At 43.3% G+C, this 288,358-nt stretch overlaps 2 protein-coding genes across 2 annotated transcripts; one reads left to right on the top strand and one right to left on the bottom strand.

Moving 5' to 3' along the window:
• Positions 1 to 76,605: 76,605 nt before the first annotated feature.
• On the bottom strand, positions 76,606 to 233,723 carry LOC121279130 (methyl-CpG-binding domain protein 2-like). The gene is made up of 7 exons (XM_041190125.1): positions 233,505 to 233,723; positions 198,537 to 198,696; positions 177,260 to 177,397; positions 117,060 to 117,150; positions 113,676 to 113,853; positions 105,627 to 105,755; positions 76,606 to 77,268 (listed from the first exon to the last, which is right to left on the bottom strand). Exons 1-7 carry the CDS (start codon positions 233,612 to 233,614, stop codon positions 77,265 to 77,267), a joined length of 810 nt encoding a protein of 269 aa, XP_041046059.1. The 5' UTR covers positions 233,615 to 233,723; the 3' UTR covers positions 76,606 to 77,264.
• A 7,739-nt stretch (positions 233,724 to 241,462) lies between these two features.
• Positions 241,463 to 288,013, top strand: poli (polymerase (DNA directed) iota). The gene is made up of 9 exons (XM_041198626.1): positions 241,463 to 241,689; positions 252,515 to 252,646; positions 258,823 to 258,987; positions 265,193 to 265,348; positions 268,242 to 268,478; positions 269,936 to 270,114; positions 272,193 to 272,284; positions 273,406 to 273,539; positions 286,078 to 288,013. Exons 1-9 carry the CDS (start codon positions 241,524 to 241,526, stop codon positions 287,052 to 287,054), a joined length of 2,238 nt encoding a protein of 745 aa, XP_041054560.1. The 5' UTR covers positions 241,463 to 241,523; the 3' UTR covers positions 287,055 to 288,013.
• The last annotated feature ends 345 nt before the right edge of the window (positions 288,014 to 288,358 follow it).

The following is a 288,358-nucleotide window of genomic DNA, read 5'->3' as shown; positions in this document are numbered from 1 at the left end:
CACCCCTCGGGCATAGACTGTAAACTAATGGGCATTTTAGTGGACTGCAGAACAGTTGGACGACTGGGCACATTGTACAATCTCCTTACTAAAGTTGGCCATGGAGCCAACTGGTGGAGGTGCTCACAGCCCTTTGTAATGTCACCATCCCAATTTGGACTAGTCTCCCCCATAGTTCAAGCTAACAGTACAGCCATGCAGTTAGGGTTTGGACAATGCCTGCGCATGAGCTGAGAGTACAGCATGCAGTCCAGTAGGCAAAGCTGCTGCCAATCGGTCAGGCAGAGTGGGGCGGAGGAGCACAGGGTTTCGGGCAGCCATGCAGCGCATTAAACTCTGGCCACCAATTGGTGTCCAGCACTTTCTGGGATGTGTTAAGGGCCCTTCTGACTTAACCAAAAGAAGTTCTTAATACACCCAAGCTAACCCACGCATCTCTCTGTTTTATCCTTCAGGAGGAGTACATCAGGAGCATGGAGCCTGGTGAACTAGCTGTGTGCCCCATAGTTTACAGACAGCGGAGATGAAGGAGAAGAGAGTGATGGAGATGCCTAGCTGGGCAGAGGGAGGAGCAGCAACCTCAGGAAGAAGGGGCGGCTGGGGATCCCATGCTAGACACAGGGTCTATAGTCAGCGCTTGTCATTCCTGCAGATGACCAAGAACCAGTGTCGCCGAAGACAGTAAATGTCAGGGAACTGGTTGGTCACATATGCTACCTGCTGCAGGACTTAGCACCATGGGGACATGGATGGCATCCACTGCCATTGGCTGTGAAAGTGACCACCATGCTCGATATTTATGCCAGTGGCTCCTTTCAGGGCTCCACAGGTGACCCCTGTGGGATATTGCAAGCCTCCATCCACAAATGCATCCATGAGGTCACGGACACCATCTTCGTGAAGGCACACAACTTTGTGCATCTTCAGGAAATCAGGAAAGCCAGGAAGCAAGAGTACTGGGATTTTCCCAGATCTTGGGTTTCCCGCAGGTGCAGGGTGCCATCAACTGCATTCACCTGGCGCTCAGATCTCCATGACAACCAGCAATCAACTACATCAATCACAAGGGCTTCCGTGCGCTGAATGCGCAGCTGGCCCCCACAAACGCATCCTGCAGATCTGTGTGCGGTTCCCAGCGAGTGTGCATGACTCCCACATTCTCAATCGGTCTCAGACCCCTGACATCTTCCATTGTCCACAGAGGCTGCAGGGATGGCTCCTCAGGGACAAGAGCTACCCGCAGAGTCTGTGGCTGATGATACCCGTGCGGTGGCCTCAGACTGCAGCAAAGCAAAGGTATAATGAGGCTCATGCAGCAACTCACACTTTGGTGGAGCAGACCATCGGGATGTTGCAAATGAGGTTCCGGTGCCTAGACCAGTCTAGAGGAGCCCTGCAATGTAGTCCATAGAGGATGCCATGCATTGGCATCACCTGCTGTGCCCTTCACAACCTGGCGCTGCAATAGGGAGAGGAGCTGGCTGAGGAGGAGATGGAGGAGCTAGAGCTCTCCTCCAATGAGGAGGATGTCGATAGGGATGTGAGTAAGGAGGTCCTCGAAGGTGATGGTTGTGGCAATGAGGCCATCGCACTGGCCAAATGAGGCAGGCGCTTGGGAGGCCTTCATTGCTGCTAGGTTCATGGAGGATGATGACGTCATACAGTGAGGGGACACCATAAATCCTTACATTGCATCTATGAATGTTTGACTCCTGTCTTGCTGATTGCAATACACACACCCTCTATGATAAGGCTCCTGTCATGGAGACATAGCGGATGCCCATAGTGCCTACATTCCTTGAGGATGATGATGACATTCAGTGGGGACACTCCATAGACCCTCATATAACTTATGTCAATGTCTAACTCCTGTCTGGCTAATGGCACCTTGCTTGCGCTCTGTGAACAGGGTCATATCATGGAGATGTAGTGAAGAAACTTTAACTTCTCCTGATCCTATGGCATCCTTCACGAGCTGAACTCTTCAGGACCTCACTGTCACTGGACACAAATGCTGATGAGATGGGGGACAGCCACATCTCAAAGGTGCTGGGAGAACACAAAGAGAATGACAGAACCCTGAGCCACCGGCCCAGGAAGTTCTAGCAATGATAAGCCCCATCGAGTTGCAGAAATGACTGATGTGTCCAGTGACAGTGAAGGTGCGCCATCAGTGTGCTGGTAAGATTGTACAAATCACAAGGAAGAGGCCCTGGACTGAGACAGCTGCCTTTAACTTTTGCAGGGACTCATGTTTCACATCTAAGTGACATGAACAAGGAGCCATAAGCAAGGAGACATTCTTGGGAGTTTAGTAACAAATGAACATTAAGTATAAATGATTAACACCCATGCCCAGCCTGTGCAACTACATCTTTGTAATCTTCCTGACCCTGCCGCTATGTCTTGGTGCTCCCCTGACATCGACAGTGGAATTGTAGGCAGCCTGCTGATTGCTATGCCCTGTCTGTGATGACCTTGACAGACGTCCTCTGGAGGGCCAAGACCTGGAAGGTCCCAGGCTGCTTTTGGGTTCCTGCTGTGGGGCAGTGGCACCCTCCTCAGCCTGTGGAGCTGGATTTGTTGGTGTCACAGGAAGAGGGGATTCGGATGGGCTGGACACGCCCAGATTCACCTGGGTGGATGGCCCCGAGAGATGCACTTGCTAATCCTCGTCCCTATGGGTGTCTGAGGGCCCCTGCCTGACTCCTTGAGGAGAAGGGGAAGCTGGAGTGAAATTGAGCTGCCCCCCACTCCTCTTGCATTGACATTGTTGAGGGCCAACTATAGCATCAGCGATGGATTCAGCCTGCACAGCAGTGCACGACCAATGTCCTGGACCAAGGTCTCCCTGGAGGCTGCCATCCTACCCATGTTGATTCAGTACATTGGCATGCCAGCACTATCACCTCAGACTGAAGACAATGGACTCCTCCATTGTGCCTTGCAATCTGAGGAGTGCAGTGGACATCCCTTCCTGATGTTCCCGAACTTGCCTTTGCAGCTCCAGCAACTGAGAAAAGACTATGTCCAGAGGCTTGTCACCTGACTCAGACTCAGAGATTTCTGGCCTCCAGCAGTCCTCCAAGTGCTGGAAATCTGGGAAGTCCCTGCCTCCGCCTGCTGTGGATCAGACAGTGCGACGTGCTCACCAAATTGTGATCCCAAGGCTACCCATCACAGCACTCAATGACATCCTCCACCAACGCAGAGATATATCTCGGTGGGACCACTCTTACACTCTCTCCAACTCTATTATTGCAGGACAAGCTGGCACGCAACAACAGGGAGAGGTCACAGTCTGGTGGCGGAATGCCTGAAATCAAGGTCCACATCGACTTTGAATATAGAGTCATTTAGCTGGCGAGGATCTGGACCAGTCCTGTGCTGACGGTGAAGTTGTCGCTGCTCTACCAAGTGAGGATCTAGCAATGCAACATCCATCAGACAACCATGCCATGAGTGATGTGTCCTGTTTCACAAGCCACTGCCATGCACTAATTATCTCTCCTTTCCTTCGCGGGCATTTCTAGGAAACAGCTGAGAGAGTCCACAACCCAGGTCCTCGACTCAAGCCCCGAAGTCAGCTCAGAAGAGGAATCTGCTGAAACCCCCATTGAAGATCCATCACAGCACTCACCCACACCCTCCACCAACGCAGCGAGACATCCCGGTGGGACCTAGCTTTAGAGTAGCCTTGATGATAAGTATGCCTGGCATGTGTGGGTGGTGAGTGCTCCCATGTACATGATGAGGACAATGAAGGTGTGTGTGATAGAGTGAATGGTGATGTCCCTTGAACTGGCAGTGAGTGAGATCCCTGTGGATGTGTGATGGGATTGTGAGTGTGTGGGTTGAGAGTGATGAGAAGAGTGACTTACCCTGGTGAAATGGAGGAGATTATTGGGTAGCTGTCCTCTTCTGCAGGGCATTGGCACTGACCACCACTGCCACTGCCTCCCAAGCCGGATTGGTGATGTTGATGCCTCTCCTGCGGCCAGAGCGGGAGTAAAGGACATAATGGCAGGCGACCATGGCGTCTAAAAGGCGTTCCAGGAAAGTGCCACTGAATCGGGGAGCTGCGGTCTTCTTGCCTTTTGGGGCCATGTCTTTTGTTCAACAGTCATGGGCTGGAAGCACTGAGAGGTGTGCACATGACTTCACTTTAAATATGGAGCTTGGCATGAGGAAGCAACAAGGTGATGGCGTGGCGGGTGAATCAGAGCACGCCCACCTTCAAAACGGCATGTTTCCTGGAAATGCGTGACTAATGAGGTGGTAGTGAGACAATACGATGTGAAAAGCCGCCATTGCGGCCAGCAGATAAAATGTTCTTTCTCCCACCCTCTACCGCACTTAGTGCAAATCTGGGCCGTTTGTGCCCTGTCTCACCAACAGATCAATCTGCACTGTATTAGATATTATTCTATCCTGTTGCACTGTTCAAGCTTCATTAATGCAGTTAACGCTCTTAAAATTACAAATCACCAAGTCAAGAACCAGACCAAGCAAGACGGATATGGGGCGAGGGCTGAGGTCATTAGTTGAATTCTGAAGCTTCCTTTACTGATGAAAAGAATCCTTTTGCAATATTAACAGCATTAATCAATTAGGTGTCGGTAAGATTTTTAAAAAGACTTGAAAAGGATATTTAACTTTGGATCAGTTGGCCTAAACTGCCTGGGCTTCCCCTACCCAATTGCATTCTCTTTCCAACCCATTCCATTCCTTACTGCTGGGGGGTCGTTTTCATGGGTACAGTGTGGCAGCCTGATACTCCACATGTGTTAACTACTGCACCATATTGACATTGGGCAGAATTTTCAGGTCGGCAAACACAGTTGGCGGGTCCGGGAGTGGCTGGGAAATGGACCACAAACTGCGATCAGCCCCCAATCAGGGTTTCACGTTGGCTGGCCTATTAACGGCCAGCCAGTGTGAAGTGCGTGCTGAAACGCTCAATGCTTCCAAGCATCTGGGATGGAGGCAGGAAGAAGGCGGGCACTGACGTAAGCATGGATGCCAGTGAGCGCTGAATAAAAACTCCCTGAAGGCAAAGAACTGCCTCAGAGAGCTGAAGACTTGAAAACCAATGAATAAAGCTTCTAAGATCCAGAAACAAAATGTCCACGCACCACAATCAGTCACCTCAACATGATGAAAATTCTGTCCATACACTTTTACTTATTTTTAATTTAATTATGGAAACCTCATCCCGCCCTTGGCAAAAATGCAAAGTCGGCCTGGGAGATTCGCCCGTGCACCAACCGTAAGGTTGCAGAGACCACAAAAAATCTGGGACAGTTGGAACTTTAACAACTTTAATGTCTTCTTAATTGTCGGCAGGCGCACTTCCATCACTCGTGCACGTCCACCCACCGAAATATCATGCGGGCACAGGATGATGTCACAGGCGCGGGATTTTACACTCAAGCGGGTCGTGCGCACACCTGCACGCTGACCTGAAAATTCTGCCCATCATTTCTGCCAGTTTTGAGTTGGAGGCAGTGCTGGGAAATGTGCCTGGGAGTTAAAATCACCCGATCCTCACACGCCTGGTGTACAGGAAATTCACCATCCACTTTGGCCCCCGGGGAGACTTCCATTCCTACCAAGAGCTAAAATCAGGGTTTTTGGATATTCGATATTATAGAAATTTCCTCATTTGAAAACTGGGCTGTCTGTCTGAAAAATGAATGTTCATCATGTCATTCTTTGTCCTAAATTCCTAGGTTTTGTAATTCCATGTTTCAAATTCTTTTTTTTTCTTATTTTTATGCTTGACAATTTTTCTGATTGATAATTCTAAATCTTAAATAAAATTCAGAACTGGTACTATGGATTAAGTTCACTTCAAAATAATTGCTGCAATTTTTCTTTTCAGCCTGGTGCAGTTTTTAGTTTAAACTAGGAAAATAATCAGTAAATCCATAGAGTATTGAACTGCAAAAAGAAACTCCACATTGTTCCTTGATTCTTCTGATTTCTCCAACACTTAAGTGGATGAGAGCCTTAATTGGCACACTGAACATCTAGAAAATGTAAATTGAGGAATCTCCGGAAAGCCAAAGACACCAGGAGTTTTCAGCTTGTAATAAAAATATCATTAGTAGTTATTTCAGGGAATCTATACAGAGTAGGATATGTAATTGCCTTTTTCTTATGTTTATTTAGAAGACTCATAAGAAAAAATAGATTTGTGATAATTCTGTTAAGCAGTTCTCTTTTACGTGACAGTCAACTGAGCGATTCAATGGACTAGATTTTTAGGAAGGATTAAATTATTGCTAACCTGTCCAAGCAACATTTCAGTTTTCTAATTTATTGCTCTTCTGAGGGTTTTATTTTCTGCTTATAACAATTACTCTCGGAGCAGGAGTATGTGAGAGGCATTAAACTCAAATTACTTGCAAAAATGCAAATATTCTAAGGAAACTGGAGCATGTGTATACAAAAGGCTGTTGTTAGTGTCAAGACTTTTGTTTTCTCTGGGTCCAGGGTAGTCCTATCTCCCTTTTGTTTTTCTATGCTTTCTGTACGGAAATGATAATTAGCTCTAAAGAGAATAACAAAGTTTAAAATATGCATGGCAGATGTTCATTTCATGATACTTCCTCAAAAAAATGCTTGTGCTTATGTGTGTGTATGTGCAACTGTGCTTCAAAATATATTTCTGATTTTTCTCATTAAGATCACAATATTGTGATATGATTTATATGTCATCCCTTCATGTATTTAAATTGATAACTGGCAGGATCATCAAAGAGGAGGAAAAATGTAGTTGCATGTCTCCTAACATACTGGGACAGGTTACACTGCAAACGGTGTCCATCTTCCCTTGGACTTGTCCTTCCCCATTTCATTTTGAGAAGATTTTATACTGCAAGTTGCTGTAAGTGCAAGGTGGCAATGGTGTTCCACCCTCCTCAGGGCATCTGGGCCTGCGCAGACAGGGCAAGCAACCGTGTATATAATTAAACATTCAGATTAAAAGATTGTGATGAAACCTGCCAATTCTGAAATAGGAAAATTAAGTTAGAATAGCGAATTCTATGTCAACTCACGTACAGAGGGTGAAGTAAAAGAAAGAAAAATTGGGTTAAGAAAAAAAGAAAAAAAAAGTGAGAGTAAAAATTGCTTAGCCTTTTTTAATTTCCAACAATTATAAACTGAAGGATTGAAATTCCATAAAAACAAAATACTGCGGATGCTGGAAATCTGAAAGAAAAACAGAAAATGCTAGAAAAACTCAGCAGGTCTAACAGCATCTGTGGAGAGAAAAACAGAGCTGACGTTTCGAGTCCACATAACCTTTCTTCAGAGCCTTCTTAATTTCTTTGAAATTCCACACCTGTAATAATTTTTAGTGACACAGAGGTCGTTTGGCAGAAATTAAGACTTAGCACAGCAATTAAAAGGGTGTTTAGACTGAAATGGACAATCCCTAACATTCTGTGCAGAGTTTAGCTTGTATCCGCTACATGTGTACAGGAATTTCACACCAATCAATATGTTGCCGCATTTGGGAAGCTAACAGTCAAGCAGCACATCTCGGATAGTAACTTCCGAATGTTCACGTTGAATCACGCATCTTTCTTTGCATGAAGCTGTGTGTGTAAATACATCATTTACATCACTGTTATTTTGGCGGACAATCTGAACCAATTATATTTAGTCATCAATTATATTTTTTTTATTTTAAAGGATGAACCAATTTTTTTGTACATTTTATTCCAGACACATCAGTGCTGGAACAGGAGACATGGAAGAGACAAATACTCCTAATTCATATATACGTATGTTCGTAACAGAAGAGACATAAAAAGGAGAAAGAGTCTAGGACAAAAAATTTTATTGATGCAGAGCAAGGTAAGAAAAAACAGCTCTGAAGAAGGGTCACATGGACTCGAAACATTAACTCTGTTTCTCTTTCCACAGATGCTGCTAGACCTGCCTAGTTTTTCCAGCATTTTCTGTTTTTGTTTCAGATTTCCAGCATCCGCAGTATTTTGCTATTATAAAAAAACTTTGATGCGTTGCAAAAAAAAAATGCAGGGAAAATATTCTTTAATAGTACATTGACAGCAGTGAGATGAGGTAAAGAGAGAGAGGCAAGGGAGAAAAGCTGGGATGAAGATAAATGCTGTAGCCAGATTATTATTTAGAGTCAAATAAGGATTTAAGCAAAATTAAGCTTTGGCTCTCAGAGCTGACTTTCTGCCAGGGGTTGGGAAAGACTGCCAATGCAAACAAGAAATACTGCAACTAAAAAGTAAGCAAACATACAGAAATCAATTCCTTTCATTTTTTCTGTGGAGGAGCTCTTAATATAGGCATTTTATAAATGGTAATTCCAGCTACCTAAAGAATTTTGTGCTATGTAGGAGGAAAGGTCTTCAAGATTGCCTTAAATATATCTTCAAAAAGCTAGCCAGTAGTCAGACTGAATGCTAATCTTGCCACAAAAGTTTCACACAGTTTCAGAGCTGGAACAGCGGCTGGGGACACTGTGGAGCATCCGAGAGTCTGAGAGCATCGTGGATAGCACGTTTAGAGAGGTGGTCACACCGCAGCTGAAGGAAGAAAGGGAATGGGAGATCACCAGGCAGTCCAAGAGAACAGACAGGCAGTTCAGGAATCTCCTGGGGTCCCGCTCGCAAATCGGTATTCTGTTTTGGAGGCTGATGAGGGCGCTGGTTCCTCCAGGGAGTGCAGACAGAGCCAAGTTTCTGGCACCATAAGCAGCCTGTCTGTACAGGAGGGGAGGAAGGGAGGAAGAGCAATAGTAATAGGGGATTCAATAGTCAAAGGGAACAGACAGGCGCTACTGTGGCCATCAACGTGACTCCAGGATGGTATGTTGCCTCCCTGGTGCCAGGGTCCAGGATATCACTGACCGGCTGCAGGGCATCCTAAAGTAGGGGAGGGTGGTAAGGCAGGGGTCATGGTGCACGTTGGTACCAATGACATAGGTAGAAAGAAGGATGAGGTCTTGCATCAAGAATTCAGGGAGCTAGGCAGTAGACCAAAAAGCAAGACCTCTCGGGTTGTAATCTCTGGATTACTCCCAGTGCCACGTGCTAGCGAACTCAGAAATAGGAGAATAGCGCAGATGAATAAGTGGCTTAAGAGTTGGTGCAGGAGGGAGGGTTTTAGATTCCTGGATCACTGGGACCGTTTCTAGGGAAGGTGGAACCTATACAAGCGGGACGGTCTATATCTGAATCAGAGAGGAACTACTATACTTGCGGTCAGGCTTGCTAGTGCTGTTGGGATGAGTTTAAACTAATTTGGCAGGGGGAGGGGAAACAGAATGCCAGGAGTATTACAGGTAAAACAGATGAGTTAAGGGTGAGGATTGACACGTGAAATTGTGATATAGTAGCCATCACTGAGACGTGTTGAGGGAGGGGCAGGATTGGCAGCTCAACATTCCAGGATATGGAATCTTCAGGCAAGACAGGGGAGAGGGTAAAAGACGAGGAGGCATTGCACTGTTAGTTAAGGAGTCAGTTACTGCAGTAAGGAGAGATAATATCTTGGCGGGGTCATCGAATGAAGCTTTGTAGGTAGAGCTTAGGAATAAAAAAGGGGCACCACATTGTTAGGTATTTATTATAGACCCCCAGATAGTCAGCGGGAAATTGAGGAACAAATATGTGCACAATTTGTGGAGGTGTGTAAAAACAATAACAATAAGGTAATTATATTAGGTGATTTCAACTTCCCCAACATTAATTGAAAGTAATGTTGATAAAGCTTGGATGGAGTGGATTTCTTGAAATGTGTACAGGAGAACTTTTTAGGTCAAGATGTAGAGGGTCCAACAAGGGATAGCGCAGTGCTGGAACTAATTCTAGAGAATAAAGCAGGAGAGGTAGCTGAGGTGGTGGAGGGGGAGCATTTTAGTGATAGCGACCACAACATGGTACAATTTATCTGTCACTTGCTTGTCCTGCTTTCTACCCTTAAGGTCATCATTTGCACATTTCCCAGCTAATATCACCATCATCAACACCCCTTTGTCCTTTTGTCTATGACATCTTTGGCAATCTTTTCTTTGCCCCCACCTATCACTGGCCCACTATCCAGCTCCACCTGTCCAAACCCCCGACAACCAGCTTATGTTCACCTCATATCTTTATTTCTTAGTTCTGATGCAGAGTCATATAGACTCAAATCATTAACTGTATTCCTCTCCGCAGATGCTGTCAGACCTGCTGGGTTTTTCCAGGTATTTTTGTTTTTGTTATGGTACAATTTAAGTTCATTATGGACAAAGAAATAGACAAGTTGCAAAAAGATGTTTTGGATTGGGGGAGAGTGGATTTTAGTAAAATAAAGCAGGATCTGGCCAAGGTAGACTGGGAACAGCTACTTGTGGGGAAATCTACAGAGGAACAGTGGCAGGTGTTCAAAAAGGAAATGGGGAGGGTACAGGCTCAACATGTTCCCTCTAGGGCGATAGGAAGGAGTAACAATCCCAGAGAACCATGGATGACCAAAGATATTCAGGATACGATGAGAAGGAAAAAAGAGGCTTTTATCAGGTACAAGGAGAGCAAATCAGTGGAGACATTAGTGGAGTACAGAAAGTGCATGGTGGAGCTTAGGAAAGCAATTAGGAGAGCAAAGAGGGGATATGAGAAAGCTCTGGCTGGTAAAAGTAGGGAAAATCCCAAGATATTCTATAAGTATATCAATGGGAAGAGGATAACCAGGGAAAGAGTAGGGCCCATTAGGGACCAAGGGGGCAATCACATGGGTGGAGCCAGAGGACATCGGTAGACTGTTGAACGAATACATCACATCCGTCTTCACCCAAGAGAATGAGGATGAAGGTATCGAACTCGAGGAGAGAGACTGCGAGGTTCTGCAGCAAAGTGATATCGGGAGTGACAAGGTAATGGAGGTGTTGGCAGGCTTAAAAGTGGACAAATCTCCAGGTCCAGATAATTTTCTTCCCAAAATGCCGAGGGAGGCAAGGGAGGAGATCACAGGGGTTCTGAACCAAATTTTTAACTCCTCTCTGGCCATGGGGGAGGTGCCAGAGGACTGGACAACAGCTAATGTGGTTCCGCTATTTAAGAAGGGTTGTAGAGATAAGCCAGAGAACTTCAGGCCAGTGAGTCTCACGTCAGTAGTAGGGAAACTATTGGAGAAAATTCTGAAGGAGAGAATCTATCTCCACTTGGAGAGGCGTGGTTTGATCAGGGATAGTCATCATGGCTTTGTCAGAGGGAGGTCATGCCAAACAAATGTGATTGAATTTTTTGAGGAGGTGACCAGGTGTGTAGATGAGGGTAGTGTAGTTGATATAGTTTATGTGGATATCAGCAAAGTCTTTGACAAGGTCCCATATGAGAGACTTATAAAGAAGGCAAATGAACATGGGATACAGAGTAATTTGATAAGGTGGATTCAAAACTGGCTTAGTTGTAGGAGACAGAGGGTGATAACAGAAGGATGCTTTAGTGACTGGAAGCCAGTGTCCAGTGGCGTACCACAGGGATCTGTGCTGAATCCCATATTATTCATCATTTATATAAACGACATAGATGACTACGTGGGGGGTAAGATTGGTAAGTTTACGGATGACATGAAGATTGGCCGGGTGGTTAACAATGAAGTTGAGTGTCTTGGGCTACAGGCAGATATAGACAGGATGGTCAAATAGGCAGATAAGTGGCAGATGGAATTTAACCCTGAAAAGTGTGAGTGATACACGTTGGAAGGAATAATTTGACAAGGAAGTATTCAATGAACGGCATGACACTAGGAAGTTCTGAGGAACAAAGGGACACTGGCATGTGTGTCCATAGATCTCTGAAGGCAGAGGGGCATGTTAGTCGGGTGGTGAAGAAGGTATATGGGACATTTGCCTTTATCAATCGAGGCATATATCATAAAAGTTGAGAGGTCATGTTGCAGTTGTATGGAACTTTGGTGAGGTCACAGCTGGAGTACTGTGTGCAGTTCTGGTCGCCACATTATAGGAAGGATATGATTGCACTGGAGGGGGTGCAGAGGAGATTCACCAGAATGTTGCCTGGGATAAACCATTTAAGTTATGAAGAGAGGTTGGATAGACTTAGGTTGTTTTCGTTGGAGCAGAGAAGACTGAGGGGTGAGCTGATCGAGGAGTACAAGATTATGAGGGGCATGGACAGGGTGGATAGGGAGCAGCAGTTCCCCTTAGTTGAAGGGACAGTCATATGGGGGCATAAGTTCAAGGTGAGGGGCAGGAGGTTTCAGGGGGATGTGAGGAAAACCTTTTTACCCAGAGGGTGGTGATGGTCTGGAACGCGCTGCTTGGGAGGGTGGTGGAAGCGGGTTGCCTCAAGTCCTTTAAAAAGCACCTGGATGAGCGCTTGGCAACTCAAAACATTCAAGGCTATGGGCCAAGTGCTGGTAAATGAGATTAGGTAGGTCAGGTGTTTCTCACGTGTCGGTGCAGTCTCGATGGGCCAAAGGGCCTCTTCTGGACTGTGTGATTCTGTGGTTCTGTGACTAGGCCTGTATTCACTGGAGTTTAGAGGAATGAAAGGGGATCTCATTGAAAGGTATAGAATTTTGACAGGGCTGGACAGACTGGATGCAGGGATGATGTTTCCTTTGGCTGGGGGGTGTAGAACAAGGGGTCATAGTCTCAAGACACAGGGTAGGCCATTTAGGACTGAGATGAGGAGAAACTATGCCAAGTCACTGAATATATTTAAGAAGGAAATAGATAGATTTCTGGACTCTAAAGGCGTCAAGGTGTATGGGAACAGAACAGGAGTATGGCCTTGAGATAGAGGATCAGCCATGATCCTCTATCATTTTCAATGGCAGACCAGACTCAAAGGGTCAAATGACCTATTCCTGCTCCAATTATCTTTGTTTCTATGTTTAAGAAACAAAATATTTCTTCCCATGAGCAGAAGACAAGCCTTCGAGACTACAAGAGGTAAGCAGTCATAAATACGTGCTGCCATGACTGAACCTCTCCTGATTCTTAGCAAAGACATGCAACTATAGCGTAAACGAGCGATGTGGCTCAGTGCTTAAGAGCAAAAGTTTACCGATCACAGACAATGGAATGAAATGTATGTCGCTGGCACTCATGGGCAAGTAGTGGGGCTTCCCCTGAATTTTAGGGATGGCAGCCAATTACATGGCTGCCGCCAGGGCTTCAGATCATCTGCAGGGGCTGCCGGCCCGATCAGAGAGCCTCTGCAACGGGAGAGTTTCTGCTGAGGCAGACAGGGGCCCTGCAGCCTTCTGTAGGTATGGGATTCAGTGACCGTAATGCCATTGAAAGTCAAAGGGCGATTGTTAGAGTCTCTCTTGTTGGAGATAGTCATTGCGTGGCACTTGTGTGGCGCAAATGTTACCTGCCACTTGTCAGCCCAAGCCTGGATATTGTCCAGGTCTTGCAGCAATTGGACATGGACCGCTTAAGTATCTGAGGAGTCGTGAATGGTGCTGAACATTGTGCAATCATCAGCAAACATCCCCACCTCTGACCTTATGATGGAGGGAAGGTCATTGATGAAGCAGATGAAGATGGTTGGGTCTGGGACACTATCCTGAGGAACTCCTGTCATGATGTCCTAGAACTGAGATGATTGACCTCCCACAGCAACAAACATCTTCCTTTATGCTAAGTGTGACTCCAACCAGCGGAGAATTATCCTCCTGATTCCCATTGACCCCAATGTTGCTTAAGCTCCTTGATGCCACATTCAGTAAAATGTTGCCTTGATGTTATTTGCTATTAGGGATGCTCCTAATGCACCGACTAGAATTAGTTCTTTTGAATTAGTCGATGTTCATGAGGTAAGGGGACTACTGAAATTGATTCACAAAAAATTGGTGGGTCAAAATTTGGAAATGTGCTAATTAAGAATGGATGGTAGGGCACTCAAGGTATAGCTCCAGTGGGGGTGGGGGGAGCATAAAAGATTTAAAAAGATTTAAAAATAATGGAAATAGGTAGGAAAAGAAAAATCTATATAATTTATTGGAAAAAACAAAAGGAAGGGGGAAGAAACAGAAAGGGGGTGGGGATGGAGGAGGGAGGTCAAGACCTAAAGTTGTTGAATTCAATATTCAGTCCGGAAGGCTGTAAAGTGCCTAGTCAGAAGATGAGGTGTTGTTCCTCCAGTTTGCGTTGGGCTTCACTGGAATAATGCAGCAAGCCAAGGATAGACATGTGGGCAAGAGAGCAGGGTGGAGTGTTAAAATGGCAAGCGACAGGGAGGTTTGGGTCATTCTTGCGGACGGACCGCAGGTGTTCTGCAAAGCAGTCGCTCAGTTTATGTTTGGTCTTTCCAATGTAGAGGAGACCACTCTAGGTTCAAATCCTACCACAGTAGCTACTGGAATTTAAGTTTGGTTAGTAATTCTGGAATTATAAAGGTAGCTTCAGAAATGGTGACCATGACAACTATTATTGTTAAATACCCACCCTGGTTCACTAATGTCCTCTAGAGAAGAAAATCTACCATGCTTACCCAGTCTGGCCTACATGTGACTCCAGATCCACAACAATGTAGTTAACTCTTAACTGCTTTCTGATATGATGTGGCAAGCCGCTTAGCTCAAGGGCGGTTAGGGATGGGCAACAAATGCTGGCTCTATCAACGATGTCCATGTCCCATGAAAGAATAAAGAAAAAAACCTGGTCTTGCGCAAGCTCTAGAATGCTTTCCCCCTGACTGGAAGCCAAGCCTGTCAATCCGACATGGATCCTGGCAAAAGAAAAATATGCATATTGTAGAGTCAAGGCAGGCTTTCTGTCTGAAACTGCATCCCCTCTTTGTCACCCCCGCCCCCGACCCTACCAATGCAATCCACCCCTCTCAAGAGCGGAGCCATTGAAAACAATGCTGCCAAAATTTATTTCTGATGAAGACTGGAAGGATCAGAACTACTATCTTTAGCCCCTGCCAAAACTTTGCACCCTCACTACTTACTATTCCTTCACCAACCGTTGTCTCAAGCTAAAGCAGAATATTCACAACCTGAGTAGCATATCCAACCTAAAGCTGAATTTCTGAATGCAATCATCTCCATCAGAAAATAAGACCTACTTCCACCTCTATTGCATCCATCCATATCTCATTCAACTGTCGTTGAATTCCTAACCTATGGTGTTATTAATTCCAATCTTGATCACACTAAAATTGTCTCCAGGCCAATAATGCTCTATAAATTTCAGGCCATCTATAATTCTTCTTCTCACACTCTATGCCAGTTCTATTCACCCATCACCCCTATCCTTGTTAACCTATAATGGCTAAACTGTAATATAAATATGACATTACTTATCCTCAGCACAACTGTTAATGGTACATATGTCAGCTTGTACTTGTGACCTATTTTTGAATCCCTACCCCAGGTACTAAATAGCCCAGAGAACAGTATGCAAGGAAAGTTAAAGAGAGTTGTTGGAAATCTTAAGGACTAAATCATTGTGTGATCTGAACTAGCTGCCATGTATCCTACATTACAGCGGTGATTACAATTCCAAAAGCAAAGTGATTCATTTATTATAAATTTGCTTTGGACTGTCCTCAGATCAGGGAAAGCATTACATAAATGCAACTCTGTCTTTCTTTCTTTGAAGCCTGCAATGTTAAAATAGGCTTAGATCAAAACACTGAAAACCATAAAAGGTGGTGATCCAATGGTGGAAATATTTTATTTCTTTGTCCACAAAAATAACTTAGGCTGGGATTTTCCGGCCCCATTGTGGGTGGGACCCTCCACGGGCGAGGCGGCACCTCAGCCAGAAGTCCATTGACTTGCGGCGGGACCAGAAGATCGTGGCAGCAGGCGGGTGTGGAAATATTTCATAATATTAATATTTCTTTTTTGGTCCCCTCTCTGGCTGTGCACCAGTCAATCTGATTGAAGCTACATCCAGTTCCATCACTAAATGGCAACAAAGATTCTACATGATAAGCAAAGGATTAGCATATTAAAAGGGCTTATCTTCTGAAACAAGAAGTGTTTTGGCCTTCCAGTGTAAGGCCCATCTCATAATGCTGGCAGCCAGAAGGTTGATAATGGAGAACTGCATCTACCATCCCAATGGCCAAGTTAAAATGGTCCCCAAAGACTGAAATGTCCATTCACTATCACTATACAAATCATTTTTTTTCCCCAATTACTCCACTCCATTCCTAAAAATCTTGACTTGCAGACCACTGAAGTACTTAGGGAAGGATTTGTGGCTAACCCAACAAAGTATCTAGTAAAAGCCTTGAAAGTGAAGATTTTCTTTCTCAGGTACGCCAGTTTCAGACTGACTGTCCAGTGAGTGGACGAGGGCAGAATATTGGGTGAGGTACTTTCTTATCAGCTCCCTATCAAGGACTGCCTGTTCTAGATTCCAGCAGTGAGTGGTAATGATGGACTGACATTATACGCCAAATTTCCCAATGTCACAGCCATAGCAACACTGGATGAAAGTGGGTCTGGCATTTTTTTTAATTCATTCATTAGATGTGGGCTTCACTGGCTGGGCCAGCATTTATTGCCTATCCCTAGTTGCCCTTGAGAAGCTGGTGGTGGGCTGCCTTCTTGAACCGCTGCAGTCCATGTGGTATTACTGCTGTAGTTAAGGGGAAATTAAAAAGGCTAAAAGAGAATACAGTAAGAATTTACTGAAAGACCCTTAAAATCTCCAGGCAGACATGGCTGCTAAATATATTAAGAGTTGATTATCAGATGAACATTGCACAGTTTTGAGAGTCAGACTGGAGACAAAAGTATTACATAAGTTAGATTTAGTGTACTCCTCTCTCAGATAGGGAAGGGGCAGATGGTTTTAGCTTAGAAACATAGAAACTAGGAGCAGGAGTAGGCCATTCAGCCCTTCGAGCCTGCTCTGCCATTCATTATGATCATGGCTGATTATCCAATTCAATAGCTTGCTCCTGCTTTCTCCCATACCCTTTGATCCCTTTCACCCCAAGAGCTATATCTAACTCCTTCTTGAAAGCATACAATGTTTTGGTCTCAACAACTTGCTGTGGTAACAAATTCTACAGGCTCACCACTCTCTGGGTGAAGAAATTTCTCCTCATCTTAGTCCTAAATGGTCTACCCATTATCCTCAGATTGTGGCCCCTGGTTCTGGAATCCCCCACCATCGGGAACATCCTTCCTGCCTCCTCAGATAAGGAGACCAAAACTGCACACAATATTCCAGGTGTGGTCTTACCAAGGCCCTGTACAATTGCAGCAAGACATCCCTGTTCCTGTACTCGAATCCTCTGGCTATGAAGGCCAACATACCATTTGCCTTATTTACCGCCTGCTGCACCTGCATGCTTACCTTCAGCGACTGGTGTATGAGGACACCCAGGTCTTGTTGCACATTCCCCTCTCTCAGTTTATAGCCATTCAGATAATAATCTGCCTTTCTGTTTTTGCTACCAAAATGGGTAACCTCACATTTATCCACATTATACTACATCTGCCATGCATTTGCCCACTCACTCAGCGTGTCCAAATCACACTGAAGCATCTCTGCATCCTCCTCACAGCTCATATGAGAAGACGAACAATGGACAAAGAGGGGGCTTTGATGAAACAAAAACAGTCTTGAGTTGTAAGAACCAAGGTCTTTGAGAACTTTTTTTAATTTTGATTGGATAATATAATTATGTATACAGCCCTTAGAATAATTGGTTAGCAAAATCACACGTTTGTGTACTCAATAGGATAGGTTACCGATTGGATGTATTCAAATGTACTCAAATGTATTATGGTAAGAAAAAGTAGAAAAGTAACGAAATGTAATCAGTCTGGGAGCTGGGTCTTCATTCTTAGAAATGATTGCGGCTCCCTTGCATATGCTTGGTTGAAACTGGTTGAAGGAAGCCTGAGTCTCTGTGGTTGCTGTGGGGTCTTTTGTTGTTATGAGCTTCCAAAAGGCCTTTAAAGGTTAAATCTTCCTTCCTGAAGGAGGCAAGTGCATGCTGGTCAATTTGCATTATTCCCATGAGAGTATTCAAATCTTGGACAACAGATATCTCAAATGCTTTTTCCTATCACGTGCTACTGTTGCTGCTGATGCAGATGTCCCTGAAGTAAGAGCCAGCTACAGAATAAGAGTTGGCAGCTTATTAGATTCAAAGAGCTATCATGAGTGTCCCTGGTCCGATCCTGAAGTGATGACCACAAACACAAACTGGGTAGCAACCAGTTATAACACCTTTGGTCAATGGTGCCCTGAGGCCTTTTTGGAAAATACTGCTGTCATCTTGGGATGAATCAATTAATTCAGAACAGAATGTGGATTAAATCTGTGAGGCCCCCAGTCTCTGTATTGCTCAGGTCCCCAAAATGGACAGTTGCATTATCCAACTAAACCATCAGGGAGCCTGCAGCAAAAATGTTCATCTCAGAAACAGGTTGTTAAACGGGTTTCCAATCATCAAAATGTAGTTGTTTGAATAATAATTTCATATAACCTCAGACTATCAGCATCTTGAATTTCAATCTCTGATGGTCATGATTTTCAACTGTAATTGATAAATGTTTACGAACAGATATTGGGCAGGAAACACTGCAACAGGGGAGTGTAGAGATGCATATTTTCAAAATGATAGTTGAGTTGTCACGTCGGCTGTCAACTTGCTGCGAAATAGATTACTGAAATTTGTTTCCTGGGGTGAAAATTCCCATAACTCATGAGCAGCAGAGTCACATTGTGCATATTGGAGCCCTGAGGGTATGCCCTGGCTGAATCTCATCTCCAGTTTGTTTCTAAACTGCAATTTTCTTGATAACGTTCAAATTAAACAAAAGTAGGTCACCGGGTAATTCTAAAAGAATAAGGTTGCAGGCTTGAAATTATTGTTTTTTATCGTGAGTGAGTTGTAGGTGCTCTTTTATCTGCTAAAAGCCTTTCTGCTTTCCAATTTCTCTTGCCAAGTGTGAGCAGAATGAGCTATCCCAGGTGATTAATCTGCATTTAGTAAAAATGTGTTAGGTTGGTCTGAAATTAAGGGACATCTCAAAAATACTTGCTGTTAGCCCAGGAGCAACAGCACTTAGCATCTCTATTATCCTGCTTGCAAGCATAATAAAAATTAAATTCTCACCCCCATTCGCTTACATAGCCAAGAGGTAAGTGACCAGTTCCCATTTATCTATCTTGTTGCAATTTAAGTCGCTGCTGAAGGGATCCAACATAGCAGAGCACAGACTTAACTTTAAATAAAAATTATACTGTACCAGACAGAGGGTGGAATCATTCCAGATTTGCACTAAGTGCGGTAGTGGGCAGGAAAAAGAATGTTTTACCCGCCGGCCGCAATGGCGGCTTTTCACGCCATATCATCCCAATACCATTAATCATGCATTCCCAGAAAACACATTGTTTCGCTGGCGGGCTGCCTCTGATTCGCCCACCACGCCATCGCTGCTTCCTCACGCTGGACGCCATATTTAAAGTGCAGCTGTGCGCACACCTCTCAGTGCTTCCAGCCCAGGACTGCTGCACAGAAGACATGGTGCCAAAAGGCAAAAAGACTGCAGCCCCTAATTCAGTGACTCATCCCTGGAATGCCTTTTGGGCAACTTGGAGGCCGCCGTGATGTCCTCTACACACGCTCTGGGCGAAGGAGAGCAAGCAAGGTGACAAATTCAGTATGGGAGGCGGTGGCACTGGTGGTCAGTGTTAACACCCTGCAAAAGAGGACAGCCACCAACAGATGGTAGATAACAGACAGCAGGTGATGGATGAAAGATCTCCTCTCTTCCAACAGGGTAATTTGCTCTCCTCATCACTCTCAACTCATAACTCACAAACCCATCACACATCCATAGGAATCTCACACCTCAAGGGACAACACCGCTAACTCTCACACACACTCTCACATCTCCATCAGGCTCATATCCTCTGGGGCTCATGTCCTCATCCTGTCCATGGTGCCGCTCACCACCCAAAAATTGCATGCAGTTCCATGTGCCCTGCTCACACTCTCCCCATCTGTTTTCATGCAGGAGAAGCCTGCACACAACAGCAGGGAGAGGTCCCAGATCGGGGTGGAGTGGCCCACATTAGACCCCTCACTCACATTGAGGAGTGTGCCATTGCGCTGCCTGGTGAGGGTGTGGACCATGCCTGTGGTGAAGGTGAGGTCAACAGCAAACACCCACGTGAGGATCCGGCAGCACATCATCTCTCTCTCAACACAACTGTGAGTGCTCTCTCTCCTGCTTTTGACTCTGCTGCCATGTACTAATTATCTCTACTTCGGTTCACAGGGAGCTCTGCTAAGCGACCGACACCCTCAGCCAGCCAGTCCTTCAGCTGCATCCAAATCCTCACCTCCAGCCAAGAGGAATCCTCCTCCAAGGAAGAGCTGGGAATAAGCAGCTGGAAGACTCATCACAGCTCTTACCCACACCCTGCACCACTCAGCAACGTATACCTCGGTGCGACCTACATCTAGAGCAGGCTCGGGTTCACAATCTGGTGGTCACTCACGGACATGTGTCTACAGCAATAGGAGCAGGTTCAGCTGAGCTCCCCAGAACTCAGAGGAATGTTGGGGAAAGAGGCATCTGTCAGGTCCGAGTCAGATGACGAGCCTCTGGATTTGGCCTTCCAACTCATCATGGAGAGTCAGCAGAAGGTGGGGGAACATCACGCAGAGCTGCTGGAATCCCTCAACAGAGTGGCACACGAATCGGAGGTGTACGTCCGCCTGTTCGCTGATGAAGTGGTGCCCATATGTATGTGCATGGAAGTCTCCAAGGGGATGATGGCAGACCCCACAGCAGAACACAGAGTGCGTGGACCTGCGCTCCATCACGGTAGCCATGGGTGAGTTCCTGCAGTGGCAACGCGAGAGGGAAATGAAGCACCTCGACCTCCCTCCAGGTGCTCTTTCGCCTCAAGGAGTCAAGCCGAAGCCCTCGGGCATTCAAAGGGAGGAACAGCGGCAGCTGGACACCCCTGGGTCATCCACTAAGGAATCTCAGAGACTGTCCTCCCTCTCTGAGTCCCCTTTGCCTGTGACACCCTCAACCTCGTCCTCTATCACCGTAGAGGGAGCAGCTGGCCCAAAGGAGGACAGTCAAAGGAGGAAAGCCCCCAAGGCCTCAGCTCTCCAGGGGACCCTTCATCAGAGGCAACAGGGCCAACCATTGCACAGGCTGTCTCCACCCCTGCTGCAGATGCCAGGGCAGCACCTAGAAATGTTAGGCCTAGAAAAATTAAGAAATTCTGATCACAATTGGTTGCACAACTGAACACATTTTGTCACTTTATAATCTGAAAATATATTCTCTTTCACTGAGTAATATGTAATGGTGTCTTTCAGCTTCATTTACAGTCTTCACTAGTCCTCCCCCACTAGCAGTTCAGCTGCACGCAGTTGGCCCACGAGTGATTCTGGAGGGAGAAGTGTGTGTGTGGCAGGGTCTTTTGGAGCCTTAGGCCAGCACTCTCCCACTCATGCGGATCCTTCTCCGTCACACTAATCTCACTGTCATGAGCATTTTGAATGCTGCTTGCTGGGGTTCTCTTCCAGTTGTCCATCTGAGGCTGACCTGCATCTCTGCCCACCCACTGATCACACTCCCAGGCATCACCTGTTCCTGCCCAACATGAGTCTCCTTTCACTTTCCGATTTAGAAGCATGGTACTGGTAACATTTGTCTTTAGATCCCCCATCCTTTCCCCTTCCCCAGTCAACCATGCCCTTGGCCAAGGCATTGATGTTCCGAAGCAGATTCTCAATGGTGACTTTCCACCTTCCATGAGCTGCTTCGTGGTAGAGCCATGTCCATGAGAACCCACCCAGCGTGCGATGGAGGCTCCTCCAAGGTCCCATTGCTGTTGGGCTCCAGCATCTTCTGCTCCTTGGGTGTCTATGATGTGAGCAAGGACCTGGCGTAATTCTCAACTTCTGCACACCAGAATTGTCCAAGACGTGCACTGGCGTGTTTTCCTGCCAACGTGGGTGGTATATTTGACATGGGTGGGGTGGGGGGGGGGGGTTGATTCCAGTGAGCTGGGCTTATGCAGATGTATTACAATGAATTTCCTGACATGCAGCGGTGGGACACGTGGCCTGCCATTGACGGACGGAGCAGCCAATTGCAAACTGATTTCACAACATCATGAAACCGATTTTTGGCCTTCCCACCATATTGCCCGCTCATGCCCGGAAACGGAAAATTCTGCCCAGAGGGTAGATGTAGAGTCTGTGGAAAGAGTGTACTTAATTGGAACAAATTGCCTTTCCTTAGTCCACAATTTTCTTATGCTTCCTGAATCTAAATTCCATGGTTTGCATGAGAAATAGAAGTTTAATCTGGAAGCCCAGCAGAGTGAGATTTTAACAGAGTCAGCACTTGTGAAGCAGGTATTTGGTCAGAGTGGGAATTAGTTGAAAAAGTGACAGGGAAACGCTAAGTAAATTAACTGAGGGACTATATCAAAAACAAAATGAGGGAAAAGTGGAATTCAAGAAATTAAATGGAAGGGAATTGGTCTTTGTCTTCTCTTGGCTTAAATTATTTTATGTCCAAAAAAACTTAAAACTTTAAAGTTGCACGAGGATGGAATTCATTGTACATTGTCGATACCTTTGCTTTCCAGGTGAAGAATTGGGATGGTTTAATCTGTGGCAACTTGAATTTGGTCAATTCACACAAGGGTGAAGTGGCCAGCCTTAGTGAGGAAATGGCTATGCATCAAATTTTAGGGACAGGCGAGGATGTGGCAAGCACTAGGGCAGTCCAGAAGGGAAGCAGGGAGACAGTAACAGATAGGTTGTGGTATTAGAGGTTCCTATGACTCAGCATAATAGAATTCTGTGGAAACTGGACTCAGAAAACAAATGGCAAATTGCCCCCCGCCAGCCCCCCCACACCCCCACGACCCTGCCCACTACAACTCCACCACCCCCCCCACCACCCCCCTAGATGGAGTAAGTGAGTAACCAATTATTGTCATCCATGTGGGAATTAAGAAGACATAGAAGTAGGCTAGGGTTGTCCCAAGTTCAATTTAGTGCATTAAGAATGAAAGCTTATGGGAAGGGCCTCAAGTGTATCATTTCTGAAACATTTTATACATCTTCTGCATGGAAAAGGAGACAGAGGGTAATTAAACAGATCAATGTGTGGTTAACACACAAATGCAGGGAACATTGGTTTCAATTCCTCAAACAGTGCAACATCATTTGGAATGGAGCAACCTTTACAGACTGGATGGGCTCCACCTTAAAAAATGAAGATAGAGGTTGACAGGCAGGAAAAATAGAATGGTAGGGGAGTGTTTAATCTAGATGCGGGGATGGGGTGGGTAGTGGGAGGTATTACAGTAGGCGTAAGGGAACACCATACTGATCGGAACAAATATTAAGATGTACAAGTGAAAGTAAAAATGAAAGATAAATTATCCTGGTGTGCAGGGGACAATTTCAAAGTTTGTGGATGATACTAAGCTTGGGAGTGTTGTAAACTGTGAGGAGGACAGTGTAGAACTTCAGAAGAACATAGACAATTTGGGGGAGTGGGCAGATAGGTGGCAGATGAAGCTCAATGCAGAGAAGTGTGAGGTGATGCATTTTGGTAGGAAGAACATGGACATGAATATGAATATAAAATAATCACATAAACATGAACATAAAATAAGGGGTGACATTTTCAAGGGGGTGCAGGAGCAGAAAGACCTGGGTGTATATGTGTATAGGTCATTGAATGTGGCAGGACAAGCTATCTGTTTTGCAAGTTTCTTTTCATATTCTCTCATTTTAACTCTTTTTTTGTGGCCTTTTGTTATTCTTTATACCTCTCCCATTCTCCAGGATCTGTCCTTATTTTGCATTCTCATATGGTTTTTCCTTTTTTTTTGTTGCCCCTTATCTCTTTATCCTTATCTTGTCCATGGCTGTTTTTTTCTCAGAATTAAAGGTCCTGCCCGTTAGGGATATAAACTGATACTGTATCACACCAAATTCTTCTATCAACAGGACTAATACCAATGGAGGAGGCCCCAGAACCCAGGTAACTGAGGTCAGGTTTAATGGGGCCAGTAAGGTAGGCCCTAAAGAGGGAGGAGGAGTCATTGTGGAGGGTGAGGGGGAGGGATCTTTAAGCGGAAGCACCCTGGCTACCGGAGGACCCTTAGGGTGTCGGATCAGGATCACCCCTGCTCACAAGCCTGCAAGGCGACTGCCAGCTTTTATTTTCTACTTAAGGGCCTCATTGGGTAGGAAGCCTAATTTTGGTAGGAAGAACATGGACATGAATATGAATATAACCATTTTGGTAAGAAAAACATGGACATGAATATGAATATTCCCACTGGGCGGGAAGCCAATCCTCAACCTTCTGCCGATGACTGAATTACAAGGAATCAGAAAGGTGACAGGCACTCCACCCCCCTGCCTCCTCTCCTGATTTGATGGACCTCCCAGCATGCTCTTGTGGTCGGACTAAATTCTGCCCATTATCTTCACTCCCTACCACAAACTCCATTCTATAACTATCAATTCCACTCCTCTCCCTGGCAACTGTCAATGGCTGGACCAAATTTTTTTTGCAGCTTTGCTGTAATATTTGACCCTGAGACAAGATTCCAGGCTTCTAATCGTGTATTTGCGCTGTCAATAAGACTGCCGATTTCCATCTCTGTAACATCGCCCTACTCTGACCCTGCATGGGATCATCCACTACTGAATGTCTTATCCATGTCTTTATTAACTCTAGACTTGACTATCGCAATGCATCCTTGGGCAGCCTCCCACATTCTACATTCAGCGTGAAATCATCCAACACTCTGTAATCCACATCCTAACTTGTACCCAAGTCCCAGTCAGCCATCACCCCTGTGCTCACTGACCTTAATTGGCTCCCGGTTAAGCAACACCTTGATTTTAAAATACTTATCCTTGTTTTCTAATCTCTCCAGGGCCTCACCCTCTCTATCTCTGTAATATCCTCCTGCCCCACAACCCTCTGAGATATCTGTGCTTCTCGTCAATTCTCCTGATTCTAATTGTTCCATTCGTAGCCGTGCCTTCAGCTGCCAAGGCTGCAAGCTCTGGAATTCCCTCCTTAAACCTCTCTACCTCTTTACCTGTCTTTCCTCCTGTAAGATGCTCCTAATACTCCTCTTTGGCCAAGGCTTTAGTCATCTGCCCTATATTCTCTTTATGTGGCTCAGTATCAATTTTTGTTGATCACACTCCTGTGAAGTGCCTTTGGATGTTTTACTATGTTAAAGGCTCCATATAAATATAAATTGTTGTTGTTATTGACATCTTGAAAAACATCAGTATAATCGCCCAGTGAAATCACTCTGCCATAGCATTAATTGCCATGATTAGCCAACAATGAAGCCTGAATAAACATTTACATTCGCTTGGCAATAATTAGCAGCTTCTTCTCCCTGACAGCCTGGAAAAATTTGTCAAACAACAATAAAAACAAAATAAGTGATACATTGGAGTGTAATTGCTAATATGCGCTTATTACCATCAGGGGGCGGGCCATCTAGCATTCAATTAACAATATAAAAGTATCATTCATAATAAACTCCATTATTGTATTGTGCAACTTCCAAAATGTAAGAAAGAAAACAAGATGGACCATGATCGTTTTTTGTCTAGAAGTTTTTATATTCCTATGAGCACAATGCATTTTCCATTTTATAGATGTTTCCTTTCTAGCTTAAATGAGCAAACACAGTCAAATATAATCCTTGGTTGGTTTTTCTGGTGATTTTACACTAATGTACCACAAGATACAAGTGTGTTTTTTTTTTATAAAAGCAAAATATTGTAGATGCTGGAAATCTGAAATAAAAGCAGCAAATGCTTGAAATATTCAGCAAGTCAGGCAACATCTGAGCAAGTACGCCTCCGGAACAGGCTGTGTGGCTATGATTTCCCAAGTTGCACACCATAATGGGGTGCATCACTCCTTGTGACCCTTCCCACAATGATCTACTCTAACTCATTTTTCTCTCAGGTCTCACAACCATTGTAATGGCTTACCTGCCTCAACCTTCTGTTTAAAAAGGGCACAGAGTGGCAGGTACCTTGGGTACCTTGCTGGGTGTCAGAGCAGAGTGGACCTGTGGTCGGAAGCTGAGCTGTTTCACTGTTTCAGCTGCTGTGAAGCTATGGACCGGGAAAAAGAAGAAAAAAGCAACTGTGGCATCACAGGAAGCTAGTAAGTTGATTGCTGGTAAGTGGTCAGTCTAAGGGACAGTGTGTGAGACAGGTATTTCTCCCTCTCCCTTATGTTGTGCAGTGTCTGCATTTTGGCTTCCAGATCAATAATCCTGATCCAGAATTCCTCAAGCTGCTTAAGCTTCCTGCAGAGCCTTCGCATCCAAAATCACCCACATCTCACAGCTGCAACATAACACCAGTCCCACCATTCTAACTTATGTTATTTAGTTAATTCACTTTAATTACTTTCTTCCTATGTATGCTACAATTTACTATAGGACAGGTGAGTTTAGCTTAGGATAGGCAAGTTAAGGTAGATCTATAAATAAAAAGAATAAAATTTTAAAATACTAAACCAAAATTTGAAAACTTTAAACTTAAAATCAAACAATAAAGATGAAAAAAAACAAAAAAAATAAAGTTATTTAAACAAACATCTAAAACACATACCTTGTAGTTAAGAAGCATATAACCTTTAATTGTCAGTGGTACTAGCATTCAATAAACACAGTAAATTGTCGAATACATAGGAAGAAAGTAGTTAAAGTAAATTAGCTAAATAACAAATTAGAATGGCGGGATAGGTGTTATGTTGCAGCTGTGAGATATGGGAGCTGTTGGATGCCAAGACGATCCATGACAAACACGTCTGCAGGAATTCTGGATCAGGATTATTGACCTAGAAGCAAAAATGCAGACCCTGCACAATATAAGAGTAGGGGAGAAATATCTGGATACTTTGCTTCAGAAGACAGTCACACCTCTTAGAAGAAGATCATTTGTTTTGGTCAGCAGTGAGGGACAGGAGGATGTGACTGTCAGTGAGGCAGGTAATGGGACTGAGCAGACAGTAGGGGAGGAGCCTCAGGCTTTACAATTGTCAAACCGGTTTGAGGTGCTCACAACCTTTGTGGATGAAAGCGAAGTCTGCAAGGTGGATGAGCTGGCTGGCCATGGCACTGTGGTACAGGGAGCCATTCAAGCTGGGGGAGCAAAAAGGAATGTAGTGGTAATAGGGGATAGTGTAGTGAGGTGGATTGACACTGTTCTCTGCAACAAAGAGCGAGAATCTGAATGGTTATGTTGCCTGCCCAGTGCCAGGGTTCAGGAGATCTGCTCAGGGCTGGAGAGGAACTTGCAGTGGGAAGGGGCGGATCCAGTTGTTGTGGTCCATGTAGGTACCAATGACATAGGTAGAACTAGAAAAGAGGTTCTGCAATGTCAGAATGAGGAGCTAGGTATCAAATTAAGAAGCAGAATCTCTGCTTCAGAATAATCTCTGGATTATTACCTGAGCCACGAGCAATTTGGCAAAGGACAGATAAAATTAGAGATGAATGCGTGGATCAAAAACTGGTGTGGGAGAAGTGGGTTCCAGTTTGTGGGGCACTGGCATCAGTACTGGGGAAAGTGGGAGCTGTATCATTGGGGCAGTTTACACCTAAACCGTGCTGGGAGTAGAGAGGGCTTTAAAGTAAACAAGACGGGTGAGGGTTCAAGCTTGGGTAGTGGTAGCAATTCAAGGTGTAGAGTCAAGACAGGAGAGCAAAATAGTAATATGAGAAATGAGGGTCAGAGAATGGCAGGGAGGGACAGAGAGAAAAAAACGAAAGAGTACATCAACAGTCAAGACTAAATGTTACAAAGGTAACAAAATACAAAACTGAAGGCTCTCTATCTGAATGCACATAGCATTCATAACAAAGTAAATGAATTGATGGCCCACATTGAAGTAAATATATATGATCTGATAGCAATTAGAGAGGCGTGGCTGCAGGACAACAAAGATTGGGTCCTTAACATTGAAGGGTACATTACGTTTAAGAAGAATAGGAAGCTAGGTAAAGGTGAAGGGGTAGCACTGTTTGTCAAAGTGGACATTGGTGCAATAGTTAGAGATGACTTTGTTTCAAGAGGTCAGAGTGTAGAATCGGTTTGGGTGGAGATGAGGAATAGTAGGGGAAAAAAGTCATTAGTGGGAGTGGTCTACATGCCCCCTAACAGTAGCCAGAGTGTAGGACAAAGTATTCAAGAGAAAATATTGTGTGCTTGTGATAAAGGGACGGCAATAATCATGGGTGATTTTAATCTACATATAACCTGGAAAAATCAGATTGGCTGTAGTAGCCTGAATGAGGAGTTCATAGAGTGTTTTCGAGATAGCTTCATAGAGCAGCATGTTCTGGAACCAACCAGTGAGCAGGCTATATTTGATTTGGTGTTGTGCAATGTGACAGGATTAATTAATGACCTCAGAGTAAAGGAACACCTAGGTAGCAGCGACCACAATATGATTGAATTTTACATCCAGTTTGAAAGGGAGAAGAGCGGGTCTAATACTAGTATCTTAAACTTAAATAAGGACAGCTATGTGGGGATGAAAGCCAAGCTAGCTGAAGTGAACTGGGAAACTAGACTAGAGGATAGATCAATAGAGAAGCAGTGGTAGATGTTTAAGGGGACATTTCAGAGTATTCAGAATATATACATTCCTATTATAAAGAAAAATTCTAAGGGGAGGACCCATGATCCATGGTTAACCAAAGAAGTTAAGGAAAGCATCAAACTTAAGGAAAAAGCATACAACTTCGCAAAGATGAGTGGCAGGACAGATGATTGGACAGAATATAAAGAATAGCAGAGAAAGACTGAAAGGCTAATCAGGAGAAAGAAATTGAAGAATATGAGAGGAAGCTAGCTAGAAATGTAAAAACAGATAGCAAGAGTTTCTACAAGTACTTAAAAAATAAAAGAGTAAGTAAAGTGAGTGTTGGTACTCTAGAGAGTAACAGTGGGGAGTTAATAATAGATAATAAGGAAATGGCGGAAGAAATGAACAAATATTTTGCTTCTGTGTTCACCATAAAAAACATTCCAGTAATAGCTGCAAATCAGGAGGTGAATGGGAGAAAGGAAATTGGTGAAAATGAAATCTCTAGGGAAATGGTACTGAGCAAATTGATGGAGCTGCCATCAGATTACAATGGACTACATCCTAGGGACTTAAAAGAGTTGGCTAATGAGGTAGTTGATGCACTGGTGTTAATTTTCCAAAATGCGCTAGATTCTGAAAAGGTTCCATCGGATTGAAAAGTAACAAATATAACCTCTCTGTTCAAGAAGGAAGGGAAGCAGAAAACAGGAAACTATAGGCCAGTTAGCTTGATGTCAGTCGTTGGGAAGTTATTAGAATCGATCATTAAGGAGGCTATAGCTGGGCACTTAGAAGAGCTCAAGGCAATAGGGAAGAATCAACATGGTTTTGTGAAAGGAAAATCATGTTTAACCAATTTATTGGAGTTTTTTGAAGTAGTGACTTGCGCATTGGATTAAGGGGAGGCTGTAGGCATACTATACTTGGATTTCCAGAAGGCATTTGATAAGGTGCTACATCAAAGATTATTATGGGAAATAAAAGCGCATGGAGTAGTGGGTAAAATATTAGCATGCATAGAAGATTGGCTGGCTGGCTGGCAAAAAATAGAGTATATATAAATGGGTATTTTTCAGACTGCCAAGTTGTGACGAGTAAAGTCCATAGGGGTCTATACAGGGGCCTCAACATTTTATAATTTACATCAATGACTTAGATAAGGGGAGTGAAGACATAGTAGCTAAATTTGCAGATGACACAAAGATAGATAGGAAAGTATGTTGTGAAGAGGACGTGAGGGGGTTGCAGATAGATATAGATAGGTTGAGTGAGTAGATAAAGATCTGGCAAATGGAGCTTAATGTGGGAAAATGTGAAGTTGTTCACTTTGGCAGGAAGAACAAAAAAGCAGAGTATTCCTTAAATGGAAAACAGCTGCATAATTCTGGGGCGCAAAGCGATCTAGGGGTTCTAGTGCATGAGTCACAAAAAGTTAAAATGCAGCTACAGCAAGTAATTAAGAAGGCTAATGGAAAGCTATCTTTTATTGCAAGAGGGAGTGAACATTAAAGTAAGGATGTTATGCTTTAGTTATACAGGGAATTGGTGAGACCACACCTCGGATATTGTGTACAGTTTTAGTCTTCTTATTTAAGGAAGGATGTAAATGCATTGGAGGCGGTTCAAAGGAGATTGATATCTGGAATGAGTGTGTTGTCTTATGAGGAAAGCTTGGACCGAGTGGGCTTGTTTCCACTGGAGTTTAGAAGAGTGAGGGGTGATTTGATTGAAACATACATGATCCTGAACAGCCTTGACAGAATGGATGTCAAAAGGATGTTTCCTTTTGTGGGTGAGTCCAGAACTAGAGGGCACTGTGTTAAAAGTAGGGGTCATGCTTTTGGGACAGAGATGAAGAGAAATGTTTTCTCTCAGAGGGTTGTACGACTTTGGAACTCTCTGCCTCAGAAGGTGGTGGAGGCGAGTCAAGGTGGGGTCATTGAATATTTTTAAGGCAGAAGTAGATAGATTCTTGTTAGGTGAGGGAATCAAAGGTTATCGGGGTAGCAGGGAATGGGGAAGTCGAAACACAAGAAGATCAGTCATGATCTTATTGAATGGCGGAGCAGGCTCGAGGGGCCGAATGGTCTACTCCTGTTCCTATTTCTCACATTCTTCTGTTCTTATGTAAATAAGTGACTGCTATTTGCTGACTCATCCCTCAGGATAATGCCTTGACCAATCAGGGTCAAGCTGCTTGGATTAAATTTCAGACAACACTTGTCAGTTAAATGTTAGTCACCATCAATTGCCGCATTCTCCATGGCAACACCTCTACCAATCAGAATCCACTTGCCAACCAATCAACACTCTCTTTTCATATAGTATAAATTGTTGTTTTTCCCTTGTATTAATATTCTTGCAAAATGCACTGATGATTGCAAGATGAAAAGATTTGACATGTCTCTTTTTTCAGTAATACCCAAGTTCTGTATTAATAAACAAGCATCTTCTCTTCTTATCACTTCAACTTTGGTGACACCCTGTACTATGGCTTTGCACCTTGGGAGAAATATTTCACCTGTTTTAGGGTGCAAAATGGGCACAAAAGGTCAATTTTGTGTGTCAATGTCCCATGCAACAAAGGCACCTGAAAAATATTTGACGTAATGTGGTCCAGTTGCTATTCAAGCATCCTTGATAACTGCCTGAAACAATTAGGCCCCTATAATATGCTAATGAGGGGATTAACACCTGTTTACACACCATTCTCAGAAATTAGGCAGCACTGTTGTAAGAGTTCATTCACTAGGTCTGACAGAGAGGTTCAGAGGCTTGTAACGTTGAACAGTAGTATTTATTGGTAACACATTACTATTCATATATGTACAAATTATAGCCCAGATTATTAGCTCACTCCATGCTGATTTCTTCCTAGGTCCCTTGTCATATGACCTTTACATCACACTGTGGGAGGTACGGTTCTCCATTCCCACATTAACCCTTGCTATGCCGAACACTCTTATACTACACGCCCACTCCCTGTCTTTACCTAACATATTTACAGTACAACCTTTCTATATGTGATACCCCTTCTCCCCAACTCAAATCTCTGACTTTTTAAATTCAGACAGTCTGGAGGCTTGGCAATTCTTCCAGATCTTGTTCTGGTCACATTTGGAGGAAGGCAAGACTCCGTTGCTTTGGGCAAACTTTGTTGGCTTGGAGTTGGAATCATAGTATTTTGTGTTTCTGGCACTTGGTTTCTCCATCTGATTCGCTTGTCACCAATCCATCTGCTTTGGTCGGACACCATGGGCTTGTCCCGTTCCTTCCAGAGGGAGTGCTCACTCCGTTCCTTCCTAGCATGAATGCGTGGGGTCTGCTATGATCTTTCTGGGAGTTGATGGTGTTTATCCATTGTATATGGATGTTCCTCAGCCAAGCCTGCAGTGTGGCTTTCATCGCCACACTGTGTTCTTTCCTGTGCTGCTGCATTTCACTGAGATGTGCTCTGGTGAGTTGATTGTCGCTACTCTCCTACTCCAGCGTCATCTTGCTTTGCTGAAAATTGCAGTTTTGTTGCCCTGGTGTTCCTTGTGTCAGCAGCCGTTGGAGCCTGAATTTGCGGCTCATGTTCCTGTTGCTGGTCATTCTTATGCGTGTCTTTCACTCGAAGTATGTTGGTACTTATCCGAATATTTGGCTGCTCTGGCCAAAGAGGAGCTTCTGCCACCTGCAAGAGGTTTGGACAAACCAGACTCTGTAAAGAGTGAAGACAATTCAGACTGAAGTCCCAGTCGAAAGCCTCTTCACTGCTGGTCCTCTCGGGAACTTGCATTTCTGCGTTGTTGATGACAGAAGTTGTTTTGACTTCTTCTGCCATTTTGGGGAGGTTAAGGGCAACACAGGCCTCCCTGCATAAGAGAGAAAAGGATTAGTTTCGGATGGAATACAAAATTTCGAATTTTGCTTGTTGCCCTACCAGAGAAGTTCCTGAATCATGCCTATGACCAGAAGTCAGATTCCTCCAGGACCATAGAGTGTTGTATCTGTTGTTTGTAGCCAGAGGTCTTTCAGTCACAGTTCCTTATCCAAGAAAACGGTAACAGTGGCTCCCATGTCTAATTTGAAATTGATGAGGTGACCGTTTACAGAGATGTCAACATTCCAAAAGAGGAACTCAGGATCCTTGGTCTCACCCAAGAAGCACGGTTGAACTTCTTCTTGGAGTGGTAACTCAATCTGGCAGACTGTTTTGGAAGCCTTCGCACATCTCAATTTCTTAGACTTGCACAACTTTCCAAAGCATCCCAACCGGTTTCTGCGTAGAGATTGCTGGACATTGCTCTCACCAATGAGGATTTTTGGCTCCAAAGCACAAACATGGGCTCCCGCCATCTTGTGATCTGTTTGGTTATTGTCTTCCTTGGCCTGAAGTTTCCCTGCCTTTTTGTTGCTTTATGAACCGGATATTTGGGGTTGCTCTATACAATGGCTCAACTTTGCCACGTGAAATGGAAGAGTGTTGTTGGCGAATTTCCAGCTGCCTGAATATTTGGGTGGCCTTTTCTAGAGTGAGATCTTCTTTTGCCTGTAGGATGTCCGAACTCCAACTGCTATTTGGTCTAGTATGAGCTCTGACTTAAGGTTGCCATAGTCACAGCTTTCAGCCAATCTGTAAAATTCATTTATGAAAGAGTCAGTGGGTTCTCCACGCTGTTGGATTTGCTTGTTGAACTTCGTGCACACTAAAATTTTATTACTTCTTAAATTAGAGTAGGTAATGAAGGATTTCAGAACATCTTCAAACTTATCTGAAGATTCATTTATTCCTTGATTTGCACTGATGTCATTGGCTATGGGACATATTAAGTACAGTAGTGTATTCACTTGTTCAACCTCTTTCTTCTTATCTAATTCTGAAGCTATCATACATCCTGAAAATCCTTTTTTGCAAAAGTCCCCAATTTTGCGCCTGGCCCATGTATCAGACCAAATTGATCTGGTAGGGATGATTTATTTTCCATGTTTGTTTCTCGGCTCAGGGAAGTACTGTTTTAAATTCTGTTTTGCGTTTAAAGATGGCACTGCAGTAAACCATTTTTTCAATGCTTCTACCAGCGCTTGTTGGGTTTTGGTGGGTTCCTGTGGCGATCACGGACCCTGATGTCAAAGGGATCAATTTCTTGCAACAAATTTTTCAGTCAAAGGTTTGGGCATTTTTGCCCAAACATTTTTGGAGTATGTTAGAGCGATTAAAAGGTAACTCCCAGCTTTGGCTGAGTTTTTAAAACTTTGTTGTTTTTCACGGAGCTCTGCCACCAGTTGGTATGGTGCCGACTCTGAACCCTAGCTGGCCACAGTGATTAACAAAACAGATTGCTCTTACTGATTAATAGCCTGAAGACGTTTAAAGGCTAGTCAGCCTCAGAACTGAATTTTTTGTTCACCCTTGCTAGGTCCTTTGACTTTGCAATCGATGGGGATTCACAATAGCTCTCCATGTGCTCTGGTGAAGTTCTTTAGCTGCACACTGGATTTTTATTCTGCCCTTCAGCCTCTACTTCTGCAATGGAACTTCTTTTTAGGTGATCAAGTACGTCAGATCAAGATGCTGTTCCTTTAGTTTTTCAGATTTCGGGTTCTTCACCAGCTTCTTCAGTTCTGGGTTAGTGCATTAGTTGCCACTATGTTGTGTGGGTTTGTCCAATATGTCTCACAGGGAGGTTCAGACGCTTGTGAGTTCAGTAGTGTTTATTAGTAACACATCACTATTTACATATGTACAAAGTATAGCCCAGACTATGAGCTAAATCCATACTTATACACTGATCTCTATATGCTCCTAGACTGACCCAGGTCCCTCATCATCTGACCCTGTTCTCCAGTCCCACATTAATCCTTGTTATGTTAAATGTCCTTATACTAAAAGCATCAGATTTTCCAGGTCTTGAAGCTTCTAATCAACAATGTTAAAGCCATCAATAAAAAAGAAAAGTTTTCTTTTAAAACTTATTTTCATACAGAACAAGAAGCAAAAGAAGTACTTCTGGCTGTATAGCACTGCTGAGGGCTGCTCTAGCCTGCACTTTGCCTCTTCCTGCTCATTCTCCTGCAACATGACCTACCTAAAGGCTACTGACAGCTCTGTAGCCAGCCCAAATTGGTGGGGAGCCGACTGACAAGCCACCTCTGGCTGCCCAATTGACTTCTACACCTTGTTGAAAATATACAAGCAGCAGGTGTCTTGCTCCAGGCATGCAATCTGAACACATTAATTATGCTGGACCTGAAAATTCTAACCCTGTGTTTCCAACAAAAAAAATCAGAGAAATTGCACAAAACTGATTATATAAATAAAAAAATCAGCCTTACACTACAGTGACTTTATCATCTGCTAATAAGTTTGAATAACAAGTTGCCTTTTCCAATGTACCTGTTCCATATGTGTATCAGAGAAATCTAAAGGTTGATCCAATTTTTAATCAGATTTGGCTCTGTGAACCTAGTGACTTATAAACAGGATTTTAATCTTTACACTTGTAATGATTTAGATCTCTGGTGTATTAATAATAAATGTGTTTTGCTGTGCCCTGGCACCAGGGAATGTACCTGGAACAGTCTCATCAAACTCACTGGCCAATAACCATGGTGGATTTTTCCCAGTGCTTATTTGGTTGAAACAGATTAATGAAGTAGAAATGCCTAATGCATTTTTAATCAAAGTATGTATGCATTTCTTGGAACCCTAGAGAAGTTTTGTGTTTGAGCAAGAATAATTTCCTTAGGTTTTCAAAGATGCTAAATAAACAATGAAATACAGTGCAGTAATAAGGATAGACACTGAAAATGCCCATGTTTATGGCAGCATTTGGTTAGAGAATTTCCCATACTTTAAAATGCACACCTGATGGCTCAGTTTGCAAATACATGGTTGTTTTGGAACTGAATCATCCAAATAGCATTTGTCTCACAATGAAAACAAACAGTTTACAAATAGTCGCTTTGTAGTACAGAACTAGTGTCTTGCTGAAAAAGAGACATTTTTTGTTGAAGCTTTTTGCCTTGTACTCTTCAGGATACTTCACAAGAAAATACCAATGTCAGGGGAAACAACAATTTTATACTGTATGAGAAGAGACTGCTGATTGGTTAGAAAGTGGAGTCTGATTGGTAGAAATGTTGGTATGGAGAATGCACCAGTTGATGGTGATTGACAGTTAATTGCCAAGCATTGTTTGAAATTTAAAGCAGGCATCTTGACTCTGATTGGTCAGGACATTGCCCTGGGGAGTGAACAAGCAAATGGCTGTCACTTATTTTGTTTAGCTGAAACAGGCACAATGTGTGTACATGTTCTTTCTGTCTGCAAAGAACAAGGCCCTTTGTATTAATATAAGAAGTTTCCAGTACATGCAATTGTGCCATACTGTGAGCCCGACAGACAATCTTAAATTGGTTGTCTGAGTAATTCTTAGCACACTGAGGATTATTTAGCAAATGACATCCTATAGTGGAATCACATCTAATGTTGAACACTGGTGTTTTGGGTTTTGCAAGCACGGACTGGTTGGGTATGGTTTGTACCTTGCCCATTGTGAGCAGCGGCTGGGACATGCTGTTTCTCACGATACACTGGTCTTTGGGACAGTCGGCCTGCATACTTAGCATCACACTCACTCTGAAATTGATATACTACATTGCTCATGTATATCCACATACTGTGAGAGACTTGAGGAAGAAAACAGCAAATATAGACAAAAATACAATATATGAATATACTCTTAATGCTTCATTTCAGAGAACCAATTAAACTTGAGTTTTAAAGAGTATTCTTGTTTGGAATTATTTGTTGCCAGGCAATGACCATCTCTAACAAGAGAGAATCTAACCATATCCTCTTGTCATTCAACAACATTAGCATTGCTGAATCCCCCAACATCATCAGCCTAGGGTTTACAATTGACCAAAACGTTATCTGGACTGGTCAAATAAATACTGTAGCAATAAGAGCAGGACAGAGGTTGGGAATTCTGTGGTGAAGTTGTAACGCACTTCCTGACTCCCCAAAGCCTTTCCACAATCTAGCAGGCACAAGTAAGGACTGTGATGGAATACTCCGTTGTACCAACAACACTCAAGAAGCTCAACACCATCCATGACAAAGCAGCCTGCTTGATTGGCAGTCCATAAACATTCACCCCCTCCACCACCAGCAATGTGTACATCTACAAGATGCACTGCAGCAACTCACCAAGGCTCCTTCGACAGCACTTTCCAAACCCATGACCTCTATCACCTAGAAGGACAAGGGAAGCAGATGCATGGTAACACCTCCACCTGCAACTCTCCTCCAAGCCACACACCATCTAGACTTTAAAAGTATGTTGGCGCTCCTTCATTGTCACTCGTCAAAATCTTGGAACTTGCTTCCAACCAGCAAGGTGGGTGTACCTAAACCATGTGAATTGCAGCAGTTCAAGGTAACTCTCTATCACCTTCTCAAGGGCAATTTTGGATGAGTATTAAGTGGAGGGCTTGCCAGCAATTCTCATTTCCCAATGACGAATATAAAAAAATGTGGAAAATTGTTAACCGTATCGATTTCCCGGTGTATAGTCCTGGTAATTTATAACTATCTAATAAGGAAGGTGTAATGAACTTGATTTACGGGACAGTTTTCTGCTTGAAACAATTAACTTCATTGCAGAGCTCTTTTAGAAGCTTGAACAGGTCCATGATTAGAAAGCTCCACCCCCTCGGATCACCCGCACTTAGGGCTCATTCATCAGAACAATCACATGACCCCTAAAGGCAGTAGGAAAGGTTATACCTACAATCACATTTCCTCTCCCTTTAATTTTTTTACATTTCCTATTTACAAATAATATCTTAATCCACAAAATATACATATGTACACAGATCATGTGATTAAAGATTAAGTCTCTGAGGTGGTTTTCTAATTTGGTTAGAGTGGCATAGCTCTACCACTTGAGATTCTCCCACTGGATTGACATGATCAAGAACTGCAGTAACAGGTACTTCCTTAGAAAGTGGCAGTTCAGGATTAGGCAATTCAATAGAGACATCAGGTATGTTTATTCTAGGTCGATCTGTCACCTCAGGGATTAAAGATTTGACATCAATTACAGGCAGAATCCCTGGTTGTTGGAATGTGTCTCTACTCCTTAGATGATCCACATGCTTTCGACCAATCCAGTCTTCCACTTCCACTTGGAATGACAAGGGTCCAGTTTCAGAGACAACTATACCAGGAACCCAACAAGGACCATTTCCAAAATTCTGCACATAAACTGTATCTCCCACAGTAAATCTTCAAGCTTTGCTATGAATATTGTGATTCAATTTCTGATTACTTTGGTTCTTCGCTATCTTCCCCTAAAAGCTTGGAATCACCAGACTTAACTTTGTACAAAGGTAGCGTATCATCAAGAATTCAGATGGTGTTGAACCCCTAGTTGCATGAGAAGTCATACGATAATTGAAAAGAAAACAGGAAAGTCGGGTTTCTAAAGTGCCTTCCAATGACTTCTTCATTCCTGATTTGAAAGTTTGCTCTGCTCTTTCAGCTAACCCATTTGATGAAGGATGATATGGTGTTGTTTTAATATGTTTAACTCCATTTAAACTCATGAATCTCTGAAATTCTGTACCAGTGAAGACAGTACCATTATCTAAAACAATGATTCCTGGTAGGCCATGCATACTAAAACATTGGTGCAGCTTTTCAATAGTTGCACAAGATGTCAGTGATCTCACTTCATACACGTCCATCCACTTAGAATGTGCACCAATGATCAATAAAAATATGGTACCTAAGAATGGACCTACATAATCAATACATAGTCTAACCCAGTGCCTACCAGGCCACTCCCATGGAGCTGAAACAGGCAACTTCTGTTCTTGCTGACACGGGAGATAGTGCTTGACCATGCTTTCAATGTCACTGTCTATGCCTGGCTACAAGACCTACAAGCAGCATGCAAGCATCTTCATCTTCAATATGCCTGGATGCGCACCGTGAAGCTCTGTCAAGAGTGGTTCTCTTCCTTGTAAAGGGACGATGACTCTTGATTCCCACAACAAGACTCCATCTTGACAACTTAACTCTGTTTTATGGGCATGGTCTTATCTCTTCAGACACTGGTGAATTTGACCACCCTTGCAATACCTGGACTTGGACTTTTGACAAAATTGGATCTCTGTTTGTCCAATCTCTTAGTTGCTTCACACAGACCAGTGAAAAGTCCAAGAAATTCTGCACAAATACAACTTCTTGTGGCACTGGAGCATGTACAATGCTACCTGGTAATGGAAGACGACTGGAGTGCATCCGCATTTGCAATATGCACACCAGGATGGTGCATAAAGGTGTACTCATACACAGATAATATTAAAGCCCAACATTGAATTCTTGCTGAGGTTATTGGCAGAATGGCTTTATCCTCACTAAATAAACCCATTAATGGTTTATGGTCTGACACAACGGTGAAATGTCATCCATACAGATAATGATGGAATTGCTTCACTCCAAATATTACTGATAAACCTTCCTTCTCAAGTGTGAATAAGCCTCTCGGCTGCAGAGAGAGTTCTGGAGACAAGGCCAATTGGTCTTTCTGGTTTGATTTCAGTGTTTCTTGTGTTTGCTGCAGAATTTCATCACATCCTTCATTTTGATTTCACAGTCTGTCCAGTTCCTCTCTGGCGAAACCATAACATGGGTAAAATTCGGTGGTTAAGCTACCCAAGGGTTCATTACCCACTTGCATCTTGGAAAGTTCCACAAGTTTTCCTTCTAGGCAGTAGGAAAGGTTATACCTAAAATCACTCCAGAAGGCTTATATCTATTTTTTTCAATCCACATTTCCAGGTTTTCTCTTTCTCTTGCACTTTTAATTAAAGTTTGAGTTTATTTTCCAAGCTTTAAAACACAATGTGACATTTCCCTTTCCCACAGCAGCTGTGCTTATGGCTTCTCTGATTTAGGCTGGCAATTAACTTGTGTCCCGGCTAAGATATATGCAGCTTTGTGCCACAAACTTGCAACAAGTAGGAACTGGGGTTGAGAGCTAAGTTTTAACTTGTAAGAGGCTATGGGCGTGGGAGGGAATGGGGGAGGTTAAAATCATGGAACCGACCCCAAAACGCCGACTTCCGCAGCATTTGGCTTTGTCCGCGCATCGCCTCAAGGTGAGTTGTCAATTTTAATATTGTTCAATCACAATAATATTAACATCGCTTTTGCTATTTAACTGTGGATGCAGAGGTTTCCCAGGATTCCTGGTACTCAAGATGACAACGGCAATTGGGAGGGATGAAGGCATGACAGGAAAACTTGCCAATAAATACTGAAACCTCACAACTGCTTTATTGTTTGCGTGAAAGCCTTTGATCCTTGTGCTGAGAGGTATTTTCACAGCTTTGGAGGTTACATTGAGAAAAGGTTTTTTGCATTTGATCTCCACTTTGGAACTCTGACGTAGAGGTCAGCATGGGTGCCACTTACGTTGTTTTACTTTCGACCTCTGACGTAAACTAAGATGGCCAGCAGCATCAACAGCACCAGCAGGAAAAGCAGGTGCAGCAACAGCCTTCTCCTCATTTCTATATGAATGTACAAAGATAGAGTCAGCAGCAGGAGTAGGCCACAGGAGAGAAGGGATGAGCAGAGAGGTGCAGCTCAAAGGAAGTCATACCCAGCACACTTGCTGTATGGGCAGATGATAAGCTTCCTCAATATATCGGAACACCAGTGCCTTTGGAGGCTTTGGTCTCATCAGGTGCCGGCAGTCATTTGTAGAAACAAGGCCTCCTTCCATGTTGGATCTCTTTAGAAATTTCTCCTGAACACATGCTAGAAACTCAAGCACCTCTCTGCCCTTCAAACTAATATTATCCTAGTCTATATTTGGATATTTAAAGTTCCCCATTATTACTCTTATATTTCTTATACCTCTCTTTAATTTCTTTGCAAATTTGTTCCTTGTTAGTAGAGATTTCAGTTCACAAGAGTCCAATTCTCAAACTGACTATTATTTGGGAGTATAGATTTCATGTTCAGGTGGTGGGGGCTGTCTCTTTCATGTGTTATAGATGATGGCCCTGTTGGAGTCCACAACCTGCAACTAAAAATATCCCAACTCCAATCTTCTTCTCCTTTCCAAAGTTCTTGAACATATTGTTGCCTTCCTGTCACTGTAATCTATATCTTGCTTCTCTAATTCCCCCCTTGCCAAATTCCCAAACTCTTCCTCCATAAATCCTAAAACATCCAAAACTACACCCCTCTCACCACGTTACAAATGAAGTCCTTTTTGCTCATCACTCCTCTCATCACTGACCTACACTGGAATGAACTTCAAACCTTTGTCCATCTTTGTAAGTCCTTCAGTCTTCATCCCACCTTATCTCTGAAACCGCTCCCAGTCTTATGACCTCTCTCATCAACCTCCAGTCTTCTATGACCTTCTGTGCAGCAACCACTTCCAGCTTCCCACCATCTCTACCTTCACTAGCCACTTCAACTGCTCTTTTGTAATGTTCTCCACCTCTCTACCTCCTCCTACACCAGTAAAAACTTTCAGAAACCATCATCTGTTTGACTAAACGTCAGTCACCTTTCCTAACCCTCCCGTGAAGGCTTGGCACCTCCTCTATGAAGCTTTCCTTTCTTAAAGATATCCTATAAATACAAGTATTTGATAATGTCAAAAATGGAATGATTGTGGAAAAACTCAGCAGGTCTGGCAGCATCGGCGGAGAAGAAAAGAGTTGACGTTTCGAGTCCTCATGACCCTTCGACAGAACTTGAGTTCGAGTCCAGGAAAGAGCTGAAATATTTCAGCTCTTTCCTGGACTCGAACTCAAGTTCTGTCGAAGGGTCATGAGGACTCGAAACGTCAACTCTTTTCTTCTCCGCCGATGCTGCCAGACCTGCTGAGTTTTTCCAGGTAATTCTGTTTTTGTTTTGGATTTCCAGCATCCGCAGTTTTTTTTGTTTTTATATAATGGAATGATTGTATTGATCTCAGGAGAAGGGTTTTTTTTAGCTCAATGGAATTGTCCTGTTCCTAAAAATACTAATGTGTTTATTTCTTTGGGGAAAAGAATCAAATTGCACTGCAGTCTTTAATCACACTTTCTCAACCCAAACAAAACTAAAGAAAACCTCTAGAGAAACTATTCTGTAGCTTCACCAATACCAGAGTCTCATAACCAACAATTGTTCCTTCCATTTTCCTGATGCAGCAACACATCATCACTCAAATAGGATTAAGCTCAGATCTCCTGCCATGTGAAAACTTGTAATATAAAATAACTTTACAAAGTACGTCACAGTGCAATTAAATGAATACACCTATCCTGTGCTCACAGGAGGAAACCTTTTCCAAAGGGAGTGCAGATATGTTATGGGGCTACAGCATGGTAAATACAGAATTTTCTAATTGATCAATGTTTCTTCTCCAATAATCAATATCTGCAGTTAATTCAGTTGGTTTGAGAGACTGAAGTCAAGTGGAACCTAGAGATAGGATCTCTCTAATAATGAAGCAGATGGATGTAGAGATAGGAATATGTAACATATGGAGGATAGGAGGCAGGGGGAAGTCAGGGACAAACTCTGACAGGATTGAGGATCTAGATATTTTGTGGGTGAAAAAGACCCAAGAGAATGGGACATCTTTGGCTTTTTTAAATTATCAAGTATAATTTTCACAAACCTTCTGGCTGTCAGATATTTTGATATAACTTAATGACCTGGGCTTGGGTATGCAGGGCATAATTGCAAATGTTTGCTGATGATATGAAACTTGAAAAATTAGTGAACAGTGAGCAGGTTAGTAACGGACTTCACGAGTCTGGTAAAATGGGCAGATACATGCCAGATGAAATTTAATGCATAGTGATATGGAGTGATACATTTTGATTTGGTATAATAGAATTCTAGAATTGTTATAGCACAGGAGGTTACTTGGCCCATCATATCTGTGCTAGCTCTCTGCAAGGGCTAGTCCCATTCCCCCACCTTTCCTGCAGATTTGCAAACTTTTATGCTTCAGATAATTATCAAATTTCCCTTTGAAAGCCACAATTGAATTTGCCTCCGCCACACTCTCAGCCAGGGCATTCCAGATCCTAAAAACATGCTGCACAAAAAAGCTTTTCCTCATGTCACCTTTGGCTCTTTTGCCATCCACCTTAAATCAGTGCCCTCTGGTTCTCAACCCTTCTGACAATGGGAACAGTTTCTTCTTATCTACTCTGTTCTGATCCTTCATGATTTTGAACGCCTCTATCAAATCCTCTCTGAACCTTCTTCTCTCTAAGCAGGAAAGCCCTGGCTTCTCCAATCGATCCAGATAATTAAAGCCCCTCAACCCTGGGAACATTTTCATAAATCTGTTTGGGACATCCATGCCTTCACATCCTTCCTAATGTGTGGTGCCCAGTATTGGACACAATAATTCTGTTGAAGCTGAACCAGTGTTTCATAAAGGTAGGAAAAAAGATGAAATGAAATGTGTATTAAATTATACAATATTAACAGTGGTGTGGGAACAGAGATCTAAGGGTGCATGGGCACATCAATATTTGAAGGTTACAGGACAAGTTGAGAAGGCTATTGGGATTCTTGCTTTACTAATAGAGGAATAAGGTACAAAAGCAAGAATGTTATGCCAAACCATTAGAAAAGATCAATTAGACCCCAGCTGGAGTATTGTGTACAATTCTGGCACCCCAATTCTGAAGGTTGTCAAGGCCTTAGAGAGGGTGCAGAAGAGATTTATCAGAATGTTATCAGGGATGAGGAACTTTATTAAAGTAGAGAGACTGGAAAATGTGCAGTTGTTCTCCTTAGAGAAGGGAAGGCTAAGAGGAGATTTGATAATGGTGTTCAAAATCGATGGGGAGAACATAAGGAGAAAGGATTCCCAATTACTGAAGTGCCATTAACCGCCAGGCACTGATTTAAGGTGGATGACAAAAGACAAAGAAGCGGCAGGAGGACACATTGGGCACAAGATGGGGTAGCAGGAGGCAAAAAGGATGCTTTACCCGTATGCCACCATATTATCCTATTCCTGGCGCATCCTGCCTTATTAGTAATGCATGCCCAGGAAACACACTGGATCACTGACGGGGTGGCCTCTGATTTGTCCACCCCACTGTCAGCTCAGGCCTTCAGTAGTGCAGGTGCCATATTTAAATGGCTCCCCTGCACAGAGCTAGCACTCTAAGGGATCAGAAGCTGCTACAAAGTAATGGCTGCCAAAGGGAGGAAACATGTTACTCCCAAATTTAGTGATGCCATTCTTGGCCACAATGGAGGCCCACCATGAAGTCCTCTACTCCCACTCTGGGCGAAGGCCAGCAAGCAAAGTCACCAGTCCAGAATCGGAGGTGGTGGCAGGGATGGTCAGCGCCAACACCCTGCAAAAGAGGACAGCCATCCAGTGCTGAAAAAAGATGAATGATCTCCTCCGTTCCACCAGGGTAAGTCACGCTTCTCATCACTCTCAATTCACACATTCACAAACCCATCACACATCCATAGGGCCTTCACTTACTGCCAGTTCAAGGGACATCACCATTCACTCTCTCACTCACACCTTCATCTGGCCTAAAGATCATGTTCACATCCCAGCCATGGCACCACTTGCCACCCACACATGCCATGCATCCTTCTCATCTGGCCTGGCAGGCGTCCTGCTTACACTCTCTCTATCTGTATATATGCAGGACAAGCTGACACACAACAAAAGGGAGAGGTCACAGACTGGTGGAGGAATGCCCGACATCGAGGTCCTCACAAACTTTGAAAATACAGTCGTCCAGCTGGTCGGTGACGATCTGGGCCATTCCTGTGCTGACGGTGAGGTCGGCGGTGCTCAACCAAGTGAGGATCCAACAGTATAACATCAATCAGACAACCATGCTGTGAGCAAGTCCCCCTGTTCCACAGTCCCCTGCCATGCACTAATTATCTCTCTTTGCTTTCACAGGCACATCTGGGAAGCAGATGAGGGAGTTCATGACCCAGGTCCTTGGCTCCAGCCCCAAAGTCACCTCAGAAGAGGCATCTGATGACAACCTAATTGAAGACCCATCACAGCGCTCACCCACACACTCCACCAGTGCAGAGACACACACCTGGGTGAGACCTAGTTCTAGAATAGTCTCGGGGGCACAATCTGGTCAGCACATCGCACTGTCTGATCCACAGCAGGGGGAGACAGGGACTTCCCCGGCAGTCAGAGGACTTCTAGTGGCCAGAAATCTGCTGAGTCTGAGTCAGATGGGAAGGCTCTGAACTCAGCCATACCTCAGTTGCTGGAATTGCAAAGGCAAACTCGGGAACATCAGGAAGGGATGGCTGCTGCACTCTTCAGATTGCAAGGCATGATGGAGGAGTCCATCTGCCTTCAGTCTGAGTGCCAACGCACTGAGTCAACACTGGTAGGATGGCAGCCGCCATGGAGACCTTGGTCCAGGACATCGGTCTTGCACTGCTGCGTGGGCTGAACTCCATCACTGCTGCCATAGTTGGCCTCCAACATTGTCAATGCAAGAGGGGTGCAGGGCAGTTCCATCTCACTCCAGCTTCCCCTTCTCCTCAGAGTCAGTCAGGGCCCCTCGGGCACAGGATCATCAGGTGCACACCCCGGGGCCATCCAGCCAGGTGACTCCAGCCCAACCGAAGCCCCTCTTTCTGTATGCTCACAACTCCAGCTCCACAGGCCAAGGAGGGTGCCACTGTCACACAGCAGAGCCCCGAAAGCAGGCCAGGGCCCTCCAGGTCTCAGCCCTCCAGAGGAGGCCCATCAAAGTCATCACAGACAGGGCATAGCAGTCAACAGACTGACCCCACCTCCGCTCCGGATGTTGGGAGAGCACCAAGTCTAGCAGCAGGGTTAGGAAGCTTAAGAAGATGTAATGCTTTCGAGTACAAACACATTTCCATCTGTTCCTATTCAGATGAAGTTTCATAGTTTGCCATTGTGAGATTTGAACTCTTGATAATCTTTTAAATGAAAACCAAATCAACAAAATTGGGATAAATCAGGCACAGCCCCTAATTCAGGTCAGCTGTAGAACCAAGAACAAAGTTTAAAGGAAACTTACAAACTTTAAATCAAAATGTGATTAAAGGGGTCAACAAAACACCCCAGTCCCCGCGGTGCCCACCGAGCACGGAAGGCCTCGAGAGTGCCAGCAGACACCGCGTGCTCCTTCTCCAGGGACATCTGGCAGCGAACGTAGCCATGGAAGAGGGACAAACAATCGGGCGGGACTCCCCCGTCAATCGCCCGCTGCCTGGACCTGTTAATGGCCAACTTGGCCAGGCCCAGGAGCAGGTTCACGAGGAGGTCCTCCTCCTTCCCGACCCCCTTCCGCACTGGGTGCCCATAGATCAGGAGCGTGGGGCTGAAGTGCAAACAAAACATCAATAAAAGGTTTTTCAAATAACTAAAAAGGGAGTGCAGCCTACAACACCCTATGTATACATGGTCCACGGACTCCACAAGACCGCAAAAAGGGCATGTGTCCTGAGAGTCCGTGAACCTCTGCATCCTCTTATTATAAGGGACTGCTGCATGCAACACCCTCCAACCCAGGTCCCCGATAGAAAGGGGGAGGACACCTCCGTAGAGGGCCTCCCATCAGGGGCCTCCACCACCGGACGGCAACAAGGCACACCAGGGCGTGTCCGGGTGACGGACAAGGGCGAGAAAATGGAAGGTGTGCAGCAGCAGTCCATACAAAAAGCCCCTCTTTGCCGTGCCAAAAGGCACAGAGGGCATGTCCCCAAGGCGGCTCATATTGCGGGGAAAGTAACTGTCTCGAGTACAAACATGTTTCCATCTGTTCCTATTCAGATGAAGTTACATTGTTTCATAGTTTGCCATTGTGAGATTTGAACTCTTGATCTTGGGGTTACAAACCCAGTACCATAACCACTTGGCTATTTAGGCCAAGCTTAAAACATTAGCCTTCAACTGGCGAGTGAGACTGCAGTTTTCAGGAACCTCCACCTGATTTTTGTGTAAAATGACCACGATAGGACTCGAACCTGCAATCGTCTGATAGCATCAGTACAAACATCGAAGTCAGACGCCTTATCCATTAGGCCACGCACCTGTACCTTAAAAAGATGTAACTCTTTCGAGTACAAACCCGTTTCCATCTGTTTCAGATGAAGTTACATTGTTTCATGGTTTGCCATTGTGAGATTTGAATTCTTGATCTTGGGGTTACAAACCCAGTACCATAACCACTTGGCTATTTAGGCCAAGCAAAGTAACTGTTTCGAGTACAAACATGTTTCCATCTGTTCCTATTCAGATGAAGTTACATTGTTTCATAGTTTGCCATTGTGAGATTTGAACTCTTGAGCTTGGGGTTACAAGCCCAGTACCATAACCACTTGGCTATTTAGGCCAAGCCAACATGTTTCCATCTGTTCCTATTCAGATGAAGTTACATTGTTTCATAGTTTGCCATTGTGAGATTTGAACTCTTGATCTTGGGGTTACAAGCCCAGTACCATAACCACTTGGCTATTTAGGCCAAGCCGAAGGCACAGAGGGCATGTCCCCGAGGCGGCTCATATTGCGGGGAAAGTAACTGTTTCGAGTACAAACATGTTTCCATCTGTTCCTATTCAGATGAAGTTACATTGTTTCATAGTTTGCCATTGTGAGATTTGAACTCTTGATACTCTTTTGAGTAAACATGTTTCCATCTGTTTCAGATGAAGTTACATTGTTTCATAGTTTGCCATTGTGAGATTTGAACTCCTGATCTTGGGGTTACAAACCCAGTACCATAACCACTTGGCTATTTAGGCCAAGCCATAAAACACCCCAGAGCGATCAGAACTGTAACTCTTTCGAGTACAAACACGTTTCCATCTGTTCCTATTCAGATGAAGTTACATTGTTTCATAGTTTGCCATTGTGAGATTTGAACTCTTGATTTTGGGGTTATAAGCCCAGTACCATAACCACTTGGCTATTTAGGCCAAGCCAACATGATTCCATCTGTTCCTATTCAGATGAAGTTACATTGTTTCATAGTTTGCCATTGTGAGATTTGAACTCTTGATACTCTTTCGAGTACAAACCTGTTTCCATCTGTTTCAGATGAAGTTACATGTTTCACAGTTTGCCATTGTGAGATTTGAACTCTTGATCTTGGGGTTCCAAACCCAGTACCATGACCACTTGGCTATTTAGGCCAAGCAAGATGTAACTCTTTCGAGTACAAACCCGTTTCCATCTGTTTCAGATGTTGTTTCATAGTTTGCCATTGTGAGATTTGAACTCTTGATCTTGGGGTTACAAACCCAGTACCATAACCACTTGGCTATTTAGGCCAAGCCAACATGATTCCATCTGTTCCTATTCAGATGAAGTTACATTGTTTCATAGTTTGCCATTGTGAGATTTGAACTCCTGATCTTGGGGTTACAAGCCCAGTACTATAACCACTTGGCTATTTGGGCCAAGCCAAAGGCACAGAGGGCATGTCCCCGAGGCGGCTCATATTGCGGGGAAAGTAACTGTTTCGAGTACAAACATGTTTCCATCTGTTCCTATTCAGATGAAGTTACATTGTTTCATAGTTTGCCATTGTGAGATTTGAACTCTTGATCTTGGGGTTACAAACCCAGTACCATAACCACTTGGCTATTTAGGCCAAGCTTAAAACATTAGCCTTCAACTGGCGAGTGAGACTGCAGTTTTCAGGAACCTCCACCTGATTTTTGTGTAAAATGACCACGATAGGACTCGAACCTGCAATCGTCTGATAGCATCAGTACAAACATCGAAGTCAGACGCCTTATCCATTAGGCCACACAGCCTGTACCTTAAAAAGATGTAACTCTTTCGAGTACAAACCCGTTTCCATCTGTTTCAGATGTTGTTTCATAGTTTGCCATTGTGAGATTTGAACTCTTGATCTTGGGGTTACAAACCCAGTACCATAACCACTTGGCTATTTAGGCCAAGCTTAAAACATTAGCCTTCAACTGGCGAGTGAGACTGCAGTTTTCAGGAACCTCCACCTGATTTTTGTGTAAAATGACCACGATAGGACTCGAACCTGCAATCGTCTGATAGCATCAGTACAAACATCGAAGTCAGACGCCTTATCCATTAGGCCACACAGCCTGTACCTTAAAAAGATGTAGTTGCATAGCCTGGGCACAGATGTTAATCACTTGTACTTAATGTTCACTTTGGAATTAAACTCCCAAGAATGTCTCCTTGCTAATGGCTTCTTGTTCTGATAAGCAGTGTTCATGTCACTCAGATGTGAAACCTTGGTTCCTGCAGAAGATAAAGGCAAGTGCTTCAATCCAGTGCCTCTTCCCTGTGCAATGTGTAACTTTCAGACCAAAGTGATGGACTGAGCTCACACTTCCTGGACCCATTACTGATGCCTGCACCTCGGTGGTGCTTGTCATTGCTGCCAGAATGTTGTGGGCAGGTGTTACAGAGTTCTGTCATTCTCTCTGTGTGCCCTCAGCACCTTTGAGATAGGGCTGGCCCCCCCATCACTTCAGCATCAGTGAATAATGGCGCTGTGCTCCTGAAGAGGTCAGGTGCTGAAGACTAACAAAAGTTCAGATGCATTTAAAGTTACACGGCTGCGTCTCCATGATATGACCTTGATCACAGAGCACAAGCGAGCCGCCCTCAGTCAGACAGGAGTCAGATATTCACAGAGTCTACGTGAAGATCTATGGAATGTTCTCACTGCATGTCGTCATCATCCTCCTGGAATCTAGTGACTATTAGGGCCTCTGCTGCATCTCCATGACATGAGACTGAGCACTGAGTGCTACCATCAGGCACACAAGAGTCAAACATTCAGAGATGCAAGGTGAGGATGTCAGGACTGTCTTCGCTGCATCTCATCATCAGTCCATTGCCCACTGGACTGCATGCTGTGCTCTCAGCTCAGGCACAGGCATTCTAACCCACACTGCAAGGCTGCACTGCTAGCTTGAACCATGGGGGAGACTGGGCCAAACCCTAATAAAGACATTGCAAGGGGCTGTGAGTGCCTCCACCAATGACTGTACCATGGCTACTTTTCGCGATGAGATTGTATGACTTGCCCAGTCAGCCAATTGCTCTGCTGTCCCCTAAAACACACGTTAATTTGCAGTCTACGTCCAAGGGGTGAAAGTTCTGGATACTTTGATGGCACTTTCATGCTTTTACATTGCTTCAGTGGGCCAAAAAGCTTCAGAGGCCTGACTCCACGTATGGCAATGGAGCTGTTGCTGAACAATCTCAGCTGCAGAAGAATGCACACTTTTGAAAAGCTTCTCCAAGTGTGTGACTGCTTCCCTCGCACCGCCTCCCCCCACCCACCTTGACATGTGCTGGAGTATTTCCTTCAGTCTGTGTTGCCTTGCCCCCTCACCCCTTGGCCTGACCTGCACTACAGCCCTTGCCCCGGCACCGCACTGAAATCCAGCTTGGAGAAAGTGGATTGCCTGTGCCCCCAACGAATGTGGAGTGCCTTTTACTTGATGTCCTACAGTCGATGCTCGCAAGCGCTGCGCTAGGTTGTGTGCACTCACCTCCAAGCTCCCCTCAAAGTTCAGTCACCAGTTGCACACCTTTAAAAGCAGTCACGAAGCACGCCATTCTGAAATCACACTGACGTGGACGGTAAATTTGATGTGGGGGGGTGGGGTTTGATTCGGCCAGCAGGGTTTTTAATTAGACGCAAATGTATTAAAATGACTTTCCCGACATGCGACGTTGGGGAAAGCGACATGCCACTGAGAGGTAGAGCGGACAATCGCAAACTGGTTTCACAGCGGCATATAACTGATTTTTGGTATTCTCACCATATTGTGCCCCCCCACCCCCCCCCCCCACCCCCCCAACCCCCACCCCCAACCCACCATAATGATCGACGCCAATAGGGCCAGAAAGTTCCAGCCACTGTTTATGCACAGTGAGTTGTTGTGATCTGGAACGCATTGTTTGAAAGGGGAGTGGAAGAAGATTGAATAGTAATGCTTAAAGGAATATTGGATAAATACTTGAAGCAAAGCAAATGGCAGGGTTATGGTGAAAGATTAAGGGGCCGGGACTAATTGGATGGATCCACCAAAGAACTAGCACAAGCATAAAGTACTGGAGGCCATTTAAAAAAATAATATATTCAATTGCATGTAACTGAGATGGTCAACATTTTATTGCCAATTCCTTACTGCCCTTGAGAAATTGGTGAGGTGTCTTCTTGAACTGCTGCAGTTCATGAGGTGAAGGTACTCTTACAGTTCTATTAGTTAGAGAGTTCCAGGATTTTGACCCAGCACTGTTAAAGGAACAGCAATATATTTCCAAGTCAGGGTGATGCAAGACTTGGAAGTGATGATGTTACCAGGTGCCTGCTGCCCTTGTCCTCCTAAGTAGTAGTAAGCACAGATTTGGGAGGAACTTTCAAAGTTGCTGCAGTGAACCTAGGAGGTGCTACACACTGCAGCCACAGTCTGCCTCTGTGAATGGGATACCAGCCAAGCAGGCTGCTTTGTCCTGGATGGTGTTGAGTTTTTTGAGTGCTATTGGAGCTGCATTCATCCAAACTACTGGAGAATAATCAAAATATGGTTTCCAACTGTGGTTAAGTGTAGTCCTTGAGGTTTCACCCAATGACTTGTCCCCATGCTCCAGCCATTAGTTGGCCAACACATCCATCCTTATGACGCACTGCCTACCTACACCAGTTGAGTAACAAAATGGCTCATTACTCCATTGGATGATCCTTGACCATCAGTCAAACAGCCTTTTTTCCCATTTTTAATATTTTTATATCTGGTAAGAAGAAATGTTCAAAGAAAATGTTTTTAAAAACTATCTTTTTTAATGTCCTGATAATTTTTCTCCAGGATTGCACACAGCATTGTCCTGGAGATTGATCTTCAATTCCTGGACACTCCAGGTCAATCCTGGAGGGTTGGCAACTCTAAATCCATCACACTTTTGATTTGTGCCTTGTAGATGCAGGACGGGCTTTGGGGAATCAGAAGCTGAGTTAATCTTGACAGAATACCCAGCCTTTGTTCTCGACAGCATTTATGTGATTGGTCCATATAGGTTTCTGGTGAATGGCGACCTCCAGAATTTTGATGGTGGCATTGAATGCAAAGGATAGTTGGCTAGACTCTCTTGTTGGAAATGTCATTGTGTCGCACTTGTGTGGCATAAATGTCCCTTGCTACTTACTAGCCCAAGCATAAAATTTGTTCAGCTCATGCTGCATGCAGGTATGGAATGCTTCCTTATCTGAGGAACGTATTGAACACCCTGTAATCATCAGTGAATATCCCCACTTCTGATTCTATGATGGAGAAATTATTACTACTGAAGCAGCTTAAGATGTTTGGGCTAGGACACTACCCTGAGGAACTTCTACAGTGAAATCCTGGGGTTGAGGGATTGGCCTCCAACAATAACAGCCATCTTTCTTTGTGCTAGTTTTGACTTCAACAAGTGTAGCATTTCCTGCCTGATCCCTTCTTCAATTTTGCATGGGCTCCTTGATGTCACACTCAGTTAAACACTTCCTTGATGTTAAGGGCAGTCTCTCTCACCTCCGCTCTGGAACTAGTTCCATTGTCTATGTTTGCAACAAGGCTGTAATATGGCCTGAAGCTGTCTGGTCCTGTCAGAACCCAAACTGAGTGGGTTATAGTTGAGTGAAGGTCACTGTCAACGGCATGTTCCATCATTTTGCTGGTAATTGAGAGTACATTGATAGTATGATGATTTATCTTGCTTTCTGTGGACAGGATGTACCCGGGCAATTTTCCACTGTTAGGTAGATGCTAGTGTTGTAGCTGTACTGGAACAGCTCAGCTAGAGATGCAGCTGGCTTTGGAGTACAAGCCTTCAGCATTGCAGCCAGCATGTTGTCAGGGCCCAAAGCCTAGTAAAGTGCACTTGGCTGTTTCTTGATATCGTATGGAATGGATCAAATTGGCTGAAGACTGACATTTGTGATGGTCCAGGCTAGCATTCCTTTTAACAGATTCTTGTATGCAAAACTGCCAAGCAAACAAATTAGGATTAAGTATTGGTGGGCAGTGAGTCAAGGATGGGGCAGAGCGCACACGAATGAATACTACATGCAGCCAGCTTTTTAATATGTGGTCTTTATAAATTTTTGCACTGTCATACCTATGTGGTATTTTCCATGCTGCTGCACAGCTCAGCAGGAACATTGTTGGAGACCTCATGAGGACATACAAACATAGAAGATACGAATTAGGAGCAAAGGAAGGCCATTTGGCCCCTCGAGCCTGCTCCACCATTCAATAAGATCATGGCTGATATGTTTGTGTTTTGAATTTCACATTCCCATCTACTTCCAATAACCCTTGATTCCCTTGTCTAACAAGAATCTATCTAGAACAAAAACAAAAATTCCTGGAAAAACTCAGCAGTCCTGACAGCATCTGCAGAGAGGGATACAGTTGACATTTCAAGTCCATATGACCCTTCATCAGAACTAAGACATATAGAAATGACTTGAAATATAAGCTTGATGGGGGGCCAGTGATAGGAGGAGGCCCAGAATCACCTGCCAAAGATGTCATAGACAAAAGTACAAAGGGGTGTTGACGGTGGTGATATTATCTAAAGGATGTGCTAATGGGGACATTAAGGGAAGCAAGCAGGACAAGCTAGTGGCAGCTGGTCCTAGTGCGGCTGGGGTGGAGGGAAGGGATCAAAATGGGTTAAAAGATGGAGATGAAAAAATAGATCAAAATAATTTTTAAAATAGGTGGGAAAAGAAAAAATATATAGTGTAAAAAGACTGTAGAGTGCCTAGTCGGAAGATGAGGTGCTGTTCCTCCAATTTGCGTTGAGCTTCACTGGAACATTGCAGTAGGCCAAGGACAGACATGTGGGCATGAGAGCAGGGTGGTGTGTTGAAATGGCAAGCGACAGGGAGGTCATGCTTGTGGACAGACCAAAGGTGTTCCGCAAAGCGTTCACCCAGTCTGCGTTTGGTCTCTCCAATGTAGAGAAGACCGTATTGGGAGCAGCGAATGCAGAAGACTAAATTGAGGGAAGTGCAAGTGAAATGCTGTTTCACTTGAAAGGTGTGTTTGGGCCCTTGGACGGTGAGAAGGGGGGAAGTAAAGGGGCAGGTGTTGCACCTTCTCCGGTTGCATAGGAAGGTGCCGTGGGAAGGTGTTGAGGTGTAGGGGGTTCATGGAGGAGTGGACCAGGGTGTCCCAGAGGGAACGATCCCTGCGGAAAGCCGTTGGGGGGGGGGGGGTGGTGGTGAAGGTGGAGGCATCATGCTGGATTTGGCGGAAATGGCGGAGGATGATCCTTTGAACGTGAAGGCTGGTGGGGTGATAAATGACGACAAGAGGGATCTTTCATGGTTCTGGGAGGGAGAAGAAGGTGTGAGGGCAGATGCACAGGAGATGGGCCGGACACGGTTGAGGGCCCTATCAACCACCGTGGGTGGAAAACCTCGGTTAAGGAAGAAGGAAGACATGTCAATGGAACTGTTTTAGAAAGTGGCATCATCAGAACAGATGCAAAGGAGGCGAAGGAACTGAGAGAATGGGATGGACTCCTTATAGGAAGCGGGGAATGAGGAGCTGTAGTCAAGGTAGCTGTGGGAGTCAGTAGGCTTGTAATGGATCTTGGTGAACAGTTTATTACCAGAAATTGAGACAGAGAGGTCAAGGAAGGGAAGGGAAGTGTCTGTGATGGACCACATGAAAATGATAGAGGGGTGGAAATTGGAAGCAAAATTAATAATTTTTTCCAGATCCCGACAAGAGCATGAAGCGGCACCGAAGCAGTCATCAATGTACCGGAGAAAGAGTTGTGGGAGGGGGCCTGAGAAGGACTGGAACAAGGAATGTTCCACATACCCTATAAAGAGACAGGCATAATTGGGGCCCATGCAACCGCAGAAGGTGCAACACCTGCCCCTTTACATCCCCGTCCTCACCATCCAAGGGCCCAAACACTCCTTTCAAGTAAGACAGCGCTTCACTTACACTTCCCTCAATTTAGTCTACTGCATTCGCTGCTCACAATGCGGTCTCCTCTACATTGGAGAGACCAAACGCAGACTGGGTGACCACTTTGTGGAACACCTTCGGTCTGTCCGCAAGCATGACGCAGACCTCCCTGTTGCCTGCCATTTCAACACACCACCCTGCTCTCATGCCCACATGTCCGTCCTTGGCCTACTGCAATGTTCCAGTGAAGCTCAACCCAAACTGGAGGAACAGCACCTCATCTTCCGACTAGGCACTTTACAGCCTTCCGGACTTAACATTGAGTTCAGCAACTTCAGATCATGAACTCTCTCCTCCATCCCCACCCTCTTTCTGATCCCGGATCGCCCCTTTTTACAATAGATTATAATTTTTTTACAACTATATTTTTTTCTTTTCCCACCTATTTCTAAATTTATTTCAATTTGTTGTTTCATCTCCATCTTTTAACCCATTTTGATTCCTTCCCTCCACCCCACCCGCACTAGGGCCATCTGACACTAGCTTGTCCTGCTTGCTTCCCTTAATGTCCCCATTAGCACATCCTTTAGATAATATCACCACCATCAACACCCCTTTGTACTTTTGTCTATGACATCTTTGGCAGTCTATTCTGGGCCTCCTCCTATCACTGGCCCCCTATTGAGTTCTCCTGTCCCACTTCCTTCTACCAGTTTATATTTCACCTCATTTCTATACGTCTTGGTTCTGATGAAGGGTCATATAGACTCAAAACATCAACTCTGTCCCTCTCCGTAGATACTGTCAGGCCTGCTAAGTTTTTCCAGGAATTTTTGTTTTTGTTCTAGATTTCCAGCATCCGCAATATTTTTCTTTTATCCAGGAATCTATCTACCTCTGCCTTAAAAATATTCAGTGACCCTGCTTTCTGAGGCAGAGAGTTCCAAAGTCACACAACACTCTGAGACAGTAACCCCTAATTTTAAAGCAGTGCCCCCTATTTCTGGACTTGCCCATAAGAGGAAACATCATTTTTTTTTATTTGGTCATGGAATGTGGGCATCACTGGCTAGGCCAGCATTTATTGCCCATCCCTAATTGCCCTTGTTCAAAAGGCACTTAAGAGTCAACCACATTGCTGTAGACCTGGAGTCACATAGACAAGGTAAGGAAGGCAGATTTCCTTCCATAAAATACATTAGATGGGTTTTTACAATAATCAGCAATGGTTCCATGGTTGTTATCAGACATTTAATTCCAGATTTTTTTACTGAATTCAAATTTCAACATGTGCCGTGGTGGGATTCAAACCCAAGTCCCCAGTGTATTAACTTGGGTCTCTGGAATACTAGTCAGTGATAATACCACTATGCCACCCCATTACATCCTTTCCATGTCCACCTTGTCAATACTGTTCAGGATCTTTTATACTTCAATCAAGTCACCCCTCACTCTTCTAAACTCCAGTGAAAGCAAGCTGTCTTTTAACCTTTCTTCCTAAGACAAGGTAACATAAGGTAACATGGATAGAAGATTGGCTGGCTGGCAGAAAGCAGAGAGTATGCATAAATGGGTCTCTTTCAGCTTGGCAGGATGTGATAAGTGGAGTCCCACAAGGTTCTGTTCTGGGGCCTCAACTTTTTATGATTTACATCAATGACTTAGATGAGGGGAGTGAAGACATGGTAGCTAAATTTGCAGATGGTACAAAGATAGATGGGGAAGTATATTGTGTGCAGGTATAACGACATTGCAGATGGATATTGATAGGTTGAGTGAGTGGGCAAAGATCTGGCAATGGAGTTTAATGTGGGAAAATGTGAAGTTGTTCACTTTGGCAGGAAGAACAAAAAAGCAGAGTATCACTAAAATGGAGAAAGGCTGCATAATTCTGAGTACAGAGCAATCTAGGCCTTCTAGTACATGAGTCACAAAAAGTTAGTATGCAGGTACAGCAAGTAATTCAGAAGGCTAATGGAATGCTATCCTTTAACACGAGAGGGATTGAACATAAAAATAAGGATGTTATGCTTCAGTTACACAGGGAATTGGTGAGACCACACCACGAATACTGTGTGCAGCTTTGGTCTCCTTATTTAAGGAAGGATGTAAATGCATTAGAGGCAGTTCAAAGGAGGTTTACTAAATGAGATAACTGGAACGAATAGGTTGTCTTATGAGGAAAGGTTGGACTGGCTGGGCTTGTTTCCACTGGAATTTAGAGGAGTGAGGGATGATTTGATTGAAGTATACAAGAACCTGAACAGTATTGACTAGATGGAGGTCGAAAGGATGTTTCCTCTTGTGGGTGAGTCCAGAGCTAGGGGTTACTGTTCTAAAATTAGGGGTCACCCTTTTAGGACAGAGATGAGAAGAAATTTTTTCTCTCAGAAGGTGTTGCGACTTTGGAACTCTCTGCCTCAGAAGGTGGTGGAGGTGGAGTCATAGAATATTTTTAAGAAAGAGATAGATAGATTCTGTTTAGGCAGGGGTTAGATGGGAATGTGCAAATTGAAACACAAGAAGATCAGCCATGATCTTATTGAATGGCGGAGCAGGCTCGAGGGGCCGAATGGTCTTCTCCTGTTCTTGTTCCTTATGTTCTTCTAAACTGCTCACTCCAGGTATCAATCCAGTAAACCTCCTCTGAACTGCCTCCAGCGCATTTACATGCTTCTTTAAATAAGGAGACCAAAAATGCACACAGTATTCGAGGTGCAGTTTCACCAATGCTCTGTGATAGATAAGCATAACATCCTTATTTTTATATTAAAAACAGAAAATGCTGGAAAAACTCAGCAGGTCTGTCAGTATCTGTGGAAAGAGAAACAGAGTTAATGTTTTGAGTTTGTATGACTCTGAAGAAGATGCTGTACCTGCTTACTAACTTTTTGTGACTCATGCGCCAGAACACCTAGATCCCTCTGCACCTCGGAATTCTGCAGTCTTTCTCCATTTAAGTAATACTCTGCTTTTTTATTCTTCCTGCCAAAGTGAACAACTTCACATTTTCCCACATTATACTCCATCTGCCAGATTTTTGCCCACCTATTCAACCTATCTATATTCATTTGCAACCTCCTTACGTCCTCTTCACAACATACTTTCCTACCTAGCTTTATTACATCTGCAAATTTAGCTACTATGCTGTTACTCCCCTCATCTAAGTCATGGATATAAATTGTAAAAAGCTGAGGCCCCAGCACAGACCCCTGTGGGACTCCACTTGTCACATCCTGCCAATCAGAAAAAGACCCATTTTTAGCATAGTCTCTCTTTTCTGCCAGCCAGTCAATCTTCTATCCAGGCTAATATGTTACCCTCAACACCATAAGCTTTCATTTTCCACGATAACCTTTGATGTGGCACCTTATCAAATGCCTTCTGGAAATCCAAGTACAGCATGTCTACAGTTCAAGCTCCCCTTTATCCACGGCACAAGTTACTGCTTCAAAGAATTCCAATAAATTGGTTAAACATGACTTTCCTTTTCACAAATCCATGCTGAATCTTCCCAGTTACCTTGGGTTCTCCTAAGTGCCCAGCTATAACCTCCTTAATGACCAATCCTAACACCTTTCCCATGACAGATATCAACTAACTGGCCTATAGTTTCCTGTTTTCTGCTTTCCTTCCTTCTTGAATAGAGGGGTTATATTTACGACTTTCCAGTCGGATAGAACCTTTCCAGAATCTAGCAAATTTTGGAAAATTAACACCAACTCAGCTACTACTTCATTAGCCATCTCTTTTAAGACTCCAGGATGAAGTCCATCAGGACCCGGAGACTTGTCAGCCCGCAGCTCCATCAGTTTGCTCAGTACCACTTCCCTAGTGATTGTAATTTCACCAAGTTCCCTTCTCCCTTCCACCTCTTGATTTACAGCTATTACTGGGAATGTTTTTGTATCATCTATAATGAAGACAGGAGCAAAATATTTGTTTATTTCATCCGTGATTTCATTATTATCTACAATTAACTCCTCACTGTCACTCTCTAGAGGACCAGCACTCACTTTAATTACTCTTTTCCTTTTTAAATACCTTTAGAAGCTTTTGCTATCCATTTTTACATTTCTAGCTAGCTTCGTCTCAGACCCTAATTTCTTTCTCCTGGTGAACCTTTTAGTCATTCTCTGCCATTCTTCAGGAGGAGGCTAAGATGAATCATTCACTCAGTGAGTGAGTATATCAGGGGTTTTTTACAGTGCTATTTTAGTCATCATAAAACTATTGATCCTACACCAATCTCATTAACTGTTTTAAACATCTGTTGTTCAAAGCTTTGAAACAGTGACAAAATAATAAATTAAGGTCTGTCAGATGTCCAAACTGAAAAGAAAACAGTGAAATATATTGAAAGGTTGCAAATGCTTCAGACTTGTCTTTTTGCACTCGCGCTGGGATCTGCCATCATTGAGGATGGGGTTGTTCATGGGGTCTCCTCTTTTGATTAGTTGTTTAATTGTCAACCACCATTCATCACTGTATTGAGAGGGATGCCAGAGCTTTGATCCGATGGTTTTGGGATTGTCTTAGTTCTGCCTACAGCATGCTGTTTCCATTATTTAGCATGATGTAGCTTTGTCTTTTAGCTTCACCAGATTGGCACCTCATTTACAGGTACACCTGACATTCTCCTACACTCCTCATTAACTAGGCTTAGGAAAAGAAAAGCCTGAACAATTGGTTCTGCTATATCCATTTCTCAGCCTCTTAGCCTTCATTATGGCAGTCAGGAAGGGCATGCACATTTCCAGTCAGAAGTATGCTTCCTGCCATATTGTATAAAATAGCTGAGCTCATGGTAGAAGCTCATGTCAGGAACATTTAACCAAAGAAAGATTTATTTACATTATGGTCTTGTACATCTTGCAAGGCATGTTTCAGATTTCCAAACACCACAGCGCTTCACTTGTCATGTGCTGAACTTGGACAGATCAATGTGACAGTAATGGTTAGCAATGTTTGCTAGCCGCTAGTTGTTTTTTGCAGTATATCGGAGATTTATTTAACTGTGCGTTAATTATGTTTGCACAGTCAAGCTTGCACAATAACTTAAAGGGGGCAACTTGCACACAGCCTGCGTGTAGACTTTCATGTTGCTGTACACTCACGCAGTTTACAGGGAACATTGACTGTTGGAAACACACCCATAGTTAATGAAATGTGGAACTGGAAAGAACAAACCACAGTCAACGCATGTAGATCACAGCTGCCTGCTGCTAAACCTCCATCCCCTACCCATGTGTCCTTCAATCTATCCTTGGAGGCTTGCAGTCTCACCTCTTGTTGAATCCCGGTCACTGGGACTTATGAATCCGGCTTGCATACTTGTTTTGAGTTGGCCGAGTTGGTGCAATAGACAGAGTTGACCATCAGACAATTCTTTGGAACATATTCTATTTATTTACGTTTGTGTGCTTTCAACTCTATTCCTATCTCCATACTTCTCCTTGCTAACTCAGGCTACTGACTACAGGGGTAGCCTGCGCTACTCCTCTATTGGTTAGATAAGATCATGTGACCTTCCTTTATAACATCCTTCTTAAAGATATACTACACATTACATAAAACCATAATTACCATATCCCTCCCCCTTTACTTGGAAACGCATTTTACAGTTACAATTACAATTTTCTCAAAATAGCAAATAATTTACACATAAGTAATTTACAAATTGAGTCTTTCTGGGGGTTTCCTTGTGCGTGTAGAACATCTCAACTCCACAACTTCAGATGCTTTGTCAGGAATCTTTTTTTCTGGAGTTGTCTAGAGGTTCTTCAGTGGGTACCTGCAAAGCTGTTCCCTCAACTCTTGTATTACAGGCGCATCAGACATATCTGTACTAGGTTGAGTTCTCTCAACAAGAAACGTTGATTCGGTCGTTATCACTAGTGGAATCATTTCTTGGTTATTTGTTTCTTTCTTCCTTAGATGGTCCACATGCCTCTGTATCACTCGGCCTTCCACCTCCACGTGGTGCAGTCACTGCACTTATTTCACCCGGTAACCACTTTGGTCCTTCTCCAAGGTTCTTCACATTTACCATCTCTCCTAAGGTAAACTTTCTATCACGACTATGCCAGTTGTGTCTAGTTTTCTGACTTCCCTTTTCTTGACTTTCCTTTCCACCATCCCTGCTAAATTCGGCATTATTAAGCTCAATCTCGTCCTCAGATGGTGTTTCATCAATAACTCCGCAGGTGTGACACCTGTTGTTGTATAAGGGGTGGTCCTATAATGGATAAGAAAGTCTGCTAGCTCAGTTGCTACGGAATCTCCAGTTAATATCTTCATGCCAGCCTTGAAAGTTTGAACCAATCTTTCGGCCAGTTCATTTGAGGAAGGGTGGTATGGTGATGTTTTTACATGAGTGATACCATTGAGGCTGATAAACCACTGAAATTCAGCACTCGTAAATGCCTTGCCATTATCATATATGACCACTTCTTGTAGTGCATGAATGGCAGAACTTTGATGTAGTTTCTCAGTTGTAGCAGAAGACGTTCATGGCTTCACCTCATGTATGTCCATCCATTTTGAGTGGGCATCAACAGTGAGCAGAAATATTGTTCCCATGAAAGATCCCACATATGTAATCATACCCAAAGCCTTCCTGGCCACTACCAAGGGTGTAACAGAGCTGTTGAATGCAACTTTTGCAATTGCTGATGCTGTACCCAATTCTTCACTAACCACCTCTTTTTCCATCCATCCCAGGCCACCATGGATAGTTGCGTGCTATGGTGTTCATTTGGGAAATTCCTGGATTTGCGTTTTGTAGTTCAATTAACAATGGCTTTTTTCCCTTCGTTGGAACTATCAGTCGTGCTCCCCACAATAAGATACCATCCTGGCTGGTTATTTCATGTCTTCTGTTAAAGTACGGTTTCATTTCATCATTTACAGGCTCTTGTGACCAATTATAAAGCACTTGTTCTCGTAGTTTGGATAAGACTGGGTCTCGACTCGTCTAGTCTCTGATCTGTCTAGCACATACTGAAGATGAATCTAAGAAATTCACAACAAAACTAGTTGTTGCAGAACTGGGACACCCTCATCTTATTCTTGTAAGAGCAAATGATTCAGTGCATCAGTGTTTGCAATTTGATTTCCAGGCCTATGAACGAAAGTACACTCGTATACTGCCAGGATCAAGGCCCATCATTGCATTCTTGCTGAGGCGATGGGTGGTATAGCCTTGTCTTCACTGAATAATCCTAGCAATGACTTGTGGCCTGAAACAATAGTAAATTGATGTCTGTGTATGTACTGGTAACAATTCTTGACGCCAAGGATGATTGACAGGCCTTCCTTTTCCATCAGTGAGTAACCCTTTTCCACTGTGGTAAGCGTTCTGGAGACATATCCTATAGGCCATCCCATGCCATCATCCATTCGATGAGAGAGCTCTGCTCCCACTCTGTAGGGAGATGCTTCACATGTCAATACCAATTCTTTCCTCTGGTCACGATGCACTAATGGGTTGGATGAGTGCAACAATTTTTTTTACCTTTATGAAAACTTCTTTCTGTGGTGTCTCCCAAGACCAATGTTGGTTCTTATTGAGTAGAGAATGCAGGGGACCAGTTCCGTAGACAAATTGGGTAAGAAACGCCCATAACAATTGATCATTCCTAAGAATGATTTGAGCTCGGAGGTGGCCCTTAGCACAGATGCCTCTATTATGGCTCTCACCTTTTCCTCAAGCGGGATCCTGTGAATCTACCTGGTGACCCAAATAGATTACCTCCCTCACTTGGAACATGCACTTTTCTTTTTTTAAACGCACTTTAGCCTGCAAGAAACATATTAAGACTTCTTCTAAGTTTGCCAAATGCTACTTTTCAGTGAGTCCTGTCACCAGAGCATCATCTAAATTAAATATAATGGGGGCAGTCTCTGCAGTAAACATTTCATTGTTCTCTGGAAGATGGCACAAGCTGAGGAGATTCTGAAAGGCAAATGGGTGTATTGGTACAACCTGTTGTGTGCATTAATTGTGACAAATTCCTAAGTGGCCTTCTCTAACTCTAATTGTTAATAAGCATGACTCATATCAAGCTTCATATAGGTGGTTTCACCTGCCAGCTTAGCATACAGGTCTTCAATTTTTGGTATGAGGTGTCTGTGCAGCTTAGCCACCTTCTTAACTGTCAATTTGTAGTATCCACAAACTTGAATACTTTGGTCGGGTTTAAGGATGAGGACTATTGGTGTTGTCCGTTCTGTAACATGAATTTCTCTAATCTGTCCAGTTTGGTGTTGACCTGCTCCTGAAGTGCATAAGGAACTGGTTTTGCCTTCATGAATCAGGGGTTGCATCTGGATCCACATGAATTTTTGCTTGCAGCTCCTGGATCTTCCCAAGCTCATCCTTGAAGACTGAGGTGTATTTTTGTAGTAGCTCTGGTAACCCACTTGCTGTCAGCTTGCTCTCAGCCCATTCTAACTAATCTGCTTTAGCCAGTTTCGTCCAAAGAGACCTGGTCCCTCACCTGCTACCACCATCAAGGGTAGCTTTACTGATTCGCTCCTGTAATGAACAGTAACTCTGCTTATGCCTTTGACTTGGATGGCTTCGCCCATGTAAGTTTTTAAGTTGGCATCAATTTCTTCCAAATTCACCATAATTGGTTGGAGTTCTGGTCGCCTAACTACAGGAAGGATATCAGTAAGATTGAAAGAGTGAAGACAAGATTTACTAGCATGTTGCCGGGTCTTAAGGAGTTGAGTTACAGGGAAAGATTAAACAGGTTAGGACTTTATTCCTTGGAGCATAGAAGGATGAGGGGAGATTTGATAGAAGTTTACAAAATTATTATGGGTATAGACAGAGTAAATGCGAGTAGGCTCTTTCCACTTAGATTGGGAGATATAAACACGAGAGGACATGGCTTTAGGGTGAAAGGGGAAAGGTTTAGGGGGAACATTAGGGGGAACTTCTTCACTCAGAGAGTGGTGAGAGTGTGGAACGAGCTGCCATCTGACATGGTAAATGCAGGCTCACTCTTAAGTTTTAAGAATAAATTGGATAGATACATGGATGGGAGAGGTCTGGAGGGTTATGGACTGGGTGCAGGTCAATGGGATTAGCAGAATAATATTTCGGCACAGACTAAAAGGGCTGAATGGCCAGTGCTGTAGTGTTCTATGGTTCTACGGTTCTATAATTTAGATATTTGAAGGTGTGTTCACCAATCACTGTAGCGGAAGCTCATGTGTCCACTTCCATTCTAATAGGTCTGCCATTTACCTTCACTGTTACACATCTTGGCTCTGCCTTTGCAACCTTCAAATTAAATAATGAAAAAAACCTGAATTTGCTACTTCAGGCTCTTCTACATTGTAGATCTCATGGGGCTTTTTCTTTTGTTTGAAAGTCTGCCTGAAACTTCCTTTGCACTGTCTCATTAGGTGTCCATTTCGATGGACATTTGATTTTCTTTAAAATGCCAATCATTATATGGCTGTCTGTTTCCAACTCTGTTGCAATTACTCCTTGTTTTCACTGCTAGGTCATTTCTTTTTATTTGTTAGCTAGCGGTGGCTGTTTCCTGCTTCTCGGCAGATTCTTGCATTTTTGCCTGGGGCTTCCCACCCATTGGGGAGGATGGTGCCTTTTTGCATTCCTTCTATGGCTTTCGAATCCCTTACTCTGCTTTCCATGGCCAGTGCTCTCTCTAGCACCTTCTTAAAATCCAAATTTGTTTCAGACCATAACCTCTTCAGAATTGTGCCCTCATTCACACCGCACATTAAACGATCTCTGAGTATGTCATTTAAAGATGTACCAAACTTGCAATGTTCTGTTAACTGTTCCAAACTTGCCACATAACAAGCATCTTTCTCACCCGGGCTCTATTTTTTGGGTTAAATTTGAACTGTTGCTTTGTTACCAAAGCCTTTGGCTGGTAATGACCCTTTACGAGGTCCACCAAGTCATCAAAACCTTTCGAATCTGGGGCACTGTGTGCTGTCAAACTTTACATCAAGGCATAGGCTCTACTACCACATGTAGAAAAGAGGGTCACTCACCTCTTCTCTTCCCCAGCAATGTCGTTCACTTGGAAAAAGATCGCGAGACGTTCAATATAATGATGCCAATCATCTGTGGCTGGATCTAAAGGATCAATTCTTCCGAATTGTGACATTCTGTGAGGGGATTACTTCAACGATTAGGATGGAAATTCTGCTTACAATTACCATGCGAGGTACAGCCTGATTTCATTTCTCTTGATTTCTTTTCTTAACTTATCTAATTTTTGAAGCCAGATTATTGTACCTTTGCTTTTTCCTCACATTTTTCATGCTTCTTCCTCATCGCCAGTTTGTTGGAACCTGGTCACTGGTACATTGGGATTTATGGATCCAGGTTGCACACTTGTTTTTGGCAAGCATGCGATCTTCCTTTATAACATCCTTCTTAAAGGTATACACACATTACATAAAACCATAATTACCACACCACTGCACTGGAGGCCCACTAACACCCTCCCCTACTTACACCGGCAATCTCATTGCTCCCACATCAACTCTCCCTTCACTAGCCTTTGGCAAAAAAAAATTTCTGCTTCCCAGGATGGTTCCACATTCTTACACTGCTCATCCATTCTCAGGTTTCTCTCCACCATGTGCTCTCCCAAGGCCACAAAATGTTCCAATCTGAAACAACATTTCGGTTTCCTGTGTCTTGATGATTGCACATAATAGGAGGCCTTAGCACCTGCCAACATGTATTCTATTGGTTTCTGGGAAATGGATTTGGTGGTATGTTCAGGACTTATTGCCCATTACAAATTACCCTTGAGAAGGTGATAGTGAGTCCACTTCTGTTCATAACAATGAACCCAAGAGCTAACTGGGGTATATAGGAGTGAAACGAGGCAAAGTGCTATTTCACTGCACTGCCCATCATTTCCTTGAGCCCCAGGATATCTCACCATTAAGGGACTTTGGTTCAATGTGTATACCATTTTAAGGATAGCTTGTACGGTATAGTTGTTCAATATATTTCTACTATTCTCTTTTCAGTTTGGACATTCTGACAGACCTTAATTTACTATTTAGTCACTGTTTCAAAGCTTTGAACAACAGGTGTTTAAAACAGTTAATGAGATTGTGTAGAATCAATAGTTTTATGATGACTAGAGCAGTCCTGTAAAACCGCCTGGTGCACTCACTCACAGTGTTAATGATTAGAATTTTAATGGTATCCTCTCCAAATAAAGGTTCTGCTTGCTGTAGATGTGACAGACTGTCATTCTAATATTTAAGCTCCATTTAAAAACGGTTGAACTCAATGTTAAGGTAGCTTTTAAAATTGAAATGGTAATTCAGGATTAGTAGCAGATAAGTGAAAGAACTACAGAATCTAATAATAATACTGTATGAGAAGACATGCACAGTATTTAATAGAGGTCTCTCCCTCCAACTGGAGAAGCAGCGAGGGCCCATGTCATCTCCTTTTGGGAAACCCGCCATGTTAAGTGCCAATCAGCCAATTGAAGTGGCCAGCAGAGGGCCTTCTCCGCTATCAACAGCCTGGGGTGGGGGCGGGGGTGGGCGGTGGGGCTGGTGTGGTGGTGGTGGTGGTTGGAATTCCTGCCCTCTGAGAGCTGCCGGCTAATCAGACCCTGACAACATGCAGCACAGGCAGCACCAGCGGGAGCAATGGTAATGGCCAGAGGTGCACCCACCAGGGACCCAGGATAAGCGAGGGACCCAAGGCCACACGTGAGTGAGGATGAGATGGGGGCCAGAGGAGATAGGGGCACGGGGATGGGGAAGAGTGATCGACAGCAAGGGCCAGGGGTGGCTATAAGCATGTTCTCCCCCTTCCTGATGCCAGGTCCCTCCGTCAGGCACTGACTGTCCCTGAAGACTCCTCCCTTCCCCCTCCCCTTTCAGGCTCCCCACATGCCAAATGGCTCACCAGGTATTGATTGAATAGCAGCAGTGGCAGGATGAGGCCCTTAAGGGACACGGATTGCCCACTTAAGGGTCTCAGTTGGGAGCAGGGTCCATGAACCATCCCACCCCAGACCTAATCAGGTTGGAGGTGGGCAGGTGGCAGGCTCCCCACCCAGCATTCTCCCAGCTAATTAAATGCACCCCACCTCTAAACTCATCTCAGGGATGGGCATTAAATTCCGTTCCATGTAGGAGTTCATTTTTCTTTTCAAAACCATCTCGACCGACCTATAGCCTGATTTCAACCCACGGTGGAAACTTGGCAGATGGGAGTGGAAATTAGTAACAAACCCCCTTCGATAAGTCTGGATGTTTTTAATTCATTTTGGTGTGGTTTGTGTGACTGCTAACCATTCAAATTAGGAAACCAGCAGTCAACAGAACAGAGCTTGTTCAAAATGGCAGTCAGCATGAATGGAGCAATTTTAATCATGGATTGACTTCAAATCTCACCCTCACCTGCAATGTATTTTTATCTGGCTTACAACCAATGTTCAGTGTAAACTGCACAGATGCACAGTAATCCAGAAGGTAGCACACAAGTCGCTCACAAGTTGTCACCTTTAAGATAATGTGTACCCTTTATTTAAAGTTCTTTCACAGGATGTGGGCAGCCAACAAGTGTCACAGAAACAGGGACAGACAAAGGTCCCTGTTAAGTTGACTTAATAAGTTAGAGAAAGGGCTGCAGGGAGCAGACTTTAAGTGAAGAGGCCCGTCGGGGCAAAGGTATCCTTTTGGAGCAGTGGCGTTCTGCTTGGCACAGCCATAGTTCTGAAAGAGTGCTTGTAAACTGGAGTTGAGGGATCCAGGGAGATGGAATCTCAGAAGTGAGATTAAAACCCTGTGAGGTGGGCCATTGTTAAAGCCGTCTGAGAAGGAGCAGCTTTTGGAAAGAATTCCAAGTCAGGAACTTCAAAGGTGGAGATTGGAAATGCTTGTCAGAAAGATGAAATTTCAGTGAGATTGATTAACCCACAGAGGAACTAATGTCTGGGTGATTGGTTGAGAAATCAATGGAATCTATTTTGGTTGCATCTGTCATTTACTCTGTAGTGTGGTGTGTCTGACCGCAATTCATCTGTTAATTCGCATGCATCTCATACTTATCTTAAATGTTAGAGTATAAGATACATATTGTAAATTGTTTTTTCTTTCTGAATTTGTACAATAAGGTTTGTTCTTATTTGTTCAAAACCCATGGAATCTTGTAGCTTTACTCCAAAAGCAGGTATCTTAAATCTCATCCTTATCAACTTTAAACAGATCTGGTCCCTAACTGGATCTGCCCCCAGGTCCTGGGATCTGGCCAAGGATCATAACAATGTGGTGTAGGAACACCCACTGCTGTTAGGGAGAGTGTTCCAAGATTTTGACTTAGCGACAGTGAAGGAACGGTGATATATTTCTAAGTCATGATGGTGTGTGACTTGGCGTTGTTCCCATACGTTTACTGCCCTTGTACTTCTAGATGGTGGAGGTTGTGGGTTTGGAAGGTGCTGTCAAAGGAGCCTTGGTGAGTTGCTGCAGTGCATCTTGTAGATGGTACAGACTGCTCCCAGTTAAGGGAGGATGATTTGTTGAATTTAAGAGGCAGGATTGGAGTTTGGATGCTCAGTGCTCTGTGAAAAGGTGATCTGGAGTTTCAAAATTCATGTTCCTTTACATTGTGAGGTTGTGAAATCCTATATCTTTGTTTGGGGAACAGAACAACATGAATATTAGAAGTAACCCTGTACCAATCAGGCAATATCTGAAGGAGGTTATAGCTGGGCACTTAAGAAAAACTCAAAGTAATCTGAAAGAGTCAGCATGGTTTTGTGAAAGGGAAATGATGTTTAACCAATTTATTGGACTTCTCTGAAGGAGTAACATGTGCTGTGGATAAAGGGGAGCCTGTATATGTACTGTACCTGAATTTCCAGAAGTCATTTGATAAAGTGCCACATCAAAGGTTATTGTGCAAAATAAAAGCCTAATATTAGCGTGGGTAGAAGGTTGGCTGGCTGGCAGAAAACAGATGGTATGCATAAATGGGTCTTTTACTGATTGTTTTGTGAAGGCACGGTAGCTAAATTTGCAGATGACACAAAGATAGGTAGGTGTGAAGAGGACCTAAGGAGGTTGCAGGCAGATATAGATAGGTTGAGTGAGTGGGCAAAAATCTGGCAGATGGAGTATAATGTAGGAAAATGTGAAATTGTTCATTTTGGCAGGAGGAATAAAAAAGCAGAGATTAGCTGCAGAATTATGAGATGGAGAGGGATCTAAGTATTTTAGTGCATGTGTCACAAAAAAGTTAGTCTGCAGGTACAGCAAGTAATTAAGAAGGCTAATGGAATGCTAAACTTTATTATGTGAGGAATTGAATATAAAAGTAAGGATGTTATGTTTCAGTTATACAGGGCATTGGTGAGAGAGCATCTCGAAAATTATCTGCAGTTTTGGTCTCCTTATTTAAGGAAGGATGTAAATGCATTAGAGGCGGTTCAAAGGAGATTTACTGGATTGATACCTGGAATACCTTCTTATGAGGAAAGGTTAGACAGACTGGCTTGTTTACACTGGAATTAGAAGAGTGAGGGGGTGGCTTGATTGAAGTATATAAGATCCTGAATGGTATTGACAAGGTGGACATGGAAAGGATGTTTCCTATCCTGGGTGAGTCCACAACTGAGGGGCGCTGTTTTAAAATTAGGGATCGCTCTTTTAGGACAGAGATGAGGAGAATTTTTTTTCTCTCAGAGGGTTATGTGACTTTGGAACTCTGCCTCAAAAGGTGGAGGAGATGGGGGTCATACAATATTTTTAAGGTAGGGGTAGATATATGCTTGTTAGGCAAGGGAATCAAAGTTATCAGGGTTAGATGGGAATGTGGAAATCAAAACACAAACAGATCAGCCATGATCTTAATGAACCACGGAGCAAGCTCGAGGGGCCGAATGGCCTACTTCTGCTCCTATTTTGTATGTTCGTATGTTCATATAATGGCTTTGTGGCTGTTAATAAATTCCAGACATCATAAATGCGACAAATGGCCTGCTTAAAGAAAATAAAATATTTATTAGGTAGTACCTTATCACATTTCTGTAAGTTTCATGTACAGTGAATTTCTATGAATTGTGTTGACGGATCTGCAGGCAACTAGGCAGCATTTTGCTCTTAGCAAGCTTCCATAAACAGTAATCAGATAATTGATCTGTTAGCCTACTATTGCTAAAAGGAGAAATATTAACCAAGGGGCTTTTGTGCTCTTGTTGAAATAATTTACTGGGAGCTTTTACACACATAGTGTTGTAATATAGGTTCTTTAGATGTCTAAGTGTTGAGATCTTGAGAATTGTATCTTTAAACACGAGCCACTTATTGTTAACCTTTCATTATTTACAAATCCCAGATCGAATTGTTTGTGTTCTCCTATGGAGGTGTCCACATTCTGAAGGGACAGATTTCTGCCTCAACAGAGACCCTGCAATCTACCTCTGAGGAAAAGAGCGCTGAAGCCTCAGAGGATGCTGCAATACACCTTAATCTACCCTCCAGCAGTACAGATACATTCATCTTAGTGGGCATGTGGTCTGTAGAGAGGTTGTTTTGGTCATGAGTTCTAGGCAGCGGTAGCCAGGTGAAAGGGGGACAAGGCATGTCTAGGCTCCTTCAGGTGCCCTTCAATCGCCAGCAGACAGAGAGGTACCATTGCGTACCAAGGGGGAAAAGGTGTGGCAGCCTGCTACATCTGGGGGCTCCGCTCAAGGTGCTCCTCCACCCCTCTGCCAGTGGCCTATAGCAGAATTGGCCACAAAGGAGGTTTCTGCACTGGTGCAAAAGCCCCTCAGCATGCCGGGGCCCTGCAGGCCATGGACTCCCAGGGGACAGCTGCCAAGGTCATCTCAGGCCACAGGGCATTGCATCCAGCAGGCTGCTATCATCTCAGCTATAGATGTCAGGGCACACCTCGCCAGAGCCTTCAGAAGCGCATCAGGAAGATCATTTGGAAGCACCAGGGTGGCATGTGTGCTTGTACTTTTGGTTTTAATTAGGGTAGAATTTTACGGGCCCACTTGCCGATGCGTAAAATGACGTGCGGTGACATTGGGGGCAATTCCTGATGTCACTGCGCCCAATTTAAATTTTCAAGAAGGCGGGAGCGCAGCAAGATCAGCTGCGGGCCTGCCAACCTGTCAATGGCCAATTGAGGCTATTGACAGAGTCAATTAAGCAATTAAAGGACCTGCCCGTCCAACCTTAAGGCTGGCGAGCAGGCCAGGAGCCCTGGCGGCAAATAGAAAAAACATGAAACCTCATCAATTGTGAGGTTTCATGTAGGCTTTAAAATTTTTTAATACAGATTGTGTAAAAATTATGGGCATGTCCCAACTCATGTGACAATGTCACATGAGGGGACATGTAATGGAACTTCTATTTTTCTATTTTTGTCTTTTTTACATTTACAGATGATTTCCCTGAGGCAGCACTTTGCCTCAGGGAGATAAGTGCGCTCTTTCGTGCCCGTGCACGAAAGAGTGCCCTCTCGATTTTGAGAATGCCCCCCTGCCCACACAGGGAGCGCAAAGCGCTTCTATGCGGACGTCACGCTGGGTGGGCTTTAACTGGCCCGCCCACATAAAATGGCGCTGCACCTCCGATTGGGGGCGCCGATCAGAAGCGTGCCTACACGTATCTGCCCATCAACTTCCTCCCCGACAGGGGGAAAATTCAGCCCTTAATGTTTGCTGTGTTTCATTAAATTGTGTTTCTGCATTTATTCCTGTGTCCATTCTTTGGTGTCTTGTGGCTGTTGAATGACTCTGACAACCCTTTGACCCTTATCTATCTATTTGTAGGGTAGAGGAGTGTGGTTACCTCCATGTAAGGGGCACAGGGTTGGAGAGGCTGGGTAATTAGTATGCCTGATGAAATGTGGGGGAGATGTGGCCTGTTGGTGGTGTGTAGCAGCCAGTTCAGGGACCTGATGACAACCTTATTCACCGCCGATTCACACTGGCATGAGCTTTCCCAGCACATAGCACCAAGGCTCCAGCTTCTGGTGCAGGTGGCTGCTCTTGCTGTCCTGCCTTCTCTTCCTCCTCAACATTCTCCTCATCAGAAGAGGAGTAAGCCTCCTCCATGCCCTCTGGGTACAAAGCCTCCCCCCTTTGCTGAGCAAGGTTGTGAAGAGTGCAACAGACAATAATGATTCTGGAGATCCTCACTGGGTCATATTACAGAGCTCCAGAATGGTCCAGGAAACTGAATCTTTTTTGAGACCTACCGTCTGTTCAGTTGTGGCCCAGGTCAACCTTTGGCAAGCATTGTACCATTCCCCAGCTTCAGTGCAAGGGTTCCTCACCAGCATCAGTAGCCATGTCCTGAGCGGGTAGCCCCTGTCACCAAGGATCCAACCATGGAGGCATGTGAGGGGCTCAGACAACCTTGGCAGCTGGGAATGCTATAGCACATATGTATCATAAGTGTTCCTCAGGAACTGGGCACACAACTGCAGGATGAGCTTTTGGTGATCACACACCAGCTAGACATTTATGGTGTAGAAACCCTTCCTGTTGATGAAGGCTGCAGGCAATTCTGATGGAGCTTTGATGGCCACAAATGAACAATATATTACACCCTGCACACGTGGAAAGCCTGCAATGGCCCCAAAGACAGCAGACCTCTCAGTCAGGCTAGTAGGGTCAGTTTGGAATCACATGAACTTTCCAGTTCTCTTTAACAGGGTGTTGGTCACTTCCCTGATGCATGGAGTGTGCAGCCACCTGGGATATCCTGCACACATCCCGGGCGAGTCCTTGGAAAAAGCCTGAAGCATAAAAATTCAGCATTGCAGAGATTATCAGCACCACTATCACAAGTTGGTGATGGACTCCCTTGAGAAGCACAGCCTTCTTTGGCACTGGAACTGCAACAACTGCAGGTAATTCATGCGATTTTTGACCACTGGTAGACAGCATGAGCCACCTTCAACCTGTCTCGTGCATGGTGTTCTGATGTGGCCTGCCTTGCCACAAACTGCACCTCTTGTTGCTCCTGCTGCCCTGGTGATGGTTGCTCGGTGACTTGGTGCACCCTTCCCTCTCCTCCATCACTTGTGGATCCAGGAAGAAGTGGGTGGATGAGTCCCATCTTTGGATGTTGGCCTCCCCTCTGCTTTCGATAAAAGTTTGCACTCCTATCGAAGGTGGCTGCAGAATGGCTAACCGCCCTCTCAGGATCTGAGACCTCGCTTGGAAACCTTTTAATTGTCGGGGACCCAACGTCCTGTGATCCGTTTGCTGCTCATTAAATTCAGAGAGCAGCACTGAATTACATTCAGAGGTGTGTTAATTTGACTTAATGACCTTTCTAACAATCTCAATTACCTTCCCATCACTTGCACCAGCACCTCCATTTTTCTGCCTCCCAACCACCCACATGGTTCTTCCTAAAGACACACAGCCTCCAATTCAATTCTACAGCTCCCCCGCCATGGTTCCCGCTTCAGGGACTGCATTAAATATCATCCACTAGTGCTGTTTCTCCTCAGATGCTGCCAGGCTTACTGAGTATTTGAGTTATCACTGAATACAGACAGCTTTCTGGTCTCTCAGGGAATCAAAGGATATGGGCAACAGGCGGAAAAGTGGAGTTGAAGCCCAAAATCAGTCATCTTCAAATTGAATGGCGGAGCAGGCTCGACAGGCCATATGGCCTAACCTCTGCTCCTGTTGCTTGTGTTTTTGTGTCATTTTCTGTTTTTATTGCAGATCTCCAGCTTCTGCAGTATTTTGCTTTTGTACTTGACTACAATGCTTTGTAAAATTGCCTTTTAATTTGAGAAAGCTAGATGAATTAAGATGGAGCACACCACAAAGGTTAAATTCAATGGTGTGAAAGAGATAAATCTAGCAATAGTTTGGTGGTGCTAAGCTCGAACTTTAAAAGAGAGAAAGATTTTAAGAAGGAGCAAAGATGAAAGAAATAATTAGTTCCATACTTTCAAGGTCCAAGTAAAGAATGAGATAGGACACAGCACAATGAGCTTTGATTTGAAATGCAGTGAACATGAGGAGAAGAAAAACATGTTTTCAGCTCAGGGCAAGTTCAGAGGTACACTTACCTTAATACAATTTACAAAAGAGAAACACAAGAGACTGTGGTGAAGAAAGGATAGCTGAAGGCTACAGCTGAGCAATACTGCTCTTCAGAGAAACATGTTCCCACACACTGTTCAAAAGAGTTAATGATAAAGAAATACTAGGAGATGACAGATAAATTGAACAGGTATTTTGCATCGGTTTTCACTATAGAGGATACAAGTAACATCCCAGAAATAGCTGTAAATCAGGAAGTGGAAGGGAGGGAGCAGCTCATTAAGCAAATCATTGGAGTTGCGGACTGACAAATCTTGGGTGCTGATAGACTTCGTCTTAGGATTATGAAAGAAGTGGCTAGTGAAATAGTGAAATTGGTTTTAATTTTCCAAAATTCCCTAGATTCAGGAAAGGTTCCACTAGATTGGAAAATAACAAACGTAACTCCTTTATTAAAAGGGAGACAGAAAGCAGGAAATTACAGGCCTGTTAACTTACCATCTGTCATAGGGAAAATGTTGGAAGCTCTTATTGAAGTTGAAACAGCAGGGCACTTAGAAAAATTTGAGGCAATCAGGCAGAGTCAACATGGTTCTGTGAAAGCAAAATCATTTTAAAGCAATTTATTGGCGTTCTTTGAAGGAGTCACATGTGTTGCAAATAGAGGGATGTACTGAGCTTAGATTTCCAGAAGGCATTTAATAAAGTACCACATCAAAGATTATTGCGGAAAAGCTCATGGTGCAGGGAGAAACATATTAGCATGGGTAGAAGATTGGCTAGCTAACAAGGAACAGGATAGTCATAAAAGGGTCTTTTTCTGGCTTTTGGGATGTAACGAAGGATGTGTCACAAGGATCAGTGCTGGGGCATCAACTTTTTTAATTTATATAAATGACTTGAATGAAGGGACAGATAGTATGGTTGCTAAATTTGCTGATGACACCAAGATAGGTAGGAAAGTAAGTTGTGAAAAGGACTTAAGGAGACTACAAAGTGACATAGGTAAGTTAAGTGAGTGGCCAAAGATCAGGCAAATTGAGTAGAATGTGGGTAAGTGTGAAATTGTCCATTTTGACAGGAAGGATAAAAAAAGCATTTTATCTAAATGGTGAGAGATTGCAGAACCCTGAGATTCAGAGGGATCTGGGTATCCGAGTGCATGAATCACAAAAGGCTAGTATGCAGATACAGCAAGTAATTAGGAAAGCTAGAATGTTATTGTTTATTGTGAGGGGAATTGATTACAGAAGTAGGGAAGTTATGCTTCAGTTGTACAGGGCACATTGAGACCACATCTGGAGTACTGTGTACAGTATTGGTCTCCTTATTTAAGGAAAGATGTAAATGTGTCAGTAGCAGTTCAAAGAAGAACTAATACCAAGAATGGGTGGGTTGCTTAATGAGGGAAGGGTTGGACAGGTTAGGCTTGTATCCACTGGAATTTGGAAGAGTAAGAGGTGACTTGTTGAAACCTTTACGATCCTGAGGGTTCTTGACAGATTGGACGTGGAGAGGATGTTTAGGGCAATCTAAAACTGGGGCTCATTGTTTAAAAATAAGGGGTTGCTCATTTAAGACAGAAATTGGGGGACATTTTTTTCTCAGCGCTTCATGAGTCTTCGGAACTCTCTTCTTCAAAAGACATTGGAAGCAGTGTCTTTGAATATTTTTAAGGCAGAACTAGATCAGTTATTGATTAACAAGGGGATGAAAGGTAATCGGGGGTTGGCTACAATCAGATCAGCCATGATGGAGCAGCCTTGAGGGGTCGAGTGGCCTACTCCTGCTCCATGCTCATATGCTTGTATATACACAAGTCCATAATTTTTTTGCCCTTTTCCATCAATAGCAAACTAGGCAAGTAAATTCTCAAGTGTAAACCAAATTTCTTTATTTTGTAGTAATAGATTGTACAGGTGCTTTCAGTAAATAATTATAAAAATCTATTTAAATATATATCCTTTTAGCTTTACTCTCAGTAATAAAGCCATAGATTATTGAATTCTAGGCCACATGATAAACAGGCAAATCATTTATGTACAGCACAAAAATATTTTTTTTTAAATCTAGTAGGGAATATTACATTGCACAGTGTCACAGAATGCGATTAATTTTACAAAGGTATTAATGACTGAAGAAAAACGGCTTCTTAAAAATATATTTAACACATTTTTCAATACTTAAACAAAATCTGGTGCCCTAAAGTGTGGTTGAACTAAATTCAGCCTTATAAAATTGCAACATTTTCATCCTTGAGGATTCTCTTGCCTTCTTTTAAGTGCACAGTATTGTGTGCCTGTCCACACTGTAGTAGGCAGGATTGTTCGTTATGAGTTGCACTCCTCACCAGTACATTTATAACCATTAATTTGCTCTCCTAACACTGACCAACAAATGGCTAAGTTTCTTGGTGGGGGGAGGGACAAGAGGGAGGGGGAATGCAGGAGAAGGGGGAAAGCAGGAGAAAGGGAAGGGGAAGCAGGGAATAGAGGGAGAAGAGAAGTAGGAGAAAGAGGAATGGGAGGGAGGAAGAAAGGAGGAAGAGGGCGAGGGGAAGGAGGAAGAGGGCGAGGGGAAGGAGGAAGAGGGCGAGGGGAAGGAGGAAGAGGGCGAGGGGAAGGAGGAAGAGGGCGAGGGGAAGGAGGAAGAGGGCGAGGGGAAGGAGGAAGAGGGCGAGGGGAAGGAGGAAGAGGGCGAGGGGAAGGAGGAAGAGGGCGAGGGGAAGGAGGAAGAGGGCGAGGGGAAGGAGGAAGAGGGCGAGGGGAAGGAGGAAGAGGGCGAGGGGAAGGAGGAAGAGGGCGAGGGGAAGGAGGAAGAGGGCGAGGGGAAGGAGGAAGAGGGCGAGGGGAAGGAGGAAGAGGGCGAGGGGAAGGAGGAAGAGGGCGAGGGGAAGAAGGAAGAGGGCGAGGGGAAGGAGGAAGAGGGCGAGGGGAAGGAGGAAGAGGGCGAGGGGAAGGAGGAAGAGGGCGAGGGGAAGGAGGAAGAGGGCGAGGGGAAGGAGGAAGAGGGAGGGAGGAAGCAGAAAGAGAATGCAATTCAGAAAGAGGCTGTGATTATGTATTGAAGCAGCATTGTTTTCTCCTTATTAAAAAAATGCTGCAGCTTAAACTGTTCCAGAGTTGAACAATATTTAATAACAAAAATAAGATTTCCTATATATAACATAACAGCTTTGTTTAGACAGCCCCAATATTTTCTGGAAAATTTTACAGCTCTCTAGAAGCACAGACCAATCACAATCTTTTCTAGAATGCATTGCACTTAAGTGAGAACATTCTGTCCTCTCCAACATGATGGTAGAAATGATAAAGATTATGGTACAGGCTGGATTTGTCCACAACACATTTCAGTGAAATCAACAATTAAGTGGTTACATGAGTCTTACTGCCCTTCTGTTCCTTGCCCCCCTCTATTTAAAAATCCGATAAAAGATCGTGTAATGCACTGATCCTTTTTCAGTGAAGTTATCGAAGTCTCTGCCCGAGTTGGACCGATTCTTTTTGATCCCACGTGCTTGGATGTAGTCTTCAATTTTATGGGTTTGGGATTATCAAGTCCAAAACTGAATACAATTACCTGCAAAAGGTAGAAAGAGAAATGAGCTATTCCTTTTTAACAATTAGTTAAAATGCTGTATAAAACGCTGATTAGGCCACAGCTAGAGCATCGTGTGCAGTTCTGGAATCCGCATTATAGTGAGGATGTGATTGCACTAGAGAGAGTGCAGAGGAGATTTGCTAGGATGTTGCCTGGCTGGAGAGTTTTAGTTATGAGTCGATTGGATAAACTGGGGTTATTTTCCCTGGAGCAGAGGAGATTGAGGGGGGGACATGATTGAGTTGTATAAAATTAGGAGGGATTATAGATAGGGTGGACAGGAAGGAACTTTTTCCTTTGTTGGAGGGATCAATAACCAGGGAGCATAGATTTAAGATAAGGGCCAGGAGGTTTAGAGGGGATGTGAGGAAGAATTTTTTCACCCAGAGGGTGGTGGGAATCTGGAACTCACTGCCTGAAAGGGTGGTAGAGTCAGGAACCCTCATAACATTTAGGAGGTATTTGGATGTGCACTTGCGATGCCATGGCATACAAGGCTATGAGCCTAGTGCTGGAAAATGGGATTAGAATAGTTAGGTACTTGTTTGACCAGCGCAGACTCAATGAGCCGAAGGGTCTTTTCCTGTGCTGTAGACCTCTATGACTCTGAGTTATAAAACAAAATACTGACAAAAAAATTTTTTTAACAAAGCCAACATTCTTCTTTCCACTATCCCCAATGAACAAGCATACTTTTTTTCTAAATTTTGTGCCCACTGTAAGTTATTGTTTCTGGGTGGTGTGTCCAATTCTGAGCATCCACACCTTAGGAAAGGTATTAAAGCCTCCGAGAGGGTGAGGATATTGACGAGAATGTTGGTACCAGGGATGAGGAACTTCAGTTCTGTGGAGATACTAGAGGGATTGTTATCCTTGGGGCAGAAAAGGTCAATAGGAGGTTTAACAGAGGCATTCAAAATCAAGAAGCATTCCGACTGAGTAAAAGGAGAAACTGTTTCTGCTAGCAGAAGGGGGCGCATATGTAGAGAATGCAGATTTAAGGTGATTGGCAAAAGAGCCTGAGCTGAGACAAGGATGACTTTTTTTTAATGCAGCGGGTTGTGATCTGGAATGCACTACCCAAAAGCATGATAGAAGCACATTCAATAGCCAAAAGTGAACTGAATAAACAGTTGTGAGGAACGGGTGGAGAAGTAGGAATAATTGGATGGCTCTTTCAAACAGCTGGCATGGGCATCTGTGGTATAGAGGGATCTGGGTGTCCTTGTACATGAGTCACAAAATGTTAGCATGCAGATACAGCAAGTGATTAGGAAGGCAAATAAAATGTTGGCCTTTATTATAAAGGGGAAGGACTATATTGCTACAACTGGACAGTGCATCAGTGAGAACACACCTAGAGTACAGTATACAGTTTCAATCACCTCACTTAAGGGGGGGATATACTTGCATTGGAAGCAGTTCAGAGGAGGATCACTTGGCTGATTCCTGACACAAAGAGTAAAGTAAAAGCAAAATTACTGTGGATGCTGGAAATCTGAAATAAAAACAGAAAATGCTAGGAACACTCAGCAGGTCTGACAGCATCTGTACAGAGAGAAATAGTTAACATTTTGAGTCCATATGACCTTTCTTCAGAGGCTCTGAAGAAGGGTCACACAGGCCCTGTTTCTCTCTCTCCAGATGCTGTCAGATCCGCTGAGTTTTTCCAGCATTTTCTGTTCTGACATGAAGGGGTTGTCTTATGAGGAAAGATTGTGCCGGTTGGCCCTATACTCATTGTAGTTTAGAAAAGTGAGAGGTGATCTTATTGAAATATAAAAGATTTTGATGGGGCTTGACAGGGTAGACACGGAGGATGTTTCCCCTCAAGGAGAAATCAGAACTGGGGGCAAAGTTTCAAAATAAAGGGTCCCCCATTTAAGATGGAGATGAGAAGGGGTTTCTTCTCTCAAAGGGGTGTTAGTTTTTGGAATTCTCTTCCCCAAAGGAGTGGAGGCTGGGTTATTGAATATAATCAAGGCTGAATTCAACAGATTTTTGATCAACAAGGCTGTCGAGGGTTATTGGGAGTGGACAGGAAAGCTAAGTTAAGGCTACAATCAGATCAACCATGAGCATATTGAACGGCAGAGCAAACTCGATGGGCCAAATGGCCTACTGCTGCTTCTATTTCTTATGATTTTAGGCATCTACGAAGCAATGAGAAATCTTTGGACTTTCACTGAGCATCTTAATTCACCCAGTTAACTCAAGGTACACTGAGTGGCTGAACAAATACAACTAAACATAAATAATTCAATATTTGGATGTAACAAATTTGCTCCAGCCATAACTTGTTTTGATGCACCTACCATCTGGTCTAACAGTATCTTAGCAAGGACCTTATTGTAGAATCAGCTGACCTATTTAAAGTTATTCTGTTAAAAAATAGCTTCAACAAATGATACAATTTCTTTCCTATTTCCTGTAGCTAGTGCTCTTGTCAAATGCAAAGCAGTAAGAAAGAAATTCTAAGTAACAGATAACTACTTTTATTGCCAACAATCCCATCCGAAAGATTAGTCTGTTAAGCTCTTCTCCCCCATACTTCACAGGCAAAATCCATTACTAGTATTTAATTGCAGCATCCACTGATAGGTTTAATTTTGGCTCCTTGAGAATTTTGGGGGGAAATTTGCAAGTTGCGACTGACACTCAGATGACAGAAGGGAGGAAAATTATATCTGAAGGTTGCCTTTTCAAACACACAGAATAATTAACCTTTGCTTTCACTAATCTGTAATGCTAAGAACCAATCCACCTTGTCAAGGACAATTAGTGATGGGGAATAAATGTTAATATGCCAGTAATACCCACATCCTAGGAATGAGTAAAACAGAACTGATATTGCATATTTCGCTTTTGTAATGGCCTCCCAAACTAATGTGATTCTGACTGCTGTACATTTCAATGATATTTTTATATTTATTGAGGTTCAGACACTAAACAGACAAGAATGTAACTAAGCACTGCACTCTTAAATCAGACAAGTGTTCAGATAGATAGACAAAATTACATAATTATAGCACTAAAATAGCAGTTGATTTCAAAGAGACTATCCATTGGCTCAGCATACATTTACAAGGAAGCTTGTCATTCAGAGGTAGTTCCCAAATCGAGGGTGAATTTGAACCATTTCTTGGTTCCAATTCTGAACCTGACCAAAACATATTATGAACTTCAGAAGCTGCAATTCTGAGGCTGACTTGTAACCTGACCTAGAGTGATTGCTTTTAAAAAAGGGCATCAAGAAGTTAAGTCAGTACTATCCCACGTTCTTAAAAAGAAATGTGAGCAGATTGCAGATGCATCAGTCATAATATTCTAACATACTCTAGATTCAGGAATTGTGCCTATGGATGGAAAAATTAGAAATGTTTACATTATTTAGAAAGGGAGGGAGGGAGGAAATGTGGAAGTTCCCAGAATCTATCAGAGAAGTGTGACTGAGCACTTAGACAAGTGATCAGATTCAAGAGAGTTGCCATTGATTTGTAGAGGGTAGGTCACGTCTGCCTAAATGTTAAAATCATTCTCACAAAAAGGTTGTGGAGGTGGTGTCAATTGAAAATTTCAAGACTGAAAACAATATACTTTTGTTAGGTAAGAGTATGAAAAGATATAGAACTGATGCAGATAAATGAGGTTGAGGTACAAAAAGGCCATTATCTGTTGAATGATAGAACAAGTTCAATAGGCTCAGTACCCTGCTCTTGTTCCTAAATGTTTCATCATTCTGAAGTTAAGGCATTGGGGCCAGGGAAAAGAAAAAGATGGGAGAATGCACTGGGAAAATGCCATTAGTGACCATACCATTAGTCTGTATACAAGATTAAGAGAAAAGATCAAAAGTGCCATCCAGGGAAGTTAATATACCAATTTAATCAAGTCATCCTCCATCAACTAGTCACAACAACAGAAAAACTTTAACTAAACAAGAAGTGAAACACTTCAGAAAATTGATTTTGTTTTGTTTAATCACGAATATGAGAAGAACATTTTTGAAGATGCGAACGTGGTTTCCCCTTAATGAACAGCAAACCTGCTGACCTATACGTTCCAGTGCATGTTTTGTAATTCTTTTTGTTATTAAAAGAATAATCAGAGGTAAGATTTCTTAGATTGTCCTGTTAACAAAAAAAAACATAGTTTTAAGAAAGACTTCAAGTTGGCTTGGAAATGTCAGGTCCCTGAGGCTCAATCATTAAAGGTTAGCTACAGCAGATTTTCCATTATGTTTTGCAACTGGGTAAATTGCATTCATTCACCACAGTCCTTTAGGTTTATTGTGACACAAGGAGTCTGGATGGGGTAAATAGATAGGAACTGGCCCATTGGCAGAAGAGTCGAGAATTAGAGGGACTAAATGGCAAAAGAGCCAATAGCAACGGGGGAAAATCTTTTTTACTTAGTGAGAGTGTTCAGAATTTGAAATGCACTGCCCTAGAGTGGGATGGAGGTAGATTCAATTGTGGCTTTCAAAAAGAAATTCAATAAGTATCTGAAGAGAAAAAAAATTGCAGGGCTGTGGGGAAAGGGTAAGGAAGTGGGACCAATTGAGTTGCCCTGTAGAGAGCCAGCACAGACATGGCTTCCTTCTGTGCTGAAACATTCTATGATTTATTGTTTATAGTTACAAAGCTAACCAAATAAATGGTTACACCTTATTTAAGCTTCTTTATTCTATAACATATTGAAAGATAAAATTCTCTACCTTATCTAAATTAATTCTCTTCAGCTGCTTTTAATAAGTTACCCTACAAGTAGAACATCAACACTACTCTTAAACAGAAAATTCTTAGTAAATCACAAAATAGTGTCCATAGCGATGATCATTGGTCACAAGTGCTTGAAAAAACAGCTTAGCTATTCTAAGAGTAATTTTGAGAAGATCACAGCACTTACAAACACACCCAGTTAACCAGAAAGTAGTTTCAGCACATTATAAGGAGGAAATAATGAGAAATGGGGAATCAAGACATCCGGACATAGGTTTTTATTTTCAATTCCACCTAAGCTTAATTTTTCCAGATCAGTTTCAGATAGAATAAACCTAATCTTCCCCACTTATAAATGAGCCAATGTTTCGTTAGAGGATTTTTTTTTTTAAAGGATAAAATTACGTTTTTTCACTTTTGTAAATTTTGTGTTCAAGGTGAAATCTACAAGTATTTTTGGATACCTGGTGTCAGCACCAAGTAACTCCCAGCCAAATGTAACACAACTGGATAGTGAGCAAGGCAACCTATATAATGGCCCAACAAGGTGTCTCACTTCTGTTGCGTTAGTGAGATATCTTGATTTTAGATTTTGGGGAGGGTCAGTAAAGGTTAGATGATGAAAATCCAATCAAAGCAACTGTAAAAAGCACAAAATGTATCAGTTATTGAATAAAAGCTTCAAATTCCAACAAAGAATATTTAGTCCCTGATCTCTGGATAACCTACAGAGCATTGCTGATTTACTCTGTGAATAAGCAATAGGAATGAACTTGTTCCTAGTTGACCCATAGCAGGACACTTAAGACTTCCTATAATCATATATCTAAGCAGGTTTCTTAAGAATTTGAAAAACTATTCAAAAAAAGTTAAAAGCCAGATGATAGACGTAAAATATAACATTCCCAGCACATTTCCTCTGCCAGGTCAAATATACAGTTTTTTTGTACTTGCCATGTCCATTTTCATACATAACACACTGGGAGTCGGGATTCTTTGCTTTAATTTAGAGAGATTACTATATTTGCTGTGAATTAAAAACGATTTTTGCATTTCAGAATTTCCATGGTGTCGCTTAGATGGTCTTTAACTCCTGCTGAGCAGGAATTTCCACAGGTCCCCATGATGAATAAATGCACTTTATGCCTTACACTTCCAGCAGCTCTTTAACTGTTACATTGTATATTGGCAGAGAGATTCAGGTTAAATGATGAGGGTTTATTAGAGCCCCAGTGGCAAGACCATTTTTACACTTGGTGCTCAACCATAAAGCAGATGAGAAACGATCTCAGCGATGGAATAGATGAACAATATACACAGTGATTCAGAGTTCAGAGTTACTGGATTCATGGGCACGTGCCTGACACACCCAAGTGTAAGATGACGTCCCGATGGCAACGTGCAGTCTCGTGATATTTCGTTCAGCAGGCGCGCGCCAGATTCGGCTGCGTGCCCACCGATAATTAAAGGCCTATTAAAGCCATTAACAATCTAACTAAATTCAAATTTATGCTGCCCGTTCAACCTAATGGTTGGCAGGCAGGCAAAAAGGCAAATGGCCTTTATATTTTTTTAGGAAACCTCATTTACGAGCAGGATGAGGTTTCCTAAAGCAAATAAACATTAAACAAAAACTTTATTTTTGAATTAAAAACATGTCCCAGCTCATGTGGCAGAGTCACATGAGAGGACGTTTTATTAATTTTTTATTCTCTTCATTATTTTTATTACACAGCGCTTCAATCTCCCTGTGGAAGCTCCGTGCCTCAGGGAGACTGATGCGTTGTTTCTCACACATGCACGAACTGCACGCCAGGCCCACTCTCCCTCCTCCCCCCACCTTGTACACTGCCACTCACAATGCACAGAAGGCGGGCCTTAATTGGCCCACCCACGTGAAATTGCAGTGCAGAGCCAATCGCGGGCGGCAGTCGGCTTCCTGACCGCCCCCGCCGAGCACCCCCGCCAAAGGCAAAATCCTGCCCCATGATTTGCATGCAATAAAGGTATCATAAACACTGACATATACAACAACCACCTCTAACTCTAATTGTAATACTTCAGGTTTAGGTTAATTAAAAAATATATAGTTTTGCTTAGTGCTGTGGCCAAAGTAACCAATTTACCTCTGGCTGTAACAATACAGCAACCAAACATGTCTGGAAAAATAAAGTTGAAATCTCATCATGTGACAATCAGTACTAGACAAGTATTTTTTTTAAATATAAAAATGTATTGTTTCCAAACTTGATATTAATGGTAACTCTAAGCAAATCACTGATATTATAACTGAGCAACATGAATATTATTTTATATAACTTATAAGTTGTACCTTCAAAATTCACTCAGGGAATAAAAGCAAGTCATTTGTTTTATCCTGTCCTACAGTGCATGAAAAGCATGGACTGGGCTAAAAGCTTAAGTGAAGAAAGTCATGAGTATAACTGTAGATTGTGCACTTCATTATCAAGCACTCTGGTACATCTCTATTGCTTGGAGAAATGCCTTAGTGCAATGTGCCACAATGTGATCTCTGATATTATCTTTTGTACATAAAGATTGCAAGGCAGTAGCCATCTTAGCCATTGCAGGGAACATGGTGTAAGGAGTGTGCAACTGAAATTGAGTGGATTTGCATTGGTTGTAAGAGAGCCAGCAGATGAAACGAAAGGGCAGGGAATAATTAAAATTTCAGTCTGCAGCTTTGTACACGGCAATGACTACTGGAGAGTCAGTTTGGCTTTGAATATTCCAGTAGCTACTCCTATAGAGATAAGGGGAGATTTGAGAATGAATTGGAAATTCTTCCAGTTTCAATGGCAGAATTATGACATTGCCACAGAGTTAAACAAGAAACTTGAACAAATAAGAGTAGCCACTCTGTTACTAGCACTGGGAAAGAGTGCTACTAGTTGTATTGCACCCTCAACATTACTAAGGACTAGAAAAGACAGTCTTGTGAAATTTTGGAGGCATTGAAGACTCATTTTGAACCCACTGCTAATGTTATTTATGAACACTGTGTATTCAACACCAGCACTCAGGAAGAAGGGAAGAATATTGATCAGTATGTGACTGCACTGAGTCATCTAGCTGAATCTTGAGAGTATGGGCAACTGGAGGATGACCTGATCAGAGATAAGATTGCTTATGAACAAAAGATCTTACTACCCCATGCCAATCATTTAAGAAATTTTGCCGCAACTTGCCAAGGCAAAGATTTTTACTACACTAGATGTGAGGGATGGATACTGACAAGTGAAGTTGAATAAACACTGCAGTTTTCTAACTACATTCTATATGGCATTTGGGAGTTACAGATGGTTGTGCACACCGTTTGGCTTTTCTATTGCTCTGGAAGAGAATCAACACAGACAGCATGAAATAGTCAATGATATTCCAGGAGTGGAAGCAATCATGGATGACCTGCTAGTTTAAGGATGTGGAGGTATGTTGGGAGAAACCATCACAGACCATTATCAGAATCTAGTGAGACTGCTAGAGAGAGCGCACCAGATGAACCTAAAGCTCAACAAGAAAAAACTGCAAATAAGATGATTGAAGTCAAGTACGTAGGTTATGCTGACCTTGATAAGGTGCAAGCTGTAGCAGAGATGCAGCAACATAAAGTAAGTCCATGTTTAACATTGCCCCATTTAACCTTGTTTCGCTTTAACAACGGTAAGTTAATGGAGCTTGTAATCTCATTGAGCGCCGTGAGATTTGTTTTAATGTCTTTTCCAGCTAGGCCTGATTGGTGCTGTTTTGGGGTGGCCTCTCCCTCATCCCTGACCTTCGAGTTGCAGTCTCTCCCCTCCTCCTCCCCCCAGAGTTGTGGGCTCCCCCAATCTCCCTGACCCACCCTCTGGTCAAAACTCCTGCTCCATGACTCACCCTCTCGTTGCTTCCCTCTTCTGAACCCGTGTCCCGGTTTAAAGATCCAGATCCAATCCAAAGCTGGAGCTCCAAAGTTGTGGAAGTGTGGGTCCCAAAGTTGTGGAAGTGTGGGGCTGCTACAAACAATGGTTATTTTAAACGCTTCTGCTTTGCTGCTCTAGTCAACGAGTGAGTGGTTCAGCCAGAGAATGGGTCAGGGAGCAGGAGTGACCACAACTCGGAAGTCAGGGAGGAGGAGGTGCCACAACTTGGAGGATTGGGGAGGGGGAGAGGCCATAACTCAGGAGGGTTGGGGGGGATCTGTAGCGACCAGGAGGTTTGGGAAGCAGGATCCACGGCGAGGTGGTACTTTAAGTAGAAAGTTACATTTTTCTTTTATATTTAGACTTATTTTCTTTTAAAAGTCGTTTCATTTACCAATGTAGGAATTTAAAATATTTCAAATTGGAGGGAATATTTTAACATTTGTTTTTTTTAATATCAGGATGATCCTATAGAACCTACCTACAGTTTTAACATTGATTCCTATGGGAAGCAATATTTCACTTAAAGTCATTTCACTTAAAGTTGTGATTTCAGGAATGCAACCACAACTTTAAGTGAGGACTTACTGAAAGATGAGAGGCCGGTGCAACAACTTGTTGGATTTGTGAAATACCACAGCAAGTTCTTGCCAAATTTGTCATCACGAGTGTGAACCTATACGCAAGCTCACGACAAAGAACATTCAGTGGTATCGGGGCACAGAACATGTAGCAACTTTCAGTTGCATCAAGCATGCCAGTACTGAGGTACTATGGTGTCAACGACAAAGTCACCCTGCAGTGTGATGCCAGCAAAACAGGACACAGAACAACCCTCTTCTAGCAAGGAGGACCAATTGCATTTCCATCAAGAGCGTTAACGCAAACTGAACTACACCACCCAGATTGAGAACAAGTGCCTGGTTATTGTCTTTGCTTGTGAGCATTTTAATCAGTACCTGTTTAGGAGAGAGAAAGCAATGGTAGAGTCTGACCACAATCCACTTCAAAGCATCTTTCTCAAACCGCTTCAATTTGCTTCAAAAAAATTTCCTTTATTTGCAGAGATATCATTTGGAGGTGAAGTACAAGCAAGGGAAGCAAATGAATATCATCAACATGCTTTTGAGACCTGGCTACACTCCCTTTGAAAGAAGTTGATGTTGCTAGTCTAGAGTGTGAAATGAGAAGCAACAGCACAACATGTTCTGGGAGTCATCAACCCCCAGAAGAGACATTGAATCTGACAGGCAAGCATCTTGCTCAATCAAGCTAACCAATGCAGCCAGATGCAACTCTTCAAGTGTTACAGGAAGTAGTGATGAAAAGATGGCCTGAAGGCATTAAGGGCACACCTATCCCCATAAGAATGTATTGGTCTATCACTTCGTCCCTGAATGCCCAAGATGGCACCTTGTATAAAGGAACTAGAGTCATTATCCCTAAAGAGATGAGAAAAGAGAAGCACATTCATGCAAGCCATCAGGGAATTGAGTCTAGTCTTTGGAAGGCAAGGGAAATGCTTTAGTGGCCAAACATGAGCAATGTGATTAAGGACCACATCAGCCAGTGCAGTGCTTGTAATGAACATCAAACTAAGCAAGCTAAACAGCTGCTCATGACATCCCAGACAGACCACGGATGAAGCTTGGAATAGATCTCTTCATTCTCATAAATGCCTTCCAGGGACAGAGTATCTCGTCACAGTCGACTACTATTCAGACCATGGAAATTAGACCAGCTGACATCAACAACTACCAATGTGATCATAGAATGCCTGAAAGGACACTTCAGTTGTCATTGCATTCCTGACATTGTAAGGAGCAACAATGGCCCTCAGTTCACAAGTGAAGAATTCAGACATTTCATGAATGATTGGGAAATTCAACATTGCACACATCTCTACACTATTCCCAGACAAATGGAAAGGCTGAGGCAGCAGTGAAAATTGCCAATGGGATTATTAAAAACATTGAGTAGATCCAGCACAGATGTGTACAAGGCAATCTTGGAGTGGAAAAGCACATCTACTGAAGGCATACAAAGTAGCCCAGTCCAGTGACTAATGACACTCTGCACCCAAACCACTCTTCTAATAGCAAACTACAGAAGTCAGAAGGACTAACAGGAGTGAGTGCCAAAATCAAAGTAAAACAAAAGAAAGTCAAATTTCACTGATAAAGCTGCCAAATCGTTGCCAGAGCTAAGATTGGGAAGCCAGTTAGAGTGCAAATACTCAGTGCACTCAACAAAAGTCAGCCCACTTTGGAAATTCATACCTGTGTAGAGCAGTTGTCACCTCAATCGTACATAATGAAAGTGAATGACCAGATGTATTGTCGCAACTACAGACATATACGTGCAACCGGAAAAGCTGCTTCTTCACAGCAGACAGCTGCTGAGGAAGAGTTGATTTCACCAATTGAACAAGGAACTGAACGACCTTCAGTCCCAGAGGTAAATCTTTCCCCAAAAAAAGGCAACAGATCAGCAGCAACAATTACCACAGCAGCAACACTCGCCATGGGAACACCATTCCTCGGAGAGTCAACGTCAGCCCAGGAACCAACAGACACCAGATGAACAGCTAACAACTCGCACACATACCATAAGGTGATTAATTGTGCAGCGCATGTCGGGACAGACTAGACTGGACAGTTTTCTGGGAATGCACGATCACTTTCTTTATAGACCATGTATGCAAGTAACTTGCACCTGCAAATGATAGTGCATGTAATGTTTTTTTTAAATGAAAAGAGGCATGTTTGGAGAAATGCTTTTGTGCACTGTGGCTTGCCATAGTCATGTGACCTCTGATGACGTATTTTGTCCATAAATGTTCCAGGACAGTAACCATTTTAGCCACCACATGGAAGATCTATAACATTTTTCTTCATTTCCACTGAACCAAATTACCAATTATTACATTTTATGAAATAATCCATATTTAGACTAAACCTTCTACAGATAGAAGGAAGCATTAAAGAGAAGCATTGTGGAGCTAATAATGATGTGCGGATTTGAAACTATGCTGCCATTCATTGGTGGACAGAGCCAAGAAAAATAAGAGAAGTATGCACAATGTGAAATTTCCTAAAAGAAAAGTGCCAGAGTCAAACACAAGAATGAGACAGATTTTTAGACAGCATGCAATAAGTGTTGGGAAGTACATGACACCCATACATATATAGGGTATCTGGATGTTCCAGAAATTGAAACAGCAAAACAGAATTAAACAATAAACGTAAAAAAAAGACAGAAAACAAAAAAATAACCGAGAATACAAAACAGGAGTACATTGGGTACCAGCAATAAAAGCCATGATAAAAATAAGGTAAACAGTCATAGCAAGTACAATATAAAATGAAGGTTTCACTGGTTTTATATATAAATCAGTATCATCTGAAAGCTATTACGGTGGCATGGCTGCTGGATGACAAAGACTGGGACCTGAACATTCAAGGATACATGACATTTAGGAAGGACAGGAAGCTGAGAAAAGGTGCAGGGGTAGCTCTGTTAATTGGTACGACAGAGAGAATTGACCTCAGTTTGAGAGATCAAGGTGTAGAATCAGTTTGGGTAGAGATGAGAAATAGTAAAGGTTAAGAAGTCATTTTTGGGGATTGTTATAGGAATCCTAACACTAACCATAGGCAGAATATTCTGCCTGTCGGGCGGGTGGACCTGACCCAATCTCCGGCAGGCGGGGAGCCGATCCCCCCGGAGAAGCAGGCCCAACCGCCATTTTATGCGAGCGGGCCAATTAAGGCCCAGCCAGTGTGATGTCCAGTGGAAAGCGCTATGCACTCCCTGTGCAGGCGGGGGGTGGGGGATTCCCCAAAAGCGAGATTGTGCTCTTTCGCACATGTGCACAAAAGAGCGCACATCTCCCTGAAGTTAAGTGCTGCCTCAGGGAGAGCGCTGACACTTTCACAAAGATTAAAAACAGAAAAAAAAAATCCTTAACATGTCCCCCTCATGTGACAATTTCACATGAGATGGGACATGTTCATAAATTATAGTAAAACTTAATTAAACTGTTTAAATCCCTGCGTGAAAACACATCCCGCCGGTGGATGATGTTTCATGTTTTTTCTATTACTCGCCTGGGCTCCTGGCCTGCCCACCAACCTTAAGGTTGGACGGGCAGGTCCTTTAATTGCTTAAATGATCCTGTCAATGGCCTCAATTGGCCATTGACAGGTTGGCGGGCGCACAGCTGATTTTGCCTTCCTGAAAACTTAAATGGGAACCCCTGACATCATCCCATGTCATTTTATGTATCGGCGAGCAGGGCCCGACTCCTGCTCACCGACGGCAAAATTTTGCCCTATAATACTGTAGGAAGGAGTATACATGAAGAAATAATGGGGCTTATGAGAAAGGTACAGTGATAATCATGGATGATCTTAATCTACATATAGGTTATAAAAATCAGATTGGCAAAGGTAGGCTGGATGTTGTGTTCAGGGAGAATTTTCAGGACAGTTTCTTAGAGCAGCACATTTTAGCACCAACCAGGGAGCAGGCTATACTCCATCTGGTAATTTTTTTAAAAATTCACTCAAAGGATGTGGGCTTCACTGGATAGGCCAGCATTTATTGCCCATCCCTAATTGCCCTTGAGAAGGTGATGGTGAGCTGCCTTCTTGAACTGCTGCAGTCCATGTGGTGTAGATACACCCACAGTGCTGTTAAGGGAGGCAGTTTCAGGATTTTAACCCAGCGACAGTGAAGGAATAGCGATATATTTCCAAGTCAGGATGGTGAGTAGCTTGGAGGGGAACTTGCAGGTGGAGGTGTTCTCATGTGTCTGCTGCCCTTGTCCTTCCAGATGGTAGTGGTCGTGGGTTTGGGAGGTACGGGAGTTCCTGCAGTGCATCTTGTAGATGGTATACACAGCTGCTACTGTATGTTGGTGGTAGAGGGAGTGAATATTTGTGGATGGGGTACCAATCAAGCGGGCTGCTTTGTCCTGGATGGTGCCAAGCTTCGAGTGTTGTTGGAGCTGCACTCATCTGGTAATGTATAGCGAGACAGGATTAATTAAGTACCTCATAGTGAAGGCAGCCCTATGTAGCACTAATATGATTATATTGGACATTCAGTTTGAGTAGAGAAGAGTAGATCTAAGATTAGTGTTTTAAACTTCAATAAGGGCAATTATGAGGCCATGAAGGCAGAGCTAGATAAAATGAACTAGGAAATTAGGTTAAGGGATAGGTTTTAAGGAGATATTTCAGAATACTCAGTCTTTCTTTCTCACTGGAATGTATCTTTTCTAATGGAAGAACACACCATCCGTGCCTAACTAAATAAGTTAAAGGTAGTATCAAATTGAAAGAAAAAGCATATAATTCCGCAAAGATAACTGGCAGGTCAGAAAATTGGTCAGTGTAAAGAACAGCAAAGAATGACTAAAAGATTAATAAGAAGGGAGAAATTAGAGTAAGAGAGAAAGCTAGCTAGAAATATAAAAGATTATAGTATGAGTTTCTACAGGAATTTAAGAAGGAAATGAGTAACTAAAGTGAGCTTTGGTCCTCTAGAGCGAGGATGGGGAATTAATAATGGAAAATAAGGAAATGGCGGATGAATTGAACTGATATTTTGTGTCTGTATTCACTGTAGAGGATAAGATTAAATCCCAGAAATAACTATGAATCAGGTGAAAGGGAGGGAAGAACTTAAAACAATGACAATCACCAGGGAAAGGGTATTGAGAAAATTATTAGAACTAAAAGCTGACAAGTGCCCAGATCCTGATGGACTTCAGCCTAGGGTCTTAAAAGATGTGAATGCTGAGATAGTAGATGCATTGGTTTTAATTTTCCAAAATTCCCTAGATTCTGGAAAGGTATCAGATTGGAAAATAGTAAATGTGGCTATTCAAAAAAGGAGGGAGACAGAAAGCAGGAAACTACAGGCCAGTTAGCTTAACATCTGTCGTAGGGAAATTGCTGGAATCTATTATTAAGGAGATTCTAACGGGGCACTTGGAAAATCTCAATGCAATTTAGCAGAGTTAATATGGTTGTGTGAAAGGGAAATCATGATTGGCTACTTTATTGGAATTCTTTGAAGAAGTAACAAGCAATGTAGATAAAGGGGAACCTGTGGATGTGCTGAACATAGATTTACAGAAGGCATTTGACAAGGTACCAAATCAAAGGTTACTACACAAGGAGCTCATGATATAGGGATTAACATATTATCATGGATAGAGGATAGGTTAGCTAACAGGAAACGGAGCATACACATAAGTGGGCCATTTTCAGGTTGGCAAGATGTGACTAGTAGCTGGGATCAGTGCTGGGGCCTCTACTATTTACAATTTATATCAATGCCTTGGATGAAGCAACAATGTATGGTTGCTAAATTTGCTGATGACACAAATATAGGTATGAAATAAGTTATGAAGAGGACATACTGAGTCTGCAAAGGGACATAGGTTAACTGAGTGGGTAAAAATTTGGCATATGGAGCATAATGTTGGAAAATGTGAACTTGTCCACTTGGAAGAAAGAATAGAAAAGCAGCATATTATTTAAATGGAGAGAGATTGCAGAACTTTGAGGTACAGACGGATCTGGGTGTCATGATACATGAATCAGGAAAAATTTGTATGCAGGAACAGCAAGTCTTTCGGAAGGCAAGTGGAATATTGTTGTTTATTGCAAGGGGAATGAAATATAAAAATAAGAATGTTTTGCTAAAGTTGTGCAGGGAGTTGATGAGATCACATATAGAGTAGTGCAATTTGTTTTGGTCTCCTTATTAAGGAAGGATATAAATGCATTAGAAACAGTTCAGAGAAGGTTCACTTGACTAATGCCTGGGATGGGGCAGGGTGGGGGGGAGGGGGTTATGTTACAAGGAAAGGCTGGCTCTGTTAAGAAGATTGAGAGGTGATCTTATTGAAACATATAAGATCCTGAGGGGACTTGACAAGGTGGATGCTGAAATGATGATTCCCCCTTGTGGGAGAGACTAAAACTAGGAGAGACAGTTTAAAAATAAGGGGTCTCCCATTATAGACAGATGAGAAGAAATTTCTTCTCTCAGAGGGTAATGAATCTTTGGAACTCTCTTCCCCAGAGAGCAGTGAAGGAAGTCAATGAATATTTTTAAGGTAGAGGCAGACAGATTCTTGACTAACAAGGGAGTCAAACGTTATCGGGGTAGGCAGAATGTGAAGTTGAGGTCACAATCAGATCAGCCATGATCTTATTGAATGGCGGAGCAGACTCAAGGGACCAAATGGCCTACTCCTGCTCCTAATTTGTATGTTCATTTTAAGAATTATTAATTGGCTATGACACACTTTGGGGTGCTCTGAGGTGATGAGACACCATTTAAATACTAATTCTCTGTTTACATCTTAGGCAAGTGTTTAGTAGCAGTTCATCAAGTTGAACAAACATGGTGGGCTCAGAGCATCATAAGCATGATTAAGGTAGGCAGAGGGGAAAAGCTAAACGAGAGAAAATGATTAGGAGAAAAAAAGACAAATTACGTACACGGAAGAAATATAAACTAAGAAAAGCAGATCGATGTAGGCGGAGTGTTCATCACCATTCACGACTCCAAAGATATTAATGCAGTCCATTACCAAATGCAGCAAGACCTGGACAATATCCAGGCTTTGGGCTGACAAGTGGCAAGTAACATTCGCACCATACAAGTGCCAAGCAATGACCATCTCCAACAAGAGAGAATCCAGCCATCGCCTCTTGATGTTCAATGGCATTACCATAATTGAATCCCCCACTATCAACATACTGGGGGTTACCAGTGACCAGAAACTTAACTGGACCAGCAATATAAATACTGTGGCTACAAGAGCAGGTCAGAGACTAGGAATCATGCGACGAGTAACCCACCTCCTTACTCCCCAAAGCCTGTCCACCATCTACAAGGCACAAGTCAGGAGCGTGATGGAATACTCCCCACTTGCCTGGATGAATGCAGCTCCCACAACACTGAGGAAGCGAGACACTGTCCAGGACAAAGCAGCCCGCTTGATTGGCACCACATTCACAAATATTCACTCTTTCCACCACCGACACACAATAGCAGCAGTGTATACCATCTACAAGATGCGCTGCAGAATTCATTAAGGCCTGAATTTTTCAGGTGGCGGGCGGGCTCGGCAGGAGCGGTCACAGAACCAATCGCCGCCTGCGATCAGCTCCGAGCCACCATTTTACACAGGTAGGCCAATTAAGGTCCACCCAGCATAACACTCGAGCGGTAGCGCTCAGTGCTACCTGTGTGGGCCGGGGGAGGGGGGTTGGGGAGGAGGGAGAGTCGGGGCCAGCGTGAAAGAGCACTTCAATCTCCCTGAGGCAGAGATTGAATCGATGTTCAAAAAAATTGAATAAAAAGTTTAAAAAATGTATTTAAACATGTCCCATCATGTGACTGTGTCACATGAGATGGGACATATTTCTATATTAATGAAAATGTTTTTATTTATTTAATAACAACTTTAGGAAACCTCATCCCGCTCATGGCTGAGGTTTCTTAAAAAAAGCAAAAGCTGCTTGGGCTTTTCGCCTGCCCGCCAACCTTAAGGCTGGACAGGCAGCTTGAAGAATAACAATAATTACTTTGTTTACATTTCCGCGCACTCCCACCAAACGAAATATCGCGGGAATGCACGATGATATCGGGACGCAGGCCCGACCCGTCATCGTGCGTTATTTTACACGTTGGCATGTTGGGCCCGCCCCCACATGCTGATTGAAAAATCCTGCCTCAAGGCTCCTTAGACAGCACCTTCCAAACACACGACCAATATATCATAATACAGTAAAACAATCAAGTCAGAGGAAGTACAGCTGCATTAAGTTTCAAGGGAGTAAGGTAAGGCTGAATGACCTCTACTTTAATGCCAGGAGTATTACAGGTAAAATGGATGAGTTAAGGGTGAGGATTCACACGTGGAATTGTGAAACAGTAGCCATCACAGAGACGTGGTTGAGGGAGGGGCAGGATTAGCAGCTCAACATTCTTGGATATGGAAACTTCAGGCCAGACGGGGAGGGGATAAAAGAGGAGGAGGCATTGCATTATTAGTTAAGGAGTCAGTTAATGCAGTAAGGAGAGATGATATCTTGGAGGGGGCATCGAATGAAGCTTCGTGGGTATAACTTAGGAATAAAAAAGGGGCAGCCACATTGTTAGGTGTTTATTATAGACCCCCAGATAGTCAGCGGGAAATTGAGGAGCAAATATGTGCACAATTCGCGGAGGAGTGTAAAAACAATAATAGGGTAATTATATTAGGTGATTTGAACTTTCCTAACATTAATTGGGATAGACAGTGTTAAGGGCTTGGATGGAATGGATTTTTGCAATGTGTACAGGAGAACTTTTTAGGTCAATATGTAGAGGATCCAACAAGGGATAGCGCAGTGCTGGACCTAATTCTGGGGAATGAAGCCGGTCAAGTGGCTGAGGTGGTTGGGGGGGTAGCATTTTAGTGATAGCGACCACAACATGGTACAATTTATGCATGTTATGGATATAAAAAGAAATAGACAAGTTGCAAAAAAATGTTTTGGATTGGGGGAGAGCGGATTTTAGTAAAATAAGGCAGGATCTGGCTAAGGTAGACTGGGAACAGCTACTTGTGGGGAAATCTACAGAAGAGCAATGGGGAGCGTTCAAAAAGGAAATGGGGAGGATACAGGCTCAACATGTTCCCTCTAGGGTGATAGGAAGGAGTAACAATACCAGAGAAACATAGATGGCCAGAGATATTCAGGTTACAATGAGAAGGAAAAGAGAGGCTTTTAACAGTACAAGGGGAGCAAATCAGCGAAGGCATTAGTGGAGTACAGAAAGTGCAGGGTGGAGCTTAAGAAAGCAATTAGGAGAGCAAAGAGGGGATATGAGAAAGCTCTGGCTGGTAAAAGGGAAAATCCCAAGATATTCTATAAGTATCAAAGGGAAAAGGATAACCAGGGAAAGAATAGGGCCCATTAGGGACTAGGGGGCAATCTATGGGTGGAGCCAGAGGACATCGGTAGAGTGTTGAATGAGTATTTCACATCAGTCTTCACCCAAGAGAATGAGGGTGAAGGTATGGAACTCAGGGAGAGAGACTGTGAGCTTCTTGAGAAAATTGATATAGGGAGTGACAAGGTATTGGAGGTGTTGGCAGGTTTAAAAGTGGACAAATCTCCAGGTCCAGATGATTTGTGTCCCAGACTGCTAAGGGAGGGGGGTGGGGAGATTGCAGGGGCTGACCCAAATTTTTAATTCCTCTCTGGCCACGGGGGTGGTGCCAGAGGACTGGAGCACAGCTAATGTGGTTCCGATATTTAAGAAGGGTTGTAGAGATAAGCCAGGGAACTATAGGCTCACATCAGTGGTAGGGAATCTATTGGAGAAAATTCTGAAGGAGAGAATCTATCTCCACTTGGAAAGGCAAGGTTTGATCAGGGATGGTCAGCAAGGCTTTGTCAGAGGGAGGTCATGGCTAACAAATTTGATTGAATTTTTTGAGGAGGTGACCAGGTGTGTAGATGAGGGTAGTGCAGTTGATGTAGTTTATATGGATTTCAGCAAAGCCTTCGACAAGGTCCCACATGGGAGACTTATAAAGAAGGTAAATGCACATGGGATGCAGGGTAATTTGAAAAGGTGGATTCAAAATTGGCTTAGTTGTAGGAGGCAGAGGGTGATGACAGAAGGATACTTTAGTGACTGGAAGCCAGTGTCCAGTGGCGTACCACAGGGATCTGTGCTGAGTCCCCTATTATTTGTCAGTTATATAAACAACATAGATGACTATGTGGGGGGTAGGATTAGTAAATTTGCAGATGACACAAAGATTGGCCGGGTGGTTAACAGTAAGGTTGAGTGTCTTGGGCTACAGGAAGATATAGACGGGATGGTCAATTGGGCAGATAAGTGGCAGATGGAATTTAACCCTGAATAGTGTGAGGTGATACACTTTGGAAGGAGTAGTTTGACAAGGAAGTATTCAATGAATGGCATGACACCAGGAAGTTCTGAGGAACAAAGGGACCTTGGCATGTGCCTCCATAGATCTCTGAAGGGCATGTTAGTGGGGTGGTGAAAAAGGCATATGGGACACTTATCATTATCAATCGAGGCACAGACTACAAAAGTAGGGAGGTCTTATTGGAGTTGTATAGAACCTTGGTGAGGCCACAACTGTGTGCAGTTCTGGTCGCCACACTATAGGAAGGATGTGATTGCACTGGAGGGGGTGCAGAGCAGATTCACCAGGATGTTGCCTGGGATGAAACATTTAAGTTATGAAAAGAGGTTGGATAGACTTGGGTTGTTTTCGTTGGACCAGAGGGGCGACCTGATCGAAGTGTACAAGATTATGAGAGGCATGGACTGGGTGGATAGGGAGCAGCTGTTCCTCTTAGTTGGAGGGTCAGTCACAAGGGGACATAAGTTCAAGGTGAGGGGTAGGAGGTTTAGGGGGGATGTGAGGAAAAACCTTTTTACCGAGAGGGTGGTAACGGTCTGGAATGCGCTACCTGGGAGGGTGGTGGAGGCAGGTTGCCTCACATCCTTTAAAAATGAGCACTTGGCACGTCATAACATTCAAGGCTATGGGCCAAGTGCTGCTAAATGGGATTAGGTAGATAGGTCAGGTGTTTCTCACATGTTGGTGCAGACTCAATTGGCCGAAGGGCCTATTCTGCACTGTGTGATTCTGTGAATACCATCTTGAAGGACAAGGGCAGCAGATAGATGGGTACGCCGCCACCTGACTTGGAAATATATCGTCGTTCCTTCACTGTCGCTGGGTCATAATTCTGGAAATCCCTTCCTAACAGCACTGTGGGACTGCAGCAGTTCAAGGCGGCAGCTCACCACCACCTTCTCAAGGGCAATTAGGGGTGGGCAATAAATGTTGACCCAGCCAGCGAAGCCCACAACCCATGAATGAATAAAAAAGTGGGAAAAATAAATTAATGAGCAAATAAGGGAAAAATGTTAAAAGTTTTGAGAAAACTGCTTGAGGTTATCTGTCAGAATAGAGTTCTTTCGGGAACAAAAAAAAGCCAAAGAAAATATAAAACATAGAAAAGATTGAGGAGAAACAAAAGTAAAATACACAATCAAGAAAGTAAATTTATACCAAATGACATAATACTTTTAAAATTAGAAATGCAGTCACGATTGGGATTGGTTATAAAACTACTGCTGGCAAGAGGAAAGTAGAAACTTGCACTTCAATGTTTTTGTCACTATACCAGTGAATTCAAATTATTGTTGCAGCAATTATTCCAGCATATTACAACGTGAGGATCAAAGAGATCTGCTAGTAAACATGTAAATTTATAATTATATGTTTACAAAGGCGCAAAGACCCTTGACCATTTACAATATTTACATATGCAGGGTTTATGAATAGGACCATAAGGATGGCCAACATATTTTTAAAATAAAACACACAACCTAATATAAATTATAATATAAAACAATAGCAGAGTGATGTTTTGCACCAGACAGTGGCAAGGCTTTGCTCCTTGCCTGTGATTTCCCACATAGCATGTTATCGATCTTAGCTGGAGGTAATGTCAACCCTTGCCATGCTCACTTATCCTCTGACAGCTGATTCTGGCAGAGCCAGTCCGATCATCCACTAAGCTCCACAACTCTAACTATGTATTAGCATTCACCCCGGTTGTCATGTGATCGTTTAGGGGGTGGGGGTGAGTGGAGTAGAGAAGAGATTGAGAAGAGAAATGAAAGTAATTAGAACTGGATAAAATTTTCAAAATGAGAGTATATTCATTTCTATTAAAGGAATCCATCTTTCTAATTTACAACATAATAATAGCACCTGGAACGTGAAAGCAAGTATACCAGAAGTAAAAGCTTCAAGGCCACCTACAAGTAATTACAGTAACTTTATGGCATTTGTGAATGTGTGAAAATGAGAAAATGTGAGAAAATCAAGCTGACAGCAGAAGTCTTAAAGCTGTTCATCAGTAATCAGAGAATACATCTCTACGAGGGCTTTTTACATGGCAGGGACTATCCAAAGTCTTCATCTGTCAGTTCTGGCTCAGTGGAGCCTTCCCGCTTTAGCCATAAGGTTGTGGGTTCAAGTCCTGTTCAAGAGACTCGAGTATATAATTTAGGCCAGGGGTTTACAACCTGCAGCTCTGGAGTCACAAGCGACTGTTTAATCTCTCATTTGTGACTCCCAACCGTTTCTAGTTGTATTATATTAACATGAAAAAAGCCTAAAAAATTGAGTCAAGAAAGTTAAGAGCCATGTTTTAATTGTGGGTCCGAAAGGCTAACCATTATGCTGCACTTTACTGTTTCAAATGATTGCTTCAACAAAAATCACTGTATTCCAAATAAACCTGTTCAAGTGTACAGCTACATCATGGTTATAGATAATGCCTGTTTGAGGAACTGATATTATGGTTGCTTCTAATAAACTGAAAAATTATTCTGAATGTGCAATTGGAAGCTTTTTTTAAAAAAATTATGACTTAGAAAATATTTGCAAACTATGCATTCTACCACAGCCACCTAGCAATCCATTTAGAAATATCGAGTTTTGTCTTGCGACTCCCAATAGTTTTTATTTTAGGCAATATTTTAAAGGCTTTTCAGGTTAAAAAAAAGGTGGCCAGCCTCTGGTCTAGATAGACACTTCTGTGTAGCACTGAGAGAATGCCAAGCTGTTGGAGATGCCATTGCTTGGATGGAAAACTGGAACTCTATTTGCCCTCTCATGTGGACACAAAACATCACGGCACCATTTCAAAGAAGAGCAGGGGAGACTCCTGGTTTTCAGGCCAACATTTAGCATTCAACCAACACTGCTCAAGATACAACATTTAGTCATTATCAAATTGATGTTCATGGGACCTTGCTGGGTGCTGATTGGCTGCCACATTTCTTACACTACACTTCAAAAAGCACATCAATTGGCTGTAAAGCCCATTGTTACGTCCTGATGTCATTAAAGGTGCCAAACAAATGCAAGTCCTTTCTTTTCCTTAGGCACATGACTATGCAAATGAATGCAAAAGGAAACTGAACTATAGACAAGAGCCAATTGTACATTGATCTTAAAAAGAGGGACATGACTTTATTACAAAAAAGTAGTTAGAAATCAGAGAACATCCAAGTACTTACTAAATCTGATCTCTGATTTTATGATTACGCTCTACATTTATTCCACAATTGCTAAACCCTAAGTGGTGGTCTCACACCACTTAAGTATGTATATTGTTACACATATAAATGAAGACTGGGCTGTGAATATGGGGGTATACTGTTTCTGTAATTTACCTTTAGAGGGTCAGCTACCAACAAAATAAAACTAGTTTACAGATCTCACAACCCTCAAGTAAATTATAGCTTTCATTATTTTTAATGCACATTGTCCCCACAACAAAATCAGGCATTGGTGTCAGGTACAAACATACCTCAAACTACACTGTGTACAATAATCGTGTCTCTTGATTTACCACTGCATCTAATAAGTTAATATTAAATTTGCCTTGATTTTCAGTCTTATTCATTTTTCTAATGGTTCATTATGTGGTATAGTCATCTCAAAAGTCCCCAGTCATTCTTTCTACTAGGCCCTTGAGTTTCAATATGTTATCCAACTATAGGGGCCATCACATCAATGCCTAGCCCTGTCACCAAGTGCACAATTGGGGGAGGCGGTGGTGTAGTGGTATTGTCACCAGATCAGTAATCCAGGGGCCCGGGATAATACTCTGGGAAGATGAGTTCGAATCCCATCACAGAATTTAAATTCAGTTAATAAATCTGGAATTAAAAAGCTAGTTTCAGTGACCATCAATAGTGACCATGAAACGATTGTCATAAAAACCCATCTGGCTCACTATCTGTCATCCTTTCCTAGTCTGGCCTACATGTGACTCTAGACCCACAGTAATGTGGTTGAGTCTTAAATGCTCTCTGAAATCACCTAGCAAGCCACTCAGTTGTATCAAAACCATTACAAAGCCTTTAAGAAGGAAGGAAACTAGAAGGATCACCTGGCATCGACCTAGGCACTGGAAACAACAACAAACCCAACCCTATCGACGCTGCAGGTTCCTCTTTACCAGCACCTGGGGACTTATTCCCACCAACAGCCTGACATAGTCATACTCTCAGAATCATACCTTACAGACAATCTCCCAGAGACCACTGTCACCGTCCTTGGATATGTCCTGTCCCATCGAGGTAGCGGCATAACAGTATACAGTAGGGAGGGAGTTGACCTGGGAGTTCTCAGCATCGAATCTGGGCCCCATGAAGTCACAGGGCATCAGGTCAAACATGGACAAGGAAACCTCATGCTGATTACCACCTACCAACCCCCTCAGCTGACGAATCAGTGATCTTCCACTTTGTCCACCACTTGGAGGAAGCATTGAGGGTGGCAAGGGTGCAGAATGTACTCTGGGTGGGGGACTTCAATGCCCATCAACAAGAATGGCTCGGTAGCACCACTACTGACCAAGCTGGCAGACCCCTAAAGGACATAGCTGCTAGACTGGGCCTATGGCAGATGGTGAGGGAACCAACAAGAGGGAAAAACCTACTTGACCTGATCCTCACCAATCTACCTGTCACAGATGCTCTGTCCAAGACAGTTACCACCGCACAGTCCTTGTGGAGGCCAAGTCCCATTTTCACATTGAGGATACCCTCCATCGTGTTGTGTGCCTTGGTTCAAAAATAGACAAAAGAGCCAATCTGAGATGAGAGTGACTGCCCTTGAAATCAAGGCAGCATTTCACAAAGTGTGGCATTAAGGAGCCCTAGCAAAACTTAAATCAATGGGAATTGGGGTAAAACTCTCCACTGGGTGGAGTCATATCTAGCATAAAGGAAGATGGTTGGGATTGTGGGAAATCAATCATCTCAGTGTCAGGACATCACTGCAGGAGTTCCACAGGGTAGTGACCTAGGTCCAACCATCTTCAGCTGCTTCATCAGTGACCTTCCTCTATCATAAGGTCAGAAGTAGAGATGTTTGTTGATGATTGCACAATGTTCAGCATGATTCACAACACCTCAGAAACTGAAGCAGTCCATGCTCATATACAGCAAGACCTGGAGAATATTCAGGCTTGGGCTGATAAATGGCAAGTAACAGCTGCACCACAAAAGTGCCAGGTAACGACCATCTCCAATAAAAGAGAATCAACCATGCCCTCTTGACATTAGTTGGCATTACCAATCACTAAATCTCTCACCATCCTGGGGGGTTGTCATTGACTAGAAACTGAACTGGGCTAGCCATATAAATAGTGTGGCTACAAGAGCAGGTAAGAGGCTGGGAATTTTGCAGATACTAACTCACATCCTGACTCCCCAAAGCCTGTGCACCATCTACAAGGCACAAGTCAGGAGTGTGATGGAATACTCTCCACTAGCCTGAATGAGTGCAGCTCCAACAACACTCAAGAAGCTTGACACCATCCAAGACATTTATTGATTTATTAACTGAATTTAAATTCTGTGATGGGATTCGAACTCATCTTCCCAGAGTATTATCCCGGGCCCCTGGATTACTGATCTGGTGACAATACCACTACACCACCGACACACAGTGGCAGCAGCGTGTACAATCTACAAGATGAACTGCAGGAACTCAGGAAGGATCCTTTGACAGCATCTTCCAAACTTGAAACCTCTACTACCTGGAAGGACAAGGGCCACAGGTTCATGAAATACCACCACCTGTAAGTTCACCTCCAAGCCACACACCATCATAACTTGGATGTATATATATATATTTCTTTCATTCATGCGATATGGGTGTTGTTGGCTAGGCCAGAATTATTTGTCCATCCCTAATTGCCCTTCAGAAGGTGGTGGCGAGCTGCCTTCCTGAACCGCTGCAATCCATGTGGTGTAGGTACACCCACAGTGCTGTTAGGGAGGGAGTTCCAGTATTTTGACCCAGCGCTGTTCCTTCACTGTTACTGGGCCAAATTCCTGCAACTCCCTCCCAAAAGGCACCGTGGGTGTACCTACACCACATGGTCTGCAGCAGTTCAAGAAGGTGGCTCATCACCACCTATTCAAGGTCAGTTAGGGATGGGCAATAAATGCTGGGCTGTCAAGCGGTGCCCACACCCCATGTAAGACTTTTAAAGAAGTTAAAGGTGTCACTGAATAGTGATCAAACCAAAACTCCTGATGAATTTTCCTCTCTTTAACCCAAGGTTAGACAACATAATTGCACTGTTACACTTGGAAATTCAGCAAGGCCTGGAAAACATATTTCCTGTTTTTATATTTTAGAGAGAAAAACCAAGGCAAACCCAATGGCAATTTTTAAAAAAACAATCACATAAATAAAATGTTAAAAGGCAAGGGGGCGATCAGAAAAAGAGAAAGGGGGCGAGAGAGAAGGGGGCAGGGGGCGAGAGAGAAGGGGGCAGGGGGCGAGAGAGAAGGGGGCAGGGGGCGAGAGAGAAGGGGGCAGGGGGCGAGAGAGAAGGGGGCAGGGGGCGAGAGAGAAGGGGGCAGGGGGCGAGAGAGAAGGGGGCAGGGGGCGAGAGAGAAGGGGGCAGGGGGCGAGAGAGAAGGGGGCAGGGGGCGAGAGAGAAGGGGGCAGGGGGCGAGAGAGAAGGGGGCAGGGGGCGAGAGAGAAGGGGGCAGGGGGCGAGAGAGAAGGGGGCAGGGGGCGAGAGAGAAGGGGGCAGGGGGCGAGAGAGAAGGGGGCAGGGGGCAAGAGAGAAGGGGGCAGGGGGCAAGAGAGAAGGGGGCAGGGGGCAAGAGAGAAGGGGGCAGGGGGCAAGAGAGATGGGGGAGGGGGCAAGAGAGAAGGGGGAAGGGGCAAGGGAGAAGGGGGAGGGGCAAGAGAATAAGGGGATTGCGAGACAGAAAAAAGGGGGAGTGGAGAGTTACAGGGGAAGGGGGTAGAGAAAATCAGGAGAATGAGAAAGAAAAGAGGAAGGAAGAAAGTTTAACCTCTATCTGTAACAAAATTACTTTACACTTATTTAATTTCCATTTACATTAGACCACCACAGTAATATTTCAACCTAATAGGTTGTTTTCTATATATTTTAAAATTAAATTTGTATGCATTGTTTTGAAATGTTGTAGATCTTCACTTGGTTTTCCTCTGTAGAATGAACATACAAAAATCTTTCATTTTGTGTTAACGTTAGTATTGAATCTAAAAATAGGTCTTAGTGTAAAAGACACAGATCCCACTGATTTAGTAATCCAATGGGGAAGATACTCAAAGCGGCATACATATATTTTTAAGTAAGTGTGAATAACAAAAATTTCAGTGCTTTTTAAAATATAAAGCAAAAAAAGTTTATGACCTTTATAGTTACAAACCAGTTCATTATCATGACAGGCCGATAACTAATCTTGAAGCCAATGTACAAATTTAAACAACTGTACTGCTGCATTTTGAAAAATCTGAGTGTCAAAGAAAAAATTAAATAACAATCTTTATAATTATTTTCTCTCTGCATTATAGGGTTGAATCTTATTTGAATGCTGATAACACCACTGTAGGAAAACGACTTTAAGTGACAGGCCACATTTATTCTCAAGGCTGAAGTTTGAATATGCCTTTGAAGGCACCAACTTTTGAAGGTGAAATAGCTAGGGGAGAAAATCACAGCTGTAAGCTTCTCCTAGCAACCCGGTTTCTCCCCTTCAGTTTTAATCAATCTTACCTTAAGCTATCCTTTCCTACCCGTCATTTTAAAATTTGTGTAAAAAATCCATAGAAAGGACAAAATGCACATGAACTTAGCTCGCAAAGATAGATTAAACACAATATTTCTCAAAAAGATATCCCTTTAAGCTCCCAATCGCATATTTATTTTTTAAAATCAAAGACAACAGGCAAGGTAAACGAAAAATGTTAATGAAAACACTTTAGCCTGAATTTTTCAGGCAATGGGCGGGCTTGGAGGGTGGTCACGGAGCCAATCGCTGCCCGTGATCAGCTCTGCACTGCCACTTTACGTGGGCGGGCCAATTAAGGACCGCCCAGCATAAGTCGCAAGCTGTAGCGCTCAGCACCTGTGCGGGCGGGGGAAGGAGGGAGAGTCCCTCAGGGAGATTGAAGGGCTATTGTAATTATTAAATAAATGAATGTAAAATTCAATCAAATATGACCCCTCATGTGACTGTCACATGAAATGGGACACGTTTTGATTTTGCGGAAATATTATTTACTTAATAAAAGCTTTAGGAAACCTCATCCTACTCGTGGATGAGGTTTCCTAAAAATCGTGAAGGCCTCTTGGCCTTCTCGCCTGTCTGACAACCTTAAGGTTGGACAGGCAACGTTAACAATTACATCAATTACTCCCCTTAATAGGCTGTTTACATATCAGCAGGCACGCAGCTGACTCTGGTGGGGATGCTCGTCCAATGCCATCGTGCATCATTTTACGTGTCGGCGTGTTAGGCCTGCTCGCACGCCGAATGAAAAATCCTGCTGTATATATCTGTTTCTTATTAGTAATAATGAAACTTTCTCTTTAAAAAGGTACTGAACATGCTTGCAGATCAATTCGGACAGATCTGATTCAATGGATCTGGCCAACGTAGCCAAGATGTCCAAATCAACTAACAGGTATTAGTCCTACAATAACTGTCAGATGGTCCATCCCCATGCCACTTAATTGCATGATTCAAGCTGCTAAGGAAGTCTTACCCTTGTGCATCACATTGTTCTTGGTCTACATGTCTTTGTTCTGTGGCTTCTTTCCCTCGTGCCAACTCGTCTGCCATTAGAGCTTCCTCCAGTTTCTTTCGCACTTGCTGTACTCGTTCCTCCTGTTTCCTGCAGATTTGAATACAATTTTCCATTTGTTTTGAAGATAATTTACTATTTTACATTTATTTGTACATTGACTTAACAGTAGAAAAATCAATTTTAGTTAGTGTAATGTGCATTAGAAGTTGCACTTAATTTGAATTAAACCCACCGCCACTGAATTCAGTGCACCGTTTTTGCCAGCAGCAGTTGTACTCCTAAAATTAAGAGGTTATAAAAGATATGTGAGGTTTCAATCAACACACTGAACTTTATGCCAATTCAAGATTGATTCATAATCATAAATACTGTGATTGCAACTACTGACCATATGGTCTGTTTCCATATTAATCAGAAGTGTTAAGTACAAATTAAGAAAAGATTCCTCATTTCCAATGTTCTGAGGAAAATCGCAATGGAACTCTGTGTAGGCATCTATATCTGTGTAAGCTCTGCTGATATTACAACAAACGGAGATTATTTCAACATTGAGTAAATCATCTCAAATATATTAGGAGTCATTGACCTTGTACTTACACCATTACACAGCAGTACTACTGCATCGAGCGCACAGGAGGAAGAAAACCCAGCAATGATCCCTCTGGCACTTCACTAGTTACAGCTAGCCAAGCCAAAAATGACTCATTTATTCCAATTCTCTGCTTCCTGTTAGCTAGCCAATCCTCTGTCCATGCTAATATGATACCCCCTACTCATTTTTCATGCAGCACCTTATCAATGCCTTTTAGAAATCCAAGTACACCACATCTACAGGTGTCTTCAACTGAGTCCTGGTTTGAAGAGGTTATTTTATGAGGAAAAGTTGGGCCTTTGAAATTTAGAAGTATGAGAGGCGATCTCAGTGAAACATACAAGATCCCTGAGTGGACCTGACAGGGTGGAAGCCAAGAGGATGCTTCCCCTTGTGAAAGAAACTAGAACTAGGGGACACAGTTCAAAAATAAGGGGTCACCCATTTAAGACTGAGATGAGGAGAATTGTTCTCTCTCAGAGGAATGGTAGTCTGTGGAATTCTCTTCCCCAAAGAGCAGTTAGATAGATTCTTGATTGACAAGGGAGTCAAAGGACATAGAGGGTAGGCAAGAAAGTAGAGTCCTCAAGCATATCAGCCAAGATCTTATCAAATGGCCGAGCAGACTTGAGGGGCTGAATGGCCAACTCCTGCTCCTAATTCATATGTACAACCCACATCTTGCATTCAGGGCATCAGGAGAGATTGAAGGTATTTTTCTATCCTCTTTACATTAGGCCACAAGTACAAGCAGATGATGTACTTTGTTTTTTCTTGGTCCCCTTCCATAACTACTTTAAACCTAATATGATCATTATTGCTGAGATGTTCTCCACTGAAACACACTCCATTTGCCTAGAACTGTCTCATTCCTTTTTGGATTAGAAAAGCACATATAAAAAGGAAACATAATGATTAAGAATCATATCCAACTAATCTATAGAAACAGGCCATCAATATACTAATCTGTTGTGTCAATTAGTTAATATCTCATGAAGAAAGCAAAACTAAATGGAGATCAATGCAGTAGATGTTGCAAACAGCTTTTACTAAATACTCAGTAGGTCCATAATTTATTCAATATGGAAGTGCATAGCTTCTTACATTATGTCTTTAAATAGGGTTTAAAAGCATAATTAGTCTGAGAAGTTATCACAAAGACAGAAAGAAAATCAGCAGCCTTGCCTGTAACAAAGTTTACAACTTCAAAATCAGAGGTTCCATAACATTACAGCTTTCAACAAATCATGTTTTCTCTGCTCAATGCCCTTTGCTCCTTTCAATTCTAGTATCAGTATCAAGCAACTGAGATGTACAGTATCAAAACATGCAGACTTAAGTTCCATCAACCCTACTTTAACATTATACCTAATTGGGGAAGAATTTGCTTTCTAAATAATGGTGAAGCTAATGGTGCCCTCTGTTATTTATGTGCAAAGGGCATAAAACTTCAGAGAAGAGGCAGATGCATGCTTAAACGTGGTTTTCCAAAAGTTTCTGTCTGAGTTGTGCTATTCCATCATTAGCTCCACAAAAATGGCATTTCACTGCCTCACTATTACAATGCATTGAATAGTGTAGTGTAAAGTTGCTTTTTTTTTGTTTTATAGAAATGAACAAAGCTTGTCACAGAAATTTAGGTCTTGTCATTTCAAAATTAAGTAGCGTTTTAAGGACGTAACTAAAGTCAATTACTGCCAATAAATTTCTCCAGCACTGAAAATTCTCTAACTTTTTAATTCATTCACGGCAAGTAGACATTGCTGGCTAGGCCCATCCCTCGCTGCCCTTGAGAAGATGGTGGTGAACTGCCTTCTTGAACCGCTGCATTCCATGTGGTGTAGGTACACTCACCGTGCTGTTAGGGAGTTCCAGGATCTTGACGAAGTGATAGTGAAGGAAAGGAGATCTAGTTCTAAGTCAGGATGGTGTGTGGCTTGGAGGGGAACTTGCAGGTGGTGGTAGTGTTCCCAAGCATCTGCTGCCCTTGTCCTTCTATGTGGTAGAGGTACTGGTTTCGAAGGAGCCTTGGTGAGTTGCTGCAATGCATCTCGTAGATAGTACACATGGCTGCCACTGTGGGTCGGTGGTGGAGGGAGTTGATGCTGAAGGTGGTGGATGGGGTGCCAATCAAGCATGATTTGGGGAGGATGACAAACATGGGTCAGATTTTCGTGTATGATCAGGAAAATGCGAGTAGGCGGGATAAACTGGTCACAGATATAGCTCAAGTTCAAGTCACCTCCACTTCTGACTGATCCTCATGCCACACTGCAGAAGCTTTTTGGCTGCAGAATCCAGGATTGCTCAGATACTGAGAACTAAGTGGCATTACTGATTTTGAATTCCTTCACTCCCCATTCTTCACTCATTACCTTCTTTGCTTCACATTTTTAAATATATTTTCCAAAGCATCTCTTTAGCTAGTGAGAAAACTGGAGAACTGTGTGCAATCTAAACATAAAGCTCCATTATTGCACTATTTTAATACTGAAACACTATTTTTTGTTTTACAGCATCCATGCATTTCTAAGTAATGTATTCTCAGCAACTGACAGTATTTTAAAAAGTAGTCAGTACTTGTAAATTAATGCTGTTTTTCTACCATAATATTGACAAGATAAGCCAAAAAAAAAACAAGACATTGTACAACTATCTTGTCATAGCCATAATGAAGATTAAATGGGGAAGAGGAGGAAGATAGTATTATGATTTTCATGCATTTAAAAATGTATACATCAATTTATTCAACATCACTGTCCAGATGACTTGGATCATACAAAAACCTTATGTACAAATGTATAAACCTTACAAACTGATAGTGCTGATGTGTGTCATGATAAACAACACGCTCATGTATCAGCTTAGAACATGTGGTCAAAAGTTGAAAGACATAATTCGTTTATAAGCCTCAAGTCCTTTCTTGCAAGTTTTTTTTCCCCCGTTTTCCCAAAAGGCCCTTGTGTGGACAGAGCTGTACTGGATTAAGCTTCAAGAAGAAAAATGAATGCCACAGGCATTTTTCCCATTCCTTATGAAAGAACCATGAACTGGTAACAAAATCAGCTGAATTCTCAACACATATGCACACATCTCTACTTTAAGCAAGGACTATTATAGAAAAGCTTCCACTACATATATGAAAGTGACTTTAATTTGAGATTAAATCAATTACTACCAATGCATTTTGTTTATAGATGACATATAGTGGCTTTATTGCCCTGCAATTTTACAGGAGTTTTCAGATTCATTAGATTAACTTCCTCCCATCATGTATTTGAAAGTTAAAAACTGTCCTGTTTCCTTTCGTTGAAAGGTCCAGAATAAGAGGACATGGACAGGATATCAGATGAGAGAGATTTAGGACAAAGAGCAGTAATAGTCATTAAAGCAGAAGCCATGTCAACATTTAAGAATAGGTTAGATAGTTGTCGATGGGATTAAAAGTGCAGTGACAGCTTGGATATGAAATATGCTAAGATGCAGAAAGCAGAGTGCAAGAGTGAACAGTTGTTTTTTCACACTAGAGAGAAATATATACTGGAATCCTCCAAGAGTCAGCATTGGGACCACTATTCTTTTGATATGTATTAATGGGTTGTGGACTTGAGCAATACTGCGCATTATTTTAAGCTGCAGATAACACAAATTTGGAAATGGAGTGGACAGTGAGGAAGGTAGTAGCAGGCTTCAGGAGGAGAGGCAGACCGGTGGAAATGGGCAGGATGAAATTTAATGCAGTTAAGTCAAGAGATTTATTTTGAAAGAAAATGGAGGAGAGGCAATGTAAACTAAATGGTACAATTTTAAAAGGTGGTGCAGAAACAAAGATCTGGAGGTTCGCACACACACACAATCTTTGAAGGTGATAGGAGAAGCTGATAAAGCTGTTAACAAAGCATATGAGATCTTTGGCTTTACATCTCGAATGCTGTGCACAGTTTTGGCCTCTTCATTTAAGGATGTAAATGCATCGCAGGCAATTCAGAGGAGACTTACTAAAATGATACCTGGAATGAGGGGGTTGGGTTATGTGGAAAGGTTGGACAGTGTGGGCTTGTTTCCACTGGAGTTTAGAAGAGTGAGAGGTGACTTGATTGAAGCATATAAGATTCTGAACAGTCTCAACAAGGTGGATGTGGAAAGCATGTTTCCTCTTGTGCAAAAACAAAAACAGAATTACCTGGAAAACCTCAGCAGGTCTGGCAGCATTGGCGGAGAAGAAGAGTTGATGTTTCGAGTCCTCATGACCCTTCAACAGAACTAGGTGAATCCAAGGAAGGGGTGAAATATAAGCTGGTTTAAGGTCAGTGTGTGTGTGTGTGTGTGTGTGTGTGTGTGTGTGTGTGTGTGTGTGTGTGTGTGTGTGTGTGTGTGTGTGTGTGTGGTGGGGACGGGGGGGGGGGGGATTTGGGGAGAGAAGTGGAGGGGGGTGGTGTGGTTGTAGGGACAAACAAGCTGCTTGTTTGTCCCTACAACCACACCCCACCTCCATTTCTCTCCACAACCCCCCCCCCACAACACACCTTAAACCAGCTTATATTTCACCCCTTCCTTGGATTCATCTAGTTCTGTTGAAGGGTCACGAGGACTCGAAACGTCAACTCTTTTCTTCTCCACCGATGCTGCCAGACCTGCTGAGTTTTTCCAAGTAATTCTGTTTTTGTTTTTGTTTTGGATTTCCAGCATCCGCAGTTTTTTTGTTTTTATCTCTGTGTTTCCTCTTGTGGTTGTGTCCAGAACTAGGAAGCGCTGTTTTAAAATTAGGGGTCGCCCTTTTAGGACAGAAATGAGGCTTGTGCAACTTTGGAACTCATTGCTTCAGAAGGCGGTGGAGATGGGGGTCATTGGATATTTTTAAGGCAGATTTTTAGGCAAGATTCCCTTGCCTAACAAGAATCTAGGGTTATCGGGGGTAAATGGGAACGTGGAATTTGAAATACAACCAGATCAGCTATGATCTTAATGAATGGCGCAGCAGACTTGAGGGGCCGAATTGCCTACTCCTGCTCCTATTTCACATGTTTGTATGAAGGATTTATGGCTGTTAATACATTCCTTTATAAATTACTGATTAAACTTCAGCTAGAGTATTGTGTCCAATTCTGGCTAACCCACTTTTCAAAGGATGTCAAAGCCCTGGCGAGAAAGGTCCAGTACAGGCATGATGAGTCGAACAGCCTTCTTCTGTGCTGTATAATTCTAGGGTAGTTGTTAAAAGTAAAGTGAATAAAGGGTGTGTAGGATCAGGGGCGCCACACAGGATATGTGGAGGAAAAGCATCAACACCAACTGGCTGGCTCGGTCTACTTTTGTGTTGTAATTTCTATGCAACAGTTTGTAGACAAAAGTCACATCATAGTTACATACATAGGTAAGAGCACAATAATCAAGGGATATTAATATGTTTGTGATGCAAAATTTCTGGTCACTTTTCTGTCCTTATATTGATGTGCGGTATATGGCAACAATGATGTCATGTAGCTTACTGACTTCCAGAAACAGTGAACAGAACCACTTTGTGATGTGGTGGTATTCTATGCCCCTGAATGCATTATATGGCCATTGGCAGGACTATGCAAGCAACAGTCTAAACCTGGAGGATCTACTTTCTCCCATGGTGCCGCTTCTGAATGATTAGGTCCCAGGCCCAATATCCAGGAGTTGTCTAACCTCGTCATTAGTGCATGAGAATAACATAATGCCAGTTAAAGGGCAGAACAAAAGTGGGCACTGGCAAATTTAACCTCATGGGTAGAATTTTCAGATCAGCCCCTAACCGCGATTTCACGCTAGCTGCCAATTACTGGCCAGCCAGCATGAAAGGTGCACTGAAAGGCTCAGAGCTGCCGGGGTGGGGGCAGGAAGAGGGCGAGAGCTGGAGTGCGGGCGTGGGGTAGCGGAGAAGGAAAGCTCCTTGACGGCAGAGAGCTGCCTCAAGGAGCTGACGAATTTAAAATCAATAAAGACAGAATTTAAAATTCGGAAAAAATGCCCATGCGTCAGAATGAGTCACCTGTGCTTGGATGTGTCAAAAATTCTGTGCATAGATTTTTAAAAATTTAATTACAGACACCTCATCCCGCCCTTGGATGAGGTTCCCTGAAAAATGCAAAGGCCGCCTGGCTGATTCGCCCACCCGTCAACCGTGAGGTCGGATGGACGGTGAAAAATCCCTGTTAATTGATGCCTTAATAGGCCTCTTAATTGTCAGTGGGCACACTGCCAAATCTTGCATGTGCCCGCCAACCGAAATATCGTGTGACTGTGCAACGACGTTGGGACACTCGTCCGACATAATCATGTGCTATTTCACGCTTGAGCATGCCAGGGGTCCACACACCAAGCAGAAAATTCTGCCCCATGTGTATGAATAAGAGCTTTTATTTTGAAATTTGTTGCTCGATAATGACAATGATGTCGGACTGCACAGAAGTTAAGTCAAATTTCTAATTATTTTCAGACATATTCTGGAAAGCTAATCAGAAAGCAGGATATCTTCCTGAAGTATACAAAATATTACTACAGATCATTACACAATAGCCAAAAAATTTCTATTCAAAGATGGCACAATTAGAAACTGTAGAAAAATAGTGTTCTTGAGGGAAATGTTCTTTGAGTCGCGAGGGAGTTAAGTGCTACGTGAACATTTAATTTATTTTTATTATTGTAGTCTCTATAAGCAAATGTCAATATCAAGGAGGAGTATATACTGTTATAATAATATATGAATTAGGAGTAGCAGTAGGCCATTCAGGCCCCCATGTCTGCTCTGCAAACTTTTGACAGTAGTGCCATGGCCATCAAGTGCTCAAATAAAAGATGACTGGCTGTATGTTGTATCATAGTGCACCAGGAGGCACTCAGTACTCTGGGTGACATCTGTGCTATTAGAACCTTTACGTGTAGTCAGCCTAGGTAATAGTCAATCACATACAAGGTCAAGGAACTAAAGTGCTACTTTATCAGCTGCAATCCAATAACAATTATTCAGGTGAAACAGCAACCATAGCTAAACTTATAATGGCCTGCCTATATAACAACTGAAGTTCTGAAAAGAAAAGATTAGTTGGTCAGGATATCATTGACTATTGAACATCCTAGCAATATGCAAGGAGAAGGATGTGAGAACAGCCAGATATCAGGTATCAGAGGATAGAGGTCCATGTTGAACCATATGGCAAGATAATTCACTGTTTCACAATGTGATGGGGGCGGGGGAGGTGGTGAGGGAGATAACTGGATTGAAGTAATAGTATAGTATTATAGAACATTTGTTCCCCATTACATTTAAACATGGTGTGACTAAATTTTATTTATATTCTTACCTGGTGAAACTGTCAAACTAAAATGGCACATGTTGAAAATGCATCTTTTTTGATGTTTAAAAGAAGTCTTAAAGTTTTGAGCCTTACCTGATATCTTTATCTGTAACGACAAATGCTCTGCAGAGTGGCTGGTAAGTGTTGAGCCAAACTGCTGGGTTCTTCTCTACAGCTGCAGACAATTGCCCTGTAATTGGTCCAGAACTGGTATGCAAAGCACTTGCTATTGTAGACAACAGTGCCTCATTTGTGTTACCAGGGCCAATGCCTTCAAAAAAAAGAGATGGATATTACTGTTTTCATAACTATACAAGTCATTTTATTCGTTTTTTTTATTCGTTCGTGGGATGTGGGCATCGCTGACTAGGCACTTATTGCCCTCATCCCTAATTGCCCTTGTTCAGAGGGCATTTTTTTTAAAGACTCAACCACATTGCTGTGGGTCTGGAGTCACATGTAGGCCAGACTAGGTAAGGACAGCAGATTTCCTTCCCTAAAGAACATTAGTGGGTTTTTACAACAATTGACAATAGTTAATTCCAGATTTTTATTGAATTCAAATTTCACCATTTGCCATGGGATTTGAACCTGGGTCCCCAGAGCATTACCCTGGGTCTCTGGAATATTAGTCCAGTGACAATACCATTATGCCACCGCCTCCAGTAACATAGAGGCTATGACAGCCAAGTTGCTTTCACGTACATATTTGTATCTGACATTAATACAATCGTAATTTTCCTGGAAGATGGTTTTACTAATACGGTAGAAATGGCTGTCGGCAAGTATTTTGGAGAATTACATTCATTCATTCTATTTGCCTTTGTGTTTATTTAGTTTTAGCTTACGTTTTTAAAGTTATTCATCCTACCTAGTACAAAAGAATCTTTCCAATTTTTCCATTAACTAGTTTTGTCATACAATGTTAGTCATGTGGCAAGCTGAAATTTCTTCCAACGGTACAATACTGTTGGAACATGGAGATCACGCGGCACTTACATGTATAAAATAGTTAATGGAGTGTTCACAGGAGTTGTACGTGTTTGTGGGGGGTGGTTGGGGCATGGAGTGGTGAAGAGGGGTGACTGTAAAGCCTCCCAAAATACAATGGCCTGACTAATCTCATTTGACTGATCTTATGAATGGAGATGGTAGCAAGAACACATGAAATAGGCACAAGAGTAGACCACATGGCCTCTCAAGCCTGCTCCATCATTTAATAAGATCATGGCTGATCTTTGGCCTCAACTCTTCTTGCCCACCTGTGCTCCACATCCCTTAATTCCCCAAGACCAAAAATAGATTCACAATGGAACATCCATACCCCTATGGGGTAAAGAATTCCAAAGATTCACAACCCTTTGAGTGAAGACATTTCTCATCTTAGTAATAAATGATCTTGCCCTAATTTTGAGACTATGCCCCCATGTTCTAGATGCCCCAGCCTGCAGAAACAACCTCTCAGTAATTATCCTCTCAAGCACTTTAAAAATCTTGTATATTTCAATGAGATTACATTTCATTCTTCTAAACCATAGAGAATATAGACCCAACTTACTCAGCCTCTCATCATAGGAAAACCTCATGATTCCAGGCATCAATCTGGTGAACCTTCACTGTATCGCCTCCAAGACAACTATATGCATCTTTAAAAAGGACACCAAAACTACACACAGTATCCCAGGTGTGACCTCACAAAAGTCCTGCACAATTGTAGCAAGACTTTCTGTTCTTGCACTCCAATTCCCATGCAATGAAGGCCAAAATGACATTTGCCTTTCTAATTGTTTGCTGTACCTGCACACTAACTTTTGCGTTCCTTAGATAAGTACACAAAGTTCTTCTGAACACCAAGATTTAGAAGTTTTTAAAAATATTCTGCTTTTCTATTCTTACTACCAAATTGGATAACCTCACACTTCCCTACATTATACTCCATCTGCCATTATGTTGTCCACTCACTTAACCTATCTATATCTCTTTGCAGCCTCTTTGTGCTCTCTTCACAGCTTACATTCTCACTTAGCTCTGTAGCATCAGCAAATTTAGATACATTACTCTCTATCTCTTCAGCACATTAACATAGTTTGTAAATAGCCAAGGCCCCAGCACTGATCTATGGCACTCCACTAGTTACAGCCTGCCAACTTGAAAATGCTCCATTTATCCCTACTCTTTGCTTCCTATCAGTAAACCAATCCCCTCTCCATGCTAATATATAACCCCAACTCCATGGTTCCTCGTCTTGTGTACTGACCTTTAAGTACGGCACCTTATTTAATGCCTTTTGGAAATCCAAATATAATACATCTACTCTACCTCAAAAAGACACTAATACATTTGTCAAACATGATTCCAAGTTGACTTTGCCTGATCATACTGTGCTTTTCTAAGTGCACTGTTAAAACTTCCTTAATAATTGATTCCAACATTTTTTCAATGACTGTAACAGGCTAGCTGCACTGTAGGTCCCTGTGTTCTCTTTCCCTCCTTTCTTGAAAGTAGTGCTACATTTGTCAACTTCCATTCCACTGGAACCATTCCAGAATTTAGGGAATTTTGGAAAATCAGAACCAGTGCATCTACTTTCTCTGCAGCAACACTTTTAGAATCCTAGGATGGAGGCCATCAGGTCCTGGGGATTTGACGGATTTAGTCCCTAAAGTTTCACCAATGCTACATCTCTGCTGATATCAATCACCTTAAGATCCTCACTCTCACTAACCCCTTGGTTACCCACTATTCCTGGTATGTAATTTGCATCTACTTTGAAGATAGGTGTTCATTGTCTCTGCCATTTTCTTGTTCCTTTGCCAATTTGATTGGTCCAGACTACATGAAGTACACCACAACTATTACATTGCCTATGGTATAAGTGCCAATGATTTCTTGCTTAATGTTCTGTCCAATGGTATACCACTGTTAGGGGGGCCTATAAATCACTCCCACAAGCAATTTCTGACTCTTGAGCAGGGATTAGGTTTGCCTGCGATGTTTCCAGGTGTTACTGCCTACCAACGCTCACTATCTAAGCTCACCCAGGTTGTCCGCACTTCTAGAAACATATGTTCAGATTAACTACTTTCAAAAGATGCAGGGAAAAAAAGCAATTTACAGGTAACTAAGCAGAAAATTGCTTCCACTTCAGTTCAATTCCACAAATCCAAGGTCCAAGAAGAATTCCCTTAGATATTTGTTTAGAATTTAAGGAGCTCAACTTATTGATGTCGCAAATCAAGATTTATAGGCATTTGCATGTATATTGCCATATTTCAATTTTAAGAGCAAATCTGCATTGAACACCATTAGAAGTGTATAGCAGCCAAGAATTTGTAAAGGTTGGTAAGAATCCATTAAAAACCCGTTAGCTTTGCCAAGACTTGAAACTATGTATGGAAGTAATAAGCAATACTTGGACAAATAGTTTACTTGCATTCCTTTATCCCATTATTTGATTACCACATCAGTGGAACATACCTTGCAATCCTTTGGGAAGTTCCATCGATTTAATGATCTGCTCAGCTATGTCACAGGCACTCAAACCTTGTAGTCGTTTCTCCCAAAACAGCTGTAAAGAAAAGGGCTAAATTAAAATGCTTTAAAATAAACACAGCTTACTCCACCGTCATCAGGGTAACAAAAGGGCAAACGTGAAAGTGTTGAGGGACAATGTCAATCTAGATTTTAATTACTTCATAAGTAAGAAATATTTCAAAAAGTAACAACTTAATTTACCTGACCCTTTTCGATAGGTCTCAAACCTATATTCAGCCTTAACTCATCACTCAATTCCCTTCTAGTCTTTTTAAAAATTTATCCTTTCATGGGAGGTGGATGTCGCTAGTAAGGCCAGCATTTGCTGCCCATCCTTAACTGCCCTTAAACTGTGTGGCTTGCCACATCGTTTCAGAGGGCAGTTAAGAGTCAATCACAGTGCTGAGGGTCCAGAGACACACATGGTCCAGACCAGATAAGGACAGCAGATTTCCTTCCCTAAAGGACGTTAGTGATCAAGGTGTATTTTTACAACAATCGACAATGCTTTCATGGTCAGCATTACTGACACTAGCTTTTCAATTCCACCAGGTGCTGTGGTGGGATTTGAACCCCTGTCCTCAGAACATTAGACCAGGCCTCTGGTTTACTAGTCCAGTGACATTACCACTACGTCACGTCTCCCCACAAAAGTAAATTAGTTCTTCCCTTGAGCCTATTTCTAAGGGTAAATTCTCCTCCCTTTTGCAAACCAGTCTCCATTAGCTTTTTGGGGGTGGGGGGGTGGTGGTTGGTGCACAGGAGGGAGAAATACATGGCTCGTTAGGTGTAGAGGGTGTTACAAATTGTAGACATTGCCACACTAATGTGCTGGTTGCTCTTCAGTATTGCTTAGTGATAATTGCATGCCAGGACATGCAAACTATATCTGTTTCTTCACAAAAAGAGAATTACCTGGAAAAACTCAGCAGGTCTGGCAGCATCGGCGGAGAAGGAAAGAGTTGACGTTTCGAGTCCTCATGAACCTTCAACAGAACTGAGTGAATCTAAAGAGAGGGGTGAAATATAAGCTGGTTTAAGATGGGTTGTGGTGGCGGGGGCGGGGGGGGGGAGTGGAAAGAGAAGTGGGGGCAGTGGTGTGGTTGTAGGGACAAGCAAGCAGTTATCGGAGCAGATAATCAAAAGATGTCACAGACAAAAGAACAAAGAGGTGTTGAAGGTGGTGACATTATCTAAACGAATGTGCTAATTAAGAATGGATGGTAGGGCACTCAAGGTACAACTCTAGTGGGGATGGGGTGGAAAGGCTAGCAGGACATAAAAGATTTTAAAACAATGGAAATAGGTGGGAAAAGAAAAATCTATATAAGTTATTGGAAAAAACAAAAGGGAGGAGAAAGAAACTGAAAGGGGGTGGGGATGGAGTTCATGATCTAAAGTTGTTGATCTCAATATTCAGTCCAGAAGGCTGTAAAGTGCCTAGTCGGAAGATGAGGTGCTGTTCCTGCTGTTTGCATTTGGCTTCACTGGAACAATGCAGCAAGCCAAGGACAGACATGTGGGCAAGAGAGCAGGGTGGAGTGTTAAAATGGCAAGCGACAGGGAGGTTTGGGTCAGTCTTGCGGACAGACCATAAGTGTTCTGCAAAGTGGTCGCCCAGTTTACGTTTGGTCTCTCCAATGTAGAGGAGACCACACTGGGAGCAAGGAATGCAGTAGACTAAGTTGGGGGAAATGCAAGTGAAATGCTGCTTCACTTGAAAGGAGTGTTTGGGCCCTTGGATGGTGAGGAGAGAGGAAGTGAAGGGGCAGGTGTTGCATCTTTTGCGTGGGCATGGGGAGGTGCCATAGGTGGCATTTGAGGAGTAGGGGGTGATGGAGGAGTGGACCAGGGTGTCCCGGAGGGAATGATCCCCACAGAATGCTGCGGTTGGGGGGTGGGGGGGGGGGGGAGGCTGAAGGGAAGATGTGTTTGGTGGTGGCATCATGTTGGAGTCGGAAATGGCGGAGGATGATCCTTTAAATGCGGAGGCTGGTGGGGTGATAAGTGAGGACAAGGGGGACCCAATCATGTTTCTGGGAGGGAGGAGAAGGCGTGAGGGCGGATGCGCGGGAGATGGGCCGGACACGGTTGAGGGCCCTGTCAATGACTGTGGGTGGAAAGCCTCAGTTATGGAAGAAGGAGGACATGTCAGAGGAACTGTTTTTGAAGGTAGCAACATCAGAACAGATGCGATGGAGGTGAAGGAACTGAGAGAATGGGATGGACTCCTTACAGGAAGCGGGGTGTGAGGAGCTGTAGTCAAGGTAGCTGTGGGAGTCGGTAGGCTTGTAATGGATATTGGTGGACATCAGAGATTGAGACAGAGAGGTCAAGGAAAGGAAGGGAAGTGTCAGAGATGGACCATGTGAAAATGATGGAGGGGTGGAGATTGGAAGCAAAATTAATAAATTTTTCCAAGTCCCGACGAGGGCATGAAGCAGCACCGAAGTAATCATCGATGTACCGGAGAAAGAGTTGTGGAAGGGGGCCGGAGTAGGAGTGGAACAAGGAATGTCCCACATACCCCATAAAGAAACAGGCATAGCTGGGGCCCATGCAGGTACCCATAGCTTCCTCCAAATAAAAGGTGTGGCTATGGGTACCCGCATGGGCCCCAGCTATGCCTGTCTCTTTATGGGGTATATGGAACATTCCTTGTTCCAGTCCTACTCCGGCCCCCTACCACAACTCTTTCTCCGGTACATCGATGATTACTTGGGTGCTGCTTCATGCCCTCGTCGGGACTTGGAAAAATTTATTAATTTTGCTTCCAATCTCCACCCCTCCATCACTTTCACATGGTCCATCTCTAACACTTCCCTTCCCTTCCTTGACCTCTCTGTCTCAATCTCTGGTGACAGACTGTCCACCAATATCCATTACAAGCCTACTGACTCTCACAGCTACCTCGACTACAGCTCCTCACACCCCGCTTCCTGTAAGGACTCCATCTCATTCTCTCAATTCCTTCGCCTCCGTCGCATCTGTTCTGATGATGCTACCTTCAAAAACAGTTCCTCTGACATGTCTTCCTCCTTCCTTAACTGAGGTTTTCCACCCACGGTCATTGACAGGGCCCTCACCCGTGTCCGGCCCATCTCCCGCGCATCTGCCCTCATGCCTTCTCCTCCCTCCCAGAAACATAATAGGGTCCCCCTTGTCCTCACTTATCACCCCACCAGCCTTCACATTCAAAGGATCATCCTCCGCCATTTCCGCCAACTCCAGCATGAAGCCACCACCAAACACATCTTCCCTTCACCCTCCAGGACACCCTGGTCCACTCCTCCATCACCCCCTACTCCTCAAACCCCACCTATGGCACCTCCCCATGCCCACGCAAAAGATGCAACACCTGCCCCTTCACTTCCTCTCTCCTCACCATCCAAGGGCCCAAACACTCCTTTCAAGTGAAGCAGCATTTCACTTGCATTTTCCACAACTTAGTCTACTGCATTCGTTGCTCCCAATGCGGTCTCCTCTACATTGGAGAGACCAAACGTAAACTGGGCAACCACTTTGCAGAACACCTGCAGTCTGTCCGCAAGAATGACCCAAATCTCCCTGTCGCTTGCCATTTTAACACTCCACCCTGCTCTCTTGCCCACATGTCTGTCCTTGGTTTGCTGCATTGTTCCAGTGAAGCCCAATGCAAACTGGAGGAACAGCACCTCATCTTCCGACTAGGCACTTTACAGCCTTCTGGACTGAATATTGAGATCAACAACTTTAGATCATGAACTCCCTCCTCCATCCCTACCCCCTTTCTGTTTCTTTCCCCTTCCTTTTGTTTCTTCCAATAATTTATATAGATTTTTCTTTTCCCACCTATTTCCATTATTTTTAAATCTTTTATGTCCTGCTAGCCTTTCCACCCCATCCCCACTAGAGCTGTACCTTGAGTGCCCTACCATCCATTCTTAATTAGCACATTCGTTTAGATAATATCACCACCTTCAATGCCTCTGTGTTCTTTTGTTCTTTTGTCTGTGACATCTTTTGATTATCTGCTCCTATCACTGCTTGCTTGTCCCTACAACCACACCACCTCCAGCCCCCCCACTTCTCTTTCCCACCCACCTTAAACCAGCTTATATTTCACCCCTCTCTTTAGATTCACTCAGTTCTGTTGAAGGTTCATGAGGACTCGAAACGTCAACTCTTTTCTTCTCTGCCAATGCTGCCAGACCTGCTGAGTTTTTCCAGGTAATTCTGTTTTTGTTTTGGATTTCCAGCATCTGCAGTTTTTTTGTTTTTATATCTGTTTCTTTATAAGAACACCCAATAAAAGAAAATGCAACTCTAGCTACTTTACAACATATATGTGACATTTGACATTGAGAAATATACATATCTGTGTAGCAATAAATATCTGCACTCAGTGTTAATCTACCTTGAAAGATTCAGCCTTGATATTGTCTTTACAAATAAGGGTCACTGAAAGGAAAGCTCCCTGAGAAAGGCATGGTTAAATGGGAAATACTCAGGAGGCCTGGCAACATCTGTGGATCTCCCTGCAGACGCTGCTTGACATGCTGAGTATTTCCAGCATTTTATGTTTGGATGCCAAAAATCTGGATTATATATAGTTTTTTTTATGTCCCTATGAAAGCAAAATGAGTACGGATCACGAAGGCCAGAAATCACAGCAGAGTTAAACATCAGGGCCTCACACACAAAAGGAGCCACCATACCAGCCAGAAAAGCTACAAGGGTAACAATATCTCCAGTGAAAACTAGAATTTGACAGGATGTTATTTTTACACACGTATCATATAAGCAAAATGATACCTATGATCTGCATGTACTCATTATGTACTGATCTAGGTTCAAATTTGACTTATTTAACCCTTAATTCAGCATTGATTTGTGCAGGTTAGAGGTTAATTTTTCTTTCCGCAGCAATAACCCAATTACACTTTTTACAATTTTAATTTACCTTAATGATTAACATTAAACAAAGTTAAGCACCATCATTTAATTTGGTGATGCAGTTGAAAGTTTGATATCAATTTGTGAATTGCTTTTTGTATGGTCAATTTATCCTCAATGGGTATTAAATCCTTCTAATTTTCTTTTCTATATAGTGCCACATACAATGAGCTTGGTTATATCTAGGTACCTCATACAAATATTTCACAAAATATTACTCTATTTATATATAGTCAAAGATTTCAACCCAAAGTACAAAATTACATTAGGTAAAAAAAATTGCTTCCCAATGTGTATCCCATTTATCCATCCATGCCACAATATATCATATTTGTTGCAATTAGAAAATTGCAAAAATTTAGTTAATGCACGCAAGGATTGGTCTTTTGCCTTCGAAATCAGAGTTCAAATCTAGCTCAGACTGATGGCCGTATCATGTCAGATTACTGATTCAGGGACAAGGGCCAGAATTTTCCTGTTGACGACTTGGGGGCGTGGCCCGCTCTCCGAAGGGAAAATGACGCGAGATGATGTCGGGAGGAACCCCCAACGTCATCCCGGTCCATTTAAGTTTTTAGGAAGGCGGGCAGACAGCGAAATTAGCTGTTCGCCTGCCAACCCGTCAATGGACTCAACTGGCCATTGACAGGCTAGTTAAGATAATTAAAGACCCTGCCCGTCCAACCTTAAGGCTGGCGGGCAGGCCAGGAGCCCCAGCGGGCTTCTGATAATTCATGAAACCTCATCCACCGGCGGGATGAGGTTTTATGTCTATTTTTAAAAACTTTAATAAATTTTATGTGATATTTATTAACAAGTCCCATATCGTGTGACATTGTCACACGAGGGGGACATGTTAATTTAATTTTTCTATTTTTAAAGTTTTTTTAGACTGTCAATAATCTCCATGAGACAGCACTTAGTCTCAAGGAGCAGTGCGCTCTTTCGCGCGCACGCACGAAAGAGAGCACTTTGACAGATGGGGAATCCCCCCACTCTGCACAGGAAGCGCATAGCGCTTCTCGTCAGGCAGGCCTTAATGGCCTGCCCACTCAAAATGGCGGTGGAACCCATTTTGGCAGCGGAGTTTGGCTGCCTGCCCACCGCCAAGCCGGTGGGGCCCACCCACCAACCAAGGGCAAAATTCTGCCCAAGGTTTTTAACTGCAACTTTACAACCGCATCTGCATTATTAGAAACAAACAGAATTACCTGGAAAAACTCAGCAGGTCTGGCAGCATCGGCGGAGAAGAAAAGAGTTGATGTTTCTAGTTCTGTTGAAGGGTCATGAGGACTTGAAACGTCAACTCTTTTCTTCTCCGCCGATGCTGCCAGACCTGCTGAATTTTTCCAGGTAACTCTGTTTTTGTTTTGGATTTCCAGCAACCGCAGTTTTTTGTTTTTATCTCTATTATTAGAGGTTGTCTAAGTTTACTCCATATTGCCATATGGCCCGCAGTGACATGAGAGGCTCTGGAAAATATCACTGGCTGTCCACTCAATACTGAAATTAGTATGAATATCTAAAATGTGACCAAAATCCTCATGATTTTAAAAGGTGCAGAAAACAATATTTTCTCTAAAAGTTTATATGAGGCCATTTGGAATTTAAGCCATAACTGTGATTAAGAATTAGGAAGAAAAATGTGTTTCTAATTAACATGGGTTTTACACATGACATATGCATCTCTAATGCCATTCTTACTTTATGTAATGTCTCGCCAAGCCTATCAAGGCACCTTCCAAAACTGTGGCCTCTACAACCTAGAAGGACAAGGGCAGCAGACATCAGGGAACATCACCACCTGCAAGTTCCCCACCAAGCCACGCACCTTTCTGGCTTGGACCTATAATCACTATTCCTTTATCAACGCTGGGTCAAAATCCTGGAACTTCCTTCCTAACAGCACTGTGGGTATATCTACACCATATGGGCTGCAGTGGCTCAAAGTAGCAGTTCACCATCACCTTCTCAAGAAGGATTAGTACTGGGCAATAAACGCTGGCCTTGCCAGGGACAGATCCTGTGAGCAAATTAGACAAAGCCTGCTATTTTTTTTATATACAGACGTTAACTTAGACCACAAGACACAGAGCAGCATTAACAGCTGTACCACAACTGACCTTTTGTACATGAACAAAGCCTACAAAACAAGTCAGAACAACAAATTTAAATATTTACTTCTTCAGGAAAGTCTCAAATTCAAAACACTCAGTCCTAATAAAATGGAAATTCCAGCTTCAAAAAAATGTAATTATTAATAATGCTTATTAAGAATCCTTGACAGGTACAGAAAACAAATTGTTTTGAAGTACTTTTAACCAATTCAAATCATTCAACACGATATCAAGAAATGGCTGAAAGCACTGGATACTACAAAGGTTATGGCCCCTGACAATATTCCAGCAATAGTACTTAAGACTTGTGCTCCTGAACTTGCCATGCCCCCAGCCAAGCTGTTTCAGTTTGTTTCAGCTACAAAATTGGCGTCTACCCGGCTATCTAGAAAATTGACCAGGCATGTCCCGTCCACAAAAAGGACAAATCCAACCTAGCCAATTACCTTCCCATCAGTTTACACTTGATCATTAGTAATGTAATGGAAGGGGTCATCAACAGTGCTATCAAGCAGCACTTGCTTAGCAATAACCTTTTCACTTGCGCTCAGTTTGGGTCCCACTCAGCTCCTGACCTCGAGGGCAGTTCTCGGCTCAATCTGTAGTTGCACCTAAAACCTTTCTTCCGCCATAACTTCAGAAATAGGGCCACCACTGATCGTTCCAGTGCTCACATCAATTCACAACTCCCTTGACAATGAAACTATTGGATGTACTTTAGCAACTCTCCAAGTTTACTTTGACAGCACCTCCCATTTTCCTGATCTCTATAACAACTTGTTTTTACATAGCTCTTTAAACATTTTTGTATTAAGGAGATTCACAGAGGTGCAATCAGATTAAAATAAATGCCAAGCTTGATCAAGGAATTTAGGTTTTAGAGAGTCTTAGTGGAAGAGGTGGAGAGGCTTACAGAAATAATTGCAAAGCATGAATTCTAGGTACCCAAGGATACAGCTGCTAATTGTGGGGCAAAAAGGGAACACCCAAGAGGCCAGAATTGGAGAAATAGAGAGTGCTAGTGGTAGCATAATTGGGCTGCAGGAGGTTATAGACAACCAGAAGGGCCAAATATTGAGAGAAGATGAGGACCACAGCCACAATCAGAGATTAGGAGACATCTCAGTTGCAAAGAGACGACAGGGAGGAAACAATATACAAATCAAACATTAAGTCTGTGGTCTAGTGACGATTTGAAGTGGACGTAGATAGGGCAGTGTCAGCTTAGTGCCATCCCTAAAACCAAGGATGAATGTAGCAAGATTGGGGTCATACCATCTTAGTCTTCTCCTCCATGTCATAAACCATTCTGAATTTCCTGCCATCCCTGTACTGTCACTGGGCCAAAATCCTGGACTTCCTCACCATTACTTAGTTTTACCTCAGAGTCTGAAGGTTGTGGGATCAAGTTCCAATCTAGAAAAATCAGCACATAATCTACTTTGTTAATATCGGAGCTACCAGTTTTGAAATGAGATGTAAAAATAAAGCCATGTCTGTTCTCCCAAATGGGCAGTAAGATCCCATGCCAATATACCAAGTGCAGGGGATTCTTCTGGTGTCCTGTCAAACATTTTTAGTTCAATCAACACCACCAAAAGCAGATTATTTGGTCATTCAACAGATTTTCTGCTGCAGGGTTTCTGCTATGTATAAATTGGCTGCCATATTCACCTACAAAACAACAATGACTACTTCGAGAAGATTTCATTAGCCATGGAGCACACTGCAACATCCTGAAGCTATGAAAGGTAGTATAAAAATGCAAATTCTTTCTAATAACTTTGTGGGGAACCATCAGTACAAGTATTGTAGTAGTTCTAGATGACCCACCATTTCCTTATCAGGACCTTGAGGACCAGAGCGTTGCTGGTCCCTCTGAACCCTACCATTGTACAAGTCAAGTCAAGCACCTTCAGAAGAGGGTAGCCAGGGAAAGGGTAGGCCCACTCAGGGACAGAGGTGGGAATCTGTGTGTGGAGCTAGAAGAAATAGGAGAGATACTAAATGAGTACTTCTCATCAGTATTTACCAAAGCGAAGGACTTAGTGGTCGATTTGTCTAGGGAAGAGTGTGTAGATAGCCTGGATCATGTTGAGATCAAAAAGGAGGTGTTAGGCGTCTTGAAGAATATTAAGGTGAATAAGTCCCCAGGGCCAGATGGGATCTACCCCAGAGTACTGAGGTAGGCAAGGGAGGAGATTGCTGGAATCTTGACAGAAATCTTTGTATTCTCACTGACTACGGGTGAGGTCCCAGAGGACTGGAGAATGGCCATTGTTGTTCCATTGTTTAAAAAGGGTAACAGGGATAATCCAGGAAATTACAGGCCGGTGAGCCTTACGTCGGTGGTAGGGAAATTACTGGAGAAGATTCTTCGTGACAGGATTTACTACCATTTGGAAGCAAATGGGCATATTAGTGAGAGGCAGCATGGTTTGTGAAGGGGAGGTCATGTCTCACTAACTTGATCGAGTTTTTCGAGGAAGTGACAAAGATGTTCGACGATGGAAGGGCAGTGGATGTTATCTACATGGATTTCAGTAAGACCTTTGACAAGGTCTCTCATGGCAGCCTGTACAGAACGTAAAGTCGCACGGGATCAGAAATGATCTGGCAAGATGGATACAGAATTGGCTTGGTCATAGAAGACAGAGGGTAGCAGTGGAAAGGTGCTTTTGCTGTTTGTAGTATACGTAAATAATTTGGAGGAAAATGTAACTGGGCTAATTAGTAAGTTTGCAGACGACACTAAGGCTGAAGGAATTGCAGATAGTGAAGAGGATTGTCAAGAGGTACAAAGGAATATAGATCGGTTGGAGAACTGGGAGGAGAAATGGCAGATGGAGTTTAATCCAGACAAATGCGAGGTAATGCATTTTGCAAGGTCTAATACAGGTAAGAATTATACAGTAAATGGCAGAACCCTTAAGTGCATCGACAGGCAGAGGGATCTGGGTGTACAGGTCCACAGGTCACTGAAAGTGACAACGCAGGTGGATAAGGTAGTCAGGAAGGCATTTGGCATGCTTGCCTTCATTGGCAGGGGTATTGAGTATAAAAGCTGGGAAGTCATGCTGCAGCTGCATAGGACCTTGGTTAGGCCACACTTGGAATATTGCGTGCAATTCTGGTTGCCACATTACCAGAAGAATACGGAGGCGTTGGAGAGGGTGCAGAGGAGGTTTACCAGGATGCTGCCTGGTCTGGAGGTTATTAGCTTGAGGAGAGGTTGGAAAACTCGGATTGTTCTCACTAGAGCGACGGAGATTGAGGGGCGACTTGATAGAAGTTTACAAAATTATGAGTGACATGGACAGAGTAGATAATCAGAAGCTTTTTCCCAGGGTGGAAGAGTCAATTACTGGGGAACATAGATTTAAGGTGAGAGGAGAAAACTATAAAGGAGATGTGCAGGGCAAGTTTTTTTTTTACGCAGAGGGTAGTGAGCGTCTGGAATTCACTGCTAGAGGAGATGGTGGAAGCAGGTATGATAGTGGTGTTTAAGAGGCAGCTTGACAAATACATGAATAGGATGGGAATAGAGAGATATACATGAATAGGATGGGAATAGAGGGATAACGACCACGGAAGTGCAAAATGTTTGACAGGCAATATGATTGGTGCAGGCTTGGCAGGCCGAAGGGCCTCTTCCTGTGCTGTACTTTTCTTTGTTCTTTGTTCTAAGACAAGAAAACTAGAGTTGGAAAACAAAACTTAGGATCCATTAATAACAAAATGTTGCTGTACAACAGATCATTAGAGACCCAGAGCACAGCATAATGTGTTACCACAATGTGTTACTTAATTGAATACTCCATGTGTAAGCTAATTCTTATGGGTACTGATAAAAAATTAGAGTTATAAAATGTTTTAAATGAACACTTGGCAAGGCGGCTGGGGACAGTTTAAGCATGGAGATTATTCATCGCAGAGATTTTGTGCAGTTGCTCTATTCACAAGTTGTAATTCTGCAATAGATAGAGAACTGAATAATCCCCTATATATTTTAAATGTAGGCAGTCTAAAATTTCATTCTATTGCATAGCATGGTGCAGTACATGTTGAATTCCAGCCTTGATTTCAACATTTACTGTTGTCAACTACGGAATATTTGAAAGAAAACTAATTGACACAGTCAGGTAGGCATACAAAATTCACAATTTAATCAAACATTCAGCCAATCTTTCTGGCAGCAATGCCAGTATCATGCATATGTCTGTTCTTGCACGAGTCTAAAATTACATCAGCTAGTAGCTGAAAACTCTCAGGAGGTGGTGTTTTAGTGCAGAAAGCAGCCATTCAGCCCATCGAGTCCACCAGAACTATCTACTGCAATTCCAATTCCCTGGCCTTTCCTCATATTCTGTAATATCTTCACATGTTCGTCTAATTCTTAATTGTTCTGATTGACTAGGCTTCAATGATCATTGATTGGGAAGTGTCCCTAATAACATTTTGCAAAAATCCAATCCTAACGTCCCTATTCATGTATCTAGTGATAATCCTACGTTCTACCCCTTTGCTACTGATCACCAAACAGTGTAACCCACTGACTAAAATTTAACAAAAGCTTTTGCTTTATGAATAGCAAAAGATATATTTAAAAACATTCTTCATTTAGTAATGGCTTGCAGTAGACTGTGCCTTTGTTTAACCTCTAATCATAAGAAAGAAAAGTACAAAGAACAAAGAAAAGTACAGCACAGGAACAGGCCCTTCGGCCCTCCAAGCCTGCGTCGATCATATTGCCCATCAACTAAAACATAATTCTCCAAGTGTCAGGGTGATTAGCAAAAAAATGGTGAAATCCCTCTTTCATTAATAGAATGCAAATTTGGGAATGCCTGAATGCCACAAAGATGGTTAAACAATCTTAACTTTTGTTCTATATACAGGAAAGGTGCAATTCTATTCTCCTTCAACTTAATATTTGTGAAAGCTAAGTGGCTATCAGAGCTACTGTAATATGGCAGGGAGTTAGAAGCAAATCCCTCAGGGCTGGATCAAGTTCATCTGTGAGATTTCTGCTTTCATCAACTTGCTGCTCAACTGCAAACCTTTAATACAACGTACTTTACTTTAGTCCCAATTCTGTTCCTCAATTGGCAATTAAACATTCCTTTCTACTTCCCTGTTTGGCTGAGGGGTACCATTTTTGTTTTAAGGCTCAGGTGGTGATGGGCTCAAGTCCCATACTAGAGCTTATATACATATATTAACCTGATCCTTCAATGCTGTACTTAGGCACTGGTGCATCTTTGCAGGCTTTACGCTGAGACCCAATTAGGTGGTTCAGGCGGTCTAGGGGAACAATAAAGATCCTAGAGTCATAACCAAAGAAGAGCAGGGAGCTCTGTGTCACGGTCAGTTTTCCGCCTTTATCCATCCATCAACAAAAAACCAAAAACTTATCGTTTTGTGGCTGCTTGTGGGATCTTACCATATGCAAGATGTTGATAAACACAACAGTCACTGCATTTTAAAACAGTGGCAGGATTTTCTGGTTGCAATGAAGGGAAACTCAGAATTTGTCGTCATGACTGTGAAACTAACATCTTGAGTGTGCACATGCACAGTTCAATAGGAAAGTCCATAAGTTGCTGTCAGTGATTGCCTACTTCTCTACAGGGCGCATTGTTAAAGTCCTCAAATGAAATTATAAATCATTTGACATTAACTTCCACTACTTATGCTGTTTGTCTCGCCATAAAAATCCTCAAAATTATACCTTGTTGAATGAGATGTAATTGAGTTTTTTCAACATTACACTAAGTCGCAAATTACTGCTGAGAGACTTCTCTGGTCCTGAAAAATTAATTTTGTATTTGTAGAATGCCAGATTTCCCCATTGTGATAAAAAAATTTAAATATTAGTATTTTAGATTCTACCTTACTCCCAATGCATATATCCGAATCTTTAATTCACCCTCTATAAAATGATTAAAACGCGAGGAATAATCAGTGCTTTCTATTTGCTATCTGTGAGAATTCTTCATTGGAGTCGGCTGCTTAGTCTGCTCTATGATATCACTGCTGCTGCCACTATATGCAGATGCGGATGACACAAAGATTGGCTGGGAGGTTAACAGTGAGGTTGAGTGTCTTGGGATACAGGAAGATATAGACGGGATGATCAAATGGGCAGATAAGTGGCAGATGGAATTTAACCCTGAAAAGTATGAGGTGATACACTTTGGAAGGAGTTTGACAAGGAAGTATTCAATGAACAGCATGACACTAGGAAGTTCTGAGGAACAAAGGGACCTTGGCGTGTGTGTCCATAGATCTCTGAAGGTGGAGGGGCATGTTAATGGGGGGTTGAAAAAGGCATATGGGACACTTGCCTTTATTAATTGAGACATAGATTACAAAAGTAGGGAGGTCATGTTGGAGTTGTATAGAACCTTGGTGAGGCCACAGCTGGAGTACTGTGTGCCGTTCTAGTCGCCACATTATAGGAAGGATGTGATTGCACTGGAGGGGGTGCAGAGGAGATTCACCAGGATGTTGCCTGGGATGAAACATTTAAGTTATGAAGAGAGTTTGGATGGACTTGGGTTGTTTTTGTTGGAGCAGAGAAGACTGAGGGGTGACCTGATTGAGGCATACAAGATTATGAGGGGCATGGACAGGGTGGGTAGGGAGCAGCTGTTCCCCTTAGTTGAAGGGTCAGTCACAAGGGGACACAAGTTCAAAATGAGGGGCAGGAGGTTTAGGGGGGATGTGAGGGAAAGCTTTTTTACCCAGAGGTTGGTGACGGTCTGGAATGTGCTGCCTGGGGAGGTGGTGGCCATCCCATCTATATCTTCCTGTAGCCCAAGACACTCAACCTCACTGTTAACCTCCCAGCCAATTTTTGTGTCATCCGCATCCGCATGTAGTGGCAGCAGCAGTGATATCATAGAGCAGACTAAGCAGCCGACTCCAATGAAGAATTCTCACAGACAGCAAATAGAAAGCACTGATTATTCTTCGCGTTTTAATCATTTTATAGAGGGTGAATTAAAGATTTGGATATATGCATTGGCAGTAAGGTAGAATCTAAAGTACTAATATTTAATTTTTTTTAATCATAACAGAGAAATCTGGCATTCTACAAATATAAAATTAATTTTTCAGGACCAGAGAAGTCTCTCAGCAGTAATTTGCGCCTTGGTGTAACGTTGCCTCACATCCTTTAAAAAGTACCTGGATGAGCACTTGGCATGTCATAACATTCAAGGCTATGGGCCAAGTGCTGGTAAATGGGATTAGGTAGGTAGGTCAGGCGTTTCTCACGTGTTGGTGCAGACTCGATGGGCCGAAAGGCCTCTTCTGCACTGAGAGATTCTATAGATGATACTGGAATGAAACCAATATCAGGAAGGTAAAATCCACTCCAGGGATCCCTACATCTTTTGAATATCAGTCTTTGAATTTCTTCAGTTAAGTTCACATCAAAGTAGTCTGATCATGCTACTGGGTATATTCTGTAGGCCTCCAAATAGTGAGAGAGAAAGAGAGGAGCAAATCTGCAAGTAAATCACAGATGTGCAAGAAATATACAGTGGTGATGTTGGGGGACATCAAATACCCAAATATTTAGTAGGATCATGTTAGAGTAAAGGATAAGGAAGAACGTCTGAAGTATATTCAGCAGAGCTTCTTTGATCAATGTGGTCTCAGTCCAACTAGAAAGGAGGCATTGCTGGATCAGGTGCTGGGGAATGAGATGACCGAATAGACCAAGTGTCTCTGAGGGAACACTTGTGATCACTGTATCATAAGGTTTCAATTAATGAGGAGAAGAGCATGCAACAATCTAAAGTAGAATTTCAGAATTCGAAGAGGGCTAACTTCAATGGGATGAGAAGAGGTCTAACCAGGGTACAATGGAGCCAAAGAAAGACTGACATGAAAAACTGTAACAGAACAATAGGAGACCTTTAAGAAGCAGATATTTCAGGAACTGGCTTGGTATATTCCAACAAGAGCAAAAGGTGGAGAAACCAAAGACAGAACTCCTTAGATAACAAGGGAGAGATTATGATGAATAAGCAAAAAGAGGATGATTGATGCATCTTAGATTTATTAAAGGCCTCGGTCAAATCAAAAGGTTGAGAGAGGAATTGAAGAAAATAAGATGGTAAAGAGAGATCAGAAGGATAGAATGACAATTAACTAAAAAAACCAAAAATCTTCTGCCAGCAGGCAAACAGTAACTGGGTAGAAAGAGGTGGGGTAGGTCTATTAGAGACAAAGAGGGCAATTTATGCTCGGCAAGGCTAGAATACTTGAGTACTTTGTACTGGATAGGCTGGTCTTTGCTTAAGAGTAGATGGTTTGCACCCCAGCTTGGTAAGGGAATTGGGGGTGGAGAGAATGGAAGGCTTACCGTAATCCAGGACATCACTGCAGGAGTTTCTCAGGGTAGTGTCCTAGGCCTAACCATCTTCAGCTGCTTCATCAATGACCTTCCTTCCATCATAATGTCAGAAGTGTGAATGTTCGCTAATGATTGCGCAATGTTCAGCACCGTTCACAAATCCTCAATTTGGGCTGATAAAATGCAAGTGATATTTGCGACACACAGTGCCATGCAATGATCATGTCCAACAAGAGAGAATCCAACCATCTCTTTTAATATTCAATGGCATTACCATCGTTGAATCCCCCACTATCAACATCCTGGAGTTTACCATTGACCAGAAACTGAACTGGAACATCCAAATAAATACAGTGGCTACAAGAGCAGGTCAGAGGCTAGGTATCCTGCAGCAAGTAACTCACTTCCTGGCTCCTCAAAGCCTGTCCACCATCTACAAGTCAGTAGCGTGACAAAATACTCTCTACTTGCCTGGATGAATGCAGCCCCATCAATACTCAAGAAGCTTGACACCATCTAGGACAAAGCAACTGCTTAATTGGCACCCCATCCACCACCTCCAACATCCACCCCTGCCACAACACACACACAGTGGCAGCAGTGTGTACCATTTACAAGGTGCACTGCAGCAATTCACCAAGGTTCCTTCGGCAGCACTTTCTACACCCACGGCCTCTACGGCCTAGAAGGACTGGGGTGGGAACACCACCACTTGCAAGCTTCCCTCAAAACCACACACCATCTTGACTTGGAACTATATTGCCATTCCTTCACCTCACTTGGTCAAAATCTTTGAACTCCCTTCCTAACAAGACTGTTGGTGTTCTACACCGCATGGACTGCAAGGTGGCAGCTCAACACCATCACCTTAAGGGCAATTATGGATAGTCAATAAAAATGCTGGCCTAGCTAGCAACACCCACATGCCATGAAAAAGAATATTTAAAAAAACTTCTAATCTTCCATAGATACAAGGGAGGTGCAAGAAGGTTGGAGATTAACAAATGTGGCACGAAAGGTTGCAAGGACCTTCCTAGTAACTACAAGCCAGTCAGATTTTAGAAACAATAACCAGGGGAGAAAAGGTACTTGGAGAGGTTTGAGTTAATTGAGAATCAGCACAGCTTTATAAAAGACAGATCGTGCTGACTTAATTTGATAAAGTGACAAGAGAAAGGTAATGAAGAAAATGCAGTGGATGTTGTCTTTATGGATTTTAAGAAAACATTTGACAAAGTACCACATAAAAGGCTAGTTAACAAAATTGAAACTCACGAATAGGAGGTCAGTATCAACTTGTATAAAATCTGGCTTAGGGACAGAAAAGTGAGTCACGGTAAGTGGTTCTTTTTCAGACTGCAGGACGGTAAACAGTGAGTCACAGAATGGTTACAGAACAGGAGGAGGCATTCAGCCCATCATGTCTGAGCTGGCCATATCAGGAAGAGCAGGATTCCTAACAGTGACCCCTGGGGAACTTCACTATAAAGCCTTCCTCCAGCCCAAAAAACATCCATTAACCACGACTCTGTTACCTGTCACTCAGCCAATTTCCTTTCCATGTTGCTACTGTCCATTTTATTCCACAAGCTCTAACTTTGCTCACAAGTCTGTTTTATCAAATGCCTTTGGAAGTGACGTTTCCCAAGGATCAGTGGAAGGACCACTGTGTTTTTTGATATATTCCAATGTCCAAGTCATTTATACATAGAGTAACATTTCAAAATTTGCCAATGTAACCAAGCTTGGAGGAATGGAGATACCAATCAGCTGCAGTATATAGAAAGGCTTCAAAATGGACATCCAATGGCAGACGGAATTTAAATAGGGAAATGTGAGGTGATGCATTTTGGCATAAGGGATAGGGAGAGGAAATTTAGACTTAAAGGCATAGTTTAAGATGTGTGCAGGAACAAAGGGACATGAGGGCTCATCTTTGAAGGTGGCAGGACAAACTGAGAGATTAGTTAGCAAAACTTAAGGACTCTTGGGTTTCATAAATAGAGATTTTAAGTACAAAAACAGGGAGATTATACTGAACCTTTTATAAATCTCTGGTTAGGCCACAACTACAGTATTGCACCCAGTTTTGATCACATCATTTTAGGAAGGATGTGATGGTCCTTGAGAGGGTGCAGTGGAAAATATCAGAATAGTTCCAAGGAGGAGCAGAGATTTGACAGACAGGTACAAGATTATGGTTAAATTTAGATAAGGTAAAATAAGTTTGATCCTTCATCTATGCTGTTTGCTAATCTGAGTGAGTGGAAACTGCAATAATTGGGCAGTACCCCAAGGCTTGATGTATCAAATGGCCTTCACACTATTCCATGCCTTATAATCAATGCAGGGATATCCCAAAGATTATGAAAGGCAAGGAACTATAGAATGGACTTTCAAGCCTGTAGACCTCTGGTGCTTTGTCCAAACAGCTAATATTCATAGGTGTTTCTATAAAGGTGGGTGTTATCAGATTATTGAGCATATAACCTAGACTAATACGTCAATACATACTGAGGGAGTGCTGCATTGTCAGAGGTGATATCTATTGGATGAGATGAGATAGGCCCCAGTTATTTGTTGGGGGAATGCTAACATTCAAAGAACAGCAGGCAAGGTTTCTGCTGTCCTGGCTAACATTTATTCCTCAATTAACACCAAAAAGAAATTAGCTGGACATTTATCTCGTTGCTGATTTGGGATTTGGCTGCAAGGAAACTGGTTGCCATGGTTACTTAAAGAAAAACAATTCAATGGTGATTTGTTGGCTATGGAGCAACAATGAAGTGATTTAACAATTGGAAACATTGCAGCTAAACTGTGATCTGACTCCCAAACAATATATGAGCAAAGGTCAAGGATAGTTACAGGATCACAAACCTTGACTGATTGATTTTCCTCTCCTTAGTCCGAGGGTGCTAAAAGCAACTGTAGTAGTGCCAAAATGATTGCTGCTGCCATCAGTTACCAGAAGAGGCCAGTGACCAAACTTAGGAGCTTCACGTCCTTCAGGGGTCAGGAACACACTAGTCATTAATATAGCTTAATTGTAACCCCCAAACCAGTAGTGTAATGGGTCAATTCTAACTGTTTAATATGCTAATCCGATACTGTGAAAATCACATGATTTGCAACAATACATGATTTGCTCTCTTGTACAGCCTCATGGAAGATATAGCTACAGCAGTAGGATGTGTTCCAATAAAGTTCATGTTTTATAGCCCTCTACCGACTAATCATACATTCTGTATCGGTTGTCAGTACGCTGTTAAATGCAATGGGTAACTGTGCAGATGATATCCTCATTGGCAGGTTATCAGTGAGGAAAACAGCATGTATGAAGAAGTAATCCAAGTGTTTGATACCAACTTCAAACGGAGAAAGAATACTATAGTTGAGTGGACTAAATTTAACAAACGTTAAGGGGGAAGTCCTGATGCATTGAAAATGATCTGTAAAGACTTGCAGAGTACTGTGAGTATGGCAGAAAAGATGAAACAATCAGAGACAGAATTGTGGGAGTGTTGGATGATGCTTTGTTTGACCACTTGCAGTCAAAAGTTGATCTAACCTTAGCAAAGGTAATGTAGCTGAGCAGACAAGCTGAGGTCAGGAAGCAAAACTAATTCGAGGTGACGGGAAACCCTATTTCAAAAGAAGCTGACTCAGTACAGCATGTTAAATTTAAAAACAAAAAAAAAGCTACCGTAAAAACGCAGGGGAGACAGGAAGAACGTCCATCAACAGCCCCAGCTAACTATAATTAGTGTAGCAAGGGAAAACACAGGCATGAAAATTGCCTGCCAAAGAGGGGGAAGGCTATTTACACAGAAGAAAGGGCCATTTCCAGGCTATGCGCTGTAGCAAGAATGCCTGTATAGGGGACCCACAAAGGAAAGCCTTAAAGGTGGATAATCCATGAAGTAGATGATGTCCACGATCTTGAGGTGCCTTCCTTTGAAGAGATCCAGGAACGATGCAGAAGCAAATAAATATAAAAACAAAAAACTGTGGATGCTGGAAATCCAAAACAAAAACCTGGAAAAACTCAGCAGGTCTGGCAGCATCGGCGGAGAAGAAAAGAGCTGACGTTTTGAGTCCTCGTGATCCTTCAACAGAACTGAGTGAATATTAGGAGAGGGGTGAAATATAAGCTGGTTTAAGGTGGGGGGTGGGGGGAGAGAATTGGGGGGGGGGGGGGGGGGGGTGATGTGTGGTCGTAGGGACAAGCAAGCAGTGATAGTCGGAAGATGAGGTGCTGTTCCTCCAGTTTGCGTTGGGCTTCACATGTCTGTCCTTGCTTTGCTGCATTGTTCCAGTGAAGCCCAACACAAACTGGAGGAACAGCATCTCATCTTCTGACTAGGCACTTTACAGCCTTCCGGACTGAATATTGAATTCAACAACTTTAGATCTTGAACTCCCTCCTCCATCCCTACCCCCTTTCTGTTTCTTCCCCCTTCCTTTTGTTTTTTCCAGTAATTTATATACATTTTTCTTTTCCCACTTATTTCCATTATTCTTAAATCTTTTATGCACTGCTAGTCTTTCCACCCCAACCCCACTAGAGCTGTACCTTGAGTGCCCTACCATCCATTCTTAATTAGCACATTCGTTTAGATAATATCACCACCTTCAACATCTCTGTGTTCTTTTGTCTGTGACATCTTTTGATTATCTGCTCCTATCACTGCTTGCTTGTCCCTACAACCACACCACCCCACCGCCCCCCACTTCTCACCCCCCCCTCCTCTCCCTTCCCCCTCCTCCTCTCCCCCCCTCCCCTACCTTAAACCAGCTTATATTTCACCCCTCTCCTAATATTCACTCAGTTCTGTTGAAGGGTCATGAGGACTCAAAACGTCAACTCTTCTCTTCTCTGCCGATGCTGCCAGACCTGCTGAGTTTTTCCAGGTAATTCTGTTTTTGTTAATGATGCAGAAGCTTCTGCAGTGCTGATAGCCTAGGAGAGGAGACATGACAAGCTTTAACTTAGACACAGGTGCAGCAGCTTTGGTTCTTTCTGATGCTAAACTGTGATTGGAGAGAAGCTCTCTTCAAAGATGTACAAAAAAGAAGTTACATGGGCTGGGACGCATAAAAGGTCATGAGAGAGAACTGAACGCAATCATCCAATATTGAGAGAAAGAAATCGCAGAAACATCATATATGATTCAGAATCAGAGTTGCTCAAAGTTGAGTCGGAAGGCCTGTACCATCCTGCGTCTGATTTGCAGTAGAGGAACTGAAAAGCTGAGAAGATCAGTCCCAAAATTCAGAGTTGAATTCCCACAGCTGTTCGCAGGACTAGGAAAGCTGAAGACAGCATACCACATAATTCTAAGTCCAGAAATGTCCACTCTTGCCAAAAATAAATAAGGAAATTGACTATTTTGAAGCAGGCGGATATTTTACCTGTGACAGAACCAACAAACTGGTGCTCAGCGATGGTCCCTATGCCAAAACCCGACAGATCTGTCAAAATATGCATAGTTCTTACACAGTTGAACAAATCAGTTGAACAGGAAATTCATCCTATGTCATCTGTGTATGAGCGCTTAGCTAAATTTGGGAAAGAGCTCAATCTTCATGAAGCTAGACAAATAATGTCTTTTGGGAACTACCCCTCGATGAAGAGTTTAAATGCATTACTCCATTTTGCTTCAATAGACTACCTTTGGGTATCACATCAGCATCAGAAATCTAATAGAGGTCAATATCAAGCATGTTAGAAGCACTGGATAGAGTTGTATGTCGCATGGATGATGTCCTGATCCATGGATCCATTTAGACAGAACATGACACTAAAGGGCAAGCTGTGCGGTGATACCTAGAGGAAGCAGAACGTACTCTCAACAACATGCGAATTCCCACACCTGACTGTCAAGTTTCTTGGGCGTATTATGGACGTAACTGATGTCAGAGTTGATCCACAGAAGATAACAGCAATCAAGGAGTTTCCAGCTCCTCGGAACGTAACCGAGCTCCAGAGATTCATGGGTATAGAAAACCAAGTCAGAAACTTCCTGCCCAAACTAGCTGTCATCAATGAGCCACCATATCAGCTGTACATGGCACTGGGAGGAAGGGCAACAGAGGTCTCTTGAGAAAATCAAGAGATGCTGATATCACCTGATCTTAGCCCACTATCACCCAGAGCTACCCACTATTATTGATGCAGACACATCTTCTACAGGACTGGGAGCTGTACTCTTTCAGATACACACAGATGGAAAGCATAGAATGACAGTTGACTGATAGTTGACTGACAGAGACTGAACAGAAATATGCAGTGATAGAGAAAGAAGCATTAGCTGCTACATGGGCTTGCAAGAAGTTCACAGATTATTTCCTTGGTCTCCACTTCAAAATAGCCACAGACTACAAGCCCTTAACGACACTCAAATTCTAAGGAGGTAGCAAAAATGCCTTCATGAGTACAACAATTCAGACTTAGGATGATGAGGCTTGATGCAAAGACAGAGTATATTCTGGGAAAACAACAGAGTACAGCAGATGCTTTGTCCTATATCCCAGTGGCAAGGCCCAAACAAGGTGATATGGCCCTTGTTGAAGAGGTGGAAACCTTTGTATCAACAACAACCAACACAACCAGCAACAGTCAGTGAATGAATGAAGTCAGGTGGAAAATGAGCTCAGGTCAGAGAGTACTGCGTCAAAGGATGGCCAGCATAAGGATAGGACATCTCATTGAGTTACTTATCTATGACGAAAGAGTGGTCACTCCAAGGCTTTGGTGACTCAATATACTGCAACAATTGCACCAAGAACATTTGGACATCACGAAATGTCGAGCCAGAGCAAGATATTCTATTTGGTGGCTAGGTCTTTCAAAGTCACTGGAAGAGATGATATCACTTATGCTTTTCATTGTCCAGAGACAAGAGAACTGCTGATGTCATCTTCCTTCCTATCACGACCATGGAACGCCTTGGAATGGACCTCTGAGCAGAGGGGAGGTATTCTCGATACTCCAGATGGATAGAAGTCAAGCAACTGCAGGGTCACACTTCTGAAGCAGTGATTACTGAAGGAGATATTTGTAATACATGGAATGCCAGACCTTATAATCTCAGACAATGGACTGCAACTTGCCAATGAATGCTTTAAAAGAGTTCACAACATTATATAGATTTGTCCATACTACCAGCTCACCAAGATACTCTCAAGCCAATGATGAAGTTGAAAGCAGAATACGTACAGTGAAAGCATTGCTGAAGAAGAATGAAAGCATTGTTGAAGAAGAATGAGGACATCCAACCTGCACTTTTGGGCTATTGTTCAACTCCACTCCAAAATGGTCTAGCACCATGTGAACTCCTCATGGCATGAACTGAGAACTTAACTTCCTGCTCTGCCACACATAATCACACTGCAAGTATAAGCTGATAACTTGGACAAAGTGAGAGAGAATGAGGACAAGTGTCGTTCCAGATAAATGTGGAACTATGATAAACGTCACAAAACATGCAACCTGCCAGACCTCCAATCAGGAGAGCCAGTTTGGATCCAAGACAAAGCTCATTGTGGACAAGTGGCTGAACAGACACCCTCATATCTCATCCAAATAGAGTGTACTGAGAGATGAACAGATGTGTACTGGTTGCTATACAGAAGCAGCCTCCTACCCTGTGGAAGCAGTCACCTACCCAATTTAAACAGCCACAGATGCAGCATTCATCCACCAATCCAGATGACAAGCTGACTGGTGAACCGGAGTCATCTACTGATTCTCCTCCGGACCAAGAGAGACTGAGAGACCATCCACAGGACTCAAGCCCCCAAACCCTATCAAAGGGTAAGAGGATCTGTTCTGGCAAACTCGTGAAACAGCAACAACAGTTGCCCTTATAAGAAGAAGGGAGGAAAGAAAAGGACCTAAGAGAACAAGTTTAAGGATTGCAACACACCACAGTTTAGAGTTGTGGTTTGTTTGATCTTTACAATCGGAAACTTGAGGGTGGTGGCAGCGGGATGCAGTATAATGGGTTAATTCTAATCGTTTAATATGCTAATCAGATACGGAGTACATCATCACAGGGAGTGATGCAACACGTACAGGATTTGCTCTCTTATGCTGCTTTACAAAAGATGCAGCCACATCAGTAAGATGTGTTTTATAGACAACTGCAGGCTCATCATATATTCTGTATTAGTTGAACAATACCAAGATGATTACAGAACCCATCAATCACTGGCCTCTTAGAACAAAGCCATTATCTGAACAACCATCATCTCTCTACTTAGGCCATAAAAACTCAACCTAACTGTGCTTTAAACAATGAAACATCTGAGGTAGGAATAGGTTATGGAAAACAGTAACTTATTGTGCAGGTGATAAAGTGAATTTTGCTCACTATACTTCTTTTGAGGCTGCATGGCGATTGTTGATTGATTTAGTTTTTAAAAAATCCTCCAAATCCTATAATTATCCGTGACCCAGGGTCTATAATATAAAGCAATCAGTTGTTGCATTATTCAGCCTTGATACTTTTTCTAAGCATCTCTTTTTCAGGTTATTTAAAAAGTCTATTTGTTCATTTATACAGCGCTGCCAATGCACAGAGTTGTTTTTAAAAGCTCCCCTTCTTTTGTTCCCCTGCTGATCATTTCCTACCTGATAAGGGTAAGGTGGATGACCTGCTAGTCTTTGATCTGGCCGCTACAAGGCGTATAAGAACAATTGTGAAACTCAGCAAGAGCACCTTAACTGACATAAGCCATCTATATAGGCACAAATATTATACACTACAGTGCAGTGTTGACAACTGGGGATTCTACATTATTGAGCCCAGAATAGTGACCTTTAAAGCTCAAACATTCCAACACAACAAAAGGTAATGGCACAAACAGCACTAAACTACGACTGAATGATGGTGGATTTTGCATTTGACAACAGCTTGTTGAATGATGCACAAGACAGCAATGACCTGCTCAACCTCAATTCTCCAATACACACAACCAGAATTACATTTCTGGACAACTCCATGCATAAGCTTGAGCACTCAGTCAGGAGTTGCTACACTAAACTGCAATTCAACCACCAGTATAAGTTACCCTCAATAAAGAAACCCCTATACTGAACAGTGTTCTAGCAAAATTTTAACAAACAGATGTCCATCAAACTTTTACACATTCTTTATTAAATACTGCAGTATCTAATACCAAACTCATTGCAAATTATTTTGGCCATTCAACTTTAATAGCCAACACCCCAGGGCAGCAAATTTTAATTCTGCTGATTATTATGACAAAGACGATGGTATTGGCTGAGTTGTTCAAATCCCAGAGGGAAATTTGAAACAACTGTCATAATCCATTTTTGCAATTTGGATGTTTCGAGATGCAGGCTTTGAATTTAGTAGTAATAAGACCATCGAGTCTCAAGAGGTTTTTTATAAAACTAAATTAAACATTTATTAATACAGGAAAAATTGTAAGCACATACATATGTCTACAAAATTACTATTATAATAAGTACAAAAGTCGCCTAATTAATCTGACTCTCAGTTATACCCCCGTTCAGGCAATAGTAAAACTCAGATTTAAAGAGACACCTATCAGAGCACACCCTGGACAGTTGCATTCAAAATGAATTTCTTTCAGCTCTGGGGCCTTGTAGACAGACTTTAGGTTTAACAGGCTGGAGGATTCTCACACTTGATGAATCTTAAAATGCCTCCCACTTCCACACAATCTCCTTTCCCCTTTATACATATCTTTCTCTTTGCGTAAAAATTGACCATTGCATCACTAGGCTTTTAATTTTAACAATAGCATCCTTTGATTCCACAAATTTTATTAGTAAGCTGAAAAAAATAAGCACATTGCTTGGCTTCCTCTAGCCAGGTACTAAATTTCACCCATTCTTTTGAATGGTTTATTTACGAACGCAAATTTCCCCCTTGACACCTAGGTTTCTAAACTTCCCCATGTTTATCTAATTACCATTTCAACCCTACTTCTTTCTACATATCAAAGCATCCAGACCAGCACTCCAGTTAAGACACAGACGCCCACAAGAACTCTATTTTAAAAAAACATTTCCAACAACATTATAGACATTAATCTCTTTATCAGTCTGTGACCGAAGGGCTCCAGGTTCAAGCTCCAGTTGGTAGTGAGTTAGCAGACATCAGGGATTAATGCAATACAGGAACTACAACTGCCGTAGGGTCATTGCGACACAGGAGGCTATTTGGCATATCAAGTCCAAGCCAGCTCTCTGTGGAGCAATCCAGTCAGTCCCAATCTCCCCCACTATCTCCGTGGCCCTGCAGGTTTCTTTCCCCTCTCCCCTCAATTTCCTTTGTCAATTTCCAACAACGTGACCCAAGTTTTTGTCCCAGCTGTCTAAGGAATCCTTCCTAGCATTTAACCTAAATCTCCCTTTAGTGATAAGCCAGGGAGGTTTTTGTGTTGTTCTGCTACCTTCATATTCAGTGCAATCCCTTCTGTCTAATTGGTAGCTAGGAGGAGAAGCATTCAGAGCTCCGCCTGATTGCTATCTGCGGCCCTTGGAAGAAGTACACAAATGTGGATAAGGGGTGAGGGTAGGATTGGTCTCACCTCCAACGCCCCCACAGTTGGGCTGCCTGCCAGTAATCTCCGTTAAAGCTCACACATTAATAATGGTTGTTTGGTAAAATAAAGAAGAGTGACCAAACCTCAGGAAAAGGACTCAACATCTTTCCTTGGGAGGAATTGGTGAATCAAACTAAAATTATGCACAAATGAAACTGAATTGGTTATCTATTTATGTTCACAGGGGACTGGAATGATGCTGTGAAAAACTCTTTTGAAGGGAGGATTTAAGACATTTCAGTCTACATCCAAATAAAAAGACAACTGAGACAATCCTGAGCAATTGCCTTGGAAGAGATAATAGAACAGAGCTTTGTTTGCACCAGTGAAACTATTAGATATGCACAGAATTATACCAGGCATAAAACAGTAGAACATTTGATTTCCTGCTCACAGACCAACTTCTTACTCCAATAGAATATTAACTAAATTTCAAGATAGAAATCACCCTTGAGGTTACAGTTAAATACAAATATCACCCTCTGTTACAGAGGGGAAAAAAAGCATCTCAATTAATTTTGAATTATCAAAGTAACAGCAGATGTATTTTCTTTCGAGGTGCATTATGCAGTGTAGTCAAGTCCACAAATATGGAAATCTGATGTACGTTGATTCTGACTAAATTCCAATTCCACATTTATAGTCCACAATAGCATGTTCAATCTCAAGGGTATCTTTTCTTCAAAAAGGATAAATATTTTCCTGTTCATTCTGACTGCATGTTTCATACATGTTCCAAGTATATATCTTCACAAGAAAAAGGATGAGGAAGCTGAGCGTTCATCAAATCATAGCATGGTGTAGTGCAGGAGAAGGCCATTCAGCCCAGAGTCTACACCAGCTCTTTCGAAGAGTAATTCAGTTAGTCCCACTCCTCTGCCCTTTTCCCATATAAACAAGTTTTGCTCACAATAGCATTGTGAAGGCTACTTTTGAGCCTGTACTCACCACCTCATCAGACAGTGACTTTCAAATCCTAACCAACAGTGTTCCTGATAACACCTCTGCATGCATGATGTAGTCAGTAAGGGACACATGGTCAGGAGACTACCCGAGTGGGACATAGACCAAGCAGGTAGCGAATTAGATTCACGTAGGAATTTGCTGCAAGGGTGAAAGAGGTGTTTTAAGTAAAGTTTATTTCAACTAGTAAAGTATGTTAAGTATTAGCTGGATTTATCAGTGCTAGTAAGGATTACCAATAATTGTAAGGTTTATTAAGTTAAAGCCATGTAAAATAAAGTTAATATAAGTACACCAAATTAAAATAAAATTAATGTAAGTGAAGTAAAGTTTAGGCATGGCAGGCAGCTTGGTTGCATGGAATGCACGTCATTTAGTGTATGGGAAGCCATGAAAGCAACATGTGACCTGGACGAGAACATACTTAGGAGGCGTCAACAACTGCAGAAACTTGAGTGCCGGGTTTCTGAACTCGAGTGGCGGCTGGAGTCACTGTGAGGCTGAGAACTACATGGATAGCATGTTCAGAGAGGTGGTCACACCGTAGGCTAGAAAGCATGGAGGCAGAAAGGGAACAGGTGACCACCAAGCAGCCCAAGAGAACCAGGCATGGAATGCAGGACTAGTTTTCCATTTTGGATACTGGTGAGAGTATTGGTTCCTCGGAGGAGTGCAGTCAGATCCAGTTGTACAGGAGGTGAGGAAGAAGGGGGGAACAGCAGTAGTGATAGGGGATATATTAGAGGAACAGACAGGTGTTTCTGCAGCCGTAGATCTGATGCCAGAATGATATGTTGCCTCCCTGGTGCCAGGGTCAATGATGCCATGGAGCAGCTGCAGAACATTCCTCTGGGGGAGGGTGAACAGGCAGAAGTTGTGGTCCATGTAATTCCCCCTTAAGGAGGAAGGGGGAATGAGTTCCTAAAAGCAGATTTCATGGAGGTAGGAAGGAAACTGAATAGTAGGACCTCTAAAGCAGCAATCCCAGGATTGCATCCAGTCCCGCTCGCTAGTGAGCATAGAAATAGGAAATGAAAGCAAAATACCGCAGATGCTGGAAATCTGAAATAAAAACAGAAAATGCTGGAAAACTCAGCAGATCTGACAGCATCTTGGAGAGAAACGGAGTTAATGGTTCGAGTCCATTTGACTCTTCTTCAGAGTTTATTAGAAATAGGAGAATCGAGTAATTGAACATGCAGCTGGAGAACTGGTTTAGGAGGGAGGGCATCAGATTCCTGAGGTACTGGGAGCGGTTCTGGGGCAGGTGGGACCTGTATAAGAGGGACGGCAGCATCTCAGCAGGACCACGACTAACATCTTTGCAGGGAGATTTGCTCGTGGTGTTGGGGAGGATTTAAACTACAATGGCTGGGGTATATCCAAGGATATTCAGCATTTAGGAGGGGTAGGCAAAAAGAAAAAAGGAAGTGAAGTAGCAGTCTAAGGGACAAGGTCAGTACATTAGTAACAGAGGACCTTAGACTGAAGAATCAAGATGTAGAATCAGTTTGGGTGAGATAAGAAACAGCAAAGGGCAACAACATTGGCAGGAGTTGTTTAAAGGCCATCAAATAGTAGTGCTAATGTTGGGCATGTATAAATCAGGAAATTAGAGATACACGTAACATGGGTAAGACAGTAATAATGGGCAACTTCAATTTACACAGATTGGGTTTAACCAAATCCCTAATACTCTGGAGAAGGAATTGCTGGAATGTGCACGAGGTGGGTTTCTGTAGCAGGATGTTTTGGAGCCAACTAGGGATCTGGCTATTTTGGATTTAATGTTTTTTATTCATTCACGGGATGTGGGCTTCGCTGGCTGGGCCAGCATTTATTATCCATCCCTAGTTGCCCTCGAGAAGGTGGTGGTGAACTGCCTTCTCGAACCGCTAGAGTCCATGTGGAGTAGGTACACCCCCAGTGCTGTTAGGAAGGGAGTTCCAGGGTTTTGACCCAGTGACAGTGAAGGAACGGCGATATATTTCCAAGTCAGGATGGTGAGTGACTTGGAGGGGAACTTACAGGTGGTGGCGTTCCCATCGATCTGCTGCCCTTGTCCTTCTAGGTGGTAGTGGTCGTGGGTTTGGAAGGTGCTGTCTATGAAGCCTTGGTCAATTCCTGCAGTGCATATTGTAGATGGTACACACTGTTGCTACTGTGCAGTGTTGGAGGGGGTGAATGTTTGTGGATGTGGTGCCAATCAAGCGGGCTGCTTTGTCCTAGATGGTGTCAAGCTTCTTCAGTGTTGTAGGAGCTGCACTCATCCAGGCAAGAGGGGAGTATTCAATCATACTCCTGACTTGTGCCTTGTAGGTGGTGGACAGGCTTTGGGGAGTCAGGAAGTGAGTTACTCGTTGCACGATTCCGAGCCTCTGACCCACACTTGTAGCCACAGCATTCATATGGCTATTCCAGTTCAGTTTCTGGTCAATGGTAACCCCCAGGATGTTGATAGTGGGGGATTCATTGATGGTAATGCCATTGAACATCAAGGGGCGATGGTTGGATTCTCTCTTGTTGGAGATGGTCATTGCCTGACACTTGTGTGGCGTGAATGTTACTTGCCACTTGTCAGCCCAAGCTTGGATATTGTCTATGTCATGCTGCATTTGGACATGGACTGCTTCACTATCTGAAGTGAACATTGTGTGATCAGCGAACATCCCCAATTCTGACCTGATGATGGAAGGATGGTCGTTGATGAAGCAGTTGAAGATGGTTGGGCCGAGGACACTACCCCGAGGAACTCCTGCAGTGATGTCCTGGAGCTGAGATGACTGACCTCCAACAACCACAAGTACCTTCCTTTGTGCTATGTATGACTCCAAGAAGGGGACAGTTTTCCCCAATTCCCACTGGCTTCAGTTTTGCGAGGGCTCCATGATGCTGCCCTCAGTCAAATGCTGCCTTGATGTCAAGGGCAGTCACTCTCCCCTCACCTCGCGAGTTGAGCTCTTTTGTCCATGTTTGAACCAAGGCTGTAATGAGGTCAGTGGCCCTGGCAGAACTCAAACTGGGCATCAGTGAGCAGGTTTTGCTAAGCAAGTGCCGCTTGATAGCACTGTTGATGACCCCTTCCATTACTTTACTGATGATGGAGAGTAGATTGATGGGGCAGTAACTGGCCAGGTTGGATTTGTCCTGCTTTTTGTATACAGGACATACCTGGGCAATTTTGCACATAGCTGGGTAGATGCCAGTGTTGTAGCTGTACTGGAACAGCTTGGCTAGGGGCGCGGCAAGTTCTGGAGCACAAGTCTACAGTAATATTGCCGGAATGTTGTCAGGGCCCACAGCCTTTGCAGTATTCAGTGCCTTCAGCCATTCCTTGATATCACATGGAATGAATTGAATTGGCTGAAGATTGGCACCTGTGATGGTGGGTACGTCGGGAGAAGGCTGAGGTGGATCATCCACTCGGCACTTCTGGCTGAAGATTGCTGTGAATGCTTCAGCCTTATCTTTTGCACTGATGTGCTGGGCTCCTCCATCATTGAGGATGGGGATATTTGTGGAGCCACCTCCTCCAGTAAGTTGTTTAATTGTCCACCACAATTCACAACGGGATGTAGCAGGACTGCAAAGCTTAGATCTGATCTGTGGTTGTGGGATCCCTTAGCTCTGTCTATTACTTGCTGCTTATGCTGTTTGGCATGCAAGTAGTCCTGTGTTATAGCTTCACCAGGTTGACACCTCATTATTTTTTTAAAGTATGCATGGTGCTGCTCCTGGCATACCCTCCTGCACTCTTTATTGAACCAGGACTGATCCCCTGGCTTGATGGTTGTGTTCATGTACAATTCTGACTGTGCAGTGGTCACTCCTACTGATACTGTCATGGCCAGATGCATCTGCAGCAGGCAGGTTGGTGAGGATGAGGTCAATTATGTTTTCCCCTCTTGTTGGTTCCCTCGCCACTTGCTGCAGACCCAGTCTAGCAGCTATGTCGTTTCGGACTCAGCCAGCTACATCAGTAGTGGTACTACAGAGCCACTCTTGGTGGTGGACATTGAAGTCCCCCACATAGAGAACATTCTGCGCCCTTGCCACCCTCAGTGCTTCCACCAAGTGATGTTCAACATGGAGGAGCACTGATTCATCAGCTGAGGGAGGGCTGTACATGGTAATTAGCAGGATGTTTCCTTGCCCATGTTTGACCTGATGCCATGAGACTTCATGGGGTCCAGAGTCAATATTGAGGACTCCCAGGGTATTCCCTCCCAACAGTATACCACCTCTGCTCGGTCTGTCCTGGCGATGGAACAGGACATACCCAGGGATGGTGATGGTAGCGTCTGGGACATTATCTGTAAGGTATGATTCCGTGAGGATGACTATGTCAGGCTGTTGCTTGACTAGTCTGTGAGATTGCTCTCCCAATTTTGGCACTCAGATATTAGTAAGGACGACTTTGCAGGGTCGACAGGGCTGTGATTGCCGTTGTCATTTCCAGTGCCTAGGTCAATGCCAGGTGGTCCGTCTGGTTTCATTCTTTTTTTTGGGCCTTTGTAGCAGTTTGTTACAACTGAGTGTCTTGCTAGAGGGCATTCAAGAGTCACATGTAGGCCAGGCCAGGTAAGGACGACAAATTTCCTTCCTTAAAGAACATTAGTGAACCAGATGGGTTTTTACAACAATTGACAATGGCTTCATGGTCATCATTGCACTTTTAATTCCAGATTTTTTATTGAGTTCAAATTGCACCATCTGCTATGGTGGGATTCGAACCCAGGTCCCCAGCGCATTACCCCGGTTCTTTGGATTACTAGTCCAGCGACAATACCACTACCCCAATACCACTATGCCATTGCCTCCCCCCTGTATAATGAGAAAGGGCTAATTAGTAACTTTGCTGTAAAGGAGCCTTTGGGAAATTGTGACCATAATATGATAGAATTTTGCATTAAACAATATAGTTCATTCTGAAACTAGGGTCTTAAACCTAAAGAAAGGAAATTATGATGGTATGAGGGGCAAGTTGGCTAAGGTGGATTGGGAAAATGCACAGATTTGATGGCAGACAGGCAATGGCTAGTATTTAAAGAAATACTATATGGTCTAAAACAGATATACTTTCCTCTAAGGCACAAACACCCAAAGGAAAAGGAAAATCAACTGTGGTTAACAAAATAAGTTAAAGATTGAATTAAATCAAAGGAAGTGGCTTCTAAGGATGCCAGAAAAAGTGGTAAGCCTGAGGATTGGGAGCAATTTAGAACCTAGCAAAGGAGGGCCAAGAAACTGATTAAGAAATGGGAAAGAGAATATGAATGTAAACTAGTGAGGAACATAAAGGTGGACTGTAAAAGCTTCTTTAGGTACGTGAAAAGGAAAAGATTAGCTAGGACAAATGTGGGCCTATTACAGGTGGGGACAGGGGAATTATGGTGGAGATGAAGGAAATGACAGGAAAAATAGACAGTTACTTTGCATCTGTATCCCAGAAATACTAGGCAACCAAGGGAAATGTGAAACTGAGGAACTAAAAGAAATTAGTATTAGTAAAGATGTAGTACTTGAAAAATTAACTGGGTTGATAAATCCCCTGGACCAGATGAGATTCATCCAAGTGTTGAAGGAGGTGGCTAGAGAGATAATGGATACATCGGTGGCTATCTTTTAAAATTCAATAGATTCTGGAACAGTTCCAGCAGACTGGAAAGTAACAAATGTAACCCCACTATTTAAGAAGGGAGGAAGAGGGAGATGGAGAACTACGGACCTGTTAATTTGACATCAGTAGTACAGAAAATGTCAGAATCTCTTAAAGGATGTGATAACTGGACATTTAGAAAAGAATGGTAAAATTGGGCAAAGTCAACATGTATTTACGAAAGGGAAATCATGTTTGACAAACTTGTTGGAGATTTTGAGGGTATTGTAGCTTAGATAAAGGAGAACCAGTGAATATGATGTGTTTGGATTTTCAGAAGATTTTTGTTAAGGTCCAAGCTAGAGGGTTAGTAAATAAAATTAGAACGCATGGGATTAGGGGAAATATACTAATATAGACTGAGAATTGGTTAACAGACAGAAAACAGAGAGTAGGAATAAATGGATCATTCTCAGGATGACAGGCTGATACTAATGGGGTACCACAAGGATCAGCGCTAGGTCCACAGCTGTTCACAATCTATATAAATGACTTGGATGTGGGGACTAATTGTAATATTTCAAATGTGCTGATGACAACAAATTGGGTGGGAACATAAGTTGTAAGGAGGATGCAAGGAAGCTTCAAGAGGACTTGGACAGACTACGTGAATGAGCTTGAACATGGCAGATGGAATATAATGTGAACAAGTGTGAAGTTATTTACCTTGATAGAAAAAAAACAGCAAGGCAGAATATTTCTTAAATGGTGACAGTTGGGAAGTGCAGGTATCCAAAGGAACCTGGGTGTCCTTGTTCACGAGTCACAAAGTTAACATGCAGGTGCAGCAAGCAATTAGGAAGGTGAATGGTATGTTGGCCTTCATCACAAGGGAAAATAGTACAGGGGTAAAGATGTCTTGTTGTAATTGTATAAACCCTTGGTGAGACCTCACCTGAGGTATTGTGCACAGTTTTGGTCCCCTTCTCTAAGGAGGGATATACTCACCATAGAGGGAGTGCAAAGGAGGTTCAGCAGATTAATCCCTGGGATGGCAGGGTTATTTTATGAGGAGAGATTGAGGAGACTGGGTCTGTACTCCCAAAAGTTTTGAAGAATGAGGAGTGACCTCATTGAAACTTACAGGACGTGATAGGGTGGATGTAGCTAAGATGTTTCCCCTGGCTGGTGAGTCTAAAGCCAGGGGACATAATCCCAGGATAAAGGGCAGGCCATTTAAGATTGAGATTTGGAAGAATTTCTTTGCTCAGAGGGCAGTGAATCTTTGGAATTCTCTACCCCAGAGTGCTGTGGAAGCTCAATCATTGAGCATATTCAAGACTGAAATTGATAGATTTCTGGAGACTAATGACACTAACGGATATGGAGATAGCACAGGAAAGTGGTGTTGAGGTAGATGATCAGCCATGAACTAACTGAATGGTGGAATAGGCTCAATGGCCTACTCCTGTTCCTATGTTCCTAACGGACATCATCATGTAGATGGTCAGATTTGAGACCAATGGGAAATAATTAATTTTCTATTCTAATACAAACCTAAAATAGGTTACAATCATTAGAAGAGATTTCATACCAGAATTATTAGCATAAAGATACACAAGTAGTTTATAATTCTTTTTCAATCATGTATATCATGAATGCAAATATAACACTGACATCTATGTCACCTCATAGCTCTTTGCCCAGCATTTTAAACTTTAGGAAAACTTCTCTCTTTAAAAAACAGAATATACTGAAGCCAAGTGACAGGAAAAAAAAGCTTTTCACTGAGGGGCTTGACAAACATTAAAAGCCAGAACTTCCGTGGAATGGCAATCACAGTCAGGTTGCCACTCCGCTCCTTTTTTCCTACCTTAATCGGGAGCTGCGCCTTTCAACCTTACAACTCAGGCCAGGTGAGAAAAGTATAGCGCAATGGGTTCCTGAGGCCTTCCATCTAGGGCAGCAGAGTCAGAGTAAACGAAGAGAAAGTGAGTGTGTAAGCTAAGTGGGTAGGATGGGTCTTTTTTAAAATTATTCATTCATGGGATGTGGGCTTCGCTGGCTGGGCAAGCATTTATTGCACATCTCTAGTTGCCCTTGAGAAGGTGGTGGTGAGCTGCCTTCTTGAACCGCTGGAGTCCATGTGATGTAGATGCACCCACAGTGCTGTTAGGGAGTTCCAGGGTTTGGCCCAGCGACAATGAAGGAACGGTGATATATGTTTCCAGTTCAGGATGGTGAGTGACTTGGAGGGGAACTTCCAGGCAGTGGTGCTCCCATTTATCTGCTGCCCTTGTACTTCTAGATGGTAGTGGTCGTGGGTTTGGAAGGTGCTGTCAAAGGAGCCTTGGTGAGTTCCTGCAGTGCATCTTGTAGATGGTACACACTGCTGCTACTGTTCGTCGGTGGTGGAGGGAGTGAATGTTTGACGATGGGGGAGCCAATCAAGCGGGCTGCTTTGTCCTGGATGGTGTCAAGCTTCGAGTGTTGTGGGAGCTGCAATCATCCAGGCAAATGGGGAGTATTCAATCACACTCCTGACTTGTGCCTTGTAGATGGTGGACAGGCTTTGGGGAGTCAGTTAGTGAGTTACTCGTTGCACGATTCCGAGCCTCTGACCCGCACTTGTAGCCACAGCATTCATATGGCTAGTCCAGTTCAGTTTCTGGTCAATGGTAACCCTCAGGATGTTGACGTTGGAGAATTCGGTGATGGTAATGCCACTGACTGTCAAGGGGCTATGATTAGATTCTCTCTTGTTGCAAATGGTCATTGCCTGGCACTTGTGTGGCGTGAATGTTACTTGCCGCTTGTCAGCCCAAGCCTGGATATTATCCAGGTCTTGCTGCTTCAATATCTGAGTTGTCGCAAATGGTGCTGAACATTGTTCGCTGATGGTTGCACATCGCCACTTCTGACCTTATGATGGAAGGAATGTCATTGATGAAGTAGCTGAAGATGGTTGGGCCAAGGACACTACTCTGAGGAACTCCTGCAGTGATGTCCTGGAGCTGAGATGACTGACCGCCAACAACCACAATCATCTTCGTTTGTCTTAGATATGATTCCAACCAGTGGTGAGTTTCCCCCCGATTCCCATCAACTCCAGTTTTGTGAGGGCTCCTTGATGCCACTCACAGTGAAATGCAGCCTTGATGTCAAGGGCAGTCACTCCCACCTTGGGAGTTCAGATCTTTTGTCCATGTTTGAACCAAATTCAGGGAAGTGGGGGGTCGGATGGTGGGCCAATGGTGGTAGGATAGATCGGGAGGCTTCATGTGGGGAGTCGGAGACTGTCAGGTCTTTGGGTCAGGAGGGTTGTCAGGAAGATGGAGTAGTAAGTAGTGCGTAAGAGGGGTAGTTGAGGGTGGAGGGTCAGTAATATAGTTACCCATGAGTTAGAAGTGGTTTTAATTCTTCTAAATTTTCTGCTAGGACAACAGGAACCATTTGAAATCTATGATTTAAATCATAATACTGGATGGTTCCAGTGCAGTTTAATTGCCCACTGGCTCTGATGCAAGTTAATTGCTCACTGGAGGTTTGAACTTCCCAGGCAATACCAATGCAGTCCTTGCGTGGGGACATCAGCAGGATCCCCCATCGCATCTTCTGGGGTACCTCCTGGGTATGCCCCACCTGGGGATTGGAGATTATGGGCCAAAACATTGGAGCTTAGCTCCCCTATCAAATAATGCTTTGCTCCAGCCCAAGTAAACTCACTTCAAAATCTATTCTGGAACTTTGTTTTAATTATGTAGAAATAAGACTTTATCCCAATTACACAACTCAGTTCTACAATAAGTTCATTTTGAGTTGTGGCAGATCAGGGACATTCTATTCTGTTTTGGGACAAATTTATCTGTTGAAAATGCTGAGCAAATAGATATGTAGGACTGTGGATATCATATGTAAGTAGGAACAGGAGCAGACTATTTAGATCCACGAGGATGCCATGCAATATCATGGCAGATCTGCAACCTAATTCTACCCCTGTCCTATATTCATTAATACCTTTGACTACAAAGGTCTATTGATCAATCTAACAATTGATGTAGCATCAATTGCCATTTGTAAAAGAGCATTCCAACTTCTACCACCTTTTACATAAAGAAGCATTTCCTAACTTCACTCCCGAAAGCTCTGGCTCTAATTTTTAGGACTATACCCTCTTGTCCTAGACTTCCCAACCAGCAGAAATAATCCTAATATATCCCAACTGTCCCCCTTATCTTGAAAACTTCAATCAAATCCCCCCTTAAACTGCTAAATTGGATGGAAAACAACCCTAATTTGATTAATCTCCCCTCATGGCTTAACCCTTGGAATTTAGCTATCGAGCTTGTAAATATATGCTACAATCCCTTTGAGGCCAGAATATCCCTTCCTAATGTGTGCTGCTGAGAATCCCTTAGAGTGCTTCAGGTGTGGTCTAACTAGGGCTTTGCATAGTTTAAGCATATAGTGGTCCTTCAGCCTTTTGACAGAAATTAATCTAATGACCAGTACTGGTGGGAAAGTTTAAGAAAATGTCCAAAACACCCCATGAATTTAAAATATTTTGTATTGTTTTTAAATCTATCATGTGGGAAACTATGAGAGGCTGACTTACATTGCAGAGCATGGCAAGTCAGCAGTAATTATTGAGTTAACGTATAAATTCTGTAACCATAAGACATAGGAGCAGAAGTAGTCTATTCGGACCATCGAGTCTGCTCCGCTGTTCAATGAGATCATGGCTGATCTGATAATCCTCAACTCCACTTTCCTGCCTTTTCCCCATAACCCTTGATTCCCTTTCTGGTTAAAAACCTGTCTATCTCAGTCTTGAATATACTTAACAACCCAGCCTCTACAGCCCTCTGCAGTAAAGAATCCCACAGATTAACTATCTTCAGAAGAAATTCCTCCTCATCTCTATTTTAAATGGGCGACTCCTTACTATGACATTATGCCCTCTGGTCCTAGACACACCCACAAGGGGAAAAAATTTCTCAGCATCTACCCTGTCAAGCCCTCTAAGAATCTTAAATGTTTCAATAAGGTCGCCTCTCATTCTTCTAAGTCCAATGACTACAGGCCCAACTTACTCAACCTCTCCTCATAAGAAAATCCCTCCATACCTGGGACCAAACTAGTGAACCTTCTCTGGACTACCTCCAATGCCAGTATATCTTTCCTTAGATAAGGGAACCAAAACTATTCACAGTATTCTAGGTGTGGTCCAACTAGTGCCTTGAATAGTTTTAGCAAGACTTTCCTATTTTTATACTCCATTCCCTTTGAAATAAAGGCCAACATTCCATTTGCCTTACCTATTACCTGCTGAATCAAAAATCATAACACATATTGTAAAAATTCATAGTGTACAAAGAAATAGTGATCTATTGTTAAAACACTGGCTCTAATACCATTTGCTCTTAATTCCCAGAAACAACAGAAGGGAATGATCCGTGAAGAAAACATGAGCTTCCACTTTGATATTACAATTTGAAGGTTTACCCGATGACAAAAAACATCCTATAATTTCAAAGATAAGACTGAGAAAGATGTCAAAGTGGAGGAGAGTAATGGAATGTAACCACAAAACTTCACATCTTCCATTGCCCTGCTGAACTTCCCAAAATGCTAACACTCTACACCATATTTATATGTTGCAGTGTATGCTCCCCAGAATTTCAGTCTTTACAGGAACCAGTCCAAAGCTACTCCCAGTTTCCAACAGGGTCACTTCCCACTGTTTCACTGAGTCGTACCATCAAGGGACCATTGAAAGTCCTTTACCGCAGTCTTCTGAGAAATTCCGAACTAACCTCCAACAGCATGGCTCACTCTAGTGACTGTCTCCTAGCCAGGCCAGGGAAAATCTTCAAGTGTCCTTAAATTTCCACGAATTCTGTCTCGGACCAGGGAACGTCCTCCCACCCACACTCTGTCTGGTAGCCAGAGAAATAGCTTTTTTCCATCTGTTGACTGCAGCAGCTGCTGTCCCCATCTCTTTCTCTCTGGACACACTCAAGTCTACACATGGCAAATCCAGATGCTCGGTCCTTAGTTCCTAGGTGTTAAACCTGACCCGTGGACTTTAATAGCACTTGACCTGGGTCTCCTATCTCCATGGTAACCAGGCCACATAGGATTACCATTGGGCAGACCCAAGCACAAGGTCACATGCTAAATGGCCTAACTCCTATTCCTATATTCAGACAGACAAATCTATTAATTTTAGAAAGAAATCTATCATTGGAACCAAAAGTTTGAAAAAAATTATTGAAATAAAAGAATTTTCAAAATCGTAGATACTGCAGTGCTAGGAGAAGTACCAACCAAAATAGGGATATAGTGCAAACCCCTTTAACGATACGCAAATCTTAAAAATGCCTCTAACATGGAAGCCAGACCATATGCAAATTTTGCCACTTTTCAAATGAAAATAATTGCATTATGTTAAACACATGCGAACTTGGTTTAGTTGTTAATAATCTCCTGATTCAGAGCTGAGCACAAAATCTAAACTGACACTTCAGTGAAGTACTGAGGGAATGCCCAATTCATTCCATTTTACGAAGTGCCATCTTTCAGAGATATTGAACTAAAAACATACCTGTCAATTCAATGAAATGCAAAAGATCCAAAATAAATAACACCAAAGCAAACAGATTAATGTCATGCAGCAGTTAGTGGGATCATGCTATACATAAAATGGCTGCCACAATTAATAAAGCAAAAATGTATTTACTTCTAAGTTACAATCTATGGACACATTTGAGATACGCATGATGTACTAAAATACAAGTGAATTAAATTTTAAATTTGAATTCAATTTTAAATAAAAATCATTTTTCATTTAAAGTTTAATCTTCACCGGTATCTGATATGATTCTGGGTGGACACATTTTTTTCTTTGAACAAATCTTTGGCTGTGACAAACTCTTGTTCTTCCAATCGGGTAGATCTGGATAAATGAACAGCTTCCCAATATGATGCACAGCTCAGACTTTAGAGACTGGTCTGAGCTCGTCAATGTCTGAAGAGTAGCAGCATTTTCTGTATTTCACTTTCAACAGTGCACCTTTGGAGACATCTATTGGTGATTTGGTGCTACACCAATAGTGATTTTCTACAAAACTGAACAAACAATAAGCTCAGCTAGTGGAACTCAAAAGTTCCATTGTTAAACTACATGTTTAAAATTATTAACTACACAAAAATTAGTTTTGCAATATGTTGTTAAGCTAATCTAAACGAGCACATGCCATGTTGATCCTAACCTCTATTCACTCCCTGTTAATAAAAGCAAAAGTATTTCTCATGAATATTATGTCTACAGATGTATGTATATATAATTGACAAGTTAGAATTACATTGCTTGCTGCTACATGTTTGATTTCCAATACAAGTAGGGATGTAGTTGGTAAAAGAATACTGCTGAATATTTCACACAATGTTGAAAATGCACAAAAGGTTGATAAGTTTTTATTCTCTTCCAGGATTACATCCCTGATATAACTAACCCCCCTCCCCACTAACCCCAACATGAAAGCATCCTCCATCCCACCCCCAACATAAAAGCATCCTCCACGCACGAGAGAAGTTTGGCCCTCTTCAATGCATTCCCACAAACCAATGCTTAACTTTAAAAAAACACTTTGCTACTTTAGACTTAACAGTGATGGCACACAACCTCCCGTTAAATACAGATGCAACGACTGTGTAGCAGTTTGTTTTGACTGAAGTTACAGAAACAAAGCAGCTGATACTCTCCAAGCCTCATAACGGTTTAATATGCAGATTTATGGGGCTGGATGGGTGTGGCAAGAATGCTTTTATTCAAAGAATGAAGAGTAACTAACTGAGAAATGTAATAAATCTTTCTTCCGCATTCTCCATACCACAGGAGTACTACTTAGAGGACAGAGGAGTCTGAAGTGGTGGTTTGACATCAGTTGAAAGGACATTTCAAGCAAAGACACTATCCTGTGCGATCATCAGCTCCAACAAGCAATGTTTAAGGAAGGAGCAAGGATTACTCCACTTGGTAGCTCCACAAATGTCATAATTCCCACCAAACATCATAGAAATTACAGCAAAGGAATCTTTTAGCCATTGTACCTTTCTCAATACTTCACTTAGAAATTTAGTCTAAATCTATTCCTTCTACATCTCTCCTTTTCATTTGTATATTCACTTCCAGTTATGGATGTCTTACTTTTAAGGAAGTGTCAAGGTACCAGGGGCTTCTTTTCCCAGTCTACACAGGTTCAGGAATAGAGCACTAATCCAAGCTGACAGTTCAGTGCAGTAATCTGGGAAGTTCTGCAATGTCAGAGGTGCTGTCTTTCAGATGAGATGTTCAACTGAGGCATGTCTGCCTGTTCAGACAAATAAAAAATGCCATGACGTTAGATAAAGAGCTGGAAAGAAATGAAGTAAGGGCAACTTGCATGGATTTCCAAAGGACAAGTTATAACTGACATAAGCTCTTTAAAGAAATGACCATATTGGTAGAAGAAATACAATGCACCCTCTCTCCATATAGCTTTCCAATGGACAATTGCTGATTAGATTTGTTGATAAAATAAAGGCACATGGTGTTATGTAATATTATAAATGATATAAATTATGTCTTCATTTTTATATGGAAAATTTTCTAAGTTATGCTGAGGAATTATTTGGTTCTCCTCAAAATTTAATCTTTATTTTTGCACAATACATTATGGCCTGAATCTTACATTCATTGGGGGCATGTGATCGGTGGGCCCAGAAGTGCAAAGTGCGCTTTTGCCTGCAATTGGCCCCCCGAACACAATTTCACACTGGCTGGCCAATTAATGGCCAGCCAGTGTGAAATGCGCGCTTAAAAAGGCTCAGTGCTGCCGAGGGGTGCGGGAAGAGGCCGGGCGCCGAGTGAAGGGAAGATGTGGGCTTGCACTCCCTGAAGGCTGTTGTGGAGCTGCCTCAGAGAGCTGCAGTAATTTAAAAATGAAATGAGCTCAACAAACTGCTGCAAACTGTGAAAATACTATAAATGCAAGCATCTGGCAGCAGACTACAAAGATGATGTTTGAGGGATGATCTGCTTTTACTTTATTTAACCCCAGACATTTCTTCCTGCCCTGGATGTAGTTTGTAGTAAAAACGTGAAAACCTGGCCTGTCCGCCAATGGTAAAAATGGACAGGCTATGTAAAATGGCTGACAAGTGGCTCACTAATGGGCTTAATTGCCCACTTAACTGTCAGCAGGTGCACTTCCAACTCCTGCGCATGCCCGCCGACCATAATGTTGAGTGTGAGCGCGACGTCAGGACGCGCCATCTTTCTGCATGATTTCACACGATTCCAGGTCAGGCGCGCGCCCGCACGTACAGCATAAAATTCTGGTCTATGTTTACAATTACATTTTAATCTTGGACTAAACGGGAATAAAGATGTTTTTAAATTAGTGCATTTTGCTTAATCCTGTAGTTAATAAATTTTTATTCTTGTGGTAAAAAGGATTTGCAAGAAATTCTGAACAGTTTGATTGCTTTCAGGTCTGCTTTATGTAATTTTCATTACACTTCTTAGCTAAGCTGTGAAATCTGACTAAATCAAAGTATGCAGTACTGAAGTCAAGCATCGGAGGTCCGCAGTGTCATACTGCACAGGGTATCAGTAGTGGAGGGAGTAGATATTTAGTTCAATGTCAGATGTGCTGTGCATGTCGTTTGCTCTGTCCTGGAATGGTAACAAACCCTTTTATGTTTTTGCAGCTGCAGATATCTAGGTCGCGGTGAGTATCCCATCCCACTACTAAATTGAGCCTTGCCCTGTCCTTACATATGACTGCTCAAGTTAAGCTTCTGGTCAGTGATGACCCGAAGGATTTTGAAGGTTGGGTAGCTCAATAATGGTATGGCTGAAGGTCAGGGAGAGGTGATTATTTCTGATACTCTTGGAGATGGACATTGCCTGGTAATTCAGTGGTGTAACTATTATGATGAAGGGAGTTCAGGATTTTGACCCAACAGCAGTGAAGGAACAGTGATATAGTTCCAAGTCAAGACTGTATGTGGATTGGAAGGGAACTTGGAAGTGGTGGTGTTCCCATGCACCTACTGTCCTCGTCCATCGAGGTGGTGAAGATCAGGAGTTTAGAAGGTGCTGTTGAAGGAGGCTTGATGAATTGCTGCAATGCATTTTGTAGATGGTACACACTGCTGCCACTGTGTGTCAGTGGTGGAGGAAGTGAATTTTTAAGGTGGTGGATTAGGTGCCATTCAAGTGAGCTGCTTCGTCTTGGATGGTGTCAAGCTTCTTGAGTGTTGTTGGAGCTGCACTCATCCAGGCATGTGGAGAGTATCCCATCACACTTCTGCCTTGTAGATGATGGACAGGCTTCAGGGGAGTCAGGAGGTAAATTAACCACTGCAAATTCCCAGCCTCTGACATGCTCTTGTTTAGCCACAGTATTTATATTGCTCGTCCAATTAAGGTAACAGCCTGGCGGTTGACAGTGGGATTCAGCAATGGTATTGCCATTGAATGACAAGGAGAGATGGTTGAATTCTATCTTATTGGAGATGGTCATTTCCTGGCATTTGTGTGGCATGAATGTTACTTGCCACTTATTCAAGCCTGAATGTTGTCCAGGTCTTGCTGCATATGGACACAGGCTGCTTCAGTACCTGAGTCGTCGCAAATGGTACGCATTTTGCAATAATCAGTGAACATGCCCACATCTGACTGATGAAACAGCTGAAGAGGATTGGGCCTAGGACACTGTCCTGAGGAACTTCTGCAGCAATGTCTGAGACTGAGGTGTTTTACCTCCAACAATCTTTCTTTTGTGCTTGGTAAGAGTTCAACCAGTAGAGATTTTTCCCCAATTCCCACTGACCTCAGTTTTCCTTGGGCTCCTTGATGCCACACTCAGTCAAATGCTGCCTTGGTGTCAAAGGCAGTCACCCTTACCTCACCTCTGGATGTTAGCTCTTTTGTCTGTGTTTGGACCAAAGCAGTGATGAGGTCAGGACCCGAGTGGCCCTGGCAAAATCCAAACTGATCATCAGTGAGCATGTTATTGCTGGTAAGTGCCGCTTGACAGCACTGTCGACAGCCCTTCCATCATTTTGTTGCTGATTAACTTTTTTTTTTTACTTAGACTTAGTTCCACACAGGACCAGAAGAGCTCTGGGCAGCAAGACTCCACCGCCAGCCCTGGTCCATTGCAATCTTTCACTCCAGCCCAGATGGTGTCCTGCTCTTGAAGTTCCTCAAATGTACTTCAAGTCTTCTTTGGCCGGCCCTGTCATCGTCTTCCATCTGGTGGTGTCCAGTCTACTGCCTCTCTGGTGGGGCATACATCCAGGTGGCAAAAACACATCCAGCCAGTCTCAGTTGTCTCTCAGTCACAATGTCCTACAGGTGCTTCTGTAGCATTTCTTTGTTGGTTATGTTGTCTCGCCATGTGAGAGAATCTTACATAGGCAATGCTGGTGAAAGATGTCCAACTTATGTGACATCTTTGCTGTTCTATTCCATATCTCGCTTGCATAGATTGCGGTTGGTACTACTATGGACATATAGAGTCACAGCTTCATGGCTGTATTGATGGTGTTGGATGCCCAGACCGTGGGCAGCTGCTGGGAAGACCAATGCTGGTTTGCCAATTCTTGTGTGGACACTGACCTCTACATCACACTCCATGGAGATGTTGCTTCCTAGATACAGAAAGTGATTGGTGCCCTTGACGTTCTATTGCTTGATAGTGATGGTTGTTGCTGCCCAGCTGTCACCGTCTAGGTCTTCTGGTCACTGATGCGTAGACCAACCTTGGTGTCACTACTCTCAAGACAGGTGGTCATGTCTTGGAGAATTCATCATTCTTTGGCAGCAAGATGATGTTGTCTCCAAAACCCAGCTATGTCAACTGGTGGTGTTGACAGGGGATACCCAAATCTGCACCCACCATCGCTTTTCCCCGTGATGAATTCCATAACCAAGAGGAAGAGGAATGGAGAGGAAGAGGAACGCAGCCTTGCCATACTCCTGTGATTTTGTTGGAGGAGTCTGTGGTGCCCTTGCTGGTCTTAACGCAGCCACTGGGGTCGCAGTATAAGGCTTTGAAGATGTTAATATATTGCTGTGGGATGCTGTACTGTACCAGGGTGAGTGCCGATGGATGCTATCAAAAGCCTTCCTGAAGTCAAAGAAGTTGATAACAAGTGACTTCTGATAATCTAGGCTCTGTTCTATGATGTTCCCGAGTGTAAAGATCTGCTCAATGCATGATCTGCCACCTGGAAACCTGCCTGGTCTTCACGAAGGGTACCGTCTACTTCTGCTTTCAATCTGTTGAGGAGCATCATGCTGAAGACTTTGCCAGGTACTGGCAGCAGTGTTATGCACCTCCAGCTGTTGCAGTCACTGAGGTTTCCTTTCTTTGGCAGCTCGAAGATTACTTCTCACCTCCAGTCATCTGGGACATTCTCCGCAGTCCAGACCTTGTTCAACAGGTCCATGAGCTCAGTTATGACAATTTTCTTGCCATGTTGCAATGGCTCTGCTGGTCTCTCGTCAATCTCAGGTGCCTCGTTGTTCTTCGGCCTCTTAATGGCTATTTGGACCTCTGATCTGGCAATTTCTCCCAGGCTGATGTTCAGCTTTTGAGGTGCACTGCTGTCATTGAATTCAGATGTGGAGCTGGGGCAAGACTGTTCCTTGCTTGGTACAATGGTGTTGCTTCTTGTACCAGTCAGTTCCCATACAATCCTGTAGTGTCTTTGAATCATTCCAATTTGCTGTTTCTTGTGCCTCCCTGCATCTTAACTCTATTAATCCTCGTTTGTCTCTCCTGCACCTCTTTTCACAGCTTTATACAGTCTTCTGCACTTCTCATCGTCTTCTCATTTTGTTCAATGTTCAATGAGACCCCTTCGTTGAGGGGAATGCAAGAGGAGGACCCTGGCTCAGGCAGTCTGCAGCACCCAGAGGAGAGTCAGTGAGGAGGACCCTGGGACAGGCAGTCAGCAGCACCTAGCAGAGAGTGCAAGAGGAGGACCTGTTTCTACCTGTCAGAGCAGAAATGCGACATCAAAGGAAAGCAGGTAGGTGATTGGTGGGTATCTCTTCTGTGTCTCTTTTAATTGGTCAAGTGGTTTAAATCAGGAGACGTTATTATAGCTGAAGAGTACAGTTAAGAAATTCACTTTTAAAATATTTAACATCCAAATTAATTAAATAGAATAGAGATGGCTGGGCAAGCGATGTGTTGCAGCTGTAGTATGTGGGTGTTGGTGGACACTGGTGCAATCCACGGTGACCACATCTGCAGCAAGTTGTTGATTAAGAAACTTCAGCTCAGAGTTGGTGAGCTGGAGTCCGAGCTGCAGACACTGCAACACAGCAGGGGGGGAGAGTTGCCTGGACACAGTTTCAGGAGACAGTCACACCCCTTAGATTAATTACATCAAATTTGGACCATGGTCAAGGACAGGAGGGTGTGACTGTGAGTGAGGCAGTTATGAGGATCCAAAATTTAGCTTTGGAGGAGCCTCAGCCACTGCTCCTGTCCAATAGGTATGAGGTTCTTGCTCCGAGTTTGCACAGAGTGCTGTAGGGATGAGCAAACTGACCACAGCACCGTGTTATAGCGTGCCATTCAAATGGGGGGAGAAAAGAGAAATGTAGTAGTAATAGGGATAGCATAGTTAGGGGAATAGATACTGTTCTCTGCAGCAAAGACAGAGTCCCAAAGGTTGTGTTGCCTACCGAATGCCAAGTTTAAGGACATCTCTTCTGGCTGGAGAGGAACTTGGAGTGGGACGGGAAGGATCCAGTTGTTGTGGTTCACGTAGGTACCAACAACATAGGTAGGACTAGGAAAGAGGTTCTGCTGAGGGACTATGAGCAGCTCGGGGCCAAATTAACCAAAAAGGTAATAACCTCCAGGTTACTACCTGAGTCACATGCAAATTGGTGTAGGGTAAACAAAATTAGAGGGGTGAATGCATGGCTCAAAGATTGGTGTGGGAGAAATGACTTCTGATTCATGGGGCACTGGCACCCAGTACTGGGGAAAGAGAGAGTTAGTCCATTGGGATGGGCTTTATTTGAATCATGCTGGGACCAGTGTCCTGGCGAATCATATAACTGGGGTTGTAGATAGGACTTTAAACTAATTAATGGGGGGGGTGTTCAATTAAAGAGAAGTTTAAAAAATCCCAACATGTTTCAGGTGTAGACCGTCCCACTTTTCCCAGTAGTGGTGCCAGTATCCCACAAACCAGAATCCACTTCATCCACACCAGTCTTTGAGCCATGGATTCATCTATCTAACTTTATGTTCCCTATGCAAATTTGCATGCTGCTCAGGTAATAATCTGGAGATTATAACCTTTAAGGTTCTGCTTCTTAATTTACTGCCTAGCTCCTCATATTCTCTATGCAGAACTACCCTCCTAGTTCTACCTATGTCGTTAGTACCTACATGGACCACAACAACTGAATCCTTCTCCTCCCATTGCAAGTTTTACTCCAGCCCTGAGCAGATGCCCCAATCCTTGGTGCCTGGCAGACAACGCAGCCGTCTGGATCCTTGCTCTTTGCTGTGGTTGTCCATCTGGTTTAATTCCTTTTTGACTTTTTCTGTAGTGGTTTGGGACAACTGAGTTCCTTGCTAGGCTGACTCAGAGCATATTTAAGAGTCAAACACATTGCTGTGGATCTGAAGTCACATCTAGGCCAGATCAGGTAAGGACAGCAGGTTTAGGACATTAGTGAATCAAATGGGTTTATAGCTTCATAGTCACCATTACAGGGACTATCTTTTAATTACAGATTAATTAATTGAATTTAAATTCTACCAGCTGTAGTGGTGGGTTTTGAACCTGTCTCCCCAAAGAATTAGTCAGGACTTCTGGGTTACTTGTCCAGTGTCATTATTACTATGCCACCATCTCCCCAAAAAGGGAAGCCACAACATAAACAGAACCTCAACATTTTCATAGATTACAAGGCACATTACACGCAGGAAAAAAAAGATGAAACCTTATGGGGGAAAATGTTATTCCAGTGCTCAGAGTTAATTCTAACCTGTGGAAGGCAATGTAAAAAATAAAAATATGAAGGTCTACTGAGTGAGATTTACAGAAAAGGACAACTATCATTCAAAGAAGAATTTTAAGAGCTACAAGAGATTCCCAAGCTCTCATGGCTACCTTCTTGCGAGGAAGGCCATGGCCCAATTTGGAGTGGGACAAATATTTGCAACAAGCAAACATTTCTAAATGAGACTGCTCCTGCAAGTAAATGAATGTATCAACCAAACAGCTAGCCTGCAAACCTAGTGCACGTTAAGAGAGTGTTATTGTTACCCATTATGCTTTAAAATTAAAACAAAAATCAGATAGATAACAGTCAATTTGTTATACCAAGGAAACTAAATACAATTTATTAAGAAAGCCACAATACAATGTTGTAACACATTGACATCTCAATACATTCTAAATTCAAAGATAATAGACAAACAATCATTTAGATAGCCTGCTTGAAGAACATTTATGCAATGAAAATGTCATACTTGGTCTGAAGATTATTGTACAGAACATGGACAAATTGGCATATGGTGTTATGTACAAAATTTGACTGAGACGCATCGTCAATAATCTTAAAGTCTTTTATTATTTGATTTTCAACCAGAAACATAATTAATTTATATGGCAACATTTTCATTCAAAGAAAGTATTGCTCTGAGATAGAGTGGTAGATGGGGAGGCAGTGGAGTTGTGGTATTGTCACTGGACTAGTAATCCAGAGACCTCGGGTAATGCTTTGGGGGCCTGGGATCAAATCCTGCGACAGGGATGGTGGAATTTGAATTCAATAAAAATCTGTAATTTAAAGTGTAATGAACCCATCTAGTTCACTATTATCCTTTAGGGAAGGAAATCTGCCATCCTTACTTACTCTGAAATGGTCTAGCAAGCCACTCGGTTGTATCAAACTGCTAAAAAAAAAATCAATAATTTAAAAAAAGGAATGAAACGGTACAGATCACCTAGCATTGAACTAGGCACCAGAATAACAGACAGCAAACTCAGCTTTTGTTGACCTTGAAAGTCCTCCTTACTAACATCTGGGAGCTAGGCTGACACAGACTAGTCAAGCAACAGCCTGACACAGTCATACACACGGAATCATAACTTACAGACAATGCCCCAGACACCACCACCACCATCTCTGGGTATGTCCTGCTCCACCAGCAGGACAGACCCTGCAGAGATGGTAACACAGTGATATACAGTCGGGAGGAGGTCGCCCTGGGAGTCCTCAGCATCGATTCCAGACCCCATGGACAAAAACGGGCAAGGAAACCTCTTGCTGATTATCACATACCGCCTCCCCCCATCAGCTGACAAATCAGAACTCCTCCATGTTGGACATCTCTTGGAGGAAGCACCAAGGGTAGCAAGGACACAGAATGTACTCCGGGTAGGGGACTTCAGTGTCCGTCACCCAGAGTGGCTCAGTAGTACCAGTACAGACTGAGTCCTAAAGGACATAGCTGCTAGACTGGGCATGCAGCAGGTGGAACAAGAGGGAAAAACACACTTGACCTCATCCTCACCAACCTGCCTGCCACAGATGCATTTGTCCATGGTTGTGCAGTGGTCACTCCTACACATACCGTTCTTGTGGAGATGAATTTCCGTCTTCACAATGAGGTTACCCTCCATCATGCTGTGTGGCATGTTAAATGGGATACATTTCGAACAGGTCAAGCAAAACAAGACAGGGTGCATTGGGCCATAAGCAGCAGCAAAATTGTACTCAACCATAATCTGTAACCTCATGGCCTGGCATATCTCCCAATCTACCATTACCACCAAGCTAGGGGGTTAACCCTAGTTCAATGTAGAGTGCAGGAGGGCACACCAGGAACAGCAACAGGCATACCTAAAAGTCAGGTGTTACCTGGTGAAGCTGCAACACAGGACTACTTGTGTGATAAACAGCATAAGCAGCAAGCGATAGACAGGGCTATGCAATTCCACACCCAACGGATCAGAACTAGGCTCTGCAGTCCTGCCACCAGCCATGAATGGTGTTGGACAATTAAACAACTCACTGGATAAGAAGGCTTCCCATCCTTAATGATGGCATTTACAACAATCTTCAGCCAGAAGTACCAAGTGGGTGCTCCACTTTGGCCTCCTCCACAGGACCCCAGCAAGACAGAAGCCAGTCTTCAGCCAATTTGATTCACTCCACGTGATATCAAGAAATGGCTGAAGGTACTGGATAGTGCAAAGGCAATGGGCCCTGACAATATTCCAGCAGTAGTACTGAAGACTTGTGCTCCAGAACTTGCCTCACCACTAGCCAAGCTGTTCCAGTACAGCTACAACACTAGCATCTACCCGGCAAGTTGGAAAACTCCTCAGCTTTATCCTGTACACAAAAAGCAGGACAAATCCAACCTGGCCAATTACCACCTATTCAATCTACTCTCAATCATCAGTAAAGTGAAGGAAGGGATCAAGACTGCTATCAAGCAGCACTTGCTTAACAATAATCTGCTCACTGACAATCAGTTTGGATTCCGCCAGGGCCACTCAGCTCCTGAGCTCATTATAGCCTTGATTCAAACATACGCAAAAGAACTGATTTCAGAGAGTAACTGCTCTCGACATTAAGGCAGTATTTGACCGAGCGTCACTTCAAGGCACCCTAGCAAAACTGGATTCAATGGGAATCAGAGGAAAAACTCTCCGCTGGTTGGAGTCATACCTAGCACAAAGGGAGATGTGTGTGGTTGTTAGATGTCAATCATCTCAGCTCCACGACATTACTCCAAGAGTTCCTCAGGGTAGCATCCTAGGCCCAACCTTCTTCATCTGCTTCATCAATAACCTTTCTTTCATCACAAGGTCAGAGGTAGGGTTGTTTGCTGATGATTGCACAATGTTCAGCACCATTCATAACTCCTCAGATACTGAAGCAGTCCACGTCCAAATACAACAAGAACTGGACAATATTTAGGCTTAGGCTTACATGTGTCCAGTAACATTCACGCCACACAAGTGCCCGGCAATAATCAACTTCAACAAGAGAGAAACTAACCATCACCCCTTGATATTCAATGGCATTACCATCACTGAATCCCACACTATCATCCTGGGGGTTACCATTGACAAGAAACACAACTGGACAAGCCATATAAATACTGCGGATACAAGAGCAGCTCGGGCTAGGAATCCTGCAGTGAGCAACTCACTTCCTGACTCTCCAAAGCCTGTCCACTATCTACAAGGCACAGGTCAGGAGTGCGATGGAATATTCTCCACTTTCCTGGATGAGTGCAGCTCCAACAACACTCAAGAAGCTTAACACCAGCCAGGACAAAGCAGCCCGCTTGATTGGCATCCCATCCACAAACATTCACTCCCTCCACCACTGGCGCACAGTGGCAACAGTGTGTACCATTTACATGATGCACTGCAGAAATTCACCAAGCCCCTTTGACATGCGAAATTCCAAACACAAACGGATCAGCCATGATCTTTTTGAATGGTGGAGCAGGACCAAGGGGCCAAATGGCCTACTCCTGCTCCTATTTCATATGTTTGTACTTATGTTCATATATATGTTCGATGGGCATGGCAACCGGATAGGAGATTAAAATAGAGATCCAAGATCAGCCACATTCCTTTTGAATAGAGCCTCAGGTTCAAGGGGGCTGTATGGTCTTCTCCTGTTTCTACTCTTGGCCAGGGGCTGCAGTCGAACTGCTGATACAGGCAAAAGCAACTTTTGACCTGAAGTAACCTGAGTTCAGTCACCAGCCTGAGCTGGTTGGACCGATTTGAAGTAGCTGAGTTTCGTGAAGAACAAAGGGAATGGTAAGATACAAGTCCTTATTTAGAAAAGGAGTAATGAGGTAATGCTACCTAAGTCTTTGGGACAGATGCAATGATAAGATGCCACAGGCTAGGCAAGCAAGCCTAAACCAACGGAAGAGAGACAGCACAGCCTTGAAGAGATAAGATTCAGTATAAGAGTGGAGAATCTCAAGTGTGGTGCCAGCGAAGACTCCGGAGAACAACCATCGCGGAAGTGGAAGAACCTAGGTCAGCAACGTAGAGATGCAAGAGAGTGAGAGCGGAATGCCTGGCCAGCATTAGCTCTCCTTTTCGGGTATTAGCTTTTATATTCTGTGACCACTCAGGGAGTGTCAGAGAAACCTAGTGGATGTGCGTTTAGATCCTAGTTTTGGTATAAAACTGAATAACCTGCTGTAAACTGCATGTCTATATATAACCAGACATATAAGCTATATGTAGATGATCTAACAACATGAATAAAGCGAATTTAGAGTTGAGAGAGAATTGACTCTTCTATTTGTACTAAGCCAACAACCGTTGCCGGTGACCTCCGGTCAACATATTTGGCATCCCTGGGTGGGCTCAAGAATAAATCGCTCCATTGAGTCCGGTGAGACTCGAGCCGAACCAAGTTGGCAAAGTACACAGAGAACAGGAGTTTGGGTTAATTCATAGCTATTAACATAAGATGACGAATCAAAGGGAATCACCAAGCCCTGGGGACTTGGATTGTTTTGACTGGAAGGGACTCCTTCAAAAATACGTAATAGGGAAGTAGCCTCCAAATGGGGAATATGCGGGTCACATAGGTGACAAGGGAAAACCCACTGAGGAGGCCCTTTGGAGAATTGCGCAAACAAAGATGTCAGATTAAAGAATTTAAAAAGGTACAGAAGTCCGCAGCGATCGGATGTTTATTTGAGGAATGGATAGAATGCCAACAGCAGGCTAGGAGGGAGAGAGACAGACTAGAGGAAGAGAATAAAAAACTGAGGAGATAGCTCGCCTCAGTGAGAAGGTAACTGATTTAAAGGGACAGAGAAGTGCGGATTTGATGCACATGAACCAATATCAGTTACAGTGCAAAAAATTGGCTAAGGTAAAGAGTAAGAGAGAGGGAGAAGCCCAAGCAGCTAAAGCTGAGGTGGAGGGATGGAAACAACAATGTGGTGATTTAAAAACTGCTATGAATGTGATTCACAGAGCAGCTCAGGAAAAGAGGAGCAGTACCGGTGATCACACAAAGTGTCAGAAACTGATAGTGAGGCTGCAAGATCAGCTAGCCGCACAGAGGAGCATACTGTGTGCTTTCGTACCCAGAAGAGGTAAAGAAAACGGACAAGGGATATAGATTGGGATGATTTAGCAGACAGAACAGATAGATACAACAACGGTGACGGGGAACCTCCACCAGAGGATCCACCGCCGGCATATATTCCGGAGCCGGAAAAACCCTTGTAACCACTAGAGCACAAGCGGGGGCAGATGGCCAGGAGCAAGCTGGCCCAAATATGACATATTTCACCCCACTTGGGGTACAAGAACTCAGGGATATTGCGAAAGATATTGGGACATGTGCGCCCAGGGATGATCCTAGGGAGTTGTTCCTAGCGGTCAGACAACAGAGAGAAGTACACGATTTAGACGATGCTGAGGAAAGAAAATTAATTCTAATGTGCCTACACCCACATATACATGGGTTTACCGGAGGAACAAAAACTTGGTAGAGGCACAAATGAGACCTTAAAAACCAGGTATTATCTGTCATGGGCGATAACAGAGGGGACCCAGTGGAGGCACTGATGAAATGCTATCACAGAAAAGGTGAACACCCCATCGCATTTTCGGCTCGCGTTTGGGTTGGGCACAAGCCTAGGTAAGGATAACTTACAGCCAGAGGTTAGGAGCCGATGGCTGAGAATGCTAATGTCGCGTGGCACTGACGAGACGTGGAAAGCATTAGATTAGTTTGATCCCACTGATGACACACATACAGAGCCCTGGATAATTAGGAAGATGGTTAGAGTATGGGAAAAGGAAACACCAAAACTACCCAAGACACCTAGGGACATAGCAATGCCTGTTAAGGATCAGGCGACAACCTGGAGAAATGAAGGGAGGGGACCTACTCAGAGGGAACCCCCTCCAGCTTATCAGACAGTGGGAAGAGGTAGAGGCAGAGGAAAAGGAAACTTCTCGGGAACGGGGAGAACTCATGGCGAAGTGTCCAGATACTAACTGTGGCCAAGAGGGACACTTTGCAAGGGACTGCCCGAACTAGAGACGAGAGAATGCAGGTCAGGGAGAAAACCAGAGCCTACCCGTGGAAGGGCCGAATAGACCAAGTTCTCAGTGTGATATGATAGAAATATCACCGCGTTCCGGGTTGTACCCCGAACTGCGATGACGATCTCAGGCCTCTCCGTTATGGGTGTGTGATATGCAGTAGGATGACACAGGGAGACCCCTAGTGAATGGTAGGGTTGGAGGCCGCCCTATTACATTCCTTTGGGACACAGGGGGATCCCGAACCACCATTAACACCACTCAGATCAATGACGTAAATTGGAAAACTCAAAACAAAATTATTCTAAGCAGATTCACAGGGCATTCACAAGTGGGATATGAGAGTGTACCATTGGAAGTCGGTGTGAGAGCCATATTGATAGAGCATTCAGTGGTCCTTATCAAATTACCCAGAGAGCAAGAACATATATTAGGGAGTGACTATATGGCCAAAGCGGGACTCTGTTTTGACCCCGTTAATTGTATGATTTGGCAAATGCCTTTGGGCATAGGCAGTACAAATCTCATACTCGTCCCGGTGGGGGAATATCAGGATAGGATATGCACGATCGGGGAAATGTGGAAAGAACCAGGAGAAATGAGTGACGACCGTGAAGTACAACAAATTATCGCACAAAACTCAATAGTATTTGCCCGACATAAACATGATTGTGGGAAAATGACCGGGAGTGTGTGTATACAAGGTCCAGACTCCAAACCACAAAAGCAGTATGGTTTCCCAAAACAAGCATAAGAGATAGGGAAGGTGTTACAGAGTCTGCTGCTGCAAGGGATATTAAGACCAATAGCGTCTACTAACAACGCGCCTATTTGGCTAGTGAGGAAACCCGACGGTAGCTGGCAACTAACAACAGACTACAGAGAATTAAATAAAGTTACCCTGTTAACAGCCCCTACTGTAGCAACTAGCCCAGAGACAGTAGTTCGACAAAATGAGGATGAGCAGTGGTTTACCGTTTTGGACATAAGTAACTGTTTTTGGTCTATTCCACTGGAGAAAGAATGTCAATATAAATTCGCATTTACTTTCCAAGGACAGCAATATACATGGAGCGCCCTGCCGCAGGGATTTCACAATTCCCCGTCCATATTTCACTAACAGCTGAGGGAAGGGTTAAAAGGATTCTCGAGGCCTGAATGTCTGGTGCAGTATGTAGATGACTTACTCCAACTAACTAAAACCAAAAAGGAACATTATCAACTGCTAAGTGAATTACTGCAGTTGTTACATGACTTGGGATTAAAGATTAACCCTAAAATAGCGCAGATCGTGAAACAAAAAGTTACTTACTTGGGAATGATTCTGACACCGGAGAAGAGGGACATTGACAAGCGAAGGAAAGAGACGGTTGACAGACTCCCTGTTCCACAGGATGTAAAAGGGTTAAGATCCTTCTTTGGCTTGGTAGGGTATTGCAGGGACCACATTGATGGATTCGCCACAAAAGCAGCCCTGCTAATGGAATTATTAAAAAGGAATGTGGTCTGGGAGTGGAAAACAGAACACACCCAGGCCATGACCGCTCTAAAGTGAGCACTAACTGCCACGCCTGCTCTGAAGACCCCAAATCCAACTGAGCCATTTTCATTGGAGGTGGCTACCACAGACACCACCCTTTCAGCATTCTATTATAGGAGACACACAGGAAATTACGACCAGTAACGTACACCTCACGCATGCTCTCACAAGTAGAGCAGGGGTATACGATTTGTGAAAAACACTTGCTAGCTGTCTTTTGGGCAGCATTTTACTTATATAGTGGGACTAAACCCACTTACAATATTAACAGAACACACCCCCGTACAGCTACTGTTAGACGGAAGGATTAAGGATGGTGCAGTTAGCCAAAATAGAATCACTAGATGAGCATTGTTGCTGCAAGGGGGTAAAGGAGGTAAAAACCCCTACAATGTCAGCAGACAACTTAGTTTATCAGGGAGAAAAACATGAGTGTCAATTGTTGATAGCAAATGACCCCAAGGGCCCATTTGTATCTAAGAAAAAGGGAGGGAGTAAGACGGGGCCTGAAAGTAGAAAAACAAAGGAAACAGGAAAGGAAGAACCCTATTTTAAAATTTTTGTGGATGGCTCTTCATCAGTACAGGATGGGGAAAGGAGAACTGGCTGTGGGATATACACGGAGGAGGAACACGGACAGGAAAGATATAGTGCGGCTTTGAAATTACCTAAAACCATGAGTGCACAGGCAGCAGAACTAGCAGCCGTCGCATATGTGGTTGGCTACCCGGAATACTTTCCGCCTAGATCAGTCAAATACTCTGATAGCATGTATGTCTGTAACAGCCTCACAGAACACTTGCGAGAGTGAAGCGAGAGGATTTGTCTCAGCAGATGGAAGGCCCCTTCCTTCCGCCCGCTATTACTGTACATCTTTGAAGAAGCACAGGGGAAAGGATTTGGGGTCACAAAAGTGAAAGCTCATTCAAAACCATCTCCCGAAGTGAACAGGAAAGCTGATGAGCTAGCCAAACTAGGTGCTGTAAGTGGACAGGAATGGCAGACACCGATTGGGGAAATCGGGGGCCAGAAAGAGAGGCAGGTAAAAGTAATGGATTTAATGGAGGAGCAAAAAAAAAGACGGAGAATTGAAAAAACTAATAGAAGGAGCAGAGTCAGACACATACAAAAGGCACAAGGGGGTCTATATTCAAGACGGAGTGGTTTTATGTGAGGGAAAATTTGTGGTGCCAGAGGGGCGAACGAAACCAAATTATCCACTGGTACCATGACTTATGGGGACATAAAGGGACAGAGAGCACCCTGGATCAGATAAAGGTGGTGTGCTGGTGGCCCAGAATGAAAGGTGACGTGGAACACCATGTCAAGAATTGTTTGATCTGTGCACAACACAATCCCGATAGAAATGTTAGGAAAGGGGCCCTCCGACATACTAGACCAGTAGAAGGGCCTTGGACCAACTTACAGATAGACTATGTAGGACCCCTTGTCCAGGAGGATACGAGTACATTCTAGTAATAGTGGATACCTTCACTAAATGGGTGGAAGCTTTTCCGACCAGAACAAACACAGCCAAAATTACTGCAAAAATTCTATTAGAAAAGATATTGGGGTTTACCCTGAAGCATAGAATCGGATCAGGGAATACATTTTACAGCCCAAGTAATGCAAGATGTTATGACCCTTTTTGGGGTCAGACAGAGATTCCATATGCCCTAAAGACCACTGTCTAGTGGAATTGTGGAATCGGACATTGAAAAACATGATAGCCAAAATGGTGTAGCAGCACAAGACAACCCAGCAAGTCGTTCTGCCCTATGTGCTGATGATAATCAGGAATACCGTGGCTTCATCAACAGGCTACACTCCTTATAGACGCATGACAGGAAAGGACATGAGGGGAATGGAGGGGTTGGTAGGTTTGGATTTGTCCAAACCCGAGTTAGACCACATTATATCAGAAAAATGGGTACAACAGCTAGTAGTAACAGTAAAAGAAGCAAATTATGTAGCTGCTCACCGACAGGGAAAGAAGCAGCAGCAAAACATGGCTTATTTCGACGCAAAAGCCAGCCCGATAGAGTTGAGCTCCAGACAAAGAGTAATGATTAGAATACACCAGCCCACCTCATTCTTGAGTCCAAAGTTTGCTGGCCCCTATGAGATAGTAGACAAAGCTAGCCCATCTGTATACAAGATATTAATGACACCAGACAAGAGTGGCTGGGATCACATTAATGAGCTAAAGTTAGTGGGAGAAAAACAAGATAATCACCATTGGCATTTGCTGCTTGATGCTAACGATGTTCTGAATCCTGAAGGACAGGGAGATCAAGAACAGGACCAGCTACAGATCAAAGAAAAGGTGATTGAAAACTAATTTGATAATATCCGTTCACGTGCAAAGGCGAATCCAGGAAAAAAATGAAAGAAAAATAAAACAAAGAGGGGGAATAAGTGGGTTAGAAGAAACGGACGGTTAGAATCTGAAACAAATTGGGAACAGGAGACGGACAGTCTGGCTCAGTATATGGAGAGACTGGACTTAAAATAGTACTCAAAAGAAACTGAAAATAAGAAGAAATTACACTTGTTCATTACAGGTCCAGCCTAAAATGAAGGGGTTAATGCATTTTGTTGCTATTGGATTGACCACCATCAGAACTGTGGTTGAACCTGCCTCGGAGCCGTCACAACGAATGAACGTGCCTGAAGCACTGTCGACGGCGGAGGGACATCCCGAGACCTGGAACAACTTTGTTCTTCAGAATAAGACAGTCCGAACCAACAAAGGGTAAAGAGAGGACTTAAGCTTCTACTTATACAGGAATGGATAGGTTAATGTGCGCAGGAAAAACGCTGGGTATACCAGAGGGAGCGGGAGTACAATTTTCATGCAACAAAGTTCTAGAGGTAACACTGTTGGTAATCCCAAAGGGAAAAATCATTAGTCAATTTGTGGGTCCATTTACTGAGCGACCATCGGGGAGCGACGGTCGAGGTAAAATTATGGTCCACTGAGACCACACCTATGTGCATATTGACTGGGGTAGTGACTCATATTGGAGATATATTGATTGGAGAGGATATAGCAGGCATTTTAGAAAGATTGGCTGGATCATCATCAATTGTCAGTACTTATGAAAATTGCTCAATGTCCATTCTGCCCCTTAACAGCCAGTCCTTTTTACAATACGCCCTTGTGGGACAAACATATTACATAGCCACAGCGGCTATGAACCATAACAAAGGATGGAAACAATGCCCTCTGGAAGGACACAATGTGGCCATTAACAATGTGACTTTAGACCTGGTTATCAGTGGACAAGTTCTGCCTAAGCCAATAATGAGAATGGTAATTAATGAAAACATCACAGTCCCCGTACCGATAGAGACCAAGATCTGCAGAAATATGTTCCCGCCGAACTACCACCTATTCCGCACCTGACTGCAGATTGGATGCAAATAGTGGAGGAAGCCAATGAGATAATTCATCAATGGACTAAACATACTAAAATAATTAGGACTCATGCTGATAAAGCAAAGGAACTGCTAGGGGATCCCAGGTTCTGGGATAAGTTTTGGAATTGGGGATCTAATGTTCAAATACATCCATGGGTCAGGATTTTATCACATGCTGCTGTAGTTGTGATCATATGTGCTTTGATATTTGTCATATTCAACATATGTCAGTTTAGAAGGTGGAAAATTGAAATTTTGCACCAATTGAATATTAGTGCTACAATGAAACAGAAGAAACTATTATCAAAATAAGGACATTGTGTGAAGTATATTTGATATACACTTCTGTTTTATATTTTTATATAACCATTTGATATTGCGGATGTAACATGCCCATTGGGGGACAATAACAACCTCAGGAGTGGTACACAGAAAGGGAGAATAATGATCCTAAGATAAGTATCTTTGGATCAAAACGGAGGAGAGGTTGGCCAGGGGCTGCAGCCGAACTGCTGATACAGGCAAAAGCAACTTTTAACCTGAAGTAACCTGTGTTCAGTCACTGGCCTGAGCTGGCTGGAACAAGCTGAGTTTCATGAAGAACAAAGGGAATGTGATAAGATACAAGTCCTTATTTAGAAAAGGAGTAATGAGGTAATGCTACCTAAGTCTTTGGGACAGAGCTAATGAGAAGATGCCACAGACTAGGCAAGCAAGCCTAAACCAACGGGAGAGAGACAGCACAGCTTGAAGAGATAAAATTCAGTATAAGAGTGGAGAATCTCGGGTGTGGTGCCAGCGAAGACTCCGGAGAACAACCATCGCGGAAGTGGAAGAACCTACGTCAGCAGCGTAGAGACACAAGAGAGAGAGAATGGAACGCCTGGCCAGTGTCAGCTCTTCCTTTCAGGTATTAGCTTTTATATTCTGTGACCATTCAGGGAGTGTCAGAGAAACCTAATGGGTGTGCGTTTAGATCCTAGTTTTAGATATAAAACTGTATAACCTGCTGTGAACTGCATGTCTATATTTAACAAGACGTATAAGCTATTTGTAGATGATTTAACTACGTGAATAAAGCGAATTTAGAGTTGAGAGAATTGACTCTTCTCCCCTTTGTACTAAGCCAACAACTATTACCGGTGACCTCCGGCAACACTACTTATGTTCTCACGTTCTTAAAATAATCCATCTGTACAATTATGTTACTGTCTGGATGTCTAAAGTGTCTTCTACTCTAAATGATTAAATCACCTTCTATTTCAATAGTGTTGCATGTCAAAGAGTACAACTCATTTAGGGAAATATTATCTAGTGTCAACTAAAAAATGAAGTTTTAACAACCTATAAATGGGCAATTGTTAAATAAGGTTGCCATTTTTCATAAAATGCAAAAACTGGGTAATGAAAAATATTCACAAATTATGTTAAACTTACTTGTTGTGGTTGTTCTGTTACTCTCTGCAGCTCTGATTTTACTTTGTTGTTGGGGTGATCTGTAACTTTAGTTACGGGTTGCTTGAAAATGGAAGCAGTCTGTCTTATTGGCAGTGTTGTGTTCAAATCTAATTTGCCCTGCACAAAGAAAAAGCAAAATTAATGTTAAAAATCGCATTGTACTTTACTCTTTAGACAACATAAATTTCTTGTGCAGGATTCCACAGTCGCCTCAAACAGAGTGGGCAATGGTCTGCATTTAGGCACCAGTAATGCAACTAACATGTCGATGAGATACAGGAGGAGGAATTCAGCTCTCGCGTCTGACCTTTTTTCCTTCAAAGAAGCCAATCAGTTCTGTTGGCAGCCTCTCAAGATGGAGTCGGCAAACATTACGCACCCATTGTACTCAAGAAAAATCATTGCAAACCACAACAATGTCATAACAAATAGGAATGTTCCAATGGCAATACACTAGTCAAACTCCTTCTCCTTGCAGGAGTTGCATTTCCAACAAGAAATTTTAAGAAAGGCTGCAGAAAGGCTGTAAGACCCCTGAGAAAAGCACCAACATGGGGAAACTATTAGAAGCAATTCTGAGGGCAGAATTAAGCTATGTTTGGAGAGGCAGGGATTAATCAAAGATAGTCAGCATGGTTTTGTTAAGGAGAGGCTATGTCTAACCAATTTGATTGAATTTTTCAAAGAGGTGACCAGGTGTGTAGATGAGGGCAATGCATTTGACATAAGTCTACTTGGACTTCAGCAAGGCTTTTGATAAGGTCCCGCATGGGAGGCTGATCACGAAGCTAAGAGCCCATGGGATCCAAAGCAATTTGGCAAATTGGATCCAGAATTGGCTGAGTGGCAGGGAGCAGAGGGTAATGGTCGAGGGGTATTTTTGTGACTGGATGCCTGTGTCCAGTGGGGTTCCACAGGGATCAGTGTTGGGTCCCTTGCTGTTTGTGGTATATATAAACAATTTAGACTTGAATGTACGGGGGTTGATCAGTAAGTTCACGGATGACACGAAAATTGGTGGGGTGGTAAATAGTGAGCCTTAGATTACAGGAGGATATAGACAGGCTGGTCAGATGGGCTGATCAGTGGCAAATGGAATTTAATTCGTTTAAGTGTGAGGTGATGCACTTGGGCAGGACAAACAAGGCACAGGAATACACCATGAATGGTAGGACCCTGGGAAGTACCAAGGATCAGAGGGACCTTGGTGTGCATGTCCACCATTCCCTTAAGGTAGCAGGAGAGGCAGATAAGGTAATTAAGAAGGCTTATGAGATACTTGCCTTTATTAGCCAAGGCATAGAATATAAGAGCAGGGAAGTTATGTTGGAACTGTATAAAACGCTGGTTAGGCCGCAGCCAGAGTGTTGCGAGCAGTTCTGGAATCTGCATTATAGAAAGGATGTGATTGCACTAGAGAGAGTGCAGAGGAGATTTACCAGGATGTTTCCTGGGCTGGAGAGTTTTAGTTATGAGGAGAGATTGGATAGACTGGGATTATTTTCCCTGGAGCAGAGGAAATTGAGGAGGGACATGATTGAGGTATATAAAATTATGAGGGGCATAGATTGGGTAGACAGGAAGGAACTTTTCCCCTTGGTGGAGGGATCAATAACCAGGGGGCATAGATTTAAGGTAAGGGGCAGGAGGGTTAAAGGGGATGTGAGGAAGAATTTTTTCAGCCAGAGGGTGGTGGGAATCTGGAACTCACTGCCTGAAAGGGTGGTAGAGGCAGAAACCCTTATAACATTTAAGAAGTATTTGGATATGCACTTGCAATGCCATTGCATACAAGGCTATAGGCCTAGTGATGGAAAATAGGATTAGAATAGTTTGACCGGTGCAGACTCGATGGACTGAAGGGTCTTTTTCTGTGCTGTAGATCTCTATGACTAAGACATTAAGTTATTAATCTATTAGCCCGCAACACCAAAACCCCTGTAACTTTACAAGAATTATGGCTAGTATACAAATTTACATTTCAAAAAATACACATGGAAATCATCCCCATATACAAGGGCACTTAAAGTCAAAGAGACAATAGCATAAGCTTTTCCTTTTAGATTTCCTAAATTAAAATATATACCTTTATATATAGTATGACATTGCTTGTGAACACATGCTCTTCTCTATTTCCCACTCTACAATTCACACACTCCATAATAGTGATATGAAAGTGACACTGAAATTTCCCTTTCAGTAGTAAAGGGTGTTCAGAGGACTAGATGTTAAACCCAAGTGTAAAACATTTCAGTGCTGCAAGGCAGCTTGGCAAGAAATAAACTGTAAAAGGCACAAATGGGCTTGAAATAAAGGATGCATATAAATTAGTCAATGTTCTGAATTTTATTTACATAGAAATTAGCCCACTCAGTCCAACCAGTTCATGATGAATTTTATCTTCCACACTATAGTCCTCAATACTATTCTCCCACCCTGCTCCCATACCATCTACAGTATTTCCCACACTCCTTCTGTCAAATCACTTACTTTATCTATTCTTAAAAGCTGATATGGCCTCTGCTTTATTTAATAGCATCAAAAGACTTTTTTTAAAATGCTTCCGCCATCCATCTCAAATCTCATTTAATTTCATGTTTATATTCCCCCATTCTAGATCCTCAATCACTGAGCCGACCATTCTCTCTCTTCTGTTCAAGGTCTGCATTATTTTAAACATCTCTATCAAAACATCCCATGTTCTCATGAAATAACCCAAAGTTTTCAATTTCCTTCATCTGTATTTCCTCATCCTAGTGAAACTATGCAAGCTCTATTGCTTGAACATTTTTCCAACAGTGTAAAACTCAAAACTGCACCCAATACTCCAAGTGTTTTCATTTGGAAGTTTTCTATAGATTCGTCATAATCTCTCAATCTTTACTTTCTATACCACATATTATCTACCACTCAATATCTTATGAATTTGAACACCCAAAATATCTGCCCTCTACATCACTAAACCTCCACCATTCATATGTACCTTTTTTCATTAAAATATAGCACCTCACACTTACTGACACTGAATTCTGTTACGCCTTTTGATCATTACATTACCTTAACAATATCAATTTGCAGCTTGGACCTCAAGACTAATTTATTATACCTCCTTTTTACTATATAGTCTGCAGATTTGGATCCTACTTCTTCAACCTCTATATCCAAATCATTGATGCACACAGTGGACAGAAGCAGTTTCACAACAAAATACTATGCCACACTGGTACCTATTTCTAATCACTGCCTTCACCTCCTACTTGGTTTGCTCCCTTCTAATCGGTAATTTATGTAATTTGCTTTCTTGTCCTGAATTCCATATTTAGTAATTTGGTAGAACAGAACTTGAGAGTGTTGCTGAAAAAACAAAATACTTTTTTTTGGGTCAAAGCTTTTTGCCTTGCACACAACAGGGAAATTCGCAAGAAAATACCAATGCCAGGGTAAACTACACATTTATACTGTATGCAGAGAGAGTGCTGATTGGTTTGTAAGTGGACTCTAATTGGTTGAGGCATTGCCATGGATAATGCACCAGTTGATAGTGACTGACAGATAACTGCCAAGCATAGTTTGAAACTTAAACCACGCAGCTTGACTCCAATTGGTCAAGACAGTGCCCTAGGAATAAACCAGTGAATGGCTGTCACTTATTTTGCTTAACTGAAACAGGCGCAACGTGTCTACATGTTCTTTCTGTCTGCAAAGAACAGAGCCCTGTGTATTAACACAAGTAGCTTCCAGTACACGTAAATGCGCCACCAATACGAGCCCGACTGACAATCTTAAATTGGTTGCCAGCATAATTCTTAGCATACTGAGGATGATTTAGCAAATGTTGTCCAATCACGGAATCACATCTAATGTTGGACACTGTGTTTTGAGTTTTGCAAGCATAGGCTGGTTGGGTATGGTCTGTTGCGAGCAGAAGGGATGTGCTGTTTGATATGATTCGCCAGTCTTTGAGACATACAGCCTACATAACTCGCATCACACTGGCACTGAAATTCATATACCACATTACTCATTTGTGTGATAAGCAGAACGTCTTTCTAGCTTGACAAAAGCATCCTGTCAGTGGCAAATACAATTTGTGTTGCTGTTGCATAGTAGCAGTGTGACACAGCTAGCTTCATCTGTTGCTCAAACTTGTGAGATACACTGCCCTTTCAGTGTAATCTGAGGTCGAATGGGCACTTTTCAGGGCCGAAAGTGATGGCCTTGGGCCCGTTTGAGTTTGCACGAGATGCAGCATGAAATGATCTGGGTAGCCATTATCCCCAGGACTGTCTTTGACATGCCCTATTTCAGCATCAAGCTTGCATGGTGAGCAATTGGAACAGGCCCTATTCACATGTTGCTGATAAAGCCAATCTTATAGCATGTGGAAATCTAAGAATCCCAAGGTGTATTGACCAGTGAAGGTAAGCTTGCGGTAGACCATGGCAGAGAACCCCCGGCAGATTTCTCGACTAGTACGTCAAGAAAAGGCAGTTCATTTGACTGCTCAATTTCAAAGATGAACTTGAGCACAGGATGGAGCCCATTAAGCCATGCCAGGAAATTATTACATGCAGCTGTGGATTTAAATATAGTTCCAAATGCTATAAGATTGGCCTTATCGGCAATCTTGTAAACAAGGCCTGTAACATTTGCTCATGCAAGCTTGATACTAAAATAGGGCGTGTCAAAAGCATCCTGAGGGATAATGAGGGATAGGTAGCCCCTGATCGGATCATTTCATGCTATATGTTGCGCGAACTCATGAACGGGCCCCAGGCCATAACTTTCTGATAAGTGCCCAGTCTACCTCAGATTAACCTGCATATTAACATGCAAGGCCCTGTTATTTGCAGACAGAAAGCACATTTGAGTTAAATAAAATAAGTGACAGCCATGCACTGGTTTATTCCCCAGGGCACTGTCTTTACCAGAGTCAAGCTGCGTGGTTTAAATTTCAAACCAAGCTTGGCAGTTATCTGTCAGTCAGCATCAACTGGTGCATTCTCCATGGCAACAGTTCTACTAATCAGAGTCCACTTGCCAACCAATCAACACTCTTTTGTCATACAGTATAAATATATTGTTTCCCCTGACATTGATATTTTCTTGCGAATTGTCCTGATGAATGCAAGACGAAAAGCTTCGACAAAAAAGTCTCTTTTTTCAGCAATACTCGAATTCCACATACTTCATTCAAAAGTCTATGTGGTACTTTGATAAAAGTGTTCCAAAATTTCACATATAAACTAGATTTACATTTTTATTATGTGTTCTCTATCTGCTTTAATTTTAATTGAACTACGCTGCTGCCCCCTTCCTCATTTCTTCCAATTTCAACTCTAACCAAAATCTCATTTTAGAAGTACAGTTTCCACCTCACTTAGTGGTGTTCTCTCTGCTTCAATTCTAAGCATTCGCAAGTGAACTCATGAGCAACATGCTGTCTGCAAGCAAAGATAACCTAAGTAAAATCAATGACTTACATAAATGAGATGGAAGACCCAGTCAAGCTAAACACAAATGAACCTGAGAACAGATGGTATTTATCCCACAGTGCTGCCAAAAACTAGGGCGATTTACAAGGCAATGATCATGGAATTCCTTGGAACTGCCTGCAACTAATTTTGGTCATAGCCTCAGGAATCCTGAACTGAAATTTGCTTTTTGAATACTTATAACCTACAATTCTAATAACTACTTTTCATTAAAAAGTCAAAAAATCTCAAATGTCGACTGTGTTATAGGCAGGAGGAGGATTAATTTAAACAGCTCCGACTTCCTCTTTTATAAGTTATGGCATGTTTACCCCAACCCTTTAGTTGGAGTGATCCAATCCTCTATTAATAACCCCACAGAAAAGGTAAAATATGAGGGTTGGTTTATTATACACACACACACAGAACACGGGAAAGGGGTTTCACAACATCCGCCCCTTTTGCATTCTTACAAGAAAACAGGGATAAGGGAAAGAAAGGAGTACAGGGCAGGACCACGATAAGAATAGGAGTTATGGTTTCATGTGAGTCCAGAATCAAAAGTCCAACGGCGTGGTCCTTCAGAGTTTAGCAGGCTGAAACTGTTGCAGGGTGATCCATCTTTCCCAGAAGCGAGGACTTTCATGATGGGAGAAGGAACATAGAGATGAATTAATCTTGAAGGCACAGATACAAAAGCTCGAGTGCTCCTTAGTTCAGAGTGTAGAAGACGGCCAGGCAATTTATCTGGACAGGGCTCTTTTTGCTGCTGTTAGATGGTAAAACTGTAGACTGCCTTGGTTCAGTCACACACAGCAATGTTACAAGTTCTAGCAACTTGGAGGGGAGGTTATGTGACATACCTCTCGCTTCTTTTCCTGGGTGTTGGACAAAGGATGTATTTTCCCAGGTCTGGAATCTTGAGGTGTTTAATAGAGGAGTCAAGGTCCCTATTGTCCTTTGCAGACATAACGTTGCTGTTGGCCGGAGCTCTGCCTTAGAAATGTAAAAGGATTCTTTGGAATCTGATTGTCAGTAGTTAAAGAGGGCACTAGCTTCTCTTTAAATATAACAAGGTCCTTGCTGGTTTCTGAAGATTAGAAATTCCTCTAGTATGAATCATGGCTAGTCAAGATAAAGCCTTTTCCATTTTTAAAATAAAAATAACAACTTTATAAAGTAGCCTCGTTGACAGAGATACATATATATTTACTTCCTGTCTTCTGGCAGGGACTACAGGGACATAATTTCGAACAGTTAAAAAGTAAATTTAAGATTAGCATTCGAAATATTTTCTTAACCCAAAGAGTGATCGATGCATTGGTTAGGCCTACAAGAAGCAAAGTGACAGTGAAAACTCTGGAACCTTTTAAGAACAATTATTTGTTAAAATAGAAAGTTTACAGGATCTTTCTAGGTAGATGAACGAAAATGAGCCAAATGGCCTTCATAATCCATAACTATCTGGGAAACTGAAATCACAAAAAAGCACAAACAATCCAATAACAGAATTCCTTAGAACTATCTGGAGCTCAATTTAGCAAGGGGTAAGCATTACCTAGAGATTTGTTAACTAAACTCTTATCTAAACATGTATACACATCATTCTTCAAATTCAAAAGCTAACTCTTGGGTTATGAGTTGCAGAGTTAGGACAGATTAAGTCAATTAAAAACAAACAGCAGTTAAAAAAATTACCAGTATTGCTCAGATCTAAATAACAGTTAGCATAATTGATAAAGTATGTTAAATTTTAGTTATGACAATGCACACTGCTCTTATCAAAGCTGTTCAATTCAAATTCTGATAATACAAATCATTGCCCCATACCCCCAGGTAGATATGTTACATATATTGCTTAAACAAATTAATAAATATTTCAACGTGTTACTTCATATCAATAGTAGACTGTAACCAGATAGTTTTTATACTTCTGCATGAAAATTTATAGCCTATTTCCTGTCATATTATGTGTACTAATGTGTGCAAACATTATTTAAACCTGTAGAGGGAGGTCTTGGTTTCAAAAAACCTGGAAGATAATTTATTGTCTTGTAGGGCTAATGTTAATTAACATGGTAGGAGAGAGAGAGACAGAAACAGAAAGTATGAGAGATATGAACATGAATGCCAAGGTTTGTGTTATCTACAGAATACAGTACAAATTTAAGCCACGTAATTACAACTTTACCAGCCTCCTCCCAGTCAAAAGAAAAGCAGCTTATCCAAAACCATTCTAGACCTCATCATAACCTTGATCCAAATATGGCCAAAAGAACCATACAGAAGAGATAAGAATAGATGTCTTTGTCAGTATTTGATATTATGGCACCAAGGATCCATAGCAAATTTGAGGTCAATGAAATTAAATAGAAAAAGCCTCCAGTGGCTTGAGCCATGCCTGATCATTTTGTTTGCACTGGAGTGCTGCTTTGGGCTGCATTTCAGTGCTTCAGTTGGGTTTGGTGGATGAGAGAGTCTTAAGGGTTAATATAATGTAAGAGTTAATCTCTATCTACAGGCTAGTCTTTTTTTAATTAAGCAATTAACTAAAAGTTGCTCTTTGGGTTGGGAGGAGGTGAGTTTCAGTCCAGCTTTAAAACAGGCTCATTCAGGCTCTGCTTGCAGCTGGTTAATTAGTTAACTGGCTTAAACTGGTTTTCAGAAGTTACATTCAGACAGCATAAAAGTAAACCATCTACAGGACTGCTTTTGTCTGCATGGAGACCTGCTTTGGGTTGCATTTGAGTGCTTCAGTTGGAGTTTGGTTAGTGAGGGAGTTCAGTGAAGAGGGAAGGAGGCGATCCTTTCATTTTCTACATTTCCTCAGACAGAAAAAAGAGCAGAGGCCTTGGTAACTAGGAATTGGTGAATATTTCTACTGTCCTTAACATTCTTTAAGCTAGGGAGGTCATTTTGAAGTTGTATAGAACTTAGTGAGGCCACAGCTAGAGTACCACATTATAGGAAAGAGGTGATTGCACTGGAGGGGGTGCAGAGCAGATTCACCAGGATGTTGCCTGGGATGAAACATTTAAATTATGAAGAGAGGTTGGATAGACTTGGGTTGTTTTCGTTGCAGCAGAGAAGACTGAGGGGCGACCTGATCGAGGTGTACAAGATTATGAGGGGCATTACAGGATGGATAGGGAGCAGCTGTTCCCCTTAGTTGAAGGGTCAGTCACAAGAGGACACAAGGGGCAGGAGGTTTAGGGGGATGAGGGGAAAACTTTTTTATCCAGAGGGTGGTGACAGTCTGGAATGCGCTGCCTGGGAGGGTGGTGGAGGCTGGTTGCCTCATATCCTTTAAAAAGTACCTGGAAGAGCGCTTGGCACGTCATAACATTCAAGGCTATGGGCCAAGTGCTAGTAAATGGGTTTAGGTAGGTAGGTCAGGTGGTTCTCACGTGTTGGTGTAGACTAGATGGGCCGAAGGGCCTCTTCTGCTCTGTGATTCTAGACAAAATAAAAGGATTAATTTAAGGCTAAGTAATGATAGAGCAGCTCGGTCACTTGGAACGCTCCTCCTGAGCGATGTGGGAAGTCAGGGACATTTTCAGTTCCATGGTGACCACGTATGCAGGAAGCATTTAGGATCTAGAGCAGTGATTGGAGTCACTGTGGAGCATCCGCTTGAATGAGATCTTCATGGTTAGCATGTACAGTGAGGTGGTCACACCGCAGGTAAAGAGTGCACAGGCAAAAAGGGAATGGGTGACTGCCAGACAGGCTAAAGGTACTAGGCACGTGGTGCAACCCTGGGTCCATCTTCCTCTCTAACAGATTTTCTGTTCTGGATACTGCTGGGGGAGATGGCTTCTCAGGAGAATTCAGCGAGAGCCAAGTCTGTGGCAAGAATGGCTCAGCTGCACAGGGGTGGGGGAAGAAAAAAAGAGTGGGAGAGCAATAGTAATAGGGGATTCTATTGTAACGGGAACCGTTGGATGTTTCTGCAGCTGCAGACGTAACACCTCAATATGTTGCCTCCCTGGTGCCAGGGTCAATGATGTCACTGAGCAGTGGCAGGACTTTCTGAAGGGGGAGGGTGAACAGTTAGAGGTCATGGCCCATATCAGTACCAATGACATAGGTAAAAAGAGGGATTAGGTCCTGCAACCAAATTAGCAATAATGTGGCAGATGAATCCCTGTTGTGTGTACAAGATGGTTTTTTTCAACCAGTATGGAGGAACCAACTCGGAAACGGGCTATCCTAGGTTTATTTTTGTGCAATGACAAGGAGTGAATTAATAACTTTGTTGTGCAGAGCCCTTTAGGAAACAGTGACCATAACATGATAGAATTTTTCCTTAGGTTGGAAAGTGAAAGTGTCCAATCCAAAACCAGGGTCCTAAAGCTTAACAAAGGAAACTATGAAGGCATGAGTTGGCTAAGATAGATTGTGGAACTTCATTAAAAGGTATGACAGTGATTAGACAATGGTTAATATTTAAGGAATGGATGTATGCATTGCATACATATATTCCTTTCTGGCACAAAAACGCAACAGGAAAATGCTAATAAAAGAAATTAAGGGTAATATTAGATCCAAAGAGGAGTCATATGAGGTTGCTAGAAAAAGTAGCAAGCCTGAGGATTGGGAGCAGCTTAGAATTCAGCAAAGGAGGGACAAGGGATTAATTAAGAGGGAAAAACAGAGTATGAAGGTAAACTTGCAAGGGACATAAAAGCGAACTGTAAAAGCTTCCATAAGTAAGTTTAAAAAAAATAGTGAAGACAAATAGTCTTACAGTTTGAAATGGGAGAATTTGTAATAGAGAACAAGGAAATGGCAGAGCAATTAAACAACTACTTAGTTCTGTCTTTACGGAGGAAGACACAAATGATTTCCCAGAAATACAAGAGAACCAAAGGACTAATGAGGAGGAGGAGAAGGAAATTATTATTATTAAAAAAGCACTGGAGAAATTAATGGGGCTGAAAGCTGATAAATCCCCATGGCCTGATAACCTACATCCCAGGGTACTAAAGGAGATGGCCATGGAAATAGTGCATGCGTTGGTTGTCACCTTCCAAAATTCTGTAGATTCTGGAACAGTCCCAGCAGATTGGAGGGTGGAAAATTTAACCCCACTATTTAAAAAAGGGAGGGAGGGGAAAAAAAATTCATCAGTGGTAGGGAAAATGCTAGAGTCTATTATAATGCATGTGATAACAAAACACTTAAAACATATCAATGGGATTAGACAAAGTCAACATGGATTTATGGAAGGACAATTATATTTGACAAACTTACTGGAGTTTTTTGAGGATGTAACTAGCAGGATAGTAAAGGGAGAACCAGTGGATGTGTTGAATTTGGATTTTCAGAGAGCTTTTGATAAAGTCCACAGAAGCGGTTAGTGTGTAGAATTAAAGCATATGGCATTGGGGGTATTATTTTGGCATGGATTGAAAATTAGTTAGCAGACAGGAAACAGAGTAGGAATAAATGAATCTTATTCGGTATGGCAGGTCGTGACTAGTGGGGTACTGCAGGGATCAATGCTTGGGCCCCAGCTATTCACAATATGTATCACTGATTTGGATGAGGGAACCAAATGTAATATTTCCAAGTTTATTGACAACAGAAAACTAGGTGGGAATGTGAGTGATGCGGAGGGTGTTAAGAGGCTTCAAGGCAATTTAGACAAGTTGAGTGAGTGAGCAAATACATGGCAGATGCAGTATAACGTAGTTAAGTGTGAAGTTATCACTTTGGTAGGAAAAACAGAATGAGAGAGTATTATTTAAATAGTGATAGATTGGGAAATGTTGCTGTACAAAGGGACCTGAGTGTCCTTGTCCACCAATCACTGAAAGCAAGCATGCAGGTGCAGCAAGTAGTTAAGGCGGAAAATGGTATGCTAGCCTTCATTGCAATAGGACTTGAGTAAAGGAGCAAGGATGTCTTACTGGAGCTGAACAGGGCCTTGTGAGACCACACCTGGAATATTGTGTGCAGTTTTGATCTCCTTTCCCAAGAAACAATATACTTGCCATAGGGGGAGTGCAGCGAAGGTTCACCAGACTGATTCCTGGGATGGCAGGATTATGGTATGAGGAGAGACTGGACCGACTGGGCCTGTATTCACTGGAGTTTATAAGGATGAGAGGGATCTCATTGGAATGTATAAAATTCTGACAGGGATGTACAGACTGGATGCAGGGATGATGTATTCCCTGTGTGGGGGCAGGGAGTGTAGAACAAGGGGTCACAGTCTCAGGATACCAGGTAGGCCAGTTAGGATCGAGGTGAGCAGAAACTTCTTCACTGAGACAGTGGTGAACCTATGGAATTTTCTACCACAGAATGCTGTAGAAGCCAAGTCATTGAATATATGTAAGAAGGCATCAATGGGCATGGGGAAAGAGCAGCAGTATGGCGTTGAGATGGGGATCAGCCATGACCATGTTGAATGGTGGACCAGGCTCGAAGGGCAGAATTACCTACTCCTGCTTCTGTTTTACATGGTCATGATTGTCAAAGGTCAAAGTAGCCCATGAACATCACTTCTAGGGCTCTTTAGGGCAACATCAGAAGTGGGGTCATTTGCTGATGATTCTACGCAGTGCCGTTTTACAACTCCCCAATAATGGCAAAGTCCATGTCAGCCTATAAACTGTATCAAGACAACATTTACTATCTTGCAACTACTAACTCCAAAATACCAAGCTTCCCCCAGACCTTCAACATCACCATCACTAATTCCCATACTATCAATATCCTGGGAATCACCAGCGACCAGAAGCATATCAATACAGAAATCCGACCAGGTATCTCATTACAAGGACACAGCAGAGACAGGATACATGTGTGGCTTTTCCTGACAATGCAGCTCCATTGATCAAGATTTAAATCAGGAACATGATGGATTCCCTTAGAAATATGCAAGATAAATGAAATAACTGAGAGGCAAACATGTGTCAATTACGTGGGAACTGCTAGATGAAAAATGGACCATGGTCCATTCAATTTACCTTCTACCATCCTGGTAGTCAAATGATACAATGAGTTGTTAGTGAATCAGTGCAATCAATTATTATTCATTCATGGGATTTGGACTTCACTGGTAAGGCCATCATCTATTACCCATCCCTAATTGCCCTTGAATATAACAGAGTGACTTGTTAGGCCATTTCAGAGGGCAATTAAAGAGTCAGCCACATTGTTCTGGGTCTAGTCTAGTTATTAGACGACACATTATGGACACACCAAGTGGCTGGCACATTGAAAGTGTCCTGCCATAGGTTCATCCATTACATTGAAGGCAGCTGTCAGTAGTATAACTAGTGAAAAAAACATTGGGGCATTACCTGGCGGTTACATGTGAGAGCATTTCTTCATATATCCATTATTCAGTGCCTATCATGACTGGGATACAAAGGAAAAAACAGCAGCTACTAAACCTTTCTTTACATCTCCAATGATAGAATCAATATTCTATGGAACCGGGAGATAAAAGACCACGAGAAGGAGTGAGAGGGGAGATAAAAGAGCATGAGATAAATGAGCTAGCTGCTGCTGGTGATGGGTCTCAGTGGACTGATCAGATTTTCAAGCGTGACATCATAGGGAACTTCGGAAGCAGCGAGTATTTTACTTGTTTTGCTCGTTTATCTTTTAAATATTGGTACAATTTATTGGTAACCGTAAGGTTTTCTTAAAGGTTTTTGCAATAGCAGTAGTAAAGCTTATTGGGAGTAACAGGATTTATTAATTAAAATGAATAAAAATTTAAATATAAACAACTAAAACTTGAAACTAATTAAAATAATTAAAATAAATACCTAAAACACATACCTGTGTATTTAATAGATGTATAACTTTTATTTATAAAAGTACTAGCTTTTAATAAGCACAGTAAATTGTAGCATACGTAGGAATTATTCTAAGTTAATTAAGTAAATCATTAAATTAAATTAACTAAACAACAAAAAAATCATGACAGAAAAGGTGTTATGTTGCAGCTTTGGAATGTGGGATCTTCTGGACACCAAGGCAATCCAGCACAAACACATCTACAGAAAGTGTAAGTAGCGAGAGCAGTTCTGGATTAAGATTATTGATCTGGAAGCCGAACTGTGAAAGCTGCACAACATAAAGGGAGGGGGAGAAATACCTGGGCATTTTGTTCACCTCTGAGAATAGAGTCATCTGTTTTGGACAGCAGTGTGGGACAGGAAGATGTGACTGCAAGTGAGGCAGGAAAAGGGACCAAGCAGGCAGTTGTGGAGCAGCCTCAGACTTTGTAATTGTCAAACAGGTACAAGATGCTTGCTACCTGTGTGGACAAAAGTGAGGTCTGTAGGGTGGATGAGCAAACAGGTCATGGCAACATGGTACACGAAGCCATTCAAGCAGGGGGAGCAAAAAGGAATGTAATGGTAGTAGGGGACAGTACAGTGAGGGAGATTAACATTGTTTTCTGCAGCAAAGAACAAGACTCCAGATGGCTGTGTTGGCTACCTGGTACCAGGGTTCAGGGCTTTTGCTCAGGGCTGGAGAGGAACTTACAGTGGGAGGGGGAAATCCAGTTGTCATGGGACATAGTCATAGCGTCAGAGTTAAACAGCAGAGAAACAGGTCCTTCGGCCCATCATGTCCTTGCTGGCCATCAAGCTCCTATCTATTCTAATCCCATTTTCCAGCACTTGGCCCGTAGCCCTGTATGCTATATAGCTGTATGCTATTTCAAGTGCTCATCTAAATACTTCTTAAATGTTGTGAGGGTTCCTGCCTCTATCAGCCCCTCAATCAGTGTGTTCCAGATTCTAACCACCCTCTAGGTGAAAAATATTTTCCTCAAATCCCCTCTAAACCTCCTGCCCCTGATTAAAACTATGCCCCCTGATTATTGACACCTCCGCTAAGGGAAAAAGTTTCTTCCTATCTACCCTATCTATGCCCCTCTAATTTTGTATACCTCTATCAGATGCTTACAGATGAAAGTAATCATTTAAAACCTCACCTACGTGTAGGTACAACAGCATAGGCGCTTGGCCTAAATAGCCAAGTGGTTATGGTACTGGGCTTGTAACCCCAAGATCAAGAGTTCAAATCTCACAATGGCAAACTATGAAACAATGTAACTTCACCTGAATAGGAACAGATGGAAAACGTGTTTGTACTTGAAAGAGTTACAACAACACAGGCAGGACAAGGAAAGAGATTCTGCAGAGTGAGTATGAAGAGCCAGGCATCAAATTAAGAAGCAGAGCTTCGAAGGTAATAATCATAGGATTATTACCTGAGCCATGTGCAAATTGGCACAGGGCAAATAAGATTAGAGAAATTAATGCATGGCTCAAAGACTGGTGTGGGAGAAGTGGGTTCTGCTTCATTGGGCACTGGCAGTGATGGGGAAAGTAGGTACTGTACCATTGGGATGGTCTACTCCTAAACCGTACTGGGACCAGTGTTCTAGTGAGCCGCATAACCAGGGAAGTAGAGAGGGCTTTAAACTAAACAAGAGGGTGATGGGTAGATATAGCAAATGAAGGGATAGAGTCAAGACAGGGGACCAAAACAAAAATATGGGAAATGACGGTCAGAGAATGCCAGGAAGGGACAGAGAATAAAACTAAGAATACACCAACCGTCAAGACTAGATGTTACAAAGATAACACAGACAAAACTAAAGGCTTTGTTTCTGAATGCGTAAAGCATTCATAACAAAGTAAATGAATTGATAGGTCACATTGAAGTAAATAAATATGATCTGATAGCCTTTACGGAGACCTGGCTGCAGAATGACAAGGATTGGGTCCTGAATATTGAGGGGTATATGACATCCACAAAGAATAGGAAACTCAGTAAATGTGGAGGGGTAACACTGTTGATCAAGGATGACATTTGTACAATAGTTCAGGACATCATGATGTAGAATCAGATTGGTTGGAGATGAGGAATAGTAGGGGAAAGAAGTCACTAGTAGGAGTGGTCTACTGAGGCCCCCTAACAGTAACCACAATGTAGTACAAAGTATACAAGAAGAAATATTGGGCGCTTGTGATAAAGGGATGGCAATAATGATGAGAGTTTTTAATCTACATATAAACTAAAAAATCAGATTGGCAGTAGTAGCCCGGATGAGGAGTTCATAGACTACTTTCAAGAGAGTTTCTTACAGCAGCACCATTCTGGAACCAACCAGAGAGCAGTTATATTAGACTTGGTACTGTGTAACGTGACAGGATTAATTAATTACCTCAGAGTAAAGGCACCCCTAGGCAGCAGCAGCCACAATATCATTGAATTGTACATCCAGTTTGAAAGGGAGAAGAGTGGGTCTAAAACTAGTATTTTAAATTTAAATAAGGGCAATTATGTGGACATGAAAGCTAAGCTAGCTAAAGTGACCTGGGATATTAGGCTAGGGGATAGATCAATAGAGAAGCAGTGGCAGACATTTATGGAGATATTTCAGAATAAGTATTTTCCTTCTAAAGAAAAGCTCAACAAATACAAAGACAAGGATTGGGTCCTGAATATTGAGGGATATATGACATCCACAAAGAATAGGAAGCTCAGTAAATGTGGAGGGGTAACACTGTTGATCAGGGTTGACATTTGTGTAATAGTTCAGGACATCATGATGTAGAATCGGTTAGGTTAGAGATGAGGAATAGTAGGGGAAAGAAGGCACTAGTGGGAATGGTCTACAGAGGCCCCCTAACAGTAACCACAATGTATACAAGTAAACAAATATTTTGCTTGTGTCTTCAGTATAGAAGATACAAAGTACATTCCAACAGTAGCCGTAAATCAGGAGGTGGAAGGAAGAGAGGAACTTGGTGAAATTGACAGGGTGTGACGAGTGGAGTCCCACTGGGGTCTGTGCTGGGTCCTCAACTTTTTATCATTTTTATCAGTGACTTAGATGAGGGGAGTGAAGGCATGATAGTTAAATTTGCAGATGACACAAAAGTAGGTAGGAAAGTATGTTGTGAAGAGGACATAAGGAGGTTGCAGTTGGATATAGATAGGTTGAGTGAGTGAGTGGGCAAAAATATGGCAAATAAAGTATGTGGGAAAAATGTGCAGTTGTTCACTTTGGCAGGAAGAATAAAAAAGCAGAGTATTACTTAAATGGAGAACGACTGCAGAATTCCAAGGTGCAGAGGGATCTAGGTGTTCTAGTGCATGAGTATCAAAAAGTTAGTGTGCAGGTACAGCAAGTAATTAAGGTAGCTAATGAAATACTATCCTTTATTAAGAGGAATTGAACATAAAAGTGAGGATATTATGCTTCTGTTATACATGCATTGGAGAGACCACATCTCAAATGCTGTGTGCAGTTTTGGTCTCTTTGTTTAAGGAAGGAGGTGACTCAGAGGAGGTTTACTAAATTGAATCAGTGGGTTGTCTTATGAGCAAAGGTTTCCACTGTAATTTAGAAGAGTGAGGGGTGACTTGATTGAAGTATATAAGATCCTGAATAGTCTTGACAAGGGGGGCGTGGAAAGGATGTTTTCTCTGATGGGTGAGTCTAGAACTAGGGGGCACTGTTAAAATTACAGAGATGAGGGGAAATCTTTTCTCCGAGGGTTGTTTGACTTTGGAACTCTCTGCCTCAGAAGGCGGTGGAGGTGAGGGTCATTGAATATTTTTAAGCTGGAGATAGATAAGATTTTTGTTAGGCAAGGAAATCAAAGGTTATTGGGGGTAGATGGGAATGTGGAATTCAAAACCCAAACATATCAGCCATATTCTTACTGAATGGAGGAGCAGGCTTGAGGAAGTGGCTACAGAGATAGTGGAGGCATTGGTTGAAATATTCCAGAACTCATTGGATTCTGGGAGGTTCCCAGAAGACTGGAAAACCGCTAATGTGACGCCCCTGTTCAAGAAGGGAGGGAGACAAAAGGCAGGAAATTATAGGCCAGTCAGTCTAACATCTGTCATTGAGAAAATGCTAGGGTACATTATTAAGGAAGAAATAGCAGGACATTTAGAAAAGCTTAATGCAATCAGTGTCAACATGGTTTTGTGAAAAGAAAATCATGTTTGACAAATTTGCTAGTGTTCTTTCAGGATATAACAAGCAGAGTTGATAAAGGAGAACTTGTAGATGTAGTGTATTTGGATTTCCAGAAGGCATTTGATAAGGTGCCAAGTTAAAAGTTATTGCACAAGATAGGAGCTCACGGCATTGGGGGTAACATATTAGCATGGATTGAGGGTTGGTTAACACAGAAGACAGAGTGTCAGGATTGATGGGTCTTTTTCAGGTTGGAAAGACGTAACTAGTGGAATGCCACAAGTATCCGTCCTAGGGCATCAATTATTTACTATCGATATTAATAACGTGGAGGAGGGGGCAGAGTGTAATGTATCCAAATTTGCTGAAAATACAAAAATAGGTGGGAGGGCATGTTGTGGTGAGGACATAAGGAATCTGCAAAGGGATGTAGATAGGTTGAGTGAGTGAGCAAAAATTTGGCCGATGGAGTTTAATGTAGCAAAGTGTGAAGTCATGCACTTTGATAGGAAAAATCAAGGGCAGGCTATTATTTAAATGGAGAGAGACTCCAAACAAGTGTAGCACAGAGGAATCTTGGTGTTCTTATGCAATAAATGCAAAAAGTTAGCATGCAGGTACAGCAAGTGATTAAGAAGGCAAATGGAATTTCGGCCTATATTGCAAAGGGGTTGGAGTTTAAAATAGGGAAGTCTTGTTACAACTGTATAGGGTGTTGGTGAGACCGCACCTGGAGTACCGTGTACAGTTTTGGTCCCCCTATTTAAGAAAGGCTATACCGGCAATGGAAGCAGTTCAAGAGAGATTCACTAAGCTGATTCCTGGGATGAAGGGGTTGACTTATCAAGAAGGGCTAAACAGGTTAGGCCTTTATTCATTAGATTTTAAAGAATGAGGGGTGATCATATTGAAACGTACAAGATTCTGAGAGGGCTTGACAGAGTAGATGTTGAGATGATGTTTCCACTAGTGGAGGAATCTCGAACTAGGGGACATAGTTACAGAATAATTGAGTTAAAATTGAGATGCGAAGGAATTTCATCTGAGCGTACTGAATGTCTGGAATTCTCTACCCCAGAGAGTTGTGGAGGCTAGATCACAAAGTATTTAAACAAGAGGTAGATAAATTTTTGAAATATTGGGGAGTTGAGGGCTATGAGGAGCTGAGGCCTGGGGTAAATCAGCCATGATCCTATTGAATGGCGGGGCAGGCTTGAGGGGCTGAATGGCCTACTTCTGTTCCTATTTTGTATGTTCATTTGGTTAAGTTCGTATGTTCATATGGTTAGGAGAATGACAACAATGCACTCATGTCATGAAAATATAATAATTCTCATAATATTGTGATTCATTATAAATGTAGGGTAATAGTGGGATTTGGATAGTTTGTATGTGTGTGTGAGAGAGAGTGAGAGAGATTTAATTGAATTGGAGACAGCTGATCTGGAGGTTTTGATTCACCAACAAGCAGCTAGGTTAGAAATGCTAAATGTGTAAACATGGCTGAAGCTTTAAAATGTGAGGTGCAAGGAAAATTTACACTTTTGGATAAACCAGAGTAATCTGAATTTCAAAGAGATGGTGAGATGTTAAACCTAGCCAGAAGAAGCTAAACCAAACACTCCATTTTTCTTAAAGGTTACTGATATAATATAAATCTTTTTATAGTACTAATTTTAAGAAAGTTAAAGTACCAAAGACATATCGGAGCAATGGAATTTGCATTTAAAAGGGAGAAACATGTATAAAGGAGATGAGGCTATTTGTCAGAGGAAAAGGAACTCTAATATTGAACAAGTGTGAAAAGCCTCCAGCCTCTGTGCATCAAGTTGCTGTCTACAGGAACCGAAGATGAGAAAACTCACTTTGAATTCAACTGTCCAGGGTATTGTGTGGCTTTGCCTGGATCTGTTTAAATCTATTTGTTTTTACTGTTGCCTTAACAGGGGTGTAACCGGAAACCAGGTTATTTAGTGGTTTTAGGACTTATTATAGTAGTAATTTGTAGACCTATGTATGTGTTTAATCTTTTCTTTTGTTAATAAACATTTAATTTAGTTTTCTAAAAACCTTTGAAGTTGTGGTAGTCTTATTACTTCTGAATTCATGGCACGCATCTCAAAATAAAATACAAACTGCAAAACAGTTGTGACCAGACGATCATGTTTCCCGTGTGGATTTGATTCGCCTGGCACATATCATCTGCCAAGTCATAACTCAGGTTTTATATTACCACCATTTTCTTAATCACAGCTGATCACTATATAGCTCCTGAGGAGTTCCCTATATGAGTTATCTTTCTAAAGAAGGTTAAAAGCTATCATTTACAACTACAAACTGCTCCCTTTTGGTGGAGATGGGGGAAAGAAAAGAAAACAGAAAGGAATGTAGGGTCTTCTTGAAGGTGTGGGTGGTTCCAAAATGATCTGCCTGGCAATGAGAGACCATAACAAATTCAACTCTTTCTAATAATCTAATACCTGAGCCAGGTATGTCCTTGAGTATGCTAAGGAACTATTGATGATTAACTCCTATACTGGATCATTAATAGGGCCCGGAGCGAAAGCCTGTAATAGAGCTGAGATTTTTCCCACTCAGTACCAGGCTTGCTTGCCAAAATAGCATTAGAAACATGTTGCCAACATCAAGGGTTTAGGTAACCCCAATTGTGCACAGGATTATTTCTGGAATTGAGCGAAAACTGCAAATCTGCCAGCTACACTACTTGTCCAACCAAAGCCTCCCGAGTCATCTAAGAATTGGTTTGCAGACACACCATACCAGAAAACAAACTATCTACATTGTAAATTCTGGTTGTGTGGATTTCTCTGCTGCTTAATTTCAAGACTATCACATTGATGGGTATCTGCTTACATCTTATACCAGGTTGACCAAAAGCAGGAAATAGGCCATCATAGCCAGATGTCCGTTAGGAACGCAGGAATGCTGGCAAGGACCACTCTGGTCAATGTCACTTGTCCCAGTGGATCCTATATATAATGGGTTCTAATTATAATACACATTTATATTAGCCAAAGTGTGAAAACAATAGGAAAATGGCAACAATGCACTTGTTTTATTTTGCCACCATTTTTCATCAGGAGGCACAGAAAATTAGAGAGCTTGTATTCAACTAGTGTCTTTCAACCAATGGGTGCAAAAGCAAACTTAATAAATCCATGTTGATCATCTTCTCAACCTATAAACACAATTGTAATTAAAAGAAAACAGGAAAGGGCGAGATAAATATAGCTATACTGGGGGGAAGAAATTACACGTGCAGATGAAATAGACTATGGTACAAATTAGTGAAGTTACCATTAATACAAAACAAATAAATTCCAATTGAAATTGGATTTGAATTTTGAAACTAAATATAATTATTTTAATAGTCAATACAGTCAAAAGCTAATTTATCATTCTCTCTTCTCTCCTTCCCTCAATTTTTAGTGCAAGGCCTCATCATCCCAGACTATGCACTGCTCTCCAAGTAAAATTACAAAGAGGCAGTATATATGGAGATTTCTGCTTAACTGGTTACTGGAACGATCCAATTCAACTTGAACTTTAATCTTAAATTCCTCCCCTGCAGAAAAACATTTGACCACTGCACACCACCTTCACTTTCCAGTTTGCAACCAATAAGTACTCACCTTGTAAGGAAGTAGGATGCTCTAATCTGCAGCCACCACTCCATGGCACATGGGTGCTCCAAAGATAATATTCATAAAAATACTTTGTGTCATTAAATTTTCATATCTGAAACACATCCAGGGAGAAAACTGAAAGAATACAATACCTTTGTTTGATTTATTGCTTCATTCCGAAGGCGCTGTTTATTCCTCTGTAATTTATTAGGCATCATCGTCCCAGTCCGAAAGTCAAAGCTATTGAGGTCGATACTGTTTCCCAGGTATCGAGCCAACTGAGGCTTACTCCTGAACTTCTTACCACTTGGGCTGAAAGGTGGAAGAGAAAATAAAAAAATAGCTGGTCTAGTACCAGTTGACAAGGGAGACTTACACGCCATTATTGTGGTCTCAACAATAGACACTGGGGCTTAAAATCAAGAAAATGTGCAAAAGGCAGAAATGCCATATATACAGCATGTAGTGTGCGTTTATTCTCTACAATGGTTATGTCCTCGCCAATTTTCACAACAGGAAATCTGAGGTGAAATTTGTAATGCTTTACTTTGTTTGTAAAGTGGAGCTACGTCAAAAACATGGACTGCAATGGTTCAAGGAGGCAGCTCACCACCATTTCTTAAGAGCAATTGGGGATGGGCAATAAATTCTGGCCTAGCCAGTGACGTCCACATCCCATAAACGAATAAAAACAAAATTAACACATAAATGCCATACATTGTAGTTATTTGGCATGTAAACGCCTCAAAAATCAGATTCCAAGGCCAGCATTTTCTGTTTACCCGCTCGCCGATGTGTAAAATGATGCACAATGCCATTGGGATGCATCCCGACGTCACCGCATGTCATTCCGATCTTTCATTCGGCGGGCGCGCACCAGAGTAGGCTGCGTGCCTGCCGAACTGTCAAAGGCCTGTTAAGGCCATTTACAAACCAATTAACTCAATTGAGAAAGCTGCCCGTCCAACCTTAAGGTTGGCGGTATATATGGAGGCTTTGGCAGGTGAAGAGCCCAGGTGGCCTGCGGGATTTTTTATTAATTAAATAAAAATTATGAAAATTCATAAACATGTCCCAGCTCATGTGAAACTGTCACGAGGGGATATGTCTGAATATTTTTTTTTATTCTTTCCAACTTTAAAACTAAGCTAATCTCCGAGGCACGGAGCTGCCTCAGGGAGATTTCTTCGCTGTTGCGCGCGCATGTACGAAAGAGCGCAGGCCCCAACTCTCCCTCCTCTCCCTGCCTGCACAAGTAGCACTAAGTGCTACCAGGCCCACGCCACGCTGGGCAGGCCTTAATTGGCCCACCCATGTAAAATGGCGCCGCACAGCTGATCGCGAGCAGCGATCGGCTCCGCGCCTGCCTGCCCCTGCTCCCGACCAGCCTGCTCAACGGGGAGAAAATTCTCCCCCAAGAGTTTCAGATGCAGCTTGATAACAATGTTGTTAGGATAAAGGTGTTTGTGACAGCCAGCAGCAGCTTTGGAATTGGTAGCATCAGTACAGGCTGCATCAGCAAGAATGCCAGCAAAGGTGATGAAAGCATACATTTTCCTGCAGGGAGGACAAGCACTGATACCAGGAGATCACAGTCTAGGCCAAAGGACATTTCCCAAATTGTACTTCCACTTCCCCACTCCATACAAAGAGCATAATAACCTGCTATTTCACAAATCTCTATTGAGATTTGACTATAAGATAACGTATGTTGAAAAGGTTAACCTTGCAAACAATTTATACAGGGAGAAAGTTGCCACAATATTGTCTGTATTCCATTCCCTCTCACAGCATTTTCTCCTCCTTTGTTTTTCTCTAATTCAATCTTGCTGCTTCAGTTTGAGAATATACAAAGGTAACATTACACAGAGACAAACTTCATTTGGCAGAGAAGTAGGTTTATGGTATATAGCTCCAGGTGAAGAGTGAGAACTGGCAACAGGCCAAATGGACACCTGTTGCTGTAATTTCTATGACTAAGATTATCTACCATGATGGCATATGGAAAAAGGTCCAGTCGTCTGTGCTATTTCAGCAATTAATAAGGAGAAGCAGTTGGCAGAATGTGCCACAGATGTGATATGCACTTCCAATTCATAAGAAAAAGCTGAAGAACAGGAAGGACAGACCTTAAGCAGCTTGCTCAAGTGCCATTTTGATACCTTTTTACAGTATGCATAAGGAATGCTCAGCAAGCAAGCAACATTAAACACCTTATGATTTGCAGAACAAACACAAGTTGCTTTTGCATGAAAGGACACTTGTTAAATGCTTATTTACTATACTTGCTGAATCATAAATGGGTGTGACTGAGGTTTCAACGGTGCAAGAAACTTCACTTTTACCACCATTGTATAGAAGTCGATGAATAATTTAAACATAAATTTGCACCACCATTGGCTCTTCAGAGCAAGGATCTTGGAAGCAACAGAGATCTTACTAGGGAACATAATGGCCCAAATTTTGAGGTGAGGGGCAAGGAAACAACACATGCGGTTCACCATACCGATAGGTGCTCACAGACTTTTTGTGGGTTTTTGGAGTGGCGACTTGCAGTTTTTAAGAGATCCATTCCAACATAGAGCCCACTACATGGGATCTGTGGCATGTGGCAACAAGGCAAGCAATATCAACCAAAATCAGATTGAAGAAACCTCCCCTAAAGACAGCTTTTAAATCAGTAAGTAGAAATTAGATTTAATTCATTTTATCATGTACAGAAAGCAAAATAATAGTCTTGTGGATTCTTGCAAATCTAGGAGTGGATCCTATTGACAAGTGAGTAATTCTAATGTCAGGGCATGAAGACCTGATGCTAGTTTGAGTTTTAAGATTTTCATCAGCATATCAATATTTACTTTTTTACCTAATTGATTTTGGCTTTGGTAAATTCAAAATACCTTCAAGCAAATGCATTCATGCTAAAATATAATTCTTTTCTAGGATGACTATTTAAAATTAATCCACATACTTTGACACCCGGAGCTGAATTTTACAGTGGGGGTGGGGTTTCCACTCCAAGCCTAAAAGTCAGGGGTGAGCCCACCCACCCCACTTGTCGCGTGGTTATTTAACAACTGTCAAGCTGCCAATTGGCTTGAGGCAGGATTTCCACCCCCCAGTTGGGGAAGAGGTCTTGCCTCCGAGAGCCACCCAACTCTTCCCACAATGCTGGTAAAACCACAGCGGGGGCAGTTAGGCAGCAGGCATAGCACCATTGCAATGACACCCCTGAATCCCCACCCACCTGCCATCCTGCTCTTGAGCTGCTATAAAATTCCAGCCCTAGATTCAGATGGGATGTTGCGGAAAATAAAAGTTTGTGGTGTAGGGGGTAACTTATTGGCATGGATAAGATCGGCTAGCGAAAAGGAAACAGAAGCCAAAAGTGGGTCATTTTCTGCTTGGCAAGATTTAACAAGTGGTGTGCCACAGAGATCAGTGCTGGGGCCTCAATTTTTTTCACTTTGTATAAATGATTTGAAGGGACAGATGGTATGGTTGCTAAATTTGCTGACGACACAAAAATAGATAGGAAAGTGAGTTGTGAGGAGGGGGTAAGGAGGCTACAAAGTGAAGAAGCTCAGAAGAATGAATGTGACTTATTATAAACCTTTAAGATCCTGAGGGGTCTTGACAGAGTGGATGTGGAGAGGATGTTTCCTCTTGTGGAAGAATCTAGAACATACAAACATATGAACAAGAATCTAACTAGCTCTGCCTTAAAAATATTCAAAGACCCTGCTCCTACTGACTTTTCAGGAAGAGAATTCCAAAGACTCACGACACTCAAAAAATCCCTCCTAATCTCGGTCTTAAATTAGCGACCCCTGATTTTTAAACAATGACTTTTAATTTTAGATTCTCCCACAAGAGGAAACATCCTCTCCACATCCACTCTGTCAAAATCCCTCAGGATCTTAAAGGTTTCAATCTAGTTGCCTCTTACTCTTCTAAACTCTAGCAGATACCAGCCTAATCTGTCCAACCTATCCTCATAAGACAACCCACCCATTCCTGGTATTTGGCTGTAAACCTTCTCTGAAATGCATCTAAAGCATTTACATCTTTCCTTAAATGAAGAGACCAATACTGTACACAGCACTCCAGATATGTTCTCACCAATGCCCTGTACAACTGATGCACAACCTCCCTACTTTTGTATTCAATTTCTCTCACAATAAACAATCCATTCCCAAATGCAGCAAGACCTGCACATTATCATAAGGTCCAAAGTGAGGATGTTCGCTGATGATTGCACAATGTCACCACTATTCATGACTCCTCGGATACTGAAGCAGTCCATGTCCAAATGCAGCAAGACATGGACAATATACAGGCTTGGGCTGACAAGTGGCAAGTAACATTCGTGCCAGACAATGACGATCTCCAACAAGAGAGAGTCTAACCATCATGCCTTGACATGCAATAGCATTACCATTGCTGAATCCCACACTATCAACATCCTGGGGTAACCAGTGACCAGAAATGGAACTGGACTAGACATATAAATACTGTGGCTACAAGAGCAGGTCAGAGGCTAGGAATCCTGCGGAAAGTAACTCACCTCTGACTCCCCAATGCCTCCCCACCATCTACAAGGCACAAGTCAGGAGTGTGATAGAATACTTTTCACTTGCCTGGATGAGTGCAGTTCCAACAACACTCAGGAAGCTTGACACCATCCAGGACAAAGCAGCCTACCCCATCCACAAACATTCACTCCCTCTACCCCCGATGCACAGTAGCAGCAGTGTGTACCATCTACAAGGTGCACCAAACGAACTCACCAATACCCCTTAAACAGCACCTTCCAAACACAGAACCACTACCATCTAGAAGGAAAAGGGCAGCAGACACATGGGAACACCACCACCTGTAAGTTCCCTACAAGCCACTCACCAACCTGACTTGGAAAGATATCACTGTGCCTTCATTGTCGCTGGGTCAAAATCCTGGAACTCCCACCCTAACCATACCATGGGTGTACCTACACTACATGGACTGCAGTGGTTCAAGAAGGCAGCTCACCACCACCTTCTCAAGGGCAATTAGGGATGGGCAATAAATGCTGGCCTAGCCAGCGATGCCTACATCCCATGAATGAATAATAAAACAAAATGTGGCCCGATTTGCAATTATATTACCTACCTCAAATGTGTCATAAGCACACTTTCTTCTTTATCTTAATTTCTATCTCTTTTGTCCAGGGAGCTATAAATTTGTTTGGCCTACCTTTCCCCTTTGTTGGAATATACCCTGACTGCACTTGAACTCTCTCTGTTCCTTAAAGGCAGCCTATTTATCAGTTACAGTTTTGCCTGCCAACCTTTGATTCCAATTTATCTGCCCTGTTCCACCCTTACCCCATTAAAGTTGACTTTCTACAGTTAATTATTCTTACTATGTAATGTTCCTTATCCTTTTCCATAGCCAACCTGAAATTTGATCCACTTGGCCCATCCCATTCCCAAGAACCAGGTCCAGCAATGCTTCATTCCACGCTGAGCTGGAAACACACTGTAGAAAATTCTCCTTATCACACAATAGAAAAACCTGCCCCTCTCTGCCCTTTACACCACCACCATCCCAGCCGATATTCAGGCAATTATAACTACAGCATAATTCTTGAACCTCTTAATTTCCTTGCAAATCTGTTCCTTTACATCCTTCCAACTAGTTGGTGGCCTTTATATTCCACTGAGCAATGTAATTTCACCTGGTTATGATCAGGTGAGGAGTCATCAAATGGCTCCCCTTCGTTTCCCTTGCCTCGTTTGACTGAATCAGGATTTTGTTAAAATGAATATACTTAACAATTCTGAGTGTTTAACTGTTTACGTGCTGTGACCATGAAAGAGGCAGACAGGTTATCTTGAACTTTTAAAAAAAAGGGATAGTTTTGCATTTAATCCAACCGGAAATTTTTTTTTAAAAACACTCCTACCTCTAAATGCGCGCGCGCGCGCGCACTCTAAATGCGCGCGCGCGCACTCTAAATGCGCGCGCGCGCACACTCTAAATGCGCGCGCGCGCACTCTAAATGCGCGCGCGCGCACTCTAAATGCGCGCGCGCGCACTCTAAATGCGCGCGCGCGCACTCTAAATGCGCGCGCGCGCACACTAAATGCGCGCGCGCACACTAAATGCGCGCGCGCACACTAAATGCGCGCGCGCGCGCGCACTCTAAATGCGCGCGCGCGCGCACACTCTAAATGCGCGCGCGCGCGCACACTCTAAATGCGCGCGCGCGCACACTCTAAATGCGCGCGCGCGCACACTCTAAATGCGCGCGCGCGCACACTCTAAATGCGCGCGCGCACACTCTAAATGCGCGCGCGCGCACACTCTAAATGCGCGCGCGCGCACACTCTAAATGCGCGCGCGCACACTCTAAATGCGCGCGCGCACACTCTAAATGCGCGCGCGCACACTCTAAATGCGCGCGCGCACACTCTAAATGCGCGCGCGCACACTCTAAATGCGCGCGCGCACACTCTAAATGCGCGCGCGCACACTCTAAATGCGCGCGCGCGCACACTCTAAATGCGCGCGCGCACACTCTAAATGCGCGCGCGCACACTCTAAATGCGCGCGCGCGCACACTCTAAATGCGCGCGCGCACACTCTAAATGCGCGCGCGCACACTCTAAATGCGCGCGCGCACACTCTAAATGCGCGCGCGCGCACACTCTAAATGCGCGCGCGCACACTCTAAATGCGCGCGCGCACACTCTAAATGCGCGCGCCGCACACTCTAAATGCGCGCGCACACACACTCTAAATGCGCGCGCACACACACTCTAAATGCGCGCGCACACACACTCTAAATGCGCGCGCACACACACTCTAAATGCGCGCGCACACACACTCTAAATGCGCGCGCACACACACTCTAAATGCGCGCGCACACACACTCTAAATGCGCGCGCACACACACTCTAAATGCGCGCACACACACTCTAAATGCGCGCACACACACTCTAAATGCGCGCACACACACTCTAAATGCGCGCACACACACTCTAAATGCGCGCACACACACTCTAAATGCGCGCACACACACTCTAAATGCGCGCACACACACTCTAAATGCGCGCACACACACTCTAAATGCGCGCACACACACTCTAAATGCGCACACACACACTCTAAATGCGCACACACACTCTAAATGCGCACACACACTCTAAATGCGCACACACACACTCTAAATGCGCACACACACACTCTAAATGCGCACACACACACTCTAAATGCGCACACACACACTCTAAATGCGCACCCCACACTCTAAATGCGCGCGCGCGCACACTCTAAATGCGCGCACACACACACTCTAAATGCGCACACACACACTCTAAATGCGCACACACACACTCTAAATGCGCACACACACACTCTAAATGCGCACACACACACTCTAAATGCGCACACACACACTCTAATGCGCACACACACACTCTAAATGCGCACACACACACTCTAAATGCGCACACACACACTCTAAATGCGCACACCACACACTCTAAATGCGCACACACACACTCTAAATGCGCACACACACACTCTAAATGCGCACACACACACTCTAAATGCGCACACACACACTCTAAATGCGCACACACACACTCTAAATGCGCACACACACACTCTAAATGCGCACACACACACTCTAAATGCGCACACACACACTCTAAATGCGCACACACACACTCTAATGCGCACCACACACTCTAAATGCGCACACACACACTCTAAATGCGCACACACACACTCTAAATGCGCACACACCACTCTAAATGCGCACACACACACTCTAAATGCGCACACACACACCTCTAAATGCGCACACACACACTCTAAATGCGCACACACACACCTTAAATGCGCACCACACACTCTAAATGCGCACACACACACTCTAAATGCGCACACACACACTCTAAATGCGCACACACACTCTAAATGCGCACAACACACACTCTAAATGCGCACACACACACTCTAAATGAGATATGCGCACACAACACTCTAAATGCGCAACACACACTCTAAATGCGCACACACCACTCTAAATGCGCACCACACACTCTAAATGCGCACACACACTCTAAATGCGCACACACACTCTAAATGCGCACACACACTCTAAATGCGCACACACACTCTAAATGCGCACACACACTCTAAATGCGCACACACACTCTAAATGCGCACACACACTCTAAATGCGCACACACACTCTAAATGCGCACACACACTCTAAATGCGCACACACACTCTAAATGCGCACACACACTCTAAATGCGCACCACACTCTAAATGCGCACACACCTCTAAATGCGCACACACACTCTAAATGCGCACACACACACTCTAAATGCGCACACACACCAAATCCACACACTCTAAATGCGCACACACACTCTAAATGCGCACACACACTCTAAATGCGCACACACACTCTAAATGCGCACACACACTCTAAATGCGCACACACACTCTAAATGCGCACACACACTCTAAATGCGCACACACACTCTAAATGCGCACACACACTCTAAATGCGCACACACACTCTAAATGCGCACACACACTCTAAATGCGCACACACACTCTAAATGCGCACACACACTCTAAATGCGCACACACACTCTAAATGCGCACACACACTCTAAATGCGCACACACACTCTAAATGCGCACACACACTCTAAATGCGCACACACACTCTAAATGCGCACACACACTCTAAATGCGCACACACACTCTAAATGCGCACACACACTCTAAATGCGCACACACACTCTAAATGCGCACACACACTCTAAATGCGCACACACACTCTAAATGCGCACACACACTCTAAATGCGCACACACACTCTAAATGCGCACACACACTCTAAATGCGCACACACACTCTAAATGCGCACACACACTCTAAATGCGCACACACACTCTAAATGCGCACACACACTCTAAATGCGCACACACACTCTAAATGCGCACACACACTCTAAATGCGCACACACACTCTAAATGCGCACACACACACAAATGGGTTACAGGGTGGGGAGGATAGAATACGTAATTTAGAGGCCAGTACATTTATAAAGGGCTATACGGCTTTTGAAGATTGGTGACTCAGCTGGCTTCAGGATGAACTCTGTCCTTCTACTTTCAGCATCGAGGTGGTTCAAAGGCAAAAATGGATGATTTATCTATTTTTCTTGAGACAGCAGTGCTGGGTTAAGCTCTTTTTAAAAGATTTTGTCTGCAGCACCTGGATAGTCAAACTCAGCAGACAGGGTTAAAAACTTGCAAGTTGGGTGAAGAGGGAGAGAAGAAACCATTCAGGATTTTGTTCCTTCAACTTCTCAGTTGTTTGTCCTGTTCTGGAGAAAAAGCTGGTGCTTAAAAACACAAAGGGTTGGCTTGACCTTCTCTCCATCTGTCCAGTGAACCAAATATGGTCATGGATCATGTATTCCAGTTAACTTGATTAGATCATGTCTGGGAATTCCTTCGTCAGCCAGGGTCCCATTGTCCAAATGATGTCTAATGGCTCGTCTCCACCCAGTTGAGCACCCAGGTGATTGTCTGGACGCTTTGCTAATGGGATAAGAGATGACCCCCACAAATCCTCTTTCAGAGCCATTGTTCCTGGTGCAGCTTTCCAGACAGGTTGCCTCCATTTCAATAGTTTTGGAATGGAGAAGGTAGAGCGATGCAAATGCAAAGCCATCTTTGACTGTGATCCCAAGTCACTGGAAAGTGATTTTAGTCTTTTTTAAAAAATAAAATCAATTAGGGATTACCAGTCAGTAAATTCAAAAATCATTTTTTTTTTGAAGTAGCACATGGCTTCACAACAACTTTTTTTGTTCCTAAGCTCGAGCCAAATAGATTTAGCTAATTAGATTATGTTGTTGACCCTTTTGCCACATCCTCTCTTTCCAGCACTGCAATGCTCTGCTTAATTAACCCCTCTTCCTTTCCTATCTTTCCTGAAAACCTTGTATCCAGGAATATTTAATACCCAGTCCTGCCATTCTTTGAGCCAGGTCTCCATTATCACCACAACATCACATTTTCACGTAGCTATCTACATCAGCAACTCGCTAATCTTATTTACTACACACTCTGCATTCACATTCTTTCCCTCATATGCTTAAACTAATACCTTACTATTTTCTAATATAATACTATCCGTTTTGCCCAATATTCTTCACATTTTGGTATCCCTTGCTTATATTTCCTCCTGGCCAAGTTTAAATCCTCTGCAAAGCAATAGCAAATCACAAGGAAATTAGCCCTGGTTCTGTCCAGCCTGTACAGGTCCCATCTCCACCAGAACTTATCCCAATGTCTCAAGAATCCAAAGCCCTCCTTCTAGCACCATCACCCTAGCTCCACATTCATCTGCTCGATCCTCCCAATTCTCTCCTCGCTTATGCTTGGTACCAGGAGTAATTCAGAAATTAGCAGGCTCAAAAGTTGTAATTTCCTACATAGCCCACCAAAATCAGGCTGCAGGACCACATCTCTCTTTCTACCTATGTCGTTGGTACTCGTGCAAACCACAACTGCTGGCTGCTCATCCTTCCCCCTCAGGGTGCTCCTGGAATCCTTGATCCTGGGTATCATTGAGGCAACACACCATCCTGGATTCATGTCTGCAGCCACAGAAATGCCCATAATTCACCTATCAAATCTCCCATTACTATTGCTCTTCCAGTTTTCTTTGCACATCCTGCCCCTGCCCACACTATACTGCTCAGCCAGTCAGGGTGCAATAGACTTGGCTCTGACTCCATTACTCTCATCAGTGTTCAGCTCTGAGTGCTGGTTGGAGAGTGGAATGCACCCAGGGAACTCCTGCACTATGTACCTATTTCTTCTTGGCTGCCTGGTGGTCACCCATTTCCTCTCTCCCTACATACTCTTGTGGGTAGAGCTTAGGGATTAAAAAAGGGGTAGCCACATTGTTAGGTGTTTATTATAGACCCCCAGATAGTCAGCAGGAAATTGAGGAGCAAATATGTGCACAATTTGCTGAGGTATGTAAAAACAATAACAATAGGGTAATTACATTAGGTGATTTCAACTTTCCCAACATTAATTGCGATAGACATAGTGTTAAGGGCTTGGATGGAGTGGATTTCTTGAAATGTATCCAGGAGAACTTTTTAGGTCAATATGTAGATGGTCCAACAAGGGACGGCGCAGTGCTGAACCTAATTCTGGGGAATGAAGCAGGACAGGTGGCTGAGGGGGCAGTGGGGGAGCATTTTAGTGCTAGCGACCACAACGTGGTACAGTTTAAGTTTATTATAGACAAAGAAATAGACAAGTTGCAGAAAAACGTTTTGGACTGGGGGAGATTGGATTTTAGTAAAATAAGGCAGGATCTGGCCAAGTGGACTGGGAACAGCTACTTGTGGGGAAATCTACAGAGGAGCAGTGGGGGTCGTTCAAAAAGGAAATGGGAAGGTACAGGCTCAACATGTTCTCTCTAGGGTGATAGGAATGAGTAACAAGCCCAGAGAACCATGGATGACTAGAGATATTCAGGTTACGATGAGAAGGAAAAGAGAGGCTTTTAGCAGGTACAAAGGAAGCACATCAGCGGAGACATTAGAGGAGTACAGAAAGTGCAGGGTGGAGCTTAAGAAAGCAATTAAGAGAGCAAAGAGGTGATATGAGAAAGCTCTGGCTGGTAAGAGTAGGGAAAATCCCAAGATATTCTAAGTATATCAATGGGAAGAGGATAAACAGGGAAAGAGTAGGGCCCATAAGAGACCAAGGGGTGGAGCCCCTTGTTGAATGAATACTTTATATCCGTCTTCATCCAAGAGAATGAGGATGAAGGTATCGAACTCGGGGAGAGAGACTGTGAGGTTCTTAAGCAAATTGATGTAGGGAGTGACAATGTATTGGTTGGGAGGCTCAAAAGTGGACAAATCTCCAGGTCCGGATGATTTGTGTCCCAGACTGCTGAGGGAGGCAAGGGAGGAGATCGCAGGGGCTCTGACCCAAATTTTTAATTCCTCTCCAGCCATGAGGACCGGAGAACAGCTAATGTGGTTCTGCTATTTAAGAAGGGTTGTAGAGATAAGCCAGGGAACTACAAGCCAATGAGTCTCATATCAGTGGTAAGGAAACTACTGGAGAAAATTCTGAAGGAGAGAATCTATCTCCACTTGGAGAAGCAAGGTTTGATCAGGGATAGTCAGCATGGCTTTGTCAGAGGGAGGTCATGCCTAACAAATTTGATTGAATTTTTTTTGAGGAGGTGACCAGATGTAGAGATGAGGGTAGTGCAGTTGATGTAGTTTATATGGATTTCAGCAAAGCCTTTGACAAGGTCCCATATGGGAGACTTGTAAAGAAGGCAAATGCACATGGGATACAGGGTAATTTGATAAGGTGGATTTAAAATTGGCTTAGTTGTAGGAGACAGAGGGTGATGACAGAAGTGACTGGAAGCCAGTTTCCAGTGGCGTACCACAGGGATCTGTGCTCGGTCCCCTATTATTTGTCACAGATATAAATGACATAGATGACTACATGGGGGTAGGATTAGTAAGTTTGCAGATGACACAAAGGTTGGCCGGGTGGTTAACAGTGAGGTTGAGTGTCTTGGGCTACAGGAAGATATAGATGGGATGGTCAAATGGGCAGATAAGTGGCAGATGGAATGTAACCCTGAAAAGTGTGAGGTGATACACTCTGGAAGGAGTAATTTGACAAGGAAGTATTCAATGAACGGCATGACACTAGGAAGTTCTGAGGAACAAAGGGACCTTGGCGTGTGCGTCAATAGATCTCTGAAGGTGGAGGGGCATGTTGTGGGGTGGTGAAAAAGGCATATGGGACACTTGCCTTTATCAATCGAGGCATAGATTACAAAAAGTAGGGAGGTCCTGTTGGAGTTGTATAGAACCTTAGTGAGGCTACAGCTGGAGTAGTGTGTGCAGAGTGTGCAGTTCTGGTCACCACATTATAGGAAGGATGTGATTGCACTAGAGGGGGTGCAGAGGAGATTCACCAGGATGTTGCCTGGGATGAAACATTTAAGTTACAAAGAGAGATTGGATAGACTTGGGTTGTTTTCGTTGGAGCAGAGAAGACTGAGGGGCGACCTGATCGAGGTGTATAAGATTATGAGGGGCATGGACAGGGTGGATAGGGAGCAGCTGTTCCCCTTAGTTGAAGGGTCAGTCACAAGGGGGCATAAGTTCAAGGTGAGGGGCAGGAGGTTTAGGGGGGATGTGAGGAAAAACTTTTTTACCCAGAGGGCAGTGACGGTCTGGAATGCACTGCCTGGGAGAGTGGAGGCGGGTTGCCTCACATCCTTTAAAAAGTAGCTGGATGAGCACCTGGCACGTCATAACATTCAAGGCTATGGGCCAAGTGCTGGTAAATGGGATTAGGTAGGTAGGTCAGGTGTTTCTCAAGTGTCAGTGCAGACTCAATGGACCGAAGGGCCTCTTCTGCAATGTGTGATTCTGTGATTCTTAAGCTGAGGGCTGACTACACCTATAATCATGCTACCCATAAAGCCCTCAAACTCATGGCTGCATCACTGTGACATTGGCTGTTGCTCAAGCTCCAAAACCCAGAACCTGAGCTGCTGCAGCTGATGGCACTTCCTACACATATGGTTATCCAGGCCACAGGAAACGTTCTGGAGTTCCCACATAGAATAGAGTGTGCATACAAGGGAGCTGCCCTGCCATTCCTCTAATAAAACTTACTACAAAAAAAAGACTCACTAACTACTCAGTTCTCTTTCTGTCACTTAAGCAAAGGAAGGTTAATTGAAATGCTTTACTTAACCCTTATTATTAAAAATTTTTTGTTTTTAGTTGTCCAGCTCCCTAGACTAATTTCCTAACTTTGGAGAAGGGAAAACAAAACTACAATACCAACCAGCCAATCAAATCATGTTTTTCTTATGATGTCACAGTTTAATTTCCAACCCCCCACCCCCCACCACACCACTCTTTATCTCTCTTACACTTCAGTCAACCTGACCAGCTTCACACCCCTGGTCTGCTTCAAGGTGATCCCAACTTGCTGCATACTGATTCTGTCTCAATCTCATTTCAGTGATCCCAAACAGCTCCACACTCCTCCTGGTCTGCTTCACAGTGATCCCGGGCTGCTGCACGGTGATCCCAATTTAAAATCATTTTCCAAATGGTCTTGGAGACATTCTTTACCACTGGATGTCTGCTACATTAAAGGCTCAACATTAGTATCACATTTTGCCCTTAATTGCTGTTTTCCCCACTCATCTGTAGCCAAAAAGTGCTTAAATCCCAACTAAATCCCAATTGAAGCACATGCTTTCTTTAAATCATCATTCTTTCCTCACTGGCTGAAAAGAAAACAGCATATCAGAACTGAAGGTGCAGGAAATTATTAAAAGCAACAAAAGTTGCTCAATGAAAGTGGCTTTGCATCTGTTGGACAGGGCAGGAAAAAATTGATTATCCTTGAACATGTTGACGCCTCCCAATTTTCTGCATATCTTTCCAGCAATCCAATATCTGAATCTCTCCCATCAGGCTTTTAGCCTAGCCACAAGTCACATCCTATCAAACTTTAACAATGGTGCAATATCCCTCCATGACTGTTCACAACCTTTGGCACTGGTTAATCAAACCCCTTTCCAATGTCTCTGCTCAGTTGTCCAGCTCAGTGGGACTGCTCTTGCTTGCTTCAATTCCTACATATTCAAATGCAGCCAAAGCATCTCCAGCAGTCAGCCCTTTCCACTCCAAAACCTCCAGAGTCCATGGATTTTGCCTTGGTCACCCCTCCTCCTTTATGTACTGCCTACATCCACCTCTGCTGCGGAATCACTCATCTATCCCTTAGGCATCTCTAGACTTGACTTTTCCAAATCTCTCCTAGCCAACCTCTCAATATCCACTCTTTACAAAATTCAGTTGCATACACCCTTCCACCACTGCCTCCTTCAAGCCCCTTATTAAAGCCAACTTCTCTGAACAAGCTTACAACTATCCCTCCTAATATCGCTTTCACACTTGAAAATTTTTTAAGATGTTGCCAAACAATGCTTAAATTCTGATTAAATTCTGCACAAGCTGCAGAAGCTTGAAGTCACAGACATCAGAGCTCACAGCAGATACAGGTGGGAAATGAAAAGCAGCTCTGGGGGAGGTGAGGGAGACGCACGACTGGCAAGCCATAGCAAAAAGGCAACAATCACTGGAAAGGAGGGATGGGGGGGGCAAGGTACAAAAAGAGAAAAATAGAGGAGTTAAAGAGGAAGAAAAAAGAGAGAAAGTTGGGAAGAAAAGGAATAAAAAGTAGAAATGTACATACAAACAAGGAGCAGGAGTAAGTCATTTGGCCCCTCGAGCCTGCTCCACCCTTTAATAAAATCATGGCTGATAAGATAGTAACCTCAAATCTGCACCCTGCCTACCCCCGATAATCGATCATCTCCTTGCTTATCAAGAGTCTATCTACGTCTGCCTTAAAAATATTCAGAAACTCTGCTTCCACCGCCTTTTCAAGAAGGGAGCTCCAAAGGCTCACAACTCAGAAAAATTTCACCTCATCTCAGTTTTAAATGGGCAACCCCTTATTTTTAATACCCCTAGTTCTAGATTCTCCTACAAGAGAGGACATCCTCTCCAAGTCCATCCTGTCAAGACCCTTCAGGATCTTCTACGTTTCAATCAAATCGCTTCTTGCTCTTCTAAGCTCCAACAATACAACCCAGCCTGTCCAATCTTTCCCCATAAGACAACCCACCCATTCCAGGTATTAGTCTGGTAAGCCTTCCCTGAGCTGCTTCCAATGCATTGACATCCTTCCTTAAACGAGGTGATCAATACTGTACACAGTACTTCATAAGTGGTCCCACTAGTACTAGTGCTCTGTATAACTGAAGCATAACCTCCCTACTTTTGCATTCAATTCCCTTCACAATAAATTATAATATTGTATTAGCTTTCTTAATTATTTGCTGTACTTGCATACTAGCCTTTTATGATTCATGCACTAGGACACCCAGATCCCTCTGCATTTGAGATCTGCAATCTCACACCATTTAGATAATATGCTTCTCTTTTATTCCTCCTGTCAAAATGGACAACTTCACATTTTCCCACATTGTACTCCATTTTCCAGATCTTTGCCCACCCACTTAACCTATCTATATCTTTTTGTAGCCTCGTGTCCTCTTCAGAACTTACTTTCCTACCAATATCTGTCATCAGCAAATTTGACAACCGTCGGATCCATCCCTTCATCCAAGTCATTTACATAAATTGCAAACAGTTGAGGTCCCAGCACCGATCCTGTGGCACACGACTTGTTACATCTTGGCAACTTGAAAAAGGCCTATTTATGCCAACTCTCTGCTTCTTGTTAACCAGCCAGTCTTCTATCCATGCCAATATGTTTGTCCAGAAGATATAATAATGTCTATAACGTTATTGGAAATTATTTTAAAATAGAGTTTAGTGGTGTGTCAGTGTGTCTTGATTGGATTAAAGCCAGCTGGTCTAGAGGCTTTGATGAATAGAAGAGAAGTAGGTTTGAAATGGTAATTAGACAAACAGGGAAATAGAAGGTGAGGTTAAAAGGGGCAATTTTCATTTTTTAAACAGGCCATTCAAAAGACCAGGTGAAATATCACATCTAACCAGGTGAAACCCAGAAAAAATGTTTTTTTTCCAAAGCTTACTAGTAAAGTGGGTATTATGAAAGGGTTTTATTGTTAGAAGATTTAAAGTTAAAAAAAACCTAGTGACAACGAGAATTTGCATTTAAAGGGGAAAATATGTATAAAGGAAGAGAAGGCTGTTGGTAAAAGGGAGAGGGATTCTAAGATCTAAAGGCTCCAGCACATAGGCCTCAGATCTGTCTGCAAGGACCCAGAGCTGAAAGAAACTCATTTTGAATGCGGCCGTCCAGGGTGTGCTCTGGCAGGTGTCTGTTTAAATATGTGATTTACTGTTGCCTTAACGGGGGTGTAACTGAAAGTCAGGTTAATTAGGGGATTTTTGTAGTTATAATAGTAGCAATATTGTAGACATACGTATGTGCTAACAATCTTTCTTCTTTTAAAAAAATGTTTACTTTAGTTTCATAAAAAAAGTCTTGAGACTCGGTGGTCTTATTACTACTGAATTCAAAGCCTGCATCTCGAAACATACAACTTGCAAAAATGGTTTATGACAGCTGTTTCAAGTTTCCCTCTGAGATTTGAACAACTCAGCCTTTTCCATCGGCTGTGTCATAATAATGTTACCCCCTATCCCACGGGCTTTTATTTTCTACAATAACCTTTGATGGGCACTTTATCAAATGCCTTCTGGAAATCTAAGTACATTACATCCACCGCATCCCCTTTATCCCAACAAATTACTTCCTCAAAGGACTCCAATAAGTTGGTTAAATATGATTTAGTTTTCACAAAACCAATGCCTGATTACCTTGAATTTATACAAGTGCCCTGCTTCTTTAATAATAAGCTTCTAACATTTTCCCTATGACAGATGTTAAGCTAATTGAGCTATAGTTTCCTGCTTCCTGTTTAAAACAGCAAGAGGGGAACTGGGAACACATGGAGAGTGGATATGCGTGAGAAGGACAGCGACAGCGGGATATAAAAACCGGCAGCAGAGAGCCCCTTCAACATGTTTCTACCTGTCAGGGCCGAAGTGTGACATCACAAGAAAACAGGTAGGTGATTGGTGGGTATGTCTTCCATGTCTCTTTTGATAGGCCAAGTGGTTTAAATCAGGAGATGTTATTTCAGCTGAAGAGTACAGTTAAGAAATTCACTTTTAAAATATTTAACATACAAATTAATTAATTAAATAGAATAGAGGTGGGTGATATGTGGCAGCAGTAGTATGTGGAAGCTGGTGGATGCCGGTGCTATCCATGGTGACCACATATGCAGCAATTGTTGGCTGCTCGAGGAACTTCGGCTCAGAGTTGATGAGCTGGAGTCCACGCTGCGGACACTGTGACACATCAGGGAGGGGGAAGAGTTACTTGGACACAGTTTCAGGAGACAGTCACACCCCTTAGATTAATTACATCAAATTTGGTCCGTGATCAGGGACAGGAGGGTGTGACTGCGAGTGAGGCAGGTATGGAGATCCAAAATTTAGCTTTGGAGGAGCCTCAACCAGTGCCTTTGTCCAATAGGTACGAGGTTCTTGCTCCCGGTGTAGACGGGGGCACAGACTGCAGGGAGGATGAGTGAACTGACCACAACACAGTGGTACAGAGCGCCATTTAAGTGGGGGGAGAAAAGAGAAATGTAGCAGTAAAGGGGATAGCATAGTTAGGGCAATAGATACTGTTCTCTGCAACGAAGATAGAGAGCCCCAAAGGCTGTGTTGCCTTCCAGGTGCCAAGGTTAAGGACATCTCCTCTGGGCTGGAGAGGAACTTGGAGTGGGAGGGGAAGGATCCAAATGTCATGGTCCACATAGGTACCAAAGACATAGGCAGGACTAGGAAAGAGGTTCTGCTGAGAGACTGCGAGCAGCTTGGGGCTAAATTAAAAAGCAGAACCACGTGCAAATTGTATAAGGGTAAATAAAATTAGAGAGGTAAATGCGTGGCTCAAAGATTGGTGTGGAAGAAATGGGTTCCGATTCTTGGGGCACTGGCACCAGTACTGGGGAAAGAGAGAGCTGTTCCATTGGGCAATTACAGAGGTATGAAGGAAGAGTTGTCTGAAGCGGGCTGGGGAAATAGACTAAGCAGAAGGTCAGTGGATGAGCAGTGGCAGACATTTAAGCAGATATTTCATAATGTTCAGCAAAAATTTATCCCGGTCAAAAAAAAGGACTCGATGAAAAATATGAACCATCCGTGGTTAACAAAGGTGGTCAAGGAGAGTTCCAATCAAAACTACGGCATACAAAGCGGCAAAACATTGGTGGTAGGCCAGAAGATTGGGAATTTCTTTTAGGAACCAACAGCAGGTGACTAAAAAGCTAATCAAGAGGGAGAAAATTGATTATGAAAGTAAATTGGCAAGAAATATAAAAACAAACAGCAAGAGCTTCCACGGGTATATAAAAAAAGTGGCTAGAGTGGAGGATGCAACTGGAGAATTGATAACAGGGAACAGGGAAATGGCAGATAATTTAAATGAAAATTTTGCATCAGTCTTCACAGTGGAAGACACAATAAATATCCCAAAGATATCAGATAAGCAAGTAGCTAATGGGAAGAAAGATCTTGTAACAGTCTCTAACACGAGGGACAAAGTATTGGACAAACTAATGGAACCAAAGGCAGACAAGTCATCAGGACCTGCATCCAAGGGTCATAAAAGAAGTGGCTACAGAGATAGTGGAGACATTGGTCAAAGTATTCCAGAACTCACTGGATTCGGCGAGGGTCCCAGCAGATTAGGTCCCAGCAGGAAAACCACTAATGTGATGCCCCTGTTCAAGCAGGAAACTATAGGCCAGTCAGCCTAACATCTGTCATTGGGAAAATGCTCGAGTACATTATTAAGGAAGAAATAGCAGGATATTTAGAAAAGCTTAATTCAATCAAACAGTCAACATAGTTTTGTGAAAGGGAAATCATGTTTGACAAATTTGCTAGAGTTCTATCAGGATATAGCAAGCAGAGTTGATGAAGGTGAACCAGTAAGTAATTCGATAAAGTGCCACATTTAAAGTTATTGCACAAGATAGGAGCTCACGATATTGGGGGTAATGTATTAGCCCGGATTGAGGACTGCTTAATACACAGGATGACAGAGTCGGGATTAATGGGTCTTTTTCAGGTTGGAAAGGCATAACTAGTGGAGTGCCACAAGGATCGGTCCTAGGGCCTCAATTATTTACTATCTATATTAATGATTTGGAGAAGGGGGCAGAGTATAATGTATCCAAATTTACTGATGATACAAAAATAGGTGGGAGGTAATAAGGACATAAGGAATCTGCAAAGGGATATAGATAGGCTGAGTGAGTGGGCAAAAACTTGACAGATGGAGTTTAATGTAGGAAAGTGTGAGGCCATGCACTTTGGTAGGAAGAATCAAAAAGCAGACTATTATTTTAAATGGAGAGAGACTCCAAAAAAGTGCAGCACCAAGGGATCTGGGTATACTTGTGCATGAAACACAAAATGTTGGCATGCAGGTGCAGCAAATAATTAAGACGACAAATGGAATGTTGGTCTGTATTGCTAGGGGTTTGAAGTTTAAAAATAGGGAAGTCTTGTTACAACTGTACAGGGTGTTGGTGAGGCCGCACCTGGAGTACCGTGTACAGTTTTGGTCCCCCTATTTAAGGATATACTGGCATTGGAAGCAGTTCAAAAGAGATTCACTAGGCTGATTCCCAGGATGAAGGGGTTGACTTATCAAGAACAGCTAAACATGTTAGGCCTTTATTCATCAGAGTTTAGAAGAATGAGGGGTGGTCTTATTGAAACGTACAATATTCTGAGGAGGCTTGACAGGGTGGATGTCGAAAAGATATTTCCATTAGTGGGGGAATCTTGAACTAGGGAACATAATTACAGAATAAAGGGACACTCGTTTAAAACTGAGATGCGAAGCAATTTCATCTCTCAGAGGGTAGCGAATGTCTGGAATTCTTAACCCCAGAGTGTTATGGAGGCTAGAAAGCATTTAAAGAGATAGAGAGATTTTTGAAATATCGGTTGGGGGGAGGCGGGGGGGAGCTGACACAAAAGAGGAGTTGAGGCCTGGGACAGATCAACCATGATCTTATTGAATGGCGGGGCAGGCTTGGTGGGCCGAATGGCCTACTTCTGCTCCTAATTCTTATGTTCTTAAGTCTCCCTCCCTTTTTGAATAATGGTGTTACATTTGCTATCTTCCAATCTAATGGGACCTTTCCCAAATTTAGGGAGTTCTGGAAAATTAAAAACAATGCATCAACTATCTCAGTAGTCACTTCCTTTAAGACCCTAGGATGAAGTCCACCAGCACCTGGGCAGTCCAACAATTTACTCAGTACCACTTCTTTGGGAATTGTAATTTTACAGAGTTCCTCCCTCTCTTCCATTTCCTGATTTATAGATACTTCTGGAATGTTACTTGTATCCTCTATAATGAAGACTGATGCAAAATACCCGTTCAATTCATCTGCCCTTTCCTTGTTTTCCATTATCAAATCTCCAGACTCACTTTCCATAGGACCAACGCTCACCTTGTTAACTTGTTTCTTTTAAAATATTTATAGAAACCCTGTTTTTATATTTCTGGTTATCTTTCTCTCGTACTTCAATTTTTCTCTCCTTATTAATCTTTCAGTCATCCTTTGCTGTTCCTTATGTTCTGTCCAATCTTCTGACCTTCCACCTATCTTTGCACAATTATATAATTTTTCTTTATGTCTGACACTACCTTTAATCTTTCTAGTTAAACACAGATGGTGTGTCCATCCTTTGGGCTTTTCCTTACTTATTGGAATGTATCCTGTGTATTCTGATATAGCCCCTTAAATGTCCGTCACTGCATCTCTATTGACGTATTGTTTAATCTAATTTGGTAATTCACTTTAATTAGCTCTGCTTTTATGCCCTCATAATTGTGCTTATTTAAGTTTAAAAACTTAGTCTCGGACTCACTCCTCTCTCCCTCAAACTGAACGTAAAATTCAATCATATTATGGTCGCTGCTACCTAAGGGCACTGTCATTAGGAGATTAATTAATCCCATCTAATTGCACAATACCAGGTCTTGTATAGCCTGCTCTCTGAATGGCTCCAGAACATGCTGTTCTAAAAAAAATCCTGGATTTCTATGAACTCATCTAGGCTATCTTTGCCCATCTGACATTTCCAGTCTATATATGGATTAAAATCTCCCATGATTATCGCCATGCCTTTCTGACAAGCTCCCATTACTTCCTCCTTTATACTCCACCCTACAATGTGGTTACCATTTGGGGGCCTGTAAACGACTCCCAAAAGCGATTTCTTGCCTTTACCATTTCTCATCTCTACTCAAACCGTTTCCACATTCTGGTTTCCTAAACTTAGGTCATCCCTCTCTATTGTACTAATACCATCATCAACAAAGAGAGACACCCCTCCACTTTTTCCTCATGTCCAATATCCTTGTCCAAGTACTGGAGGAGGATAAAGAAAGAAGGGATTCAAAAGAGAATAAAAGAAAATCAATTGGGTTATTTTAACAGAAAGGACAGGGACGAGGGTAAGAGAAGAGAGACCTAGTCCTGTTATGCATGTTGGACTGAAGGCAAGAAAGTGCCATCAAGCAGACCACAGCAACAATTTCTTGGAAAACGTAGGACCTGCAACACTCAGCAATCTAACGGCATGCCGGTAAGTGATTTGCAGAGGACTGAGATCTGCTGGATTTTTTTTTATATTATAAGCGACAAGGCCAAACAACACACAGTCAAAAGAACTGATCAAACAGATGAGACACTCTGGAACTTGAAGGTCAGTACTTGACTTGGGTGGAGGTGGTGGCGTAGTGGTAATGCCACTGAACTAGCTAACGTCCTGGCAACAAGGGTTCAAATCCCACTACGGCAGCTGGTGGGATGTAAATTCAATTAATAAATCTGGAATATGAAGCTAGTCTCAGTAATGGAACTATGAAATGCATCATTGATTGTTGTAAAAACCCATCTGGTTCACAAATGTCCTTTAGGGAAGGAAATCTGCCATCCTTACCTGGTCTGGCCTACATGTGACTCCAGACCCACAGCAATGTGGCTGACTCTTAACTGTCCTCTGAAATGGCCTAGCATGCCACTTGGTTCAAGGGCAATTAGGGATGGGCAACAAATGCTGGCCTAGCCAGCCATACGCACATCCCATGAAAGAAAGAATAAAATGTGCAATAAGTTCACAAAAGAAAGAGGAAATTGTGAGACCACCCTGGCACTCCCTGGACCACCAAATTGAATTTTTGTACCTATGAGGATCGCTGTGGGACATCAGCTGGCTCTTATTTTTTTGTCACCCAGCTAAAGTTCAGTAACTTCAAAAAATTCATGAAAAGACCTGTTAGTTTTTAAAAATCTGAATTCCATTTGCATTAAGTGTTAATTTGTTGAGTAGAAAACAGTGAGACATACAGCCAGACATTGGCACTGACTCAGCGAGAAGGAACACTTCTGGGATGGGGAGAAGCAGCATTTCACAATCAGGGGATTAATGCCGTTCAGAGAGAATGACAAGAAGACATAGTTAAGCATTTCAAAAATTTGGTAACCATGATGCTGAAAAAGTAATTATTACTGTACATGCTCTACATATATTGTTTGGAGCACAGAGCAGGTAGTCATATTGAATCACTAACACTTGTGCTGAGAGTAAAGAAGAGACCATTGAGTGATTGCGATTCAAAGGACCACAGAAACTCTCCACCATGTACACTCTGAAGTAAAACAAATTACTGCTACAGTACTGTGGATTGAGATCACTGGCGTTACGACACTATGACTCATCAGTGATTCACCCAGCAGTTCCATGCAGTCTGTAGCAGTGCTGTTATCAAAAATACAGATACAGTACGTGCAGAATCATAGGGTGTCGAAATGCAGATAATGTGTACACAATTCTGCCAAGGTTGGCTGACTTTCACAATCGCGCTACCCAGGAATAACATTTGAGCATGATGCAAAAAAAGAGATCACTGGGAGGTGCCACAGGAGTGTAATTCAGTGCAGTGCATTGGAGAACATCAAAGTGCAAAAATGAGGCTTGAGCAGTTTGAGCATCAGCAACACCCTGGATTTAATTACTGCTTTAAAATCAGGGTTACTGTTTATATGTGTTTTTTTTCTGTTAATTAATGGTTTAATTTTGCTGCGAGCACAACTGTAGGGGCAACATCACAACCTTATTTTTTTTGTAGTGCACTTACTGTAATAAATGTCAAAACATACTTCGCGGGATAGAGAGAAAAAAGTAGAAGTGGATGCTGTGGTGGGGGTGGCAGAAAGAATGAAATTAAGAGTGGTCACCAAATACTTGGTCAGAAATAGGTTTAAGGAGGTGGAAAAGTAGAGTGGTGGAAGGGTTGAGAAAGTTCCAGGGCAAACACAGCCGAAAGCTCTTCCACCAATGGTGGGACAAAAGGGTTAGAATGCACAAAAGGGCAAGTCAGGGGACCAAACATTAGAAGATTCAGAGATAGGGTCCAGTGAGGTGATGAAAACTTTAAATCTAATAATTGTGAGACAGACAGTGCAGGTATGAGAGATGGGCATATGCGACATTGTGAAGAAAAGGATATAGAATCATAGAGTGGTTCCAGCACAGGAGACCATTTGGCCAATTGTGTCCATGCTGGCCCTCTGAAGGAGAAATTTACCTTGTACCACTCCCTTATCCTTTCCCCCATAGCTCAGCAATTTTTTTTCTCTTTTTCAGTAAATGGATCCAATTTCCTTTAAAACATGTCAATAGACCCTGCCTCCACAAAACTCTTAGGCAGTGCATTCCAGGTCCTAAAAACTCACTGAAAGTTTTCCCTCATGTCTCCATTGCTTCTTTTGCCAATTATCTTAAGTCAGAGCATTCTGATTCTCAGTTCTAACACCAATGGGAACAGTTTTTCCTTAGCTATCCTGCCCAGATCCCTCGTGATTTTGAATGCCTCTACTACATCTGTCAACCTTCGCTTCTCCAATGTGAACAGTTTCAACTTCTCCAATGTTTCTACGTAATTGAAGTCCCTCATCCCTGGAACCATTCTCATGAGTCTTTTCTGCACTCCCACTATTGTCTTCACATACTCCCTAAAGAGTAGTGCTCAGAACTGGATGCAGTTCTCCAGTTGAGGCCGAACGAGTCAGTTTTTAATACTCAGTTGAATCTTTGTAAGGCCAGCAAAAATGACACTGAGGGATAAAGATTAAGTATAGAAATGACAAACGTGTGGATAAAATTCATTCATGGGATGTGGGCGTCACTGACAAAGCCAGCATGTATTGCCCTTGAGCTGCCTTCAAGAACCGCTGCAGTCCATGTGGTGTAGGCACACCCACAGTGCTGTTAGGAAGAGTTCTAGGATTTTGACCCATCGACAATGAAGGAACAGCGATATATTTACAAGGATGGTGAGTGGCTTGGAGGGGAATTTGCAGGTGGTGGTATTCCCATGTATTTGCTGCCCTTGTCCTTCTAGATGAACATGGTCATGGGTTTGGAAGGTGCTGTCTAAAGAAGCTTTGTGAGTTCCTGCATCTTGTAAATGGTACACACCGCTACCACTGTGCGTCAGTGGTGGAGGGACTGAATGTTTGTGGATGGGATAGCAAACAAGCGGGCTGCTTTGTCCTGGCTGGTGTCAAGCTGCTTGAGTGTTGTTGGAGCTGCACTCATCCAGGCAAGTATTCCATCACACTCCTGACTTGTGCCTTGAAGATAGTGGACAGGCTTTGGGGGGTCAGGTTGTGAGTTACTTGCTGCAGGATTCCTAGCCTCTGACCTGCTCTTATAGCCACAGTGTTTATACGGTTAGTTCAGTTCAGTTTCTGGTCAATGATGACCCCCAGGATGTTGATAGTGGGGGGTTCAGCACTGATAATGCCATTGGATGTCAAGGGGCAATAGATTCTTTCTTGTTGGAGATGGTCATTGCCTGGTACTTGTGTTACTTGCCACTTGTCAACCTAAGCCTGGATATTGCCCAGGTCTTGCTGCATTTGGACATGGACTGCTTCAGTATGAGGTGTTGCGAATGGTGCAATCATCAGCAAGTATCCCCACTTCTGACCTTATGATGGAAGGAAGGTCATTGACGAAGCTGTTGAAGATGGTTGGGTCTAGGACACTACTCTGAGGAACTCCTGAAGTGTTATCCTTGAACTGAGATCACTGACCTCCAACAACTACAACCATCTACCTCTGTGCTAGGTATGACTTTAGCCAGTGGAGAATTTTCCCCGATTGCCATTGACTCCAGTTTTGCTAGGGCTCCTTGATGCCACACTCAGTCAAATGTGTCCTTGAAGTCAAGGGCAGTAACCCTCACCTCACCTCTGGAGTTCAGCTCTTTTGTCCATGTTTGAACCAAGGCTGTAATGAGGTCAGGAGCTGAATGGCCCTGATGGAAACCAAACTTAGCAAGTTATTGCTAAGCAAGTGCCACTTGATAGCACTGTGATGACCCCTTCCGTCATTGGCCGAGTTGGATTTGTCCTGCTTTTTGTGTACAGGACATGGCTGGGCAATTTTCCACATTGCTGGATAGATGCCAGTGTTGTAGCTGTACTGGAACAGCTTGGCTAGGGGCACGGCAACTTCTGGAGCACAAGTCTTCAGTACTACTGCCAGAATATTGTCAGGGCCCATAGCCTGTGCAGTATCCAGTGCTTTTGAGCCTTTCACGTGGAGTGAATCGAATTGGCTGAAGACTGGCATTTCTGATGTTGGGGACCTCCGGAGGAGGCCGAGATGGATCATTCACTCCCTGCTTCTGGCTGAAGATTGTTCCAAATGTTTCAGCCCTATCTTTTGCATGGGTGTGCTGGGCTCCCCAATCATTGAGGATGGGGGCATTTGTGGAGCCTTCTCCTCCAATGAGTTGTTTAATTGTCCACCACCATTCATGACTGGATGTGGCAGGACTGCAGAACTTCGATCTGAATTGTTGGTTGTGGAGTTGCTTAGCTCTATTACTTGCTGCTTATACTGTTTGGCATGCAAGTGGTCCTGTGTTGTAGCTTCACCAGGTTGACATCTCATTTTTAGGTATGCCCGGTGCTGCTCCCGGTTTGCCCTCCTGCACTCTTCATTAAACCAAGGTTGATCCCCTGGCTAGGTGGTAATGGTAGAATGGGGGGTATGCCAGGCCATGAGGTTACAGATTGTGGTTGAGTATAATTCTGCTGCTGTTGATAGCCTCATGGTTGTCCAGTCTTGAGTTGCTAGATCTGTCTGAAATCCATCCCACTTGGTATGGTGGCAGTGCCACACAACATGATGGAAACTATCCTCAATGTGAAGAGGGGACTTTGTCTCCACACAGACTGTGCAGTGGTCACTCCTACTGATACTGCCATGGACAGCTGCATCCATGGCAGGCAGGTTGGTGAGGATAAGGTCAAGTATGTTTTTCCCTCTTGTTGCTTTCCTCACCACCTACCGCTGACCCAGTTTAGCACCTAAATCCTTTAGAACTCAGACAGCTACGTCAGTAGTGGTGCTACTGAGCCATTCTTGGTGATGAACATTGAAGTCCCCCACCCAGAGTACATTCTGTGCCCTTGCCACCTTCAGTGCTTCCTCCAAGTGATGTTCAACATGGAGAAGCACTGATTCATCAGCTGAGGGAGGACGGTACGTGGTAATCAGCAGGATGTTTCCTTGCCTATCTTTGACCCGATGAGACTTCATTGGGTCGGGAGTTGATGTCAAAGACTCCCAGGGCAAATCCCTCCTGCATACCACTGTGCCATCACCTCTGCTGGGTCTGTCCTGCCTGTGGGACAGGACATATCCAGGGATGGTGATGGTGGTGTCTGGGACATTATCTGTAAGGTATGATTCCATGACCATGTCAGGCTGTTGCTTGGCTACTTTGCGAGACAGCTCTTCCTATTTTGGATTTAGATCAGCAGGGCTGAGTATGCTGTTGTCATTTCCAATGCATTGGGTGGTCGATGCAGTTTCATTCCTTTTAGACTTTTTACTGGTTTTGATACAACTGAGTGGCTTGCTAGGCCATTTCAGAAGGTATTTAAGAGTCAACCACACTTCTGTGGAGTCACATGTAAAAATGGGTTTTTATGTCAATCGATGATGACAATGTTTTATGGTCATCATTCCAGAATTCGATTCAAATTTATTCATCTGCCATGGTGGGATATGAACCCAGGTTCCCAAAGCATGACCCCAGGTCTCTAGATTACCGTCCAGTGATGATACCCCTACACCACTGCCTCCCCTGATGCCAGAGTAATGAGGTTGGGGCACAGAGGGGTGACATTGCTAGGATAGAAAGTGATTTTGGTAATTGATAGGGCATTGGGTTTAAGCTCAGCTCTGGATAAAACAAGACAATAAAGGTTTTGTGATTCACTAACTTGTCCAAACAACCTCAGAGTGAGATACAGTCATTAGTAACGAAATTGAGTTTAGTCCTGGGGCGGAACTTTTTTTTTTGTTGATGAAATTTTGACAAAGTCATAATTTAATCAACCGAGCAGTCTGACAGCAAAGCAGAGTCAGGACAAATAGAAGAGCTGGTGCTCAATATCAACCCCATATTTACAGAAGGTGGTAATTTGCCTGTGGATAATGAGACTAAGTTTCAACAATCAGACATTAGACCCCAGCAGGAGTAGAAGGGGAACTGGGGGAAAGTGACCAAAAGCATAGTTTGAAGGGGTAGGTTTTAAGGAGACTTTTGAAGGTGCACAAAGATGTCAGATTTAGAAAGGAAATGTCCAGAAGGGATGTCCGGAATGTGTAGCGAGAGGCTAAAGGCTCTTCCACAAATTGTAATAAAGAAGAGGGGGGGAAAGGTTGGAAAAATGTAGAATTTTTTTTGGGGGGGGTTGTGGGGGCGTGGGCAGTGAGACAAGAAATTTGGGCTGGAGCCAGATGCAAATGTGGCAAGAACATGGAAGGATTTGAAGCCAAGGACAAAGATTTGGAAATCAATGTAGTAGACAACAAGGAGCCAGTGAAGGTGCCTGGATGAGGAATCTGAAATTTAGCACAGGGTTAAGCAGTTTACATACCCTCAAAGTGAGCTGGAGACTGCATCTCTAAAAGGAAAGGATTAAATCAGGAGCTGAGGTACAGCTTCTGTCAGGGGCTGACCAGGATAGATTCATGCCATGCTGTAAGATATTCTGGCTCATCCACAACTGGATGTCAGCCACTGTTGAACTGAAAGCCAATGTGACTCACATGCAACTGAATAAGAAAGACAAAGCAATATTCAGAGACAAGGAATTAAGTGTGGTAGTGGAGAGGTAAAGATGGGTATCATATGCATACACACAAAAGATGAATTCTTGTTTACAGAAAATGTTAACAAAAATGAAGGTGCATAGAACTGGAGGCAAATTATTGGGTAGATAGGGAATCAGAAGGGAGGAAGGAGGCAGAGTAATGGTCAAAAATATACCCAAAATTGGCAGGATGTGATGTCCCCTGGGAATCTGTACTGGGGCTGCAGTTTTTCATTATAGTTATCAATGACTTGGATTAAGGATTAGAAAGCCACATATTTAAGTTTACAACAGACATTAAGTTAGGTGGCACTACAATTAGTAAAGAGGAAAGCAGGAAGTTGCAAAGGGACAGTGTTGGATTAAGTAAGTGGGTAAAAAAATGGCAGATGGAGTTCAATGTGGGAAAGCATGAGGTCACCCACTTTGGACCCGGGAAAAATAGATCCGATTATTTTCTAAACAATGAGGTACTAGGAACTCTGGATGAAAAAGATTTAGGGATCCAAGTGCAGAACTCACCAAAAGTAAGTGGGTAGGTACAAAAAAAGGTGAATGGAATATTGGCCTTTATTTCAAGAGAATTGGAAGTTTGTTTCCAGCTGCCCAAAGCTCTGATTATTCCATCTGGAATACTACATTCAGCTTTGGGCACTGCACCTCAAGAAGGATTTATTTTTCTGCAACAAAGGTTTCCCAGAATTATACCTGGACTGAAAGGTTTATGAGGGAAATTTGTATTGACTAGACTTTTATTCCTTTGAACATATAAGATTAGAGGTGACCTAATTGTAGTGTTTAAAATGATTAGATAATGTCAGTCACTGCTCAGTGGATAGCACTCTTGCCTTTGAGTGAGTAGGTTTTGGATTCCAGGCCAGCACAAAAACCTAGGCTGGCACTCCAGCACAGCATTGAGGGAGTGCTGCGCTGTTGGAGGTACAGTTTTTCAGATGAAACTTTAAACCAAGGCCTGCTCTTCCAGGTGGACATAAAAGATACCATGGCAATATTTCATTTAGAAACAGGGGCTAATATTTATCCCTCAATCAATATCGATGAAAGAACAGATTACATGGTCACAATCACATTGCTGTTTGTGGAGCTTACTGTGCCAAAATTGGCCGCTACGTTTCCTATATTACAATGGGTATGTGACATAATGGTCATATTACTGGATTAGTAATCCAGGGGCCTAGACTAATGCTCTAGAAACAGGAGTTCAAATCCCACCACATTAGCTGGGAAATTTAAATTCAGTTAAGTAAATAAAACTGGAATGAAATAAAGCAGTACTGGTAACCTTGAAACTATCAGATTGTCTTAAAAACCTGTTTCACTAATGTCCTTTAGGGAAGGAAATCTACCATTCTTTTCTAATTTAACCAATATGACAATAGATCCACAACAACATGCCTGACTCTGAACTGCACTCTGAAATGGCCCAGCAAACCAGTAAGTTGTATCAAACCCCAATGACAAAATGCAGCCAGCCAGACCACCAACATGGAACTGGGCACAATATTCTAACATGACAAAGGCACATCCTATCCAATCCACCCTGCAAAGCCCTTCTCACTAACATCTGGGGGCTTGCACCAAAATTGGGAGAACTGTCCCACAGGCTCATACCCTTTAGCCAATGTCCCAGACATCTCCAACACCATCCTTGGATATATCCTATCCCACTGGCAAGGCAGACTAACTGGAAGTGGCAGCACTGGTCCTGGGTACCCTCATTGTAAACTCTGGATTCCATAAAGTCTGATGGTATCAGGTTCCTCACAGGCAGGTTTGACATCCTGCTGATTACCACCCTCCCTCAACTGATAAATGAGTACTTTGCCATGTTGAATACCACTTGGAAGAAGCCCAAGGGCAGCAAGAACACAGAATGTACTCTGAGTGGGGGCTGCCAAGGGTGGTTCAGTAGCATCACTACTGACTGAGCTTGCCAAATCCTGAAGGACATATCCGTTAAACTGAGCTTGTGACAGGTTATGACACCCCCAGTATCTGCCGTAATACCACCCCCAGTAACCGCAATACCCCAGCACGTGTAGCAATACTCCTTCCTGCCATGATGACTTTGGAGAGGGTGTTGATCAGGAGCTTGGTCCAGCCTTCACTCAATGCCTGCGCACATGCATTTTTTAAGCTAGAGTTACTAGATAGCAGTTCAGGGCAGCAATGTAACTGATCTCCCATCCCCACAACTATTATTTGAAGACTACCAAGTATTGCATCCCTACCACCCTTTAAGATTTTGTAGAACAGTACCTCTTACTGCTGTTGCTATTGACAATCTACCTTGTCTTTAACACTGATTTAACTTCTTAAGCTTCCAATGTTGGTACCAGCTGCCTATTTGAGCACTTTCAGCTGGTGGTTGCTGTCTGATGTGGAAGATTCATGAAAACAAGTGAATTTAGCACTAATAATTTGAACATCTACTGACAGCAAAATATGGGCTCAAAAGATTAGTATGGGGAGGAAAATTTCAGTGTATTTGCAATTAACTCAGTGAGGGAGGAATGGTAGAGAATACATCATCTGCCCTCTGATGACAGCATCACTATGTTACTGCTGAGCAACTGACAGTTCACATGGGAACACCACCACCTGGACCTTCCCCTTCAAGCCACTCATCACCCTGACTTCAAAATATATCGCCGTTGCTTCACTGTCTGGAACTCCATCCCCCCACCACCACCGCCGCCAAACAGCACTCCCTAAGAGTACCTACACCACATGGACTGCAGCGGTTCAAAAAGGCAGCTCACCACCACCTTCTCAAGGACAAATAGGAAAGAGCAATAAATGCTGGCCTAGCCAGCGACACCACACCCTATGAATACATAAAAAACATTGAAATCAGCCCCCTGCCCTGGGAAAAGTCACTATCTCTCAGAAACCAGCCTCCTTTCCCCATATCCAATCAATATTTCCCTACCCCACTCTAGAATCAGCTGGTGTGTCAAAATGCAAAATGTATCCATTTTGGAAAACTCTTCATTTCCTCCACTACTGTCCTCTATATCCTAATCATTAATCACTTCGATTATCTCACATCAAGCACAAAGTCTACTTGATCAGGCACCCTGTCCACCATCTGAAACATGCGCACTCTATCACCAGCGTACTGTAGCTACAATGTGAATTATCTACAGGATGCAATGCAGCAATTCAACAAGGTTTCAACAGCACCTAGCAAACCCGTGACCTTTACCACCCAAAAGCCAGCAGACACATCGGAACACTACCATCAACTTCCCCTGCAAATCAATCGTCACCTTGGCTTGAACACGTATTGTCATTCCTTCATCATTTCAGTTTCAAAACCAGGAACACCCTACTTAACAGCAAAGTGAAAGTAGCCTGGGCCATGTCTGCTCATCATTACCTCTCAAGAGTAACTACTGGTGGATAATTAATACTGACCTTGATAGAAATGCCCATATCCCAAGAATCAATATTTGAAAAAAATCTTTCCCTCAGATACCTGGAATAATAGCCAAGTACCTTCAGTAATAACCTCCTTTCCCCAGTACCTTCACTAATAATTCTCCTCCCACTTCACCGGTGCCTCTAGTAACTTCACTCAGTGTACTAACCTCAATGTCAACTCCACAACCCAATCCTACACGGAGATAAAATCAACCCCACCCAAGCATCTAGAGCAAAATGGCTCCCTAGCAGGTGTAATAATATAAGGTCCCACTGTTCCTACAGCAATATCTCCAGCCCAACTACCCATAGTAACATACCCCCCAAAACCCACAGGAACATCTGCCCCCCACTTTGCCACACAAAACACATGGTAACATCCTTCCCAAGCACCTTAGTAAATTCTCCATATCGAATTACCACTATTGACGTTCCCTACCAGTACTTGCAGTAACATCCCCCAGTAGCTGTAGTAATAGTAGCCACTCTACCTCCAGTAATACGCCTGTACCCGCAGTAATAACACCCATCCCCCCTACCTGCCATAATACTATCCCTCCCCCATATCCGCAGTAATACCACCTCTACCTGCAGTTATGACACCCCCAGTATCTGCCGTAATACCACCCCCAGTAACCGCAATACCCCAGCACGTGTAGCAATACTCCTCCCCCCACTTAGAGCCTGTTGTAATACTCCTCCCCCCAGGACCTGTGGTAATACCTGCCAGTACCTGAAGTAATACCCCTTCCCAAAACCAGCTGTAATAGGCCGGTACCTGCCCAAGCACCCCTCCCCAGCGCCCGGTACCTGCCCCAGCGCCCCTCCCCCACGCCCCCTACCTGCCTCAGCGCTCCTCCCCCACGCCCCGTACCTGCCTCAGCGCTCCTCCCCCACGCCCCGTACCTGCCTCAGCGCTCCTCCCCCACGCCCCCTACCTGCCCCAGCACTTCTCCCCCACGCCCCCTACCTGCCTCAGCGCTCCTCCCCCGTGCCTCCTACCTGCCTCAGCGCTCCTCCCCCACGCCCCCTACCTGCCCCAGCACTTCTCCCCCACGCCCCGTACCTGCCCCAGCGCTCGACCCCCATGCCCCGTACCTGCCCCAGCGCTCCTCTTCCACGCCCCGTACCTGCCCCAGCGCTCCACCCCCGCACCCCGTACCTGCCCCAGCGCTCCTCCCCCACGCCCCGTACCTGCCCCAGCGCTCCTCCCCCACGCCCCGTACCTGCCCCAGCGCTCCTCCCCCACGCCCCTTTTCTGTCATAGTACACCTCCCCCGGTACTTGGCCCAAGACACCACCCCCCCCCCTCCCCCCAGTACCTGTCCCAAGATCAAGCCCCCCCCAGTACCTGTCATAATGCTCTTCCCCCACCCACTACCAGTCCCAAGAGCACCCCCCTCACCCACTACCTGTCCCAAGAGCACCCCCCTCACCCACTACCTGTCCCAAGAGCACCCCCCTCACCCACTACCTGTCCCAAGAGCACCCCCCTCACCCACTACCTGTCCCAAGAGCACCCCCCTCACCCACTACCTGTCCCAAGAGCACCCCCCTCACCCACTACCTGTCAAGAGCACACCCCCCACCCACTACCTGTCCCAGGAGCACACCCCCCACCCACTACCTGTCCCAGGAGCACACCCCCCACCCACTACCTGTCCCAGGAGCACACCCCCCACCCACTACCTGTCCCAAGAGCACCCCCCCCACCCACTACCTGTCCCAAGAGCACCCCCCCACCCACTACCTGTCCCAAGAGCACCCTCCCAACCACTACCTGTCCCAAGAGCACCCCCCCCAACCACTACCTGTCCCAAGAGCACCCCCCCCCAACCACTACCTGTCCCAAGAGCAACCCCCAAACCACTACCTGTCCCAAGAGCACCCTCCCAACCACTACCTGTCCCAAGAGCACCCCCCCAACCACTACCTGTCCCAAGAGCACCCCCCCCAACCACTACCTGTCCCAAGAGCACCCCCCCCAACCACTACCTGTCCCAAGAGCCCCCCCCCCACCCACCCACCCACCCAGTACCTGTCCCAAGAGCCCCCCCCCACCCACCCAGTACCTGTCCCAAGAGCCCCCCCCCACCCACCCAGTACCTGTCCCAAGAGCCCCCCCCCACCCACCCAGTACCTGTCCCAAGAGCCCCCCCCCACCCACCCAGTACCTGTCCCAAGAGCCCCCCCCCCACCCACCCAGTACCTGTCCCAAGAGCCCCCCCCCACCCACCCAGTACCTGTCCCAAGAGCCCCCCCCCACCCACCCAGTACCTGTCCCAAGAGCCCCCCCCCCACCCACCCAGTACCTGTCCCAAGAGCCCCCCCCCCACCCACCCAGTACCTGTCCCAAGAGCCCCCCCCCCACCCACCCAGTACCTGTCCCAAGAGCCCCCCCCCACCCACCCAGTACCTGTCCCAAGAGCCCCCCCCCACCCACCCAGTACCTGTCCCAAGAGGCCCCCCCCACCCACCCAGTACCTGTCCCAAGAGGCCCCCCCCACCCACCCAGTACCTGTCCCAAGAGCCCCACCCACCCAGTACCTGTCCCAAGAGACCCCCCCCCCCCGCAGTACCTGCCGTAATACACTTCCCCTAGTTGCTGTAGTACCACCCCATAGTACCAGTTGTAATACCTCTTCCCAGTACCCGTAGTAATGCCATCTCCCAGTACATGTAGTAATACCCCCGTGCCTGTAGCAATAGCCCCCAGTACCTGTAGTAATAAACATCGCTCTTGCCGGCACTCAGCCCCGATTTCCGGATCACCTCCTCCTTTTTCCAGCCGGGGGGCAGACAAGGACAGTCCGTGCGCTTCCTCTCCATGTCGATAGCGAGAGAATCCCAGAAGGAGCGGGACTCCCCGGGCCGGACTGAACTCGACCGAGCTGGGCTGGCTTCACACCGGCCCCTCCCTTCGTTCCCTCCCAGCCGCCGGAGCTCCGCCCTCTGCTGGCTGACTCGGCTCTGGCCCCACCCCCTTCCCGCGTGCCCCCGCCCCCTTCCCGCGTGGCCCCACCCCCTCCTCCCGCGTGGCTCCTCCCCCTCCTCCCGCGTGGCCGCTCCCCCTTCGCGAGGTCCCGCGCCCTCTCCGAGTCTCCCGCCCCCACCGGGTCCTCCCGCCCATCCTCTCTAGTGTGAGCCGGGACCCGGCAGTGGTCCTAGCAACTGCCGTCGATCCTTCCGCCAGCCGCGCCTAGGCGTGCAGCAACACCGGGCCGGTCCCTGTGTACGAACAATATTTCTAAAACCGCAGATTATCGGATAAACCTTTTCACGGGGCTGCGATAACATTTAAACGAGTATTTTAAACAACTGAATTAATATCCTTCCGCGGGACCCATTTACAAGCCATGAGTCATGTTGGCCGACCACAGTTTTCCCAGAATTAGACAGTGTCCTTCTTTCCCATTGTGCTGACCTGAGGCTTTGACCCACCACTTACACCGTCTAATCCTGATGATAAACAATTGCCTCTCATTTGGTTCCAAGCCATGTCGTCCTTTTTATTTCAACAGGCTCAGTGTAGAGATGCATCAAATCCAAACCTAAAGAACACATGTCCAGTCAGTTTGCAAAATAATCTTTTTTTATTTGCTTTCACACCTTGTGATTTTGAACCATTAGTTATTAAGGTTACTGACTTCTTTATCTGTAGGAATTTTTTCAACTAATAGCCATCACCAGTTAAAAAATGAGTCAAATCCTGAAACTTGTCCCATTGCTCTGACTCCCCATTCTGTGCAACATTGGAATTGCGAAAATTTGCAAAAGGAGCCTGACAGCATTAGAGATTTGAACATCCTACCATCTGACCTCAATGTAATCAAACGAGAGAGTCTTGTTTTTTACAAATCAGCCTGAGGCAAAATGTTTTGGGCAAAGTGACCTGTTTTATTCCAGGCCAATTGCCAGCAAAACAAGTGCCCCCCAACCCTCCCTCTGTCGCTACTTGCATTTGTTCTAGTCACATTGAAAGCCTGATCCAAATGAAAACATGCACAAGTAATTTTAGTTGGTGATTTGGAAATTTGCATCCAGGAAACAATTAACTCGCCACAGTCACAGAAAGCTTCAATTGAATCGATGGTTACCAAAATATGGATAAGAAGTCAAAGAGATTCTCCACCTGTGAGCTTATATGTCCAGGTTTCTGATGGCAGAGTAGTTAGGCTCAGGAGCAGATCCACCAAGAGATCCTCACTTTTGTTCATCCTGTATGAATCATAGAATCATAGAAAGTTTATGGCACAGAAAGAGGCTACTTAGCCCATCATGTCTGTGCACACCGAAAAATGAGCCACGCAGCCTAATCCCACTTTCCAGCATTTGGTCCATAGCCCTGCAGGTTACACCTCTTGAGGTGCACATCTCGATACTTTTTTTAATTAATTTAGGGTTTCTGCCTCTACTACTCTTTCAGGCAGTGAGTTCCAGACCCCTACAGCCCTCTGGATGAAAACATTTTTCTTCATCTCCCCACTAATCTTTCTACTAATCACTTTAAATCTATGCTCCATCATCACTGATCTCTCTGCTAAAGTAAACAGGCCCTTCCCATCTAATCTATCCACATCCTTCATAATTTTGTACATCTCAATCAAATCTCCCCCCAGCCTCCTCTGTTCCAAGGAGAACAATCCCAACCTATCCAATTTTTCCTCATGGCTGCGTTTTTCCAGTCCTAGCGTTATCCTCAAAAATCTCCTCTGTACTCTGTTGTGAAATTGCATCCCTTATGCAATGAGGTGACCAGAACTGCCCACAGTACTCAAATTGTGGCCTATCTAGTGTTTTATACAATTCCAGCATAGCCTCTCTGCTCTTAGATTCTATACCTTGGCTAAAATATTCCATATGCCTTCTTAACCAACTTATCGACCTGTCCTGCTATCTTTAGGGATCTGTGGACATTCACTCATGATGACCAAAGTCTTAGGGAAATGTGTAACCAAGAATTGAGGAGGAGCCATTTTAGGTCGTAAAGTAGAAGCTGCAACCTCTGACACTGTATTTAACAGTGGCCAGTGCTCAACCTGACCTCAGATTGAACAAGTGGTTAAGCTGTCAATAAAGTGCCTAAGGTACAGATCGGTTGCCACTGTGCTGTGCAGCACTTCCCAAATCAGGTCCCCAGTGGCTCACTTATGCCATTTGGCAAAATATTTCACTCGGGAGTATCTTGGTGAAGGACCAATGTGACGAAGTGAATAGCATGTAACAGCAATAAAATTTAAGAAACCTAATATACAGGATGGAATGGCATGAAATGAATTTCTGTAAACCAATTATGTTGGGAAGTGATAGGGGGAGAGTTCAGAGTAACCATCAGTTCTGTCCAAATAAGGGTCAGATTTGATGGAACCTTTCCCTAGAAAATTCTAACTTTATTTCCCAACATCGATGGCAAGACATATATACCAGGACATATGGCTCGCTAAAACGTCGGGCCACATCCAGCTCTGGCAAAGGACTTTAAACTAAAATGTCGGGGGGAAGGAAAGGGTAAAACTCCAAGAAATATGACTAATGGGAAACAAAGCAGCAGGTTAGCATGTTGGGGGGGGTGGGGAGGGGTGGGAGGGGGGGGGGGGGGGGGGGGGTGGGGAGGGGGGGGGGGGTTGTGGTGGGGGGGTGCGGTGGGTGGCAGGGTGGATTCAACTTCATGGAAAATTATGAAAAAACTGAAAAGAAAGGAAAGCCCAGGAGAGGCTATTAAAGTCTCTAGAACACAAAATAGGACAGTGTTTGGAAAGGGCCAGGAATCTAACTTAAAGCACATCAGATAAAGGGACGACAATGAGAAAAGGGACGGGAAATACAGGACTGAAGGTGTTGTATCTGAATGCACACAGTATACGAAATAAGGTAAATGAGCTTGTGGCGCAGTTTGAAATTGGCAGGTATGATGTGGTGGGCATCACAGAGACATGGCTGCAAGGGGATCAGGACTGGAAGCTAAATATCCAAGGATATACATCCTATCGAAAAGATAGGCAGGTTGGCAGAGGGGGTGGGGTTGCTTTGTTAAAGAAATTACAAACATTGTAAGAAATTAAATTAAATCGATAGCAAGAAATGATGTAGGGTCAGATGATGTAGAATCTGTGTGGGTAGAGTTGAGGAACCGCAAAGGTAAAAAAACCACAATGGGAGTTATATACAGGCCTCCGAACAGTAGTCAGGATATGGGGCACAAGATACACCAGGAGATAGAAAAGGCGTGTAAGAAAGGCAAGGTTACAGTGATCATGGGGGATTTCAATATGCAGGTAGACTGGGAAAATGAGGTTGGTAGTGGATCCCAAGAAAAGGAATTTGTGGAATGTCTATGAGATGGCTTTTTGGAGCAGCTTGTGGTGGAGCCCACTAGGGAATAGGCAATTCTAGATTTAGTGAAGTGTAATGAGGCAGATTTGATAAGGGAGCTTCAGGTGAAGGAACCCTTAGGAGGAAGTGACCATAATATGATAGAATTTACCCTGCAATTTGAGAGGAAAAAGCTGGAATCAGATGTAACGGTATTACAGTTGAATAAAGGCAACTACAGAGGCATGAGGGAGGAGCTGGCCAGAATTGACTGGGAGATGAGCCTAGCAGGAAAGACAGTGGAACAGCAATGGCAGGAGTTTCTGGGAGTAATTTGGGAGACACAACAAAAATTCATCCCTAGGAAGAGGAAGCATATTAAAGGCAGGATGAGACAACCATGGCTGACAAGGGAAATCTGGGACAGCATAAAAGCTAAAGAGAAAGCACACAATGTGGTGAAGAGCAGTGGGGAACCAGGGGATTGGGAAGCCTACAAAGATCAACAGAGGACAACTAGAAAAGAAATAAGGAGGGAGAAGATTAAATATGAGGGTAAACTGGCCAGTAATATAAAAGAAGATTGCAAGAGTTCTTTTAGATATATAAAGGGTAAGAGAGAGGCAAAAGTGGACATTGGGCTGCTGGAAAATGATGCTGGAGAAGTAGTAGTGGGGAACAAAGAAATGGCAGAGGAACTGAATAGATATTTGCGTCAGTCTTCACAGAGGAAGATACAAGTAACATCCCCAAAGTTCAAAAGAGTCAGGGGGGCAGAGGTGAATATGGTGGCCATTACCAAGGAGAAGGTGCTAGGAAAACTGAAAGGTCTGAAGGTGGATAAATCACCTGGGCCAGATGGATTACACCCCAGTGTTCTGAAGGAGATAGCTGAAGAGATATTGGAGGCAATGGTGGTGATCCTTCAGGAATCACTTGAGTCAGGGAGGGTCGCGGAGGACTGGAAAATTGCTAATGTAACCCCCCTGTTTAAGAAGGGAGTGAGGCAAAAGACAGGAAATTACAGGCCGATTAGCTTGACCTCGGTCGTTGGTAAGATTTTAGAGTCCATTATTAAGGATGAGATTTCAGAATACTTGGAAGTGCATGGTAAAATAGGGCTAAGTCAGCATGGTTTCATCAAGGGGAGGTCATGTCTGACAAATCTGTTAGAATTCTTTGAGGCGGTAATGAGTAGGTTAGACAAAGGAGAGCCAATGGATGTTATCTACTTGGACTTTCAAAAGGCCTTTGACAAGGTGCCGCACAGGAGGCTACTCAGTAAGATAAGAGCCCATGGTGTTAGAGACAAGGTACTAGCATGGATAGAGGATTAACTGTCTGGCAGGAGGTATAGAGTGGGGATAAGGGGGTCCTTCTCAGGATGGTGGTCAATGATTAGTGGAGTTCCACAGGGGTCAGTGTTGGGACCACAACTTTTCACTTTATACATTAATGATCTAGGTGAAGGAACTGAGGGCATCCTGGCTAAGTTTGCAGATGATACAAAGATAGGTGGAGGGACAGGTAGTATTGAGGAGATGGGGAGGCTGCAGAAGGATTTGGACAGGTTAGGAGAATGGGCAAAGAAGTGGCAGATGGAATACAATGTGGTGAAGTGTGAGGTCATGCACTTTGGTAGGAAGAATAGAGACATAGACTATTTTCTAAATGGGGAGAGAATTCAGAAATCTGCAAAGGGACTTGGGAGTCCTAGTCCAGGATTCTCTTAAGATTAACTTGCAGGTTGAGTTGGTAGTTAGGAAGGCATTTATTTCGAGAGGACTAGAATATAAGAGCAGGGATGTGCTGCTGAGGCTTTATAAGGCTCTGGTCAGACCACATTTAGAGAAATTTAGGGCCCTGTATCTCAGGAAAGATGTTCTGGCCCTGCTGAGGGTCCAGAGGAGGATCACGAGAACGATCCCAAGAATGAAAGTCTTAACATATGAGGAATGTTTGAGGACTCTGGGTCAATACTCAATGGAATTTAGAAGGATGATCTGATAGATCTGATTGAAACTTACAGAATACTGAAAGGCCTGGATAGAGTGGACGTGGGGAAGATGTTTCCATTAGTAGGAGAGACCAGGACCCGAGGGCACAGCCTCAGAGTAAAGGGAAGACCTTTTAGAACAGAGATGTGGAGAAGTTTCTTTAGCCAGAGAGTGGTGAATCTATGGAATTCATTGCCACAGAAGGCTGTGGAGGCCAGGTCATTGAGTGTATTTAAGACTGAGATGAATAGGTTTTTTGATTGGTAAGGGGATCAAAGGTTATGGGGAGATGGCGGGAGAATGGGGTTGAGGAACTTATCAGCCATGATTGAATGGCAGAGCAGACTCGATGGGCTGAATGGCCTAATTTCTGCTCCTGTGTTTTATGGTCTTATGGTCACCCAACCCATCCCTGAATCTGGTGATTCTCCTGGAACGACTTTCTCTCTGATCTTGGGACAGTGTCAGGGCTGATTGCCCCTGAAGGTTTACACTTTGAGGCAGACAATTGACATTGGACATCCTACTGGACAAAGTTTTACAGTGTGATTTCCAAAATTTTATATTAAAAGTAGGAAAACCTTTTACTGAGGGCTTTAGTAGAGAGACATTCACTCTTTAATAGCTACAAATTGGCAGCTCTTATATATATATTTTGGATGGGTACCCTTTAATCAGTATTTCTTGCACTTCCTGTTTTTTTTATATATGTTCATGGGATGTGGGTGTCGCTGGCAGGCTCATGTTTGTTTCCCATCCTTGAGGACATGGTGGTGAGCCATCTTCTTGAACCGCTGCAGTTCTAACAGTGTGGTGTGGCGTAGTACACCCACAGTGCATGTTTGGATATTAGGTGAGGACAGGATCTGCCTCAGCTGCGTCATCTTCCCCACATTCAAGCCGTCTGTCAGCACACAACATCTAGGCGCACACACGGGCAAAATATCAGAGGGTGGGCACTGCCTATAGAAACACACTCCGTCATACGCCAGAGCCTTCTAAAGAAGAGGGAAGAAAACTTGAAAAACAGAATGATATGAGAAAGTGATTGGCAACACCCAGTGTCATGGAATGTCAAGAAATGACATTTCCAGACTTGCTGTCAAGTCCTAATCTGAAGCACATCAAACAGAGAGCTGTCACGTGGAGTCTGCAGCACTTCCCAGTAAAGGAATGAAATGTCTTAGGGACCGTAAACCTGATCTGGCACCTCCTGCAGTTTCGTACAAAAAGGCCGAATGGCAACCAAGAGCTTTTGGCAAAAGATAATTCGCCTGAAATGTTAACTATTTCTCACTGCATAGACGCCACCTGACCTACTGAATGTTTCTAGCATTTTCTGCTTGGCCTGACTAAGGTCAGCTCGAGGATTGACAGAGATTTGATAAGCTTACAAATTCCTTGTGTGTACTCCCAGCGCACAGTAGATTCGAAATAACAATATAACCCACACTTCTAAAGTACCATGAATTATAATGAAGTTTTAAAGCATGAACTGCAGGAAACAATTGCTGTTGTGGAAACAATTTTTCTTTAGTGGCTATTGCTGCTGCACTTTACCACATCGCGTCTGTTCCGAGAACTGGATTATTTCCAAGAAACACCTCAATGTACACCTCTTTCAGTCAAGGAGACTAATAAGTAAACTGAAAAAGAAGTGCCACAGTAGAAAAGGGTCTTCATCTTTCCATTAGTTGACATTTTCTAACTTATCACCATGAGGGCCATATTCACTTGGTGTCATCCAGAGCTGTAAGGCATATTTAATGCAACGAAAGGTAGTACATAGACCCGAAGCAGAACACACTGGCAGTTACTGCTGGTATAAAATGAACTAAAATTCCAATTTAAAATTAAAACAGTTTTCATTATGGGGATTGCAAGCATGGGCGGGTGCTTCAAGAGATAGAGATTTATTTTTATCGAGTGTTATCATGTCTCCGAAGTACCCCAAAATGTTTAGCATACAAATGTAAACCCCTCTCTGTTACTCCCTGACTGCACAGTAATCACTCCTTGGTCTTGTTCAGATGTGAGTCATATCCACGGGGAGGGAGAACAGCTTCAGATGTGTCATGAGATTTAAAAACATCATTAAACGGTGTCCATCAACTGCAAATCTGCCCACCTTCGTTCATTTTTAAATATGACTGCAGTTTTGCTGCGCGTCACTCAGGCACTGTTTAAATTCCTCCCTGGTGATGAAACTGATTCCCAAAATTTCACTGAGTTTGAAATAATGCAACCTTTTTTCCCGATAAAGTCCGCGCATCCGCCTTTGCTGCCTGTAACCAAACCATCATCATAGTTTATAGTAACGTGCGTCAAAGGTTAATATGATTCGGGCATATTTTGGTTGTCCACCCCGTGCAGTTTGCTGGTTCATTTGTTGTGGAGTCGCTATCTGCGATGTCTCGGGCTCTTCGCTCATGATGGAGTTTAATGAATTTCAGGCTGAGGCTGCAGCAGAGCCTTGGTACAGTTTACAGGAGGAGGAGGAGGAGGAGGAGGATGAAAGGGAATGGTGTTGCACAGTTGACTGTATTAACGGCAGCCCTCTAACTTCTGCTGCTGCAGCAAGTGGTGAATTGGCAGGTACCAGTGAAACTGAAAGTCAGCATTTATCTGTCAAAGTGGAGGCTCGAGGTAGCTTTTAATCAGTCAGTGACAATAGTGCATTGCATTTGGGTTATCACCTTTAACCAAGTGTAAAAACCAAACAAAGGCCACTTACAGGATGGGGTTCATAGCTTGAGTTAGGATGTTAGTGTTGCTGCTGCTGTTGATAAGGCGGTTGAAAACTTTATAGCTAGCGGCCCTGTATCATAACACATGGAAATATAGGTAGAAAATGAACGGGCATCAAGCTTTCATTCACAAAAAGAAATGTTTGATTTAGATATTTAGAAATTTCTGGTTACCCCCACTCAGTTGGCTGGTGATAACTTTAGTCCCATGTACTTGATCAATTTGCACAAACAAGCTGCAAATAAACAGGACTTGTCAAGTTTGAGCATGATACCAGGAAGGAAATGGTTGATTTATTCACAACTTGTGCAGCTTGCATCTGTGTCAGGACATTTCAGAAATTGCTTCTAGCAAGTTTATAAGGTGTATGGATTCACGTCCACTTTATAATTCCAACCACAGTGATGGACCATATATACTAAGAGCCTGAGGTGCTTGATGATGTCACCAGCCTTCTACTTTCCTGACCAGTGGCACTCCTGCCCTTGAGGAACTTCAAAGGACTATCCCCTTGGTTCCTCCAGCAACTGCACTGCCTCATTAATATTACAGTGCTACTGCCAATGTTCAGGCTTGTGTCAGGTGGGCCCTAGTAAGGCAGCAGCGCCTGAGTAATTAGAACTGCTAACCCAAATTTTCTGGAATTTCTTTGAAAGTTTTATGCTGCATTCACTGCAAAGTTAACAGACGAGTAACCCAGTATTTTTTAAAAAAATGCCATTTGATACCCTAGCCCAGGCCTGTATTATATGTTTGTTTACCTCAGGTATTTATAAAATGTACGTTTTTTGCATGACCACATCCCACTTTTGCCAACATAGCCATCGTCTCATTGGTGTGGCACCTCTTTACCCATTGCTGGGAGCTACAGTGTAGATAGAATATAAAGGTTGAGAACCCAATATATTTTTCAGTCAGACCCAAACATATAACATTGCAATGATAAGGTCACAAGTCTATTGTGATATTAAGTCTGCCACTTGAATATGTAGTTGACTCTTAACTGCTCTCTGAAATGACCTAGCAAGCCACTCAGTTCAAGGATAATTAGGATTGGGCAACAAATGCTGACCTTGCCAGCAACACTTAAATTCTATGAATGAATAAATATAAATAAAAGTCTTGTCTGGCTGCAAGTGACTTTCCTTAGAACTGCATAATATAAGTGACAAAATAATAAGACAAAATACTCACTGCATTGATCCAGATTATTTTTAATCGATCAACTCTACTGCTGCTCACTATTTCTTTTACTCCTTTATACATTACAAAGGTGGCTACATTTCAAAAAATAACTTCAGTCAGTGTAAAGCATTTTGAGATGCCCAGTCCATGAAGCAAGATTTTCTTTTTTGTGTTTTTCAATCCTGTGTGATCCTTCCTGATACGTCTTGTCAGACTATTTGACCAGATGCGTTGCAGCCCAAGTCTGATCCCTTCCTTATGGGATATCTGCATGAGCATCTTTTTGCAGCGGACAACCATCAAGGATGGGAGCCCTGCTTTTTATGCTACCCATATTGAGGGTAATGAGGTAAACTATAATGCCCATATTCAACAGCTAGGTTACCCAGCACCTTTGCAGGCTCAGTAACATGCCATTTAGCAACTGATCCAGCACCTGTGCCTTTTCTCCCTTAAAGTTTTTTGACTTACCTGAGGAACAACTGGCTTTTTTAAGAAGTATTGAACTTGCAGACAAAGTCAACTTTTGACATTTTTATTGTTGCAAAGCCAAAATGAGAGTCCAAGACCTACACTGCAGGACACCATTAAGGTTAAAAAGAGATGACAAGGTACTTGAGGAAATTGTGGCCATTATGGTTGTGAGCTCTGTCACAATTCAAATTTCTAAGCAGTTTCTATAATTTTAACATTCATCTATTCAATATGAGCAGTTAGTTTAACTTTGTGATTCTGTGAGCTTAATCTCTCTAGGCTGAGATGCGATCCTTATTCGGTAAATGTGGCTGCAAATTGCATTATGAGAGTACTTGGTTTCACAGATAATTCAGTAATCCATTACAGCCATGATGTTAGCTGATATGTTCATGCTTTTTAATTGCAAAGTGATAACCTTATCAGAAGCATTTCCTGATAACTATCTATGTAGTTGGTAGTTTGTTGATTCCAGCAGATTGTCAGTTTGTCTGGCTAGAGATAACCTTATAGGAGACCAATCCCCATTTCTTTGAATCTCTTGTGAGGTATAAAACATTTTGATTTCTTTTTTCTGAGTTCATGTTTACACTAAAGAATGGTGACCGAGGTCTTTAGACAGGCTTTTGAAGTGGTAAACCCTGATACTTTCAAATCCACTGATAGCGTGGTAGAAGTACAGTGAGCAATTTGAACCGACCTGCTCAGAAGATGGGAAATTAAAATTGTTTTAGCCGCCATCATCCTGCCTCTTTGATTTTAACCTGCCCTTCTGAGCAGATGACAAGAAAAGCCAACTAAAACCAGAGGAGTATTTAAATATATTTTTTATTCATCTCTGGGATGTGAGAGTTGCGGGCCAGATCAGCATTTCTGCCCATCCATAATTGCCCTTGAGAAAGTGGTGGTTGAACTGCTGCAGTTCCTGTGTTGTAGGTACACCCACAGTGCTGTTAGGGCAGGAGTTCCAGGATTTTGACCCAGCGACAGCAAAGGAACCCGAACTATTTCCAAGTCAGGATGGTGTGTGGCTTGGAGGGGAACCTGCAGGTGGTGGTGTTCCCATGTGTCTGCTGCCCTTATCCTCCCAGATGGTAGATGCAGTTTGGGAGGTGATGTCGAAGGAGCCTTGGCGAACTGTTGTAGTGCATGGTGCAGATGGTACACAGTACTGCCACTGTACGTCAGTGGCGGAGGGAGTGAATGTTTAAGTTGGTGGACGGAGTGTTGATTAAACAGGTTTCTTTATCTTGGATGGTGTTGAGCTTCTTGAGTATTGCTGGAGCCACACTCATCCAGACAAGTGGAGAGTATTCCATCACACTCTTGACTTGTGCCTTGTAGATGGTGGACAGGGTTTAAGAGGTCAGGAGGTGAGTTACGTGTCACAGAATTTCCAGCCTCTGACATGCTCTTGTAGCAACAGTATTTATATGGCTAGTCCAGTTCAGTTTCTGGTCAATGGCAACCCCCAGGATGTTGTCAGTGGGGGGATTCAGCAATGGGAATGCCATTGAATGGATGATGGTTACATTCTCTCTTGTTAGAGATGGTCACTGCCTGGCACTTGTGTGGTGCAAATGTCACTTGCAACTGATCAATCCAATTCTTTTGCTTATGAATGTGGACTGCTTCAATAGATCAGGGCCCCATGACATCATTAAGCATCAATTGTACTGCATTTCAGACAGACAGCTGATCGACTGCATTAAGGGAGGCATGGGAATAAATTGCATCTGTGTCTCATGCTGATGAGGCCTGGGCTGGTTTGACCCCACAAAAAAAATTAAGAGCATACATTTTTAGGCTCTTCTTCAGCTGAATCACCAGCTGAAATTGGGCAGGGTCTGCATGCTATACACTGCACAACCCCCAGTCCTATCCTAAACTGTCGATCGGGATCTTATGTATGTCTCAGGACCCTGATTTGCATGTTGAAACGAGCCTACCAGCTGAGCAGTTGTGCATTTCAGCCATCTAGTCGCGGTGATGCTCAGAAAGCCACCGTATATAGGGTGGTTATTTAATTATAAGTAGCTACTGCCACCCGTACACCCTGTGGCCAATGTTAAAATAGATCCCTGTTTCTTTTCATGTGATACGGAAATTTTTCAGGAGATAGACTGTAAATGCTTCAGTTAGACAAGGTCAGAGACAAATCATTCTACTTTTTTTAAGTGCATAAAGAATAACCGCTATAATCAAATCTCACTTTAAACCAACTGACTTCAGTTCCCTTCTTGTGAACAAGAAAAAAATTTGCTTTCTTTGGACAGTCTTTTTTTCAGCTATTTAAGCCAAGGACAATATTCTTCTTAAAAGTGACTCCCCTAGATCTTAATGGTCTCCTTCTCACCAATTGATTGATTACACGGAAAAATCTTCTTTCCCTTTTATTGCTTTTGAGCGTATGACGCTGGGGGCTTTAACTTCCTTGCTAGTTAGCCTGTCCACAAAACTGTCCCTGTCCCACAAGAAAACATTCTTGGGAGACACCCCATCCTGAACTCAAAAGAATCATCTTACTAATTATAATCTGTGTGAATATGAAACAAGGTAATAAATTACCTATAATAAAAACAGAAAATGTTGGAAAATCTCAGCAGGTCTGGCAGCATCTGTGAAGAGAGAAACAGAATTAACGTTTCAAGTCTGTATGACTCTTCTTCAGAGCCTCTGTTTCACTCTCCACAAATGTTGCTGTTGAGTTTTTCCAGCATTTTCTATTTTTATTTCAGATTTCTAGCATCCACAATATTTTGCTTTTATTTTTGTAATAAATTACCTATTGTAGTTTAAATTCTGGAGGGTTTTTTTTATATGCAAATTGCCGAATGCCAACTTGAGGTAATAGGACACCTCCTGTTTTTCCTTAGCCAATATGGCAGGTGGGAAGTGTACGCATGCTTCCTGATGCTATTTTGATGCCTTAGGAAGTCACATAGTGCCTGAAAAATGGGTTCCATGTGGTCCTATTTAATCCCACGTTGTCTGCAGTTTGTGCAGAACACATCATCAACGCCTGGCTCATTAACATATAAATTCCTCTCCGACCTGGCAGCTGTAGCATATGACTGACAGTAGAATATTGACCCCATGTGAACTCACTTTAAGTTAAAAATGCACCCTTTAAAAATAATTTACTGCCAAAACATTTCTGTGGAAAAAGGATTAACAAAAAATGAAATATGACCCTTGCAATTAGTCAGAATCATTCCGTTGTGAGAACCAGATTCTGCTTGACTGCTTTCTTGACCTGTTCTGTACTTGGTGGCTGTAGAGGGCTGTGTAATTCTTTTTATGGGTAGAATCTAAACTTGAGAAAGTTCTTTTTCTTGAAATTACCGAAACTTCTTTCAATGTTGGAATGCAACACTGGAAGCTTATAAGAGTTGTCCATGGAAACAAAACCCTTTCTGATTAGAAGTACATGTCACTTTGTTCATGGTTGATTGGCAATGTGGTTTTATTGGTAACATGACAATATACTTTGTCCTGTGTGAACTGGAATGGAAAGATTTGCAGGGCTATGGAGAAAGAGCAGGGGAGTAGGAGTAATTAAACATCTGCTTCAAAGAGCCAGCCTGTGCATGATGGGCCAAATGGCCCATCTATGGCCTCAGCATTACAGTCCTTACAGCTGTTGCCATTTTCCATTTTCTCTCCATCTCTTATGTTTTTCCCCTTTTTTTTGTTTAATGTCACCCTTCTAAACGAGGAGCGCTAAATTGAAGACATGTGGTTGTTGTTTTGACCTATAGCAGCTGTTCATCACCCCACTAACTAGTTCCTCATCCACATTCACATTTCTGACATTAATTTCAGCAAGTTTTAACATTTTCTGTTGGTGATTTGACAGTTGAATTCAAGAAGTGAGTAGTGTAAAAATAGTTTTCGTAGAATTGCCTCAGTCGTTGCTGAAAGCCCACAGAGATTTGAATCAGCCTTGGAAATTTGATTCACCACTGAATACAACACTTGTAGTTGCAAAAGTAAAACCCTCAAAATCTTTTTATTTCTCAGAATTGCCGATTTGTTTACCCCTGGAGTCAATGTCATCTCACGGCATTTTCAAACCAGTCCAGACAGATTGTGATTCATTATAGTGTATGTCTGTTCTTTCTGAAAGAGATTTCTTTCTCCCTACAGCCATCTTTTTTTCTCTTTTGAATGCATACATTCCCCGTACTATATTACAGTTTCATGAGTGTCAGCTGCCCTGCAGAATCTCACTCAAGGCAGTGAGTATCAGTAGATTTATTTAACTGTGATGGGGTGGAAGACCCTGGTCATGTGCTCATCCAATGTTCACACGCATAGGCCTAAATCTTGACTTTGTGCAATAGTGTAGAATAAGTCATAGCAAGTCAGCAGCCCGTTATACCTTCCTGCTCATTTTTATTACCACTGACTTCAATCCATTGTCGCCTGCCGCAAAAAGTCAAGATCTAGCCCATCATTTGTAATATGGGTCGCTAGAACCCTACAACCCTGGCCCCTTTTTCTCTCAAGCCAAGACAAAGATTGCTGAGGCCAATTGTAGGGCCCACTGCCACCATGGCTGAGATCAGCTAACTCAGCACAGACCGCAAATTGAATCTGGGACCTTCCTGGTCGCCGAGCAATGCATTCACCAAGTGAGTCCTCTTAGATTAAACACTGCATGTGAAACAATAGCTCAATATCTATAGTACTCAACATTATAGTCCTCAGTGTAAAACTTCTAACAATAGTAAGCACAAAGTAACACAATTTCAGGAGGGTTACTGAAGGTACCATTAATTTTGAATTAAGTAAAGGTGGGGTGAGGGTAACTAAACTAGTGCAGTGGTACATTTGGGCTGTGCAGGATATGGTACCTCTGCCTGATAATTGGTTTGATATAATTCATTTGGGTGGAGGTCTTGTGGTGCAGTGAGTAGCTTCTTGCCTCTGAGTCAGAGACCCTGGGTTTGAATCCCACTCCAGGACTTAATGGCCACAGAAGGTGTGTTCATAATGTGGCCAGACAGGTTAATTATCAACCTGTAAATCTTTCCATTATGGCAAATAGTAAGAGCGGGAGAGTCTCCTGGTCAGCCATGCTTGATGTGGAGTGGCACCCTTCCAGCTCTACCCTCCGGTGACAGGCTAGCGATCTTTCCAGGAAAAAAATGGCCATAGAAACAGAAATAAGCATGTGTTTTGCCTGACTTGTACATGAGGCACAGAAGGGAAGGAAGGAAGAAAGTGTTTCTGGATAAATTAAGTGGGAATGCTGAATTGTCATGCTACAATATGTTTAGTACCCTAACCTGAACTATGGTTGGGCACAAAGTAGAGAATTGTTCCATCCTTCACCTCAGGAAGCACATTCACCCAGGAACATTCATCTCTAAACCCATGTGGTACTATTGCAATAAAAGCATCAAACGGGTTGATGTGTATCATGCAAGGACTGGTTTATATGGTGCCTTTGATGTAGTAAAATGTCCCTTCACTGGACTGTTATCAAACAAGATTTGACACCTAGCCACGTAATATGATATTTAGACAGCGAACATCTTAGAGGAGGAGAGAGAGTTAGAGAGACAGAGAGACTTAGCGAGGTAATTCCCAAGGTTAGGACCCAGGCAGCTGAAGGTGCAACTGCCAATGGTGGAGAGATTAAAATTGGGGATGCACAAGAAACTGGAATTGAATGAGCACAGATATCTTGGAGGGTTGTAGGGCTCGAGGAGGGTACGGAGAAAAGGGTGCACAAGTGAAAGAATTTGAAAATATAGATAAAATTTTTTAAATTATGGCTTTGCTGGACTGGGTGTCAATGTAGGCCAGCAAACATAGGGGTGGCGGGTGAAAGGGATTTGGCATGAATTAGGATATGGGCAGTAGATTTTTGGATGGGTTCAAGTTTATGGAGTGTGGAAGATGAGAGGCTGACCATGAGTGTATTAGAATTGTCTAGTCTCATGAAGCTTTGGGTGAGGGTTTCAGCAGGGAAGTAGCTGAGCCATTTGCAGAGAAAGGCAATGTTACAGAGATGGAAATAGGCAGTCTTGGCGATGGAATGGATATGTGTAAGGAAACTCATCTCAGGGTCAAATAGGACAACAAGTTTGTGAACAGTCTGGTCCAAAGAGTTGACAGAGAGAGGGATGGAGTGGTTGGCTACAGAAAGGAGTTTATAACTGGGCCCAAAGACAATGGCATTGATCTTCCCAATATATGTTGGAGAAAATTTCTGAAGGTTAGGTCTGGGCGTCAGACAAGCATTGTGGAATGAGAGAGATGGCAGTTAGGTCAAACTGAGTGTCATCAGCATACATGTGGAACCTGACATGTTTCAAATGATGTCACCGAGGGGCAGCATGCAGATAAAAAATAGGAGATGGTCAAGGAAAACTGTTTCCTGGCTGTAGTCAGCCAGATTGAGAGGTGGCTGATTATCAAGCTGGATTAGGAAGAGCACCCATTGCAGGTGGGTCTCAACGTAAGGGTGGTCACACCCAGCTGGATGACAGAGGTGTTAGAGGAGGATGTTGTGGTCAACCGTGCCAAAAGCTGGAAACAGGTTGCAAAGGATGAGGAGAGTTTATCACAATCATAATCACATTGGATGTTGTTTGTGACTTTGTTAAGTGTTGCTTCAATGCTATCACAGAGATGTAAACCTGATTGGAGAGATTCAGATTTAGGAGACAATAACAAAACTGTGCACTTGTATAGTGTCTTTAACATAGTAAAATGAATCCCAGTCCCTGCTCTTTCCCCATAGTCCTACAATTTTCCTCTTGTATTGAAAAGAAAATATATTTTGAAGCTTTTCATTTTGCACTCATCAAGACACCTAGCAAGAATACCAATACAAGGGGAAAACAATAATTTATTCTGTATGAGAAGATAGTGCTGATTGGTTGGCAAGTGGACTCTGATTAGTAGAGGCGGTGCCATGGAAAATGCACCTGTGATTGTGACTGACAGTTAACTGACAAGCATTGTTTGAAATTTAAACCAGCCTCACCCTGATTGGGCAAGGCATTGCCCTGAGGAATGCGTCAGTGAATGGTTGTCACTTATTTTGCTTAGCTAAAACAGGTGCAATGTGTGCACACGTTCTTTCCGTCCGCAAAGAACAGCGCCCTGTGTATTAATATATGGAGTACATGCAAATGCATCTTATATTGATATTCTTGCTAAGCGTCCTGATGAATGCCAGATGAAAAGTTTGAGAAGTTTCTTTTTTCAGCAATACTCAAGTTCTGAACTGCCAAATTATAATTTTCCTTTTCAAGAATATATTGGATTTCTGTTTTGCAGTTGCAACTGAATCTGCTTCCAAGACCTTCCTTTACAGGCAGTGCATTCCAGGTTGTAACAACATGTTCTTAGTTACTCTGGAGGCAATAGCCCTACTGTATTTATATTACAGCACAGTTGCCAAAGTAGGGGCTGCTATTGAGGCAGTGTTACAACGAAAGAGGATATTAAGCTGAAAATGTTAATTTGAACGCCACGATTACACTAGCAATTTTAATCCCTTCTTTTCATTTTATTTTAAAGGAGTACTGTTTCTACTTTTATTTATGATAGTTGATGAGTGTTGATGCCTTAGCAACTTACTTTTGCCTCGGATTCCTTGTCTTGGAAACATTGCTAAAGTTGTTGACTGAAGTCAATGAGTGTGCATTACCAGCAATATGATGCTAGCACATGATATTTTGTCAAGTGGTTGGAATTAGAGTGTAAGTGAGGTTCTGCATATTTGCTTTGTAAAGTATAGGGGTGACTCCTCAATCCAACACTTCCAAAGGAAGCTGTGCTTGCCAAAAGCATAGACTGGACAATTGTTTGAACAATAGTGTCTGTTGTAGCCTTGTCACTGAACCATGATACAGTTTGGCAATCTGACTCACACCCAAGTGTTGCAACCTTGACCCTGATATTTACAGGGATGCTGAGAATGGGGTAGGGAGCAGAGCTGGGACTTGTACAGTTGGAAAATCTGGGAGGCCAGGTTCTCCGGATGTGTTGCTGAATTTAACGGCAGCGCCTTGTTTTAAATTTTTGACCCTGTGTTCTGGTTGCCCCCAGCCAGATTTGGAGCCTAGTTAGTTATCATGCTGGAAGGCAAGGATTACAGGGCTGTGGGAAAGAGCAGGAGAGTGGGACTAATGGTGTAGCTTTCAAAGAGACACCAATATTTTAGCTCATAGCTTCTCAGTTACTGCCCTGTCTGCTTCATTTCCATCATCATCATCACCACCCGCAAACCCCCCCCCCCAAAAAAGCCACCTCTGACTGCAGCCTGTGAGTGGAGAGACTGAGGGAGTGGGGAGTGATTGGGGCATCATGGAGGGCTGGGGGAGATAATGGTGGGGCTGGAAAGGAGCTCAGAGGGAGGAGTGATGATTACATAGGAAGCAGCCCTAGAAGACATCAAGGCTGTGATTTTAAATAGGGCTGAAGAAGATGGAAATTGGGGCTGCGGATAGTTAGTAGAATGGGAAGTCTGATCACAGAATCCGATCTTAGGGAAGCAGGGTAGGCCGGGAAAGAACTCCTGCTCCTCCTGGCCCACAAACAAAAGGCACTTATTGAGTGAATCAGCCCTTCAGACCTCCCCTTAGCTGCTAGTGGGAAATTGGGCTGCAGGTGTTAAAAGTAAAACTTTGGTTAATCAGGCTGTCACCTCATTAAAATATGTTAATCATTGACCTGCCTCTGAAGACCAGGTTAGTCACCCAACCAACCCCTGCAGCACTCACCAATCACCTTTCCCTTCCCCCCTCCATCAGCCTCCTTTAGAGGAGACATGCTGCGGTTGGATTTCTAAATTTTAAAATTTTATCCCCTACCCTTCTCCCACCTGTCTTGGGTGAGGGAGGGGGGATGTGTTAAAATTAAAAGGTGTTTAATCTACACTGTGAACACAGGTTTCCCACTGGGAGTTCAGGAATGTGGAATCACTCTTTATATTCCAATATAGTCAGATTAGGAGATCTGTAATGGATGTTGTGTTTTTTCACTCCAGGTGATAGTCATAAATATGCCATCCAAGACATTGATGTCCCAGGATTCAGGGTGATTGTGCACATTGATCTTGATTGCTTCTATGCTCAGGTGGAAATGATCCGACGTCCTGAATTTAAAGGAATGCCTTTAGGTAATTAAATGTAATTATATTCATATAATATGTTTTCTTTGTGATATTTTGAATTGTAACAATCTTGTCTGATGTCCCAGTTGGTAGTGCGTTGCTGCAGTGGAACTGAGTATACAAACTAAGAAAGTCCCAGGTTCGGTCCTGATCTCTCCTCCTCCAAACATATGTGCAAATGTCCAAATACACTCCTCTTTTCCAATGGGTTGATAACTCAACTCACTATGCCATTTCCTACTTAAGGGTGAATTTATCTCTTGGTGGAAAACTGGAGGGATGTCAGTGATGAGCTGGCGTTGGGTCCCTTTTAATACCTGGGGCTTATTAATATTTTGCTGGCCTGCTGCCCACTCGAAACAGGCATCCAGACAATGCCAAGTTAGCAGTCACCTCAGTCAGGATGGGATGAATGAGCCATTGTTGGGGAGGGTTTGGAGTGGGTGGGGCCATGGAGGCTGGCTGGCGGTGGCCTAAACTTTCATTTTGGGGCCCGGAGTAGCAGGAGTACTCTTCCTGGCCCACAACAATAAATCTTAAGTTTTCCTGTCAGAAGTTTCACTAGGTGTCCACCAGGATTTACTGAGTGGAGCATCTAATCGCATTGCATATTTGTGAGGCTTCCACCTGAGACAGGTGCCTCAACAACCCAAGAAAACAGGGAATTTAAATGGCTGTGGTGCTAAGAAGAAACTTAATAAAGAGTTTTAAAATGTTGAAGGGCTCTGATAAAGCGAATGAGGAAAGATTTTTTTCTCATGTTGGAGAATCAGTAAATAGGGGTCGCCAATTGAAAATTGTCACAAAGTGAGTGTGGGCAGGATAAATTTGTTTTTGCAGAGGATTGTTAGAACAGGGAATATTTTGTCACAGCAGAACCTATTGCATTTCCTAAAAGGTGGGGGAAAACATTGGATTTGACACAGAGAAAGATGTGGTTCAGTGGTCAGTGCAGTTAGTCTTGGATTGCTCCAGCAAAGAACAAGCATCAATACAACGGGTGTAAATATCTGCAGTTCTATGTGCAGCCAGGTGTTCTCCAGTGACACCTGCTTCACTTCACTCAGGAAGACTTCCAGCACAGCACCTGTGAATTTTAGGCATGTCTAGATGAGAGCCCTATGCTATGCAGATATAATGCTGTTCTAAACCTCTTCCCTTGCAGTCAATTATGAAGCCTTTTAATTTCTTCTTAACTATGCAAATCTTTCCTCAGGCTGCCCTTTCATAGAAGCATAGAAAATAGGAGCAATAGGACCATTCGGCACTTTGAGCCTGCTCCGCCATTCATTATGATCATGGCTGATCATCTATCTTAATAGCCTGCTCCCGCTTTCTCCCCATACCCTTTGATCCCTTTTTGCCCCAAGAACTTTATCTAACTCCTTCTTGAAAACACACAATGTTTTGGCCTCAACTACTTTCTGCAGTCGCAAATTCCACAGGCTCACCACTCTTTGGGTGAAGAGATTTCTCCTCATCTCAGCCCTAAATGGTCTACCCCATATCCTCAGACTGTGACCTCTGGTTCTGGACTCCTCCACCATCAGGAACATCTTTCCTGCATCTACCCTGCTTAGTCCTGTTAGAATTTTATAGGTTTAGATGAGACCCCCCTCATTCTTCTGAACTCCAGAAAACCGACTCAATCTCTCCTCATATGTCAGTCCCGCCATCCCAGGAATCAGTCTGGTAAATCTTCGCTGCACTCGCTCTATAGCAAGAACATCCTTCCTCAGATAAGGCGACAAAAACTGCATACAATATTCCAAGTGTGGTCTCACCAAGGCCCTGTATAACTGCAGCAAGATATCCCTGTTCCTGTACTCGAATCCACACACTATGAAGGCCAACATACCATTTGCCTTCTTTACCACCTGCTGCACCTACATGCTTACCTTCAGCGACTGGTGTATGAGGACACCCAGGTCTCGTTGTACATTCCCCTCTCAATTTATAGCCATTCAGGTAATAATATGCCTTCCTGTTTTTGCTACCAAAGTGGATCACCTCACATTTATTCACATTATACTGCATCTGCCATGCATTTGCCCACTCACTCAGTTTATCCAAATCACACTGAAGCATCTCTGCATCCTCCTCACAGCTCACCCTCCCACCCAGCTTTATGTCATCTGCAAATTTGGAGATATTATATTTAGTTCCCTCATCTAAATCATTAATATATATTGTGAATAGCTGGGGTCCTAGCACTGATCCCTGCGATACCCTACTAGTCACTGCCTGCCATTCGGAAAAAGACCCGTTTATTCCTATTCTTTGTTTCCTGTCTGCCAACCAGTTTTCTATCCATCTCAATACACTACCCTCAATCCCATGCGCTTTAATTTTGCACATTAACCTCTTATGTGGAACTTTGTCGAAAGCCTTCTGAAAGTCCCAATAAGCCACATTCACTGGCTCTCCCTCATCAACTATACTTGATACATCCTTGAAAAATTCCAGTAGATTTGTCATGCATGATTTCCCTTTAGTAAATCCATACTGACTCTGTCCGATTCTGCCACTGTTTTCCAAGTGCTTAGCTATTAAATCATTTATAATGGACTCTAGAATTTTCCCTACTACCGACATCAGGCTGACTGGTCTATAATTCCCTGTTTTCTCTCTTCCTCCCTTTTTAAATAGTGGGGTTAGCGACCCTCCAACCTATAGGAACTGTTCCAGAGTCTATAGAATCAGAAGATGACCAGCAATGCATCCACTATTTCTAGGGCCACTTCCTTAAGTATTCTGGGATGTAGATTGTAAGGCCCTGGGGATTTATCGGCCTTCAAACCCATCAGTTTCTCCAACACCATTTCTCTACTAATACTGATTTCTTTCAGTTTCTCCCTTTCACTAAACCCTGTGTTCCCCAACATTTCTGGTTTGTTATGTGTGTCCTCCTTTGTGAAGACAGAACAAAAGTATGTATTTAGTTGGTCAGCCAATTCTTTGTTCCCCATTATAAATACCCCTGTTTCTGACTGTATGGGACCTACATTTGTCTTCACCAATCCTTTTCTCTTCACATACCTATAGAAACTTTTACAGTCAGTTTTTATGTTCCCTGCAAGTTTACTCTCGTACTCTATTTTCCCCTTCTTAATCAATCCCTTGGTCCTCCTTTGCTGAATTCTAAACTGCTCAGGCCTGTTGTTTTTTTCTGGCCAATTTGTATGCCTCTTCCTTGCATCTAACACTGTCTCTAATTTCCCTTGTAAGCCATGGTTTGGCCACCTTTCCTATTTTACTTTTGCGTCAGACAGGGATAAACAATTGTTGCAGTTCACCCATGCACTCTTTAAATGTTTGCCATTGTCTATCCCTGTCATCCCTTTAAGTAACTTTCCCAATCCATCTTAGCCAAGTCACGCCTCATACTATCGTAGTTTGCTTTATTAGGATTCAGGACCCTAGTCTCAGAATCAACTATATCACTCTCCATCTTGATGAAGAATTCTATCATATTATAGCCGCTCATCCCCAAGGGGCCTCGCACAACTAGATTGCCAATTATTCCTTTCTCATTATACAATACCCAGTCTAGGATGGCCTGTTCTCTCATTGGTTCCTCAATGTATTGGTCCAGAAAACCACCCTATATACACTCCAGGAGTTCCTCTATGGTATTGTTACTAATTTGATTTGCCCAATCTACATGCAGATTAAAGTCACCCATAATTACAAATGTTCCTTTATTGCATGCATCTCTAATTTAATGTTTAATGCCACCCCAACATCACCACTACAGTTTGGGGGTCTATATACAAGCCCCACTAACGTTTTTTGCCCCTTAGTGTTTCTCAGCTCTACCCATACAGATTCTGCATCGTCGGAGCTAATATCTTTCCTCATTATTGCATTAATTTCCTCTTTAACCAGCAATGCAACTCCACTGCCTTTTCCTTTTTGTCTGTCCTTCCTAAATACTGAATAGCCCTGGATGTTCAGTTCCCATCCCTGGTCACCCTGCAGCCATATCTCCGTAATCCTTACTATATCATACCTGTTTACATCTATTTGCGCGGTTAATTCATCCACTTTATTGCGAATGCTTCTCGCCTTGAGGCACAAAGCCTTAAGACTTGTCTTTTTAACATTACTTGTCCCATTCCCACTATTTTTCACTGAGGCCCTGTTTGATTCTTGTCCTTGATTCCTCTGCCTATCGCTTTTCTTATTCCCCTTTCTGTCTTTGTTCTTGTCCTTGATTCCCCCTCCTCTGACTCCTTGCATAGGTTCCCATCCCCTTGCCATTTTAGTTTAAACCCTCCCCAACCATTTAAGCAAATATCCCCCCTAGTCCCGGTCCTGCCCAGGGGTTACCCGTCCAGTTTGCACTGGTCCCACCTCCCCCACGGGCTCCAATGTCCCAGGAATCTGAAACCCTCCCCCTCACGCCATCTCTTCAGCCACGTATTCATCCGATATATCCTGCTATTTCTACTCTGACTAGTATGTGGCACTGTTAGTAACCCTGAGATCACTACCTTTGAGGTCCTACTTTTCAACTTACTTCCTAACTCCCTATATTCTGCTTTTAGGAGTTCATCCCTTTTTTTGCCGATGTCGTTTGTACCAATATGTACCACGACCACTGGCTGTTCACCCTCCCCCTTCAGAATGTCCTGTAGCCGCTCTGAGACATCCTTGACCCTGGCACCAGGGAGGCAACATACCATCCCGGAGTCTCATTTGCGGCCACAGAAACGCCTATCTATTCCCCTTATAATTGAACCCCCTATAACTATTGCATTCCCACATTTTTTACTCCTCCTCTGTGCAGCAGAGCCAAATGTGGTGCAACAAATTTGGCTGTTGCTGCTTTCCCCTGAGAGCCCATTCCCCTCAACAGTATCCAAAGCGGTATATCTGTTTTGCAGAGGAATAGCCACAGGAGATTCCTGCACAGCCCCTAGTCCTCTTGCTCTGTCTGGTGGTCACCCATTCCCTTCCTGCCTGTGGACTCTAAGCCTGTGGTGTGACCACCTCTCTATACGTGCTATCCACGATACTCTCCGCCTCACGGATGCTCCACTGTGTCCCCAGCCGCCGCTTCAGCTCCGAAACCCAGGCTTCCAGGAGCTGCAGCTGGAGACACTTCCCGCACACATGCTGGCCTCGGGCACCGGAAATGTTCCCAGCTTCCCACTTAGAGCAGGAGGAGTCCACCATAGCTTTGAGCTCTCCTGCCATGACTTACCCCTTTAAATTAAATTAAACCTTTTGGAAGTTACTTAATTTCAAATAATATCAATTACTCTAGGGCCTTTCTTCCCTGTTCCTCATTGTTACAGAATATAGCACTTACAAACGATGAACCACAAAATAGGACCTTAAAAACTATAAGCGATAAAAGTAGTAAATACTTACCTGACCATACTCAAGGTACTCAAAGGATCACCTCGTTCCCTCCTCACCAATCTCTCTCAGTCACCAAACTTCAACTTAAGCACTCTACTGCAGCCCAAAGCAGCACTCCAGTGCAGACAAAGTCAGCACTGTAAGATGGCCTGTTTTTATATTTTGTGAATCCAGGCTCTGAAAACCTGTTTAACCCAGTTATCTAATTAACTAGTTGTAGCTGCAAGCAGAGCCTGTATAAACCCTGTTTTAAAGCTGGCCTAAAACTCACCACCTTCCAACCTAAACAGCAACTTTTAGTTAATTACTAAATTAAAGAAAGACTAGACATTAGATAGAAATTAACCCTTAAATTCCCTCAGTCACCAAACTCTACTTTCCCCAGTAGCAGTGTGAAACACATTAACCTTGTAGCTAGGTAGAAATGCTAATTAATTATCCTTGACCTGAACTCCCTTTCATCTTTGAATTAAATGGATAATTCACAGTGCAACTGTTTACAACACAATACCTACAACACCTTTCTGGGACTTTGGGAGACTCAGGGTCTACTCACAGTAAATTCAGAGACTATTGCCTTTGTCTCCACACATACTTGGCACTTTCTTCCCAGCAAAAAAGTCTAAAGCTTCCCTTGATCTCCAACAATAAGACCATTCAAGCTTACTGTCAGGCAGACTTCAGAACAAGTCACATGACCCCTTCATTTACCCTAAATTTAAAGCTACAATCCCAAAATATAATAATCTTATAAACCTCAATATTATAAAACTACCCTGGTCACTTAATAATGCATTTTTTTTCTCTTTTAGCCGTTCATCAAAAGCATCTGGTGGTCACTTGTAATTATGAAGCCAGAAAGTATGGGGTTAGTAAGGTAATGTCGGTCAGTGAAACCATAGACAAGTGCCCAGAAGTGATTCTCATCTCTGGAGAAGATTTGACACCTTACAGAGAAATATCATACAAAATCACAGGTACTTGGAGTCTCTATTTCAATTAACTATAATGTTTAAAATATTTTCTTTTTGTCTTCCCCTTCATATTGCACAAGCTTACAAAGTCTTTTTCTACCTTCCTTCTGCTCCATTTTCAGTTTTCTTCCCTTCTTCTGAAGGCTGAGATTCATGTACAGTTTTACAGGTGCCTGCAGCCCTCTTGTATTTCACAAAAGTAGCCATTTTCATGCTGGAGCCCAGACAGTTTTACAAAACCCACACAGTTTTCTCCTGTGTTTAACATGTGTGCACTTTACTGCTGGCATCACTGGATAGTGACCAAGAACCAGCCTTTGCTGACTTGTTTTTCCTTCCATGTTCAGGGACATTGAGAAGAATTGTTATGCTCTTACTTCTGCAGTGTTTTAAATTAACAAATTCAGCACATACTGGAACTCAAATTGTAGACTATGTAAGATTGAAATTTCAGTTTGTTGGACCCTAGGCTGAGATAATAACAGGGATGGATATTAATCAAAAGCTGTTATTAATAAAAGCAGTTTATTGGCTGTCTTTCTATAATATAAACCTAAAAGTAATGCTTTCAACTGCAGAGCAGAGTCCAGATTGGTGGATGATCAAGCCATTGTCCTGGGAAATTCAGAGTGACTTTCTTGGTATGTCTTTGTCCTCCCCTTTGTGTTGCTAGTTGATAGTTCTCAGCTGTTGTTAGTTGGGTATTCCACTGCAGTTTTTTTCTTCTCTTTTCAAACTTGCAATATCTTTCTTTTATACATTCCAGTGAGTTGTATGCCTTGTCAAATATGAATTTTGCTTCTGGCAATAGACAGGGTTACCAGTTGAAAGATACAATTAAGACAGATCCATGGTCTCAGCAATTTTGCTGATCCTGAGCAGTAAACCAGTCCATCATGGTCTGCGGCAGCCATACTGCGCTATTGCTGAGAATTCTGGTTCTTATAAAACCAGAACTATATGGTTTAGTTCCACACTGAGGGTTTGGCATACTTACTCATTGAATTGAACCAAATGTACCAAGATTCTGCAGCACTGTCATTAATAGGCAACTGATAGATTCCTTTCTGTCCACTGGACCTGTCCCCACCCCGAAAGCTGGGGAATCTTTACAAACCAGCAAAAAGGAAAACCACATCACTGGGTTCTATCACTGTGCCCATCCATGTCCATAAAATGGCACCTGGAGGAAGTATTTTGCATTGCTGATTCTACAGCACCAACTCTGGAGGAGGCAAATTGCCACCTGTGGTGGGTCATGACGTTGCTACTTTATTTATCTTAAATACTGCTGCTGAATCTGGTGCCATTGATGACAGTTCTCTTTGGTAAATTCTGCACATTCTGTTCATTACCATACTATCCAGCATTAAATGATGACAATTGTTATTGAGGATCATGCAGGGTTAAAAATATGAAGGGGTTGAAATCTTCTTTTGCTCCTGTCAACACAGCTGAACATGGTTGAAAAGCACAGGTGAAAGGAATATTGATTGTCTCTGACTAGCTTCAAACTGTCTATTGTCAGCATTTAATAAACAGTGCAGTGAAAAGAACTGTTTCATCCAACAAGAAGAGAACTGTTGAAGTAAGAAAGTGCACATTTGGCTTTTCATATTGTAACAAATAGAAAATCAGTAATTTTGGTTTGTTTGACACGCACTGTGCATGTAATCAATAAAGTTTCTCCTACACAGAATACCAAAAAATATCTGCTATTTGATGATTTGTAAGATACTGTTGCCTTGAATAAATCTGTTCACAAAGCAGCATTGAACAGACCAGTCGGCCTAACTTAAGTGGCGAGAACACTACTAGAGACCATTGAGAAGAACTTTGTAAATAGAGGTGTTGAATACAAAAGCAAGGAAGTCATGCCAAACATTTACAAATCACTGGTTACGTTTCAGCTGCAGTGTGGTGTTCTGGGCATCACACTTTATGTCAAAGGCCTTGGGGAGAGTAGAGAGGAGGTTTACTGGGATGATACCAGAGATGAGGGTCTTCAGTTAAACAGAGAGATTTGAGTAGCCAAGGTTGTTCTTCTATGATCAGGGAAGGTTCGGCGAGACCTAATAGAGTCATTCAAAATTATGAGGTGTTTTGATAGAGTAAACAAGCAGAAATGTTTTCCTCTGGCAAGTGTTTCGGTAACCAGAGGTGATGGATAGGAAAGAACCAGAGGACGGCTATAAAGTTCCAGAGACATGAGTTCAAATCCCACCATGAGTGCTGGAAAATATAAATTTAGTTAATCAATGAGTATATCTAGTATAGATAATGGCAACTAGGCATCTACAGTATCCTTTAAGGAAGGAAATCTGCTGTCCTTATCTAGTCTGGTCTATATATGACTCCAGCAATGTGGCCAACTCTTTTTTTTATTCCTTCATGGGATGTGGGCAGTGCTGGCTGGCCAACATTTGTTGCCCATCCCCAATTGCCCTTGAGAAGGCGGTGGTGATCCTCCTTCTTGAACTGCTGCAGTCATTTGGTGTAGGTACATCCACAGTGCTGTTAATGGGAGGAAGTTCCAGGATTTTGATCCAGAGACAGTGAAGGAATAATGATATAATTACAAGTCAGGATGATGAGTGGCTTGGAGAGGGGGAATTTGCAGTTGGCGGTGTTCCCAGGTGCCTGCTGCCCTTGTCCTTGGTAGAGGTCATGAGTTTGGAAGGTGCTACCAAAGGAGCCTTGGTGAGTTGCTGCAGTGTGTCTTGTAGATGGTACACACTACTGCCACTGTGGCTGCTGGAATTAATTTTTAGGTTTGTGAATGGGGTGCCGATCAATTGGGCTGAAAACAAAAAAACTGCGGATGCTGGAAATCCAAAACAAAAGCAGAATTACCTGGAAAAACTCAGCAGGTCTGGCAGCATCGGCGGAGAAGAAAAGAGCTGACGTTTCGAGTCCTCATGACCCTTCGACAGAACTTGAGTTCGAGTCCAAGAAAGAGTTGAAATATAAGCTGGTTTAAGGTGTGTGTGTGGGGGGCGGAGAGAGAGAGAGAGAGGTGGAGGGGGGGTGTGGTTGTAGGGACAAACAAGCAGTGATAGAAGCAGATCAATTGGGCTGCTTTGTCCTGGATGGTGTCAAGCTTCTTGTGATTGTTAGAACTACACTCATCCAGGCAATTGGAGAGTATTCCATCACACTCTTGCCTTGTAGTTGGTGGACGAGAATTACTTGCCTCAGAATTCCCAGCCTCTAACCTGCTCTTATAGCCACAGTATTTATATGACTGATCCTGTTCAGTTTCAGCTTTTGTTGGTAGTGAGTGAGGTAGCCAAGAAGCTGTAGATTTGAAGAAAGCAGCCTTGTTACATTTTACGTAAAATGTCTAGGTTTGCCAATACTACAAAGGTATGAGCTTAGAGTGAATAAGGAACTAAGATATTAATCGCAAGTATTGGCGATTGAAATATACAATTGTGTTAAAAACAGGCATTGTGATTACAAAGTGCAGGGCTCACCATTAAGTAAAATGATGGTTGACTCAGCCTCATTTGGTACAATTAGTGTGAGTGATTTGGCACAGCTATTGAAAATCACAGGGTAATTGTGGAGGAAATTGGGATCTTACTGTGAGGAATTTCCTATCCACAGAAAGGAATTTAATGAGGTATTATCCTTGAATTACTTCACGTGGTTGCAAGTTGACATCCATTGCAGTGTAAAACATTTGCCTAAGACCTGCAACATTATGTTACAGCAATATATTTTGTTGCAATATTTCTCCCTGTACTTCAGCATTACTGGTATGCACTTCAGATGAGGGGGATTATTTTTAATAGGTTGATAATAAAAGACAAATGTATCAGATAATATTATCTCGATGCAGACTGTGGTCGTTATTTGTATCAAATCCAGGCATTGTGCATATTCATGCATGAATCATGGACTTTTGCCAGCTTGCTGTGTTACAGCAAATTCTTACCATATTACCACAAGGTTTGTTGCAAATTTTATTCAGCTTACTTCTGGAGAGTGCCTGTAGTTAAAAATATAAGCCACCATAATGATGATTGGTGGCCTACAAAATGCTTGCGCTCCAGATTGCAGTGTCCCAGTCTGCAATTTATCTGATGCAATTCTGTGGCTAGACTAGGGGATCACAGGAGTGACCTAAGTGGGTGGAAATGGTGAACATATAGCATGAATCATGAACTATTCATGAGAAGAGCAGCCACAACCTACACTGTCATTTTCTCCAGCCACAGGGGTTTTATCAGAAAATCGTGCAGTATGAGGTAAGTGCTGGAAATGAAGGAAATTGTTGCAGGATGTCACGTCATAACAAATCACTTGCCTTAGGTATAGTGACAATTGCTAATACAAATGGAACAATAAGGCGTGTAAATGGATCTGTAAGAATCTAAGTCCAAGTTCTGGTAAGTGGAATTAATGGGGTAATTCTTTTCATTACTGAGACAACTAGGTGAAAGGTCAAGTGCAGAATGCTAAAAAGGATGAAAATCAATAGCAGAAAACTAGATAAATCAAGCATTAGTGATTCATGACACACAAGTTTGGTGTTTTAAAAGGCCCTGGATTGTAAAAGGAAGGAAAAACTGAAGAAGTTAAGGAATTTCACTTGTTTTGAGATCCCAGGTGTTTGAGTTGGATTAAGTTGAAGAAAAGAATATGCACAGCATAAGTTTATGGTCGTGAATCAGGAGTGGAGAACTAATGGTACAGGATTACAAGTTAATGAATCTCAAGTTAAATGTAATCGAAAAGAGATGCCGTTGAGAGTTGTTAACTTATAATGGCTACCTCACTTTGCGAATGCAGGCATAATAGCACTCCAGATTCCAGTTGTTAATTTAGAACGGCTACCTAGCTTTGTTAATGCAGATGTAATTGCAACATTCAAAAGGGAAAAGATGAGGAAGATAAAAATAGTCTGAATAAGGACCCAGAACTTCCGATCTCTGAATGCGCTGGTGGATTGCTCAGAAGGCCCGATGCACAGACTACACGGAAATTGCCGGAATTGCCTGGGAAGTTTGGACTTCCGGTGGGCAATTCCCTTGTTATAGCTGGAGACTTCAGATGGTTCCGACTCTCTTCCTAGAATAGCTACCCAGGAAAAGTTAGAAGGATTAAAACCAATTCTATTTCCTGGGTAACTATACTACTGACCCCCCCCCCCCAACTCCCCACTGGAGCCTGCCCCACCCCGACTACATAATCCCGACTACCTCACTCTACCCCCTCACCCACTTACCTTCTACCCTACCCTCCCACCCACTTACCAGCCACCCTACCCCCTCACCCACTTACCTTACACACTTATCTTCTCTCCAAAGCTTCTCAAAGTGACTTTGGGACATTTAAGCACTCTACTTATGGAATATGGCAGCTAGTACTGGAAAAAGGGGGCATGGCTCTATGATGATTCTCTCCGCAGCTCCCTCCTAGGATTGCTGCACTGCATGAGTTTGGAAGGACCCTCCATTGGAAGACAGGCAAGAAAAATCATAGGAAGGTAAGTAGGTAACTTCTTGTCTGATCTGGGTCGGAAATGGGGATTCTGACCCAGGTGGGAAGTTCTGGGCCAAGGTGTCACTAAATGAGCTGATTCCTGCTGTAGCAGCAGTTGCGAATTTACACTTAGCCAGTAGTGCCAATGGCCAATTAGTGTTCATACCTGATTGTTAGCCACGCCCCCAATATGCAAATATGAACACCAGGCAAGGATAGAATTAGACATGGCTGGATTTCCCTCCAGCATCAAATTACCAGCTGTGCCTGATTTATCCCAATTTTGTTGATTTGGTTTTCATTTAAAAGATTATCAAATTACCAGCTGCTATTCACTATGAGGGTTCCACTGAAGAAAGGTCACGGGAACAAGGTCACCTTCGGTAGCTAGTGACTTTGCGGCAGTACCTCAATATCAATCAGCCCGTTCAGGAGGAAAGGGGAAATGACTGAAAATTGTGGAAGGACTGAAAAACTGACATGAATTGTAGATAATTTTTTTGTCTTCTAAGATTGAAATTCAATGTGTGAAGTTAATAGGCACACAGGCTTTCTACCTGCATGCTGAGGAGTTTTGCAGCTTTCTGTAAGCTAGATAATGTCACAAGGCCTGGAAGGCTCTCCTGCTAATGCAGATAAATGTCATTGTACTTTATGTGCATTGGGTATCCCACAATAATTAGCAAGTAATTATCACTGTACTCTTTTGGCTTTGTAGAATTGCTGGAGGAGTTCAGTCCGTTTGTGGAAAGACTGGGACTTGATGAGAATTTTGTTGATGTAAGTAAACTGGTGGAGAAGAGACTGCAACAGATAAGAAGTGGTGGTGCCCCGGCAAACTTATTTGTATCTGGACATGTGTATGGTAACCAAGGTAGGTACAGATTCTATTCTTTAGCTATTGGCGGCTGTGCCTTTAGCTGCCTAGAGCCTAAGCACTGGAATTTCTTCTCTATGCCTCTCACCTCTCTCTTTCCCTCTCTCTCTCTCCCTCTCCCACTCCTCCTTTAAGATGGTCCTTGAAATTTGTCTCTTTGACCAAGCCTTTGGTCCTCTGTCCTTATATCTCCTGTGTGACTGTATCAAATGTTATCGGATAATGCTTTTGTGATGTACTTTGGGACATTTTAGTATGTTAAAGATGCCACATAAGTGCAAGTTGCTGTTGTTGTAGGCACTGCAGTAACATAATCATTCGGCTTTAAAATTTAGGGACTGGCCATCTTAGTTTGTAATAAATCTAAACATAATTTTTACACACAGCTTCCTACAGCAGCTGCACTGAAGTACTGTAGAAAAATAAACCAGACAGCACATACAGTTTTCTCTTGAGCGTGTCTCACTTGACCCCACAGTTACTTTTTATTTTATTATTTCTTCTTCCACTTTTTGTGCCTCCTCTGCTGAAGTCACTGACAGGCAGGGCTACAAATCCACAGATATTGGCCACCCTCTGGTAAATCATTCAAGGGTCCACTCTTCAATGTGAGTGGCTGCAGACTACACCACATGGAGGGGGTGGGGGGGTTAGCGGGGGCATGGAGAATGGGTGAGGAGCATCACTGCTACATTTAATCTTCCCAAATGGCATCCACAGGCCTTACCTTTCAGCAGGCTTTACAAGCTAATGATTAGAGGCAGGATCTCTGTGTGTTTTTTTAAATCTATATATTTAGCTCTACGCTAATGCAAGAGGCTAATGGTAGCATACTCTGTCATGCTGGTACTAAGCTGACTTGGCACAGAACAGATATCTTGATCTGTAGGGTACACTACCACAGGAAATCACAGCCCCTGGGGATCTGAATACTTACTGCCTCCTAAACCCATCAAAATTAAAAGGGCTTAATAACATTTCCTCAATGTGTCAATCCCAGGATTTACTCATTCTTATTTTTACCTCATCAATCTATTTGAAAGGCTTTGTCTGTGTGCACTTCCTGTCAATTTTGCGCCACATTTCCTGCACCATATTCTGGCAAGTTGGTTACTGTATTATACTTGGCATAACATAATTGTTAGCAAATATAACTTAGCCCGGGTAAATCTCTTGGCAGCTATTTCAAAAGTACAGAAAAACTCTCAAACAACTTAGGTCATGCGCTCACAATGTTTGCAGTGCCTTATTGAACCTAACAAAAAAGGCAGTGTTCTGATCTCCAGTGTAATGAACATTTGAATGTACACACCCACTGTTTATCTAATATTAATTAGACTTTGCACCCTGAACCGAAAAACGCTGCACCTTAGCTGAAGAATAAAATATGCGTTCGATGATATAATGCTGCTCTCTGCACAAAACTTAGGTAATCTGACTTTTTGTGACCAATGCAACAGGATGTGCATTAGTATACTAAATATACTAATTATTTCAAGTGTAGCACAGTCCTCTTCTAGTTTGCACTACTTTAAAACCTTCAAGAATCCCAGATCATTCAAGTTTCATGCCCAGCCTTATTTGCATAATGTTTAACAAACTCAGGTGCTGCAAACTGAGCTGAGGGATGGCATGACTGGCAGAAAAACTACAGATAATGGCTGAGGGCAATCAAAAGGGAGTAAAAGAGGAAATAAAGAAACACTTGCATTTATATAGCACCTTTCACAGCCTCAGGATATCCTGCAGTGCTTTATGAAATACTTTTGAAGTGTAATCTCTGTTGTGCTGTATCAAATGATGGGGGATAAAAGTTTTATAAACCATCTGAAGAACATTAAACAGCACTTAAACCCATCAGCAACCTTTGCCAGTAAGTCAGTTGGCCAGGGAAAGAAATGTGTAGATGCGGCCAGATAATCAACTGCCCAGACCAATATTTACCCTGCTGTTTGCTGAAGAGAAGGCAATTTGTATCACACGCTGAGGTTTTTCTTTTGCCTCGCTGCAACACTCTGCATCGAATGGCAAAATCAGGCACCTTCCCCACTCTGAAAAGACAGAATTTTTATTTTCAATTCAAAAGTTTAAATACATACACAGCTGTGTTTTTCTAAAAGGCGAAAGGATTGGGGACTCAACCTACCTATGCTTTCTACTCAGCTCCCAACCCCCCTCCACGGTCCCTCACCCCCAGCCACCCAGATAGATCCTGTCTCAACACTACCTTTCACTAAATTCCCCCCTTCCTGCAGCAGCCTAAGGCCCTGTCTTCTTGCTGTCCCTGTCTAGATGGTCAGCTTGAGTGCTGGAGCTCTATTCCCAAATGTATCCTTGCGCTACCAAAGAGTATAAAAGGAACAGTATTTAAAGAGAGCCATGTGTTTAAGAGACTCTGCCCAGAGAGTCTACTCCTCTCTCTCTTGCTGTTGTCAACAGTTAATTGGCATACTCTTTCTTCCACTGGAACCTTGCATATCTGTCAACATCCGTTATCCCATGGGTGACCTTTCCAAAGTCAAAGCTCCATTTTCTGTACATGTCCCAGCTCCAATGATATCCTGGAATTGATGGATTGTAATTTCAAACCACAGTAAAAGTCCTCAAGTGAAAGTTGGCTGAAGTGACCTCAGGCCACGTAATTCAAGTCCTATGTCTCTGTGACAATCCAAATCCTCATTTCACATACAATGAACAAGTTCACAAGTATTTTGCAAACTTTCAGAGTGTTCCGTCACGTGGAATGTGTATAATACAATAATCTATAGTGTTATGTAGCTAAGTAAGGAAAAAGGACGTGTGTGTTCTGCTCATCAAATGTGCCGAAGGGCCTTTTTCTGTGCTGTAGACCTCTATGACTCTACGATTGTATTTCTTTATTTTTATACAGCATTTAACACCGCCGATGCAAAACACATTCGGTTGGCTCTTGGATCCCAAATCGCAGCAGAAATGCGAACAGCAATGTACAACAGGGTAGGTCTCACCGTTGGTGCAGGAATTGCATCCAATAAAGTTTTGGCCAAGCTGGTGTCAGGAACATTCAAACCCAACCAACAAACAACATTGCTTCCAGAAAGCATCCAAGACTGCATGGGGAGCCTCGTGCATCCTGTACAAGTGCCTGGTAAGAGTTCCTTTCTATACTGTTTACTTGTTCTCTTGACATGTTTCACATGCAAGGAACCATTTTACAAAGTCACTTGTTTTAATTTTATTACAAATTATTATGCTGAAGGAGATTCACACTGTCTATTGTGATGTCGACTCCTACTATCCAATATCAGCACCTTTTGATATTCTCGCCAATTGGTGTCCTCTAGAAAGAATTGCCTTTTTTTAAAAAATTGAAAATAGAAACCTACAGAACAGAAGACCATGTTTGACCCTCCTGGCCCCCTCAATCTGTTGAATTGGACAAGCACACAGGGTACTACAGTTTTCAGTGCCTATGCTAGGGAGGATAAATTTTGAATTTTTAGCTTTTTTTATTATTCATTCACAAGATGTGGGCATAACTGGCAAGGTCAGATTTATTGCCCATCACTGAGTGGAGGAACAACAGTGTCATTAATTCCAGACTTCCATCAAAATTTTCTATAAAATGCTGCTAGGAAGTGAGACCGAGCAGTTTTGCATGGCTTGGGGCTGAATTTTATGTCCTGTGAGCAGGCACACGCCAGACCCGATCGGGCACAAAATCGTTCACGAAGATGCTGGGCGAGCATCCCGACGTCGTCACGCACCCGCGCGATATTTCGCTCAGCGGGCAAGCGCAAAAGTCGGAAGTGCACCCGCTGCCAATTAAGAGGGCAACTAAGCCCATGCGCAATTGTCTCCGATTTTTTGTGGCCCGTCTAACCAAAGGGGCAAATCGGCCAGGTGGCCTTTGCATTTTTCATCATCCAAGGGTGGGATGAAATTTCCGTTATGATATAAAATAAAAATACATATCTGTGGATGCCATTTTTATCAGCTATATTTTCAGGTGATTCATTGTGATGCATGGACATTTTTTTTGCACCTTTTTAAACCTCTATTCGATTATTTTCAGGTCTGCAGCTCCCTGAGGCAGCTGTCTGCCTTCAGGGAGCTTTCTCACAGCACTCACCTGTGCCCGTGGAAACATCATCACCCACCCCTGCCATGGCAGTGCTAAGTTTTCAGTGTGCGTTTCACGCTGGCTGGCTGTTAATTGGCCAGCCAGCGTGAAATCGCGGTCAGGGGCCCGTTTTGCAACTACTCCTGGACCCGTCGATCGTGTGAAGATGCCAAAGGTAAAATTCAGGCCTTGGTGTTACCCCCCCCCACCCAATTGCTTTCCCTCCCTTGAGGAAAACATCTGATTTTCTCAGTGCTGCACCAATATGATGTCCAGTCCAGAACTGGAAGCATTTTGATGAAAATAATCATTTTAATAAATTAGTTGATATGCAATTGCATGAAGGACACCAATGGCTTAGCCTTAATCAGTCCAAGATTAACATATATTCAACCTCTGAGTTGAACACATTGTATACTGTTGCTCTCTGCAGTTGAACTTTTTTTTAATTTCATCAGTTTTATTTTAATGTGGTGTTCCAGGGATTGGTCCTAAAACTGCCAGACGTCTTGAGTTTCTTGGAATTCGCACTATTCATGGTCTGCAGACATTCCCTTTGGATCTGCTGGAGAAGGTTCTGGGAGTCTGTACAGCTCAACGAATACATAGGCTTAGCTTTGGGGAGGACGACTCCGTCGTGATTCCTAGAGGACCACCTCAGGTAATTTCTTTACCATAAAATTATAACGTGAAAGTTCTCGGGGAGAACTTTGGTCACAAATCAAGCACAACATTAGCCAATTTCTGTGCACAAGGCTCTGCATCTAATCTGTGCCGAATGCACACCGGCAGACACATGGGTCCTCACTGTTTTTAGGTGTCCTGAACATCTGCCTGAAAGCAGCAGTTTAAAGATGCAAAGGAAGTCCTGTGCATCTTTCAAGGAACCTTTTATAGTACTTGTGAAAGATTAGGTGGAGCATATGCAGTTTATTCTCAGGTAGTTTTTCCAGTTCTACAGAAGTGTAACCATGGCGGTCTTTAAAAGAATGGCCGGAGGCCATGTCAACAAATAGGGTTTTTTTTTTTAGTTTTTACTCACAGAAACAGGAATGCTCTGCAGCAAAACTGTGGACCACTGCTGGTCCACACTCATCTCTGTCCACTCATTTGTCTTCTTCCCCCCTTTTTAGACTTAACTGCGGGTGAGTTTGGCATCTGAACCAGTACAGATTTGAGAAGTCCTGAATCAGCATGCTATTTGAGGTCTCCATCTTCCAGTGCAAAGATCTTTTCCTGCATGCCCTTGGTGCCTGACAACTGGACCAATCCAATTTCTACCCCCTTGAGCTTTGAGTGGAAATGTAGAGCTCCCCATCTAGGGCAGGTTTATATTAAAAATCATATCTAATACTTACATAAATAAAAATAGTCATTTGGTAATTCAGAACTTGAGTATTGCTGAAAAAGGAGACATGTCAAAGCTTTTCATCTTGCACTCATCAGGACACTTCACAAGAATACCAATATAAGGGGAAAACAAGGAACTGGTCAATATATGCGTTGGGATTCTTACAGTTCCATATACTGTAAGACTGATCTTATCGGCACCTTGTAAATAGGGCCCGAGCTGAAATAGGGCACATCAAAGGCACCCTCATACAGTATAAATTATATTGGTATTCTTGTGAAGTGTCCTGATGAATGCAAGATGAAAAGCTTTGACGTGTCTCTTTATTTCATCAAGGTATCTCATAGCTAATATTAATTACTCTTTATGGAATGCAGTGACTTATATAGACAAACACAACAACCGTCTTATATCAGTAATGTCTCACCAAAAGGAATATAATGAATGAGCATTATTTTTTGCATGCACTGTTGGTTGAAGGAAGACTGTTGAAGAGAACACAGAGAGAAATCCCCTCATTTAGTGAAGCAGAAATCCGAACCTATGGTTGCAGAGGTTTTAGTTGCATGCTTGAAAACATCTAAAAATATTCGTACCTTCTACTCACTCCCTCACCAGTGATGTCTACTCATCCCCTATTTACTGCTACCCCCCCCCCCCCCACAAACCCCTCGCCCCACCCCACTATTATTTTCCCCTTGGAAGTCCAGTAAGTCAATCACACAGTATTTTTGCTTTCCAATTATTTGCCTCAAGGTGCCATTTCCTGCTGGGTCAAGTCACATGGACATTGGCAGCCCTTCAGTGGCCTCGCCCAAACGGTCATAGTTCATGGGTGAGCGTAGGAGGTGAGAGTTGGCAGGCTCTTTAACTGATGGGTGGTTGAGGTTGGGGAGGATGTGGTGGTGGTGGTGGGGGGTTGGGGGGGGGGGGGGGGTGGGGGGGGGAGTGGGGGGGCGGTGGGTTTGGTGGTGGGGACATGAATCCTATTCTCTTAGCCCAATCATGGCCTCACTTCATATCCACTCATATGCATGCTCCAGCAGACATTACTGTGACTGCCACCAGGAACAGGAGGCCTGGTTGATTTTTTTAAAAACACTTTTTTCAGTGCAGGGCACAACCAGAGATGAGCTGGTGTCGAAGCACCATATTGTACATACAAAGAGACATGACTGGAGAAGATCAGTGAGCCCACCTTTGCTGGGCCAGCTGATGTCAGCTAACTCAGTTTAAACCGGGGGTCAGACTGCACTTTCCTAGTTTGTGTGGTATGATACATTGCATTTACATACCGATCTTTCAGGGGATTTTGTGCTGATTTTTTCCTGAAGACCAGCTTGCACGGATTTAAAACAATTTGTTATTTGCCTGCATGTTTTCCTCAGTCCATCAGTGATGAAGATTCCTTCAGGAGGTGCTCCTCACTAGATGAAATTAGAATGAAAATTGAAGAGCTGCTGAACAATCTTCTAACCAGGTTGGTGAGCCATTTCCAGACGACCTCCCTAAAAGATGGTGACATTTGTATCATGACATTATACCATGTTTATACAAAGAGAACATAATTTTCACAAAAGGGGCTACTTGAATATCAGTTTGAATAAAAATAATAATCTACATAGTCCAGGCCACGATCCCATTGAGTATTCCAGCGCCATCTGTACAGTGCAGGACACAGATACACACAAAGAGACATGACTGGAGAAGATCAGTGGGCCCACCATTGCTGGGTCAGCTAACTCAGTTTAAATGGTGGTGGGGTGGGGGGGGGGCGGTGGTCAAACTGTAATTGTATGCTGATATCTCTTAATTAGTCCAGTTTGCGGGAATGCTGACAGTTCTGTCTGCTTTGCCTCTCCTCCTGTCAATGGTCTTGTACAGGTCAGATAGAGGCTCTGCCCTCACCAGGATATTCAGTAAATTTGGGCACAAGATTGTAACCCAACACAACTCAACTAGAGCCTGGCCCAGTTTTCAGCTGTTCCAGCAAACACCCTACCAAAACCTGTCAGAACAGCTACATGTTTTGGACTCCACTATTTTTATCCCCATTTTAATAAAGAAACGAATATTAAACTAATTTGAAAAAGTAGAACTGAAAAACATCATAATGACATGGCGGGGTTCTTCTGAAGTGAGTTTTGAGGTAGAATAGCCTGATTCTGCATCCGAACACAAATCAGTCCATGACAACCTACCATAACCTGAAAAGCTTGCATTTTTTATTGCACTTTTTAACATAGTTTAACATACCAGGATTACTGTCTCTTTAATTGGATTATACCATGATTTAAGTGTGATCCTGACTCTGGCTACTTAAAATGTTAAGTGTGGCATTTCCCATAATTAACATCCCTCACCTGGTAGGATATAAACTTGACAAAAACACTCCGTAATGTTTGTTATGTGCTAATATTTACTATGGTGGTTGTGCGGTGTATACTTTGCAAAGCTTCTCAAAGTTGTTTTAGCAGCTCAGCAAACCAGGTCCTCCTGAATACAATAATGTGACTTTCAATATTTTATAAAACTGTGCAGTTTCTGTGCTTCAGTGAACCAAGTATATTTGCCTTGAGGACATTGCAGATGTTGTTGCAGGTTGCAGAAAGATGGACGTGTACCACGGACCATACGGCTAACAATTAGACGAACTTCAGCTTCCAACAAATGGTTCAATCGGGAGAGTCGACAGTGTCCTGTTCCAAACCAACTAATGCAGAAACTTAACACAGGTGATGTTCATGTCATAGAATCCTTCGATACAATTCGGCCCTGGAGAGCGTGCAGAGGATGTTCACGAGAACGATCCCAGGAATGAAAGGCTTAACATATGAGGACTCTGGGTCTATACACGATGGAGTTTAGAAGGATAAAGGGGGAATCTGATTGAAACTTACAGAATACTGAAAGACCTGGATAGAGTGGACGTGGGGAAGATGTTTCCATTAGTAGGAGAGACTAGGACCCGAGGGCACAGCCTTAGAGTAAAGGGAAGACCTTTTAGAACAGAGATGAGGAGAAACTTCTTTAGCCAGAGAGTGGTGAATATATGGAATTCATTGCCACAGAAGGCTGTGGAGGCCAGGTCATTGAGTGTATTTAAGATGGAGATAGATAGGTTCTTGATTGGTAAGGGGATCAAAGGTTACGGGGAGAAGGTGGGAGAATGGGGTTGAGAAACTTATCAGCCATGATTGAATGGCGGAGCAGACTCGATGGGCTGATTGGCCTAATTTCTGCTCCTATGTCTTATGGTCTTATGTTATGAAGAAAGAGTTGTCTAAAGCGGGCTGGGAAAATAGACTAAGGGGAAGGTCAGTGGATAAGCATTGGCAGAGATTTAAGCAGATATTTCATAATGCTCAGTAAAAATTTATCCTGGTCAAAAAGAAGGACTCAATGAGAAGGATGTACCACTACAAATGTGGCCAAGGAGAGCATCCAATCAAAATCAAAGTCATGCAAAGTGATGAAAACTAGCAGTAGGCCAGGGGATTTGGAATTTGTTGGGAACCAACAGCAGATGACTGAAAAGCTAATAAAGAGGGAGAAAATTGATTCTGAAAGTAAATTGGCAAGAAATATAGAAACAAACTGCAAGAGCTTCTACGGGTATATATAAAACGAAAGAGAGTGGCTAAAGTGAGCGTGGGACCCTGGGAGGATGTGACTGGAGAATTGATAACGGGGAAACAGAGAAATGGCAGATAATTTAAACCAATATTTTGTTTAGTTGGTTATTTGGTTAACACACACAGTCGTGATTAATGGTCTTTTTCAGGTTGACAAGATGTAACTAGTGAGTGCCACAAGGATCAGTCCTAGGGCCTCAATTATTTACCATCTATATTAATGACTTGGAGGATGGGGCAGAGTGTAATGTATCCAAATTTGCTGATGATACAAAAATAGGCGGGAAGGCATGTTGTGTTGAGGACATAAGGAACCTGCAAGGGGATATAGATAGGTTGAGTGAGTGGGCAAAAATTTGGCAGATGGAATTTAATGTAGGAAAGTGTGAGGTCATGCAATTTGGTAGGAAGAATCAAAAGGCAGGTTATTATTTAAATGGAGAGAGACTCCAAAAAAAGTGCAGCACAGTGCAATCTGGGTGCTCTTGTATATGAAATACAAGAAGGTTAGCATGCAGGCGCAGCAAGTAATTAAGAAGGCAAATGGAATTTTGGCCTGTATTGCTTGAGGTTGGAACTTAAAAATAGGGAAACCTTGTTACAACTGTACAGGGTGTTGGTGAGGCCGCACCTGGAGTACTGTGTACAGTTTTGGTCCCCATATTTAAGAAAGGCTATACTGGCATTGGAGGCAGTTCAAAAGAGATTCACTAGGCTGACTCCTGGGATGAAGGGGTTGACTTATCAAGAATGGCTAAACAGGATAGGCTTTATTCATCAGAGTTTAGAAGATTGAGGAGAGATCTTACTGAAACAAATAAGGTTTTGAGGGGTAAAAACAAAAAAACTGCGGATGCTGGAAATCCAAAACAAAAACAAAAACAGAACCAGTTCTGTCGAAGGGTCATGAGGACTCGAAACGTCAACTCTTTTCTTCTCCGCCGATGCTGCCAGACCTGCTGAGTTTTTCCAGGTAATTCTGTTTTTGTTTTTGTTAAGGTTTTGAGGGGGTTTGGCAGGGTAGATGTTGAGAAGATGTTTCCTCTGGTGGGGGAATCTCGAACTAGGGGACATAGTTACAGAATAAGGGGACACTCATTTAAAACTGAGACGCAAAGGAATTTCTTCTCTCAGTGGATAGTGAATGTCTGGAATTCTCTACCACAGAGAGTTGTGGAGGCTAGATCACTGAAGTATTTAAAGAGGATTTTTGAAATATCGGGGAGTTGAGAGTTATGAGGAGCTGGCATGAAAGAGGAGGTAAGGCTTAGGGCAGATCAGCCATGATCTTATTGAATGATAGGGCAGGCTTGAGGGGCCACATGGCCTACTCCTGTTCCTATTTCTTATGTTCTTAAGAAAGAACATAATTTAAAGTATTGAAAATGATGATAGCATACTGACATTTATCTCTCAAAGTATTGAGAGTTATTGAAGTGCGCTAATATTTACCTCAAGGGCAAAGGACGGCTTTCACTAACATTGCTCTTAAATGAAACAGAAACAGTGAAAGATGTGCCATTGACCCCATCAACACTCCATGCACTAGTTCATTATTCATTTTCCCAACACTATGAATGCCCCTAATGTCCTTAACTCTACTGTATTTTTTCACCCTTTGGGTAAAGAACTTATTCCCAAAGTAGTGGATTTCCTGTTGCTTTTCCCATGGAAGGTCAGGAAAACTGAGTTTACTTTGGAATGCACATCATTGGTGCAGGTATGGAGGTATATGGCTTCAGGAGATTAAGAGCTCCATCTCATGGTGGAAGTGTACAGCTGCAGGCTTGATTGTGTGTCAATCAGCATGTTGCCCAAATAGGAACCGCATGACATGCATAGCAATTTATTATATTACTAGTCGATCTAGTACAGAGGGAACCAAAATGCTGGATTAATGAGTAGAAGTATAAGTAGACCCAGGCAAGGGTGGGGGGAGGTAAGGAAGGGGAGAGGGGAAAAGGAGAAGAGGAGAGAAGGGAGAATATCAAGCGAAGGGGGAAAGGTAACTTGGCAAAGGCAGAGGAGATAAGTTGGTGGGGACGGAATTGGTGTTTACAGAATCGTCACAGTGGAGTGACCTGTTGCCTTCGCCAGCCCTAACCTTTTCGGTTGGGTCCTTCCAACCCTCATTTTTGTCTCCGTGCAGGATAGTGTAGAGTTATTCCCAGCCAGGCTCTGTTTTTGCTCTCTGTGAATATGGTGGGATTGTGGCATTCTTTAGATTAACCCTCTCTTGGTGTCCATGTTTGTCTTCCTGATGTGAGGGAGGGAAGAATCCTTCCTATTCCTCCTGGCCCTAATTTTAATCTGAAGGGAGAGAGAGTAACCTGCTCTCCCCACGCCCCACTCCCTGATTTTGCTGTCAGCCAGGGAGGGAATATTAATCTATCGTAGAGTTCCCTCCTATAACCATTCGGCCTGTCCTGTCTGTGCTGGCTCTCGGAAGGAGCGATTCACCCCGTGCCACTCCCTGCATTCTCCCCATAACCCTGCACATTCTTCCTTTTCAGATAATAATCTGATTCCCTCTTGAATGTCTTGAATGAACCTACCTCCACCACACTCTCAGGCTGTGTATTCCAGACTCTAACCATTCACCGTGTAACAAGTTTCCCCTCATGCCTCCAATTAGGGGGATGCGGTGGCATAGTGATATTTTCACTGGACTGGTATTCCAGAGACCCAGGGTAATGCTCTGGGGGAATTGGGTGAATCCCACCATGGCAGATGGTGACATTTGAATTCAATAAAAATCTGGAATTAGAAGTCTGATGATGACCATGAAATCATTGCTGATTGTTGTAAAAAGACCCACCTTATTCACTAATGTCTTTTAGGGAAGGAAATCTGCTGTCCTGGCCTACATGTGACTCCAGACCCACAATAATGTGGTTGACTCTTAAATACCCTCTGAACAAGGGCAATTAGGGATGGGCAGTAAATGCTGGCCTAGCCAATGACGTCCACATCCCATGACTGAATAAAAAAAATGCTTCTTGTGTCAGTAACCTTAAATCTGCACCAAATCTGAGCTAAATTCTTCTTCCCCCATCTCTCAATGCTGCTTTAAGTAGAGGAGTTTCCATCTCTTCTCCCAGCTATACAATTGTATTCTCAATGTAGGGGAGAGGGGTAGATGGGGGGATAAACAACTCTTCTTCCCAACTTTGTTCTTAATGTAGGGAGGCGAGGTTGGGGGTGGGGGGGGAAATAAAAAACTCTCCTTCCCCACCAGTCGATTTTCCTGGCGGTAGTGGTAGTAACTTTGACTCAGCAATCCTGTCAGGCCCAGGAATCCTCAAGGACACATGGAGGGTTGGTTTCCAGTTGAGGGCAGGCTGCCCCAGGTTCTTGGCATCACACCCAATGAAGCTAAAGAATCTGGGCGGAATCAGGCAGCAGACGTGATAGGTGGCGTGCGTGGACAATACGGCGCAATTGGTTTCATGATGGCGTGAAGGCAGGCCACGATCGTCTGCTCAGCCCACCAACACCAGGCCGCGTTTCCCACCAACGGTCATCAAAGAACTCATTGTAATACATCAGCATATCGTTAAAAGGCCACCCCGCCAGGCTGTTGGACCCCCCCCCCCCCCCCCCCCCCCCCGCTGGATCGTCCATCCACGTCAATGAGAAAGCACGCTGATGTGTTTCACAACAGCACACTGGCGAGGCACACTTGGCGGCCTTCACTTTGGGGGAACCGGAGGTGATTGAACAGCATCGTTCTGCAGAGATCACCAGGGTCTCCTGATGCTTTGCAGGCTTCAGGGGTGCCGGGCTGGGGCAGGGGGGCAGGGTGAAGTGCCGCCCTGCCATGGAGGGACTGTTGTCAGGGGGTGCGCAACTGCTGCCCTAGTGTTGGATCCCGTGCACAAGAGATCGGGTGGGGGAAAAGTTGGGCAAGGGAAGTGGCCATGCAGTAGGGACACCTGTATGAACTGACCATTCCTTTGTAACTGAGACAGTTCAGATGCACTCACAGTTATATGATTGGGGCAGATTCCTAGACTGTCACTCCCACGCAAGCATCGTGGAGGCACCAAAGCGCCACCAAGCACTCCAGACTTTACACCCTGCCTCGCCGCACCCATCCAGGCCCAGACTGTGAGTCCACAACGACTATAATGGACCGTGGAGCAGTTGGACTGCACACATTGTACAATCTCCTCACAAATGTTGGCCATGTAGCAGTCACTGCTGTGGGGGTTCACAGCTCCTTGCAGTCTCCGGTTAGGTGCTGTCTCCCCCATGTCGCAGGCTGAAAGGGCAGCTATGCAGCGCACTCATATGTGGCTATCCGAGGGGTGGCCAGCACTCTCCGGGAAGCGTTAAGGGGCGGTCACACAAGGCCAGGAAAGGTGTTAAGTGCACCCATGCTAACCACGTCTCTCTCTTTCATGCCGCAGGGGGACCACAGCAGGGGCATGGAGCCTGGTGACCTAGCTACATGCCTGATAGCCTACAGGGAGCAGAGAAGACGGAGGAGAGAGCAACTGAGGCTCCTGGCTGTGCAAAGGCAGGAGCAGCAACCTCAGGAAGAAGGGGCTGCTGGGGCTCCCGCACACGCTGCCCAAAAGCACTGTGAGCCGTGGCTGGCGCCTAGCGACACCCAGGGTCTATAGACACTGCCTGCCATTCCTGCAGATGACCGAGAACCAGTGTTGCCGATGACTGCACATGTCTAGGGACCTGGTGGCTCACACCTGCCACTTGCTGCAGGATTTGGCGCCAAGGGGACATGGAGGGCATCCACTGCCAGTGGCTGTGAAAGTGACTGCGGCGCTCAATTTCTATGCCAGTGGCTCCTATTAGGGCTCCACAGTGACCTCTGTGTGATATCACAAGCCACCACCCACAAATACATCCATGAGGTCACAGATGCCATCTTCTCCATGGCACACAGCTTTGTGCATTTCGCCTGGGACCAAGACAGCCAGGATACAAGGGCCATTGGATTCTCCAGGATCTCAGGATTCCCACAGGTGCAGGGTGTGATTGACTGAACCCATGTGGGGCTCAGATCTCCGTCGCAACACCCGGTGGACTACATCAACCGCAAGGGATTCCACTCTCTGAATGTGCAGCTGGTGTGTGACCACCAGAAATGCTTCCTGCAACTCTGCGCACAGTTTCCAGGGAGTGTGCCTGAAGTCTTCCAGGGTCCACAGAGGCTGCAGGGTTGGCTCCTCGGGGACAAGGGCTACCTGCAGAGGACATGGCTGATGACAGCCGTGTTGTGGCCTCAGACTGCAGCAGAGCGACAGTATAATGAGACTCATGCTGCAGCTTGCTGCTTGATGGAGCAGACCAGCGGGATGCAGAAGATGAGGTTCCGCTGCTTGGACCGGTCTGGTGGAGCCCTGCAATCCAGTCCACAGAGGGTGTCATGCATCGTTGTCTGCTGCGCCCTTTACAACCTGGTGCCGCAATGGGGAGAGGAGCTGGCTGAGAAGATGGAGGAGCTCCACGTCTCCTCCGATAAGGAGGACACAGACGGTAATAAGGTTGAGAAGGTCCTCAGAGGCAATGATGACAGGGATGAGGCCCTCGCACTGGCTAGATGAGGCAAGCACGCTCGGGAGGCCCCCCTCATAGCTGCTAGATTTGTGGAGGATGATGATGACATACAGTGAGGTGACCCCATGGATCCTCACATTGTATTTGTGAACGTTTGACTCTAATAGTCTCATAGACGTCTACAGCACAGAAGGAAGCCATTCGGTCCATTGTGTCCATGCCGGCCAACAAAGATCTGACTACACTAATCCCATTTTCCATAGCCCTGGAGTTGCTGGCAACACAAGTGAATATCTAAATACTTCTTAAATGTTATCAGAGTTTCTGACTCAACCACACTTTCAGGCAGTGAGTTCCAGACTCCTATCACCCTCTGGGTGAAAAAATTTCTCTTCAACTCCCCTCTTATCCTCCTACTTCCTACCTTAAATCTATGCCCCCTCATTATTGACCCCTCTACTAATGGAAAAAGTGCCTCCCTATCCATCCTATCTATGCCCCTCATAATCTTATAAGCCTCTATCAGGTCCCCTCTCGACTACTGCTCCAAGGAAAATAACCCCAGCCTATCCAACCTTTCCTCATAGCTTAGACCCTCCAGCCCAGGCAGCAACCTGGTAAATCTCCTCTGCACCCTCTCCAGTGCAATCACATCCTTCCTATAATGTGGTGACCAGAACTGCACACAGTACTCCAGCTGTGGCCTAACCAGCATTTTATACAGTTCCAGCATAACCTCCCTGCTCTTATATTCTTTGCCTCAGCTAATAAAGGAAAGTATCCCATATGCCTTCTTAACCACCTTATCTACCTGCCCTGCTATCTTCAGGGGTCTGTGGATATGCACACCAAGGTCCCTCTGACTTTCAGTGCTTTCCAGGGTCCTACCATTCATAGTGTAACCCCTTGCGTTGTTAGCACCCCCCCTCCCCATAAGTGCATTACCTCACACTTCTTCAGGTTGAGTTCCATTTGCCTCTGCTCTGCCCACCTGACCAGTCCATTGATATCCTCCTGCAGTTTACGGCTATCCTTCTCACTATTTACCACACGACCAATTTCCGTGTCTTCCGCGAACTTCTTGATCATACCCCCTACATTTAAGTCCAAATCATTTCTGTACACCACAAACAGCAAGGGCCCCAGCACCGAGACCTGTGGAACCCCACGGGAAACAGACTTCCTCCCCACCTTGAGCAGCTAGACCACCCACAGTGCCATGGTCTTGGCTCTGGTTGGCCTCCACAGAGGAACCATCACTCTCACCATTGTTTTAAGGCCAAAAAACAGTTTGCAAGTGAAGTGCTCTCGGGGGATTCCTTCGTTGCCTACCTAGTCCCTTTCTTCTGTCTGGTGGTCACCCATTCCCTCTCTACTTGCACTTGCTTAAAGTGCAGTGTGACCATGTCCTGAAACATGCTATCCATGAACCCCTCAGCCTTGTGAATGCACCTAGTGCCCCCAGGTGCCACTCAAGCTCCAAAGCCCAGAGCTCGAGTTGCTCCAGTTGGATGCCAGAAGCATCTAGGATTTCCCACATAGTGCAGGATATGCAAATCATGGAACAGAGCTCCCCAGACATATCGTAACTAAATAGAATATGGACCCTTGCTTTTATTTTACCCTTACTCCTACTTGAGTATAGACTAGATGCTAGATCCTCTAGGTGCTGCTGACTGCCTGTCCCAGGGTCCTCCTCTTGCACTCTCCTCTAGGCTCTGCCGACTGCCTGTCTCAGGGTGCTCCTCTCACACAGTCTCCAGCCTGGTTTATGGCAGCGTGAATATCCTCTGTGAGAATGCTCCTGCCTTGGAGATGCAGTAGGGGCCTTAATAGTTGCTTGATTGCAGGAGGATGATGACAACATGCAGTAAGGTCACTCCATAAATCTTCCCATAACGTCTGAGAATGTCTGACTCCTGTCTGGCTTGCGCTCCCTGATCAGGGTCATATCATAGAGACGCAGCCATGAAACTTTAGAAGTTCTGATGCTTTGTCCACCTTCAGCACCTGGGCCCTTCAGGAGATGGAGCACAGCATCAGTGGTCACAGATGCTGAAGAGATGGGGGACAGCCCCTCCTTAAAGGTGCTGAGAGCACACAGAGAGAATAAGAGAACTCTGTGGTGCTTGCCCACTACATTCTGGCAGCAATGACAAGCACCGCCGAGGTGCAGGCATCAGTAATGTTTCCAGGGAGTGAGAGGCCGGACCATCACTTTGGATTGAAGGCTGCACAAAGCACAGGGAAGAGGGCCTGGACTAGGGCCTTTATCTTGGGCAGAAAGGCTTCACATCTCAGTGACAAAAACACTGCTCATCAGAACAAGGAGCCATAGGCATGGAGACATTCCTGGGAGTTAATTGATAATGGTGAATGGTACGTACGTGACTAACATGCATGCCCAGGCTGTGAAACTGATTCTCCATAACTTTTCTAGCCCTGCTGCTACATCTTGTTGCTCCCTGGACATCCACAGCAGAGGTGGAGGCAGCTGTTGACTGTGACGCCCTGTCTGTGATGACCTTGGCAGGTGTCCTCTGGAAGGCCTAGACTTGGAGGGCCCGCCTCGACCTGTGGAGCTGAAGCTGCTGAGTTCACAGGAAGGAGGGAGTCGATGGGCCGGACACTCTCAGAGTCATCTGGATGGATGGGCCCAGAGTGTGCACCTGCAGATCCTCCCACAATGGGTGCCGGGGGGCCCCAGGCTGATCCTTGAGGAACAGGGGTAGCCGGAGTGAGATTGAGCTGCCCCGTACCCCTCTCACTTTCACACTGTTGGAGGCCAACTATGGCATCAGCGATGGAGTTGAGCCCGCGCAGCAATGCAGAAGCGAAGTCCTGGACCAAGGTCTCCATGGCGGCTGCCAACCTACCAGTCTTGACCTTGGTGCATTGACATGCTGGCGCTATCAGCTCAGCCTGAAGGCAGAAAGACTCTTCTATCGTGCCTTGCAATCTGAGGAGTGCAGCGGACATCCCTTCCTGATGTTCCCGAGCTTGCATTTGCAGCTCCAGCAATTGTGACATGACATGACCGAGTCCAGAGGCTCATCATCTAACTCGGTCTCAGCAACATTCTGGCCTCCAGCAATCCTCTGGGTGCTGGGGACCTGGGAGGTCCCTGCCTCCACCTGCTGTGGATCAGACAGTGCGATGTGTTCACCCGATTGTGGTCCCGAGGCTACTCTAAAGCTAGGTCCCACCGAGGTGTGTGTCTCTGCGCTGGCGGAGAGTTTGGGTGAGCACTGTGACGGGACTTCAGGGACAGTGCCTCCAGATTTCTCCCCAGAGGTTTCTTCAGGGCTTGATTGGAGGCCCTGGGTCATGGACTCTGTCGACTGTTTGGCAGATATGCCTGTGAAAGCAAGGAGAGGTAATTAGTGCTTGGCAGTGGCCTGTGAAAGAGGACACATCACTCACAGTATAGGTGTCTGATGGATGATGCACTGGTGGATCCTCACTTGGTAGAGCAGCGCCGACCTCACCGTCAACACAGGAACGGTCCTGAATCATGGCCGGCCAGTGCATAAATAACAAGGCGGGTTTGGGACGATACAGCGTGAAAACCCATCACCCCGGCCAGCGGGTAAAACATTGTTTTACCCACCCACTACCGCACTTAATGCAAACCTGGGAAAATTCCGCTCTCTGTATCACTAGGAGGGAATCTTGGGCTCCAGTGTTAAGTCAAAATACCATTATAACACTCAGTGGATGAGCTTCAGATTCAGCAGGGTTTGGCGCCGCAAAATGGGACAGACAAGCGTGCAGAAGAGTGGCAGCTGAGGTAATGCAACCACAAAGATTGGGCCGCAATCAGCTGCGGAGAAGGATAGGAGAATCAGGCATTTGGGTGCAAGTCACCCTGATGGCTCCCTGGATGCCGGTCAGCTCAGGGGCCCAGATGAATGAAGAGGGTCCCACCAGCCCTCAGCAAAGTAATTGCAAGAGAGCACTACAGGTAGTAAATATTCATAAAAGGTTTTAAAATTACAATTGTACTTCAATCGTCACCCCTTTCACTTATCTACACTAACATGGCTACTGGCTAAAGCCACAGGAGTTTATAAAGTTAAGACTGCCTCATAATGATCGTTGGTGTGTAGAACCTAAAACTTCATTTCAGGTTCAGTCAAATATTATGATGTTAACCCTCAACATATTATGTAGCAGGTGTCGTTTTAGCAGCCGTGGTTATAGTTAACTTTGAAAACACCTCTCTACAGACATAATGCAAATAAATGTTGACACATATTTTCCCATTGAGGGTTTTTTTTTTCATCCTTGGGATGTGGGCGTTGCTGGCTAGGCCAACATGTATTGCTCATCCCTAATTGCCTTTGAGAGTTTCCTCTGCATTTGGGCTCTGAGAGACGTGGAATCTGGATTAATGGCTTAAAAGATCATGGTAGTTTGTGGAGGAGTTAGTTATGCACATAATCACAATACACCCAAGACTCCTTGACCTTTCAGACTCGCGACCTTGAACCTCCACCAGCAAAACTGGCCACAGCCTGAATTCTCAAATGTGTGCATCCTCCAATTTCACTTGTTCAGATGAGTGTAAGATTTTCAGGCAGAGCATGAAAGGAAGTTATTCTTCTGGTATTTTATTGCAATTTTTAAACCAAAGCTTTCCATCATTGGTGTCTCCGGTACCTCATGCCTGTATTTGTTGTAGACTCATTGTTTGAAAAGCTTAAAACATTTTTGAAAATAGGTATCGATGTTTTTCCTGCATGAACCACGACTGTTTATGTAGATTTATGCCAATTTTAAGCTCGATCATATTCAAATGAGAATATGTAAGCCTAACTTGATGTTAGCAATTTGAGTGCAACATTAGGTACATTTTTGGCTCTAAATTTGGGGTCGTGACCATGGAGGAAACTTCAGGCTGAGAAACCTTTGTGTGCTAATTCTATTCTCTTCATTATGTACCTTCGATTCACATTTTCTTTCATTTTTTTAAGCATTTGCCAATATTAAATTTAATTTGCCATTTGTTTATTGGATTCCATATCAAATCAAAATGTTTTTTCCACGTTTTTAACGTTATCCTGTGTTCCTTTTTAATAAGCTTGTAATTGACTTCACATATATTGATTATTTTTATAAAACGTCATTGCAACTTAGCATTTAATTAAACTTTGCCTCCTAATTGTTCTCCTCTTCTGGAAGTGCTAACTCTTCTGTACCACAGTTCTCTGCTTGCTGCAGTGCAGATGGCTATTCACATATCAACATGAAAAATAATGTCAGCAGGCTCTTTGGTTCTGAGGAACATTACTTCCAAGCTCCTTCCTGTGCTCATTTAGCACCTCCTCACATCCATGTTCCAACGGACATCAATGGATAGCGATCAATAGCAGGAATTCTGGTTGATTTAGGCTTGGTTATAATTCTGCTGTTGTCAAATAGTCTTTCAGCATTCACTATCAAGGCTAACATATGGTTAATGGCCACAGACATAAGTGGAACCACACCCAAGGATAGCGTCAGTGCCTTCAGCAGCAGATTGGAGAAAACGTTTGAGAGAAATAAAGAAAATCACAGAACTAATACAGTGCAGAAGGAGACCATTTGGCCCATCGTGTCTGCACTGGCTCTCCAAATGAGCAACTCACCTAGTACCATACCACCGCCTTCTCCCCATAACCCTGCACATTCTTGCTTTTCAGATAGTATGATGTTTACATGATAAGAACAGTCTATATGAAAGAATAGTCTAAATGATAAGGATAGAAATGAGCATGATGTCTACATGATAAGAACAGTCTATATGAAAGAATAGTCTAAATGATAAGGATAGAAATGAGCAAAGATAAATTGAAATATGATAACTCCTGTAGTACTATGGTCAATGATCTTTCATTTGTTAAAGGCAATTGGTCAAGTTGAACAATGAGGAGGTGGATTTGGATGTTTGAGAGTTTTAGTTCATTCATTTTGAAGACCAGGAAGTATTTATCTAGAAATTTCCTACATGAGAAGGTAAATTATGCGCAATCTATGGGAGTAGCCTGGTGGATGGGACAGATGACTTTTGCTTTTCCTGAGAATTATTATGTGCTTTCTTCTTAAATGTATATTCTTCATTTTTATTCACTAGGTCCCTGTGACACTGTGGCTCCACTGGTCGATATTCTGATTAAGCTGTTTCAAAAGATGGTGGACACAAGATCTCAATTCTATGTAAGCCTTCTGAACGTGTGCTTTGCTAAACTTGTGCAGCCCACATTGTCTTCCCCCATCAAGGGATCAATTGGATTCTATTTGACCCAGAAGTCCCCAGGAAAATTGGATGTGAGCCCCAATGGGAAAGTGCGCAGACAACTTCTCCGGGAACAGAGAGGGTCTGATGATGCTGATTTAGAAGGAGATACTGCAGGCTCCTTGCAAGGCAGGAGAAATGACCGAGAATCTGTATCAGGAATGTCCGACCAACTTGCTCATGTTAATTTAAACTCTAACCTACCACCTGGGATTGACCTTGATGTATTTAAAGAGCTCCCAGCTAACATCCAGAAGGAAATCATTGAGAGTGCTGGCACTTCACAAGATCAGATGAAATGCAACATTAACAAAGCAGAGTGTGTTAAGAAAGCACTCTGCAAAGGTACCTTTATGTTCAGGTCACTAACAGAGGATCAGAGGAAACTTCTGGTACCACCTGACGCTGATAGTAATCCTACCATTTCCAGTTCAGATACCCATCATGTAGACGTTCACAGCAGTACACCGGATAATCCTGAGGCCCAGCCAGAGAGGCCTGCTCTTAACGATAAAGCAGCCTCCTTGCAAGACCACCAACCTCCATGTGAAACTTCGCAATCCTGTAATGCGGATCCTGAGAGGCCCACCGTTCAGAACTTGGCACCCATCCCACCCAACGTGGATCCAAAGATCTTCTCAGAATTGCCTGCTGAGCTTCAGAAAGAACTGCTGATGGACTGGAAGCAGCGGAGGACAGTGCCCAAGATAAATGTGGCTAAACAGGCCAGCAAGGTAAGATCCAACACAGGAGCAAGGCACCCAAAAAGGTCTACCAAGTCCAACAGTATTCTGAAGTATTTTGGCAAGAGTTAAAACTCCAGTGTTATTGAAAGTTGATGTGCGACACCACAAACAGGATTGACTTTGAATAAAAATGTAAGATGCAGAAATTACAGCACTGGTGCTGGAAATTCAGACAAACTGCAAAGACTACTTATGTGGTGAAAGGGAATTTCCATATTGGTGTAACAGGGAGTATTCTTCATAAGTTTGAAGTTAAAAGAGTAAAGGGATTTTTCCCCTTTGTGTAACTGATACTTGATCCTGGAATGCTTGATACAAACTTAATGTGCCAAAAATGGTGAACTGTTCGAACCCAAGACACATAAGTATTTTCTTCTCCATTTTTTTGTGTGATTATTTTCTTCCTTTTCCCACCTTAACCTCACTTTGTCACTCATTGCATTCAGGAGGCAGCTAGTCCCAAGTATTAACAATGCACCTCTTGATCTGGGCAAATTGGGATCAAATACCTAGGAAAGCTTTTCTAATCATGGAAGGAAATATAAAACAGAAGAAAAAAATGCCTGTCCACACTGTGCAAATAGTACCCAGTTCAAGAATGGTATTCTTAAAGCCTGGAAGTAGGTGGCTCTTCAAAGCAGTAATATAAAATATTGGAAAAAGAGGTTGTTGTATCGTCAAGTTCAGTACTTTCATCTTAAAAAGAAAGTTGCTTCAATGTACACTTGGCAGTATTCATACATAAATTTGGAACAGCATGACTGAAAGCAATGTTCTTGAAAGCAGTGTTCCTGGGCATATGTTACTTAATTTAAGCTGTGAACTTTGGTGATGTCTTTCACAAAAAAAGAATTTGATCTGTACCAGAGCATGTGGTTTGTGTTTGTGTTGCTTTGCATTGCTTTGTAGTTGCTCTATATATGACTCTGCAAAAGTATGTATTACAGTGTTATGATAGTCATTTTTTTTAAATGCAGTGAATTGAGTTGACTAAATTGTTGTTTTAATAAAACTGTCAACACAGAAAAGTATGTAAAGTTGTACCATTATTTAAAAAGGGTGCGGGGGATAGATCAGAAATTTATAGGCCGGTCTGTTTGACTTCGATGGTGGGCAAATTATTGGAAACAATTCCGAGAGACAGGATAAACTGTCACTTAGAAAGGCGCAGATTGATCAGGGATAGTCAGCACGGTTTTGTTACAGGAAGATCGTGTCTTACTAACTTAATCACATTTTTGAGTAAGTAACAAAGAGGATTGATGAGGGTAATTCAGTAGATGTTGTCCACATGAAGTTTAGTAAGGCATTTGACAAGGTCCCACATGTCAGACTGGTCAGGAAAGTGAGATCCCATGGGATACAAGGGAAGG

Source organism: Carcharodon carcharias, chromosome 1, assembly GCF_017639515.1.
Source record: "Carcharodon carcharias isolate sCarCar2 chromosome 1, sCarCar2.pri, whole genome shotgun sequence".
Classification (NCBI taxonomy): domain Eukaryota; kingdom Metazoa; phylum Chordata; class Chondrichthyes; order Lamniformes; family Lamnidae; genus Carcharodon; species Carcharodon carcharias.
The sequence above is the reverse complement of the archived record's forward strand: the minus strand, read 5'-3'. Positions and strand labels throughout refer to the sequence as shown.

Excerpts from the sequence above, each read along its gene's own strand:
- LOC121279130 (XM_041190125.1), bottom strand. The coding sequence starts at position 233,614 with ATGGAGAGGAAGCGCACGGACTGTCCTTGTCTGCCCCCCGGCTGGAAA. Across the intron at positions 177,398-198,536 it reads AAGCAATAAATCAAACAAAG|GGCAAATTAGATTTGAACAC; the intron begins GTATTGTATTCT and ends TTCTTTGTGCAG. Across the intron at positions 105,756-113,675 it reads GTTACAGATAAAGATATCAG|GAAACAGGAGGAACGAGTAC; the intron begins GTAAGGCTCAAA and ends TCAAATCTGCAG.
- poli (XM_041198626.1), top strand. The coding sequence starts at position 241,524 with ATGATGGAGTTTAATGAATTTCAGGCTGAGGCTGCAGCAGAGCCTTGG. Across the intron at positions 252,647-258,822 it reads ATTTAAAGGAATGCCTTTAG|CCGTTCATCAAAAGCATCTG; the intron begins GTAATTAAATGT and ends TTTCTCTTTTAG. Across the intron at positions 272,285-273,405 it reads CTGAACAATCTTCTAACCAG|GTTGCAGAAAGATGGACGTG; the intron begins GTTGGTGAGCCA and ends ATGTTGTTGCAG.